Raw genomic sequence first — 288,358 nt, 5'->3', positions numbered from 1 at the left:
CCTCAGTGCTTGGGGGCTACTTCTAACTCGGTGACCTGGGGTGACCTGGCAGAGCTCAAGGGTTCAATTGGTGATTGACCCAGACCGCTCCCCTGAATGCAAACCATGCTCTAAGCCCACTGAACCATTTCTTCAGCAGCAAAGATCTTCCTTCCTTCCTTCCTTCCTTCCTTCCTTCCTTCCTTCCTTCCTTCCTTCCTTCCTTCCTTCCTTCCTTCCTTCCTTCCTTCCTTCCTTCCTTCCTTCCTTCCTTCCTTCCTTCCTTCCTTCCTTCCTTCCTTCCTTCCTTCCTTCCTCCCTTTCTTCCCCCCTCCCCCCTTCCTCCCCCTTTCCATCCCCCCTTCTTGTCCCCCTTCCTCCATTCCTCCTTGGATCATACTTGGTGGTGCTTAGGGCTTACTTCTGGATCTGTGCTCATTGTCCTGGCAATGCTGGGAGGACATACAAATAATCATACATCATGATTATTTATACTTTGAGATTATTTATACTTTGAGATTATACTTTGAGATACAGACCATTGGTCTGTATCAAAGCAGGCACTTGTTTCAAGACAAGAAATATGATTGATATGGATTTCGCTTTTGGAACTTTGTTTTTTCTAGAATTCTGGTAGCAGTAATGGTTACTATTTACATATTGATGTGCTAGCTAGTAAGGGAAGCATTTTAATTTGCATCTCTAATACTCAGAAAGGCCCTGCAAGGAAGAACTTTATAGACAAGGATACTGAAATTAAGTGTTGAGACTTTCACAAGATAACCTGACTAGAACTCTGATTTTTGTGTGTTTTCGTTTTTTGATCATTACTTTGTTACTTACTCCTGATTCTCTACAAAGGGATCAATATTAGTGGGACTCGGGGATCATATGTGGTACCTAGGATTGAACCCAGGCCAACTAAAAGCAGGGTAAGTACCTTACCTGTTATCTTATTTCTCTGACCCTCTTCATGACTTGTAAATTTGTTATTTTCTGCCTGGTTATCTGTATTAAACATACCAATATATTTGCTAAAATATTAATTTTTTTAAAAGTCAAGTTTTTTTCTTTCTCCTTTTTAAGGCCATTGAATGGGTGACACTACATACTTTTTTATCTCAACCTTATTGCAAGACTTACATATTATGTAAGAGACTATTCTACCAAATTTGATACTTATGTTCTTTAGTCAACTTCTCTCTCTTTTTTAAAATTTTTTGACTTTTTGGGTCACACCGGGCGATGCACCCCTGGCTTTGCACTCAGGAATTACTCCTGGTGGTCCTCAGGGGACCATATGGGATACTGGGAATCGAACCCAGGTCGGCCGCGTGCAAGGCAAACGCCCTCCCCGCTGTGCTATTGCTCCAGCCCCTGGTCAGCTTCTCTTTAAATACAGGTAAACTTAAACTCTGCTTATGTTCCTCTAATTAACATGTCTTATGTACAACTATATTATTCTTTAACATAATTTTAATATAAAACAATATACTTTAATTCTAATACTTTAATATGACTAAAAGATCAATCAGTATGTTACTTATCAGAACTAGGTGACTTTGCTATTTCATATAGTGAGAGATCAGAAAATAAATTATTTGTTAATTAGGTTTGTCATACAATTTCAATGTATCCTATTTATTTCTACTAGAAATTGAATACATTATCAATTAGAGGGAAATTACTTTTGTTCACTAAGTCTGAACTACAAAGAGAACACATAAATAAAGCTATTAGTTATTTGTGAAAAAAACTTTCCTAATTTAATTTGGATTACAATATACAATTCACTTCTGAGTCAGGGTGTGAGGCACTTACCTGCCTTGTGTGCAGCTGCTTTCTCTTCTACTCTAGGCATCACATAGGTCTCCTGAGAACTGCCGGAGTCACTCCTGAACAGAGCTAGGAACAGCCCCTAAGCTATTTCTGCGGGGGTATAACCCAAATCCTCCCTGGCCCCTCCATAAGTACAATACACTTAGGAAATAAGTCATAGATTTAAATAATATTTTCAATCTGAAATAGATAAGGTAATATTTAGAAATTAAAAAATGGCTAATCATACAGCAAGGTAATTTCAGGGAAATAATAAAAGAATTAAATCTGGCCACTGGGTGTCAATCTTGATCCATAGTCATAATTAGGGCAAGAGCTATATGATTTGAGTTTTCCTTCCTAATTCTCCCTCCAGAGAGTTAAATAGGGGCATTTTCTCTCCCCAAGTTTTTAAGATTTCTCTTTCATCAACATGAAGATTTTATTTATTTAATTATTTTTTTTAATGATGTAGGAGTGCTGCTATTTATTCAGCCATTGATTAAGCTGATTGAATTGGGCATGAACTCCACATTTTTTTATTATATTCTGAATATTAACTTTGTTTTATTATTTTATTATTATTCCCCCCTCCCCTTTTTTGATTCACTGAGTTATAGTTGAGATACAGTTACAAAGCTTTCATGTTTAAGCTCGGTCATACAATCATCAAACACCCATCCCTTCACCAGTGCACACTTTCCACCACCAAAATCCCCAGTATTCCCTACCCCCTCCCCTGTTCCAGCCCTTCCCCTGCCTGTGTGGCAGACAATTTCCCCCATACTTTCTACTGTGGTTACATGTGATATTTGGACACCAGTCTCACCACCACTCAAACCTGCCAAAAAGGCAATGCTAGACGATTTGTTTTGTATTGCTTGTTATGGATAGAATATAATGTCCATGGGGCCGGAGTGATAGCACAGAGGGTAGGGTGTTTGCCTTGCACGCGGCCGACCCGGGTTCAATCCCCGGCATCCCATATGGTCCCCCAAGCACCGCCAGGAGTGATTTCTGAGTAAAGAGCCAGGAGTAACCCCTGAGCATCGCTGGGTTTGACCCAAAAAGCAAAAAAAAAAACAAAAAAACGAATATAATGTCCAGGAAATTCTGTATCATTCTCTTCTGGGACCTTTAGTTTATAGTCTCTGGGTCTTGGCCACTGATGAGGTTACATGTGCTGGGGGCAGTTTGTGGGTGTGACTGCTAAGCTACAGGAAAACTGGGGACCTGGGGCAAGGAGTCTGAGTCCTGATCCGAGCAAGCCTGGGGCTCTCGGTCATGCGTTCTCACCTACTTCTGTGCCTTAACTGCATCTTTCAATCTTTTTCGAGATTTATGAGTCTCTGGAATAAGGTCAATAAATGAGCTTATATAGTTGAGCCAGAGGTGGTTTGTGGGTGTGTCTCCCACATACCTAGCTTTTGGTCATTTCATTTCTTGGTAAACTTGGCCCCAAGTTGTTGGGGTCTGGTCAAAGGCACAGCAGCAATTTTGGGGTGTCTGGAAGTCTGAAGTCACCATCAGGCTGCTGATGGACTCACCCCACAGGTACAGGCTGACCTGTCGGCAGCACTATCCTCCTGAACATAAAGATTTTGATCTTAAAAATAAAAACTAAGAGGAAATAAGACTAAATGCACCAGCAATAGATCAGTTTTAACACAAATAAACTAACATTTGCACTTTTAATATCATTGTGGGCTTGGCCACGGAAGACTTTCTGCATACAGTCTGGGTAACATGGCAGAGGCCTGTAGGTAGCTAAGTGTTGGTCTGAAGACTGTAGGTCTCTTAGATAAATGACAAGTTTTCTTCCATGACTACCTTTTCAAACTAGGTAATCAGTAGCAACAAAGTATGTGGCGTGTTGTGTGTGTGTATGTGTGTGTGTGTGTGTGTGTCTGAGGTTGGAGGGCTGGGAGGGTAAAGGGGCATACAGTAAGGGCAGTCTCAAACCCACCACTCCTTATCTTTATAGACTCTAACCTCTAACGTTTCCTTCCAGAGTTCCAGAGTCTGGATGAGCGCTGCATACAGATGCATTGACACACACTCATAACCCTGTTCTTTTTGTGTCCTTCCCATGTGGCACAGAGATATGCTTTTCTGAGTCTTTTGGATTTTCTGTGGGGAATCCACACTTTGCTGTGCTCAGGATCACCCCTGGCAGTGCTCGGGGGAACATCTGCAGTGTTTTTTGTTTGTTTTTTGAGCCATATCTGGTGTGTTCAGAGGTTATTTCTGGTTCTGTGCTCAGAGAACCACCACATGCAATTTAGGGTGCTAACCTAGGGTTAGCCTTGTTTCTGCCTTGAGAAGGCAAGTGCATTATCCCCTGTATGATCTCTTCAGCCTGACCATTTTTTTTTACATATAATAATTTACCTTGGAAGTTGCTTCACATTGATAAGTCAATAGAGCTCTGCCTTGCTCTGAATTGAGACTATATATTTTTTCAAAAACAGATAATGCTCAGAAGAAAAGGGGTAGATACAGAATGAGCTCTTTCATATTGAGACTTAAAAATACACAGCAAGATAGCAGCAAAGGTCCAAATGCAACATAATAGGAGCACTCATCTGCACAATTGAGTTGGGAAGGGTTAAAAGGGAGAGGTGTTGGGGTTCTTGGGGGAGGAAGATGGATACACTGATGATGATGTGATGTTGGAATTATGTGCATGAAAAACTAATATTAATAATACTGTAAACCACAGAATCTCTAATAGTACAGAGGGTAGGGTACTTACTTATTTTGCATGCAGCTGATATGGATTTAATCTCTAACACCACATATGGTCAAGGCCTGCCAGGAATTACCCTTGAGCATACAACCAGGAATAATCCCTGAACATAGTGGATATGGCCCCAACCCCAAACAAAACAAAAACAATAACAAAAAAAACCAGAAAATAGTATTCTGATGTTTTCATCTCTCAATATTGTAAAGGTGGCAGCACCACAGGCAAGAATTTTATTACCAGAGCCATAGTACAGTGGGTAAAGCACTTGCCTTGCATACATTCTACCAGGATTCGAGCCTGGCGTCCTTTATGGTCCCCTAAGCCTGATGGGAGTGATCCCTGAGTGCAAAGCCAGGAGTAACCCTTGAGCACTGCCCGGTGTACTCCAAAACAAAGCTAAACAAAAATTTGTTCAGGTGTTTTGATGTAGATTAGAGAAATTAGAGGAAACGGAATGCAGAGAAGTTGGATGTAGTCATACCTGACAGTCTTCGAGTCCTTGAAGCTCCTTGTGCTCCTCCTGTCCCCAGGCCCCTTCCACAACCCTAAACCCGCCTCTGACTTCTATTTGTCTTATTGTCCCTGATAGGTCTCCTGAGAAATGGATGATCTACTTTTGCTTTTGTTTTTGATTTTTGGGTCACACCTGGCTATGCGCAAGGGTCACTCCTGGCTCTGCACTCAAGAATTACCCCTGGCGGTGCTCAGGGGACCATATGGGATGCTGGAAATAGAACCTGGGTCGGCCGTGTGCAAGGCAAATGCCCTACTCGCTGTGCTATCACTCCAGACCCATGGATGATCTACTTAAGCCAAACCACAGCCATATCATGATTCCCAAGACATACCATACTATTATAGCGGCCTAGAAGAAAATAGACCATAAAATTAAAAGAAATTAGACATTTGCAAATAATGCTGAAGAGACTCCCTTTGGATGAAAGCAATGCTGCCCAATTTTATATTTTGGGTTGTTGGGGTGGGGAGGCACACTGGCAATGCTCAGGGACTACTCCTGGGTCTGTGCTCAAGAGTCACTCCTGGGAGTGCTTGGGGGACCATAGGAGATGCCAGGTGTTACTCCATATCACTGAGTCAGCCATATGCAAGGGAAGTGCCCTTTCCCCTGGACCATCTCTTCAGTCCCTGACCAAATTTCTGTACCATCTCTCTGGACCCTGGACTTGATAATTTTTGAGGACTGCGTCAGCTGCATGACTAGATATTTGCTTAAACAAATTTAGTTAAGGACTTAAATTTATCATCTTTAAACAGGACTGGCCCAAATGAGTCTCTTGGGCCAAATAACAACCTTGGATTGCTGTTATTATAATCCAAAAAATAACCTTGGATTGCAGTGGCTCCAAATTTACCTTTTTTTTACTATGCTAGACTGGGCAAAATGCCAATAATATTACTAAAGCTAATACTATCATCACGCATTGAGGTAGAGATTTAGCAGGTAGCCAATGTTTCCTAAGTCTTGGAGTGGCTATACTTCACAGTTGGGTTTTAACATCTCTTCCATCTGGGTAATATGGGAGACTGATTCTTGGTTTTGAATCAAGTTGGTATTTATTTTATTATTTTTATTTTTAGTGAAGCAATATAGGTTTTTTCACATTTTTATTGAATTGCTGTGAATTACAAAGTTATTTATAGTTGGGTTTTTGAAGCAATATAGTTTTTGATTGAACAAAATTTACTTAGATGTAAGGGACCAGAAAGAGAGGAAATATGTGTTCAAGAGAGAACATGGGCTTCTTCAGAATGGTAAAAACAAGAAAACCTCAGTTGTTTTTTAGAGGATTGCTTGATTGCTTGATATCTCTTGGAAATTTTGTTTTGCAGCCACAGCCACCTATGCTTAGGGCTTACTCCTAGTTCTGTGCTCAGGGCTCACTCTTGGCAGAGCTGGGGTACTGTGTGAGGTGCTGGGGAAAGAACCCAGGTGACCCATCTTCAATTGAATTAATCATCAAACTATCTCTCTGACTCTGCCTTTGGAATTTGTTGTTTTTGTTGATTTGGTATTTTGGGTTGGGGTCACATCTCTGTGCTCACTCCTGGCCCTGTACTCAGGATCACTCCTGGTGGGCTCAGGGAACCATACACAGTGCTTGGAATTGAATCCGGGTCAGCTGGTGTGCAAGCCATACCCACTGTACTATATTCTTGGTCCCCTGCCTTGGAACTGTTAAGAGTTAGCTCAGGGGGACTGGAAAATCTAGTATAGCTGATAGGGTGCTTGCCTTGCACTCAGCCCACCCAGATTCGATCCTCAGTATTTCATACAGTTCCCTATGGAATAAGGACTAATTCCTGAGTCAGTAACCTCTGAGCATTTCTGGGTATGACCCCAAAACAAAACAAAACAAAAATTCCCCCCAAAGCCCCAAGCAAACAACAACAAAAAACAGTTACCTCAGGCATTATGTGCTCGTGGATACTTGTCACCAAGCTGTTTTCTCCTACTCAACATGCCATTAATTAATGAACTGACAGTTGTATTTGTAATTAATTCTGGGAACCGAGCCCCACGTTTCCCTCAAACCAAAACCAGGGTCTCAAGCATGTATGGCATATATTTCACTGTTCTACTGCTGAGATGCATCCTGGACTTTCTACCATGCTATTTAGAAACCCTGGTTAAGAAACAGGGGCTGCCACGGCTTGATAGCCAATCTCATGCACTGGGGAAAAAGGTAGCTGGGATAGTAGATGCATGTTGAAAGTAGACTATGGACCAAACATGATGGCTGCTTTTTACCTGTACTACAAACCATAACACTCAAAGGGACAGATAGAGTAGAAGAGATTGTGCCTGCCACAGAGGCAGGAGGTGGGAAGGGGTGAGGGTGGGGAGAGGGATACTGGGAACATTGCGGGTGGAGAAGGGGCACTGGTGGAGGGGTGGGTACTTGAACATTGTTTGACTGAAATGCAAAATGAAAGTCTGTAAGTCTGTAAATGTATCTCACGATGATTCATTACAATAAAAATTCTTTTAAAAAAAGAAATAGGGGCTGAATAGATAGTGCAGTGGGTAGAGCACTTGCCTTTCATGCAGCTGACCCAAGTTCTATTCCCGGAACCCCATATGGTCCCCTGTGTATCACCGGGAGTGATCCCTGAGTGCAAAGTCAGGAGTAACCATGGTGTATGGCCTCCGACCCCTACCACCAAAAAAATAAAACCCCAAAACCCCACAAACAAACAAGAATTGGTCCTCTAGTGCCAGACAGTAGAGAAGTTAAAGTACTTGCCTTGTGTGTAGTTGACCCAGTTCCACCCTTGACATCATATGGCCCCCAGCACCACAACGAATGACCCCCCCAAACACAGAGCAGAGAGTTGTCCTCAAGCATGCCTGTATTAAAATTCTAAAAATGGTATAAAAATGGTCTCTTCAGAGGTCAGAGAGATAGTATAGCAGGTTAGGCACTTGTCTTGTACACAGCAAACCTAGGTTTGGTCCCTAGCACCCCAAGTCACCAGGTCCTCTGAATCACCAGGAGTCTCCTGAATACAAAGCCAGGAATAATCCATTAGCACTGCTGGGTGTCACCCCAAAAACCAAAGAAAAAAAAAAGGCCTCTTCAGGTGGGGATGTGACGTGACTCAGACTGTAGAGCAGATGTCTTGCATGTATGAGGTAGTGGGTTCAAGCACTCATGCACCCCTGCCCACCCCCACCCCTTCATGTGTTGCCAGGTCTGATCTCTAGAGATGTTTATTTATTTTTCAAAATAGTTTTTATTGAAAAAAATGTAGACAGATGTGAGGAAAGAGGAGAGAGAGAGAGAAAGAGAGAGAGAGAGAGAGAGAGCCCATAGGTTTGGGAAAAGCAAGTCTTTCATAGATATTTAGAAGAGGAAAGAGAAAAAAAAGGAAAAGAAAAAGAAAAGCCCCTGGGGAGAGTGTTTGAAGTTCAGTATGAAGCTAGGATGCTCAGAAGCTGTCCCTGATTTGCAACTGACGTACCTGTTACCCTAGAAGCCTTGCTAACGCCTTAGGTGGGAATGACAGAGTCAGGGCTGCTGACAGCTCATCTGTGTGTCTTTCAGAGCGTCCTTGGGTGCACCTGTGGAGCCTTGCTGCTGGAAAACTTCTCAGGGCCTTGAAAACTTTAGTGTAGCTCTGAAGGACACAGGAGGACCCAGGACACAGGATCTCCCAGGAGGACCTGAGCTGCCAGCAGCAGGAAAATGAGTACAGAACTATGAGCACAGAGCCAGGAATAGCCCCTAAGCACGACCATATGTGACCCCCAAAAGTATTTCCCCATGGGGCCAGAGTCATAGCACAGTGGGTAGGGCATTTGCCTTGCACAAGGTCGACCCAGGTTTGATTGATGGCATCTCATATGGTCTCCCAGTACCATCAGGAATAATTCCTGAGTGCAGAGACAGGAGTTACCCCTGAGCATTGCTGGGTGTGACCCAAAAAACTGAGGGGGGTCCCTCCCTCCCCCCCAGCGAAGAAACCATGTATTTCCTTGTCTCTCAAGATGAGGAATTATCCCAGATTTCCTGGGACTGCTCTGGGGAACTTTAGCCTCAAGGTTATGCTTTTGCCTTTGGCAGGTAACTGCTACCAGGTCAGGCTGACTTTTCTGAAGGGCAAATGCAATTCTGGGTCACTTCTATTGTGTCCTTAGGCCAGATCCTAACAGTTTCTTCTGTGAAATAAAAGTCATTATGGTTTTGGTGGTGGTAGAAATAAATGAGACAATATCTCTAAGGACAATGTTGGCTCTTGGCAAGGAATCAGTGAACAATGGCCACCAATGTTAGGAGGGAAGGTTGTTATTAAGATTCCTGTGTCCAAGAGGAGTTGTCCTTCTGATTCTGATGCCTGAAATCCTGTACTTAGAATTTTGTCCCATCAAATTGAAATGTTGGGGTCGAGGCAATAATATAGTAGGTAGGGAGCTTGCCTTGCATGCAGCCAACCCAGCTTCCATCCTCAGCATCACTTATGGTCTAGCAAGCACTGCCTCAAGTGATCCCTGAGTGCAGAGCCAAAAGTAAGGCCCGAGCACCCCAGGTGTGGCTAAAAACAAAACAAAACAAAACAAAACAAAACAAAACAAAACAAAACAAAACAAACAAACAAAAAAACCCAAAGTGTCTTGGGAAGCATAAATACTTATTTGAGAAAAAACCATTCAGACTTGGCAATTATGTACACATTAATAAGAATAAGCTAACCTTCATAATAAATTTTGATAGGAAGCAATGAAGGCAATTAAGTACTCTGGTGAAGAGAAAAGTATTTTCCTCCTAATAGAGGAAAAGCTAAATTAATTTTTTTTTCTTTTTTCTTTTTGGGCCATACCCAGTGATGCTCAGGGGTTACTCCTGCCTCTACACTCAGGAATTACTCTTGGTGGTGATGGGGGACCATATGGGGTGCCAGGAATGGAACCCAAGCTGGCCACGTAAAAGGCAAATACAACCGACTGGCCCAGGAATTTTTTTATTTCTCTGGCCCAGGCAAAAGCTAAGGTTGTTAAGGCTTGGGACTACAGACTTTACATAAAAATTCTGTACAGAGCTCTTCTATTTCTTTGAATCCTGAGACCCAAGAAATTGCTTTCCCAAGAAATGTCACCTAATAACACATAAGTATATACTTAAGGTACACAGAGCAAGACTAGGGCCATTACACATGCTGTAATAGTAAGAGGGCCTGATGACAGGGATCCTATATCATTAATATTGCTGTTGTGGTTATTTTGGATTTTGGGGTCACACCTGGCAGTGCTTAGGGACTATTTCCTTCTCTGTGCTTCACAGACACCCCAGGTACTCCTGCCGTGTTAGGAATTAAAACTGGGCCTCCTGCATACCAAGTATATGCTCAGTCCTTTGAATTCTCTCTCCAGCCCCTTTAGTACAACATGCGTAATGCCATAAGTATTTGTTTTTGAAAGAGGGTAAATAGGCAAGATATTTTATATTTTTTAAATTGTAAATTATGTAATATATAATTAAGTTGCAAATTTTAGTTTATATATAATTGAATATATGAAAATATCAATAATATATTTCAATATAAATATAGATGTACTTGTAATTCATAATTGAAAGTATTTGTCCTTAATCTTATGAGCATATTCTTTTAGATAAGAACATGTACATTTCTTTCTTTCTTTCTTTCTTTCTTTCTTTCTTTCTTTCTTTCTTTCTTTCTTTCTTTCTTTCTTTCTTTCTAACTTTCTTTCTTTCTTTCTTTCTTTCTTTCTTTCTTTCTTTCTTTCTTTCTTTCTTTCTTTCTTTCTTTCTTTCTTTCTTTCTTTCTTTCTTTCTTTCTTTCTTTCTTTCTTTCTTTCTTTCTTTCTTTCTTTCTTTCTTTCTTTCTTTCTTTCTTTCCTTCCTTCCTTTCTCTCTCTTCTATTACTTTTCTCCTGGTTCCTCACTCAGGAATCTCTCCTGGCAGTCTTGAGAGACCATAGGGGTGATCAAGTCCAGTAGGTAGTGTGCAAGGCAAGTGCCCTCCCTGCTGTGCTAGCACTCTGCCTTCTTTTCTATTTTGTTATTGTTGTTTTTGTTGTTTTTGGGTCACATCGAACTGCGCTTATGGCTTACTCCTGACTGTGCTCAGAGAACCATTTATAGTGTAGGGGATCAAACCTGGGTTGGTTACATACAAGATAAGCAAGCGTCTTATCTTCTGTACTCTCTCTGGCCCCCTATTTTTCTAATTAAGTATATGTATTTTCCAAAGAGGAATTTAGGCTCAAAATGGGGAATCTACTCACTCTAGATTTCTTATGTAATTAGCGTCAAAGCAAGGATTAAGTGTTGGGGTCATTTACCCCAATCGGTGCTTATAATTAATCAGCATAGTAGAGTAGTAAAACAGTTAATACCTGAAATAGTTGGGTTGGTCTGATACATATCTATTAATCTTATCAGGAACAAAATATTTAGAATTCAACTGCACTAATATATATTCATATATTTATATAACACAGGTATATGAAGGAGATATATACTTATTTCATTTCTATAATAAATCAATGTGATTTTAAGTCAGATTGGTAGTTTTCTTGGGGAAGAGAATGCCTGCATGGGTGACTGGAGAACCTCTGGAATGCTGACAATGTTGATTCTTGATCTAGAGCTGGCCATATGGATTAATTTGCAAGAAATTAATCTAAGTTTATGCTTAATTATTTTTGTATTGTTTGGCTTTTCAATTTAAAAAGTTTCCTTAGGAGATTATGAGATCCGAGAGATAGTATAGGTAGGATGCTTGCTTTGCATGTGACAACCAGGTTCTATTCCTCATATGGTCCCCAACACACTGCAGGGAGTAAACCCTGAGCACCATCAGATGTGACTACTCAAGAAAATTGATGATCAATGGGATGATGATGAGAGTAAATTGCTGGGAAACAATAAAAACAAATTGAAATGTTGACTACTGTCTTGATGTTTTTAATGTTTCAATAGACGAAAGGAGACATTTCTTTTTTTGTTTGTTTTTGTTCAGGGGCCATAGCCAGTGGTGCTCAGGGCTTACTCCTTGCTCTGTGTTCAGGGCAGGTCTTGGTATCAAACGCAGTGCCAGGGATCAAACTGGGGTTGGCTGCATGCAAGGCAAAAGGCCTACCCACTGTACTATCTCTTTAGCTCCTGGAGAATACTTCTTATTGCTAGAATTGATGTGTACATTTTTAATTAATATTTTTATTACTCTTACCAGAAAGTAGTGAAAATGAAGAATTTTCACTGCATGTCAAAAGAATTGGGGGCGGGCTGGAGCAATAGCACAGCGGGTAGGGCGTTTGCCTTGCACGCGGCCGACCCGGGTTCGATCCCCAGCATCCCATATGGTCCCCTGAGCACTGCCAGGAGTAATTCCTGAGTGCAGAGCCAGGAGTAACCCCTGTGCATTGCCAGGTGTGGCCCAAAAAGCAAAAAATAATAAATAAAAAAAAAGAATTGGGGGCAAGGAAGGGCCACACTTGGCAGTGCTCGGGGATCACTGGCGGTCAAATACAAGAGCTGAACTCACTCTGGTCACTCTGATGGCCCATATTTTCTATGATGAAGCCCTAATTAACATTTTCTTTTCTTTTTTGCTTTTTGGGTCACACCTGGCAATGCACAGGGGTTACTCCTGGCTCATGCACTCAGGAATTACTTCTGGCTGTGCTCAGGGGACCATATGGGATGCTGGGAATCAAACCCGGGTTGGTCATGTGCAAGGCAAATGCCCTCCCTGCTGTGCTATCACTCCAGCCCCCCTAATTAACACTTTTAAAAGTGGAGACCATGGCAATATGAGAATGAGAAATAGGTAGCAGGCCATAGTCAGCTCTACATCAACAGCATTCAGCTGCCTCCTCCTCTTATTTCTTGATCAAAATCAATTAATTTCTATTCCCTTCTGTGCTAACATTAATTTCAATAAAAATATGCTTGGACCTGTCTTTCACAAGGTGAGGAGCTGAAGTGTAAAATCATTCTGAACATCTGAAATAGCTCTGCTCAACTCCAGAGCATCTGGCACCTCTGCCCCTCCTCCAACCTGCACAAGGCCCAGAGGAAGGATTATCAGCTCCTTTATTGCCTGGGGTGGAGGGTAGATCAGATAAGGGTGTATAAAAGAGCTAAGCAGTGACCACACAGGGGACAAGCATTTTTAACCTTGGGCTCCCTGTGATAATCAAAAATCTATAAACCCTTATATTTCCCCACACAATTTGGATAAAGATGTCCATGGGGTAGATTTTTATCTGTGGCATTTAAAAAATACTTCTTCTTTTTTTTTTTTTTATTAAGCCATCATGATTTACATAGTTACTCTTAGTTGAGTTTCAGGTATACAGTATTCCAGGGCCAATCCCAGCACCAATATCAACTTCCCTCCACCATTGTCTCCAGATTCTCTCCCATCCCCCAGCCTGCCTCATTGACAGGCACATTTTTAAGTTTAGTTGTTGTAGTTTGGACCTCAAGCTTTCAGTGTTGTTACCCGTGCTTTGGATATGGCGCTACACCTCCCTACCACAACACCAATGTCCCAGAGACCCTTAACCCTGCCTCCTTGTCCACTTCTAACTTCTTCCCTCGATTTCTTTTCTTCCCTGTCCTTCTCCTTCCTAAACTCTGGAATTAAGAGTGATCTAGGGGCTGGAGCAATAGCATAGAGGGTAGGGCGTTTGCCTTGCACACAGCCGATTCCCAGCATCCCATATAGTCCCCTGAGTACCGCGAGGACAGCCAGACTGGGGGGCAAGAGACTTTGCAATTTTCTCTAGCCTCTGAATTTGTTTCCTATAATCGTTCTCTGTCCTTGGCTCTGTATATTCTCCCTCTGAACTTTAGCAAGATTTTACTGACAAATAAAATTGTGAGATATTTGAAACATAAAACAATGATTTGACATAAATTGTGAAAGTTGCGTTAACCAACTCAAATATCCACATCGTTATTAAATACAATATAACCAAATGACAGTATAACAATATTTAATTTATATAATAAGAATATAGCACTGTAGCACTGTCATATCATTGTTCATCTATTTGCTTGAGCAGGCACCAGTAATGCCTCCATTGTGAGACTTGTCGTTACTGTTTTTGGCATATCTAATATGCCACGGGCTATTAAATATTAATTTGATTAATTAATACATTCAACTACTTACATATTTACCTTCCTTGGGTGAGAACAGTTCTATTCTACTCTCAACAAATTTCACTTATGTAATATTGTCACCAAATAGAGTGATTATATTATACATTGGACCACTAAGTTCTCAGACTTAATTCATATTTCAACTAAAAGTTTATACCCTTTTACAAACCTCTTTCTCTTTCCCCATCCCTTTAGTTCAGGCAACCACATTCCCACACTCTTTCTATAAATTTTATTCCCTCTCTCTCTATGCCTTCGTCAACCCAGGTTCTGCATATAAGCGATGCGATGCAGGATTTGTTTTTTTCTTTCTGGCTAATTTCACTCAGCATAAAGTTTGCCTTTAAGTTGTGCCAAAATGCCTAGATCTCAGCTCTGAGCATCATAATCCAGACCACATTGGCCATTAGTATCACTGTCATCCCGTTGTTCATCGATTTACTCGAGTGGGCACCAGTAATGTCTCTATTGCACTCAGGGCTGAGAGTAATCGAGTGACCATTAGTAAATAGGAAATAAACAGAAGTGCAAAGAGCAACCATTTTGACTTAACTGTTTAAAGTTCAAAATTTCCAAAGTTTATACAATATAGTTCAACAATTACAGGTATATTCTATTTGTTATGTAATAAGTGTGATGTGAGGGCATTTTACAAAATAATAACTTTACATTTTCATTGGAGGAGGTATGATTCTTCCTCATCTTGAATAAGAAATTGATTAAAAAACAGTGAGGAAATGGAGCAATAGCAGAGTGGGTAGGGCGTTTGCCTTGCACGTGGCCGACCTGGGTTCGATTCTTAGCATCTCATATGGTCCCCTGAGCACCACCAGGGGAAATTACTGAGTGCAGAGCCAGGAGAAACTCCTGTGCATCACCAGGTGTGAGCCAAAACAAAACAAAAAAAAGAGTGAAAACAGGCTCAGCAATTTACCTTGCTTTGCATTGTTTCCTCTTGGTTTTTTCATTCACTTGGTATATATTATTTGAAAGCACTAAGTTTACAGATTTAGTGATGCATACCAAATAACTTAAATCACAAAGCTTTAAGGCACTATTTAATTAAATATATATTTTTGAAAGTCAAAACAAATGACAAGTTAAAAACCCTACAGTTCAGTGATGTAAATGTCTGGTATAAATGAAATGGAAACACAAGAATTAGCTAAGTAATTATTTTGAGGCCAGAGATTAAATAAATATTTTTTACGTTGAGTGATATTGAAAAAATTCTTTTAAAAATACTGTACTTAGAAGTACATCCATTGAAAAGATTCCACACTACTCCCCTCGGTATCCACATTCCAGTCCTATCTCTAGTTCTGAGATCTGAGAGCCAGAGTTAGAGATTCTAGAAAATAGGAATTTTTTTTTTTTTTGGCTGCAATTCAACCTGGGGGATGGGGTTCCATTTAAGTTGCCATTCTTAAGGAAAAACAAACATCTACTTTCCAAGGCTGATGATGCTTCCTTGGTTGGCTTCAGATAAGAGAGTTTTTGCCAAAAAAGAATAAGGTGATTTGATTTAGCTGAATGTCCTTCCAGTGAATTTGTTGTTCAAAGAGAGATACATAAGTTTAATTTTTGTATTATTTATTTTTTCCTCTTTGGGCCATGCTTGGAAATGCTCAGGGGCTACTCCTGGCTCTGAACTCAGAAATTACTCCTGGCAGTGCTTGGGGAACCATATAGGATACCAGGGATGGAAACTGGTGAATGTGCAAGGCAAAAAGGCAAACTCCCCACTCGCTTTACTATTGCTCTGGATTCAGTTTTATGTAATATCTACATGTTCAGGAATTGGTAGATACTAGTTTTGGAAGGGAGCATTTGAAGCCTCACCTGGAGGTGCTTAGGGCTTAGGGCTTACTCCTGGTTCTGTCCTCAGGGATCACTTGTGGCAGTGCTAGAAGACCATATGCAGTGTCAGCACTGAACCAGCGTCATTTACCTGCAAGGCAAGAGCCTTAACCTCTGTACTATTTCTCTGGCCCCAAATACCTTTTTTTATATACTGCCCTAGTCACTAAGGAATAAATCCTATTGAAGAATGGCAAAGATTATTTCAAGGTATATGTGTGAGACTCTGGCTAATGCATACGCACAGATTTGTGTGCTTCACTCCTTTATGTTGTCATTTACCTACTATCAACAGAATAAGAAAATAACACTATTGAATATTCTCTTTCTTTTGAAAATTTTCTTTTAGGTACGGTCATTTTCAATACTTCATGGCAGGGTTTCAGGCATACAATGTTCCAAATGTTTGTTCTCTCCCCAAGCTATGATTCAGTGAGTTTAGCTATGTTAGTGCTGTCTCATGAAATTAATTTTTTTCCTTTTAAACATTTCATGTATTAAAAAATATAAATTGAGATATCATAGTTTATAATAATTTTGAAGCCATTATTTTAGAGTTTTAGAGCTTCTCTACAACAATCACCAGTGGCCACTGGTGTGTCAAGAACCTGTCACTGTTATCCCTCAGTCCCGTCCCTCTTATTCCTCACAAACTCTTCTCCTCTCAAAGACATATTTTAAAAACAAGTAAATTTCTTGCTTCTGTTTGAAAATTGGGACATTTCTCAAAACAAAAAGGCAATAAAAATAAGATTTCTGGCTGTCATTACAAAATTAGGGGCTAGTAATCTTAAGACACACTTCTCCAAGAAAACAGTTGGCCAAAGTTGAGCAGTAGTTAAGTTATATACTATAAAACTATATGAATTTCCCCCCTATGATCCATGTAATTTTTAAATTTTTAATTATTGCAGAGTCTGACAAGCTACCCGTGGCGTATTCGATATGCCAAAAACAGTAACAACAAGACATCCCTGTGCTGTATCGTCGCAAGCCTGTAATGGCTGGACAGCGAACATGGAAAGCATCATGAAAGCTCAGGCCCTGAGAGACAATGCCACTGTGGGCTACACGGAGACCAAAAAGCACTGGGAGATCAACCCAACCACTCGGTCATCGAGACCCTGTGGCAGAAGACCGAGGCCGACAATAACGACAAGTCTGCGAAGGACCTGGTGATCCTGCTCTCTGAGACGGCGCTGATGTCCTTGAGATTCAGCTTGGAGGACCCCTAACCCCTCACCAACAGGATCCAAAGGATGAGCTTGGTCTCGGGATTGATGAAGAAGAGCCGATGAGAGCAGCCCCACGGTCCCGGAGGAGATGCCCCTGCTTGAGGGGGACTAGGACAGCTCCCGCATGGAGGAAGTGGACTGAGCCTTCTTCAAGGACTTTTCTTTATTTTTGTTCACTGTATCACTGTATCACTGTCATCACGTTGATCATTGATCTGCTTGAGCTGACACCAGTAACGTCTCCTAGCTCTGAGATTTGTCCTAGCTCTGAGATTTTAGCATCCTCTTTTTACTTGTTCTTCCCAGCAGTGCCACATTGGAGTCTCTTTCAGGGTCAGAGGAATAAGGCCCATCATTGTTACTGTATTTGGCATATCGAATATGCCATGGAGAGCTTGCCAGGCTCTGCCATGTGGGCAGGATGCTCTCGGTACTTTGCAGATTCTCTGAGAGGGAGAAATAGGCTAAAAAAGGTTGCGGCCACTAGCCTCTGGAAGCTTTTTTTTTTTTTTTAGTGAATCACCGTGAGGTACAGTTACAAACTTATGAACTTTCATGTTTGCATTTCAGTCATACAGTGATTGTTTACATCCCTCCATCAGTGTCCATTCTCCTCTGGGAGCTTTGTTTTATATACTCTCTGGTTCTTAGCCATTGATGGGATTATACATCATGGGGGGGGCGGCGCAGTCCTGGGGGTGGGGGGGACAGTTTGTGGGTGTGGCTGCCAAGCTACTGGAAAATGGGGGATCTGGGTAGAGGAGGCCCAGTCCCAATCTGAGCAGGCTTGGAGATCTCAGCCTCGGGTCCTGCACACCTGGATCCCTCTGCCAGTTCCTTCATGCGTGAGGCTCATCTGAACATGTGGAGAGTGGCCTTGAGCATGGCTGTGGCTGAGTTCCAGAGGTCTTCAGCTGTCAGGGCTCTGCTTGGGGTGGGGAGGGAAACTCAACCTGCTATCTTCCAAGGGGCCCCAGTGAAGATGGCCAGGCTCAGGGGCAAGAGACTCTGCCTTATTTTTTACTTTTATTTTTGTTAACATTAAAAAAACTGTATGGTATGACATAACTACTTAGGGAGAAGTGAGGATTTCTTTCTACTTCTAAGTGTGATCCCATGATGCATCCGCTGCTAGAACAGAGCTAGTCCCTTTAGAGTTTTGTGTTGGCTTGTTTCAAGAGATGGTTGTAAGATGTACATAATCTAGTGTTCATTTTGTGATCTAAAGTGTTCGATGTTCAAGCAGATTGCTTAGTAGACCAAACCTTTTGTCACTGAAGTGTGGAGTTAAATCCGTGATGTTTAGGGGAGACACTTGCTAACCCACGTCTCAGCTTTAGAACTCCCGGTGCCTGCCATCCTTGTAGTCGCAACTGCATGTCCCAGGCCTCTAGGAATGAGTCTTGACCTGAGCCAACCTGATGATAGTGACCATCTGTAGAACATCCAAAGAAAAGCACCGTTTGTAATAGTACTCAATTCTCAGCTCCCTCAGCATGCTATAAAACTGTTTTAGAGCTCAGCTGAGTTTGTCCATGGAAATGCAGTGCCCTGCTTAAAGGTCACAACAAAAACAGAGAAATTAAAGGGGGGGGGAAGCTTCAGAAAGCTTAATTTCTCTCTAGCTTCATAATCAAAACTTTAGTGTAGTCAGATATGGGCTCTAGTATCTTTTCTGAAACTCCTGCATTTCTAACTTCCTGCCTTTCAGAGAGAGAGAGAGAGAGAGAGAGAGAGAGAGAGAGAGAGAGAGAGAGAGAGAGAGAGAGAGAGGGAGGTAGAGAGGGAGAGGGAGAGAGAGAAAGAGAGAGAGAAAGCGTGGGTGGGGCAAGATAGTACTATTCTGCGATTTCTTAGGTCTTAGGGGTCAGAGAGATGGTACCTCGTGGGGATACCTAACTTGAGAAAGATGTTTTAAATCTTCTAAAGATGCTTTCTTCTGTGTAAGTGGAATGTATACCATCTCAATTTATGGGACTGTTATGAGGAAATTACTAGAAAAATTTTGCTCATGAAGAAATTTCCTAGCTGGTGCCAAAGAGATAGTTCAATGGGCTGAGCAATGGGCTGAGCATCTGTTTTGTGTGCATGGAGGCCTGGGTTCAATCCCTGACACCACATGATCCTCCAAGCACTACCCTGAGTGCCTTGAAAGCACAGATATGAAAGTAGCCCCCAGTATGGTGTGGTCCAAAAAAACAAATAAACAAAAATAAATTCCCTAGCTACTTTTAAGAAACTGTTTACAAAACATTTACTACCATTATGTGAATGGGCAGGGGAATGTGACTCAAGAGGTGAAGCTTATGCCTTGCATGCTTGAGGCTCTGGGTTCATCCTCAGTAACCCACCTCCCAAAGTTATTTGAAGGGTGGTACATAAGTACTTATGTAAGTACTTATATAAGTACACAAGTACTTATATTTATCTAAATCTTATCTAGTTATCATTCTTGGTAGTTTTGGGATCAGAATTTAAAACACTTTCTCCTTAGTGTGTGTGTGTGTGGGGGGGGGGGTTGTCATACCTGGTGATGCTCAGGGCTTACACCTGGCTCTGTGCTCAGGGATCACTCCTGACAGGACTCATGGGACCATATTCGATTCTGGGGATTGAACCCATGTTGGCCTCATGCAGGGCCAGTGCCTCACCTGCTGAACAATCTCCCTGACCCCTAAACCCTTTCTCCTTGAATATCAATCCCCAGAGAGTCAGAATTGATGCTCTGACTTAATAAAATTTGTGTATTTGCATAGATTTATGACTCATTTTAGCTATGATTAAAAGTAACCATAATTTGGGACAAGAGTGATAGTACAGGGGGCTGGAGCGATAGCACAGCGGGTAGGGTGTTTGCCTTGCACGCGGCTGACCCGGGATTGATTCCCAGCCATCCCATATGGTCCCCTGAGCACCACCAGGGGTGATTCCTGAGTTCAGAGCCAGGAGTAACCCTTGTGCATCGCCAGGTGTGACCCAAAAAGCAAAAAAAAAAAAAGAGCGATAGTACAGTAACCTTGCACGTGGTTGATTTGGGTTTGATCCTTAGCACCCTGTATGGTTCTCTTAGTACATCCAAGAGTAATTCCTGAGTGCAGAGGTAGGAGTAACCCCTGAGCATCTCTGAGTGTGACGCAAAAACAAACAAAACAAACAAAAATCACCTTACTTTCATTGATCATTCCTATGAGAAAAAAAATAGAAAAAAATGACCCTCATGGCCATTGAGCTCAATGATTATCAGCCCAAGATAGCCAGGAGCACCCCCACCAGGTCTGAAACAGGTGTGTCCCTCCCCCAGCACTGCCAGGTAGGGTCCCCAAACTAACCAACCAGCCAACCAAACAAAAGCTCACAGGGAAGGATTAGCAATTTCTTTTTCTGTCTAAGGACATTCTTTGCACATATAAGGTTATAGCCCTGGTACCAAAGAACAACATAAAGCAAAAATTAAAAAAAAGTTTTAAGGGTTATTTTTCAGGCCTGGATAAAGACCTGGTGATGGCTCAGTGGTGGAGCACCAGCCTTGCAAGCATGAGGACAGAATTTTTTTAAATTAAAAAAATTAAGAAAAATTTATTGAATTACTGTGAGATAGTTACAAGCTTTCATATTTGGGTTACAATCACACAATGATCAAACACCCATCCCTCTACTAGTGCACCTTCCTCACCATCAATATCCCCCATATAACCCTCTCTTTCCCACCCTCCCCCTGCCTCCATGGCAGATAACATTCCCCATAGTCTCTCTCTACTTTTGGGCATTATGGCTTACTACACAGACATTGAGAGGTCATCGTGTTTGGTCCATTATATACTTTTGGCACATATCTCCCATCCCAACTGGTTCCTCCAGCCATCACTTTCTTAGTGATCCCTTCTCTATTCCATCTGCCTTCTCCCCTCCTCTCATGAAGCAGGCTTCCAGCTTTGGGTCAATCATCCTGGCCCTTGTATCTACTGTCCTTGGGTGTCAGCCTCATGTGACACCCTATACATTCTATACTCCACAAATGAGTACAGTCCCTTTATGTCTAAGGACAGAAGTTTGATCCCCAGCACTTCCCCATATGCCAAGCAGCATCCAAAAAGCTCTGCAAGGACGAGGGGGGAAAAAATAGAAAAGTTATGTAACAAACAGCGGGACTTAATATCTCTACATTCTCAGCAATGGAGAGCCATCAAATGCTTCCTTGACAGTGGGACTGTCTTCTCTTTTTTTTTGGGGAAACCCTAGCAATAATAGTGAGTTAAGTGTTGAAACATGGACTGTAACCAAGATAAAGCGTAAACGAAGTGAAACTTATCACTTACAAGGGCGGGGACTGGGGGGGGCGGGAGGGGGCGGGAGGTATAATGGGGTGGTTGGTAATGGAATATGGGCACGGGTGAAGGGAAGGGTGTTTGACATAATCCTGAGAACTATGTAACCCTCAACATGGTGATTCAATAAAATTTAAATAAAAAAAAAGAGATGGACAAAAAAAAAAAAGCTCTGCAAGTGAGGCTCCTCCAAGTCCTACAGCAAAGTGTACAACCTGGTAAGCCTCAATCAAGAGGGTGTGAATACTGTACATTCGAGCATTCCAACCAGAAGTGCAGACCCTGGTCATTACCACACCAGCAGCACTGGGGAAGGAAAGAGGGAGAACATAGTTTCAGTGCAGTTTCAATTTAAACAAAAAAGAAAGCTGGAGAGGAACCAGAGTAATATTATAGTGGGGAGGGCACTTGCCTTGCACATGACTAATGTGGATTTGATCCACAGCACCACAGATCAATTCTGGTTCCTGACAGGGGTAATCCTTGAATATAGAGCCAGCAGTAAGGACTGAGCAGCAGTGGGTGTGACCCAAATCTCCTCCCCCAAATAAATAAATAAATAAATAAATAAATAAATAAATAAATAAATAGACTAAATTGATCTGGGGGACAGCCTGAGCATCAATATAATTCTGTTCCATGTTCTTATAGTAACACTGCACTGATGTTGGTATCAAGAGGGAAGATAATTCTCAAAAGAGTTGAGCCTGGACATACCTCTTTTTCTTTTACACCAACTTTTTCTTCCAGATAGTTATAGAACTACTGTTGCTGACTGCAGTAAACTGCAGTGAACTTCACTCTTCCTAAGTTAAAAAAATGGAGAGATATTGGGGTGAGTGGTTAATCAACATTCTGGCAAAGAAAGGCAAGTGCATGATAACATAAGTACATCAGAATAGTACAATTAAAAAATTTAAAGGGCATCTAGTATTTCACATGGCTTATACCACTTGGTCAAACCCGTAGCCTCTGAGATGGATATTATTATAACTTACACTTTATTAAATATTTTAAGTAATTACTTACTTATTAATTTGTTTTCCATACCTAGTGGTGCTCAGGAATTGCTTCTGTCTCTTTGCTTAGGAATTACTACTAACTCTGTGCTCAGGGATCACTCCCTGTGGTGCATGGGGGGTAGAACACATATTTGGTGCTGAATATTGACCTCACAAAGGCAAGCACCTTAAACCTTCTATAGGTGCTTGCTGTGTAATTGTTTACCTTAATTATTATCTCACTGGCCCTATAATTCACATTTTATGAGTGAGTAGAAGATGCACACATTTTCTCCATAACATTTGTCACATTGTTTTGAGTTTTAAAAGTTAAGTTGGATCTATTTCTTAATTCCTGTCTGTTAAGGTTAGTAAGCAATAATTAATAACAATTAAAAGCAATAATGCTAGTTGCTTGGTTCTTGCACAAGATAGAGAAGGCTTGCGGCTGGAGTAATAGCACAGCAGGTAGGGCATTTGCCTTGCATGCGGGCAACCTGGGTTCGGTTCCCAGCATCCCACATGGTCCCTGAGCACCACCGGGGTAATTCCTGAGTGCAGAGCCAGGAGTGACTCCTGTGTATTGCCAGGTGTGACCTAAAAAAAGCCAAAAAAAAAAAAAAAGAGAAGGCTGGTCTTGGAATAGCAGTGGTTACCATTTTCAATCTGCTTTCCCCTTCCTAAATCCTGGCCGTGCTCTAGTTGAGCTCCCTGTTGAGTTCTAGTGACGATAAAGAAATTTACCCCTAAGTTCTTTCTCATTTCTGTATGGTTGATCATGGAGTGCCCCACTGGGGAATAAAGTTGGTGTTTGAACTTAATTGTGACTCTTGATTGTGATGGTTGTCTATAGCAGGTATGTGGTCCCAATTATTGGAAGGATCTGGGGAAACTTGGAAATACCTTCTTTCTATAATGCCAGGAGGTGAAGTCCCTTGTGATGTTTTGGCCCACAGAACCCCTTACACTCTGTATACAGAGACAGCAGCAAGAGCTAAACATTGCCTTTCCTAACCTGCCCATGGTTTATCAAGTAAAACAGTTACCTTAATTGTCTCGGGGTCCAAAGGTTGGAACGTGGAGTTTTCTAAGAGTGCTTTTCTGGAAGGTTCCTAACTAAGAAAACACCTTGGGAAAAGGGTAAAAATTTGACTAGCTAGTGACCACCAATCCAGGGAGTTCAGGACCTTTGGATTATTGACCCTTCACTTCATCTCTTTTGGCAATCTTACAGGATTTTGGAGACACACAATTTTATTAACTGCCTTTCAGACACAAGACATGCAGATGAAGACTTGACTTATGAAAATACAATTATAAAATGCTGGGACTGTTTTAGAAAAAGTGTAGGGTGGCATGGATAGAGTGCTGTATTGAAGAAAAAATCCTACAAGTTTATATCTTTTATTCAAATCAATAATAGTATTGGCATTAGCCAAATGAAATTCAAGTGTATTTTAAAAAAATGATACAGTTGTATTTATTTATTCATTTGTTTGTGGTGCAGAGAATCAAATCCAGGGCTTACACGTACAAGGCAAGTGCTCTACTGCTGAGCTATGTCTTGGGCAAGCAATACAGTTTAAAAATGTGTTTTTACACTTAGATGAGTCTCATCCATGAATGAATTTGCAGAAAAACCCAGGTGTGTGGGACCTGTGACTGAAAACTCCAGGCTCAATGGAGTCAAGAATGGGCGACCTCCCCTCATCTCCCTCTGTTTCTGGCATCTTGGCAGTCACCCCCTCAAACTGCTGCTGGTGCCATATAATCTCATTAACTGCCATGATCCAGAGACTCAACAATAAATCTCTCGGAAGAGAGCACAAAATGATATGCCATAGTCATGGCTCCAGACCCCACATCAGGCTGTCTCATCTGGGGCAACCCACGTGGGGTGTGGCAAGTGAAGCCCCACACCCCAACGGAGCCAGCCCTGACAGTCAAAAACCTTCAGAACTCAACTGCTGCCGTGCTCGGGGCTGCTCTCCACATGCTCAGACGAGCCTCACTCATGAGATATCTATTTCTGGACATCTCGTACTTTATACCACTGATGTACCAAGAGTAGCATACCACATTTGATGGGGTTTCAAATAGAAGGCAACCAATTTTAGGAGAAACACACACACACACACACACACACGGCTCAACCTTTAACAACATGTTACTAATCTCTTACAGAGGACTTGAATGCAACAATCTTTACATGCTTTCCTCTAAGAAAACTTTTTTTGGATAATTTTTAGTGGATTATTCATAACAAGCAATACAAAATAAATTATTTCGGTTCTGTTTGGGGGCAGGGTTTGGGGCTCAGGATGGAAACATCAGAAATATGGTGATAGAAAGGTGTAATGGTGGTGGGATTGGTGTTCAAATTATAAATGTAATCAAATATTGTGAACAACTTTCTAAAAATAAAATAAAAAATAAAATTAAAGTGTGTTTTTCTCTGATAGTTTTTATGATGTCTCACATTCCAGATGAGAGTGTGAAGTGCTAATTATTGTTGCTAACCACAGTGCAACAATATTTAAATTTTTTTGTGTTAAAAAAGTTGGGGGCCAACTTTTTTTTTCAATAATGTAAATATTTTTTCCATTTCAATTTTTTGGAAGAGGGGGCTCTTTCCCCCTTTCATTGAGGTACTGTGATTTACAATACTATAAATGTAATGTTCATGTGTACAATTCCACCACACCTACCACCAGAGTGCCCACCTAGCAGTTCTCTGGGCTTGCTCATGATTCTGTGCTCAAGGATCACTCCTGGCAAGACTCAGATGTGGTGTCAGACATAAAACCTGGGTCATCAAGATATGCACCCTGTCTGCTATACTATTTCTTCAGGCCCATTATTTAATTTTTGATATTTGTGATTATTGATTTATTGCATGACTATATAAGGGACAACCAATAGGTGGTTATCACTTGTATCCCCATTACTCTTTTTTATTATAGGTTTTGGAGTATGTTATCTCTAAATTGTAGGCTAGACTTCCCTTTCTCCCTCTTCTGTGCAAACTCTTCTGTCTGTGTAGAATCTTCTTTTAGGAATTGCTTCTCATGGAAACTATTGATGGTCTTGAGGGACCAGTTAAAATGGTGTTTCTTGGTGCCAGAGAGAGTACAGGAGGTAGGGCACTTGCTTTGCATGCAGCCAACCCAGGTTTCATCCCCAGTATCTCATAAGATTCCCCAAGCACCACCCGGAGCAACTCCTGAATGCAGAGCCAGGAGTAAGCCCGGAATACCTCCTGGTGGCCCAAAAATCAGCCAACCAAAAAAAGTTAATTAAAATAATTCTTCTCTCATGGTGAACTTGGCCCTGCATGGGTGTCATGCACATGGTTCTTAACCAAACAGGCATGAATTTTCCATTGTTTCTTATGTACTCCACTTCACTTTCTACAACAGAGAATAGCAAGCATTTTCCTATCCATGATCCCATCATAAATATTTCAGGCTGTGAAAGTTCTACAGTCTTTGTTATGGCTTTTCACCTGTTATAGCATGAAAGTGGACATGGTCAATAGGTAAATGAATGAATATAGTTGTGTTCTAATGCAACTTGGTTTTTGGATACTGATGCATATATTTTATGTAAGTTTAATGGGTTTATTTTGATTTGGGGGCCATATCCAGTGGCACTCCCAGCACCGTGCTTGGAAGTTGCTGCTGGTGGAGCTCAGAGTACCAGATGGTGCTTGAATCTTACCTGGGCTTTTTGAACACAAAGCATGAACGTATCCCATTGAGCTATTTACCTGGTATCTGTATTTCATGTAATTTTATATGTCACAAGACATTTTTGTATTAGCTTGCCTTTTATTCCCCCTTTCCATTTTCTTATTGCTGTGATGACTGGATGATCACATAGTTGGTTAGACACAACAGATATAGTACATTTGTTATGGCTCTGGAGATCACAGTCTGGATGTCACTCAGTGATGTAGGTGGCGCTGGGAATTGAACCCATGGCCTGACATCAGCAGAAAAGGTATTCTACCACAGATACATTCCCACCCCCCAATAGCCTTCTTTCCATTTTTAAAAACCATATACAATTTTCAAACTCTCCTTTGCCTGTGGGATATACAAGAAAAAGCAGCTGGTGGATTGCCTTTCAGTCCTACTTGGCCAAAGTAGGCCCTGGAAGGCAAGAATCCTGTGAGACAATTTTGTGCCTGCTTCATCTAGAGTGTACTGCAAACTTCAGTAGCCAAGACAACGTTCTTTGATGAATTATTGTGAAATAAAAAATATACATATTTAATTTTTTATTTTTGTGTCACAAATGGTGGAACTAGAGGTTCTTGCGGGATCATATGGGGTGCTGGGAAATCTAACCTAGGTTGGCTTGTGCAAGACCTATCTCTTTGACCCCAAAGGATGACATGTTATTCAAGCCAACTCTCCAATTCTGATATCTGAGTATATGTGGGACTAGGAGCATGGGTGAGGTCTGTGAACAGTGGTGGAGGGAAGTGGGCACTCTGGTGGTAGGTTTGGTGGAATTGTACACATGAACATTACATTTATAGTATTGTAAATCACAGTACCTCAACGAAAGGGGGAAATAGCCCCCTCTTCCAAAAAATTGAAATGGAAAAAATATTTACATTACTGAAAAAAATCAGAAAACTGATTTATGACTCACTCAGTATGATTTTATGATTTTATTTATTTTTCTTCTATCTTCTGGCACTGATGAGTGTTGCCCCCAAGCTGGGGTAAAAACCAAAAAAAGGAAAAGAAAATAGGGTTCAGAGAGTTAATGCAGAGGATAAAGCACTTACCTTACATGCAGTCAACCTAGGCTTGATCTTGGTATTGCATATGGTCCCCTGAACACTGCCTGAAGTGATCCCTGAGCACATCTAGGTGTGGCTTCCAAACAAAAAGAAAATAGCAAAAGCTCTCTATTTATTATTTATTTCATTCACTTTGAATCTTATCTTTGGTGAAATGTATTTCACATAAAACTAGTATTTTTATATTTTTTCAGTAGAAGAACTGGTGGCATTAATTACAGTCACAATGTTGTGTAAATGCCACCATGATCCATTTACAGAATTTTCATGATCCCAGGTTATAGAAACTTTGTACTTATTAAGTGTTAAGTCCTCATTCCTCTTCTAAGAGTACCTGACAACCTGTTCTGTTTTCCCTCTCTATGACTTTGACAACTGTCAGCACCTCGTGTAATGCAATCACACAATAATGACCCTTCTGTCTGACTTATTTCACACATGGTTCATAACAATGTTCCTTTGGAGTCTTTATATATCTCAAACTGTTATTCCCAGCAGCTGTACATTTTTTTGGAGGCAGAACTTACATCCAGTGGTGCTCAGTGCTTACTTCTTGCTCTGCTCTCCGGGGTCACTCCTGGCTGGGCTTGGGGGACCATATGGGATGCCAGGGATTGAACCCAGGTTGGTCATGTGCAAGTCAAGGGTACCTTTACCCTCTGAGAACCACTTGGGAGAACTCCCTCCAAAAAGGATCATTATAAATATGAGAAATAAAAGCCTACGCCAAGATCAAAATTCTAAGTCAGTCTTTCTGCATATAGTTGACAGTTTGATAGGTGATGTGTTACTGTCCATGGTGCTAATTTTTCATGTTGTCAATCATTTTACTTCTAGTATTTCTTATTCTTCCATCTCCTCTCCCTCCTCCTCCTCCTCCTCTTCCTCCTCCTCCTCCTCCTCCTCTTCTTCCTTCCCCCACCTCCTCCTACTTCTCCTGGTTCTCCTCATCTACCCCTATCCTTCACCTTCTCTTCATTCTCTTCCTCCTTCTCCTTCTTATTCTCATCTTCTTTTAGAGGTGTGTGTGTGTGCACATACATGTATATTTGTGTGTACATGTGAGTGTTATCTATCAAGTGTGTGTGTAGGTTTCTGGAACCCACCCAGCAGAAAGGGGTTCTGCCTCCTATTCTGGAATAGGCCCAGTGATGTCAGTCAAGGGCAAGCCTCACCTAGGATCCCTGATCACTAAAAAAATTTTGGATAAATTTATATCCAAGTGTTGGGTCTGCATTTAAATTGTATTGTCTTCCAAGGATGCCCACTCTCACCACTCCTCTTCAATATAGTACTGGAAGTACTTGCGATAGCTATTAGACAAGAAAAAGAGATTAAGGGCATCCAGATAGGAAAGGAAGAAATCAAACTCTCACTATTTGCAGACGACATGATACTATATCTAGAGAAGCCTAAAACCTCTACTAAGAAACTCTTAGAAACAATAGACTTATACAGTAAAGTTGCAGGCTACAAAATCAATACCCAAAAATCCATGGCCTTCATATATGCAAACAATGAGGCAGAGGAAAGGGACATGAAAAAAGCAATCCCATTCACAATCGTGCCCCAGAAAATCAAGTACCTCGGAATCAGCTTAACCAAGGAAGTAAAAGACCTTTACAAAGAAAACTACAAAACGCTACTCCATGAAATCAAAGAGGACATGAGGAAATGGAAACATATACCCTGCTCGTGGATAGGGAGAATCAATGTTGTCAAAATGGCAATACTCCCTAAAGCATTATACAGATTCAATGCGATCCCTATAAGTATACCCATGACATTCTTCAAAGAAATGGATCAAGCAATCCTAAAATTCATATGGAATAACAAACGTCCAAGGATAGCTAAAACAATTCTTGGGAAAAAGATGATGGGAGGCATCACCCTCCCCAACCTCAATCTTTACTACAAAGCAGTAACAATTAAAACAGCATGGTACTGGAACAAAGGCAGAGCCGTAGACCAATGGAATAGGGTAGAATATCCCTACACACAACCCCAAATGTATGATCATCTAATCTTTGATAAGGGAGCAAGAGATGTGAAGTGGAGCAAGGAAAGCCTCTTTAACAAATGGTGCTGGCACAACTGGACAACCACATGCAAAAGAATGGGCTTAGACCTTGACCTGACACCATGCACAAAAGTCAGATCAAAATGGATTAAAGACCTCAACATTAGACCACAAACCATAAGGTACATTGAAGACAAGGTCGGCAAAACCCTCCACGATATTGAAGATAAAGGTATCTTCAAAGGTGACATGGAACTAAGCAATCTAGTAAAAACAGAGATCAACAAATGGGACTACATTAAACTAAAAAGCTTCTGCACCGCAAGAGATACAGTGACCAGAATACAAAGACTATCCACAGAATGGGAAAGGATATTTACACAATACCCATCAGATAAGGGGTTGATATCAATGGTATATAAAGCACTGGTTGAACTCTACAAAAAGAAAACATCCAACCCCATCAAAAAATGGGGCGAAGAAATGAACAGAAACTTTACCAAGGAAGAAATACGAATGGCCAAAAGGCACATGAAAAAGTGCTCTGCATCACTAATCATCAGAGAGATGCAGATCAAAACAACCATGAGATACCACCTCACACCACAGAGACTGGCACACATCCAAAAGAACAAAAGCAACCGCTGTTGGAGAGGATGTGGGGAGAAAGGGACCCTTCTACACTGCTGGTGGGAATGCCGGCTAGTTCAGCCCTTTTGGAAAACAGTATGGACGATTCTCAGAAAACTAGAGGTTGAGCTCCCATTTGACCCAGCAATACCGCTGCTGGGAATATATCCCAGAGAGGCAAAAAAGTACAATCGAAACAACGTCTGCACATGTATGTTCATCGCAGCACTGTTTACAATAGCCAGAATCTGGAAAAAACCCGAATGCCCCAAAACGGATGACTGGTTGAGGAAACTTTGGTACATCTATACAATGGAATACTATGCAGCTGTTAGAAAAAAGGAAGTCAAGAATTTTGTAGTTAAGTGGATGGGCATGAAAAGTTTCATGCTGAGTGAAATGAGTCAGAAAGAGAGAGACAGACATAGAAAGACTGCACTCATCTATGGTATATAGAATATCAGAGTGGGAGACTAATACCCAAGAACTGTAGAAATAAGTACCAGGAGGTTGACCCCATGGCTTCGCGGCTGGCCTCACGTTCCGGGGAAAGGGCAACTCAGAGAAGCGATCACCAACTACATTGTAGTTGAAGGCCATGTGGGGGAAGGGAGTTGCGGGCTGAATGAGGGCTAGAGACTGAGCACAGCGGCCACTCAACACCTTTATTGCAAACCACAAGAGCTAATTAGAGAGAGAGAACAGAAGGGAATGCCTTGCCACAGTGGCAGGGTGGGGTGGGGGGGAGATGGGATTGGGGAGGGTGGGAGGGACGCCGGGTTTACGGGTGGTGGAGAATGGGCACTGGTGAAGGGATGGGTTCCCGAACTTTGTATGAGGGAAGTATAAGCACAAAAGTGTATAAATCTGTAACTGTAAAAAAAAAAATTATTAGTAATTTTGTCCTTCCTAAAGTACTATACGGATTATATGCAACAGTATCTATTAAAAAAAAAAAGAAATTAAATAAATAAATAAATAAATAAATAAATGATGCTGGGAAAAAATAATAAAAAAAATAAATTGTATTGTCTTCTTTTTTTGCTTTTTGTGTCACACCCAGCGATGTACAGGGGTTACTCCTGGCTCATGCACTCAGAAATTACTCCTGGCGGTGCTCAAGGGACTATATGGGATGCGGGGAATCGAACCCGGGTTGGCCACGTGCAAGGCAAACGCCCTACCCTCTGTGATTACTACCTCATGCTACTGGAGCAATAGCATAGCACGAGGTAGTAATCAACTTAATTTATTTTGAAATTAGACATTCTAGATATAATATTTTCCTGGCACTGCCAGTTGAAAATATTCTTAGAGCCACGGATGTGACTTACTGGAATAAAAACTGAGTTCATTCCCTGGCACTGAAAAAAAAAAAGGTTAATTTTTTGGGTTCAGGGATGTGGTAAAGTGTATCCCTTGTAAGCAGAAGATCTTGGTTTGTCTCTGGTATCACAGAGAAAAATAATGAAAACAGAAAGAACAGCCTTTAAGTTAAATAAAGGAAAAAAAGAAAAAAAATGTCTTTTTCCTCTACACTGGTTATGACACCCCAGCTACTTCCACTTCCCAATGACCTAATTGGCCATAAATTCATGTTTGCTTCTGAATTATCAATATTTTCCCATGGACCCATGTTTTATTCTTATGTCAGCAATGTACTGTTTGGTTCTGGTAGTTTTGTAGTGCATTTTCATATCAGGAAAGTGTAAATTCTCTGATTTTGTACTTTTTCAAGATTGTTTTAGCTATTTAGGATACTTTGTAATTTAACACACATTTTAGATCTGTCTTCTCCATTTCTTCAAAAATATTATTGGAATTTTGATCAGATGACATGGACTCTGGGAATCGCTTTGGAAAGTATTGCCACCTTAATGATACTAGGAAGACCTCTAGGAAGTCTTCCAACCATAAACACAAACTTTCTATTCTTTAATTTACTTCTGCATATCTTTGTAGTTTTCAATATAAATATTTTGTCCCTTTGGCTAAATCTTTTTTTTGACTAAGTCTTTTATGACTAAATCTTTTTTTGACTAAATCTTTTACAAATCTTTTATCATTTTGACTACTATACCTAAGTATTTTATAAGCTATCGAATTATGATTTTTGTATGTGTGTGCTGGTTTTTATACTATATGATATCACTATAATAAAATATCTGTCTACATTTTCCTTTCAGATTATTCATTTCTAGTGTATAGAAATACAATTTTTTATTTTGTGTGAATTTTTGGGAGAACTTTAAGGGTCACACCTGGTGATGATTGGGGGTTATTTCTGGCTCTTTGTTCAGGAATAACTCCTGGTGATGCTCAGGGGACCATATGGTTTGGCGGGGATCAAATCTGGGTTGACTGCCTGCAACAAATACCCACTGTACTATCACTCTGTCCCCTGTGTGTGAATATTGTATTCTATAACTTTACTGAATTAATTTGTGTTATCATTTGGGTTTTCTGAATACAAAATCATGTCCTTTTATAGGGTGGGGTAGTGGTTTGGGTTTAAGCCACATCCAGCAATGCTCAGGGATTACTTCCAGATCTGTGCTTTGTGGTCATTCCTGTGATGCTCAAGAAAGCAGCCAGTGCAGGGGATAATGGAGTGGGGGCTTTAGAATCTGCTGCATATCAGGCATATGCCCTAACTCCTGTACAATGTCTCTGGTCTTATACTATCCTTTATATATTTCATTACAATTTATTTTTATTGAGGTAACGCTAGCTTACAAGAATGTAAATGTTCTAGGGGTGCAATGTTATCACACAATACCCACCACTAAAGTTTGCCCACCACCAGACTGCCAATATCCTTCTACCACTGCCCATATATAGGATACTTCCTGTCCATTTCCTACCCCAGATCCCCAATCTCAACTCAGGTTTGTTTCCACTAGACACTATCAATTCCCTTTGTTTCTTTATGCAGCACACGTGAGTGAGATCATCTGCTGTATTTCTTTCTCCTGACTTATTTCACCCACATGACATCTTCTAGTTCTACCCATGTTGGAGCAATAGACAATATTTTATTTTTTTCTTACAGTTTAGTCTTGCCACCTCTGACCATAGATCATTTTACCTTCTTTCCAATTTTGAAGATTATTTCTTTATTCATAGTTTTTTTATCCATAGTTCAATTTTTTTATTTCTAAATCTAGTACTGGGTTGTGATTATGGCTCAATATTAAAGAACATGCATGACATGCATGATACCTGATCCCTGGTACTGTAAAATAAAACAAAACAAAACAAATATCTAGTATATGTTCAATAGAAATGGTGACTTAGTATTCTTGTAATCTTCCTGATACAAGGGAAACGGCTTCCTTTTCCCCCTCATAATTGATTATAATGTTAACGATGGGTTTGAAAATTATATATTCTTTATTGTGTTGAGGTTTCTTTTTATTTATAGTTTATTCTTTGCTTTTTATTAAATTAAAAGTTGTTGGATATTGTTAATTTTTTTTACTGCATCCACTGAGATAATTATATGGTGTTTTGTTTTTCATTTTACTAATGTGATATGTTACATTAAATGATTTTTTTGTGCATAGATCACCCTGCATTTCTGGGATAAGTGCCACTTGATCCTGGATATCAATATTTCTACATGTTGTTGAATTCATTTTGCTAGTATTTTGTTGAGGATTTTTTTGGGGGAAGTCTCACAATCAGTACTCAGGAGGCCACAAGGCCCTCCTAGTGATTCTTTTTTTTTTCGGGAGGGGGTGGGGGGGCTGGTCACACCCAGTGGTGCTAGATGGTTGCTCCTGGTTCTGCATTCAGGAATCACTACTGGGGTGCTTGGGGGAACCATATGGAATGTTGGGGATCAAACCTGGGTTGGCTGCATGCAAGGCAAGCACTTTACTCACTGTATTATCTCTTCAGCCCCTCCCAGTTCTTCTTCTTCTTCTTTTTTTTTTCTTTTTGGGTCACACCTGGCAATGCACAGGGGTTACTCCTGGCTCTGCACTCAGGAATTACTCTTGGCAGTGCTCAGGGGACCGTATGGGATGCTGGGATTTGAACCCGGGTCGGCTGCGTGCAAAGCAAATGCCCTACCAGCTGTGCTATCATTCCAGCCCCAGCCTTCCAGTTATTCTTGATATATGAGGTGAGCAGCCCAGTGGAGGTCTGAGGATATGGCACTGTTGCGGTACGTGGTGCTGGGAATTGCCTGGCAGTCCAGTGGTGCATCAGGGCCTACTGGGCTTCATCACAGTCCCTGTGGGGACATATAGTGCAGGGATAATACTGGCGTCGACTATATGCAAGCCATGCACCTTAACCTTTAACTTTACTATCTGTTTGCCCCCTTGTTAAAGATTGTTGTTGGTTGGGGGGAGGGGGCACACCCAGCTGTGTTCAAAGTTTACTACTGGCTCTGTGTTCAGGGATCACTCTTGGCTTTGCAAACTGTTTTCTAAAACCTTTCTAAGAAGATCAAAATAATGTTTAGTATTTAAAATAAATTAATCCTTTAAATGTCTAGTCAGTCAGTCAACTTATAAGTTTCATAAACTTATCTTTATGAAAGATAAACTTAAAATTTTTTTTTGTCGGTCTTATTCTCTTTTTCTTTTGTTATAACAGAGGCAATGATTTAATTATTGGCTGAGATGGCTATATGTGCTCAAAGGGATAGTGGAGAGAATAAGCTTTTACATAACTGGTGAGTGAAGACAGGAGCTCAGATGAAAACCAGTCAGCCTGGAGATGCAGAGGCAAAGGCACTCAGGTCTGAAAAAAAATCCTCTTATCTTTATCTGCCCACTGTCAGGGACTGTGCTGGGGAAAAGAATTTGCACGTCTCTCCTTGATGTCCTGCATTATAAAACACTTCTAATTTTCTAATTTGATAAATATTAAGGATTTTGATGATAATGAATTATATAAGTAATAAATCTGTTTTGAGGAGTGATGTGTGTGTGTGTGTGTGTGTGTGTGTGTGTGTGTGTGTGTGTTTCACCCAGCTGTACTCAAGGTTTACTCCTGGCTCTGCATTAGGGATCACTCCTGGTGAACTCAGGGGACTATAAGGATTGCTGGGGATTAAACATGGGTCAGCTGTATGCAAGAAAAGCTCCCTACCCTCTGTACTTTTTCTTAGGCTTTTGTTTTTTGTTTATTTTGTTGGTTTGGAAAGGAATGATTTTCAGAGCTACTTGGTCAGTCTTCTACTCATTTTCCTACATTTCTCATGGCCACTGAAACTAGAGGGCAGTAGGTTCACTGGCCCTGTGTATTACTCATTCTTCAAACACTGTTAGTACTAAACTGTATTTTTCTTTTCAGTTTTTGAGCCACAGCTCGTACTGCTCAGGGGTTACTCCTGGCTATTCACTCAGAAATTAGTCTTGACAGTGCTTGGGAACCATATGAGATCCCAGGAATCCAACTTGGTCCAACCATGTGCAAGGCAAATGCCTTACCAGCTGTACTATCTCCCAGCCCAAGGCTGTATTTTTCTATTTCTTGCAATTTTTAAAATCATAAGTCATTGAAATTTTTATTGTAGTTTAGGGAACACCCAGTGATACTCAGGGCTTACTCCTGACTCTGTGCTCAGGGATGACTCCTGGCAGTGCTCAGGGAACCATACGTGTTGCTTGGGGTCTAATGTGAGTCAGCTGCAATCAAAACAAGAGCCTAAACCTCTGTTGTAGCTCTCCAACCCTTTTATTGCAATTAATTTTTTTCTACATAATCGAATCTACTTTTTAGGTTAATATCTTTCTAGGGTTAAACATTATTTTATCTTATTTTAGATAGATCCAAAGATTAAATCCAGTGTCTCAAACATGTAAGGCTAATGTTCTAGCACCATCACATATCCCTAACCCTTAAGTATTATTTTAAAGTGGTCACTTTTGGGAATTGCAGAGATAATATAGCTGGTAAGAGACTTGCCTTGTATGTAGCTGATCTGCACTACATATGGATTCTGAATACTTCTAAGAACGATTCCTGAGAGCGGAGTCAGGAGTAAGTGTTGAGCACAATGGGGCGTAACCTAAAAACAAACAAAAATTGTCACTGTCAGGTTGGTTGATAATACAAATAATGTAGGTTCAATCAAGGCATCCCATATGGTTCCCCTATCATCACCAAGAGTGATTCCTGAGTACAGAGCCAGAAGTAAGCCCTGAGCATTTCTGGGTGTGTCCCTCAAACCAAACAACCAAACAAAGAATAATGGGATTAATTGCAATCATTAAGCATAACAATACGTTATGTATGCTATTAAATAAAAGGTAGAAAAGTTGCCTCTACTACAGGGACCTTATTTAACAACATTTAAAAATCTGGTTTAATGGCTTTTGTGACAACTCAACAGGTGTGGCTTAGGTTTGTTAGATTGCCACAAACTTCCAAATAAAATGAAATTTAGTTCATCATAATGTATGAATAATGGCTCATTAATTATGACCAATGTACCATATGAATGTATTAATAATAGTTAAAAGGATTGTGGGATACAGGTCATTCTTATATGATTGTTGCAAATTTTTAATAAATTTGTCCTAGTATCAAAAGTTTAATTGCAGGCTGAGCGATAGCTTAAAGGTCTGGAGTGCATGCTTTTTGTGCTGGAGCCTGGAGTTCTTTCCCTAGCAGGGCACAGTCCCCTGGGCACTGCTGAGACCTTCTCCTGAGCACGGAGCTGGAATAGCCCCTGAGCACTATCACATTTACACCAAACCCAACCAACATTTATTAGAAAAAAGAAAGCCTCGAGGAGCACAAACTTACTGAAGAAAGCATGAATGGAATCAGAGTGTATAGCATGTGGTAGGAATCCTAATGAAGGTCAGTAATTTGACAAGATGGAATGACAGGAAACAAAGAGGCTCTCTGCATGAGGGAGAGGAAATTTTTCCACAAAGGTGAACACTGAACTTGAGAAAATACAACAGTTGGTCAACCGGAGAGAAGAGGAGAAAGAAGTACTTTTCTCATTTGGTTTGCAGTTACATAAACATTGCCCAACCACAAAAACTGATGTATATCTCCATTTTGAAATACTTCTTGGCATGCTTCATCTTACTGTCTGTTTTTCTTCACTGCACTCTGATTTATGGAATCACAGTCTTTTTTTTTAATTTTTTATTGTGGAAAGTTACAAAGTTACAAAGTTTTCAGGTTTAAATCTCAGTTATACAATGCTCGAATACCCATCCCTTCACCAGTGCTCATGGAATCACAGTCTTTTGTCCACCAAGATTGTCCAATTCTTAGAACTTTGATTAGGAAATTAACAAAGATTATTTTAAATAGATTTTATTTTGCTTGTCTTGGTGGGGGGTTGGAGCAATAACACATCGGGTAGGGCATTTGCCTTGCATGCACTGACCCGGGTTCTATTCCTCCTCCCCTCTCAGAGAGCCCGACAAGCTACTGAGAGTATCCTTCCCGCATGGCAGAGCCTGGCAAGCTACGTGTGGTGTATTCGATATGCCAAAAACAGTAACAAGTCTCACAATGGAGACGTTACTGGTGTCTGTTCGAGCAGATCAATGAGCAACAGGGTGACAGTGACAGTGTCTTGGTGGGGATCATCGCAGGTGGTGTTTGTGGGCCATACCATGTGGTGGCATTTGGGGAACTATGTGGTGCCAAGGATTGAACCCAGGGCTTTGCATGTGAACTATTAACTCCATCTTTTTGCCCCTTTTGAATCTGTTCTCAATCTAAAGTTCTGACATCTAATTTAAAGGCTTTGTTGTCATAAACTATTTGGCTCTATTTTAGGCTTTCTTGCACTTGTAAAGTTTGAAGTCAGAGAATTCTTTGCTTCAGGGAGATTGATCTGTTTGTTGTATCCCTGATCTCAATGCTCTAGATGAAAGTAGAATCCCTTAGTTGCAACAATTCAAAAGAACTCCAAATATTACCATCACTCCCATGTGACATTAGAGAAATAGCACTTCTTAAAAAACTTAGATTATTTTGGAGATGTCTTAATGAGAGGAGTGTATAGTTTGTATTCAGGAGGCCCAGGTTTGATCCATGGTACCACATGGTCTTCTGAGCACCATAAGGACTGAGCACAGAGAACAGACCCATGCACTTCTAGGCGTGACCCACAAATCAAAAGACAAAGCCACAATCTATTAAATATCTCAATGCATTCCTATAAAAACAATACAGAAAGTGAACAGGAAAAGAACGCCAAAAAAGTACATATTATGGTTGAAGCAATAGTAAGGTGTTTGCCTTGCATGAAGCTGACCTGTGTTCCATCCCCAGAACCCTGCAAAGAGTGATCTCTGAGTACAGAGCAGGGAGTAAACCCTAGTAACCCTGGGTGTGGTACCCCCCCACCAAAAAAAAAAACCCAAAAACAAAAAAAAACACACCCCAAAATTCAGATTATAAGTCATTGCATGCTTTAAAGGTAAGAATTGCTAAGGGAAAGTTAAAACTCTCAAATTCCTTGAACATGCTTCCCATTCTTAAGATCTCTTCAGAATAAGTTGCATTTTATCAGGTCTGATTTGGGTGAAACATAGTGAGTCAAATGCAGATCAGTCAAGTGCAGATCAGTCAAATGTTTGCTTATTCATTTAGCAAACATTTATTGAGGGCCTGCCTTGTATCAGGATTTATGAAAGGGTCTGGGGATTTGGTATTTAACAGGGCAAACCCACTTCCTTTCAAAGGGAACCTGGCTGAATTGTAGTACAGACATCCAAATCTTCAGACACTGAAGACTGGCTTCCTATATAGTGGTGATACTGATACAGTTGTCCAGCTTGAATGGATCTGAAGGATCATATACAGGTCCTGTTTTTTTTTAATATACATATATTTCTTCATGCATATACACACATGTATATATACATATATATACGTATGTATATATATATACATATATATAGCTATACCTTTCAATTCTCAGGAACTACTCCTACTTCTGTGCTTGGGGGTCACTCCAGGTGATGTATGAGATATCATACATCATACATACAATACCAGGGATCAAACTTTGACATCCTGCATGTGCTTTATCCCAATGTGCTTTCTCTCCAGCCCCCTTCATGCCTAGATTGCTCCTTACGGCATACCTATCTACAGTTTTCAGCCCTTGCACAATCCCTGAGATAAGAGATGGGCTGTGGAACTGATGGAATTGTATTAGTCTCCTGGGTCTCAAGAGTTATTATCCAGACATGTTTTCGTCGACCTTTACCTGCAGAAATTGCTCAGAGAGGAATTTAAAAGCAGTGAGGCTAATCACGTTGATCCTGCTAATGGTTTTTTAGCCATCATCAATGCAGGAATCACTCTGATAGACTCCAACCAGAAAGCTTCATTCTGGTACTTCTGGGATTGTGCCTTCCTTAGGTTGACCTGACTGAAGACTTCCTGCCATCAAACATTGCAATACTAAAAATTTCAGGAAAGTTCTACCTTCTAAAATCTTTTCTAATCTGTGAACCTTATTAGATTGTTTTCTCGTTAAAAACTCTGCCAAGGGGCTGGAGTGATAACACAGTGGGTAGGGTGTTTGCCTTGCCCGCGGCCGACCCAGGTTCGATTTCCAGCATCCCATATGGTCCCCTGAGCACGGTCAGGGGTAATTCCTGAGTGCAGAGCCAGAAGTGACCCCTGAGCATCGCTGGGTGTGACCCAAAAAGCAAAAACAAACAAACAAACAAACAAACAAGCAAACAAAAAACCCAACTCTGCCAAGGCATTTTATGTTAAGTATATCTGCAAATCAGAAGGATTTCCTTGTATTATACCTGGTGCTATCTATTTCGATTTGGAAGCATAACTCTTGCATTGCTTGTCTCTTTAGGTATTGCTGTGGCATTCCTGACCTTAACTACCCATCAGGAACATGCAACTGACTTCTTGCTCAAGTCAAAAGTTTTCAATTTTTTTAAAGGTCATAAATGCAATGTTCTTTTCTTTGTGGAGAGCAGTTATTGCATCAGAAGCATATTTGGGCTGCCTGGTTGATAGCTGTTGGCTCTCTCTTGTTTTGGAACCACACTGTGCAGAGCTCAGGGAATGCTCCCAAAGATACCATATGGTGCTGGGAATTAAACCCAGGGATCCTGTGTATAAAGTGTCTTCTGTCTGGATTGGTTTTGTGAAAAACAGAGTTCCACTAAAGTTTGCCTAAATAAATGCAGGATTATTGTCATCATCATCATCCCACTGATCATCGATTTTCTCGAATGGTCTCAGTAATGTCTCCATTCATCCTAGCCTTGAGATTTTGGAAGCTTCTCTACTCGTCATTCCCAGCGGTGCCATATTGGAGGCTCTTTCAGAGTCAGGGGAATGAGACCCATCATTGTTACTGGTTTTGGCATATGAATACGCGATGGGGAGCTTCCCAGGCTCTCCCATATGGGCAGAAACTTGGTAGCTTGCCAGGTTCTCTGAGAGGGAGAACTAAGCTATAAGATGTTGCACATTTTGAGAGCTTGGTTTTATAGTCTCTGGGTGTTGGCTGTTGATGGGATTACATGGCACTGGGGGCAGTTTCTGGATGTGACTGCCTAGCTACTGGAAAATGGGGGATCTGGGTGGAAGAGTCTCAGTCCTAATCCGTGTAGGCTTGAAGATCTCAGCCCCGGGTCTGGCACACCTGGGTTTGTCTGCCAGTTCCTTCATGCATGAGGCTCATCTGAACGTATGGAGAGGGGCCTTGAGCATGGCTGTGGCTGAGTTCTGGAGGTCTTCGGCTGCTGGGACTCTGCTCGGGGCAGGGAGAGAAACTCAATTCACCCCCTTCGAGGGGCCCCGGTGAAGACAGCCGGGCTTGGGGGCAAGAGACTCTGCCAGGATTATTATAATGTTGTACAAAATCCTGAGTCTAGAATGAGACCTGGAGCAGGGGTGGGAACATTGGCAGTAACATGATCTTCCACTTTTCTCCCTTCCTGAGGTCCTTCTCTCACCCACAAGGATGGAGTGAGAGAGACAGGAATCAGATAGAGACCACTGTGATTGACCTGTCAAATAAGTCTCAAGAAATGGCCAGATTGAGGCCCATCGAAAAAGCACGGTGGGTCGGGCACTTGTCACAGCACCCCATATTGGTCTACTAAGCACTGCCAGGCATAAACCCTGAGCAATGTCAGGGGTGGAACCAACACAAAAAACAACCAAAAAGAAATGGCCTGGTTGTGCTCAGGGCATGCTGAAAATATGAGTTACAGGGTCCTGGAATGTGGCTGAGTAGCAAAGTGCAGCGGTTGTATGCATGAGACCTAGGTGTTAGGTTTCTAGCAGAAAAACCCCTCCCCTGGAATATACAAAATAATTCAGAAAAAAATTGAATTATTTTCTGAATAATTCATTCAGAAATTATTATTTCTGCATAATAATATTAATAATATTATACAATAATATTAAAATTAAAATTTTAGTATTAATATGAGTTTAGTTTGTGAATAATTGGAAAAATATTGAAGCATTTATAACCAAGTGACTGATATGGTCTGCAGGGCTTCAGAATTTGTTTGAGGCTGAGAGGGAGAAGTTTTGAGCAGGTTGTGGGAAATTTAAACATACGAAAAACTAGGTTGAGGGACATAAAGAGAGCTGCTAGAGGTGGAGGTGAGGGGGGCTGGAGAAGGGATGTGCCTCCTAAGTCAGTGGGGAGAGTGAAGGAAGGCTTCCGTGAAGAGGAGATATCTTAGTTGAGACCGAAAAACTGAATGGACTTAATCAGAAGGGAGGGACAGGGAAGAGATACAGAAAGTAACAGAAGCAAATACTGACTGACAAGAGAAAAACTGCTGGGTAGAATTTATGATTTAAAGTGAAGTTTCTAAGTATTAAAAAAAATCACTTAAAATTTAAATTATTTAATTTTATTACTATTTAAAGCTAGCAGCAGAATAGTGTAAGAAACTCTCACATACACATTCTTTTTTTTTAACTTACTGACATTTACTCCAAGACAAAATGGATCTGTTGAAAATAAAAAAGACTAAAAATCTCATTAATGACAAAATTGAAATTTTAAAAAAAGAATCTAACTTCATTTTAAGAAAGATGTATAAGAATAGTAAACATTGTTTTTGAACACAAATCAACAAAAAATTATTTTCATAATGAGTAACTTAGATACATAAGCAATAATTGTATTAAATTAAAATATATGAAATTTTCTAACTTTGGAAATGTGAATCTATTTTTTAAAATATTTTTATTTTATCACCTTGTGGAAAGTTACAAAGTTTTCAGGTTTATGTCTCAGTTATACAATATTCAAACACCATCCCTTCACCAGTGCCCATATTCCACCACCAAAATCCCCAGTATACCCCCCGCCCCGCCCTCCACCCCCAACTGTATAACTGATGAATTTCACTTCATTTTCTCTTTACCTTGATTATGTCCCATATTGCAAAACAAAACTCACTATTGTTGTTGGAGTTTCCCCCCAAGAAAGACAGCCCTACTAAGGAAGCATTTGATAATTGGTTTTCCATTTCACATACACATTCGTAAGTCATTTGCTTTCTCTCTCTGATGCACATTTTTTTCTGAATTATATGAGAATAAGTTAGAGAATCATGTTCCAGTGACTCTAACCACTTCAGAAAAAATTTCCTGATAACAAATTCTCTTTTTCTAATTAATATCAGAAAATTTATGATTCTATGATCTTGCAATTGTTTTTTGGCCACACCTGGCTATGCTCAGGGATTACTCCTGGCTCTGGCTCTGCACTCGGGGATCACTCCTAGTGGGGCTCGGGAGACCATAAATGGTACTGGGGATCAAAACCAGGTCAGTATTGTCAGTATCAAGCTAGGCAAATGCTCTACGCACTGTAATATTGCTCCAGCCCAAGATTATATATAATCTAACTGACCATTCATTTAGAAATGCTCTTCATTTTCAATAATTCCTTTACATCTACTTTTAAAAATTAGTCTAAGGGGCTGGAGAGATAGTACAGCGGGTAGAGTATTTGCCTTGCACACAGCCGACCTGGGTTTGATCCCCGGGATCCCATATGGTCCCCCTAGCACCACCAGGAGTCATTCCTGAGTGCAGAGTCAGGAGTAACTCCTGAGCATAGCTGGGAGTGGCTCAAAAAGCAAAAAAAAAAAAAATCAGACTAAGTCTACCTCAAATCTATATATTGTGTTTAGTTATATCTTTAACTTGTTTCAGAGTATTCCTTTAAAAAATGTATTCATATATTTGGCTTTTGGGTCACACCTGCTGTGCTCAGGGGCTACTCCAGAGCCTGTGCTCAAGTGTTGGGGGACCATCTGGGGATCAAACCTGGACTGACTGTGTGCAAGGCATATCCCTCAACTCCTGCAATTATCAATCCTAATACATTTTTCTAGCCTTTCTTGTCACTCATGGTCTTGTTATTTTTAAAAACAGACTGGTGATTTTATAGACTGTACCTCAGTTTGTGATTGTATACTGCTGACTCTGTATTAAATTCAAGTTATGTGGATTTCCATTTGTTTTGATTTTTCATTTTGGGGCCATATCTGGTGTTGCTCAAGGCTTACTTCTGGCTCTGTGCTCAGGGATCCCTCTTGGCAGGGCTCAGAGGATTATATGCACTGCTGGGGACCTTACCTGGGTCAGCTACATGCAGAGTAAGCACTGTACTATCTCTCTGGCCTCATCAGGTTATGTGTTTTGGTCAACAAAACCATGCTAATTTACTGCTTTTTTTCTAGTTTCTGTAATTATGATTCTTGAGCCTACCTGCAGTTGCTGGGTGCAAGCTTGTGGTGGACAGCTTGAAAATATATTTTTTCATCTTCTTTTGACTTTCCTCTTTGTCTTCTTCATTCATTTGTTTCCCAAATGTCTAAATTTGCTTTTCTTTGCTGCCAGTTTCTTCACTGTAAGGACCACTGTAAGTGGTCCCTGTCCACTCTTCCTTCCTTTCCCTCTCAGATGTTTGTCTCTGTGTGCCTCCTCAACACCCATTTACCCAAGCAGCCTTGCCCCATGGTGTGACCTAAATTTCTATTTTTTTTTTATGAGAGGCACCCAGTTGTGCTCAGAGCTTACTTCTGGTTCTGCATTCAGGGATCACTGTTGGTGAGCTCAGAGGATCATATGGGTGCTGGCTATTCAGCTGTATGCAAAGCAAGTGCCTTATCCACTATGTCAACTCTCTGGCTCCGTGACCTGCATTTCTCTGGAGATCTATAAGTATAATAAGCTCTTTTCAGTGGTAGTCAGCTCTTTAATTGTGGCCCTTGCCATACGTAAGTAACAAATACTATTAAAATATCTCCTGAGTTTCTCCACTTAAAGTTACTATATTTTCTTTTCAACAAACAAGAAATTTGTAGGAAATACGTTCTTTTATTACTGTATCACTGTCATCCCATTATTCATCGATTTGCTCGAACGGGCACCAGTAACGTATGCCAAGGGAAGCTTGCCAGGCTCTGCCGTGCGGGTGGGATACTCTCAGTAGCTTGCCAGGCTCTCAGTAGTTTGCTGGGCTCTCCGAGAGGGGCAGAGGAATTGATTCCAGGTCTGCTGTGTGCAAGGCAAATGCCCTACCCGCTGTGCTATTCCTCTGAGGCATATATACCCTGCAGTGTTCAGGGACTATACCTGGCTTTGGTGCTCAGTAGTTAGCTGCTCCTATAATTGATTGGGATATCATGAGGTATGAGGTCTTAAATGTGCTCCAGCTTTTGAGTTATTTTCTCAGTCTCATAAAAGTTTCTGTTATTTTATTTTTTGGGGGCTTTTGGGCCATACTTGATGGTGTTCAGAGGCTACTTCTGGCTCAGCTTAAGGGTCATGCCTGTGTTGCTTCAGGGTCCATATTCAGTGTTAGTTAGCCACATGCAAGGCAAATAAATTCCTTACTCATGTACTGTCTTTTTGATCTTTCCATAAAAATGTTTTAGTGCAATGCATGATAAAATTATATTTTCCATAGTAACCCAATATTTCCCCCCCTGAAACAGCAGTTTTGTAAAAGCAATGAATGTTCTTTCCACATGAAAGTAATTCTACTTTCTATTCTGTTCTATTCCCTTTGAAAATCAATTTTGTCTCACTAAGTTAACTTAATAATACTCCCATGAACAATAACTTTTTCTTTCTGGGTCACACCCAAAGATGCTTAGGGGTTACTTCTGGCTCTGCACTCAGAAATTACTCCTAGTGGTACTTGGGGGACCATAAGGGGTGCCGGCAATTGAACTTGGGTTGGCTGCCTGCAAGGCAAATGCCCTACCTGTTGTACTACTGCTCTGGCCCCTTGGATGAACAATAACTTTTGTTTGAGAATACTAGTTTGATGGAACTATCCCTGTGGGTCATCTGCTTGCAGAATGGAAAATAGGTGACTAGGTGGGAAGACCCAAAAGTCACAGCAATGGACCAGAGAGATAGTACAGGGGGTTAGGCATTTGCCTTGTATGTGATCCACATATGACACTGCATGTGGTCTGCTAAGAGCCCTGCCTCAGTACAGAGCCACGACTAAGCCCTAAGCACAGCACAGTGTGGCCAACCCAAGAAACCAAAACCAAAACAAACAAACAAACAAACAAACCTGGAAAAAAACTCAAACCAAAACAGAACATAGCAGACAGCAAGAAGTCTGTCAAAAAGTTCTTGGTATTAATTCAAGTGAGAAAGGTTGATGGATACTGTCAGTGAGTTTGAGAGAAAGAGGAGAACTAGTTTGTAAAAGAAGCGATTAGATTAAGAAACTTGGGTTAAGAGAATTTTACAATTTCATATGGGCTGGGAAAAGAGGGTTGTCAAGAATGCTGATGGTGGCTTTGGCCTCTCAGTTGGAAGATGGTGCCCTTTACTGAGAGAGAGAGACAGAGAGAGAGAGAGAGAGAGAGAGAGAGAGAGAGAGAGAGAGAGAGAGAGAGAGAGAGAGAACCACCAAAAAATACCCCACCACTGAAGACAGACTGGGAAACAGCAGTGGAGTGCTAGCTTTGTATTTATAAGTCTCCAGGTTTGATTCTCAGCACCATGGAAACAAAACAAAATACAGAATATTTGGTTTTAGGTACATTGTTAAGTTTGAGGTCTTAAGGACATTGTATTGGGGCTGTCCAGTGGGAAGTTGTTTTTTCGCAATCAGAAACAAACCTGCCTTTGAGGAGCAAACTGAAGTTCTGGATTTTACTAATGGAGGGTTTCTACCTTTATGCCTATAGCAGGAGACAGAAAAAATCCAAAAATATTTCCAGTAATTTGGTATTAGGATGCAAAAAATAATATATACAAGTAAAAATATATCAAGAAATAAACTAATATAAATTTACTAGAGTAAATGTACTTTTCATCACTTTTCAATTTTTTGGTTAACTTTGTTGCAAAGTCCTATTTGCTTATTATAGACCAAAGAATGTAGAGAATAAGAAAATTATTCTTTTGTATTACATAGATACATAGTTGATACAGGTGTCAGAGCCCTAGTATACACCGGGTTAGGTATTTGCCTTTCATGAAGATGACCCAGTTCACTTCCTGGTATTCCATATAATACCCTGAATAATCCCCGAGCACTGCTAGGTGTCTCCCAAAAACAAAGCGAAAAAATTTACATTAATGAAGAATTTTGTAAATAATATTTTATTTATTTATTTTTTAAAAATTCTTTTATTAATCCACCATGTGGAAAGTTATAAAGCTTTCAGGTTAAAGTCTCAGTTATACAATGCTCAAACACCTATCCCTTCACCAGTGCACATATTCCACCACCAAGAATCATGATATACCTCCCCCCACAGTAAATAATATTTTAAAAAAATCAATAAGCTCTCTGAACAGCTGATTAGCCAAAGCTGAGCAAAAGATCAAAGAGCTGGTTTCCATCCCAGCATCCCATATGATCCCAGAGCCTACCATGAGTGATAACTGAATGCAGAGCCAGGATTAACCCCTAAGTACCACTGGGTGTGGCCCATAAACGAAGCAAAGCAAAAGTTTAAAAAATAAAGAAACATAGCTGATTACATCACAACCGAATTAATCTGGTCTTTCCCAGTTGTTCTATTTACATTGTTGTGAATAGAGCATTCTCTGGTATGAAAAACGCATAAGGTGGAGTCTGGGTGTGGCTGAGCCTTAGAGAGCCTGTCCTGCGTTTGTGAGGCCCAGAGTTGAATCCCTGGCACAAGAAGAAAAGGAAAGGAAAGAAAAGGAAAGAAAAGAACAGGAAAGAAAAGAAAACTGCATCCAGAGGAGGCTACAAAAGATGAAAAGATGACTGTTCTCAAAGTGGCACGAGTTTGGGACTGCATAGAGAAAATGGGCTTTTCTAGTGGAAAACTGTGTAGATGTGGAAGTTTTACACACAGTGTCGGGGGCATGATGGATCGTGCTCCGTCAGTGGGCTCCCCAAACCCACCCTTTTCCAACTCCCCTCCCTCCGAGTCTCCCTCTATTCTTTCCGGAGTCTTCGGCGTTATTCTAGGATTAACGGCGGCGGGGTCGGCCTCGTACACAAACGCAGCTGGCTCCAGCGGTCAGCCTGAGCCCCGCTGTGCAACCACGACAGGAATTCCAGTAAGTTGGCAACACTGGAGCACAAAGACAACAACAATGAGGAGAACTCTTCAGTGCAGAAAGGAATGTTTGGAGGCCCGGCTGCCACAGTGAAAGGACACACAAGCGCGCGCGAGCTCGCACACAGAGACCAGCCCAGCGCTCCCGGGACCGCAGCTGCACGTGTCCAAGCGCGCCCCGGGCGCCGCGCGGTCCCCGGCCCCGCACGCACCTGCCCCACGCGTGCAGTCCCCAGTCCCCTCCTAGCACGTCCACCCCTCATCCCCACGCGGCCCCCATCGCTCGCTCTTTGTAGTCCTGTGGCGCGGGGACGCTCACTGACTCTGCAGCTCGGTCCTGGCCCGCGTCAGAGCGACCTGACCCCGGAGCGGTCTCGTACCATCGCCCCGGCCGCCCGGAACCGGCATAAATCACCCGCCCAGACTAAAGTGCAGCTTCGCGCCCCCTCGCCGCCGCTCCTCTCCTGCCACTTGGCTAGTCCCGCTCACTGCCCAGCCCCCTCCCCCCAGCCGGCCGCGATTCTGCCTCTCGCTCGGTGCGGCTCAGAGTGGCTAAGAGCGTCCTGGTGACTCCGTTCAGAGCCTGGAACTCCGCGTTTCCAACTTCGCAAAGCTCCCGCCCTCTCTCAACACTCCTTAAAGACTCTATTTTCTGCTTTCTACTTTTTGTCTTAAAAAAACAATACCTAGCTTCTAACGCCCTCAGTCCCCCCCTCCCCCGCACCTCCACCCCAGCCTCCGCAGAGCCTCCCCGAACTCAAAAGCCCACGGTAAAGATCCCGACTGTGTGCAATCAACCGAGCCTGGAAGCTCGGTGTTGCGGAGAGAAAAGGCGGCGCTGTCAGTTCTGGTCCCCGGAATCCGAGGCGGCGGCACCTTGCCCGCCCGGGCGCCCCCGGTACTCAGGAAGGACTGCTGCACGCCCCACGCTCCTCCCACGGAGAGAAAGCGTTCCTCATTCTTTGAACCTGAACTCGCATCCGGAGGCCCCGCTGCCAAACCGACCCAGGGATCGGGGCGTGTGATTCCGGGGCGACCCCGGCCCCAGGTTCGGAAAAAAACGGCCGTTTCTCCCTACAGGGTCGGCTGGTAGGGCTCACCGACCCCTCTGCTCTGGCGTCACGTCCAAGCGTGCGTGTAGGGTGCGTCCACCTTAGGTATTCTTGGACGCCTGCCGCCCAGCAGTCCGCTCCAACGTGACCCAGAAGAAGGGAGAGGGGTTCTTTGAACTTGGGTTTTCCCCCGGTATATAGTGCCCCTTTGGCTTCATGGAGTAGACACGATCTTTCTTTTCAAGTTTCCGGATATACAGGCGTGTGAGAAGTGCGTTCTGGCCGTGACACCTGTAGCTGTGGTTGTGCTTTAGAAAAGCTAAAAACATCCATCCACGCCCCGGTCTCCCTAATTTGTAAAGACGCACCCTCCCCCACCCCCTCCCGCTCCCCAGCTCGGTGCCCCAATCCTTTGGGACAAGAGTTTAGAGTTAGAATGGAGTTCGCGCGTCTTGCTGGTCCCTGCTTTTCTTTTTTCATTTCTGCACTTTTCTTTCCTTCTTCTTGTCCGTATCCTCCCCACGCCACCCCACTTCCTCTGCTCACTTAGTTTCTCAGCCTGTGTCTAGCCCCGGGAAGAGGACAGTCTTGGGGAGAGGCGAGCGCAGCGCGGGCCCGCGTGAGTGCCCGTGAGGTCCGGCCGCGCGTGCTGCCGAGTGTATGTGTCGCTCCGGGGTGTCCGCTTTTACGGAACAGAGGCGCGCGCGGCTAAGCGTGCACGACACTGTGTGAGTGCCACTGAGGTGGGAGTGCTGTTTTGAGGTGTCTGTGTGGATGTGGGAGCCCGATCCCGAGCACATGTTCGTGACCCGGCCGGCGCGAAGAGCGCGTGTTGGAGCGCGCTCGGGTGTGTCCGAGCCCGCACTCCTGCCCGCGCTGCAAAGTGCAGGGGGCGGGCCGGGCGGCAGGGGGCCTGCCCCATTGGATTCCCGCATGCTAGTTCCGGGGCGGTCGGGTCTAAAGGGCTTTATGCACGGTCGGGAGGGTGGGGACTGGCGCGGCTAGAAAACGGGATGCCCCGGGCGCGGGGACCCGCTTGCAGTTACCTGGACGCAGCTGAATTGTTGGCCTAAAGGAGCGCTCGCCAGCTGAGGCGCGGCTGGTGCCGAGTGCGACGCGCGCCCACCTCCCGGGGCAGGAAAGGCGAGGCCGGTGCGCGGGACCGTGGCGGGGATGGGGAGCCGGGCAGCGGCGGCGGCGTGCACGCTGCTGCTGGCTTTTGCCTCCTGTCTGGAACCGGCCAGTGGCCAAGGTAAGCGCCCGTCTGTCTCAGCCCTGCGGGGGGCAGGAGGGGACGCGGTGGGGGTGTTGGTGAAAGGGGCAGAGGGGCCGGGGGGCACGGTGGCGGCGCCAAAGCGGCTTTCCCGGGGGACGCTCAGGTTGCTCGGAGAGGGGGCTATCGGTAGCGCCCCAGCGAACTGAGCCCTGGCAAACTTGAGAAGGCAGCCCCGCCGGTTTCGGTGACAGCGCACCCCATGGGCACCCGTCTTTGTTCCCACGGGGGTCAGCTCTGACTGTTTTTAGGAAATCACCTTGCAGTTGGAACCCGGAGAACGAGATTCTCCAGCGAGTCCGGAATCTGCTCGTCTTTTCTTGCCCCCCAAACTTTCCTTGCTTTTTTTCGGGGGTGGGGGGTCTGAGTGGTTCTGGGCACGGCTAGGCGCGCGGTTTTCCACCTGCAGTGCTCCCGAACTCCCTTGGCGCGCCCTGGCCTGCGAACTTCAGCTCCCCCTCCCGCCCCCCCTCCGCTCCAGTCCCTCCCCAGCCGTCGTCTGCAGGCACTAGCTAAACTCGGTAGGGCGGTGACCCCCCAAGAGACCACATCTCGGTACAGATCATTTACCAGCTGAGATAAGGCCTGGAGGTGGGATTGGCCGAGAGCGCAGCCGAGCTCGGGCTGCGTTTTCTTGAAGGGGTTGCCTTTCCAGCCGGAGGCTGGCGCGGGGCGGGTGGGGGGGGGGGGGTGGGTGGAGGACGGTGGCTTTTGTGTGCATGAATGCCCCGAACGCTGCAATGCAGAAAGTTTCCGTGGAGCGCGTTCAGTTCTTTGGCCGTCGGAAGGACTCTGCATTTACAAACACACGAGCGAGGAAAGAGCGGCGACGGAGACTCCAGTGGACAGGATGAGGGTAGAAGAGAGAAGAGAGAGCAGGGGGAAAAGAGAGAGAAGGAAGAGTGAGAGGGAGAGATGGAGCGGGAGGAAGGGAGAGAGAGATAGAGTGAGAGAGCGAGAGAGGTAGTTAAAAGGAGAAGAGAGAGAGAGAGAAGGGAGGAGAGTAGAGCTAGAACCAGCAGGATGAATGGAAGCGCCAGGCTGAGGCCTGAAACCCGCGAGATCTCTGCCTGGCTTTGCGTTGCTAGGTAGCAGCCGGGAGCTGCTTGTGACCGACCACCAGACAGACAGAACGCGGACACTGCTGCCTCCACGGGGACTAATCTGTCTGTGGGGATAGGAGAGTGCCCCCCGCGTCTCCCCCTCCTGCTCTGTCCTTCCCGTCGGACAACTTAATTGCCCTACAATGAAAATGAAACCCCCTATTGTTGCAGGATTAGCCAAAGCAATACATTGATTTCCCCAGATCACATATTGGGGTTGAGGGTGGGGAAGGTAGAAGCCCCCATTTCTGGGGGGAGAGGGGAGGGATTGTGGATGGGCAGTGGCATGTATTCAAATGGTTAATCTGCTTTCTTCCCTCAATTCTTAGCATAAGCTCCTTAGAGCGAATCAACTAAGGAATTATACAGCAACTCCTAGCAGTTACCCATTTCAGACTTGCTGGAAGAAGTTTGGAAACGCCAGCAAACCCACTGGTTTTGTGAAAATGGAAGGCGTGGCAGGGGGAAAGCATAAATTATTCTTTTCCTGGAGTTGATAATACAGATAGGAGATGTATGATGATGATGATGATGATGATGATGATGATGATGATATTGTTGTGGATGGGTTGGACCCTGTATGTATGTACATACATACATACATACATACAAAAATTTCCATAGGATTAAGTTTATGGTCTTCTCAGTGCCTTGCAAAGTGGTGGGATTTATCTACACTATATCTGAATTCTCCTTATGCAGCTGAAATGGATGTTCTCATAGGTTGATGGTTTAGTTATCAAATAGTCTTATCTTACTTTTTTTTTAACTTTTTTGGTCACACCCGGCGACGCACGGGGGTTACTTCTGGCTCTGCACTCAGGAATTACTCCTAGCAGTGCTCAGGGGACTATATGGGATGCTGGGAATTGAACCTGGGTCGGCCTTGTGCAAGGCAAACACCCTACCTGCTGTGCTTTTGCTCCAGCCCCTCTCTCTTACTTAGACCTATCTTGTGCTCTATGATAAAGTATAAAACTATGTGTCATGGGAGACCGGGGTTATGGCTCATGCCTGGAGTGTGTGAGGACCTGATAACATACTGGTGCCACACAGCATTCCTCTTGCCCACTAGTTGTAGCCCAGCTTGGTAGGCCCCAGAAGCACAGGGTCCTGCAGCTCTAGCCTCAGTACAGAACACCCCTTCACCCACCCCCGGGCCAATATATGTAGTAATATGGTATTTCTCCCTTTGGGAATAGATTGCACCCAATCTTAACTAGTTAGGAACTCATATATATGCATATATATGCACATATTTAGTATTTTTCAAGACCAATATATGCATATATATAGTATTTTCCAAGACCAATGATCATTTAATTTATAAATAGGCATTGTTAGTGATTAACAACAGCTAATCAGACGATAGTACTGTAATGAAAGCTATGTGAGTATGCCCTCTTTCAAATGATCTTAACGTAGGTAATGTTTTCTCCACAGAGAACACGCTCCGTATCCTATGTGCAGGTCTTGTTCTAGGTATTGGGACCCAAGAGACCGTGCAAGGGGCTGAGTGCAATCTTTGCATGTGGGAGGTCTGAATTTGATCTCTAGCACTTTCTGGTCCCCTGAATACTGCCAGCAGTGATTTCTAAGCACTGAGCTGGGAGGAACACCTAGTCAGCAGTAACCCTTGAGCACTGCCAGCTGTATCCAAAAAAAGAAAACAAACCCCAAACGAAGTATTTACTCATTTAACATATTGATGCCAGCACTACATATCACTGATGGCTCATACATGATACATGGTTTAATTCGGACAAATTGCTATACTGGCTTTAATATGGCAATCTTTGTAATGCCTTTTTCAGAAACTCTTACCAATCCCTAACTCATAGATGAGAAATGAATACTCAGAGAAATGAAGTAATTAACATAGGGTCATTCTGGTAGAAAATAACTGAGGTGTACAAGATGTACGAGATTGACGCCAGAGACTAGAATTGAACTGCTGGAGTATGTGGCTCTCTGTTTCTTTCTTTCTTTTTTTTTTTGTACTAACAATGCCATGCTTGCCGAGACACCATTCATGTGTAGAGGTTACTAAATGCCAGGGCATTTTGTAAGTCTTGGCTACTTAAGTCAAATCTACCTGCTGTTATACAACTTTTTTTTACAAACTTTTTTTCTAGAAACTGTTCGGGTTTCTCTCACCTGAACTTCAATCTTCACTCCCAGTTTTTCTACTTAATTAGGTTAACTTACTTGTCCTCCGTATGTCCTTTGCTGGTAAGTGGAGATTTCTAGATTCCTGCTGTATATTGATTCTGAATGACAGATAAGTATGTAAATGCCCTTGTTTTAGTACTACATTGTAGGTAAGTGATCAAGGGCAAACTATTTTGTAAAGAGTCTAGACTATATGTAGGTTCAAACTATTTCCATTTCCCTCATTTTGTATATTGCTTTTTATGAATAAAAATGGGGGACGAAGCTGTTATTTTGTGATCTGGAGAAGTCACTTAATTTTGCATGCTTCAGATAGTTTATAATGTATTTGATAATAACAGATCTATGTCATCTTGTGAATGAAACAAAGTGATTAGCATGGTGCAGATACGTATGTAGATGGATAACAGCCTGGTAGCAATTTTAATTATTTTCTTAATACAATTTTTAAATAGTACAGAGGCAGCAATAGCACAGCAGGTACGGCATTTGCCTTGCATGCATGCTGACCCAGGTTTGATTCCTCTGCCCCTTTTGGAGAGCCTGGCAAGCACCGAGAGTATCTTGCCAGCACGGCAAAGCTGGCAAGCTATCCGTGGCGTGTTTGATATGCCAAAAACAGTAACAAATCTCACAATGGAGACGTTACTGGTGCCCGCTCAAACAAATCAATGAGCAACAGGATGACAGTGATACAGTGAAGTTACATACTATTTTGCTTACTATTAATATTACCAATTTCTAAATGCCTGAAGAAGTCTTTGAGTATTTTTTGTTAACTATTCTCTGAGATATCTCCAGATTCCAGAATTTTTTTAAAGAATATTATATTAGTCTTAAAGTTATTTATTTTTTTGGGGGATACAGCACACCTGGCACTGCTCAGGGGATACTCCTGGCTCTCTGCTCAGGAATATCCTCAGGCTTGGGGGACCATATGCGATGCTGGGGATCAAGCCATATTGACCAAATGTAAGGCTAGCAGCTGAAGCCTATATTATCTCTTTGGCCCAAAGTCATATTCTTTTGCCCAATAAAAGTTTGAATTTGTCCTTTATAATATTGGATTTTAATACAATTACACTGTTGGGGGAACTTTATACATTTATTTATTTTTTATTTATTTTGGGGAGGTTTTTGGGCAACATCTGAGTGTGCTCAGGGTTTACTCCTGGCTCTGCTCATAGATCAGTCCTGGCAATTCTTTTTTTTTTTTTTTCTTTTTGGGTCACACCCAGCGATGCACAGGGGTTACTCCTGGCTCTGCACTCAGGAATTACCCCTGGCGGTGCTCAGGGGACCATATGGGATGCTGGGAATCGAACCTGGGTCGGCCGCTTGCAAGGCAAACGCCCTACCAGCTGTGCTATCGCTCCAGCCCCCTGGCAATTCTTAATGGGCTAAATGTGATGCTGGAGATCTCAGGTGGGTTGGCCACATCTTTTGCTACCCACTGTATCTCTCCAGCCCCAAAGTTTATACATTTAAAAGCAGTGGGTGGTAAGTAACAAATGTTTATTATTTTTTTTCTTATAGCACTGTTAGAGCTATTTTAATTTTATAGCAATGGTCTTTTATTTCTCTATTTGAAATTATTTCTTGTTAGTCTTGTTGAAGAGTTGCAGGATAGATTCACTTCAGTCATGTGCCTGTCCTGTCTAATAGGAATTTGGACTTTTAGTGCTGGAGGTGACCTTAATATTAACTAGTCTACTTATATTATTTTCTAGATAGGGAAATTAGCCAGAGGGGAGGGTGGAGGAAGGTGCGGACTGAAGGACTAGGAGGGAGGCAGAGTTATGAGCCTTGCCTAAGGGTATGTGACCTGTAACAACTATGGAACTGGAAGTCTCCACATTCCATCTCTCCATTTACTTTTTTTTTTTTTAAAGATATCTGTCCTCTAATTCCAATTCTGTTGGTTGAGAATTGCTTTTCTGTTGATTTGGATTTTCTGATAGGCAAAGTCTAAAAGATGACATTGGTGGATTTTTTTTTTGTAAGGGAATTTTTTTGTTGAGGGAGGAGGGGATTGGTGCTCAGGGCAGCCCTCAAGAAACCACACAGTTCTCGTGATCAAGTCAAGATCTGCCTCATGCAAGGCAAGTGCCTTAACCCCTGTACTATCTCTCCTGCCTCAAGGATTAAATTTTCTACTAAGAGATTAAAAATAAAAATAAATTTTTTAAAACTCACGTAGGCTTTAGAGTGATAGTATAGTATAGCAGGCTTAGTATAGTTTAATATACTAAGTATACAAACTTAGATAGTTTAGTATAGTAAGAAGTTCACTTGCCTTGCCCAAAAACAAGCAAGCAAACAGACCAAAGAGACTTTCTCATAGGTTTTAACTCTGAACATTTCATAGACAACTCAATGACTTTGTGATTCTCATTCATCCAGAAGAATTCCTTTCTCAGGAAAGGTCTTGTGTTCCATCTCTAGTTGAGACGCCCCTTTTCAAAGGACTATAAGAACCAAGCTGAAGGGAAGATCAAAATGCTGTAAACTGGGGTTGGAGAGATAGTATAGCAGGTAGGGTGTTTGCCTTGCACACAACTGACCAGGATTCAATCCCCAGCACTTGAGCCCTGCAGGAGCCCTCCAGGAGTGATCCCTGAGTGCAGAGTCAGGAATAACTTCTGAGCACTGCCAGGTATGGTCTAAAAACAAAAAATGCCACAGACCCATTTATTTGGTCTGTCAGTAGGCTTTCTGGTGAATATTTTCTCATGTGGATTCATTCTTTTTTTTTTTTGTTTGCTTTTTGGGTCACACCTGGTGATGCACAGGGTTACTCCTGGCTTACGCACTCAGGAATTACTTCTGTCAGTGCTCGGTGGACCATATGGGATGCTGGGAATCGAACTTGGGTCATCGTGCAAGGCAAATGCCCTACCCACTGTGCTATTGCTCTAGTCCCTGGATTCATCCTTATCCACTTAAATTATGTTATAGGGAACTTGACATACACATGGCTCACTTGGATCAGTCTATGGCATCTCATGTTCCCTTGAGCACCGCTAGGAGTGAACCCTGAGTGCAGAACCAGGAATAACCCCTGAATAATAGCAGTGTCACCCCAAAACAAAACAAAAAGAAATTATATTATAGTTACCATTGTCTGTACTCTAAGTAAATCTCTAAGAACATAGATAGGTTTTGAAGAAGTTTAAATTTTTTTGCCCCCATTTGTAATAACAAGATAAAAAAAACGTAGACTTATTTGCTGAGAGTAGAAGCACATTACAATATTGGCAAAGGGATCTCCCTCAAGTACTAGTAAAGAGAACAATATAAGTAAGAAGTGTGACAACCAAAAAGATACTGTGAAACTATTCAGTTTAGGTATTATTGATGAAGGCTTTGTTGGCATATCCATGATTGTAATATATCGTACTAACTTTGTGATCTTGATAATGAGAAGTTGTCACCACTGTGGCATATTCCACAAACATTAATATTTAGTGTCTACAAGGGCTGAAGCAATAGCACAGCAGGGAACACATTGGCCTGTACACAGCTGACCAGAGTACTGGATCTCCGTCACCACAGGGGACCATTCCCCTGTGCCCACCAGGAGTGATTCCTGAGTGCAGAGACAGGAGTAAGTCCCGAGTACCAACCACCAGGTATGGTTCACAAACACAGATAAAAATATAGTGTCTGGGGTATACTAATGAGTCAGAAGCATCACTATAGAAATCTTAGGGCTGTGGAGATGCTGATGGAGCTGGAATGCATGCTGTGCATGAAGGAGTCCTGGCTTTGATCTTAGCATTATGTGGACTCCCGGAATATAGTTGGGTGTGGCCCCCAAACAAGCAGATATTCTTAGAGAATAAATGAAATAAAGAGAATTCGATTTCACAATGAAAATGGATTGTGACTTTGCATTGAAAAGTCTAAGAGTGGCCCTGAGAGATCAAATAAACACTTGTGTTGCATGCCGATGATTCCAGTTCTATCTCCAGCACCACACATGTGCCTCTGAACACAGAGCCAGGAATAAGTCATGATTAATGCTGGGTGTGGCTCCAAATCTCTTAAGATAAGAACATACACACAAAACTAATCATTTGGAGAGAATCTTACCAGATTAAACATGTTTTAGCCTTGGTAGTTAATAGAAATGGCTGAGGCATTTCTTTGGTGCTTCTTCTATTTCATATGGGCTCACAAAAATGTTCCCTAAGCAATTTCTTTCTGTTTTGATAGTGAATATCAAGTCTAATTGCAAAGGACAAAGGAGCTTATGGATTTTTTAAAGGATAACACATACGACTTCCGGTATTCCCCTGTCCCCAAAGTTTCCCTGGGAGTATGACTTTGTGTAGTAACACAGTGTTTTGTACTTATTGTTGTTATCATTATTTTTCAGTTTTTGGGCAACTCCCAGGAGACCTCTGATTCCTTTAGTCTCTATGCTCCTGGTGGTATTTGGGGGAAACATATGCTATGCCAGGGATTGAACTGGAATCATCACATGTAAGGCAAACACCCAAACTCCTGTATTATCTTACTGGCTCAATATTTTACACCCTTCTGTAGGTGGGAGGCATTGTACCACACCCTGTGATGCTCAGGGCTTACTTATGGCTCTGTGGCTCCAAAACAAAACAGAACAGAACAAAAAAGGAGGACCTTGGTATATTATTTTTGAGGCTACGGCAACCTTACTTAATAGTCTGTATTTTTACTTATGTAAGTGATAGGTACCTAATTAAGCTGCTGGGAGTAAAAGAAATTATTGCAGTACATCATTGCAAACATGTAACTTAGGTTGAATCACATTTATTTGCTATTTTCCTAGGTCATAATTTCACTCATTCAACCTGATATAAAATGTGGGTTCTACCTACATCATACAGATTATTCTAGTTTTGTGTTTTCTGGTTGGGAGATGACTTTTTCAAAGCTGTTCTTTGGTGCAGGGACTTCATGGAGCACATAATTTGATATTTTGGCCACTTGGAAAGAGCACAATCTTTTTTAGTTTTATTCTGGTAAAAATCTCACTTGCATCTCATGGGCTCTGCTAAGGTTATAAGATCATGCAGAGCCAATCACTGTAGCCAGAGCTATAAAGTGTGCTCATGTTGGCTGTAGACTTCAATCCCAAAATTCACCCTCTAAGCCATGAAATAAGGGTTGCCCCCACCCCAGAATAAATTAAAATGAGGTTAATACAGGAATAGAGAATAGTTGCTGGGCTGAAATGTATCTAGAATACATTATCAGATAAAATACGTTGTCATTTTAGAGATGAAAATATTAAAAAATGGCTATATAAAAATCTAAAGAGCATGCAATCATGGGACAACTCAGTGAAGAAGTTAAAGGGGTAGAGTATTGGAAAAATTACTGCGAAGACATACTGTTTTCACTTGGTGATGTTGGAGTTCTAGGTTTTGAAGGAGAATAAGAGAGAGACCATGTAGGATATTTATTTACAGTCAAAGGATTTTTTTGGATGGTTTTGGGCCAAACCCAAAACCATGTGTTCACAGTCTGTCAGTGCTCCTGAGACCATATATGCATTGCTGAAGATGGAACCACTATTAGTCATATATAATGTAAGTGCCTTACCTGCTGTACCATTTCTCTGACCTCCATCCAAAGGAGTCATATGTGGTAAAGATTTTTATGATGGACAGGGAAGTTTAGGGAAATGAGCATAGAAATCTGAGGCCATTTGTAACTTCTTTTCAGTGAATCCTAGGATCCTGTGAGTTCTTATTTCTTTTCCCACTTACTTTGGTACCATACTGACAGTTTACTAGATAGATTTTGGCTATGAAACTGGAGAGGAAGTAGAAAGGTTTGAAGACATTGAGAAGCTTATAGGGAGCTAGTACACCTGGGTATAAATCCAAGAATCCCTAGTCTTTGACCCAGGTACTTTTCTCCACATACGGCACAGTGGTCATCTTTCTAACATCACTTAATTCAAATATCAGTTAGAAATGACATTTATGTGTTCATTATGTCATTGGTTATTATTATTTTCCTTCCTGTACTTCCTTCTGGTCAGGATTGACTTAATGGCTTTACACAGGTTTGGGAATGTACACAGCCACTTGCTTTTGATCTCTTGTCCCTAATTTTAATTTCTAATAGCATGTACCAAGAAAACAAAAACTTACTATTAAAATAAAGATTATTAACTTTCACATTAGTGTACTTTGAGTTAGGACAGCATGGAAACAATGCAAAAAGAAATGTAAGTCTTCTGAAATAAAAAAACCCATACAATGTGAAATTTCATGTTGAAATCTTTATGCCCTTCGTCATGCCTAACTTCCAAGGTGATTAGAAACAGTGAGAAATGAAAGAAAAAGGAAATGCAATTACCATTCTGTGCATTGAGAAGTTAAGCCACTGTTACCATGGATACAATGGCTTATTTGTTGTCTAGATTTTGCAGTCTCAAGTAATACCGGAAGTCTTTATGTTTATGTACCATTAACACATAACCCATGGAGATTATTTGTAACTTTACAAGTAATCATTTTATTTTCTTTTTGGGTTATACCCGGCGATAGTCAGGGGTTACTCCTGGCTCTGCACTCAGGAATTACCCCTGGCGATGCTCAGGAGACCATATGGGATGCTGGGAATCAAACCCGGGTCAGCCACATGCAAGGCAAATGCTCTTGCCACTATGCTATCACTCCAGCCCCAGTAATTTTTTTTTTTATGGACCTACTGGTTCACATTTAGTAACACGTTCACATTTTTAGTGGGTGGGGGTGGCTTTTTTGGACCATACCTAGAAGTGGCTGACATGACTGAAAACATATTTCATAGGGAAGTTTTCAAATAAGTTGGAGCCAATTTAAGTATGGTAGTATAATCTGAAATTTTATCTTTTTTGGGGGGGGTACATCTAGTGATACTTAGGGTCCACTTGCTATTGCTCAGGGGGCTATGAATTATCAGGAATTGAACCCTGGACTCTAGCATTCATATTCCAGACCCTTACCTACAATTTTATTTTGTGGGGGGGCTATACCCAGCAATGCTCAGAGCTTACTCTTGGTTCTGTACTTAGGGATTACTCCTAGCACCCAGGAATCACTTCTGGCAGGCCTCAAGCAACCATATTTGCAGTGCCAGGGATCATACCTGGGTCGGCTGCATGCAAGGCAAGTGCCCAACCTGCTCCAGCCTATTTACCTACATTTTAATCTCATTCTAGGGGAGGAAGAAAATGATAGCACGTAACCGTAACTCCTTTTTCTTTCTTTCTTTTTTTTTTTTTTTTAGGTATTGGACTCAAGGTCCCACATATGCACTTGACCTCTAAGCCATGTCTGACTCTTTACTTTAGTTTTGACATGGTAAGGGTGTGGAGGATACTTTTTCTGAAATTAAAAAAAAATCCACTCAAGTTGGCTTTAACAAAGGGTATTTATTGACTTGTAAGTAAAATCTTCTGAGGCAGGTGGGGTTCAGGTGAGGTGTATTCAGGGCTCCAGTTCTTTTTTTTTTTTTTTTGTCTTTTTCTTAGTGAGTCCCCTCTAGCTTTCAGCTTTGTTTTCAGTCTGGCTTCCCATATTGTTATATTATAGCTGTTAGAACAAATGCAAATACAGTTACCTGTTGATAATATCTTGAAGGAATTTAGCTTTGAGTTGTGTTTTTAGAAGCATTATTTCAACACAATTTATACACTGCTGTGATTTCTAAAGACAGTTAAAAGCCAGCTAATTTACCAAACTTGGCAAGTGATTGGATTCTTAGACCAAACCCACACTCTAAATCAGGAGTGTTTTAGAGTTTCTTGGACAATTTCAGAAATAAACCACCTAGGTAACTTGCTCCTTATGTAGTTTTATAAACGGAAGCTCAGAGATGAGCTTACTTGTCAATGTGGTTCCTTCTTTTTTTTTTTTTTTGGTTTTTGGGTCACACCAGGCGATGCACAGAGGTTACTCCTGGCTCTTCACTCAGGAATTACCCCTGGCAGTGCTCAGGGGACCATATGGGATGCTGGGATTAGAACCCGGGTTGGCCGCGTGCAAGGCAAACGCCCTACCCGCTGTGCTATCGCTCCAGCCCCAATGTGGTTCCTTCTGTGGCAATTAGGTTACGTTTCTTTAAGTGCATGTTACAAGGAAATTACAATGAAAAACCTAGTCTTTTACCTGAGTGTAATTTAGTAGTTCCCTGGTTCCTAGCCTGGTCTTTCCTGGTCAACTTGACACCCCCTTCATATAGGCATAGTTTGTTAGTTTTGTTCTACACTTTTTTCTCCGACACTGGATTCAGTTCTTCCAACTTTTAACACGAGTCAGATTCTTTGAGCTAAACAGTTCTTAGATACCTTTTAAGCCTTTTACATCCAACCAGGGACTCACCTGAGTGCATTTCTGTTAGCTCACTGACATATAAAACACCCATATTTTCCATGAATAAGATGGCACAAATTGAAAAACTTAAAGGCATCTCCTTTATTTCACAACTTCTGCTCTTTTTTTTTGTTTTGTTTCTTTGGACCACACCAGGCAGTTGTCAGGGTCCCCTCAGTGGTACTTAGGGATTACTCCTGGCTCTGTGCTCAGAGATCAGTCTTGGTGGGCTGGGGAACCATATGAAGTGCCAGGGATGGAACCCCAGTTGGTTATGTGCAAGGCAAACGCCCTGCCCTGGCCCACACCTGCTCTTTCTTTTTGAGAATTCCTTTGGTCTCCATTTATTTGTTTCCTCCTATTTTATTAGTCATCATTAAGATCTTTTTGTTTCCTCCTATTTTTATTACTCATCATTAAAATCTCTTTGCTTGCGTCTGTAGCAGACTGTTGCTGTTGTGCTTTGCAGAACTTCAGCCCTGATTAATATAATTTGTTACTTCTATATTTCTAACAGGAGAAAAACATAAAAGTATGAGGATCTCACTTTTAAATTCCTGAAACTATCAAGTGAAGAAGGGTCATTCAGATATTCCTCCTCATCCTTGAAAGCTTTTTCTTTTTTACCAAAGTGACTTATGACTTCCATGTCCTTAAATCCATTCCCATCTCTTAATGTAATTCATAGCATTCAGCATAATGTGTCTAGTCCTCCTTTATAAGCCACTTACTTGGTCTTCCTTAGACAAAATAAGTAAATTCCTTGGAAGATAAAGTACCAGGAACTTCCAAAGATCCCAGTTGTTATCCTGGCATCCTAGGCTCAGTAATAAAACTCCTGCTTTGCATGTGTGAGGCCTTGAGTAACATCCCTGGCACCATTACACATCATTGAGTGCGATCCCATGCATTATTCTTTTTTGGTGGTGGAAGGCATGCGAGGTGGTGTTCAGGATTTACTCCTGATTTCCTCCGTGACCCACTCATTGTTCAATAGTGAGTTGTTTAATTTCCAAGTGTTTGATTTGGTTCTCCGAGTCTGTGCATGATTAACTTCCATCTTCAGTGCATCATGGTCTGAAAAGATAGTTGATACAATTTCTATCTTTCCAATTCTATTAAGGAATAACTTGTGGCCCAGAACATGGTCTATTTTGGAAAATGTTCCATGTGCACTGGAAAAGAATGTGTATTCTTTCTTTTGGGGGTATATAGCCCTGTATAGGTCTATTAGCCCTGTCTCCTCCATTTCTTCCTTCAGGGCCATCGTTTCCTTGCTGAGTGTTGTTCTTGTCGATCTATCCAGAGGTGATAAGGCAGTGTTGAAATCTCCAACTACTATCGTGGTGCTAGTTATGTCCTCCTTAAATTCTGTTAGGAGTTCTTTTAAGTATTTCGCTGGTCGTTCATTAGGTGCGTATACATTTAGGAGTGTGATTTCTTCCTGTTGCACATATCCCTTGATGAATATAAAATGACCTTTGCTGTCCCTTCTGATCTTTTTCACCCTGAAATCAATGCTATCGGATACTAGTATGGCCACCCCTGCTTTTTTTTTGAGGGGGCTGTTTGCTTGCAGGATTGTTTTCCATCCTTTGATTTTTAGTCTGTGTTTGTTCTGGCTATTCAGATGTGTTTCTTGTAGGCAGCAGAAGGTTGGGTTTAGTTTCCGAATCCATTTTGCCACTCTATGCCTCTTGATTGGTGCATTTAGCCCGTTAACATTAAGAGAGATTATTGTCATTGGATTTTGTGCCATTTTTCTGTAGGGTTTGTTGTTCTTATAGGTCTTTTTCCTTGTCTTATAGTAGCCCTTTGAGTCCTTCTTTTAAATTTGGTCTTGAGTCTATGAAGTTCCTGAGCTGTTGCTTGTCCATGAAATAATGTATGGTTCCTTCAAGTTTAACTGAGAGTTTAGCCGGGTAGAGTATTCTTGGTGAGGCATTCATTTCATGAAGTTTTTTCACTATATCCCACCATTGTCTTCGGGCTTGGAGGGTTTCTTCTGATAGGTCTGCTGTGAATCTAAGGGGTGCACCTTTGTATATGATCTCCTTCTTTGATCTTGCTGCTTGCAGTATTGTGTCTCTATCCACGGCATCCATCATTGTGACTATGATATGCCTTGGGGATTTTCTATTTGGGTCCCTTTTAGCTGGCACCCTTCGGACTCCTTGTATCTGGATGTCCACATTCTCTAGCTCTGGGAATTTTTTAGCAATGATGTCTTTAATGGTGTTTTTTTCATTGGGATTGGTTCCGTGTGGTTCCGGCACTCCCATGATTCTTATGTTGTTTCTCCTGAGGTCGTCCCCTAGGACTCTAACTCGCTCTAGAGCCATTTTGAGGTCTTTTGCCATTATTTGCTGTTGTCTATATGCTTTGTGCAGCTCATCTTCAAGCTCACTGATTCTGTCTTCGGCTGTAGTCATTCTACTATTGAGGGCTCCTACGGAGTTTTTCATTTCATCTACTGATTCTTTTAGTTGTGTGACTTCTGTTCGTAGCTTTGAAATTTCTGCTCTCATTTCTTCCTGGATTATCTTGGTGGAGCGTTCCAATGCGGCATCCATATCCTCCCTTAATTTATTGGATGTTCGTTCCATAGTTGTGTTGAGTTCATGAATCATCCTCACAATTTCCTCTCTGAATTCTCTATCTGAGAGGAGGGTGTATTTCTGGGAGGTCGCTGCTGAGGTTAGTGAGATATTTTCTTGGCTCTCTCCTAGTGGTGGGGATTTTCTCAGTTTCTTCATGTTGTTATGGGCTTTACTATCTGGAGCTCTCGTTAACTTGGGAGGAACCTCGACTAAAAATTTTTGGTTATGCTCTTTTGACAAAGTACTTTTCTGTGCAAGTTGATGTGTTCATTGACAGTTTTTGTGAAGTTAGGATAGGCTAGGTTAGTTGAGTATCAACATATAGTAACTAAGATAATGAGGGAGTTCTTCGGAGAAATGGGTTCAATCAATTGTAGCCAAAGGACAATGTGTAGAATGGTAGGAAAAATATCTGCGGCCGCGTTAGCGGCCGCCGCTCCGGAAACAGGCCACGCCCACTTTTAAGGCCACGCCCCCCAATGACAGGACACGCCCCTAACCTGTTCGGACACGGGAGGGCGGGATCAGGCGCGGTGGGCGAATGACTGGGACCTGCCCGGCGGGGAGGGGGTGCTCCGAGCTGTCCCGCTGCCGCGGGCGGGCACGGGACGCGGGGGGCGCTTTTCCAGGTGGCACAGGGTCTCCAAGGGGAAGAGCCAATATACCTGTCGGACACGGGAGGGCGGGATCAGGCGCGGTGGGCGAATGACTGGGACCTGCCCGGCGGGGAGGGGGTGCTCCGAGCTGTCCCGCTGCCGCGGGCGGGCACGGGACGCGGGGGGCGCTTTTCCAGGTGGCACAGGGTCTCCAAGGGGAAGAGCCAATATACCTGTCGGACACGGGAGGGCGGGATCAGGCGCGGTGGGCGAATGACTGGGACCTGCCCGGCGGGGAGGGGGTGCTCCGAGCTGTCCCGCTGCCGCGGGCGGGCACGGGACGCGGGGGGCGCTTTTCCAGGTGGCACAGGGTCTCCAAGGGGAAGAGCCAATATACCTGTCGGACACGGGAGGGCGGGATCAGGCGCGGTGGGCGAATGACTGGGACCTGCCCGGCGGGGAGGGGGTGCTCCGAGCTGTCCCGCTGCCGCGGGCGGGCACGGGACGCGGGGGGCGCTTTTCCAGGTGGCACAGGGTCTCCAAGGGGAAGAGCCAATATACCTGTCGGACACGGGAGGGCGGGATCAGGCGCGGTGGGCGAATGACTGGGACCTGCCCGGCGGGGAGGGGGTGCTCCGAGCTGTCCCGCTGCCGCGGGCGGGCACGGGACGCGGGGGGCGCTTTTCCAGGTGGCACAGGGTCTCCAAGGGGAAGAGCCAATATACCTGTCGGACACGGGAGGGCGGGATCAGGCGCGGTGGGCGAATGACTGGGACCTGCCCGGCGGGGAGGGGGTGCTCCGAGCTGTCCCGCTGCCGCGGGCGGGCACGGGACGCGGGGGGCGCTTTTCCAGGTGGCACAGGGTCTCCAAGGGGAAGAGCCAATATACCTGTCGGACACGGGAGGGCGGGATCAGGCGCGGTGGGCGAATGACTGGGACCTGCCCGGCGGGGAGGGGGTGCTCCGAGCTGTCCCGCTGCCGCGGGCGGGCACGGGACGCGGGGGGCGCTTTTCCAGGTGGCACAGGGTCTCCAAGGGGAAGAGCCAATATACCTGTCGGACACGGGAGGGCGGGATCAGGCGCGGTGGGCGAATGACTGGGACCTGCCCGGCGGGGAGGGGGTGCTCCGAGCTGTCCCGCTGCCGCGGGCGGGCACGGGACGCGGGGGGCGCTTTTCCAGGTGGCACAGGGTCTCCAAGGGGAAGAGCCAATATACCTGTCGGACACGGGAGGGCGGGATCAGGCGCGGTGGGCGAATGACTGGGACCTGCCCGGCGGGGAGGGGGTGCTCCGAGCTGTCCCGCTGCCGCGGGCGGGCACGGGACGCGGGGGGCGCTTTTCCAGGTGGCACAGGGTCTCCAAGGGGAAGAGCCAATATACCTGTCGGACACGGGAGGGCGGGATCAGGCGCGGTGGGCGAATGACTGGGACCTGCCCGGCGGGGAGGGGGTGCTCCGAGCTGTCCCGCTGCCGCGGGCGGGCACGGGACGCGGGGGGCGCTTTTCCAGGTGGCACAGGGTCTCCAAGGGGAAGAGCCAATATACCTGTCGGACACGGGAGGGCGGGATCAGGCGCGGTGGGCGAATGACTGGGACCTGCCCGGCGGGGAGGGGGTGCTCCGAGCTGTCCCGCTGCCGCGGGCGGGCACGGGACGCGGGGGGCGCTTTTCCAGGTGGCACAGGGTCTCCAAGGGGAAGAGCCAATATACCTGTCGGACACGGGAGGGCGGGATCAGGCGCGGTGGGCGAATGACTGGGACCTGCCCGGCGGGGAGGGGGTGCTCCGAGCTGTCCCGCTGCCGCGGGCGGGCACGGGACGCGGGGGGCGCTTTTCCAGGTGGCACAGGGTCTCCAAGGGGAAGAGCCAATATACCTGTCGGACACGGGAGGGCGGGATCAGGCGCGGTGGGCGAATGACTGGGACCTGCCCGGCGGGGAGGGGGTGCTCCGAGCTGTCCCGCTGCCGCGGGCGGGCACGGGACGCGGGGGGCGCTTTTCCAGGTGGCACAGGGTCTCCAAGGGGAAGAGCCAATATACCTGTCGGACACGGGAGGGCGGGATCAGGCGCGGTGGGCGAATGACTGGGACCTGCCCGGCGGGGAGGGGGTGCTCCGAGCTGTCCCGCTGCCGCGGGCGGGCACGGGACGCGGGGGGCGCTTTTCCAGGTGGCACAGGGTCTCCAAGGGGAAGAGCCAATATACCTGTCGGACACGGGAGGGCGGGATCAGGCGCGGTGGGCGAATGACTGGGACCTGCCCGGCGGGGAGGGGGTGCTCCGAGCTGTCCCGCTGCCGCGGGCGGGCACGGGACGCGGGGGGCGCTTTTCCAGGTGGCACAGGGTCTCCAAGGGGAAGAGCCAATATACCTGTCGGACACGGGAGGGCGGGATCAGGCGCGGTGGGCGAATGACTGGGACCTGCCCGGCGGGGAGGGGGTGCTCCGAGCTGTCCCGCTGCCGCGGGCGGGCACGGGACGCGGGGGGCGCTTTTCCAGGTGGCACAGGGTCTCCAAGGGGAAGAGCCAATATACCTGTCGGACACGGGAGGGCGGGATCAGGCGCGGTGGGCGAATGACTGGGACCTGCCCGGCGGGGAGGGGGTGCTCCGAGCTGTCCCGCTGCCGCGGGCGGGCACGGGACGCGGGGGGCGCTTTTCCAGGTGGCACAGGGTTTCCAAGGGGAAGAGCCAATATACCTGTCGGACACGGGAGGGCGGGATCAGGCGCGGTGGGCGAATGACTGGGACCTGCCCGGCGGGGAGGGGGTGCTCCGAGCTGTCCCGCTGCCGCGGGCGGGCACGGGACGCGGGGGGCGCTTTTCCAGGTGGCACAGGGTCTCCAAGGGGAAGAGCCAATATACCTGTGGATTTACTCCTGGCTCTGTGCTCAGGAATCACTCCTGGTGGGCTTGAGGGACCATGTGCAATGCTGGGGTGTGCTGTGTGTAAGTCAAGTGCCCACCACTATACTTTGGTCCTGATCCTTCCCTGCATTGTTATTGTGACCAACAGTGTGATATCCATAGCACAAAAAAGAAAAGGTCAAAGAGGAACAGTAAAAGCTAAATGTTTATTAGAATAAACATTTTTTCTGTCTTCCAAGAAATCACAATTCTTTGTTTCTTTCCTCTTTTACTGATGTTCTCGTTGGTATCTTCTTGGGATTGAATGTTTATTGCTGTACATTTCCCTAACTGCTTCTATTACTTTTTTTTTTTTTTGGACCACACCCAACTGTGCTTATGCTTACTACTACTGGTGCTCAGGAACCATATGAGACGCTGGGGATGGAAACTGGGTAGGCTGAGTGCAAGAAAATTGCCTTTTAAGCTGTACTATCCACATCATCTCTCTGAGTTAATCTCCTTTTCCTACTTTAGGGAGATCTGTGCGATTAACCCAACAGAATATGTACTTTGAGACACTTGAATGTTTTGTGAGTATTTTCCCTTAGACCACTTTTGATTTGCTTTTTTTTTTGGTGATTATTAAAAAAACAGGTTTATTCAGGTGCTAACAATGTGAGACTGGTAAACTTATTTCCCCCAAAACCTTGCTTTCAGTCTGAGTTTTATAAAGGACTAGTGGAAGAAGGAGGCATACATAGATAAAAGTCATGGGCTGGTGGGGGCTAAGAGTTCTAGCCATAGCAGTGGTTTGACCAAGGCACATGGTGGCCTGTTCTTCCTAAGACTCAAGGTTAACATTACTTATGGTTATCAACCTTCAGAAACTGAACCAAACCAACAGAGATCAGATATATTTATTTGTTCTTTTCTTGTTTTGACTAGCTTTTTTGCCTCCTACTTGTCTCTGGCTGCTGTCCTACTTGGGATCGCTTTCCTGATTCTTTCCTGACTGACTTTGTGGTGCTCATCACCATCCAACATATGTACACCACTTATGTGCTTACAGGAGCTCCAGTTCCTTGAAAGAGAGTGTTACTATTGTTGTTTTGTCTTTCTTTCTCAAAGATATAAGTTTCATAAAGACAGCCAGTCCCCTGACCCCCCTTCTTATTCATTGCTTCAGTATCCAAAATAGGGCAAGTAAAGGTCTAAATTAATGAAATTAGATCAAATGATTGGATGGATCAGTGATTTCATGGATGGACAAGCTAAGAAGGGAAGTTCTCAGAGCATCAGCTGTGTTATCCTCAGCTCCTCCTAGTGTCCACTCAGGCTCCGGAGACCCCATGAGGTCTTCATGGAGGAGAAAGGAGAATTTTTTTCTTTTAATCAACATCAACTATTTCTCTTTATTTGACTCACCTCTTCCCTCCAGTTTGCCGCCCCCCCACCCCCCCCACTCTCCACTGGTGATTCCCAGTGTTTTTGAGAGTGGCTGAATCTGTCAGTCTCTGTAATTCTCATTCTAGACACTTGATTATCCTGGGTGAACCCCCTTTACTTGCAGAATGGATCACTTTTTCTTTCCTATTTTTAGGAAAGATTTCATACAGTAGCTTTACAAAAGATAAGCCATAGTTTTTAGACATGTCAGTGAGCTGTCATTCTCCGCTGAAACAGAACACAAAGGAAAGCTGTCTGTGGCCTCACAGGGAAAATGGTCTTGACCAGACAAAAGGCCTCTCAGAGGAGGGGAGTGGTTTCCCAAGCAGTGTGGACTGTGCTGGAAAGAACATCACGTGTCAAGCAGTACATTCACGGGTCTTGTTTCTGATGAATGAAGGAAAACTGGGCTCACACTCCAAGAGAGAGGCTCAGCCTGCTGAAAAGTGCCCACAGCAACTTGTCCCCAGGACATAATCCTTCTTACTTCACACTACTTTCTTTCAAGGACTCCATAAGCACCATGACCAAATACTTTAGAGACTGAAGAAAAACTCACTAACACACACATGGAAGAGAAGGTGAGGGAATGAGTTAAATAGTTACTGCTAATGTTTTTTTTGGGGAGGACTTTCTGAAAGTTAGGTGTTCTTCAGGTGTTTCATGGGTATTAGATGACTTAGTTCTTCATTGCTGTTCTAAATTTGATGGATAAAATTTATCCATCAAATTTAGAACAGCAAACAGGAACAAGGGATCATGATTGGAACCCAGAGCCCAATTCTTTCATTTGGTCCTAGTGGAGTAGTAGGAAGGTAATTTCTCTTTTGGCAGTTAGTGTCATATGATATGGTGATCTCATTTTAGATTTTGTAATTCAACGCATGGACATTGTTGGCATTCAGTCCTCCCTTCCTTCATTCCACGAAATTTGAGATCTTATCATGCCAGGTTCTACAAAGGAGAGAGATTTCTATAGCATAGGCCAGGCCCAGGAGTCTTTTGTTGAGAAGAGAACATAGCTGTGGTGTTCTTTCTATACTCCTTAGGTGCTGTTTCGTGCCTGATGGCTTTCTCCTCTATTACCATTCTTTTATCTGGGAGTGTCCTTTCCTTTGTATCACCATATCACTGTATCACTGTCATCCCATTGTTCATCAATTTGCTTGAGTGGGCGCCAGTAAAGACTCCATTCATCCCTGTAAGGTGTTAGTGTAGCCCGATGGTGTATTGGGGGCTCTTTCAGGATCAGGGAAATGAAGACAGTTGTTGTGGCTGTTTTTGGCATATCAAGTCCGGTGGCATGCTTATGGGAACCTCATTTTATGCTTCTTTCCAGGAGAAGCAGCCTTGTCTTTGTAGATATATATTTTAATAAAAAAAACTCTAATTGCAAGGTTCTGCAAAACTTGCTAGCTAAAGCATATGCTAAAAACCAAGGTTTAAATATATATTTTGAAGATGAACTTTTAGGAATTGGAGAGTTAGCATAACTGGTAAGCCACTTGCTTCATTGGCAGCCAGCCCAGTTTTATCCTGGAGAACCACATATGGTCTTCTCTGAGCATGCCAGGGGTTGATCCCTGAACATAGAACATGCATTTAGCTCTGAGCTCCTGTGGGTATGACCCCAACTCTAGACTTTTTACAAAAGTCATTTAGTATTGGCACTTGTCATTGGGCTAGAAATGCTGTTGGTCCGGAGCAGCGCTAACTTGTCCAAAGAAGTTTGTTTCCTTACTCCTAGAGCCAGTTCTCTAGAGTAAGCCATTGTTCCCTCCTGAAACACTGGCTGAAGTGCAGAAAATTTTTACTCCGTGGCACAGTGGGTTTATGTAATCAGTGACCAGTGACGTAGCATTGTATTACTGTTTGACAGATCAAGTTTCATATAGAATGAGACTCTAAGCTGGCATGTTTGGATGGAGAATGAAAGGCAAACGAGGCCATCTTGAAAGAGAACCATTTTTCTTTTTTCCAATTAGCCCTTCATTAGTATTGCTACTACTACTACTATTATTAAAATTTTGTAAGTTTTTGGGTCATATCCAGTGATACTTAGAGAGTTACTCCTGGTTCTGCTCTCAGGAACTACTTGTGGTGCTCAGTGGACCATATGGGGTGCCAGTAATAGAAACCAGGTTGGCTGGTATAGGGCAAGCCCTGTATCTTCTATTACCTTTCCAGACCCTAAATTATTATTATTGGGCTGGAGTGATAGCACAGCGGTTGGGCGTTCGCCTTTCATGTGGCCGACCTGAGTTCGATTCCTCCACCCCTCTCGGAGAGCCCGGTAAGCTACTGAGAGTATGGAGCCCGTGCAGCAGAGCCTGGCAAGCTACCCGTGCATATTGGATATGCCAAAAATGGTAACAATAAGTCTCTCAATGAGAGACGTTACTGGTGCCTGCTCGAACAAATCGATGAGCAACGGGATGACATTATTATTTTTGGTTGGGTCACACCCATCTGTGCTCAGGGCTTGGTTGTGTGCAAGGCAAAGACCCTCCCTACATGCTGTAAACCTCTCTGACCCTAGAAGTTAATTTTATTTATTACAATTTTTTAATTAAAAAAATTTTTTTTTTAGTCATACCTGGCCATGCTTGGGCTTACTCCTGACTTTGAACTCAGGGGTCACTCCTGGTGGTGATCAAGGCATGACCCCTATCCACTGTACTATCTCTTGAGCTCCTAGATATTTGTTTTAATTCGATTTTGTTGGAACACTCTCTTTTATATATTTTGCATCACGTACAACTGAGTTTTAGTGTGAAATTTCATGCTCCTGAATTTTTTTTAATATCTACTTTGGATGGACTGGAGTGATAGCACAGCAAGTAGGGCTTTTGCCTTGCACGAGGCCAACCTGGGTTTGATTCCTCCATCCCTCTTGGAGAGCCCAACAAGCTACCGAGAGTGTCCCACCCTCATGGCAGAGCCTGGCAAGCTACCCGTGGCATATTTGATATGCCAAAAACAGTAACAACAAGTCTCACAATGGAGCTATTACTGGTGCCCGCTCGAGCAAATCGATGAACAATGGGATGACAGTGCTACAGTGCTACATCTACTTGGGACGCAAACAGCAATTTAAGAAAAACTTATCATTTTCAATCTGAAAAAAGCAACTATAAGTCAATCAACTATAATATAAAAATAATATACAATATAGTAAGGTTGAATGCAAAAGAGCCTGAAGGTAGAATTAAAATTGCCATCGTTTGGAGCTGGAGCAATATGATAGTGGCAGGGTGCTTGCCTTGCATGTGGCTGATCTGAGTTTGACTCCTGGGGCCCCATATGGTCCCCTGAGCACTTCCAGGAGTAATTCCTGAGTGCAGAATTAAAGAAGTAGCCCTGAGCATTACTGGGGGTTAAACAAAACCCCAACTTTGCCCAAATTGCCATCATATCCAGTATATATGTGATTCCACAAGGATGGGACTCAAATATCAATATAGTTATTAGTTATTTATTATTCTAATAGAATTATCATATTTTGAAATTTTATGCTTCTTTATATATTCTGTTATCAAGTTAGTAGTTTATGTGCATATATACACCCATCAGTGACATTTACACATATACTTATTTGTATAAATAGAAAATATTTCTTTTACCTTACATGAGACAGAAAAATTTATTATGGAGGGCTGACATCATCCTGATAGTGAAATAGGTTATGTTTACATTATACAGTTTCCATCACAAAAGTGAGCTAACTTTATTGTTTTGCCTAAATCAGCTTTTCAGGGAAAAAGATATTTGTGTTTTTTCTTAGGATGGATATATTGAAAATTTCTGCTGTGAGACTATCTCAGACACAGAACTTCTTGCCTTCTAGTTTGGCTCTTGTTTCTTCTGTTAGTTTACTTAAGAACATTGCAAGCCCATGGGGCTGTAGTGATAGCACAGCGGGTGGGGCATTTGCCTTGCACGCGGCCGACCTGGGTTCAATTCCCAGCATCCCATATAGTCCCCCAAGCATCGCCAGGTGTAATTCCGGAGTGCATGAGCCAGGAGTAACTCCTCTGCATCGCTGGATGTGACCCAAAAAGAAAAAAGAACATTGCAAGCCTATCAATAATTTCTTAAAAATTTATCCATGCTAGATGAGATTGAGAGGAGGCTTTTGGTTTTAATATCAATGACAATTACATATTTTTTCAGAGCATAATGATGACTATTGATAGGAAATACTTCCTTTTTTTTTGTTTTTGTACCACGGTTAACTTCTCAGGGATTACTCCTGGTTCACTGCTCAAAGGTCACACTTGGCAGTGCTTTTAGGGGACCATAGAGTGGTAGGGGTATTAAATGTGGCCTCTGAGATGCAATATTTGCACTCAGCCCACTTAGTCATCACTCTGGTCAAGAATATTCTGTATTTTCCTTTCTTTCTTAGTTGGTAAAAAAAATTCAAATGAATGAATCAAGATTTCTGAGGTCAATTGCTAAATGGTTAATTTTTATGTACCAGTCTTTCCAGTTCACTTCTGACAGAAAAAATCGACTTCTTCCCTAATCTTTGATGCAGTGAGGTGTTGAAAGAATTTGCTAAATAATCATTGGGAGGCAAAGATTCTAGTACAAAACAAAAATGCATGGTTTAAAAATTGAAAGTCTTAATTGGAAGACAGCGAAACTTGGATGTGGTCTGTGAATAATTAAACCTATCAGAGGACAAGAGAAAACTCCGGCTTGAACTAAATGGGATTTCAGCTAAGATAGATGCAAATTGCATTGAATGCTTTCTTTTCCCTCATTGTCAGGCAAATCTTAGTGGTCTTTAACAGTTGTTGCTAATTGTGAATGTGTTCAAGAAAATCCCACTGTAATTGATTTAGTTTTCAAGCATCTTGCTGTGATTAAAGGCAAGAGGATGGGAAGGAAGACAGGTAGGAGTTTTATTAAGGCTCTAACATGATTTGTCACAGTGACCTGGGACTTGGGTCTACTCCAAAGTTTTCTCAGACTGTGGATGTGTTGGTAGATTGATCAAAGACACTTGCTTCTATTATTCTTGCATGGAACCAGTAGATTGACCATGGACAAATGGATGAACAAGAGACCCATAAGATAGATCTTACTTCTTTGGCAGGGCTTATTTCTTTACACTTTTTATCTTATCTTTCCCCTTCCTCCATTTCTACCCCTTTTTTGAAAGGGGGAATTGACTGGCATTAATTCTTACTTCCTCCCTCCCTCTTTTCTCTTTCTGGTTGTCTGTGTTACTCAGGGTTTACTTCTGGCTCTGGGCTCAGGGATCACTCTTGCCAGTGCTCAGGGAACCATATGGGTTGCCAGGGATTGAACCCAGGTCAGCCGTGTGCAAGGTAAGTGCATAACATCTCTTTCACTCCATGGCTTTAATTTTTCTACTTGTAAAGAAGAGAATAACATTTTATAGTTGTCTTAGGTATAGGCTTTAAATATTGGCATTAGTGAAGTGCTTAATTTTTTTCTTAAAATAACATACTAATACAGAGTCTAGTTCTATGCATTGTAATACCTTACATATTTGTGGGGCCATACTTTGCAGTTGGGAATAGAGCAGTACTCACCTACCTCTTCCATCCTCATTCCTTTAGACTATTTCTTTGTGGCCACACCCTCCAAATAAAGGTTTTAAGTTTTTCTTTTGAAAACTCATTTTCCCATTTTTACTATTATTAAAAGCGTTCCCATTGTATGCCTGAAACTCAATTATGAATAACTTTGTAATTTCACGGTGGATAAACTTAAAAAAAGATTGCTAGTTCATTTTTGAATATTTCAGAATAAAACTAAAGTAATTAGACTGGTTTTCCATTATGGCAAGATGTCAACTCCTTCAACGGAACAGTCTATATCAGAGAATTTCCCAAACTTGGTTATTACTATATTGGAATCTACAAATCTACAAAGAAAACACAAGAACTCTCTTTGAGGAGGAGGCAAAAGTTTTCTTTTTTATTTAACATTTTATCCACTTGACACTGGGAAATGATTAGTTGATATTTTCAGAGAAGAAGTTAGTATGGTTAATTAACTGTAATCAGGTGACTTAAACCAATTAACTCTTTGTTAACAATTTCCATCAATCTTGTGAATAAGTGACTAAATTGGTAATTTTTACTCCAAAGATTAAAAGCTGTTTTCTGACTTTATTAATAATCAGTCCTTCATCCATTCTCTCCCTCTCTGTCAACCTTCCTTTTGTAAGAAGAGAAATTTTGTTTGTTTGCTTGCTTGCTTGTTTGTTTGTTTGTTTTTTTTTTTTTGGTCACATTTGGTGATGCTTAGCACTTACTCCTGGCTCTGCACTGAGGTATTATTCCTGGCAGGCTTGGGGAACCCTATAGGGTGTGGGGAATTGGCTGCATGCAAGTCAAGTGCTCTACCTGCTGTACTATCAAGAAGAGAGATCTAAAGCTTATTCTGGTTTGAGGGGAACATACCGAGGTAACATTAATCCTGGGTTTTAGAAAACCTCAGGTCAGAGGACTTTTTGCTCATTCATCTTGAATATTTTGCCACAATGATTTAGGAAAATAAAAATGAATTGGTAAATTGTCCATGGCAATATCAAAGGGTATTGTGGCTTGTAAGTAATGGTGATAAGCTATAATAATAATCTTTGATGTTTTTCTGACTAAAATTCAGGATGTGGTAAAAATTAAATAGAATTTGACTTTTATGACTTTAAGCTAAACATAAACTCCTTCCCCTCCAACCCTGGCCCTTGTTTTGTTTCAAACCTGAAAATCCTAAGGAACTTTTCTTGGCTTCTATACTTAGGGATCACTAGTGGTGGTATCTGGGGTATGTAGTACTGAGATTCGAACCTGGATCTCTGGAGTGCAAGGCAAAACCCTTAACCCCTTACATTCTGTCCCCAATTTTAAGAATATTGATTATAAAAATGCACTCATGTAATTAAGTTTTGGCCTTCAAAATATTTGAATTATAACAATGTATCCTGTACTTTCAAGTATTTTGTTGTGTTTTCTGAAAGGTATTGAACATTGAACACTTGCGATTTACACTGTGGGATAGATGATACACAGTTGATTAGCATTGCTTGGAGAATGACTAAAATTTAATTTTGTAAATTATCTTTAATAACTTTCAAGCAGTTAGTATATCTTTCAATCTTTGCAGAATTTTTCTGCTATAATTCTTACTTGAAGCTGTCAGGCAAACAAACCTTTGATTTCTTTCCACTATAACAGAAACAAGAGCTCTGGCTATATTCCCTCTATTCATTCTCCACTTTTCCCAGAACCTTCAATTTCCAGCGTCTAACCTGGACATATGGCCAAAATGCCTCTGTTCTGGGTCAGTGTGTGATGTTGGATGGTGGTATGGGCGATTTGCATTTCTGAGCTTTGATTTTTATTGTTTTGGGGGGATGTTAGTAATTTATACCTTGCAGATTCCTGGAACTATTTAAAATATATTATGGAAAGAAAGTTTTCACATTTGGTGAGTATTCAGTAAACATTGGGCCCCACAGGAACCTGAAGCTGAATCATTCATAGTTGACCAACTCTTGGTTAGGTCAGCGCAGCTGAGCAGCCACCATGCTATGGTCTTTGAAATGAAGCAACCACATGTCAGATTCTATCCATAGAACTGACTGTGGAAATTTCTCCCCCCCCACCCCATCGTGTTTTTTAAAAAAGATGAAACTATTAGTAAGGAAAGGAAGCAATAGTAAGGAACTATTAGAAATAAAGCAACTGCAATGTAGATTCTATTCACAGAGCTTTCCATGAAAAAAGTTTTTTTTTCTTCTTCAAAAGAGGTGAAACTATTAGTCAGGGAGCAATAGAACTGAACTTTGTCCACTGTGAGCTGTCAACCCCTCTGGGGTTATATAATAAGGTGGATGCCACCATATTATCTTAAATTTTAAAGTAAAGTTGCTTATAACTTATTATCAGTAAATACTTGATCTTTTAAACCCATTTTATATATCTAAAATTCTGGGTTGTACAAAAACTTCTTGGGCAAATTGAGTTAGGCATGAAGAAAGCTTTAAAGAGCCTTGCTCCGGATTTCAGGCCTTCTAGCTAACCTTTCTACCAAGAAAGATATGGTCTCTTACCTCTCAGATCATGAAAGCACAGACCCAAAATGTCATATTACAGATAATATAAAAGTTCTCAGTGAGTCCATTTACTTTTTTTAAGTTTTCCAGAAGTAGCTCTGTGAATTTAATCTTCAGAAGCTTAATGATGATTCTCATTAAGCTTCTGAAGAAGCTTTGAGAATAAGATGGATCATGAATCTAAGTAGTATACATATCTTCTAGATCAAGTAATTTACAGAAAGCAGACTACATTAGAAGAGCAACCCCTAGCTTTGAAAGAGGTTTTATGTGGAACATATAGGAACTTGAACATTTTAATCAGTGATGTTTATAATATGATTTATGAATATTATCATTTACATATAATATGTACAATAAGCTATATTATCAGTGTCACTGTATCACTGTCATCCTATTGTTTGTCGATTTACTTGAGCAGGCACCAGTAATATCCCTATTACACTCAGTCCTGAGATTATAGCAGCCTCTTCTTACTCGTCTTTCCCAACGATTGGAGGCTCTTTCAGGGTCAGGGGAATGAGACCTATTGTTACTGTTTTTGGCATATCGAATATGCCATGGGTAGCTTATTATATATATTTATAATTATGTATAATAAGCTATATCATATAATTTATAATATAGTATGGTGTCACATGAAATGAGAAATACCAGTGAGGAATTCAACAGTTGAGGAAGGTATCAAGCTCACTTCGGTTAGATTGTTGAAAATATTATTATCTATTTATTTATTCCACCGATATTTACTGAGAGCTTATTGTGCTCAGATCCGGAGACACTGATGAGTAGGACATTTGTATGCAATAAGCAATTGTGCTATTTGGTGATATACTGTTATAGCAGGTAGAGGGGAGGTCAAGTTGGGTCAAGGGTCAAGGAAGCACATACCACACAGATTTGCCATTAGAAATGAGTCTTGAAGGAGGCTGCATCAGCAGAAGGCGGAGTTGGAGAGTTCAGGCTGTGTGTCCAGGTCATAGAGGAGTTAAGCTGTGAAGCTTAATGCTTGGTGCCTTTGAAGAATTTTTTTCCCCTTTAAAGTGGCTTGGGAAATGACCAGACTCCTACTTTATCAAGATAATACTTGCAGCAATGAGGAAAGTCCATAAACTAAGCCCATAAGTTAGAGGGTTACTGTAGTTATCTGAGTCATAGGGGATAAAGGTCTGCCTAACTTGGACCTAAAGGTGAGGAGAAGGTAAGGTAAGGGACACAGAGGAACCTCGTAGTTTTGGTTCTTTATTAGACATGTTTTCTTTTCGGTGTGTTTTCACACTCTTTTCTTGGAATAAGAATATTAACTTGGGGGCTGGAGAGACAGTGCAGTGGGCAGGGTGCCTGCCTTCCATGAGGCCAAACTGGGGACCATATGGGATGCTGGATCCTTAGCCTTTGTACTTTCACTCTGGTCCCAGTAAGGGCAGTTCTTTTTTTTTTAAATTTTTTTATCTTTTTGGGTCACACCCAGCGATTCACAGGAGTTACTCCTGGCTCATGCACTCAGGAATTACTCCTGGTAGTGCTTGGGGGACCATATGGGATGCTGGGAATAGAACCCAGGTTGCCCTACCTGCTGTTATCACTCAAGCCCTGTAAGGGCAGTTCTTAACCTTCTTTCTTCCAACGCTTTTTAATGAGGAAGTGATGGATCACACATTCTCTGGCTGACAGCACAGACGTTCATGTATAAGGAATCGTCTTCCATTTTTCAGCTAACATCTGTGGCACCAAGAGCAGCTGATACTTGGGCTCCTGGGAAAGGCAGCATTTTGTATGACATCTTTACAACTGCTTCAGCCCTGCTTCCTTCCAAACGAGTTTATCAATTTGTAGATTGAGTGCCCAGAAAGATTCTTTAGCCAAGGTCTATAGGAGATATCATTTCTTTGTTTTGTTTTATTTTGGATTTTTGATCCACACATGGTGGTGCTTGGGGATCACTCTCTCTCTTTTAATTGATTCACAATAGATACACAGTTACAAAGTTGTTCACGACTGGGTTTTGGTCACACAGTGTTCTAACACCCATCCCTTCACCAGTGTACATTTCTCATCACCAGCATCTCCAGTTTTCCTCCTTCTACTCCCACCCACAGTCTGCCTCTACAGCAAGCACTTTTCATCTCTCTCTCTCTCTCTCTCTCCCTCTCTCTCTCTCCCTCTCCCTCTCTCTCTGCCTCTTTCTCTTGTTCTTTTTCTCTTTTGGGGCATTATAATTTGCAGTACAGTTACTGAAAGGTTATCATGTATTCCTTTGCCTACTCTCAGCATTCAGTTTGTTTCCAGAGTGATCATTTCCAATTATCAATGTTACAGTGTTACCTCCTCTAACCTGTTTTCTCTTTTTAAAAATTGAAAAAAAATTTAATTAGTGAATCACCATGAGGGTACAGTAACAGATTTACACATTTTTGTACTTGTGTTTACCTCATATAATGTTCAAGCACCCTCCCCTCCACCAGTGTCCATTCTCCACCACCAGTGAACCCAGTATCCCTCCCCCCCCAGTCCCACCCCTCCCTCTCTCCGTGGCAGGGCATTCCCTTTTGTTCTCTCTCTCTCCTTTCGGGTGTTGTGGTCTGTAATAGGGGTATTGAGTGGCCATCGTGTTCAATCTATAGTCTACTTTCAGCACGCATCTCCCCTCCCGAGTGGGTTCTCCAACCACAGCTTACTTGGTGTTCCCTTCTCTATCTGAACTGCCTTTTCTCCCAGCATGTGAGGCCAGCTTCCAAGCCATGGAGCCAACCTCCTGGTACTTATTTCTACTATTCTTGGGTGTTAGTCTCCTACTCTGTTATTTTATATTTCACAGATGAGCGCAATCTTTCTATGTCTGTCTCTCTCTCTTTCTGACTCATTTCACTTAGCATGATACATTCCATCTAACTGTTTTCTCTTCACTGTGGCAAGCGTCCAACCATGGACCATTCCTTGTGGCCCTCATTTCTTCTGTCCTTGGGTAATAGTCTTGTACTATTTTTTTTTTTTGTATCTTGGTGATTAGTCTTGACTCTGTGCTCAAGGATCACTCCTGGCAGTTTTCAGGGGATCATGTGGTGCCGGAGATGGAACTGAGGTTGGCAGCATGCAAGGCAAGTGTCTCACCCGCTGTACTACCTCTTCAGTGCTAGAGAGATCCCTTTAAACAATTAAATCTCTAGGATCCTTCTAAACACTTTCCCAAGGGAATTACCAAGTCTTTTCCTGAGATTGTGTTTGACTTTATACTTCTGATGTAAGACTGGACATCTAGAATTGTTGGATTGCTCTTGAATACAGGGAAAAGTGGTCTATAAGTTTTAAGAAATGTGATTTCTCTAATCCTCGTGATTAAGGATAATGGTTGGAGAGGGTGGTCAGCTCTGAAAAAAGCACATTCCTAAAAGTTATAGATCCTTCTTTTTCAATGAATATATATTGCTTATTTTTATAAATATTCCATGGAATTTTGAGTTCCCTTGTCTGAGTAAGGGAAACACGAAGTTTTAGCTTGTCATCCATCTTAGTTTGTTTTAGTTCATTGATTCTTAGTTCATATAGCTTCCTGGAAGAGTATTTGAAAATTCGTTCATGCACTTTTGGAGTCATTGACAGTCACTTCTAGTGTGTAGAAGGCAGAAAATAGGGATGCTAAGTCAATTTGCATACATAGGAAAATTACAGATTACAAGAGATTACTTAGTCCCAAATGTCCAGGAAGGAGTAACAATGCCACTAAGAACTGACATTTAGTGGAAGTTCCTACTTAGTTGCTGGCACACAGTTATCACAGCCAGCTATGAGTTACTATAACTATAACTATAACTAAAACTATACCATAACTACAGCTGCAGTCTGGGGAAGTAGAGACTAATGAGCAGAGGCTGCTGTTTGATTCTAAATGTATGGTTATTTACATGTGTTTTACTCTGTACTGTAGCTTTTATTGAACACATTGAATGTATTAAAATGAAGTGATCAATTATAAGAGTAAAAAGAGAAATACATAGAGTTTATTGCATCTCAGGTTATACCTCCTGGAAGCATTTTTTCCTTCCAGCTTAATAGACAGTGAAGAAGTTAAAATATCAGTGTTTTTAAAATATTGAAAGTATTCGAAATTTGTTTAAAATTAGGGTGATTATTAATAAGGGAATACTGATAGGCAGATGGTGCTTCATAAAAGTGTGATAAATTTCAATTGTTTTTGTCGAACTACTTGACGATTTGGGCTTGAGTGATAGCACAGCAGTGGGTGTTCGCCTTTGACGCGGCCGACCCGAGTTCGATTCCTCCGCTTCTATCGGAGTGCCCGGCAAGCTACTGAGAATATAGAGCCCGAGGGGCAGAACCTGGTAAGCTACCCGTGCGTATTGGATATGCCAAAAACAGTAACAAGAAGTCTCTCAATGAGAGGCGTCTGCTCGAACAAATCGATGAGCAACAGGATGACAGTGACAGTGACTCAGTGACTTTATAGATAATGCCCTGATGTGCAAATTTGCTTTTTGTGAAATCAGGCCTACTCCTGGCTCTGTTCGGAGATCACTTCCGGAAGTGCTCCAGGGCCCATATGTGGTGTTGAGGTTTAAACCTGGTCTGGCTATATACAAGGCAAAAGACTTACTGTACCATATCTGTAGCCCATTATCTTTGTTTTTTTTTTTTTTTTAAGATGTTCACAGTCTTTTAAATGTTTTATTTAATTAAAGAACCTTTATTTACAAAGTTATTCATAGTTGATGTTTTAGATATACAATGTCCTAGCACCAATCCTACTACCCGTGGTAATTTCCTTCCACCAATGTTCCCAAGTCCCCCCCCACTTCCCCACCCCCCAAGCCTGTCACCTTGACAGACACATTTATTTTTTCTTTTTGGATTACACCCAGCGATGTTCAGGGGTTACTCCTGGCTCTGCATTCAGGAATTACTCCTGGCAGTGCTTGGGGGACCATATGGGATGCTGGGAATCAAACCTCGGTTGGCTGCGTGCGAGGCAAATGCCCTACCCGCTGTGCTATCGCTTCAGCCCCGACAGACACACTTTAAAGTTTGTTGGTTATAGTTAGAATCTCATGTTTTCAGTGTTGTTGAGCCTGTGGTTTGGATATAGAGCTCTACCATTCCCCCCCCCCCCCATTACAGTACATTGATGTACTGAGGGCCCTTGTAGCCCATTATCTTTGGATTTTGAGTACTTGTGGCAGTAATACCGTATAAAGAACTGGACTTTTTCTGGGAAATGCCTTACACTTTCTCACCTTTGTGCTGATTCCAGTTAGTTCCCTCTGCCAACGTATTTTTTCTTTCTTTCTTTTCTTCTTTTTTTTTTTTTTTTAAGAATCACTTCTTATAGCTTAAATGTGCCTTCCTCCAGAGGCTCTCTTGCTCTCTGCCGAATGTTATCTGACCCTTTCTCACAGTTCTTATCATACCATGAATTAGAATTATTTATTTATGTGTTTTATCTCTTCCTCCAGAAAAGAACCATGGATACTAAAAGTTAGTATGCCTCCCTCCTCTGGTCTCTTGGGTCTGGCACTGTGCCATGCATATCTTAAGAAATTGCACTAATTCCCTTAAGAAATTTAAGGGGAAAAAAACCTGAGTCATAGTAAAGAAGCTCCATCACCTAAGGAAGGTGACATCATGCTCTTCTCTGAACTTCTTTTGCAGAAAGGATTTTGTTTGGCTTAAACACAGAAACATTTTTCTCTCTCACTTTTTTTTGGGTACATCTAGTCATCATTGCTCCCAATACTATCTCCCCAGGTCTGTCCTACTTCTCCATTCAGTGCTCAGCCATACAAGTGTTTGATGCTCCCATAGTATCAGTGGGGACCCAGACACCTATATTCTTGATTTTCAATCTTCTGCTGGTAGCTTTCCTCTTTAAGCTTCCCTCTTTTATAAAATAGTCTCATTTTGGAAGAAATGGATGGAGGAGGGAAAAGAAGGACATGCCTGCTCTCTTGAAAGGACATTTCTTGGAAGTGCTATACAACATTAATGCTCGTGTTTTATCCCACTGATCAAAACTTAGACCCCTGGCCAAACTTAGATGAACCCTGAGACATCATCTTTTAGCTGAGCATATGGTTCATCTAAATATAACGGAGATTCTGTTGTTAAAGAAGAATGGGTGAATTGGTATTGGGTCACTGAGTGAGGCCATTATGGAGAACCATCATAGTCTTCCGAATAGATGTCAGGAGACAGACAAAAAATTTTGGGGGGGAGGGCCAGACCTGGATGTACTCAGAGCTTATTCCTGGCTCTGCACAGGAATTACTCCTGGAGGCTCAGAGGAACGTATGAGGTGCCAGAGATTAAACCTGGATTGGCCTTGTGCAAGAAAAGTATCCTCTGGCCCTGACACTAAAATCTTGCATTCAGTTTTTAAGATCACATTTTGGGAGAGACTCAGATAATTTGCATTTGGAATAGAGAAACAAGGAATGGACTAATTATTTAAAAAAGCCTTTAAAATACTATTATGAGCCCGAGATATAAACAGCGAAGAGTTCACTTATTGCACTAAGTAATGCTATATTTTTGAAAGTGCATATGATAAATTTGTGTCTTATAAATTGCCCATACTTCTCAATAAAGTTGTTTTCTTCAGTTCATTTATTTTCTTTTTTAGTGGGGGTGGGAGGAAGGAAGGGTACTGGGAAATACCTGGCTGTGCTCAGGATATTATCCTGGCAAGGTTCAAGAGACTGTATGTGGAGCCAGTGATTTAACCTGGGCAGGCAGCTTGGAAGGCAAGCTTCTTATCTGATGCAATCCCGTGTTGTGAAATGTATGCATGCACTTATGTGCCATATCGGGTGGGAAAGTGAATCTTGTTTCCCATGGAAGATGTTTTTTGTGGGAGGTTTCAATTTAGAAGAAGGCCCTCAAACTACAGGGTCTTCTTATTTATTAAATTTTTTTGCTATACTTGGTGGTGCTTAGCAGTCACTCCTGGCAGTGCTCTGGTGATCATGTGGTGCCAGGGAGCGAGCCTAGGTCTCCTGCATTCAAAACATGTTTTTATCCCATTCAGCTATCTCTTCAGCTGCAAAATTACACTTCTGTTTATTATTCAGTTCATTAGGCCTTTGCGATATTCCTTTTGCAAGATTCCTTCAGGACCATTTTCTTCAACCCAGATTAATCTAAAATACATTTATACTTGGTGCAGAGATGCCATTAAATTTTCCTGGGAAGCCCTTTGAGTTTATGATATCTGGCTTGTGTTTTTATGGAAAAATGCTATCTCACTGCTGACGCAAGTTTCTGACACCAATAAAGATGGCCTTGTACATATACCAGAACAGATGTGGTATGATGTCAGGATGCCTGTTATGGTACTCAACTCGCTTAACTGCCCCATTAAGCTGATGAGGATGGTATTGGGGCATTTGAAGATGGCCAAAATTCTACAGTTAAAAATTATTTCTTAGAGCCTTCTTGTTCCCCACTGACATTGAAAATGCACATGGAAAGTTTTCAAAAACACTTCAACTCTGGGACCAGATCTGTACATCAGGCTGAACTACTTGCTTTGCACACAGGAAGTCTGGGTTCAATCCCTAGCACCATGTGGTCTAGATAACACTGCTGAGTGTGACCCCTAAACCAGAAAACCAAATAAAAATTTTAACAAATTTTTCTGTGAATGAAATTGCTTGGAAACAGAATAAAATTACTTGGAAACAGGTGTTTGGAGTAAGGGTTGAGAGCCATGAAAATCCTTATCACATTTGATGGATCGAACCAAGAGAAGGAAATATTTTTAGATGAGGGTGGGGAAAAGAAAGCAGAAAGCCATATAAGTAGTTAAGTCTTAGTAACCCCTTTCCAACATTGTCAGAAGAGCCTTTAAAGTTTTTCTTTGTAACTTATACCCACTTAACTCACTGAAGTGTTGAGTGCTGTTAGTAAACAGCAAACATAGCTTTTTTCAGGGAAGACTTAATTCTCTTGATTTCTGGCAGGGGATGGGAAAGTTGTATTGGCTTGGAGAATGAAATTGTATTCTTTATCATTGTTTATTATTATTATTATTATTGTTGTTGTTGTTGTTGTTGTTGTTGTTTTTGGTTCGCAGCCAGTGATGTTTGGGTGTACTTTAGCTCTCTTCAGGGTTCACTCATCACATGGTTTGGGGGATCATATGTGGTGTTGGGGTTTCAACCCCATGGATGAATTTAGACAGTATCATGTTGAGTGAATTCATGAGAGAGACAGATACAGAATGATCTCTTTCATTGGTCAGATATAAAGATATCATAGTAAGGGAATAACAAATGGCCAAAAGCAACAGAACATGAGACCTGGTTTACCGGACTGAGCTTATCAAGGAAGGGGATGGTTAGGCCAAAAGGGGACACTGGAGGATGTGGTGTTGGAGCATTCTATACATCAACAGGATTGTGGCATCTAAAATTATACATATGTATATTATATACATATATATATTTTAAAAAAACAGCACACAAATCGGGTACTAGGATTTCAATACTTTTTTCCCTAGTGAATTGTTTCAAGTCTCTGATTTCTAAGAAGAGAAAACTTAAGAGCGTGGTAAATTCTCCCAGGGGGAGCTGGGAATAGGGCAATGAAACATTTTATTCCTTCTTTCAGAGGGGTTGGATGTTAAGATTTATGGGGATTGATTCTGACACAATCAGAAAGACACTAATGACTTTTTTTTGGAGAGGGTCCACACTCAGCTGTTCTCAGGGGCTACTCCTCCTCAGTGTTTGGAGGTCACTCTGGGTGGTATTAGGGGGAACATTCAGTTACTAGATCAAACTCAGGCCTCCGTAGACAAAGCAAGTGCTCCAGCCTTTTGAACTATTTCCCTGATCCCATGAAGGCAATAAGATGATTTCCTTTGAATGCTCTACAAAAGCATTATCATAAACTATAATAGTAATAATGACAACAATAATAATATTTTGTGATGGGACAGAAGTGTCAAGAGCAACAGAACATTGTGCCACACCTACTGGTGTTCAGGAGCTTTTATTCCCGGCTTTGCTCAGTATTGGCCGCTAACAGCACTCAGATTCAAACGGGGTCATCAGATACAAGACAAGCATCTTAATCCCTGTACTATTTTTTCTGTCCCTATCACAAATTTTCTTAAAGAACATAATTGCACTTGTAGTATTTTTCTATTATAAAAGAGATAATTTAGAGAATTAATAGAAAATCTTTAGATAAAAGAAGAACCTAATGACTTTATTTTAAACCTAGAACCAAAAGAATTTCTGAATCATTTACAGTCTTTTAGTTTCAGTTGAATAAAATAATACATTTATTTATCTATGTGATATTTTGAGGCATGAACTGAGGTCAATGGGAACCCTTTTGTGCCTGTTAAAAGATAATTTTGTTTTTAGTTTAATGTGCAGTATGATTTAAGGTCTACTTGGAGACCTTAAACTTTCTTTTTAGTTTGAAATAATTTACTAAAAATACCATATAAAAACTTTGGAGGATCGCCTGACGTATTGATTTAAAGGACAGAATAAAAACATTCTTACTAGGTAATTGAAATAATTCACAAAGTAGAAAATAAATTTGTGATAGGCTAGGCTTTGATGCTATCCTGACTGGGGATTTCTAGAGTAAATCTTCATTTTGAGTCTTGTTCTTTTGACACAGACTTAGTCAATAAACATTTTGTTTATGGACTGAAAGGCAAGTTCATACCATCCATATGCCTTCAATAATTATCTCAGATTCTGGAACTTTTCTCTCAGTAAGATATCAGAAAATCAAATGGTCTCATTTGGTGAAGATATTGATACGAAGAATTTAACTGTTGAGAGAGTATTGGGATGTTGGAGGTCACTGGAGTGTGGGGGGTACCCAGAGGGACCACCATTTGTGGAAAATCACAGAATTAATCATTGTGTCATGGTCTAGATACAATCTTATCTGCCCCAGACCCTGGGTTTGCACATCAGAAACTTTGTTGATACGAAGAATTACTACAAGAGTTTAAATCCAAGCTCAGCAGTCTAAGTCAATTGTAAAGCAAATCATTATTGAATAAAATACTTAAGCCAAGTAGTTCTTGTTGTAAGGCAAGTGAGCAATTACCATATAAGCTTTCTTGCAATGGGGCTGAAACACATGTGTCTCTTGACTTTTTTTTAAAATTTTTTTTTGCTTTTTGGGTCACACCCAGCGATGCTCAGGGGTTACTCCTGGCTTTGCACTCAGGAATTACTCCTGGCGGTGCTTGGAGGACCATATGGGATGCCGGAGATTGAACCCGGGTCGGCCGAGTGCAAGGCAAACGCCCTACCCGCTGTGCTATCGCTCCGGCCCCGTCTCTTGACTTTCAGTCTAGTGTTTTCTCCTAATGTTCTTATTTTAGCCTCAATGAAAAAATCTTCCACCTTCCCATCCTGCCTTCTTACCATCCTCCCTTCCTCCCTTCCTCCCCTTCTCCTTCCCTCCTCCCTCCCTCCCTCCCTCCCTCCCTCCCCCCTCTTTCCTTCCTTTCTTCTTTCCTTCCTTCCTTCCCTCCGGTTCTGGGATTTGAGTCTAGGCCTGTACACATACAAGGCATTCAACTCAACCACTGAAACCACATCCCTGGCCTAAATATGCATTTCCTACTTAATTACAATACAAGGACCCACTTTCTGAACTTCGTCATCTCATTTATTAATAGTTTTTCTAATTTGGGTCTGTAATTATAAATGCAATAGTCTACATTGAGAAGCCACTGACCAGATCTGTGACATCATTTTATTTTGTGATTATTTTATTAAAAAATATCATGACAGGTCTTTGGGAGATAGTCCAGTGGTCAAGGATGCATGCCTGGAATTTGGGATTGAATTTGAACCCTAGCACCACACTGCCCCCTGAGAACCACCAAGAGGTTGCTCTGGAGACCCCATGTGTATCATCAGGGTCACCTCTGATGGTTCTGAGTGTCAATGGGTAGCCCCTGACCACCTTGACACTGCTTGGGACTCCCTCTTTTTCCCAAATGAAAAGAATAATGCGGACAATTTTGGCAAGCAAGTCAGTAAGTACTTACTAGTAAGTACTTACTAGATATATAGATATACAAATATATCTAGTAATATATTTAGTGATATTTAAATACATTTACTATGTAGTTTTTATATTACTGAAACCATAACTTTTCCCTAACATTAAAGTTCGAAGACTCTTGATGCATGAATAAAGACTATAATAGCCATAGATTTTTACTTTCATTACTTGTGATGCTTAAAATTGAGATTGGGCAAAATGTGATGCATTTCAGCCTAGGTTCTGATACCCTTGTGATTTTATTTTAGCTGAGGTAAAAATTGGAGCATTATAAAAACACTATTTTTGGTCAGAAAGAAAACACCATTACATTACACATAGATATCAGCTGGTGACAGTATAGTATTATTGATTTTGTGTCAGCAAGTTATTGACTTATTTCAAGACATTGCAATCACAGAAGATGAAGTGATGACATTTATAGGGGTTGGAAGTGATTTGGAGACCTATAAATGCTGCTTGAGCTCAGGCATAACAAACCGGATCCAAAGGACTCCTGGTGTAAGAGATAACCTTTTGGCCAGGGCTTCTCTGATGTTCTTTCTACATGAACAGTTAAAATTAATATAGTAGAGGAAACTTAGGAAATAGTGTCATTATATATTGAAAGTTTTTGCAAGATATTGTATAGATTAGTAATAACAAAATCTGCTTTACCTTCAAAATAGCTAATCATGCATTTTGATTAGTGGAATTTGTTCTTTTGTAGCGCGCGCTCGTGTGTGTGTGTGTGTGTGTGTGTGTGTGTGTTTTCATGTGTGTGTGGAGGGCTGGTAGAGAGTATTGTTGTCTCCAGCCAGCAATGATAGATTAGAAATAATGTTTTGTGTGACATGGTGATTGAATTAACAGAGATTTTTATATATAAATAAAACCCAAAGGTTTGGGTTGTCCTTTTTTTTTTTTTGATTGTTAGGTTTTGGGTTATACCTGGTGACACACAGGGGTTACTCCTGGCTCATGCACTCAGTAATTACTCCTGGTCATGCTCAGGGGACCATATGGGATGCTGGGAATCGAACCCGGGTCAGCCGCATGTAAGGCAAATGCCCTACCTACTGTGCTATCATTCCAGCCCCTTGGGTTGTCCTTTGATGCTGACAGGATCATGGAAGATGTTCATTGCCATGAATTATATTGCAAGAAGCACAGACTCTAGCAGCAAGATAAAGATCCATTACAAGTTAGCAAGTCCTCTAGACTTTATCATGTTTTGTAAAGTACTTTGCTTTGCACATGTATTCTACTGTGTCATTTATTCATTTACTGAGCTACCTCTGAGCTTTAGGAGATAATGTGCTGGGACCAGGATTATGATTATTTATTTCTGGTCTGAGAGTTTACAATCTAGAATAATGCTCCTGTCATGATGGAATTGCAATAAATTCCTATTACTTACTATCATGCTTCTAGTCATATAATCTCATCTGTTTCTACTGTCCAGTGTGTTTCATATATCAGATCATAGTGAAAGAATTTTGAGCTTCTGCTCATAAAATCTTTTCTGGGATATAACTGGTCACTAAATGGGAAAAATGCAAAAACATTGTGCAAAATACCTGAAAAACCAGTTTTCTTAAAAAAATTAAGGGTAATGACACAATACATTCCTGAAAAATATGTTTACCAGCTGAATAATTATCAGTACTTATTGCCCAAGAATAAGCTTTTAAACTTATTTGTGGAATTTTTTTTACATTCTTGCTGTACATTATTTCTTAATAGTTTAAGGAAATTCTTTTTTTGGCAGAAGCATACCTGCCTAAAGCTAAATCATCAAGATTGAGTTATGCATCTGTGCCAATGTCAACTAGTTTAACAAATCAAAAATTGATAAAGCTCAGTACTTGTATAAATAGCAATGCAAAGAGTCTTGCCATAGTCATCAACATTCACTCTTTTTTTTTTCCCATTTGGGCCACACCTGCCAGTGCTAAGGGATAACTCTTGGCTTTATTCTCAGAGATCACTCCTGGTGGTGCTCAGGGCATGGAACCACCATACCTCCTGTATTATCGTTCTGGCCACTTATCAACATTCCTGATCAGATTTTATACTTGCTATTGATGTAGAAGTATTATTGGTTACTTCATAATAAAGTATATATACATAAATACATGTGTATAGACACTTCTGAGAGGTTGTTTAATTCTAAAGTAAATTTGTTAGACTGATCCAACCTGGGACATAACAGAATTAAAATGAATGACCATTTTCTGCCAAATTGAGATTAGGGTACCAGATGTTAAGTCTCACTGAATTTTGTGTTTGTTAACCTTAATTCTTGACACCTCTTTTCATTCCACCCCCCTCCTCTTCTCTCTCCTCTTTCTCTTTTCTTCCCTCTGCCTTGTCTCTTTCTTAGAGCTTGCGTGTAATGAACTTGTGATAGGCAAGAATCAAATAATATACAATGAGTGTGAAGGACATCAGTAAGATGTTTGATTCAGTTAAGAGGTCAGGGGTGTATGTTTTGCATATATGGGACTTTGGTTTAATCCTTGACACTAGGGCACCAAAGCACTATGTATAATTTGATCTTTGGAGTAAGGTATTGCACCTTATGGCCCTATTGAGCATTGTTTGGGAGGCCCCTACTCATCTCCCTAAAATAGGTAGTTACAAATAAATGATTTAGCTGATGACTGTAGGGTTTCACTATACACAGCTGGGTTTTTTTTTTTTCTTTTTGGGTCAAAAAACACCCAGCAATGCACAGGGGTTACTCCTGGCTTTGCACTTAAAAATTACTCTTGGCGGGGTTCAGGGGACCATATGGGATGCTGGGAATCAACCAAGGCAAATGGCTTACCCGCTATGCTATCGCTCCAGCCCCTATACCTAGTTGGTAATAAATTTCTTCTCTTGCTGTTTTTGTCATAGCTTAAAATGAAACTATTGTTTATTTTATTACCCACTACTATAATTGATTTGTTAAAATATGCAAAATAACTGACTTGCAGCTTTAATAGAGCTGAATGGTTCAAAACTAGCTAATGAGAAACCCTTAGTATGATGTTCTCTGTATATGCTGTGCTTGGATTCTGACTAGCTCTATAAAATTTGGAGGCTGTAAGTAGGAAAAATGGAAGCATGTGTAGTTGCTTATTTCTCACAAGTATCTATATTCTGTTTTTAGTGTTTGATTACATTCACCCATTTTCCAATAATTTATATTGCTGATCAAAAATTTATACAGGAGCACCTTGGACAACTGGAATTGAAATCAGCTCCGAAATGGGTTTATTATTAGCTTTTGTACAAGATATGTTAAATCATTGACTGCTGAAGGGCGTTTTTACATTAAGTAGCTTGATTCAGTGAGTTCTTATTTGTATAAACAGGTGCATGCTCTTGGGTCTTTCAAGCAGATAGCCAGTTGGTCCATCAGGGGAAGTGTCACTCGGTATTTGGAGTGAGAATCCATTAATAGGAACTAAATTACTTAGGATAGAAAGAGCACAACATGAATTATTTTGCATATCTAGAAAAGGGCAGGATTTTTTCATTGTTCAGTGTTTTTTTTGATGTTTTAGGCTTCAAGTGATTGTTAATTATATTCACACATGCACATGCTTAGGTATACATATTTTTAATTTTATGTGCACATCTACCTCTGTGCTTCTCTCTCTCTCTCTCTCTCTCTATATATATATATATGTATTGCTTTTGTTCTATAGGGCAGGCATGAACAAGAGGATAAGAAAGATTTTTTTCTTTGATAGCTGAAACAATGGGAAAACGTTGTATCCAAAAGCTTTAAAAAACAAAAACAAAAACTAGTAATGACTCTTTCCACAAACGAAGCACTGCTCTAGGTGGCTTCATTTCATCACTGCCCCTCCCATCCCTGCGAGGGGCTAAGCTTTTAGATGCACCGTAGAACATTCCAGGGTGAAGCAGTCCTCCTTGGAATCAGATTCTTTATCACAGTCCCGGGGGCCTGTGTTCCAAGTTGCTGGTATTAGCAGCTACAGCATGCGATTGCCCAATCCCAGCCCCTCTTATTGATAGGTGGGAGGAGGGAGTGGGCGCTGGGGAAGAAATTTCATTATCTTTAGAGGAGAAGAATTTATTACATGGGCTTTCTTAGATGATCTCTTTCATGTGGGTTAAGATTGTTTGAGCTCTGAATATCCGAGCTGCTTAGAGACTCTAAGTTGTTCTCCACTGCGGTTGGTACGGCCACTCTCAAGTGTGTCAGATGGTACGAAGGCATTTTCAGCTGTCATGGTAACTGGGGGTGGAGTGCCTTTAGCATTGCACACGTGGAGTCCAGGGCCCATGCTTTGCCCAGGACAGTTGGTTAATTGTCCCACCCTTAAATGCCAGTGATATCGTTTTTGAGATTTTGAGAAATGTAGGTTTACTTAAAATGCCCTGCAGAGCTGATTGTAGGAGCACAGAGCCAGTGGTAGCTCTGAGAACAGCTGGGTGTTACCCCCAAATACAAAACAAACCAATAACAATAAAAATACCCGCTACATCCCCCTGAAACTAAAGAGACCAATGATGTGCCTAAATCTGTCTTTGTTTAATTCTTGGACCATACCTGGGAGTGCTCAGGGTTTACTCCTGGCTCTTTATTAGGAATCACTCCTGATTGGGCGGGGCTCAGGGACCATCTGGGATGCCAAGGATTGAACCTGGGTTGCCTCCCTGCAAGACAAGCACCTAACATGTGGTAGTGTCTCTCCAATATATATAAATCATATATTCTTTGACACAGAGTAGGTGCTTAGTAGATAGCACCTGTTATTGTTGCATGACTTGATACTGTGGAACAATCTTTTGTCCTCAATAAATTTATATGCACTACTAACAAAGGGCCACACCTTTTCTTTGTTCTATAAATCATAGAACAGTGATTTTTACATACAGGGCATACATTTTTTTGTTTTAGTGAACATTGTATCATACTTCAGTCATTTTAAAAGCTAAAATTTTCCTTGCAATCACTATTGACTGTGGATTTGTCTCCATGTCATTGACCCATTGAAATGTCATCTCAGGGGGCTGGAGTGATAGCAAAGTGGGTAGGGCATTTGTTTTGCATGCGGTCGACCCAGGTTCAAATCCCAGCATCTCATATGGTCCCCTGAGCACCGTCAGAATTAATTCCTGAGTGCAGTGTCAGTAGTGACCCCTGTGCGTTGCCAGGAGTGATGCAAAAAAAAAAAGTCATCTCAGTATTATTTGGTACTAACCAAACATTAGCACTCAAAATAAGTCTTAGGAAAATTTGTGGTTTGTAAACTATCCTTGAAAAAAAATTACAGAATTTTAGTCACCATTTTGATCTGTTATTAGAATCAGTAGCATAAAATATTATGCATGTCTGGTTTCAGTCTCATTTTCTGAACCCCGCCCACTCCACCAGCTGACACTGGACAGGGCAGGACCTGCACATGATTTGTTACCCTTGTCTTTCATGGTTGCAGAGTAAAGTTTCAGAAGTAAGCTCCTGAATCTGGATCTTCATGAGGGAACTGGTTCTGTGAGTGAGTTTGAGATCTGAGAAATATAGTGCATGCAGTCAAACTTAGGCACACAAGCAGTGTACCAATACCAAGGGAATTAAAGTATAGTACAGAAAGTGAAGTAAAAATGATGCGTTCCTGAAGGAGTGGCCTCTTACATGTGTTTCTTTGAGTTCACTGAAGGACAATTAACATGCGATTCTTTGCACATGGTCCTCCTCAGGAAGTGCAATTGTCTGGGAGTATGTGTTAAGAGGATATAGCAGGAAAATAGGATTTGCCACAGAAATTACCTTATTCTGTTAACTTTGGACACTGTTCTATTTACTGTGCCCTACCTTTTGTTCTAAGAGTTCATGAGGATGAAAAGAAGCTCTTGGGAGTAAATGATAAAAGAGCAAAATTTAACTAATATAACATTGTACTTTTCTCTCACAAAGTTATCATTTGTATGGTTAAAAATGTTTCCACTTTTTTTTTGTCAGAGAGATCCTACAGTGGGTAAGGTGCTTGCCTTGTATATGACTGATCTAGATTTGATCTTTCCCAGCACCCATTATAGACCTTCTGACTCCTTGAGGAGTGATCTGAGTGCAGAGTAAATTCTGAGCACATCTAGGTTTGACCCAAAACACCATAACCAAAAGTTTCTTGTCCACCTTTAATTTTGTTTCCGTGGTTTTTAACTCCCATGCAAACTTTTCATTGTATGCTCTGATGTGGTTGTTAACTCGCATATATGCTCTGATGATTTTTATAAATCAGTTGGTGTGCCCAGCTGCCTGAATTTTGCTGAAAGGCATCTTTATTATCTGATGGCTGTGCATTGATTGTCCCATACTCTGAGCTAGAGGTGGGAAGGATGCAGAGTATGTTCTCCGTCAGGGCTATTCCAGTCTCTGCAAAAACAAACAAATGAACTCTTCCTCCTGTAGGCATTATCTGTTACTTTAATAGCTTTAACACATTCTTAGTCTAACACTTAGACCTGGGGTTATGGTTGCTTGTGAAGAAAGGATTTTTTCCCCCCAGTTTGGGCTCTGACATAGGAAAAACAGTTACCCCTTCATGTAATATAAAATTTCCTGATGAGGTAGAAACTTTTATGAGTTTTCAGACATGCTATTTATTATTGAAAATATTTCTGACTGCAAGAGTTCTGCTCCCACCCCCTAGCCCCTGCTAAAATTCATTGCTGAGCTACGTTTCCGTGTACAATTGAATTAGATGAGCATATACATATATATATGAAATGTATGTGGTGATAGTTGAAGGGAGAATAAAGCTGTGGCTTTATATAGCACATATCCTGGAATCAGAAATTTTAAGCAGGTATTTCCTTTGCACATTATTGCTTCTTGATCATGGATAAGTTATTGTAATGCTCTGTTTCTCTTTCTTTTTTTAAAAATCAAATGTTCATTTTGTGACATTTTTTCGGAGTTATGAGGATCAAATGGCTTAAACTTGGTTAAGTGCTTAGAATGGCATATGCTGTTTAAGTATCACATGAGTAATTTTTCATCTTTGTCCTATCTGTTTTGAGTGCGGGGGAGGTAGGGTGTCCTTTTGGTTTTAATGGTTCCTAGACAGTGCCTATCTGGATCTTTTACAAATGTTTTTAGTTCAGGACAGATTAGTGCTTTCATCTTTTTCTTTATTAGTGGGAGAATAATTTAAATTGAAGCTTGGGATTGGAGACAGCTCAGTGGACCGAACACAGGCAGAGTATGCTCCGCAGGCAGGAGGAGTCCAGGTGGATTTGTTTGTTGTTTTGGGGTCACTCCTGGGTCTGTGTTCCCGAGCACTGTTCTGAGCTGGGAGGGGCTGCAAAACCAAAAGTTGAGAAACAAACTTACTGGTTGCAAAATCACCTAGGAAAAAGCTGAAGCAAAGGATTAAGGATTTTTGGAGAAAAATTCTCAAAAAGAGTTTTAAATTCTGCTCTAGATTTTTTTTCTCACTAAATGCTGATCTGTTTTCATATATGAGATCCTCCCTCCAAAGATAATATCTTGTCATCTTTGGAGGGGCTGTGAGTTAAGGCCTCTTATTTAAAAGAAAACACTTGAACAGAAGGTGATTCTGACTGACTGAGATCACGGCACCTGTAGTTGTTATCAGACCTGATTTGGATGCATTCACTGGCAGTTTGTTTTTGAACAGCCCATAGGCCCTTTATAAAGGAATGAATGATGGGCTTGTGACACCAGAGGAACATTTTGGTTGATAGCTAAGAGGCCACCCAGCAATGGAAAAGCATCAGTTTGTCTTTTTCCAGTGGGATAGTTCTAAACAAATCACTTAGGAGTTATAGCAGGCATAGAAGTTAATACTGAAAAGGTGAGTTTGACAAATGAATTATCACAGACCTGTTGATTAATTGAGATTTGATATATTGCTTTAGGTAACTGACATATGAGAAAACACACGTGGAACACACCATAGTTCCTTAACTGTAAAATGCCCTTTATCCATTCGAGTTTTCCAATGCATGAAAATGAAATGATTGACTTAAACTTGCTTTATTTGTATTTAATTATGATATGTATTTACTTTTGCTTTTACTTTTAAAAAATATGTACTGAAAAAATCTATAATTTAATGGGTTTTCAGTGTGTTGGCATATATGGTTTTGCTGTACACAGTTATCTCTACTTTATATTTCTTATATAATTCAAGGTTTTAGAGAAAAATAAATATAATGCCAAAAGTTATCAAATAAAACTGTTGCAGACACTTTTTGAAGTGCTTAAAAATGATTTGGATATCTGTTTAGCACTTTTTCCTTGATGTGTTTAGTTTCATATTTTAGCAAAACCAAAAACAAATTGACTTTGGTTTTTAATTTAAGTTTCTTACAAATAGCATTGATTGCCTATGTTTTCAGAACTTTTCTTTCTTGGTAGCAGCATATTCTATTTTTAAGTTTATGCCTTTCTTTGTAAGTGAAGAGTGTTAATTTTTCAGTACTGAGATAAATGTGCTGGTTTTAGGAACAATTGTTATATAACAAATATATTCTGTTACTAACAATAGACCTTATTGATAAAAGTGATTTAATATATGTTGTGTTAATAGCTAAACCTCCAAAGCCTCTAATCTCCCATGGAAATATTGCTTTGTAGAACAAAATCCAATGAGAAGTTCTAGGATTCCAGAGTGAATTTGTACATTCCTCAGGGGCATTTTTTGCAAGGGAGGTTGTTGTGTTTTAAAGGTAGTTGATAAGAGACCTGCACCACCAACCCCAGACCCGTACCACCAACCACCATCATGCATTAGTCTATAGAAGGTATTTGGGTGTACGTATTCTTGTACCACTCGGTACCACCATTTAGCCAAGGGAAGTTTCTGACCATTTGCAGCATACATTATAAATCAGGATGTCACTACCAGACAATCAGATTTGAACATTCCATGAACAAAGTAGCCTATATCCCCTAGGAATAGATCACTTAACTATGTTTATGTCATGCTGTTGATATGCTTGCATTTACACAAGTCAGGACAGCACGTTATTTATTTTAGGAGCCAGTAATTGATCTGTATATTTACCTAATTTTGGGTTAATTTACCTAATTTTGGCCCCCAAACACATTGGTAGTTTTTACATTTACTGGGGAAATTATTCTTCCAGTCTCCCAAATTATTCCTCTACACCTTGATTTTGAGAAGGAATAATTTTATGCCTTCTCTGAAAGATATAAAATTGGTGTTGGCCTCTGTCTTTTAAAAAAAAGTTTCCTACTTGGCACATAATACAGGAGCAGGCCAGTGGTTGGATATTTTGGAGAAATCAGTTGCCAAATGAGTTCTGGGGAGAACCAGGAAAATTGCAGGATATATTGGCTAAAGTAAGTTGTTTATGTTATATTCTCTGTGATAGCACCAGGGAATATCACAGCCTCTGGGGAATGTGCCACATTTGTATACTCAGGTTGGCTGCACAGATTTTTGTTTAGCTTATGCATTGAACAAAAACAACAACTTACTTGCAGATGAACTTACAGAACTCGCATCTTTGTGACTAGTTACAAAATTAAAAAATTGTTCTGAATTTATGAATGTTGGCATATAATTAGCTATGTATGATTTAACACCAAAAAAGCATATAAAAATAAAGGGTGGAGAAACTTAAACACATACAAGCAGATGAAAATTAGCTCATGCTATTCTTATTTAAACAGAATCTGATCTTTTTTTCCCCTACATCTAGCTGTGCTTAGAGCTTACTCCTGGTTCTGTGCTCAGTGATTATTCCTGGTGGTGTTTGGGGGACCATGTACAGTGGTGGGGATCAAACCCTAGTTAGGCTATGTGCAAAAGGCCTTACGTGCTATGCTTGCTCTTCAATCCTTGGTCTTTTTCTAAGCTTCTTTTGTTTTTAGATGTGACTTTTGCTGTTGCTGTTTCTTTTGTTTTTGGTTCACACCTGAGTCTTCTCAGGTATTACTCCTAACTCTACAGACAGGAATTACTCCTGCTGATATTCAGGGGACCATAAGGTGTGCATGGGATTGAATCTTGGTTAGCCACATGCAAAGGCAAGCACTCTACCTGCTGTACTAGCTCTCTGGTCCCTATATGTTACTACTTTCTTATAGATTAAATTGTGTATCCTTATCTACTTAGTTTTCTCTCTCAGAGAACCTGGCAAGGTACCAAGAGCATCCTGCCTACACGGCAGAGGCTGGCAAGCTCTCCGTGGAGTATTTGATATGCCAAATACAGTAACAATGATGGGTCTCATTCCCCTTACCCTGAAAGAGCCTCCAATGCAGCACCGCTGGGAAAAATGAGTAAAGAGAGGCTACTACAATGGAATAGGACGAATGGAGATGTTACTGGCACCTGCTCGAGCAAATTGATGATCAATGGGAAGACAGTGACAGTGATAGTGATATCTGCTAATTCATATTGTAAATACACAAGTTATTTATTTATTTATTTTGCTTTTTGGGTCACACCCAGCGATGCTCAGGGGTTACTCCTGGCTTTGCACTCAGGAATTACTCCTGGCAGTGCTTGGGGGACCATATGGGATGCCGGGGATCGAACCCGGGTCGGCCGAGTGCAAGGCAAATGCCCTACCCGATGTGCTATCGCTCGGGCCCCCGTAAATACACAAGTTATTTAAAAGAAGTTCTTCATAGCATTATTTATTGTGCCCTACCTGCTATACTATTGCTCCGGCCCAATATTGGTTTTTTGTGGGATTACAGGATGTGATTATGACGAATTTCGCTGTGCAAATGGATTTTGTATTAATAAATCCTGGAGGTGTGATGGGACCAAAGACTGTTTGGATGACTCGGATGAAATTGGCTGCTGTAAGTAAGAAGGGAGCAGGCCAAGCATTGTATTTCAGCTATAACTAAAACTTGGGCCTTTAAGTGATAGAAACAGCCTCAGTACCTTTTCTGGTTTACTTTGTAGATGAGTAGAGAAGTGATGACATTAACAATAGTTTCAGGCCTTTTTGAGGAAATGATTCAATACGTATCAGTTTTTATTTTTACTTTACTTTTGACTTGGTTTTGAGCCATAGCCAGTGGTGCTCAGGGACTATTTCTGGCTCTGCTTGGGATTTGCTCCTGGCAGTGCTCAGGCTACTGAGTGGTGGAGGAATCTGTACCTCCTGCATGCACACCATACTAGTTTCATGACCTTACTTTTTTTTTTTAAAGATTTAAAAATATTTTTAATTATTTTATTGTATTGTATTGCATTTAAAAAATTTTTATTGAATCACTGCGATATAGTTACAAGCTTTCATGCTTGGGTTACACTCACACAATGATCAAACACCCACCCCTCCACCAGTTCACATTTGCCATCATCAATATCCCCGGTATATCCCCCTTTTCCCACTCTCCTCCTGCCTCCATGGCAGACAATATTCGCCATACTGTTTCTCTCGACTTTTGGGCATTATGGCTTGCAACAGAGACATTGAGAGGTCATCATGTTTGGTCCCATCCCTAATGGTTCCTCCAGCCATCATTTTCTTAGTGATCCATTCTCTATTACATCTACCTTCTCTCCTCCACTCATGAAGCAGTCTTTCAGCTATGGGGCAATCCTCCTGGTCCTTGTATCTACTGTCCTTTGGTGTCAGCCTCATGTGATGTTATTCTATACTCCACAAATGAGTGGAGTCCTTCTATGTCTGTCCCTCTCTTTCTGACTCATTTCACTTAGCATGACACTCTCCATGTCTATCCCTTTATAAGCAAATTTCATAACTGCATCTCTTCTAACAGCTGCATAGTATTCCATTGTGTAGATATACCAAAGTTTCTTTAACCAGTCATCTGTTCTAGGGCACTTGTGTTGTTTCCAGATTTTGGCTATTGTAAACAGTGCTGCAATGAACATATAGGTACAGATGTCATTTCTACTGTGCTTATTTGCACCCTCGGGCTATTTTTAAAAATTGATTTTTGGGCCCCACACAGCACTACTCAGAAATTACTCCTGGTTCTATGCTCTGGGATCACTTATAGTGGTGGCAGGGGACCATAAGCAGTGTCAGGGATAGAAACCAGTTTGGCTGCATGAAAGACAAATATTTTAACCAACTCCTGAACTATATCTCTAATCCTCCCTGGCCGTCTACAATCATCTCACGTCTTTATTACATTTCAATGTCCTGTAACGGTGATTTTAGCGAAGTAAAAGCAGCTTCAGTGACATTAATATTGTATCTACCAATGCACAATATTTTTAAATACATCATTTAATTCTTTTTGTAAGGCAAACCGTGTCATAAGTATTGACCATGTATTATGATGCAAACATTAAGCCTCAGGACTAAATCATGGCAATCCTGAAAAGCTTTTTAAAACATTTTAAGTAATTAATAATTCACGATTTATTATTTTGCTTTAAATTAGGTGGAATAATTTTGCCCTTACTTTTTATGTGCAAATGTACCATTTTGGTCTCTTGTACCACTTCGGATCATCCCTTTATTGTGGAGATTAACCATGAATGAAAACTCTAGAGTTACCAAATGATACTCTAGTGTTGCTCACCATTCACATTCAAATATATCGAGCAGAAATCAATGTGTTAATTTTTGAAGTTGACATTGATTATGTGCATAATAAGGGTGGTATCTCACATATTAAGCCCATTTCTGGTTTGTTTCAGATGCTTCTTGCGAGTGGCACCAGTGGCGGTGTCAGAGTGAGATGCTCTGCATCCCTGACCACTGGAAGTGTGATGGAGACCCAGATTGCATGGATGGTTCAGATGAGCTGAATTGCCGTGAGTCTTTAAACAGGACTCTGGTTTTGGCCTTTTCTGACACCTAACATTTAATCTATTAGAGAGGAAAACCACAATGGGACAATTCTTAGTGTTGAGTGTAATGTGACAAGAGAATGGGTGTCTGTATCCTCACTCTGGTGGGGTGGTATTGAAAGTGGGAATGCACTGAAGAATTATCAGTGTATCTCAGTGATGTAGAAATTACTCAATTTCCTGTGTTTCACTCAGTTACTTTTATATCATACTTGATTTTTTAAATTTTCGTGCGATTGTGGATTAAACCCAGGGACTCACACACAGAGGCAAGTGCTGTACTGATGAAAGCAACCAACATTTATTGGCTACTGTGTGATGGGCAGTGGGAAAGTGCTTTGTGTGGGCCTGCACATTTTTCAATTGAACCTTCCATCCTTTCTGACTTCGTGTTAAATTCTGTAGCTCTGTTAGTGACGCAGTGACTGATCCTAGCAAGCAGGTTTGCCAGGATGAGCTTCCACAAGAAAGAAAATAGTAGCAATAAAATCTCTCTGGCCTACAATAGAGAACAATTGATGTGCCAACCCATGGTCTTTCTCATCACATGTGACGGGCTGTTGCACTGTTACCACTCCCTGCTTGAAGCTCTCCCCTGAATCTTAGGCCTTCTCATGCTCCTGGTTCTCTTTGATCATTTTGTTTGTTTTTTTTGGGGTTAGCCTTGGATTTCAATGTTTTTCAGAGCCCTGTTCTTCAGGATTTTTTTTTACTTGCTTACACTTTTAGGATTATGTCAGTTATTCTCATGACTTCTATGTGGGCAGAATGACATCCCAATTTAGACACATGAAATCTATATTCTGTTGGACATCCCTGGGATGTCTGCGTCAAGGTACCCATAGAATTATCCATCTTGTGACTCCTGGGTGCTCTGGGGCCCATTTGCAGTGCTGAGGGTCGACCCAAGTAAGCTCTGTGCAAGGCCTTGGTCTCCGTGTTATTTTTCCAGCCCCTGCTAGAAATACAGAAGTATACTTAATCCTCTATAGCCGTGTTTCCCAGAGTTGGTGGAAGCTCTGGAACCATGGACAGGGGCAGAAGTAGCCTCAGGTGCATTGGAGAGGGGTGGGTATTGTGGGGAACAGGTGCTAAGTGGTTGGGAATCTAAGTTTGGAATCCCTGCACTTTTGCTTTAGCAAAAGGTTAACCTTGAATGATTGGAAATGGGTAAAAGTTATTTTGTTAATCATTTGCCAATGAAAGAATTTTGTTTCTGAGGGGGAAGCATTTAAGCTTCTACCTGCAAAATACTTTTTTGAAGAAAGTTCTTTTATTGAAAGAAGTTCAGTTATAAAAATTTGAGAGGGGAGAAAGAGAGGATATACATGTTCAAGACAGAGCAGGAAAAACCCAAAGTTCTCCTGCCCACCCCCCCCCCCCCGCCCTCCGACTATCATGAAGGGTTACTTCTGGCTCTAATATCTTTTCAGGGATCACCTCTGACAGTGCTCAGGATTAAACCAGGGTTGTTTGTGTGCAAAGCAAGCACCTTCCTTACTGTATTATCTCTCTGGAGTATCTGCAAAATTCTTACTTATCTCATTTACATGTAGCTTTTTAATTAAGTGAATTCTCAACATTTTTGATGTAATTTACACTAGTATGCATGAGTGTGACAGGAGTCTGTGCATTTTTATAATATTCTGAAAGTGCCTTAACTTTTTGTATTGCCTCCTCCTTTTCTTGGGGCAGCTCATGACCCTATAAATTTTATTTGCAGTATAAACTCTACCTACCTTTTAAACCTCATCATTTATTTAGCAGCAGATAATTAATTATTTATTTGGCAGTAATTAAGAAGCAATATTTTTTTTCCCTTCACAGCTGGCCCCTCATGTAGAAGCCGTCAGTACACATGCTCCAGTGGAGAATGTATCCCACTTGTGTATAGGTGTGACCACGTCCAAGACTGCGCTGATGGAAGTGACGAGAAGGACTGCCGTGAGTCTTGTTCCGTCTTTCCTCTGTATTTGGTTTCATCTCTGTCCCTTTGGCATTTTAATCAATTTGTTAGGTTTGTTGATGGAAGGAGATGTCAACAATATGACTTTCGTGATTGAAATGTCTTGGCAGATTCTTTTGTGGATTAGAGGTGATGTTCTGATAGGAGTCTATTTTTACCCAAGTATTTAAGTGCTCTCTGCCTTGTATTTCTTCCTTTAAAATATTATTTTATTTTATTCCTTATTAAAATGACAGCATAATATGTAAGGTTGTCAGTGATTAGCACATAAGTGAAACACAAACCAATATATAAGGTTTATGTATTTCCATGTGTCTGCTTTCAGGACACATTATAAGACACTTCCTACCCATTTTATATAATTACCACATCATATTTAATGGAGTTCAATCAGTAGGCAATAAATCATAGGAGTTACATACACACACACACACACACACACACACACCCTCACACCCACACCTCTCCGAGAGCCCAGTAAGCTACCGAGAGTATCCCACCTACACAGGCAGAGCCTGGCAAGCTACCTGTGGCATATTCGATATGCCAAAAACAGTAACAATAGGTCTCATTGCCCTGACCCTGAAAGAGCCTCCAATCCTTGGGAAAGAGTAGTAAGGAGAGGCTGCTAAAATCTCTGGGCTGGAAGTAATAGAGACATTACTGGTGCCTGCTGGAGTAGATCAATGAACAATGGAATGACAGTGATACAGTATTTCCATTACTAAATATAGAGTGCAATCCTGGGGTATTATGGAGTAAAATGTAGAAATACATTGTTTAGAAATAAGAGTCTGGAATTATTCTGTCAATCCACTGGTCCACCTGAATACAGCTTCAGTCAGATACAAGTTTCTCATAATAGCCCCAAAATTTATCATTTATAAAATTATCCAAAAAAATCCTAGAGTTTATATGCTTCCCTCTTAAAACTCATTTTAGGTATACTGTATTTCATATGTTTGCTATGTGTTCTGTTATAATCTCCTTTCTTTTGATTTTAAGTTTATGTTTCAAGCTTTGCGGGAGTTATTTGAACATTTCTGCATTCTAATGATTGCTAGACAGATTTTGTGTATCTTAGACACTGCTTACAGACCAAGAAGCTCACAGTCCAGAGTTGGGGGACTTGTTCAAGGCTCCACAGTGTTTGGCACCCGAGGGCTTAATCCATCTTCTGCTTCCAAGTCTGGTGATTGCTCTTCCTGAAGGACTTTATTTACAAGGGAAAATCCTACCTTGTACAAGTTTAAGAGAACTAGTGGTCTGTGCTACCAGCCAGCAGTCTGTCTTTATCCCTTATTTACAAGTTGAGAAAAATGAGTGCTTTATTGCAAATGCAATGGGGCCAGTGAAAATGCTGCTTTAGGGAAAATAATGGCAGCTGAAGCAGAATGCTTGGATTTATTCCATGTGAACACCCTGCAGCCAAGTGTAAAGTCACCAGTCCGACTGCCTCATGACGTTGCCAATGGATCTTACGTTATAAAAGCTGGTGGTACCAGTATCCAAGCAGCTTTTATAAAAAGGAATGAAGGAAAGGAAGGAACTTAAAGGAATTAACTTGGGGAAGAGAACCAGATTCATTTTGTTCCTGGAATCTCTCTCTCTCTCTCTCTCTCCTTACACACACACACACACACACACACACACACACACACACACACACACACACACACACCCCACCCCTCATCTGTGCTGAGGGCTTGCTCTTTGCTCTATCTGCAGTCAGAAATCATTCCTAGCAGGGCTCAGAAGACCATAGACCATATAGGGTTCTGGAAATTGAACCCTGTTCCGTTGCATGTAAAGGAAGTGCCACAATTTACTGTGCATCATTTTGGTCCTTGTTTCCAGAATCACTTAAGTGGAGAACACTTCAGGCAGGGCTCACCTTTCCAATACAAGTCATACACACATAGGGGTGCTTAATCATGTGGTGTTCTTTTCTAGTTATCTCTACCTTGTTTAATTATTGCCATGCATTATTTATGGAGGAATGTAAAAAGTCTAACAAATTGCAGGAAATAAAGAAAAAAATTGGCATATTTTGCTAGTGCTTTGACTTGGTAGGCAAAAGGACGCAAATGAATTGGATCAAAGTCTTTAGAAAGTGCTATGAAAGGAGTGGGGTGGGTTGGGGAAGGCATCCCTCAGTTTAATTTTCCCTCCTGGAGCTCTAGTGGGAAGTGGGAAAGGGAACTGGATGTTCTCAGAGCACCAATCACTATCTCAGGTAATATTCACATTAATAGCACAGGGTAAATGAAGCATCTCTGTTGTTTAGAAACAAGGATTATCTTAGTCCCAAACTCTATACCTGGCATCTTGGAATACTTTTTTTAGTGGTGGAAATTTATAAACTGTTATCGCCTGAAGCTCACTTAACTCTGTTGTTTAAGAAGTTATTTGTCTTTGGCTTGCTTATTAACTTTATTATTAAGGCATTGAGATTTACAAAGTTGTTCATGAGACAGTTGTTTCAGTCATACAATGTTTTCTAATTTAATAATAATTCAGTATGACTTTTCCTCCACAAGTTCCCTCCCACCTCTCAGGCCTGCCCCTCTGGAAATTACATGGTATTACTTTAAACATTTTTTGTTTTGCTGTTCTCAGGGTTTGACTCCTGATTTTGTGCTCAGGGATCTCTCCGGGGTGGGGGGGGGGTTCAGGGGACAATGGAGTACTGGGGATTGAGCCTATGTCAACTACACGCAAGACAAGTGCCTTACCTAATATAATATCTCTCCAAACCCTGCGTTTTTTCCTTTTAAGAAAAGTTACATATACAAAAGCAGAATAAACTGTGCAATGAGCCCATATGTACTCATCTGTCAGTTATCAATGCTCTCAGGGCTATGTTGTCCTGCCTGCATTTTTTTCCTTTATCTCCTTCTCTCCTTCACCTCCCACAGTGGCTGGAAATCCCTATTTGGAACCATTTATTCAATATAAAACATATAAAGATATATCAGATAGAAAATATATATCATATATCAGATATATAAAGATCAGATATAAAACTCATGAATGTGTAAACATTTAGTACTTGTCTGTAAATAGGAAACATTATAACAAATTTACAATCATACCTTAAAAATGAGTGTTTAGATTTTAAAATATCCCAATTTTTAAGATTATTTATATAGTTTGATTATTTGTATATAAATCCAAATAAAATTTGAAAGTGTATGTCTATCAATTTGGGTTTGCTTTCTATTTCTATTCCTTGAACTCTCACTCTTAATTTGTTGGAAAAACTAAAGTCACTTTGTCCTAGAGTTTCCTACAATCTAGGTTTTGCTCATTGTATCTGATATCCTCAAACATGTTCTTCTGTCTCCTGTATTTCCTGGATGTTGGTAGATAGATCTGGAATAAGGTCTGTTAACCTTTATATTAACTACATTTAGGGCCAAATAATTGGTTATTATAGAGCACTGTCTTTGCATTGTAGGACATTTATGATTTTTTATTGAATCACTTTGAATAACTGTGAGATACAGTTACAAATTTTCATGATTAAGTTTTACTCATGAAAAAACTAAATCCCTCCACCAGTGTGCATTTTCTTTTTTTCTCTTCCTTCCTTCATTCCTTCCTTCCTTCCTTCCTTCCTTCCTTCCTTCCTTCCTTCCTTCCTTCCTTCCTTCCTTCCTTCCTCCCTTCCTCCCTCCCTCCCTTACTCCCTCCCACCCTCCCTCCTTCTCTTTCTTTCTTTCTTTCTTTCTTTCTTTCTTTCTTTCTTTCTTTCTTTCTTTCTTTCTTTCTTTCTTTCTTTCTTTCTTTCTTTCTTTCTTTCTTTCTTTCTTTCTTTCTTTCTTTCTTTCTTTCTTTCTTTCTTTCTTTCTTTCTTTCACCGTGGGGTACAGTTATATACTTACAAACTTCCATGTTTGCGTTTCAGTCATACAAGGATTGAGTAACCATTCCTCAGTGACCATTCTCCACCATCAATGATTCCAGTATTCATACCACGAGCCCCCCCCCCGCCCGCCCCCCGCAAACCGCCTCTGTGGCAGGGCATTCCCTTTTGTTCTCTCTCTCCTTTTCAGTGTGCCTTTTCTACCACCAGTGTTCCCAGCATCCGTCCCACCACCCCCACCCATGTGGCAGGCACCTTCCTTCTTACACTTTGTCTGTTTTGGGCCATTATGGTTTGCAATAGAGACATTAAGAGGCTATCATGTTTGGTCCTTAGTCTACTTTCCGCATGCATCTCCCATTCCGAACAATGCATTGTGGAATATTTATCATATCCCTCGCAGCTATCCACTAGGAACCAGCAGCACCTCCCAGTTGTAACACAAAATGTTGTCTTTGCAGAACAGTAGAGAAAAAGCTTTTACTTTCATTCTCAGTAAAGACCTGAGCAGATGCAAGAAGGTGTGTGTGCTAAGGGGAGTAGAGATAAGGGCCAGTAGGATCGCACCACGGCTTACATGCTGGGGGAAAAGGCAGCTAGGATAGAGAAAGGACCACTAAGTAAATGATGGTTGGAGGGATTGCTTGGGATGGGAGATGTGTGCTGAAAGTAAACATTGGACCAAACATGATGGCCCCTTAGTACCTGTATTGCAGACCATAACTCCCAAAAGGAGAGAGAAAGAGGGACTGTGCTTACCACAGAGGCAGAGGCTGGAAATAGGTGGGGGTGGTGGGAGGGATACTGGGAACAATGGTTGTGGAGAATGGGCACTTGTGGACGGATGGGTGCCGATCATTGTATGACGGAAATGTAATCATGAAAGTTTGTAAATCTGAACTCTATCTCACAGTGATTCACAAAGGCAGCAGTGCTTCATATACAAAGGCAGATAATTTCCATAGGTGGCACTTGTTGTCTGGCAGTGATATAAATAGTTGTTGCTGAAACTCATTTAGTCATAAAAGTGCTCACTTATTTTAATGTCACTTAAAAATTTATTGAATCACCTTGAGATAGTTACATGCTTTCATGTTTGGGTTACAATCACACAATGATCAAACACCCATCCCTCTACCAGTGCACATTCCCCACCATCTATGTCCGCAGTTACCCCTCCTGTGTGATAGCACAGTGGGTAGGGTGTTTGCCTTGCACATGGCCGACCCTGGTTTGATTCCTCTGTCTTTCTTGGAGAGTTCGGCAAGCTACTGAGAGTATCCCACCCGCACGGCAGAGCCTGGCAAGCTGATATATTCAATATGTCAAAAACCGTAACAACAAGTCTCACAATGGAGATGTTACTGGTGCCTGCTCGAGCAAATCAATGAACAATGGGACAACAGTGAGACAGTGTTATAGTGCTATTTTATAAAGTTGTTCACAATAATTGATTACATTCACTATTTCAACACCAATCCTACCACCATTAAACTTTCCCACCACCGTTATTTCGAATATTCCCACCACCACTCAAGCCTGCCTGCCACTGGCAGGTGCTAATTTACTTTGTATTGTTTGTTATGAATAACATGAGATGTTGTACAGCCACTTTTGCAGCTGTGCACTCCTGGAATTCTAAAATTTTAAATAATTGGGGTTTGGAGAATTCTATAGCGAGCTTATTGGTTCTGAGATTCATTTATGAGTTTCTGCATCATGGCTGTTAATGTGCTTAAATGGCACCCACAAGCAGTTCATGGGCATGACAGCCAGGACCCTTAAGGGGCAAGGAGATGAGAAGGCCTGCCCCGGAGCCCTCTGAAACCTAGAGGTTTCAGTCACTGGTCCCACGTACCTGGGTTTTTCATTGGGCTCTTGAAGTTTGAGACTGCTAGGATTCATTTGGGGCAGGTGGTGTGTTGATGCTGGCTCCCAGCTGAGGCACACCAGTGAAATCAACATGGCACAAAGTCCAGAGACATCCAGGCAGTTCAGTTCCGAGATTCATTTGTGAGTCTCTGGAAATGACTGTTAATGTGCTTAAGTGGCACCCAGAGGCAGCCAACTCAGGTTTGACTTCTGGCATCCCATATGATCCTCCAATCCCGCTAAGGAGTGATCTTTGAACGCAGAGCCAGGAGTAAGCCCCGAGAAGCACCAGTGTGACCCCAGACCAAAACCAAAGGCAAAAAAAAAAAATAAGGAGGGAGGATCCTTGACATGAATTTGGAGTTGGCTGAAAATTTCTTCTTTCATTTTTTTGTGTGTGATACACTCCTGTAGGCATGAGGTATCTTACTTTTTGACAACTAATTATGAATATTTAGTGACTCCTGATAGAGATGCACCAATATAGATTACTCCTGTAGCACTGTATTGTGTGTTATGAAAAACCATGTTTAAAAAACTGGGGGCTGTATATAATGTAGAAATAAAAATGGAAAATAATTTTGGATGGCAAATAATGCAGCTGCCTATATGTAATAGACATCTGAACTTGTTCTGCTAATAGTTTTACAATTAGCAGATTACAATTTTTTTTTTTTGCTTTTTGGGTCACACCCAGCCATGCACAGGGGTTATTCCTGGCTCTGCACTCAGGAATTACCTCTGGCGGTGCTCAGGGGACCATATGGGATGCTGGGAATCGAACCCGGGTCAGCCGCGTGCAAGGCAAACGCCCTACCCGCTGTGCTATCACTCCAGCCCCAGCAGATTACAATTTAAATGTGTAGAATTAGTTTTATATGAGAAGTTTTAATGCCATTGTTTGATTTAAATCTTGTTTTATACTATAATCAAATTTATTTAAAATTTTTCTCTTTTACGCTTACTGCAAATAATCAAGGAGTTTTTGAAACCATTGATTTTAAACATTTTTTTTCAAAACCAGCCAACATGAAAACGAAACAACTATAGTCATTTTGTATTTTTAAGTTTAGAAATAGAACATGAATCTGGTAGAAACCTCATTTGCAAATCTTAACATTATAGCACACAGCAATTCTTGCTCATTTAGTTAATAGTTTGTAGTGGCCTTTGATTGAAATAGTACAGTTTTTTTTAAAAAAAACAGTTAAGTAAACAGGCCTTTTCTCCCTTTCTATTGAGTGCCATATTAAAATGCTTGTGGTGTGAGTAAAACTATCGCTAATTATCATTGGTTTGTAGCGCTCCTTTTTTGGGGGGGACTGAGGAATGCCAAAGAAAGGGTAAAATCCCTGTTACAATGAACGCTTTCTTGCTGGTAATCAGCCGTGTTTGGTCTGTCTGCATCTGAGGCTGCTTTGTTCCTAAAGTTTTATTTCTATTGACTTTCTGTTCTTTAGAATTTAAACATTTTTCTTTATCTCTCTAACCTCTGAAACCCCAAATGGGGGAAAAGTTGATGGGAAATGAGGAGGATTATTAAAGTCATTCTGTGAACTGTGACCGTACATGAAAAACATTTTGTTCTTTAAACTTATTGCCACATTTATGCTGCCCAGTGAGCTTTGCTCTTAGTGGAGGGACTGAGCTAATCTTACATATCGCATCAGAGATCTGCCTTCTTTTTTTTTTTTTTTTTTGCTTTTTGGGTCTCACCCATCGATGCTCAGGGGTTACTCCTGGCACTCAGGAATTGCTCCTGGCAGTGCTTGGGGGACCATATGGGATGCCGGGGATGGAACCCGGGTCGGCCGCGTGCAAGGGAAACACCCTACCTGCTGTGCTATCGCTCCGGCCCAAGATCTGCCTTCTTATAGTAAGATAGGACTCTGAGAAAAATGTCCTATTTAGGCTCCATCACAGAAGCATTTCCCTGTTATCCTCTTTTTTTTTTTTTTTTTTTTTTTGCTTTTTGCTTTTTGCTTTTTGGGTCACACCCAGTGATTCACAGGAGTTACTCTGGTAACTCAGGAATTACCCCTGGCGGTGCTCAGGGGACCATATGGGATCCTGGGAATCAACCCAGGTTGGCCTTGTGCAAGGCAAATGCTCTACCCGCTGTGCATTTGCCTTGCACAGCCCCATCCCTGTTATCCTCTTATCTTTAGGGGTTTCTCTCCAAGACCCAATTGGTACCTAACATTGTAAATAGTACCAAGTCTTATGTATAATTAGTCAGTTTAACTGATAGATCAATTTGTATATACCTATCAATTTACGTATACTGATTAGCTTAACTTAATTTATCTTACAGTCATAGTAATAGAGTAATAATAATATACTCAACAATGACAGTATTCTGTAATGAATGTGGTATCTTATTGTGCATGTTTTCAGACCACAATTAACTTGGAGTGACGGAAAACTGTGCTGTGTAAATGCCCCCGCCTTTATAAGGACCTCAGGGCACGGCCAGCTACCACCAAATTTCTCTGTGCTTTTGCATAACAAAGTTCCATAAGATTGCCTTTAATCACTGATTCCATTTCCTCTCTTTCTTTAAGTTTTTCATTTTAACAAAAATTTTTATGCACCATTATTTACAATCATATTTATGATATGGTTTCACCCAATGGTAGTTCTGGCACCTCCTCCTCCACCAGTTTCTGCTCGTCCCACCAATGTCTCAGGTTCTCCCCTCCACCTCCGCCCATCTTCTTCCATTCTTGAACTCACTGCAAACAGTCCATGTCCTCAATTTCTTGAATAATCTGCATCACCGGTGACCCACATTTCTTTAAACTTACTGACTCTTGCTCTGAAATTGCTGCACACTCCCCCTGGCCCCCAACTGTTTGTCTTTTTGGATCACACCAACTGTACTCAAGGCTTACTCTTAGCTCTGTGCTTCAGAGACAACTCGTGGCAGGGCTGGGGATCATATGTGGTGCTGGGGATCAAACCAAGGTTGGCCTCATGCAAGGCAATACATCCTTCTTGCTATACTATTGCTCTGGTCCCTGATAGTGCCTCTTTACAGCATTTTTATTCTTTCCCTTCTTATGCTACTAAGTTACTGCAACTTCCCCCGCCCCCCCAGATGGCTCTACATATTAGAATGTCTGTCCTCCTACTTTTTATTATTTATTTATTTATTTGCTTTTTGGGTCACACCCGGTGATGTACAGGGGTTACTCCTGGCTCTGCACTCAGTAATCACCCCTGGCGGTGCTCAGGGGACCATGTGGGATGCTGGGAGTCCGTGTTGGCCGCATGCAAGGCAAACGCCCTCCATACTGTGCTATTGCTCTAGCCCCTCTCCTACTTATTGTGCCAGTAAGTTCTGTGAGTGCAAATACAGAGTAAATTCTGTGAGTGCAGGTAACTTACGGAGTTCATCTTTAGTACGGTCCAGGTTATGCAATATTCTTTGAAGGAAATGTTTTTCATTTATTTATTTATTTATTTATCTTTTGGGGTCACACATAGCAATACCCATGGGTTAGGAATTCCTCCTGGCGGTGTTCAGGGGAGTATATGAGACACCTGGAATCGAATCCAGGTTGGCTGCGTGCAAGGCAAATGCCCTACTCCTGTACTATTGCTCTGTTCAAGGAATATTTTTTTTAAACAGCAATGGAAATTTGACTATGCATGTAAATTTTATTTTAGAATCCAGTTATTATAACAACATCTGGGAAAGTAAATATATTTTATCTAGGATAAGATCTTTAGATGGAGGTAGCACTGTCAACCCACTGACTGCTAGTATACTGACTTTTACCCACTAATGAGTTACAGTGAGCCCTTAAATTATCTTGGGCCAGGTTCCCAGCTGGGGAACTAAGCCACATTCATTTCTTGTTGTGGATGAAGCCCGTAATTCTGTAGCTGAGTTAGTTTTTTTTTTTTTTTTTTTTTGTCTTTCCAATTAGACTTTGTTTGTTCTGCCGAGATGAGTCACTTGTGATAATACTAAGGAAGAGATAGGAGTGAGACGAAGGGGCTGTGTGGCCTTGAATGAAGACATAGCAGGGTTTCGGATGTATTTAAAGGATAGAGAGCCTGCTTCTCTTGTGTGAGCCCTTGAGTTTAAACCCTGGTACCATAAAACAAGGGGAATAAAGAACACACCAGTTGTTCATGCCTCTTGCTGTCCCATTTTGTCATAACTATATGGACAACCAAAATAAATACACACTGTTCCATAACTACTCCTAAGTAGAACCAGCTCCACTAAATCTGGGGTACTCTGAAGAGGTTTTTTTAACCAACTTTGTAGATTGCTTCCTTGGTCCCTCCTTCCCTTCTTTCTCCCTTCTTCCTCCCTTCCTTCTCTCTTTTTTGGAGGCTATACCTTGTGAGTAGCTGGCCCACACGGCAGAGCCTGGCAAGCTACCCGTGGCTTATTCGATAGTCCAAAAACAGTAACAAGTCTCACAATGAAGATGTTACTGGTGCCCGATTGAGCAAATCGATGAGCAATGGCATGACAGTGATATAGTGACAGTGACCTTGTGATGGGACTGGAGCGATAGCACAGTGGGGAGGGCATTTGTCTTGCACGCGGCTGACCCAGATTCGATCCCTCCATCCCTCTCGGAAACCCTGGCAAGCTACCAAGAGTATCCCCCCCAAACAGCAGAGCCTGGTGAGCTACCGGTGGCGTATTCAATATGCCAAAAACAGTAACAACAAGTCTCACAATGGAGACGTTACTGGTGACTGCTCGAACAAATCGATGGACAACAGGATGACAGTGCTACAGACGGTACAGTGTTACCTTGTGATGGTTATGGGTTACTCTTGGATCTGCATTTAGAGATCATTCTTGGCAGGGCTTATAGAACCAAAGGGGGTGCTGTGCTAGAGTCAAAATTGGATCCTCTTTATGCAAGGCAAGTGCCCTACCCAGTCTTTGACCTTTCATAGGCTCTTTTCTAATGCAAGGCTCAGACCAGCCACCACAAATAGAGACCACTGAGGCATTGGTACCCCAGTTTTTCAAGGTCAGTCAGGTGAGGAAAACGAGGTATCAACGCGTTTCCTTTTGGTGGGCTCTGTTTGAACTCATTTGCTTTGCTTTGTCTTTCTAAGAGGGTGCTGAAATTCTATTTCTATTTTAAATATGTATCTAATTTTTTTAAAAACTTTTTATTTTTTATTCATTTTTTTTTGGATTTTTTTGGGGAGGTTACACCTGGCAATGCTCAGGGGTTCTTCCTGGATCTGCATTCAGGAATTACTCCTGGCAGTGCTCAGGGTGCCATATGGGATGCTGGGAATCAAACCCAGGTCAGCTGTGTGCAAGGCAAAATGCCCTACCTGCTGTGCTATCATTGCAGCTCCTGTGTCTTGTTTTTTGAGGCCACGTCTGGCAGTGCTTGGGATAACTCCCGGCTCTGTACTCAGGAATCACTTTTTGTGGGCTCTGGGGACCATGTGGGATAACAGAGATCAGATCAAATCTTGCCCAGTTCTTGCAAGGCTAGACCCTTATTTATCCACTGTACAATCTTCCACTTTTTATTGGAAATCACTTCTCTCTTTTCTTCTATGTCCCTCTAACCTTGGTTTTGACTAGGGTATGGATAGATTGGTCCCCTTCTCCTTTTAGAATGTTTGTGCAGTCTTTATCCTCTTGTTTGTCCTGGTACTCTGGGAAAGCTGTATTCCTGGTTTTCTGGAATTTTGAGGTCTTTAGAAGAAGGCATTTCCATGAATCATGACAATTTTGAGACAGTCCTGCTTCTCTGGACTTCCAAAAAAAAAAGGAGCAGGAAACTGAATGGAAAAAAGACTTCTCCTTGGATTTTATCTTTTCATACTCTTATTTAAAGTATTAAATTTCATTCAATCTCATTGCTATAATGAAGCTGTAAGCAGTAGCTGTATTTATTCAGTGATTAGGGGCATATCTTGTGTAGTCAGATACTTGACTTATAATTACAGCTCTCCAGCTGACCAGGTGCAATGTCCTTCCCTCCCCGTAACCCCAATGTCTTAGGCTCCTCATCAATGAAGTATAATAGTAATAACTTATTTATGGAGCTGTTATAGGGATGGAACTAGTAGTGTACTTAGGTTCTGGCACATGGCTTTTCAATACATGTTATTGAATATCACTGTCACTGTCATCCCGTTGCTCATCTATTTGCTCAAGCGGGCACCAGTAATGTCTCCATTGTGAGACTTGTTACTGTTTTTGGCATTGGATACACCATGGGTAGCTTGCCAGGTTCTGCCATGCGGGTGAGATACTCTCAGTAGCTTACCAAGCTCTCCGAGAGGGATGGAGTAATTGATCCCAGATTGGCTGCATGCAAGGCAAACGCCCTACCTGCTGTGCTATTGCTCCAGCCCAACCAGAACCTTAAACTCTCTCTCCCATCCCCCCCCTCTCAAAGATTTGTCTTCCTTTCCTCCCCATGTTTGCTTTATTGAAAATGCCTCCAGAATCAATTCTATGCCATTTCCAGTTACCCATAAAAAGTAGCCAATAAAAACATCTCTTACTACACTTTCCCTTTACTTATAGCCCTGCAGGACATTTCAGTGACACGTTGAATTTGCTTCATGTGGACAGGTCTACAACATTAGACTCAGGCTCACCAAGTGAATAAACAGTCAAACAAAAAGTAGGATTTTAGATAGATACTCATAGGATTGTAGCCTTCCCTTTCCTTGAGTCGACTGGAATATAAATATTTTTCTTTTCTAGAATAGAAATTTTCCAGAGATAAAGAATCTGTTATTTTATACTTGATTCACTGGTCACTCAGTTTTGAAAAATTATTGCTGGTGGGGGGTGTGGGTACACACCTGGCTCTATGCTGGCAGGAGCAGGGGGTCTGTATGCAGTACTGGGGATCAAATCCAGATGGGTTGCATGCAAGGCAAGTGCCTTACCTGTTATGCTATCTTTCTGGCCCCACACTCTAGGACATGAAATACTAAATATTTTCAGTCTTTAATGTAGCTGAGTAACTGAATTCTTTCTGGCAGGCATATACTTCCGGTTCACTTGCAAAAGGTTTTCAGGGGTGGAAAGGGGGAAAACTTGATTATCAGCGTGGATGGAGACAGGAAAGCTGTTCATTCCTCATTGCCTAGGGTCAACCTGCTGACCTTTGACCAAAACAACCCTCTCCCTGAAGACATCAAGCTGGCCTTGTTTGTTGGGGGAATGAGCCTTGTCAGTAAACATTGAGTCTTGTCAGCCGGGTTACTGCTTTTTTTTTTTTCTTTTCCTTTTGTGTTTTATGGCACTGGCTCTTAAATAGCAGGATGCTGAGAATAAGAGAATAAGAGATCCGCTTAGTATATTTGTCCCCAATCTTTCATATCTGCAGTTATCTACCTTAATAAGGTAGGCCAAATAAATTTAACTCCAGACTGATAGCTTATCTATGGCAAAGAGCTGGACTTTCTAAGATTTCTTCTACTTGCTGCTGCTCTTGAAAGGATAGATAACACTGACTCTGATTCATGGGGGATGGGCAATGCTGGCAGGATTCAACTGGCATCTAGCGTCTTTTAAAGGGGAGAATTAATCAACGGTCCTGTGACCCTTTGAAGATACATTTGCGAAGCACAGCATCTCAAGTGATGAAAAGGAAACCAAACCCCTAAGCACTAACTTTTATAATTAGACTTAAAATATAAAGTCTGGAAAAAACATTTAACTAGTCATTTAACTTGCAGTTTGTGGGGTAAATCTCTTGGTCTCACTTATTTAAGGCAAATGTTTCACTGCTGAACATCACTGGTCCTTTACAGAGCTATTTTAAAGTGTCTTTAATTTTTTAAATTTATTATTATTATTCTTAATATTCTTCTTCTTCTTCTTATTATTATTATTTTGGTTTTGTGGCCACAACCAGTAATCCTCAGGGCTTCCTTAGGGCTATTTGCTCAGGAATTACTCCTGGTGGTGTTCAGGAGACCATATGAGATTCCAGGGATTGAACCCTGTTGGCTGTGTGGAAGGCAAACACCCTACCCACTTGCTTTACCCATCTCTTCAGCCCCTGCCTGTCATTTAAAATTATATAAACGATTCTTTGTAATATTGACACTTAAATATTAGAGATTCCATTACTTACAATTATGTAACATACCATTCAGATGGATGTTTCAGGAATAAAAGTTGTTATGCCACACCTGCTGCCAGTGCCTTCATGCCTCTCCCACTGTCCCCCCTCACCCCCAGCATTTCCCCACCCCCACTCTACACTTGGCATGCTTGATTCTAGCTTACTCTCAGTGTCTTTTATGGTTGGCCATTGTTTATTCCTTTGCCATGTTTTTTTTTTCTTTTTTTTTTTTTCGTGGTTCTCAGGGTGTCCTCATGGCTCTGTGCTCACGGGATCATTTCTGGTGAGGTTTCAGGGGCTATATATGGTGCCATATGGCACCTTAGCCACTAAACTATATCTATGACCTTCATTGTGAGTATTTTTTTTTTGTGAGGGCTTTTGGGGGTCACACCTGGAGATGCACCTGGCTCTGCACTCAGGTTACTCTTGGCAGTGCATGGGGGATCATATGGGATGCTGAGAATGGAACCCAGGTCAGCTGCGTGCCGGGCAAACACCCTACATGCTGTGGTGTTGCTCTGGCCTCCTTACTGTGTTTCTTTACATTCAGTATGAGTGAAGTCATTCAGTATTTTCTATCTCCCTTTGACTCACTTTAATGTGATACCCTTTATGCATAAGACTGTAGTGTTGTTTGCTTTTTTTCCCCTTCTTTTGACCACACGGGGCAGTGTACTACATCTGACAGTGCTCAGTTGTTGCTTCTAGTGGTTCTTGGGTGGGAGGGCAGTAGATGTTATCCTCCTCCATAAAAAGCATGCATTCTAGTTGATTGAGTTCTCTTTCAGGTTGACAATGTATTTATAGCCATAATTTATTTTTTCTACTAATCTGTTTCTGGGCATGGTGACTGTTTTTAGATCTTGGCTATTGAGTATAGTACTATACATGTAAATAGTTTCAGTAGAGCATTTTGTGCAGTGCACCTGAAATGAAAACTGGGACTATCCAAAGCATTATCTGAATTACCTATATAATATTCCTGTAAATCTCAAACTGAGTGTTTTTTTTTATTTTTTTTGTTTGTTTGGGGTTACACCCATTGGTGCTCAGGACTTAATCCTGACTCTGTGTTTGGGAATCACTCTTGGCTAGGTTTGGGGAACCATAAGGGGTGCTGGAGATCAAACCCAGCAGCTACTAACAAGGCAAGTGTTGTACCTGCATTACTATTGCTTTGGCAAATCAAATTGAGTTCTTAAATATAAAATAGCATCACAATTGGGGTGATAGTATAAATGTGGGTGTGTATAACCCTTAAAATATTGAAGTAATGATAAAGAATCTTTTGTGGTTTTGATGATAGTCTTCAGAAAGAAATTCAAATGGTAAGAACAGCAAAAACATCAACAATAACAGTTACAACGAAATATATATCAAACACAAACAAATGGCACTTTACATGGTGGTAGATTCTCAACAACTGCATTAAAATTATTTACCTCTTATTTGCCCAGGAAATAGTCAAGGTCAACAGTAAAATAAAGACTGTCAGATATTCAAAAACATTTCACTTGCATTTTCTTAAGAAGCAACTAGGTAGCATTAGCAAACTGAAAAATTAAATTTAAAAAGAGAAATGAAATAAAAATGAAGTAACTGAGGACCCCAAGACTGGTATTCCAAAAAGACATTTGAACTCCTGTGTTCATTGCAGCCCTACTCGCTGTAGATTATGTAGAATATGTAGAATATGTAACCCAAATCTGAAAACAACCTCAGTGTCCAGGAAGAAATGCCTGGATAAAGAAACTGTGGTATATGTACAAAATGGAGTACTACTCTGCTATAAGAAAAGATGAAATACTGTGATTTCCTGCTACGTGGATGGCTGTGGAGCAGATATGCTTGCTGAAATAACTCGAATGGAGTACAGGCATATATAGAATGATGTCTCATTTGGAATATAATTCATAGTAAGAGAAAAACAAATAGCCAAAGGCAAAAGAGTCTGAGAACTGCTCTACAACTGAGTTTACCTTGATGGTGACACAGTGGGGGAAGGCGGGAGTAGGGTTGAGTAGGGATAGGGACCCTGATGGAAGTAGACTTAGTCTGGATGGTCTATTGGAACATTGTGTGAAACCCTATCATCAGCAGTCACTGTCACTGTTACTATCATCCTGTTGCTCATCGATTTGCTCGAGCGGGCATCAGTAACATTCCATGTGAGACTTGTTACTGTTTTTGGCATATCAAATATACCATGGGATCATCAGCAGTAAAAAAAAATCTGAAAAAAAATTTCAGCTTCAAAGGGAGGATATTGTTTGGTCTTAGCTAAAAGACACCTTTTCTTCAGTTAAGAATTGTGAAGGCAGTCTGAGAATCATTATAAAAATATAATGATTACCAAGAAAGATAACTTGAATGTTTTAAAAATTGGAAGTTCAACATTTTGGGTTTTTGTTGTTGTTGTTTGTTTTTTGCTTTTGAGCTATATCCAGGGTGCTCAGGGATCACTCCTGACTGTGGTAGGGAACATTCCTGTTAGTGCTCAGGAAACCAAAATATGGTGCTGGGGATTTCACCAGGGTCAGTTGCATGCAAGCCGAGCGCCTTAACTCAACCTGTGTGCTATCTCTCCAGCAACTCATCATTTTCCTAACACATAACTTTACCTGTGATATGTAGCTCAGCAGCTTATTAGACAGTTCATGAGCTTCTTGAGGCAGGTCCCAGTCCCCATGCTGGGGATTCTTCAATGAATGACAGGATCTTTTATCTTAGAGGGTTTCAGTTAGTCATGGGAGAAAGACGTAAGTGGCCAGTGGAATAAAATCTACAAGTAGGGCTAGTGACAGGTGAGTTTTGAGACAGGGGAAGCAGAGTGTACAGGGGCTGATAGTGCCTCTCTCTTGCGAGCCACACAGCGGCTCATTTTCCCAACTGGAAAATTAGTCTAATTTTCCCAACTGGACCTATAAACCTCATATTGTGTATCTGATTTATAGTAGTGAACGGGCACATGTCCACTATGTGGTTACAGTTATTTGTGCTCGAAGAGCACATCATGCTTTTCAAAGTGCTTTCCTAGACGTGTCTCTTTAGGTCTATCCACACGAAGACTGTGTCATAGATAGCATATATAGATTGAACAAGAGCGAAAAGCTTTTTGTGGTATCAGACCTGCTTCCCATGTGACCCATGTGAGAGACACTATTTTTCATTCCACAGAGCATGTGTGCGGGTACATTTGTTTGCTTCAGTGTTATCTGTAGTCATGTATAGGTTCCTTTTTTCCTCTTTGAAACAGGCTAAATTCCTTTTCCTTCCACACCTCTAAGCTTGCATGTACTTTGGGGTAGACATCTTTGTGTCTCTATCTGTGCAGTCTCGTGCTTCCGAAATGAATGCCCGACCCACATTGTATATTTGTATTTATATCATGGTTATATTTCTATCTCTTTGCCCTACTTTCTATGATCTTGAGAAACTTATTATTTTCTTGATCCAGTTATATACATGTTTCATTAACTATTTGCTGGTGGAGTGTCCTAATGTAAGATCTGTGTGTTATTTCCATTCCCCCCCTCCAGATTACCCGACTTGTGAACAGCTTACTTGCGACAATGGTGCCTGCTATAATACCAATCAGAAATGTGATGGATACAATGATTGCAGGGATTTATCTGATGAACACAACTGTAGTAAGTAGAACACATGAGACACATATAAGTGGTATGCTGACTTATAGCGCCTTTCAGCCCTCAGATTTATGTTTGAATGAATTCATGTTGAAAACTTGAAATGAGGCATCTGGGGATATTTACACTATGAAAATTGGCAAATATTAAAAATCATTGATTTTTAGGGCCTGAAAACTGGTTGGTAAACTTTTACCAGCACATTATGTGTATTAAGAAGACAAAGGCTACTTATGAAAGTACATGGTTGCAATGTAATTAAAATTACCTTTGTTTTTCCCCTGTGTTCCAGCTAAGCAGTGCTTGCCTGACGAGTTTCTTTGTGACACGGAGTACTGCTTGTCTCGTGACTTTGTCTGTGACCATGAGCCTGATTGTGCGGATGGCACTGATGAACTCTCATGCAGTACGGTGATTTCTTAATGCTGAGTCATGCTCTTAAGATTGTTTTCCTTTGACCCCAACCATTCAAACAGAAGGTCACTATATCTAGTGGTAGATGGAGCCGGTAGATCATTTAGGCCCCAAGGCACGTGCCTTGCAGCATTACTGCACTCTTTTATCTTCCAAGGATCTGTGTGGAGTTGAAGGGTTGGTGATGGACAGTTTGCATTCTTTCCCTGGGCTACTCAGACACAAGGTGCCCTGTGTAACTGGACTCTTAGGAATGAGTTTGATAACCTTGATAGTAGAGTGAGGGGAGACTTGAAAGGGAGAGGTGGGTCTGCAATAGTAAGTAGTTTTGATTCTCCACTTAGAAATTCCTCTGACATTTAACTTAGAAGGTCAAGCAAGTCTTGGAGTGGCTAGAGAGATAAAGCAAAATTTTGCTGCCTCTGCCTTTTCCTTCTATTTCTTTTTCTTTTTTATCTTCCTTTTTGGGTCACACCTGGTGATGCTCAGGGATTACTCCTGGCTCTGCACTCAAGAATTACTCCTGGTGGTACTTAGGAACATATGGGATGCTGGGGATCGAACCCGATTGGCCACATGCAAGACAAATGCCCTACCTGGTGTGCTATTGCTCCAGCCCCTGTTTTTCCTTCTGACCTTCTTTATTTTTCCTTCCATGCCGTTGCCTGCATTGCAAACCACACTGGTCTTATCACCTCTGGATTCATTTTAAAAGATTGTGGTTTAAAGTCTCTGTGAGAGAGGTTTAGCAATTTCATAAGTCAACAACTTTTAGTGATCATTGGGATATATACCTTGTTGTTTTCCCTCCACTTACCATTATTTTATTGGATGATATCAATGCCTTAAAGATGAGTGTGTGTGTGTGTGTGTGTGTGTGTGTGTGTGTGTACACATACACATATGATTTCTCTAGTAGAATTCGGGAGGGGTCCCCTTTTAGGTGGTTCAGTGCAAATGCTTGAGGATGCAGAGTTACTCGGGACCTATGGTGCCAGGGATGTCTCTGGCCACTCTGGAGGTTTCTAGACCACACGCAGCCTTGCCAGGTATCTTCTTGGGATCCAACTGGAGTCAGCCACATGGAAGGCAAAAGGCCTTAACTTCTTACTCACCCTTTAAATATTTTAGAGTTCAACAAACCATGCTATACTTCTTTCTAGTACCTGGGCATCATTTCTAGATGGAAATTATAGTGCTTGTGATAAAGTAAGAGAATGCCTTCTGTTCTATGCCCACATAGAGCATGTCATTCTTTTACTGGTGGGGGTCACACCCAATGGTGTTTAGAGATGTAGGGGACCATGCAGTGCTAGGATTGAATCCAGGGTTAGCTGCATATAAGGCAAACAACTTAACCTCTGTACTAGACCTTCTGACTCAAGTATGCTACCTTATGTTCCATTTTGGGAACCACTCTTGGCTAATAAATTTACTTCCTAGTCTGTTGTTATCTTTAGTCCTCTTCACCTCTTTTTCCCTCTTCTCTCCATTCATTTAAAAATCATTGTCACGATACGTAAAGGATTGACATAGAAATTTTCAGTAGCTCAAATTAGTTTGTGAGGTGAGCATATAAATTTTGCTCATGTTGTTTATCTACTTGGAGCACAGCTGTTTTTTGTCCTTCCAGACTATCCTCCCTGCAAAGGCAATGAATTCACTTGCAGAAGTGGTGTCTGCATTAATCAACACTGGGTGTGTGATGGTCGCCCCGACTGTCCAAATGCTGCAGATGAACATGGATGTGGTAAGGAAGGGAAGAAATTCTGCTGGAAAGTTTTCCAGAGCTTAGTTAGTTTTCTTCTTCGGGATGATTTGTGTCACTAATAAGTTTCACCTATTCAATTTTTAGGAGCTTAGTTTGTGGGGACGGTGATTCCACTGGTAAAATAGTTATAACTCAAGTCTATCCTTCAAGCAAGATAGGTCAAACATTCCCTTCCCTTTCTAAAGTACACATGGACTTTTTCAGTTATTTTAACCAATTATCTATATAAACCATGTAGGCTGGGGAGTAGGGAGCATGGGGCTAATGTTAGATCACTTAGCCTTTACAAAGAACTTCCTATGAAAACAGGCTTAACCACAATTTAGTAATGGTTCTGTTTTGTTCTGTTTTCAAATTCTGATTTCCAAATGTGTCTCTGACATAAAGGGGTGTAGGAGACATAAAATGGGAAGTGTTTGAGATAAAATTCTCTTTGGAAAGTTTTAAATGTTCTTTAAGAAGAAAGGTGCCAATGATATTTTCTTCCTTTGCTTTACAACTACATCCACCATTGCCAATACCCACAGCAAAAAGGAAGTTACCATTCTGGATAAATGCTTGATATTCTTTTAGGATCATTCATTGGTCCCATGCTTTTGTGCTCCAAGCTGTAATTTTCCTATGTTGGGTTGTAATTTTCACTAACTAAAAACAAACAATTCAAGAAACAAAAAATTCAAGAATCCTGCTGTTACCGTAGTAGTCTTAACTCATACAACTTTATTTAATAGACTCTTCTGGGAATTAAAAATCTAGTTTTCATCATTCTAGACCAGACCACTGGCATAGGGACCACTTTTCTCAGAAATAAGATAATTTCATTTCTTTGAATAGCAACTTGGTTAATTGTAAAATATAGGCCATTTGTGGACTTGTCTCTTCCCTTCTCTCTTATTCATGAATTAGAAACATGTTGCTTCACTGATGATACCTTTCTCTGCACACAGAAAGCACTACTCATTTTGCTTATGAGTGTTTTTGGGATGAATGGACTTGTCCAGAATCTGGAAAATGCATTCCACGTATAAAAGTTTGTGATGGAGTTATGGATTGTCCAGGAGGAGAAGATGAGACAAATACCACTGCTCGAACACATTGTGGTGAGTAATGTCATTTTGTTGACATACTTTTCAGATGAGGGTGTATCTGTTTTTCTAGAACAGCATTAATTGGTGTTTACATAGTAATCTGCTTCAACACTCAAACCAGTGGTATTTCTCACCATTCTGTAGATTCTTTTGGGCTAGAACAGTTCATTCATATACCAGGATGTAAAAGCTCAGCAACTCACCAAGATTGTCAGATAGCTCTGCATGGAAGGTGCAAACACTGCTACAAAATGTCTTATTGACTGGTCAGTTGCCCTAATTCAGATGATTCATTAGATTGAATACATGGACTCCATTTCTTTAGGGAGAGAGCTTAAACATACCTCTTTACCCGGACCCAAGAATGGTTTTATTGTAATTTCGATAACTGAAAACTTTTTTTTTTCTTTTTGGGTCACGCCCAGCGATGCACAGGGGTTACTCCTGGCTCATGCACTCAGGATTACTCCTGGCAGTGCTGGGGGGACCATATGGGATGCTGGGAATCGAACCCCGGTCAGCTGCGTGCAAGGCACACACCTTACTTGCCGTGCTGTCACTCCAACCCCGATGACTGAAAATGTTTTGGTGACTTTATTTCTGTGCTATACTTATGAAAAGTCAGTTTTGTCTGGCTGTATTCAAAACAAAATAGAGTTCTGGTTCCTAAGACATAAACTGTTTTTCAGTTGTGAAATTGAATAGATCATGTAACACTACTCCTGTGTTCATTCATCTACACCTGTGAAATATTCCTCCCACCATCTACCCATTAACCCTGTGGACTACAGACTCTTCTTGACTTCAACTGTCAACATTATCTTGAGGTTTTCTAGATGTAACTATGTAATTAATAGATTTTAAGTTGGAATTTTCTTTCCTTTTATCTTTTTAAAAAATTTCATGTTTTTTATTTACTTTATTTTTTTGCTTTTTTTTTTCGGGTCACACCCAGCGATGCTCAGGGGTTACTTCTGGCTTTGCACTCAGGAATTACTCCTGGCGGTGCTTGGGGGACCATATGGGATGCCGGGGATCGAACCCGGGTCGGCCGCGTGCAAGGCAAACGCCCTACCCGCTGTGCTATCACTCCGGTCCCCAAAATTTCATTTTTAAGCCTCCTTACTTCCTTAATTTTGTTTCTGAGCAACTCCAAGTAGATCTCAGGAGGCCTGCCAGTGGTACTTGGGAGACCAGGTGGTGTTGGAAATCAAATCCAGGCCTCCTGTATGCAAAGCATATATACATGCTCAGTCCGTTATTTCTTGTTATTTTTCAAAAAGGTTTAAGTGTTAACACCATGAAAAAATTCCGTCATTGAAATTCCACCATTGACGCTTAGGCAGGGTAGATATTTTTAGTGTTAATTAACCTTATTTACTTCAATTCTTGACCTGTCTATGGATCCTTTCTATTACCTAGATGCATAAATAGATTGTGAATTGAATTATTGATAAATAGCATGTCTTATGAACATTATAATAGCCTTGAAAATGGATTTTAAATATGAACTAAGCCTATAATGGAAATTAAATATGAACTAAGCCTATATTGTGCTCAACTCTTATCTTGTAGAAAGGCCTGAATGGTAACAAAATTTTTAATTTTGAAGAAAGAGGCACGTTAATCTGTATCCCAAAGGTCACCTTTGATGTATTTATTTGTTTATTTATTAAAAAATTATTTTTATTTTATAAAATAGTTCACAATACTTCATTACATTTAACATCCAAACACTAATCCCACCACCATTATGCCTTCCCAACAATTTTGGTTTAACAAAATGTTTTTCTCTTTTTAGATACTCTCTCCTGTGATAACATTTTTTGTGAATTCTACTGCCGCGCTTCCCCAGATGGAGGAATGTGCTTCTGTCTTCCAGGTTTTATGAGTGACCCCAATGAACCTGGTCATTGTATTGGTAAGTAAATGGTGAGAAGTGATTGTTTTATCACAGTCCTTGGGGTATGAAAGGATTCTTACGTTATTGTTAATAGGAAGTTTGGTATTGTGAACAGGAATGGTGGTATGTCTAAAAATGGCAACATCAATCTCATGGGAAACTGACCAATTTAGAGTTTCAACTCTGAGATGCTTTTGAGAAGTGAACAATGCCAAGGAAGAGTCTGTCTAGCAAGTTGCATACCTGTCTATTATCTAATGAGGGAGGTAGTTTGTTGTGTTTTCCTAAGTGTTTGGAAGCCAGGTTGGTGTGGTTACACAGGTTGTGATGTACAAAGGATAGTTCAGTGCAGTGGATAAATAGCCTTCACTTAAAAAACATGGAAGTGCACATCGCTTCCTCTTGCTTCTTCTCCAGGTTTCTCAAATTTTCCTTAGAATCTGTGACTGGAGTTGTCTATCACTTGACACAGCAAGGCTCACTGGAGTCTTTATAAATGAGAAATAGATTCCAGTTTAAAAGTCAGAACACTTGGCAAAGTCTATTCTTTTTTTTTTTCAAAGTCTATTCTTCCATGTTTTTGAGAACATTGTTAGTAGGACTCATTTCCTTTCCACGTGTCAAGGAAGTTTAGATTTTTATATCTGGTACAGCAGTCCATTTAAAGTTGACCTTGTGTTGTTCATAGTAGGTAATTTTCTGTTTCTGGTATTAAAAACCATGGTCTCAAAGTTTTGTCATGATGTGATTGCTTCTCTTAAGTAATTCAGCATGAAGAAAGCACAATTAAGGCCAAGTTCTTTGTGCATATCTTGAAGGTTCCAGGAAGTCTGAAATTTAAGAAATATTCCAAATGTCCAAGCCTTTATAAAACATGAACAAAACTTATGAGCTACAACTGGCATTAAAAAAGAATTCAAGATTGTCATCATTTTCAGTTGTCCCTTGGCACTTCTGTCTTGGAACCTGTGATTCTGTCCGTGAGATCACTCCATCATCCTTTTTGCTTGGAGTGGGGCTCGTCTCTGTGGGAGAGGCATTTCCTTTGTTTTTGGCAAATTGTACATTTCCCCACCTCTCGTCACTGCCACTAGCTGCCAATCTGATTTTCAGGCTTTTAGTTCCCTAGGCATTCCCTCTTTCACTTGTTAGAAAAGAAATTCCAAAAGAAATACCAGAAGTCACAGTATTATATCAGCTTTTAACCACCCCCCTTTACCCCCCCCACACACACACACAACAGACACACAGACACACATCAACACCCATAGAGGAGTTGGAGCTCAGCTGATCCACTATGAGGTGTTTTCAGTAAAAGAATGATTGGCTCTTTCAGAATCCATACTTAGTCTTGCCATGCCCACAACCTGTTAAATGAATTTGGGTTTCCTATCCCCCTTCTGCAAACTCCCCCCCTTCCATAGATATGCCCCCAGGGGCCAAATAACACACTTTTTCAGCCTTCTTTTCTGTTAGATACGTTTGTGATGAGCTCTGGGATTAATTTTCAAGTGTCTAAGGCTTCTTAATGTCAGTGGTTTAGGCCACTTAATATTTTTCTCAGCTTTTGAGATATAGGGTTGTTACCTTTAACCTATTAATGACAATCATAATGAAAAATTTCAGGATTTCACACAAAGCAATCAGGATTTGTAGAATGCACATGGTTCCTGGTATAATGGAAATAGTCTCATTCTGATGTACTAGTTTTAAATTTCATGATAAGTCTCTTTCATTCCCTTTAACGTTTGTGTAGAACATTAGATGACTTTATTTGGCGCTATGCCTAAAGGTCTGTATTTGGGCCTTTGTTCAAATGAGCCCAGCCCCCCAGGCAGAGACTTTTTGGTGACTTTTCCTGTCCTTCAAGAATTTATTTATCATTCATTCCTAAGTTTTGAAGTGGATTTACAGTCACTTCAATAAAGTTGATGTTTTGCTTTTATTTTTTTTGTGTGTGTGTATGTGTGTGTGTATGTGTGTGTGTGTGTGTGTGTGTGTGTGAAGAGAATTCACTTGTTTCAATACATGACATTATGAAACCAGTTACACATGTTTCAGCTGAGTTTTTAGGGGAATTGTTTTGGTTTGCTCTTTCAAGCATTTCAATTTAACAAATACTCTCAGCACGGTTGTGATCTTCTGCATGGCTGACTCATTAAAGAGGTTTCAGGTGTTAGAACCTATGCGCCATTCATCATTTTTGTCATGCTTCCTGGTGAATGCGCTCGTGGTAATCAGGAATAAAATGGAGAACTCCTGACATGAAATCTTCTGCCCTTGATTGTGCTCACTAGGCCATGGTGCCTCTGCAGCCCATGAAGCTGTTTATCAGGTTCATTGTTTCTGATTGACAAGACATGCTGTTTGTTGACCGAGGGTTCAGGATTAGGGCAGCAAGGTCATTCACCATAGGGGATTCACCAGATAAAGCTGAGGATGACCAAGGGGGTCTAAGCTAATAAGGGGACTTTGAATTAGTGCCCAGGCAATATGTCTAGGTAAAAGGGGATAAGGGATAGAGAAGAATGAAAAAGAGAAAGATAAAGAATGGGGTGAGGAGGGGGCTTTGGAAAGCAGCTTTTACTGTTTTAAATAGTTGCTATTATGTCTGCTCATTGAGAAAGGTCTCAAGTCTGTCTTCATTCTTCTTATCTTCACTCAGGTTGCCATTACTTATTAATTATGACTTATTCCACAATGGACTGCACAGTCTTATCCAGTCATTCTCAGTGACCATCACCTGTTCAAACTTTGAAAGCAGTTGCAACCTAGTGTGCACAAAAACCCCTACTTATGCCTTAGGTTTTTTTTTTTTCTTTTTGGGTCACATCCAGTGATGCTCAGGGCTTACTCCTGGCTCTGCATTCAGGAATTACTCCTGATGGTGCCTAGGGACCATATGGGATGCCGGGGATCAAACCCGGGTTGGCCGTGTGCAAGGCAAACTCCCTACTCGCAGTGTTATTGTTCCGGCCCTGTGCCTTAGATTTAAGTGAGAGCAGAACTTCTATAGTGAGTCTAGAACCATAGACACAGACTTAGATTCACAGGGAGTTCATGGCATTCTGGGAGCCTGAGCGTGAATGTCTTGGCCTCGTATTTCTTCTAAGGTGAGGATCAGGTGGACTTTTTCTGAGGACACATTAGCCTTTATCTTGTCATGTCTAAAATAAGATTTAGCATTATTAATTTCAAGTGAATAGCACATTATTTATATTTCTTTACATCATCTTCCCAATACATCTCACTAATATCTGGCACCACAGGTACATTTTCTTCCCTGTGATGATAATGGTCAAACTCTACTTTCTTAGTTTCGGAGACGAAAGCTACTTAAATTACAGTAGTTCCGACTCACACCCACAACCAGAGTGAGGGTGTCTCTTCACCATTGTCCTCAGCTGCTCTCCCATATCCTGACTCAAACCATGGCTAATTTTTAAGTTCTTTAGGTTGTCTCTTAGCGGCTATTCCCACTGGCTGTTTTTTTCTTATATTCCACCAGTGAGGACAAACATAGAGTGGTCCTCTATTTCACTCAGCAGTAGAAAGGCAGATAGGCAGAGAGGATATTTAAAAGATTTTATTTCTTCTGGAGGGGCCTGGGTATTCTAAGGCAGTTCTTTATTCTGAACTAGTGTTGTCCAGTAGAACTGTGTTAATTGATAAAACCTCTGTATTTGTATCTTCAAGTGAGACAGTATCATTGGTCATTTAGTTTAATTAATTTCAGCACATGTTTTAGAATCCTCAGAGAGCTATCATTGCTTACCATTGACTGGAATTTCAGAACTTCGATCATTTTTTGGTGCTTGGGCCACACCTAGCAGTAATGAGGGCCACTGTGGTGATGTTAATTAAACCTGGGGTCCATGTGTACTCTGGCCCTTTGACCTCACTCCCAACATCTTGGAAGCATTGGTAAAATTCAGTCTGGTACTGGAACGTTGGCTCATGTACTATCCATCGGAGACTCAGGTTAGATTCTCCAGCATTGATGGATCCCTAAATGCTTCCAGGGGAAAACCCTACATGCATAGACTGGAGCACCCCCATCCCATCCCAGCCACATATGGCTTAAACTTATGTGCATCCCCACGTTCTGCCACACAAACACACACACACATTTGTTCAGAATCCTTTTGTTGTTGGTGGTTGTGTTGTATGCGCAGGACTTGTCTTAGCTTCAGAGGAGACTTCTTTAGGTCTGGTCTCAACATATTCCTTTTGCAATTTGCCCAAGGTTTCTGTCAGAGGGTGCTCAAGAAATACTGGTAAACATGACCTCATGTGCTTATTTTCCCTACGGCAGATTTCAATGAGTGTGAGGTGTGGGGAGTTTGTGACCAGATATGTGAAAACCAAGTTGGTCATCATCGGTGCGACTGCGGAGAAGGGTATATCTTGGAGCATGGTCGTCATTGCAAAGCCAATACTTCTTGTGAGTAAATTTAAGACACTTGTCATTTCTAAACTTTTGACTGATAGATTCCTCCCACATGATAAAGGATGTATGGGCATTTTTATACATGGCAGATTTTATCATCACAAGTGTGGAGGGATGCCTGCTGCCAGAGGGATGGATCAGGACTAATTTCCTATACTTACTTGGTTTATGAACCAACACTGACCATTATTTATATTTACAAACATTTGGTTCTTTATGTCTGGGATATTGTTATTCACTGTATTAAACTGGAATTTTATGTCATCCTTTGAGTAACTTGGACATGTTGTGATAAAGGAATACTGTAGTAGAGGAGAGTTGGGTGAATTCTGCTGCAGAAATAGTTTCCCCAAAGCTAGCTTTTTGTCACCATAAGCTTCTGAGTTACAAGATAATGACTTTAGTCTTTGGTTTCCTTTCAGTTTTGGTCTTTATCCATTAATTTATTTATTCATATTGAATAACCATGCATTCAAGTTTGTAATGTTATAACACCAATTCTATCACCATTATCCACTTCCCTCCACCAAGTCCTGAGTTTCTTGCCCACTCCCCCCAGTTTGAGTCTGTGGCAGGCACTTTTTGAAAATTGTTTTCATCACTGATTTTGATCTATCTTTCATGGCCTTCTGAAATTTATTGCTGCATGACTTGCATCCATTTTCAAGATGTTTTTATATAGAAATGTCTTTGTCAGTATATAACTTTTAGGTACATCTGATTGTAACAAGTAAAGTTATTTATACTGAATAGATAATATTCATATTTTATAACTTAGTTGTAGATGTAGAATGTCTCATACCTCTGCTACTTTGTCCAGTTTACCTTTTCCATTTTCAATGAATTCAGTTTATTTCTATTCTGGAGATTATTCATACAAATTAACAAGATTATAGAAATATGCATCCTAAACTAAATTTTTATAGATAGGACTAGTACCACAGTTGTGCATATACTAATATTAGATGTGCTTATATATTTCACATTATACTCCTTTCATGAATGCCCATTCACTGACTGGTGAGACATACAGATAAGCAGGCAATTTCAATACTAATACATTGTATATTTTCAAATCAGCACATTCTTCTTCTTTCTTTTTTTCTTTTTGGGTCACACTCAGCGATGCTCAGTGGTTACTCCTGGCACATACACTCAGGAATTTCCCCTGGAGGTGCTCAGGGGACCATATGGGATGCTGGGAATTGAACCCGGGTTGGCCGCCTGCAAGGCAAATGCCCTACCCGCTGTGCTATCACTCCAACCCCAAAGAGAGCATATTCTTAATTCCTTTTCATAGTGGCTTGATATTCTAGATTTTGGATATACATAATTAAACTCATTCCCCTGATAGATTATTTAAAAAAAATTTCCTACTATTTGCTATTACAGACAGGACTATGATGAATAATCTATTCATTTTGCTTGCTTATAAGGATATTGATAATGAAGGTTTGGATCTCCCAATGCTGTTTCCCAGGAATTCTGAATGTATTTTGTTTCACATGCTTGAAATTTTCAAATGGTAAAAGTTACACATACAATCAAAAGTAACCTGCTGTTTTTTTCCTGTGTTGAAAGAGCACTAGACAGACTATTTCAGATAATTATTGCCAGGTTCTGTTCCAAACTTGCTATGGTTTTGGACCATTTTTGCCTCAATTTGACTACATTCTAAAATGGGCAGTATCACCTCTACATATGCCTCAGAAGTTTATTTTAAAATAGCATAGAAAGAAGTCTGAAAAGTAGAAAGCTTATATATAAGTTTCAAGTTTCTTCATCATCATTTGGAATGAATGATCTTTCATTCTTTTTTCATATTTAGCCGGTGAACCGTCCCTCATCTTCTCCAATGGTCAGGATTTGCTAATTGGTGATATTCATGGGAGGAACACGGATTTTCTGATGCGCTCAAATCATGGGGTAGCCGTGGGTGTGGATTTTCACTATCGCTTGCACAGAGTCTTTTGGTCGGACACCGTGCAAAATAAGGTAAGTAGAAATTTCAGGAGCAGTTTCTTGGGTGCTGATAGAGCCACAAGCACCAGGTGTTGATAGCTTCTCATTTTGGGGGAGTAAAGGGGAAAGTTTCTTTGTTTTCTAACAAAAAAGGCCCTTGATATATTTTATGTTAATCAGCACCTTTTCCATGCTATACTATTACATGTGACCTATTAAACAAAGCAGTCTATTATATGGATTAGCCTTGAGCAACTTTTAATTTTATTCGAAATGGAGTCCAAAATTCTAATTAAAAGAAATAGTAGACATTCTTTCAAAACTGGATAGAGTTTGGTAGTAATTTTTGAAACCTGATCATTTAAAATGCAAAAAATACTTTGCCTTCCTTAATGATAAAAATCAGATTTTACCTACATCATCTAAATGGGTTTGTAATTGAGAATTGGCTGACAAATATTGACAATATTTTGCTCAACAGAATTTCTTTATAGAGCCCTATTAGAAAGTATGATATATTTAATTTCCTTCTTACTAATGCTATGGATGTTTTTTTTTAAAACAAAAAAAATGAAAATTGCATGTCTTCCTCTTATTCCCTGAGCCATTAATAAAATTCCAATTCAATTAATTTCTAAAATGCACAAAATTTCTGAAAATCGAGAAATGAACATACTTGATTTCAGCGGAAAATTAAAAGAAATCACTACCACCGTTCACATTCTTTTACTAATCTCTTAATAACTTCTGACAATTGGCAATGCAAACTTTTGTGTTTGTATTAGAGGAGGAATCAGCGAGAGAGAAGGTAGCTGGGAGGGAAGGCAGCGGAATAAGAGAAAGGATCACTAAGTCAACGATAGTTGGAAGGATTGTTCGAAATGGGAGATATATGCTGAAAGTAGATAAAGAAGGACCAACGTGATAGCCTCTCAGTATCTGTATTGCAAACCATAATGCCCAAAAGTAGAGAGAGTAAGAAGAAAATTGTCTGTCAGAGAGGCAGGGCTTGGGGTGGGTTGGGAGTGGCGGGAGGGATACTGGGAACATTGGTGGTGGAAAATGTACACTGGTCGAGGGATGGGTGTTCAATCATTGTACGACTGAAACTCAATCATGAAAGCTTTGCATCTATATCTCACGGTGATTCATTTTTTAAAAAATACAAAAATTAAAGTAATCCATGATGAAAGTCTCCTATGAGCTTTCTTAAGTTCTCATGACTATTTAAAACATAAATAGAATGTACAGGTGGCATATACTATAAAATTGTGTATAATCAATTTGATTCTTTTCAGGTTTTTTCAATGAACATCGATGGCTCAGATATCCGAGAAATTCTCAATATTTCTATAGATGATCCAGAGAATATAGCTGTGGATTGGATTAACAATAAACTTTATGTGGTGGAAACCAGGGTTGGCCGTATTGATATGATAAATTTGGATGGCAGCTTCCGTGTTATCCTTATAACTGAAAACTTGGGCCATCCTAGAGGAATCGCTGTGGACCCAACTATAGGGTAAGTAGTATGAATGCATATTAAGTTTTATTGCTTTTGTGATTTAGCACCCACTTTCATATATACACAGGCACTCATTTTTATTTCTTTTGTGTTTTCTGTGCTGTAGAGTCTAGGTTTTTATTATGTCTCTAGTTATATGGGCGTTATAGGGCTTGACTAAATATAATCTCACTTGAGGATATGTAAATCAAACCATACCTACTAGTACTAAAAATAAGTGATTATTCAAGAGTATGAGTTTTTCCATCTTTCTTTGGCTGAGAACTCTGTATTATGACTTAATCTAACAATATTTTTAGAAGTAAACATTACCTTGGTTCACTATTATTAAGATGATCTCAATAATTATAAATTATCCCAATAATTTATAAAAGAATCGTAAAAATTATTTGAAAGTGGTAAAATGACTGCTTCTTTTTTTCTAAATTCCATTTATTTATTTTATTATTTATTGAATCACTGAGGTACAAATGCAAAGCTTTCATGATTTTCAATCATACAATGATTGAACACTCATCCCTCCACCAGTGCGCATTTTCCACCACCAGTGTCCCCATTATCCCTCCCACCATGCCCACCTCACCCCACCCCACCCCCTGTCTTCGTGGCGTGGCAGGCACCTTCCTTGTAATTTCTTTTAGTGCTTCTTGTTATAGTTGGGGTTGATGTCAATGTTAATGCCCTCAAACTTGATGCACTTATTTTTCTCAAGTTTAAATTTAAATATTACTGATTTCCACAGTTGGAAATAGGCATTGTACTTAGCGTTCTCCTAGGTTTTCAGAATGGGGTTTGAGTACCCTTAATGAACTTTAGACTCCTTGAGTGTTAGTCAGGAAGCAGTGTTCATTATTTCCTCCTACTTCATGATATCAATTGACCTTTATTGACAGCTTGAACATACTCATCTCAAAAATGATGAATATATTCATAAATATGTTCATAAACATAATGTAAACTTAAGGAAAGAAGTGACACAACATATTACTTTTAAATTATTTCCAAGTATTCCGGGCTGAGCCTCATGCATGAGTGAACAATGGCTGTGTGACACATCATCATAAAGAGAAATGTATATATATCCTCTTGGAGAGCCTGGCAAGCTACTGAAAGTATCCCGCCCGCACAGCAGAGCCTGGGATGACAGTGACAGTGACAGTGATATATACACGTGAAATCATCTTGGATACTATTGTAAACCATAGTATCTAAATCAATTAAAAAGTTTCTGGGTATCAAAAATGGAAGTAAAAACAGAGCTTAAGAACAGTTGAGATAAAGGTGATTTAGATTGCCAGTATACTCAGTGCATTTTGTTATTAATTTTCCAATTTTTTGTGGGGAAAACTTTGATTTAAATTACTAATAGTAGTGTTTCAGGGTATACATTGTTCCAACACTGCACCAACAACCAGAATGCCTGTTTCCCACCATCAGTGACCCCGCCTCTCTGCCCATTCTTTCAACCCTACTCTCGACAAACTCATTTATTTCTCTGATTCAATGCCTTTTAATAACTGCTATTTGGAATAGTTGACTTTCCTTATTGGCCCTTATGTTCTTTGATGTCTACTGCTACTGTCTTGTCTGTTTATATATCTCTTGGTTTCTCTAATGCTTGAAACCCCCATTGATCAACAACAGTATCTAAAAATTATATTTTTTCTATGTAAACTTGCAAAATAGCTACTTTTTAATCTTTTGTTTTTCCTCGGTAGGTATATGTTTTTCTCAGATTGGGAGAACCTTTCAGGGGAGCCTAAAATAGAAAGGGCTTTCATGGATGGCACCAACCGGAAAGACCTGGTGAAAACGAAGTTGGGGTGGCCTGCTGGAATAACTCTGGATCTAGAAGCCCAGCGTCTTTACTGGGTTGATTGCCGGTTTGATTACATTGACTCTGTCACTTATGATGGTATCAAAAGGTAAGAAGTTTTGTAATGTTTCTCAGTTGTTGGAATAATAAAGTTTTGGTGACTTCGGACATTTGTTGTTCTCTCACTTTATATCCCACATATAGGTAGTGACACCTACACACATATATAAACAAAACTAAACTTCTGAAATTTTATAGAATTGTAAATCAAAAATAAATTAATAGCAATATATTTATAAATGATATATATTTTAATAGATACATAAATTAAAGAATTAACAACATGCATAATTCTCAGCCAATACATATTAAATTTATATCTATAAATATAGTTTCATAGAATAAAGGAGAAAGAATTTAAAAAAGAATATGAATAGGACTATAAATGTATAAACATTTATCATAAAATAAATATTTATCATAAAATAATATTGATTTTATGTTAGAAAATATTATAGTTTATGTTTAGGCTCTGCCCTTATAAGTAAAATAATTCTATATTGTTGTTAAAATATCACTTCACTACATGTAGAATGAGCATTAAAATAAATAAAACAATTCACTTTTCAAATAGTAGTTTAATATTTTGGGAGCTCCATCTGGTCAGATATATATTAATTTACATTCATTCTAATCGTTGGGGTAAAAATTAATTTAATGAAAAAATAATAACCGGCCAGTTGCATCATATTAAAACAATTGTGAATTTGCCTATGTATACCTTTTATGTTTGTGATTTTATCAGCATCATATTGTTTATATATTTTTACCCTAAATAGGCATCAATGGAATTTTAAAAAGATTTGAGTAGTTTGCTGTCAGTGAAAAAAAAATCAAGGAGATATTAAAGTTCATGAATGCAGCTGAATTCATAAAGTTATTGCTTCTTGCTTTGCCAGCAGGTGGCATTCCGGGTGCTGGGATTTGCTAAATAAAACAGAAAACCATTCTTAGATCTTAATATAGCGTTTGAAAGTGTATACTAACATGTCACATTATATTTCTTTTTTTCTCCCCTAAAATATTTCTCTACTTTAGAATCTTCATGTTATTTTGTGCTTCTTGGTTTCAGGAGCTGATAAGATTTTTTAAGGTCTTTTAATTGAGCATTTCTGTACCTCACTTTGTGTGGTTGCGCTGAATTATGTATGTGGCTCTACCACTTTCTTCACTTTGACTTCCACCCTCTTACTCCTGATTTTTTCTACTAAAGCAGTTCTGGCTTCTTTGACTCCACTACAGCTGTGACTGTGTGACAGTTGCAACTCAGCAGCATCCTAACAGTGGTAGCATTGCTACTTATTCTTCTAGTGATATTAAGACTAGTTCTGTGTTTGCCCAGCAGGGTGACCTTAAGTGATCAAGGAGCAGGTAAGAAAAAGCAAAACTGTCTCAAGAAACCTATGGAATCTATGGAAGTGAAATTTCTATTTTCTATATTCATAATAATTTTATTTTAAAACATTTAGTTAAGTTAACTCCTTAACAAGATAAGGCACAACAAAATATTACTTAATATTACATTTTCTAACAGGAAGACGGTGGTTCATGGACGTTCACTGATTCCTCATCCCTTTGGAATAACCTTGTTTGAAAATCAAGTCTTCTATACTGATTGGACTAAATTGGCTATAATGAAGGCAAACAAATTTGCTGATACCAACCCGAAAACATACTACAATACTACCCTGAGACCACTTGGACTCACTGTTTACCATTCCGCCAGGCAGCCTCATGGTAAGCCCTGGAGACTGAAATTAATGATGATGAATAATGGGTGGCAGCAGATATGAAGGATTACCTAGAGAGTTCACCCTGTTTGTTGAAACTAACTCTGCTTATGGCAGGCATTCTGAAGAAGTTAATGTATTTCCAATTATGTGGGGGAATTAGAGATTGTATTAACAGATGTTTTTTGACCCTTGAAGTATGCCAGTTTCTGTCCGTTGGTAGTGGATTTAATGGCAAACACATCAAGCCATAATATGTGTCCTCCTTCTCCTGGGAAACCTGTCCATTCAACCTTATTGCAGCAACTGGGACTTAGAAGTAGAAAATGGCATACTTGAAAGCTTATTTTGGGTGGTGTTATATTATGTTACTTATATAATAAATCTTTTATATATGTTACTTACTATATATGCTTGCTTCATTTATAATCTATTATAAATAGTATATACCTAGTATGTATTATATACACTTGTAATTATATAACTTAGAATATATGCTATGCCATATTTACTACACTTATATATAAACACCATATAGTTATCCATTTCTAATTTAACCTGGTTGTTCCATTATAGCTCCCAATCCCTGTGACAACCACAATGGGGGCTGTGAGCAGATCTGTGTGCTCAGCCACAGAACAGATAATGATGGTCTCGGTTACCGCTGCAAATGCACTCTGGGCTATGACCTTGATGCTGATGGCCGCCACTGTGTAGGTAAGTTAGAGGGTTTGGACCATCTTCTGGCTTTCAGCATTGGGTCAGGTGCTGTTTGTGGACTCCTCTAGCTCTATGTCATAATACATATTAATCTCTAGTAACTCACAGCTCCCTTGCCCTGATTTGGATGACATGGCTGATTCAGCACATAACAAATAGTGTGAAAATGCAACTTTCTGTCTTTTGGGGGCTTGAATTCCCCATCGCAGGGTTCCTTTGGGCATTTTTTTTTCCTGAAACCTGTCTCTTTCTATTACCTGTGCTCCTTTTTAAACCATGAGCCCATCAGCCTTTATGGCAATATTCCAGAATACTTGCCTAACCATGGCCTTTTTTATTTTTCCCTTTTCAGCTCAAGTTTTCCCTTTACATCTGCCTCTATCCCCTGCTCTTATTCTTATCTCAAGGCTTTTCTTTATTCCACTTTCATAACACTTAGGTATATTCACAATTAGTTCATTGGTTGCTGAGAAATACTTCTATATTTTTTCCACTCATCTTTAATGAAAAACAAAATTTGGGTTGGGGTATTCATCAGGTGATGATCAGGGTCTACTATTGGCTATGTTCTCAAGAACTATGAGGAAACATGTGGTGCCAGGGATTGATTCCAGGCTCAGCCCATTTCTTTTCTTTTTTTTTTAATTAGTGAATCACCTTGGTATAGTTACAGATTTACAAACTTTTGTGCTTGTGTTTTAGTCATACAATGATCAAGTACCCATCCCTCTACCAGTGCCCATTTTCCACCAACAATGATCCCAGTATCCCTCTCTCCTCCCCCACCGCCATCCTTCCACCCCCACACCCTCCCCCACACTCCATTCCGCCTCTGTGGCAGGGCATTCCCTTTTGTTTTCTCTTTCTTTTTGGGTGTTGTAGTTTGCAGTAGAGGCATTGAGTGGCCATTATGTTCAATCTATAGTCTACATTCAGTTCACATCTCCCAACCCAAGCTGGTCCTCCAAATACCCTTTACTTGGTGGTCCCTTCTCTATCTGAGCTGGCTTTCCCCCCAGCATTTGAGGCCGGCTTCCAAGCCATGGAGTAAACCTCCTGGTCCTTATCTCTACTATTCTTGGGTGTTATTCTCTCATTCTGTTACTTTATATTCCACAGATGAGTGCAATCTTTCTATGTCTTTCCCTCTTCTCTCTCTCTCTCTCTTTTTGCTTTTTGGGTCACACCTGGAGATGCTCAGGGGTTACTCCTGGCTCTGCACTCAGGAATAACTCCTGGCAGTGCTTGGGGAACCATATGGGATGCTGGGAATTGAACCTGGGTCGGCTGTGTACAAGGCAAACACCCTACCCTCTGTGCTATCGCCACTCCCTCTTTTCTAACTCATTTCACTTAACATGATACTTTCCATGTTGATCCACCTATATGCAAATTTTATGACTTCATCTTTTCTAACAGCTGCATAGCATTCCATTGTGTAGATGTGCCAAAGTCTGTTTAACCGGTCATCTGTTCTTGGGCAGTAGAATTGCTGCTAACAGTCTCTTTGTAAAAACTCAATTCAACTTGAGAATTTGATGGAATTCTATGAAATGTCTTAAAAATAATGTATATGGAAATCATCTTTCAGAAGTAAATCTTAAGGAAAAATTTGTAATTTCTAGCACTGCCCAAAAGGGGGGGGGCATTTACCTCTCTGAGGAATTAAGATTGTAATTCTTGGGCCAGACTGATAGTATAGAGGGTAGGGCGTTTGCCTTGCACGTGGTCCACCCAGATTCTACCCCCAGCATCACATATGGTCCCCAGAGCAGAGCTATAAGTAATTCCTGAGTGCAGAGCCAAGAATAACCCCCTAGCATTGTCTGATATGACCCAAAAAGAAAAAAAAATTCTTAAATACTTACATTGCTTTAAAAGCTGTTTATAATTTTCCTTTCTTCCTCCCATTGCTAACCCCCAAATAACCTATTTGGGGGATTATTTTATAATTACAATTTATAACGTGTTTTATAACGTGTTTTATGGAAATGTAAGTAATTTACTCTGACTTTGGAGGACAGGAAGCATGTTGTGCTGACCCTGCCTTGTTCTTCCTCCAGCTGTCCAGAATTTCCTGATATTTTCATCTGAAGCAGCTGTTCGGGGGATCCCCTTCAACCTCTCTACCCAGGAAGATGTCATGGCTCCAGTGACGGGAGAACCTTCTTTTTTTGTTGGGATTGATTATGATGCCCAGGAGAAATCTATCTTTTACTCGGATGTATCAAAAGACATGATTTTTAAACAGAAGATTGATGGTACAGGTGAGAAAGGCTCTTTCCACTTATTTGCAGGTTCTATCCATTATTCAGAATTCACACTGCTTAGTAGAAGTTTGCAATCATGCCCTTCCCTTTTCCTTGTTGCAATGTCTGAGGGTCACCTCCTCTTGGTTGCAACTCTCGCAGTGCTCCCTCATATGCTATTAGGGGAGGTCGCTACCTTTTACTCAATCTTTTACTCACATTTGAAATTGGATTTTTGTTTATTTTTAGGGAAACAAGATGGTTTGTATTGAACAGTACTTACTTAGAATGTTGTAAGAGCAGAAGAAGGAAAGGATTATGTGTTCAAGTGAGAACATGAGCTTAAGAGAGCAAGCAAGCAAAAAGGCATAAAGACAAAATGTGCGACATGTGTTGAAGGGAGAACACAGGCTTGAAAACCATTTTGTAAAATGGGAATTTGTGGGAGGAAAAGGAGATAATTATGTGTACTCAGTCTGGCATGTTTAATCAGAGTTCATTTATTTATTTATTTATTTATTATTTATTTATTGCCTTTTGGGTCACACCCAGAGATGCATAGGAGTTACTCCTGGCTCATGCACTGAGGAATTACTCCTGGCAGTGCTCGGTGGACGATATGGGATCCTGGGGGATTGAACCCAGGTTGGCCACATGCAAGGCAAATGCCCTACCCACTGTACTATTGCTCCAGCCCCCAGAATTTATCTTTTTTTGAGGAGTAGAATTCACTAAAAATTTAATCAAAATTCATTCTCACCGAGAAGCATTGAACTTCTAAATTGTAAGCCTGCTGGTTCCAAACATGCCTGTACAGACCAGATTTCTTTTTCTTTGTAACACATTTTTTTTTCTCCCCTCTCACACCTTTCTATGCTAGTTTCATGCATAAAAATTACCTTGAAAAAACAAAAGTAAATATCTATCCCTGGGCCACAGAGACAGTACAAGGGTTTAATATTGAGTATGGTACCTAGAATATAAAGAATGCTCCCTCGGTTATTTGACTAATAAAGGAATGAAAAAGACTCTAATGTTTTTTCTGTACTTAAATAGAATTTTTATTCTTGGTGGTTTGATTTTGATTGAATTTTAGTGGATTATTTGTTTGCAATTTATTTTTTTTATTTTAGTGGGAAAAAAGGAAAAGAAAGGGAAAAGAAATAAGATTTTTGCTAAGGGTGAAGTATGCCTCACTCTGGTTTTCTTTCTAGTGTCTTTTTCCCAAACTTGGCAACTTCATGGCTATCAAAGCCTGTTGATGAGAGTACTGGGCGGGAATACCTCAGAGATACCCCAGGTTGTACCTGGCAGTGTCAGTTTATCAGAACTGTCTGTGGGTATGTGAACTCAGGTATCTCTTCTCAGATGTTTTGGAATGAAATTTTTTTTTCTCTGAAAGGCTGTATGAGGGAGTAAATCCAGGCTATACCACTCCTCATCTGTTTATCAGAATCCTATCTATTCTTTGAGGTTCAAATTTCTGGAAAGGATGAATTTCTAGGTTTATCTCAAGCTGTTGCTCAGAGATTCATAGTCCTTTTGCTAAAATAGATTTTATATGTAACTAAAATGTTCTCTCATTTTATACACAAGATGTGTGTATAAAATTTTCTCTCATTTTATCTCACAAAATATACAAATTTAGGTAAATGTCTTGACCTAAATCATGTTTATATTTTAATTATAGGAATAGAAATTCTCACAGCTAACCAGGTGGACAGTGTTGAAAGTTTGTCTTTTGATTGGATTTCTAAGAATCTGTATTGGACAGATGCTACTTATAAGAGTATCAGTGTCATGAGAATCGCAGATAAATCCAAACGCCAAATAATCCGTGATTTAAATAACCCAAGATCAATTGTAGTTCATCCTTTTGCTGGGTAAGTGTGTTCCTGTTTTCCTTAGGCTGCAAACTTTTACTGGATGTGGTAAATTCAGCAAATATAATATTGGATGGCCTAAAGTGACGCTTGATAATTTTTTCCCTTTAGCATTAATTAAGTCATTCCTTTTATTTTCTTGAACCAAATTTCTCTTTCCAGTCTTCATAAAGTTTCAATTCCCCACTTCTCCCCCATCCTCCCAATCCTTCAAAGCCAGACAATTGACGAGGAGTGAACTTCGATGCAGATTCAGAAGAGAGGGACTGAATACAACAAATTAGACAGGGGAACAAATGTCTGACTTCAGTCTTGATACAAAACCTCACTCATCAGTAGTTTTTATAATAGAAAGTCTTTAAGATCACAGTTTCATGTTGAAGTATTCCAAAATTGGAGAACAGTTAAAATGGTCCTATCTTCTAACATATTATTAATTTGACCTATCTTCTAACATATTATTAAAGCTTATGGAGTTGTATTTGAATGAAATTTAAAAACAAACAGAAAAGGATGACTGGCAATTAACTCTTAAATTTGTAAATCTCATTTTCTGAGGGTGGCTGGTAGTGTAAATTATATGTAAAATCTCCTAATCCAAAAGTAATTTGTGATGGAAGCATATGTATATAGCTATTAAAAACTAATTTTATAATAGAGGTAAAGTTTAAAAGGTATATAAAATCAAAGGCTCATATAAAATAATTGACTCACCTCAGTGACTCACAGTTTTTAAAAACAGATTAGATTCAAATTCCAACATTATTCTGACGTTAAATAACATTATACGTTTCATTTATTATGTCTATTCATTGAAGTTTTGGGCAGTTTTCTTTTGGTGGGGCACATTTAGCTGTGCTCAAGTATTGCTGTTGGTGCTTATGCTTAGAAGTGACCCCAGTTAGTGCTTGGGGGACCACTCATAGTGCTGACAATTCAAACTGTGGTTGGACACATGTAAGGCAAATGTCTTACCTCCTGCACTATCTCTCTGTTCCTATTTTATTAATTTTTAAAATTGCAGCAACATTTCACTGTTGCACAAATTTCAATGTGCATCATTAGGATCATTGTTTATGCTGTATATATGTCTCCAATCAAACCAGTTCTATCCTCCACCAATTATGGATCCGTTTTATGCCATTTACAAACTACCTTTTCCAACTCACTTACTTGGTCTCAGTGTTTATTTGATACCCTCATACTACCTGAGTGAAATCATACTCTTAATCATACAGCTTAAACCTTTTGATATTGATAACTATGTTAAACTCTAAAGATCTAAAATAAGATATTAGACTTCTACTTTTTTTTTTGGCTTTTTGGGTCATACCTGGCGATGCACAGGGGTTACTCCTGGCTCTGCACTCAGGACTTACCCCTGGCGGTGCTCAGGGGACCATATGGGATGCTGGGAATTGAACCCAGTTTGGCCATGTGCAAGGCAAATGCCCTACCCGCTGTGCTATTGCTCCAGCCCCTAGACTTTTACTTTTGAAAAGTTGTGAAATTCCATTGGTTTATATATAGAACTACATTATTTGTGTATGAGCTCTACATATTCATGTTATTAATAGTCGCATTTGTGAAATGTGGATGTAAATTATTTGTACATCACTTGTCTTGCATGTGTGGGAACATGGATTGAATCCCTGACATCACAGAAAGTGACATTTTGGAATGCTAAGTTTGTTCCTAAGACTTCTTATGAAAGAGGCAGTGTCACCTTTTCTACTCTTCAGAATTGAAGAAAAACAAAGATGTGCTGAGCAAGAGTTTTTTTTTTGTTTAATTGCATATTTTTTATGGATCAAATGCTTTTTTGCAAAGTTAGTCAATTCCTTGTGAACATGACTAAAGAGAGAACTGTTGAGTGTTAGTGTTTAATCCTAAGTTAAAGAGATATAAATTTAATTTTTCTTCATAGCTTATTTTATTTCAATAGCATATTATGCTGCAATTTTTGTTGTCATTATGGCCACAACAGGGTTATTGTTGGGGTTGGCAGGTAGTGCATGCATAGTGGTAGGGTTTGAACCAAGGACATGCATATGTGAGTCACATGCTCTACTAATTGATCCATATCACCAGCCCTATAATTGTCCTTTTAATGAAATTTCTTAGTGTTAATAGTTTTATCTCACCAAGCACTGTGGTTGGTATATGCATTTAATATATATATATATGTTTTTGCCATTTGGAGATAGATTCCAGTAACTATGTATGCAAGACATAAGGTATCTTCCATACCAAATATGGATAAGAGCTTCATCTCACTGAATCAATGTAATACCAAATCTGATAGTAAACAGGCATTTTTATATGTCTAAACCCAATAGCATGTTAAGTTGTTGAAAGTGTTTAAGAATCTGTCTTTGAATAGCCAGAATCTGGAAAAAACCCGAATGCCCTAGAACGGATGACTGCCTGAGGAAACTTTGGTACATCTATACAATGGAATACTATGCAGCTGTCAGAAAAAAGGAGGTCACGAATTTTGTATTTAAGTGGATGGGCATGAAAAGTTTCATGCTGAGTGAAATGAGTCAGAGAGAGAGAGACAGACATAGAAAGATTGCACTCATCTAGGGTATATAGAATAACAGAGTGGGAGACTAACACCCAAGAATTGTAGAAATAAGTACTAGGAGGTTGACTCCATGGCTTGGAGGCTGGCCTCACATTCTGGGGAAAGGGCAACTCAGAGAAGGGATCACCAACTATAATGTAGTCGAAGGCCATATGGGGGAAGGGAGTTGCAGGCTGAATGAGGGCTAGAGACTGAGCACAGTGGCCACTCAACACCTTTATTGCAAACCACAACAGCTAATTAGAGAGAGAGAACAGAAGGGAATGCCCTGCCACAGTGGCAGGGTGGGGTGGGGGGAGATGGGATCGGGGAGGGTGGGAGGGATGCTGGGTTTACTGGTGGTGGAGAATGGGCACTGGTGAAGGGATGGGTTCCTGAACTTTGTATGAGGGAAGCATAAGCACAAAAGTGTATAAATCTGTAAATGTGCCCTCAGGGTGATTCACGAATTAAAAATAAATAAATTAAAAAAAAAAGAAAATCAACAATCAACGGGATGATGATGATGATGATGATGAATACAATGAATAAATATAATTCTTTTACAATAAAAAAAAAGAATCTGTCTTTGTGCTAAATCATATATAATCATATATAGTTTGTTCCAATGGTCTATTATTTAATAGTTTGTTCAATGTTATCCCAATCTTTTATCTAAATATGTACTGCTTTTTTTAGGTACTTATTTTTCACTGATTGGTTTCGTCCTGCTAAAATTATGAGAGCTTGGGGTGATGGATCTCACCTATTGCCTATAGTAAACACCACCCTTGGATGGCCCAATGGCTTGGCAATTGACTGGGAGTAAGTAAAATAATTTTGAATTGTTGACATTGCAATGACTTCTTAATGAAGAATGTATATGATATAATATAATGAAGTGAGAAAATCAGTATAGCTTGTCCTTATTTTCACATATTTTGAGATGGGTGAAGGATGTAGAATGATATAAGAATACAAAAAGTACAAATGTTGTTGACCACTTTCTGATGAAACAAAGACAAATTTATTTACAAATATTCTGAGAAAATTGCCAGAGGAAAACAGAAGGTCATTGTGGAGAAGGTCATATCCAAACCCAAATGAAAGTAACATAGAATAGTATAGAGCTTTCAGATAGTAGATCATGTGAGAGAAGATCAAAGACATGTATCTAAGCTTACAAACATAAATTACCATTAATATTTCCTTTAAGTTGTTGATTTCACAAAGAAAAAAATAGAAACACTTTTTAAATTTAATTTAATTTTTAAAATTTTATTTATTCATTTTTTAAATTCTTTTATTAATTCACCATGTGGAAAGTTACAAAGCGGCAACACTTTTTTTAGTTTTCAAGATAAGAAACTGAAAATCTCACAACAATAACTGCATTTTTATGGTGGTAGAAAATTATGATTTAATTTTTTAAAACCTTCATAAATTTGTCAACTCTGCATACTATGATTGAGTGTCCTCAGTGTTAGAGATTACTATAGTTTTTAGACAACATGTAACCAAGTATTTTTTATTATAGTGCTTTACGATTGTACTGGGTGGATGCTTTATTTGATAAAATTGAGCATAGCACTTTTGATGGTTTGGATAGAAGAACCCTGACCAATATACATCAGATGACACATCCATTTGGCCTTACTGTCTTTAAAGGTATGTTTTGAAATGGCAGAAGTGTTTCATTGATTTTAGTAGCATCAGTATATTTCAAAGGAATAGTTAATTCTGACCTTGTTTTCAATTAAATCAATGAAGCAGCTATTGTAGCATTTTGTTTGCCAGGTCACAACCTTTCACAATACTTATGGAAAAACTATTGCACATTGAATAAAGTGTGAATTCAATAGTGAATTCTGACATTGTCCCCCTGTTTCTCTCTGACAAGCCATGTGGATCCAGTTAAAGGAATTCTGTGATTCACCAAGACTGCACAAATGTATGTTTTGTGTGCGAAATTTTCTACTCTGTGTAGTTATTATAGTGCTTTAAAAAATCCATCAAACTAGACAGACTATAAATCATACTCTCTCTCTCTCTCTCTCTCTATCTCTCATTCCCTTTCTCTCTTCTCTCTCTTCTTCTCTCTCTCTCACACACATATACACACAAACACAATATGGAATGAAGAATTAACATATTCCATCGTGCTCTATGTTTATCTGTGCAGGAGTGCATGGTATTTAAAAATACCTTTTTAGTGTCTTGTGAGATTTTTTATGAGATGAGTCAGTTAGAAATACTCATTTCCTCCCCCTTTGCATTTACTCCCTTCTCACTAATGATGTCAGACACATGCTATGTGCAGTCACAGGAACATTGCAAGAATGTTAAAATTTTTCTTGCCTGGATTGGATAAAATGCACTTTCACTATTTTTTGGTTTCATTCGTATGAAAAATATTGAGAGCAGAGCGTTTTCAAATAATAATAATAATAATAATAATTAATAATAAACAATGACTTACTATTCTCTGCGATGAATCATCACACTTGCAACTTTGTTTTATTGCACAGAAATATGGAAAATGAAAAACTATCTGCTAGATTATCTTGGCATCACACAAAAGTTATAATTTATGTAAGATAAGATACCATCATGCTAGTCTAGATAAGATCTTATTAGTGATAACATAATACAAACTGGTATAATGTAATCTTGGTGACATTTTAGGCATTTTTTGGTTACTTGAAGTTTTTTTTCACTTTTGTTTATGTTTATAGCCTATTTAGACGTTGTGAAAAAGAGTTTTTAATTTTAAAATACTCAACTAAAAACTTTATCAAAAGGGCTGGGATAGATTAGTGGTAGAGTGGATGCTTCCAATGTGTGAAACCACGGAATAAGCTCCAGAATCCTCTATCCTTAATGCAAATTAGCAAAAAAGTGATAATTGGTTCAAATTTTTACTTTCTTACTTCTGTAACAGTTCTAAGTGAAAAATATTCCATTTTTAATGTTAAGAATTGTTTTGAGTTTTATGGAAAATGCCAAGGTTTCAGGTGTAGACATACATAAGTGGTTAATTTTTTAACCCCAAATATATGCTGAAAGTTCCTCTTTGGACTAGATATGCATTTTCCCTTGCCAACTACTTCTGATTGATGCTGAGTTTAAAAATAATGTTATGGAAAGTGTACATGTAGCAGAGCTAGAGGTCGAGTCTATTTATTGAAGGTGACTAAATAGTTGGGGCACAATGCAGGATTTTCCAATAATAGGTTAGTGTTCTAATTCAATAAGACCAAAGTTTTATAAAGCATTGTCTAATGTTCCACTTTAAAATATTTTATTATTTTATTTTTTTTTTGCTTTTTGGGTCATATCAGGTGATGTTCATGGACTACTCCTGGAAGTTCTTGGGGGACCATATGGAATGCTGGGGATTGAACCTGGGTTGGCCATGTGCAAGGCGACCTGCTGTACCATTGCTCTGACCCCAAGAATAATCTTGATATTTAAAAATTTGAGTTTTTTCACATAGGCAGTTAAACCTAAGTGCTGTTCAGTGACATCATGATACTTTATACCTTCTTGCCTGAACCTGAACCCTGGAATTATATGTAAATATTCCTAAAGAGTAGTTCTTAGAGAATACTAGATCACAGAAAATTTTTACAGAAAGACATTAGAGATATCTTTTTTTTTCCTGAAGATTCAATTCTATATCTAATCTTTTAGAATATGCAACTCAGCAATAGAGCATAATAATAACTTCACTTGGCTATTAATACGTCTGTCATATTTTTTCTTAGATTTTCATTGACATCACAGGTTTACAATACTGTTAATGTAAGGTATTTAGTTTATTAGTCGATATATGTGCAATAACCATACTTATATCACTAAAAACCCTCCTACTATGTCTCCTCAACATACACACCTGCCTTCTCTTTATATATTCAATGTATGAGTAACGTTATTCAATAATTGGGATAATTGTCATTAGAAGTATCTTTAAAATGTGTCTTAATATTTTTAAGAAACATTGCTAGCCTTTTGCTTTTGGAAGTGGCCTGTGATGAATATACTAATCACCTGTGTTTTATTATCAGACTATGTATTTTTCACTGACTGGAGACTGGGTTCTATTATTCGAGTTAGAAAAACCAATGGTGGAGATTTGACAGTTATCCGAAGTGGCATTAAAAATATAATGCATGTGAAATCATTTGAAGCCAGTACCCAAACTGGTGAGTGGGAATACCACTTGTTTTCTATGGATGCATTTATTTAATGGGATTTTGATTTAGTATAGTTTTTGATCATTTTGTAGTTTTGGCACTCATAAGGTTCAATAGTATGACTAAAAAATATCTTTGTGGAGCTCACTATCTCAAATCATTATTTCTTCAGGTTCCAACTACTGTAATCGACCCACCAATCCAAATGGCGACTGCAGTCATTTCTGCTTCCCTGTCCCAAACTTTCAGCGGGTATGTGGTTGTCCCTATGGCATGAAGCTGACTGCCAATCGCTTGTCATGCGTTGAAGACCATACCAATGAGCCACCCATCGAGATTTGTGGGTCCTCATCTTTCCAGTGTAATAACAGCAAATGTGTTCCCAGTCACTACCGCTGTGACGGAGTCAATGACTGTCATGATAACAGTGATGAATATCAATGTGGAACAATTAGTAAGTAACTCACATACTGGAGATATTCCCAAGGAAGAAAAAAAACACAGTTAGGCTTTGGAGTGGAGCTGGGGTATCCCAAGATGATACCCAATCGTTTATAGATAATGTTGAAAATAATTTGTAGCATTGGTTTTGGACTAATACCAGTCCTATCTCTTTAACATTGGATATTTGTCCTAATTGAGAGCCATTGCAGCTGTGTAAAGAACTGAATAAAAATTCAGTGGATATGGTCTTTTATATTTTAGAGAATAGAAAAGTCACCTGCCAGAAAAACCTTTTGAAAGTCTTATATGCTATGTTCCTTTTCCTCACTTTGACATATTGGTAGATTTGGCAGATGGAGTGGAAAATTAATTTTTACTATGTTGTCCTTCTTTAGTCTATAAATCTGGGAACCTAATAGGTACTCTAGTGGAAGACAAAATGATTCCACTAAATTTAAAAATGATATAGCACTGTTGATCTCAGAAATTTCTGTGAAGTTGTAATAATAATGTGATTTACAGAGAGGAGTAGCAATTGAAAATTAAAAGTATGTATTTGGGGAAATTCTAAGAACTTTCTTTTGTGCATTAGCTGTTTCTAAAAGGGGATTTTGACTGAATGTTTCACTAATTGTCATTTTTCAAGTGACATGTTTTATTATTTATTCATTTCAGTTACATTTTTCAGTGGCATATTTTAAATGTTCCTGTAGACTGAGCTTGAAATTGTGATTAGAGAATAACTGTACCTCAGAGATAGACACTGTATCTCAGCATTGCACAGCCAGGGCTTGAATCTTGGGTGCAGATTCCTAAAACTTTCAGAACAGTGTTTTCTCATGCATAAAATGCAGATAATTAGTATGATGTGCAGTTCGTTTTGAAGAAAAAAATAGTTCTATAGTTAGCACATACTCCTTTTGAGAGTAAAAATAGGCTTCATCAGGTATGAAGTATTTAAAAGACTCTGGAAACTTTTAGTTGATTATCACGTGCATTCTGTTTCACTTGCAGACAATACATGTTCATCGACAGCCTTCACCTGTGTGCACGGAGGACAGTGCATCCCCTCTCAGTGGCGCTGTGACAACCACCGTGACTGCTTGGATGGCAGTGATGAGGAAGGTTGCAGCACTAATGCAACCGTCCCCTGCCCTGAAAACTACTTCTCATGCGACAATAACCGGTGCATCCCACGGCATTGGCTCTGTGACACAGACAATGATTGTCATGATGGATCTGATGAAAAGAACTGTGGCAAGTTTTTATTTGTTGTGTCAGCCTAGCATCTAGATTTGAACAGTAGGCCTTATATTACTCTTTTCTCTCCCAGAGTTTTCATTGTTTTTTAGGCACTTTCTATTCCATCTGTTGATCCACACATCAGTAATAGGCTACAAGAACAAAGACTTGAAAAGTCCTCATAAAAACGGAATTCAGTGAAAGTCATGAGCACCATGTCTAACACACAGGAAAAAAATGGAAAAAAAAACAAATCAAAATATCCCATGAACACCAAAAAAACACAACAACCCGCCATCTACAACTTTTCAGATACAACTACTGGTTTTTTTTTTATTTGGTCAGGAAAGAAGGCAATAGAGTAAAGTGGCCCAGAACACTTCAGTTCCCATTATTCTTCCATACCATTTCTGATTTCCTTTAGATGCTTTTCTTGTCTGCAGATAGATGGAGCCAAGTGTGCTGAACTATGTTCTCATCTTGGCTGCATAACTAAGCAGGTCTTTTTCCATCTGGAGTAGATGAATTCTAAAATTCCTTTTGATTCTCACTTTCTCTAGGTCTTTACTTCAAGTGACTTCATCATGTAGGTAGGGCTCATTGATCTCTAAGGATGTCTCTTCAGCAAGGTTAGGACCCTTTCTTTTAGAACCTGTCCATGGATACTTGGGATTAAACACAATTACAACAGTCAGTCTTTACACTGTTACTTCTAGGTTTAGGGTTAGTGAAACTCTAGTTCCACTGCTTCCCAGTGCCAAGCATTCCATGATGCTCAACAATGTCCTGATGCTCATTTGCTTAGTGGGTGTGAGTGTGCATGAACACATGCGTGTAGGGGGGGATGGGCAAGGGAGGAAGTGGGTTAGTTTATTTTATTTTTTTTTTTTAGCAAGATTGCTTTGAGTGGGGAGAAAGAAATACATGTTTAAGAGAGAACAGGCTTCTACAGAGTGGAAATAGGCAAGTAAATAGAAAACAGATAAACAAATGAGATATGTGTTCAAGGGAGAACACAGGATTAAAGAGCGAGCCTGTGTATTTTTTTATGGTATCTTCACAATTTGCTAATCTGCCCTATAGCTTTTTTATTTTGCTTCCAAAACTTAACTAGCTTTGTGTACTTTTATTGGGCTCATTCTGACAATCGTGCTAGTTTGAAAGAATTTTGAGTTCATGTACGATTGTGACATCATCTGACAGGTTGGCATCTTTCAGTTTGTTTCTGCTGCACGTTAAACTAGAAATAAATTGTTCCTTGGTTTTGTTTTTGGGGTGACATTAGAACCGACAAGTACATGCCAGGCCAATCAGTTTACGTGCCCCGACCATCGATGTATTGCCATGTCTTATGTCTGTGATGGGGACAAAGACTGTGCTGATGGATCTGACGAGCATGGTTGTGGTAGGTGAATCACTTTATTTTTATTTACAATCTTGAATAAAACCTTCAATGTTTAGTCCTTTCTCATGGTGAGGTAATGCCCAATACTTTTCCTCTTTTTATTCTAGTATTTAATTGCACTGCCTTTCAAATCAAATGTGCCTCGGAGGATCGCTGCATTAGCTCTATATATCGCTGTGATGGCGTTTCTGACTGCAGGGACCACTCTGACGAGCTAGGCTGTCGTAAGTGCTCTATATCCTGATCTGTGTTAGGTGAAGGGAACATTTAGTTTTTAGCAGCATTCATGTTTTTACAGTTTCTCTCAGACACGCTGGAGGGAGGAGAGCATGAGTTACAAGATATTGCAAAAGGAATGTAGTATCGAACAATCAACCAAATTGAGACATTGCCAAATAATGATCTATTATTTAAGGGACTATATAAATGGATTAATTGCAGCACTGTTCGCAATAGCAAAAATCTGGAAACAACCCAAGTGTCCTAGAACAGATGACTGGTTAAAGAAACTTTAGTACATCTACACAGTGGAATACTATGCAGCTGTTAGGAGAGATGAAGTCATAAAATTTGCTTATAAATGGATAGACATGGAGAGTATCATGCTAAGTGAAATGAGTCAGAAAGAGAGGGACACAGACATAGAAGGACTGCACTCATAGAAAAACATCACATGGGGTTGACACTCAAGGACAGTAGATACAAGGGCCAATAGGATTGCCCCATAGCTGGCAGACTGTTTCATGAGCGGAGGGGAGAAGGCAGATGGAATAGAGAAGGGAACACTAAGAAAATGATGGCTGGAGGCATCAGTCGGGATGGGAGGTGTGTGCTGAAAGTAGATAAAGGACCAAACATGATTACCTCTCAATGTTTGTGTTGCAAGCTATAATGCCCAAAAGTAGAGAGTATGGGGAATGCTGTCTGCCATGGAGGCAGGAGTAGGGTGAAAAAGGGAGGGTATACTGGGGATACTGGTGGTGGGGAATGTACATTGGTGGAGGGATGAGTGTTTTATCATTGTTTATTTGTAACCCAAACATGAAAGCTTGTAACTATCTCACGGTGTCAATAAAATTTTTAAAAATTAAAAAAAATGGATTTCTTCAAATACATTGATGTTTAACCATTTAAGTATTAGACTTTTTTTTCACTTTTCCTATGATAACCGAAATTTACATTTTCAAATTTCAAAATCACCGTATCATTGTCGTCACATTGTTCATCAATTTGCTTGAGCGGGCACCAGTAATGTCTCCATTGTGAGACTTGTTGTTACTGTTTTTTGGCAATATGCCATGGGTTGCTTGCCAGGCTCTATGTACAGGCAAGATACTTTCTGTAGCTTGCTGGGCTCTTCCAGAGGGATGGGGGAAATTGAACATGGGTTGGCCATGTGCAAGACAAATGGCCTACGTACTGTGCTATCTCTCCAGCCCATATATATATATATTATATAGCATATATAATATATATACATAAAGAATATTATGAAAAAGACCTTTTGTAATTTTAGTTTTTTTTATTAAATTTGTCATAGACATCATTATAAACTTATTGGTCCCAAATAATATTTTAGGTGTATTTGGAATTAATATCAAGGGGTTATGAACTGTATTTACAATCTCATCTTTCCTATGCTTGTGTCCCAGCAACCCGGCCTCCTGGTATGTGTCACCCAGATGAGTTTCAGTGCCAAGCAGATGGCATCTGCATTCCTGGAGCTTGGGAATGTGATGGGCACCCGGACTGCATCACTGGATCTGATGAGCACCATGGCTGTGTTCCTAAAACCTGCCCAGCAACTCATTTTCTCTGTGATAATGGACACTGCATCATGAAAGAATGGATCTGTGATGGGGACAATGACTGCTGGGATATGAGTGATGAGAAGGACTGTCCTACTCAGGCTTTCCAATGTCCCTCTTGGCAGTGGCTCTGCCTCGACTCTCACATCTGTGTCAATCTGAGTGCATTGTGCAATGGCGTCTCTGACTGCCCCAACGGGACAGATGAGTCCCCACTTTGCAGTAAGTTTCCTGACCTCAGTTTACTGGCCCTGAACTCATTCTGAGCCACTGCATTCTGGGTACTCCCATTTTTGTTGGCACCGTACAGCTTTTGAGGAGGGGATTCCAGTTATTCTATTAGTTCAGATTTGTCTAGGGATAAGTGTCATGGAATTCAAATAAATCATCACCAGATAATATTTCTTATTAAATTCTTTTGCACTTGGTTCTGTGTTTTTACTTTTTTTTTACTTCATTTTGTATCATCATTTAGAAAATGAGACTAACGGAGACCTTTGGAGTTTCAAATTAAATTTGGTTCTGATTTTAATATGTTCATACACTTTTCTAACCTTAATATTTTCTAATTTTAATCATAACTTGACAACCTAAATATAAAGTCTGGGGAGTTGTGTGTACTGTGATTAAAGTCCTGTGATTGGCATGTAATCCTAATCACTGTCCTTTCTTTCTTTCCTCTTTAATTAATGCTCACTCTCAGATGAATTCCAGCCAGGTATGATTGTGAAGTATTCTCAATTCTTATGTTTGTATATGTGTTGTGTTTGTATATGTATTTGTGCTGAAAATGTCTTAATTATTTTGGCTTGCTTTTCTTCTAGTGCATGTTTGCTGTAATGACTCCCAAATAAGTATACATGGAAATAGAGGGTATTTGTATCTCCAGGCATAATTGTCTTTAGGCATTTATGGTTATTTTTCTGACCCTGTATGTAAGGAATGATAGATTGTTAGTGACTCTGTACCCACCATTGTTTCCGCTGCCTTTTCTTTTTCTTTTTCTAGTTTTTCTCTTTTATGGCAATCTCAGTTCTTTATTTTAGGTGTCCTTATGTTATCCTTCATTTATGTTTGGGTACAAGAATGATAGAAAGCAAATAGGCAGTAAATTAATTCTCTTTGCATCTTTACCAGTGACACTTGTGCTTCTTGGTGTCAACAATATTTCCCCAAGTTTTCTCATTGCACTAAATGGAGTTAAAAATCATTTCACAAGCATCTAATGGGTGTGAAGGAGAGTTAACGCTCAGTCAGGCAAATTGGATCAGGTACTCATAGAGATCCAAATAAATCCTGCTCATAGCTCTTTCTGGGCATTGCCTTGAAAGTGGCCTAAAATGTGTAGAGCAAAGGCAACAACAAATAGAACTAAATAAGCAAAATTTTCTAACTTTTTTCCTGTGTTTTCATTTGTTCTAGATCAGCACAGCTGCTCAAATTTCAATGGTGGTTGCACTCACGGGTGTATTCAAGGACCCTTTGGGGCTCAGTGCACATGTCCAACAGGGTATCTACTTGCCAGTGATTTGAAGACCTGTGAAGACATAGATGAATGTAGTAATCTAGGCTTTTGTAGTCAGCACTGCTCCAATACGAGAGGTTCTTTCCGGTGCTGGTGTGATCAAGAATACATACTCGACACAGATGGGAGAACTTGCAAAGCTACAGGTAATGACAGAACTTGAGAGCATTTTTTAACAGCATACTAGTGCTAAAGATGAAGTGTTACACATTTGATAATGTTGATTAGAAACCAGATGACTTCTGGATAGATAAAATGACCCTTTGAAACTTCAATTTCTTGTGAGTATATAATAATATTTTGAGAAATAGTATAAATGCATAGTTAAAAGATGGTTTTAAAATGATTTTGTCACTGTCACTGTCATCCCGTTGCTCATTGATTGGCTCGAGCGGGCACCAGTTACGTCTCCAGTGAGACTTGTTACTGTTTTTGGCATATCGAATACACCACAGGTAGCTTGCCAGGCTCTCCAAGAGGGGTGGAGGAATCGAACCTGGGTCTACCATGCAAGGTGAACGCCCTACCCACTACTCTATTGCTCCAGCCTAAAATGATTTTATATTGTTTTGCTACATCATGTGGCAAATTATAATAAAGTAGTTTATATTTGCTTAGTGGATTCCACCATATTGATTCAAACTTAAGATTAATTAAAAAAAATTGTCCTATGTATTAGAATGCTGATGCGGCTTCTATAAAATGACTCAGTTAGTGACCATAAGGCATTAGCTACAAACTTGACTGTTGTGCTGTCCACCTAAAATTTATATGTTATAAGTCAATGTTTCAATTAAAAAATAAGGGCAAATCAATAGTTTTAAAATGGTGACCTTTAATGGAAGAGGAGGGAGAAAAAGACTTGCCAAAAACAATTGCAGATAGTTTCAATGTAGTTTAGTGGTTAAATCTGACTTGTTGCATCCGTGCAGGCATCCTTGCTATTGATTCTGTCTGACCTCTTAAAGGAAAGGAACAAGAAAGTTGAGGGCAAGTAATTTCCTTTTAAGATTTTTGTGTCTTGGAATTTTATACATAATTTGCACTCTTTTTGGTCATAATTCAGCCCCCTTAAGCTGAAATGACGGAAAAAAAACAAAACAAACAATAGCTTGGGTGGCTGTGTGCCATGCTAAGATGACATGATTTACCACTAAGAGAAGGGGAGAGGACTTAGAGATAATGAAATTTTCTATCACAGTGCCTTGAGGTCTTAGGAAGCCTATAACATAGCGGGGGATAAGGGAATATTAGCAAACTAGAAAAGAAACTGCAATATCATAAAACATGCAATGATAACTCAAATTCAGATTGAAATTTAGGTAAAGCATTACTGAAAGAAAATTAGTAAACAGCTTATTTAAACTGTGAAATTCCATTGTATATTCACAATAAGATATTACATTGTGGCATATCTGCACAATGTAATACTGTGCTGTTGTTAGGAAAAAAGAAGTCATGAAATTTGCTCATAAATGGATTGATATGGAGAGTATCGTGCTGAGTGAAATGAGTTAGAAGAAAAGGGACAAATAAAGAATGACTTTAATTTGTGAGATATTGAAAAAAAAACAGCATAAGACATAAATCCAAGGTCAGGGTGTCATGAAGACTGGGCTTGTGTGTGTGTGTGTGTGTGTGTGTGTGTGTGGTGGAGAGGTTGGAGGGCAGTTCAGATAGAGAAGGGACCGGTATGACATTAACAGTTGAAATAATAGTGATGAAAGTATGTATAGAGATACACATACCTATCTATATCTGTACTACAAACCATAATGCTCAAGTGGGCGGGGGAGAAGTTGGGGGCATGGAGAAAAACTGGGGACATTAATGGTGGGAAATTTACGCTGGTGAACAGGTTGTTGATGGAACATTATATGACTGAAATTCAATATGAACAACTTTGAAACTGTGTCATTTGATTCCATTACAAAAATAAATAAAATTCAAAAACTAAATAAATTAAATAAACAACTGATTTTTAACTTAAAAATTAAAAGAGAAATTAAATCTCAGAGGAACTTTGTGAATTTAAGACTGTACCTTATTCCAAATACTAAAAGTATTGAATCAAGGAACTGCCCCAGGGGCTGGAGCGATAGCACAGCAGGTAGGGCGTTTGCCTTGCATGCGGCCAACCCGGGTTTGATTCCCAGCATCCCATATGGTCCCCTGAGCACCGCCAGGAGTAATTCCTGAGTGCAAAGCCAGGAGCTGAGCATTGCCAGGTGTGACCACCCCCCCCCCCAAAAAAAAAGCAAATAAAGCCCCAGACCTCATTTAGGTCCTTGGCTACATTAAAGCTGAAAATGTTTAGTATTTAGTTTTCAAAGTTTTTAAGAGTGTAGGGCCAGAGAGATAGTATAGTTGTTAAGGTGCATGTTTTTTGTTTTTTTTTAAATTTTTTATTGAGTCACCATGTGGAAAGTTACAAAGTTTTCGGGTTTAAATGCTCGAATACCCATCCCTTCACCAGTGCTCATATTCCACCACCAAGAATCCCAGTATAGCTCCACCCCGCCCCCTCACACCCCAACCCCCCCACGCCCCTAGTCCCCCCACCCTAAGCCCCCCCACCGCCTGTGTAACTAATAAATTTCGCTTTACTTTCATTTTGATTGCATACAATATTTCAACAAAACTCACTATTATTGTTTGGAGAGTCTCTCCCCTAAGGTGCATGTTTTTTAAGCTATTGACCTGCATTCAATTTCCAGTTCCACATATGCTTCCCCAAGGCTACCAAGAGTGATCCCTCAGTGCAGAAGAATGCCCTGAGGACTGTCATATGTGGCCCCAAGGCCCCACGAATAAAACTATTAAATATTTAAGTGATGCTTTAATTTTTTCTTTATAATCACTAACATTCGTACATTTCTTCTTCTACAGCATCTTCAGGTCTGCTATTGCTTGTTTCAAGTGAGAACCAAATTATTGCTGACAATATCACCTCCGGAGTCCATAATATTTACACAGTTATTGAGGAAGGTTCTCACATTGTAGCCATTGATTTTGATTTAGTCAATCAGCGTCTATTTTGGGCTGATGGAACTCAGGGCAAAATCTGGAGTTCATTTCTGAATGGAACAGACCAGAAAAAAGTAAGTACTTTTCTGCTGACTTTTGGCTTGAGTGGTTTCCGTGTTTCTGGTTTATTTGCATGAACAAAAATGAACCCATGCACTACGCCAGTAGCAGATTTATTCAGCATGTTTGTTTCTATAAAATATTTTTGTATTTCCCTAAAAAGAAATCCCCTAATATTGATTTGATGACTAATCACATACCCATAGATCACACCAGAAAGCTTTTTCTACATTTTCATCTATTTTCCATGTGTGCGTTCACTTCTTTTGTTTGGAATTTCCTTTTTATTCACTTTTGGCTTTAGATAATTGACAGTGGTGCCATCATGACTGAAACTATTGCTGTAGATTGGATCGGTGGTAATCTTTACTGGACAGAGTATTCTCTGGAAGTAATTGAAGTCTCTGATCTGCTCGGAAATCACAGGACTGTACTAATTGGTAACAACATAACATATCCACGGGGACTAGCTTTAGATCCCAGAAACGAGTAAGTCTGTTTTTTAAAAAACTGCTTTGACATAGTTATAAGGAGAGAAAGATAGAAATAATGATGTGACTGATGTACATGTCACACAACTTAAAAAACAACAATTCCTGTTCAGACATCCTTCTTCAAGAAATTCTCAGTTGCTTATTCAACAGATGCAGCCAAAACATAGGCCTTCTTAGAATGCCCTCTCTTCTTATTAGAGGGCCCCTTACTATTAGTATTTGGTAAAGTTGTAACCCATGTAACAAGAGGTGCCAATAGTCTTTCAACTGCCAGAGTTTTAATCTCCAGGCCTTTAGGGTCCCCTTTGAAATTTATGTTGCCTCTGTGGACTACAGTTATGTGAGGGCAGGAGGAGTCCCGAGAGCCGAAACCAACAGCCACTGCTTTGTTACCCTCCGGGCTGGCTCCGAGGAGGAAGATCTGTAACTTTGATCTCTTATTGCAAGTAACTAAAAAAAAAAAAGCCAGATTTTCCTGATTTAGGAAAATTTTATTAGAGTTTTTAGTAGTTGTTACAATGATTATTTCTTTAATATTGCATAATGAAGAGACATACTCTTTCAGAAACAAAATGTTTCTGAAAGGATTCAATAGGAAAATTTCTCCCATGTGTTTGGAAACTATTGAGGTATTTTTTCCCCTGATTTTACTCACTTTCTCTAACTTAGACTCTTGGGTTTTTTTTTTTTTGAACAATACCCAGAGGTACTCAGAGCTTTGCACTCAGGGATAACTCCTCGTGGGGGACATAGGACCATATGCAATGTCAGAGGTCAAAACTGGGCCACCTGTGTGCAAAACAAACACGACTTATTGTATTATCTCTCCAGGCCATACAATTTAGATTCTTTTTTGCAGCATGGTGAGTTTGAAAATCTGTTTAGTACAATGCAGATTTTCTAAATAATTGAAAGTATTGCATGTGATTACAATTTTTGATGAATTTCTAAGGATAAATAAATTTGCTCTGTTATCTTACATGACAAGATAAAGAAACAAGGAGAGGTGAAATTTTGTGGATAAATTCTTTGTTCAGAAATGAGAGGCATTTCAGTATTTTCATGTGTTTTATGTTTTATGAAAAAATAAAAATACCCAGATGGCCATGATTGCATTATGACTGTTGTTTTTATTTGAAACTCTTCGGAAATAAACAGCTTTGTGAACATATTCTGAGCTAGAGTTTACTAATTTTAATGTGATGCTTGTTACTTAAGATGATAGCTATTTCTATATTGCAATATATCCCCCAAAAGCCTTCTCTGCATTTTGGTGGAGGGTATAGTGATTGCATAACAACATAAAGTTTGGACATATGAACAAATTTAAAATAAACAACAGTAATGAGGAAAAGGAATGTCCCCTTCAGTTGCTAACTGGTTTATTTTCACAGTGACCGTGTGATGTTTTGGTGTGACTGGGGCCATCGCCCTCGTATTGAGAGAGCCAGTATGGATGGCAGTTTGCGCACTGTCATTGTCCAGGACAAGGTTTCTTGGCCCAATGGCTTGACTATAGACTACCCCAACAGACTTCTCTACTTCATGGATGGCTATCTTGATTATGTAGAATTTTGTGATTATAATGGAAACCATCATAGACAGGTCATAGCCAACAGTTTGGTAAGTTGGTAATGAGGAAAAGTAAATTAAAACTACTTTGTTTGTTTTTGCTTTTGGGGTCACGCCCAGCAATGCTCAGGAGATCCTCCTGGATCTGCACTCAGGAATTACTCCTGGCAGTGCTTGGGGGACGATATGGGATGTCAAGGATTTAACCTGGGTTTTTGGTAAGGTTCATTGTTCTCTTCTGCTTCATAGATTATTCAGCGTCCCTATGACCTCACCCTGTTTGAAGATGTTGTGTATTGGACTGACCAGAGTACAGAGAGGGTCATGCAAGCCAACAAGTGGCATGGGGGGAACCATTCTGCTACAATGAATGATCTCTACGAGCCCTTTAGCATTGTTGCAGTTCATCCTACACGGCAACCAACTGGTAAGGGATGCAGTCGGCCTGAGATCAGCTTGGAAAACACTTTTCTCTGGAAGTACACACTGTTGCAGGCCCATTTTCTTTTTTTTAACAATAACTTGTTCTTTTTTTCCTGGGTATTTTCATCTGCTGACGGAAATGCTAACCTTGTGTATACACTTATAAAATATGTTGTTTATTTTCAGTAGTTAACTTTTTCTTTTTTATTCTTTTTTCTTTTTGGGTCACACCTGGCAATGCACAGGGTCACTCCTGGCTCGGCACTCAGGAATTACCCCTGGTGGTGCTCAGGGGACCATATGGGATGCTGGGAATTTGCATGGCATTTGGTTAAAAAGCAGGTCTTAACATGTTTTGATTGAGTGGATGGATTCATGAATCTACAAGATCTATGTAAAATCTAGAGAACATCCTATGAGCTTGGGATACACAGGGTCCTTTTTACCAAGGAACAGAGACATAGAAAGATAACCTGGTGATGGTAAATCAAGATTATTATCTTGTTAAACCAAACTTGGAAAATTATGGGCACTCTGAAGGTCACACAGAAAGACACACCTTCTTTTCATTTTTCTTGTAAAAAGAATCTCTTAGAACCCAATAGTTACCTCATCAAGGACCTCTGCTAGCAACCCATACCAAATACCCAACCATATAGCATCACCATGTACTCCCCTGGTGATCCCGAAACAGTACTTGACACCCCTCAACAGTGCTGCATTCTCAATCACTGAACCATCAGTGGCTGGTTGAGAATCACCAGGATTAGTTCCTGCACCCACACCCCCCACAAGCACCTCCCTCCCCCACAAATAATTAAAACTCAAAAACACATCTTTTAGATCACATAAGGAGTAACATTGTTTAGCATCTTATGTCTATTTCTGTGTCTTATTTCTATTCTATATGAGTGTTTATGAACAATCTGGTTGTAGCTCAGATTCATCTATGGCCTGGGGCAAGTAACTCCCTTTTATATGTCTTATGAATTTTATATGTGGAAATACATGCTAAGAAAAGTTTACTTTCGGCAAGAAGCCTCAAGAAACAATTGTGATATCAAATTATATTTATATTTCTAAATATTGGGGTGTCTGGGAGGACAGTAGCAGCATGCTGCTGGGCCTATAATGACGGGGATTTCCATTCACCACATGCTTTTTTCCTCTTCTGATAACAGCCACAAACCCTTGTGCCTCAGCCTCCTGCAGCCATCTATGTTTGCTTTCCTCCCACCCGATGAAACAGTACTCCTGTTTTTGTCCTTCAGGATGGAGTTTGTCTCACGATTCCGTGACTTGCGTGACAGGTACAGTATGACCTTTAAATGTGCCCTGCAGTTAGAGAGAGCTTGGGTTTGTGTACACCAGTGTAAGTTCTAAATCATTTTCATTTGCACTTCTGAACCAAGTGTTGTGTTCTCTTTGGGTTCGGTATATATGAAGTGTGTGCTATTTGATGGTTTAATTGAATACCTTAGTTGCATATGGAGTTAGTATGTGTGCATGTTCCAGAACAATATTTAATCTTTTTAAAATCTGCTAATAACAGAGTAAGTAGGGAAAAGTTTCAAATTCTGCATGCAAGACGTAGAGTCTCAGTGTTCGTATATAGCTTCATTTTTCAGGTTGATACCATTGTTATGACCAATAGTCAGTGGGTATTGTAGGTTAGGTATTAGTCTTATAGTTATTATTATTAATAGCTGATAAGGTTATTCTGTATGAAACAGTCTAACTGATAATTTGAGTTTTTTTTTGTTCTTGCTGTTGTTGTTATTTTTTTTCTTGCTTTTTTGCTTTTTGATCACACCTGATGATGCTCAGGGGTTACTACTAGCTTTGTACTCAGGAAATACTGCTCGTGGTGCTCAGGGGACCATATGGAATGCCAGGAATTGAATCTGGGTCAGCAGTGTTTAAGGCAAATGCTGTACCCTCTGTATTACGCTCCAGTCCCTATTTGAGGAGTTAAATTTTTATATCATCCATGATGTTTTTCTTGGTTTATTTAAGGACGTTGTGAAGGCACATACTTTATGAGTCAAGAAAAGAATGTGTAGGACATTTACAAAACATACTTACTTTATAGTATTTTAAGTCCTATGAAGCCATATACATTGTTTAAAAAATCTGAGGGACTGGAGAGATGTTTGAGGAGATAAGGCATTTTCCTTCCACCTGCTGGACCCAGCACTGAATACCACCCAGTCCCCCTGAGTGAATGCTGAGTTCAAATCCCTCTACCATATTTATTCTCCAGTGATCCCTGAGTACAGAGTCAGGAGTAAGCCCTAAATAGAACACTAATGTGTTACTGATAAATGAATAACTTGGTAGGCAAGTTAAAATTTAGTGATAGCGATATAGAGAACATAAAGTTTCTGTGTAGAGGAAAATTTACTTTACAAAAAAATATTGATTGAATCTAGAAAGCATGTGTTATGTATAGGAATGCAAATGTAGGCTCATCTTTCTCAGCATGCAATAGCTGGCAATGATGCTTTCATGATGAAAGATTTTAATTATTGGTCGTGCTCACATAAGGTTTGGCATTTGCCATTTTTCTTCAGAAACTTATTATGCTCCTAATCCATGTTGACAATTGTTTAATTTAGTGTGTCCTCAGAGACTTTCAGCAGAAGATTAAACTGAGCATTTTGAATACAAAACATTCTTTCAGCACACACAGATTGTTGAATTGTGCATTCAGGATTTAATGTAATCAATATTCCTATCTGATGGTGATTGATAAGTGTTAACTCTAAATAGTAACTTTTGTTGGCTCACAAATTCCACGCTTGAGTTTTCCATGGGCTGATTTTAATGATGAGGAATATTTTCAGAATTTCCCAATGGTGCCTGAGCCCTAATTGGGTAATCACATGCTAGTGCTAGTGTATGTTACCTTATCAAACAGGTGCTCATTTTTCTTTTTCAACAAGAAACAGAGAAGACATGTTATCAATTATAGATCAAAGTATTTTACTTGAGTTTAATGGTCAGTTCATTAAAAAAATTGAAAAATTGAAAAATAAAATAGTGTAATATTGGCTATATAAAAGAATGCTCTAAGAAAGTGTGGATGAAAACCTGAAGGTCAAGAATGGCTATAGCAGGGCTAAGAAATGATGGGATGTTTCTGTCTTAAAATTCTATTGTGAGAACTTTTTTTTTTTGCTTTTTGGGTCATACCTGGCATTGCACAGGTGTTACTCCTAGCTCCTGCACTCAGGAATTACTCCTGGCAGTGTTTGGGGACCATATGGGATGCTTGGAATAGAATCTGGGTTGGCTGCATGCAAGACAAATGCCTTGCCTGCTGTGCTATAGCTCCAGCCCCAAGTGAGAACTTTTTATATGAAATGTTTTTTAATTCTTTAGGAGATTCTTTAGAAATAGCATAAACAAATAACACTAGCACATCTCTGTGAAACTTTCTAAAAATCTCAATTGCAAAACAAGTTTGAGAGTACAGGCTATTTGCTTTATAACTATGGACAAAATATGAAGAAAACGGTCTTCCTCATACTCTTTGAAATACTATGGTGCACTGGCATTTTATCACATAAATGTTACCAATTTGTATGTACAGTTACTCTAAATGTCTGAGAACAGGGGGAATATAAATTTGATTAACTTTTCTCTGATTTTACAGACGATCAACCTTTCTTAATAGTTGTAAGATACAGTATGATTTATGGAATTTCTCTTAATCCTGAGATTAAGAGCAATGATGCTATGATCCCCATATCATCACTGAGGAATGGCTATGATGTTGAATTTGACGACTCAGAACAATACATCTACTGGGTTGAGAGTACAGTAAGTTTTAAATAATATTTGATCCCCTGAGTCTAGCTTGGAGTAAGGCCTGAGCACTATCAAGTGTGGGGTTCCCCCCATACTGTTAAAAAACCAAAAACCTATCAAAGAGCCTACTTCATTACAACTTTTACAAGATCATCTCTCTGGGATTTGAGAAAAAAGTGCTTGCATTGCACATAGCCAGCTCCTGTTTGATCCCTGGCACCCTACATGGTTCATTCTTCCTGTCCCCATCCTCCAGCACCACCAGGAATAATTTCAGAGCAGAGTGAGCTCTGAGCACCACCTGCTGTGATTCTCCACACCCCATCACTCCCAGTCATATCTTTTAATTCAAACAAATTTCTCCCGTAATTTCTTATGTTGCTGCGATGACTGAGGTGTGCACTCATTAGTGGTGGCATTTGCTCACATGTTGGTATTGCAAACGTGACTGCTGCATTGCTCGCCTGCCTGCTTATAGGGCTTGCCATCCTGTATCCACTGTGCCCACATCTTTAGGTGTGTTCCAGGCACATACCTGGCTGGGATTAAAGGTTGCACTCTCTCTTTCAGCACCGGGGTTCTGAGTAGCAGAAACAGGCTTGGCATGCGGGCTCTACCAGGCTTCTACTCACAACCTCATTTTGCAAGGCCTATTGCCACCGAGCCATGAGCAGGACCCCATGATGCCTTATTTTTTTCTTTTTGGGTCACACCCGACGATGCACAGGGGTTACTCTGGGTCTGCACCCAGGAATTACCCCTGGTGGTGCTCAGGGGACCATATGGGATGCTCGGAATCAAACCTCGATTGGCCTTGTGCAAGGCAAACGCCCTACCCGCTGTGCCATAGCTCCAGCCCCCCATGATGCCTTTTTATAGACAAATGTACAGAAATTCTTTTGCTATTAAGGTTTAGTTTATCTTTTTCACTGAAGGTTGGAAATCAGAGATTGGACTGGATAAAGGAAATATCCAGTAATATATACATTTAAGTAATTGGATATTATTTATTCATCCCACAAATATTTAAGGGCCTATGGCTTCTTCTCCACTGAACTAGTGACTTCTTTACTACATGCTGGAGAAAAATTACCACATGACAGTTTTCACAAAGCCTGTAGTCAAGAAGTACAGGCTTTGTACTTCTTGTAGTTTTGTCAAAACAAAAGGAAAAATTCCCTGCAAATGAGCTAGTACTTGCCTTGCATATGACCAACACAGGTTCAATAACTGGTATCCCAGATGGTCCCTCAAGCACTACAAGAAATGATTACTGAGTGTAGAGCCAGGAGTGACCTATGAGCATCACTTTGTGTGGCCTCAATAAATGCATAGTTTGTTAAGGGATAAACAAGAAAACATATATAAAGAATAATTAAAGAATAGAGATAAGAGGATTATATAAAATTGACATGATTAATCCATGGAAAATATTTCTTCCACTGCCTAGCAGAAATAAATATTGCTACCACTGCTTACCTGAACTGAAGAAGCAAGACAAATTGCAATCTATCTATTTGCTCAGTTATATTTTATCTATACATTCATTATTCATTTAAAATTATGTGTTATAGAAGCTTGGTAGTCAACTCTGTCTTGTACTTGGCTTCCTTCCAGATTTGAAGGTTATTTGGATGAATTTAATTAGCTTGAACACTGGTCCTAACAGGCACATGTTTCCAGACTGAAACAGATGCCATGGTTGTATATTCAGTAGCAGATGGAAAAATCCTCTTAGTGAGCCAATCCCTGGGTCACGGTGATAACAGGGTTGATATTGTCCTAACTTGGGAGCCTTAGACATTTTGATTCTGCCCTGAACAACCTGCTCCTCTGTAGGGGTTGTTTTGATGATTGAATGTCTGATTAGAAGGCATGGGACAATTGTAAACCATAAAGAATTATTAGTAGTAATTTTTCTACTAATAATTAGTAGAAATTATTATTAATATTTTTTTCTTTTTTCTTTTTGAGTCACATCCAGCGATGCACAGGGGTTACTCCTGGCTCTTCATTCAGGAATTACTACTGGCGGTGCTCAGGGGACTATATGGGATGCTGGGATTCAAACACGGGTTGGACGCATGCAAGGCAAACACCCTACCTGCTGTGCTATCGCTCCAGCCCCTATTAGTACTAATTATAGGCAATAAAATTATGTTTTTAAACCTATGAATTCTCCTTTTTTTTTTTGCTTTTTAAGTCACACCTGGATCTGCAGTCAGGAATTACTCCTGGCGGTGCTCAGAGGACCATATGGGATGCTGGGAATCAAACCTGGGTCATCTACGTGCAAGGCAAATGCCCTATCTGCTGTGCTATCATTCCAGCCCCTAAACCTATGAACTCTTATGACAATGCATAGCTGCAAATTCAGATTCTATTCTTTTGCTGTAAAATTTGGTAAATCACTTCATTTTCTAGGTTGCCATTTCTCAAAGTTTATACTCATGAAGATTAAATTATTTCACATCTGTATAGTACTAAGCATCACACTGAGCACATACTGGATACTCATTAAAACCTGTACTATAATCAAAACATAAAAAATTTAAAAGATTTAAAAGAGCAGAAGTTCACAAGGGAAACTCGAGGAAAGAGTGGAGTTAGCTGGCCCTTTCTTTCAGAGTCTTTGGTCTAGAATAAGTGATAATTCTTCTAATTCTCTTTTCTATTGGGACTTTTTCTCATCTGTGATGTTGGGGAAGAGACAACAGGAATCTAAATCTCTACGTAAAAATAAAATTCCAGGTCTTGTGATTTACATTTGGGACTTGGATTATTTTCATAACTCATTTTTCTGTGGTTATTAAGAAATAAACCCCTTTAGTCAAGATCAGAAGCAACCTAAATGGTCATCCCTGTATATAACTGTGATTTCAAAGTGTTGCAGCATTGACCCACTTTATGGCTATATCTTTGCCATTTCCACACTTATGAGGACAAGAGAACCACAGTATCTAATTATAGTTATTTTGAAGAAAAAACTTATATTTTTTATGTAGAAGATGGGCTTTTAAAACCTCTCTTTTTTCTTTTTTTTCAGGGTGAAATTCAAAGAGTAAAGACAGACGGCACCAACAGGACTGTAATTGCTTCTCTATCTAGTTCAGGGCTTTCAATAAGTCTGGCCTTTGACTGGATATCAAGAAACATGTATTTCACCAATCCTGAGACTCAGTCTATTGAGGTAATGATTCCATAAAATGATTTGCACAAACAATATTTTTAGATACATGTGAAACATTTGTAAATTTTTTTTTTGAATCACAGGGAGATACACAACTACAAGATTGTTCTTGATTGGGTTTTAGTTACATAATGTTCCAATGCCCATCCCTTCACTGCCAATGTCCCGAGTTTTTCTCCTGCCTCCCTTGCCCCTGTTCTACCCGCTTTTGGGAGATCTCTCAGTTATAAAGTTGTCCATGTTTCAGTCATACAATGTTCATGGATTATTTTAAAGGAAGAAAGAGGGAAGAAAGTTAAGCTGAACTAATCTCAAAGTCTCTTTGACTTTGAAGGATCAAAGCCAATTTTAATATAAATTACTGGTTCTCTATTTTGTTTTCTGCTTTTCTATTGGGTAACAATACTAGCATGCTTATAAAAGTGTAGATAGTTTATAAAAACTTCTTAATAAAAGTGATGTAAAGAATTTTGGATAAAGGGACGATTATTTTCAGCAGGGATATTTTTTTCATCTTTCTCATCAAATCTGTAATGCTGTTTCAGTTCTGAAACAAATTCATAGTTTTTCTCTCTTTGTAGATGCAAATCTTTCAATGGCTTTAGTATACAGCTTTCTAACAGTGAAACAAAAAGCTGAAACATGATTATAATTCCTTTGTGATAAGTTTTCTTTTCACTCTAATTCCCAGAATTCTAGATGTTGCATAATTATTAAATCATATGATACAAATTGAAATAACTTTACTAATATTAGTTTGCCCCATTTTTGACAAGGTTAAAACATTAACAGATTATTCATTTCATAATAATTTTGAAAGCAAAAATTCCTAAAACATATGCAATCCCTTGTTAGAAGGGCTGTACGGGGTGCTTATGGGCTGGGACTAGACCCCAATTGAGTCAATTAATTTCTCTCTGGGGTATTCAGAAAGATGGATACTGAAACTTCTTCTGAAATACAGGGATTTGAGAGGTGATCTGACTATTAAACCCTATCCCTCTCCATCCCTCCCCTCTCCTCCCCTCCCCCCATTTCCTTCCCTTCATTTCCCTCACCCCTTTCCCTCTCTTTCCCTTCCCTTCCCCTCCATTCCCCTCCTCTTCCTTTCCCTCCCTATTGCTCTGGCTTCTAAATTCTCTTTTTGTATTGCTTATTTCTTTATAGTTGAAATGCAGTGAGGGCCTATCAGAATCTCATACAAAACTTCCCATAATAGCAAATTATGTTCTGAAATTTGTCAAACTCTTTTATTTATTTATTTATTTATTGGTCAAGCTTCTTTTATCTTAGATTTCTTTGCTTTGCCTTTATGTCTTTCAGGAATGTTTATTGAGATACTATGGTGCACAAAGTTGTTCTTAATACAGTTGTTTCAGGCTGTTTTCCCTTTATAATCCTCAACTCTACATTATTTATACTATAGGTTTTGACACTCCATGGAGAAACCAGCTACAGAAAAACTCTGCTTACCAATGATGGGACAACTCTTGGAGTTGGTCTTCCTGTTGGCATTGCTGTTGATCCTGCTAAAGGGTGAGCATTCTAGCTGCTATAGAGCATCATTCTGGTTAATGTTGTGTCCTATTCAAATGGAAGATTTTTTTTTTTTGCTTTTTGAATCACACCTGGTGATGCTCAAGGTTTACTCCTGGCTTTGCACTCAGGAATCACCCCTGGAGGTGCTCAGGGGACCATATGGGATGCTGGGAATCAAACCTGGGTCATCTGCGTGCAAGGCAAATGCCCTACCCGATGTGCTATCGTCCCAGCCCCCAAATGCAAGATTTTAACGGGGCATTATCTGATTTTACATGTTAACTTTGGCAAAACATTAATAGCAATAGGCTTAAAATTTTTTCTAGCCAAGCATACTTTTTTCATACTTTTGAGTGAATGTGGAATAATTTAAGAAGATAGGTAAACTTAACCAGGTCATGACTGATGAAAAGGTTTGTGAAGTTGTAGTCATAAGTTTCTTAGACATATGTTTCTCACCAGTATGGGCTACTGGATTACACACCAATGAAATATTATAATCATATATATAATTATTATATATAATATATATAGTTATTATATATATATTTGCTTTTTGGGTCACAGCTGGCAATGCACAGGGGTTACTCCTGGCTCTGCACTCAGGAATTACTCCTGGCGGTGCTCAGGGGACCATATGGGATGCTGGGAATCAAACCTAGGTCAACCGCGTGCAAGGCAAATGCTCTACCCACTGTGCTATAGTTCCAGCCCCAATCCTATATGCTTTAGATACTAATTTAAATGGTCTCTTTTATGTATAATGTGGACTAAAATTTTTTTTACAAGTTTTGTTTCAGATGCACTTTACTCTACCCCTTCCATTTCATGAAATGCTTGTGTTTTTTTCCCGGTTGTAGGAAAATGTACTGGTCAGACCAAGGAACAGACAGTGGTATTCCTGCTAAGATTGCGAGTGCTAACATGGATGGCACAGCTTCTCAAATACTCTTCTCTGGGGACCTCGAACATTTGGAGTGTGTGACCCTTGACATCGAAGAGCAGAAACTCTATTGGGCAGTCACTAGCAGGGGCGTGGTAAGAAACCCCTTCTGGTTTGATGGTTTTCTGGATGAGCTTGTACAACTGATCTGAGTTATCTGGAAATTCTTAAATAGCTTATAACAGCGGATTCTTAAATTTAAGAAAATTTTATAGCTTTACCACTGGATTATAATTCTACTAATAAATTTGGGAGGACTATCTTACAGTTTTTACAGTATCACTGTTTTCCCCACTAAGTCTTCTCCTTGAGCATAATGAATGACATTGGTTTGTTTGGAATAGAATAATCAAATAAAATCATAAGATAAACATGAAAAAGTTCTCCACAGGATACAGTGATGTACAAATATGAGGCAGTATTATTAAGACATTATCAATTCAAATGTTTCTCCTTTTGCCAAGAATTAGTCAATAATGAATATTCTGATCTCTCAGATTGAAAGAGGAAATGTGGATGGTACAAGCCGAATGATCCTGGTAAACCATCTTTCTCACCCCTGGGGGATTGCTGTCTATGGATCCTTCCTTTATTATACTGATAGTGTCTATGAGACTATTGAAAGAGCTGACAAGGCCACTGGATACGGCCAAAAAATCATGAGAAATAACGTTCTAAATCTGAAAGGACTTCGGGTTTATCACAAACGAAGTAAGTGTTTGTCACTAAAACAAACATTTGGGATGTACAATATCTATTCACTTATAGACATATAGATACATAAATGCATGCCCACAGTAGACCAAGGTGAGGATGTGAATGAAATGTAAAGTTTTACCATGTAAAATTTTTTAAGATAGTAAAATTTTACCATGTAAAATTGTAAACCATGACCATAGTTGTTTTTTGTTTGTTTTTGATATTTGATTTTTATTTTGTCTGTATACAGTTCACATTTTTATATTATATATTATATAGCTGTATATATTATATACATCCTATATATCATTTATATTATATTATATAGTTCACATTCAATATTCCAACATCAATCCCACCACCATTATACCTTCTCACCAACAATATTTCAAATTTTCTCTCCCACCATCCAAGCCTACCCTAATAACAGCTCCTAAATAATTTAATTTGTATTGCTTATTAAAAATAATTCACTAACAATGTTCTTAGTTTCCTTAGAAGAAAGTGTGTGAAGATTGTTGTATCTCAGCATGGCCCTTGTTTAAGTATGGTTATGTATCAAAAACCAATCTTGATCTTAAAGGCAGGATAGACCACTAGTGCAGGCTTAATTTCATTCTTATTCCCCTTCATCACCTTCGGTTCCTGTCACTGTCATTGTCACTGTCATCCCGTTGCTCATCAATTTGCTTGAGTGGTGGGCACCAGTAATGTCTCACTGTGAGACGTTACTCTCCGAAAGCTGCAGAGGAATCGAATCCGCGTTGGCCGAGTGCAAGGCGAATGCCCTACGAGCTGTGCTATTGCTCCAGCCCCTTCAGTTCCTAACTTTGATTTTTCTTCATTGCAGTTACTGAAAGAACATCTCTCTGTGTTTCTCATTAAAATGAAACCTCAGATAGGACAATTATCTGCCTGTCATATTGCTCTCTACCCAACAACTAGAATAAAACCTGACTTACTAATAGGGTTGAATTTTAATACTCAAGGAACAATCTTCTTTGATATATTTTTTCATCATTTTTGAGAGTCGACATTTTTTTCAGAGGTTGTTAAAAATTGTCATTGTAATATATTTTAGAGCTCTCAGACCTTAACCAAAGATTATCAGATTGCTGTTCTCTGGCGTAGGTTTTTTGAATTGGTGTTTTTAATGCACTGTAGCACTGTAATACTGTCGTCTCGTCCTGTTGTTTAGCAATTTGCTCGATTGGGCACCAGTAACGTCTCCATTGTGAGACTGTTTGTTACTGTTTTTGGCATATCGAATATGCTATGGGTAGCTTGTCAGGTTCTGCCCTGTGGGCGGGATACTCTTGGTAGCTTGCCTGGCTCTCCTAGAGGGACGGCCGCGTGCAAGGCAAACTCCCTACCTGCTATGTTATAGCTCCAGTCTTACTTTATAAAATAAAATAAAAATAATTTAAAAAGAAAGGAAAAAGAGGACTGAGAGGTACAGATTACAGTTTGTTTACACAGCTTAACCAAAACCCTGGGCCTAGAGCAAAGTCACGTCCTAACACTCAATGAATCCAAAAGCAAATAAGGGTGATTTGACACTGGTGCAGGTGAAGCCCCCCCTTCCTGACAGGGCAGCAGAGATCAGAAGGACACAAATAACCTCACCTCAGCACTTCAATGTCAAGCCAACACCCCAATAATAGCAGGCAAATTTAAAGCAAACTTCAGGGAATCCACACTTTTACTTATTCTTTTCAGTGAATTTTATTTTTGTATGTGGAAAAAATCTTTTTTACTTAACATTCTTTACAACAAAAAATCCATCATAGTATTGATTATGTAATTAATTGATTATGTAATTATGGAAAAAAATTAACCAAAGTATTTTGCAATGGTTGTAGTTCTGCTCTGAAACCTTTCTGTGTTTTCATTGTATATCTCCAATACTTAATTTTCTAATGATTTTATAATGATTTATTCGTTAACCGACTTCAGTGGAGGTGGTGAGTATATAGGCTCAAAGGTTAAAAACTGTTCTTTTTCATTTAGACTCTCAAGGATCCTCCAACGGCTGTAGTAACAATCGGAATGCCTGTGAACAGATCTGCTTGCCTATCCCAGGAGGACTGTTCTCCTGTGCTTGTGGCTCTGGATTTAAACTCAATTCTGATAATCGGACCTGCTCTCCATATACTTCCTTTATTGTTGTTTCCATGCTGTCTGCAATCAGAGGCTTTAGCTTGGAATCAAATTCCGATCATTCAGAAGCGATGGTGCCAGTGACGGGCCCAGGTATGTCCACACAATACATTTGTCTCAATCTTTTGCCATGTTGAAATAATTGGTACCATGAAGAATTTATCTGTGTTTGAATTTATCAAATAATGAAATTTCTTTCCTTGAGTGGGCACACCTTAAGTGAAACTCATACTTGGATTTACTCAAATGATTCATCATTGGAGGACTTTTAAAATATCAATTTGAACCCCTGTTCCATATTTCTAATTCTGGTTTATGGCTAGTCATTTATTCAGTCTTAACAAGTTTCTGGACTATGGGCCTTGAAGAGGACACTGTCCTGACGATAGAATGGAGTTGAGATTGATGAATAGAAGTAATACAGAGCTGGAATTCAGAACATCTATTATGGAGACTTAACATAGATGCTATAACTTAAACTAATCCACAATTTTATTCAATAATGTGTATTTATTTTATCAGTTTGAGTAGCTGATTTTACAATATTAGTTACTGGCATGATAAGTAGAATATCACAAGTTAATAATGGAAATAAAAAGAGAAGGATGAAATGCAGGAGAGATGGTCAGAAGAAACAGACCATCTAGTGAGGGACTCAGGTGCTTGGCTATGTTTCCCTAAATCTATATGTTACCATCTATTTCCCTATTTTGGTGAAGCAAGATATCTTTTTTTAAATTTATTTAGAAAAACACAAGGGTAGAGAGAGAGAGGGAGAAGTGTGTGCCCAAGAGACAATAGAGGAATCTCTGGAGTGGAGGAGTGGAGATAAGCAAGCAAAGAAACATTGAGGCAAGCAAGTGAGATGCATAGTGAGGGCAGAGCACAGCCTTAAAGAGCAAGCCAGTTACCATTTATTAAGATATAAAGGATTTCATAAAGATAGATTTATGAAAAGATTTATAAAGATAAAACAATTTTGATCCAAACTTTCATTTTGAAAAATCTCAAATGCAGAAAAGCTGGAAGGTCAGTGAGTATCTTCATTATCTAGATTCAACATTTGATAAAGCCATATATAGGCTCTCAAGTTCTGTGGATTTATCCTTCTATATATACATCTATATATTTATTGACTTTATAAAAGTAATTAATTTGATTCGGAGCAATAGTACAGTAGATAGTATGCTTGTCTTGCATGTCTTCGATCCAGATTCTCTTTCTAGATCCCATACGGTTCCCAAGCACTGTCAGGATTGATTCCTTAGTTCAAAGCCACAAGTAAGCTCTGAACACCAATTGGTGTAGCCCATGAAACAAAAACAAAAATGGAAGTTTTCCACTGACCACACTTTGAGGAACAAAGTTATGCTGTCACCAGTAATTCATAGATATCATGACATGCATTCATTCTTAACCATTTTCACCTTGGACTATTTTTTTAATTTCATTTTATGTGTTTATTTTTTAATTTATTTTGTTAATTAGAGAGTCACCACGAAGGTACAGTTACAAATTTACCCATTTTCGTGCTTGTGTTTCCTTATACAATGTTCGAGAACCCAGCCCTCCACCAGTGTCCATTCTCCACTACAAATGAATCCAGCATCCCTCCCACCCTCCAATCCCATCCCGGGCCCCCCCTCCCCCCCACTACCCTGCCTCTGTGCAGGGTGTTCCATTTTGTTCTCTCTCCTTTTGGGTGTTGTGGTTTGTGATAGGGGTGTTGATTGGCCATCGTGTTCAGTCTCTAGTCTACTTTCAGCACACTTCTCCCCACGCGGGATCTCCAACCACATTTTACAAGGTGTCCCCTTCTCTATCCGGGCTGCCTTTTCCCCAGCATGTGAGGCCGGCTTCCAAGCCATGGAGCCAACCTCCTGGTATTATATACAACTATCCTTGGGTGTTAGTCTCCTACTTTGTTATTTTATATTCCACAGATGAGCACTATATTTCTATGTCTGTTTCTCTCTTTCTGACTCATTTCACTTACCACGATACTTTCCATGATGATCCACTTATATGCAAAATTCATGACTTCATCTTTTCTAACAGCTGCATAGTATTCCATTGTATAGATGTACCAAAGTTTCTTTAACCAGTCATCTGTTCTCAGGCACTTGGATTTTTTCCAGATTCTTGCTATTGTAAGCAGTGCTGTGATGAACATATAAGTGCAGATGTCATTTCGACTATACTTTTTTGCTTCTCTGGGATATATTCCCAGTATTGCTGGATCAAATGGAAGCTCAATTTCTAATATTTTGAGAAACATCCATATTGTTTTTGAAAGGGGCTGGACCAGTCGGCATTCCCACCAGCAGTGTAGAAGGTTCTCTTTCTCCCCACATCCTCTCTAACAGCAGTTGCTTTTGTTCTTTTGGATGTGTGCCATTCTCTGTGGTGTGAGGTGTTATCTTATTGTTTTGATCTGCATCTCCCTGATGATTAGTGATGCAGAGCATTTTTTCATGTGCCTTTTGGACATTCGTATCTCTTCCTTGGAAAAGTTTCTGTTCATTTCTTCTCCCCATTTTCTGTTTGGTTTGATGTCTTCTTCTTTTAGAGTTCAACCAGTGCTTTATATACCCTTCATATCAACTCCTTATTGGATGGGTATTGGGTGAATATCCTTTCCCATTCCCGCTGATTCTGTGTTTGGCTGTAGCCATTATACTGTTGAGGGCTCCTACTGTGATTTTTAATTCATGTACTGATTCCTTTATTTGTGGACTTCCATTCATAGCTTTGAAATTTCTGCTCTCATTTCTTCCTGCATTTTCTTGGTGAACCAATCCAATGCTTCATTTATATCTCCCTTAATTTATTGGATTTCTGTTCCTTGGTTGCTTGGAGTACATCAACTCTCCTCAAGGTTTCCTCTCTGAATTCTTTTTCTGAAAGGTCCTATACGTGGGTAGCCCCTGTTGAGGTTTCTGGAATCTTTTCTTCATCCTCTCTTCATGGAGGGGATTTTTGCTATTTCTTCATATTGGTATGGAAGTATAGAGTTGGAACCTTCTATCTGTCTATTTCTATTGCCTCTTTCTGTGGGAGGCAGGGCTTTCATTGTGCTAAATTGATAATGATAGCCTTGTTCATATTCTAGGCATTCATCCTGATTTTTGTGGGGCCTCTAGTGAAGATTTAAGACTATGCTCTTCTTGCAAAGGTTTTGTGCAGCTTCTATTGTTCACTGATAGTTTTTGTGAAGTTAGAATAAGCTAATGGCCTATTTGACATAGAGTGATTGAGATGGCCAGGGTATTTTATTATTTAAAAAACATTTATGGGGGCTGAAGCGATAGCACCACGGGTAGGGCATTTGTCTTGCACGTGGTCGACCCGGATTTGATTCCCAGCATCCCATATGGTCCCCCTGAGCATTGCCAGGAGTAACTCCTGAGTGCAGAGCCAGGAGTGACCCCTGTGCATCGCCGGGTGTGACCCAAAAAGCAAAAAAAAAAATTAAGGGGGGCTGGAGCAATAGCACAGTGAATAGGGCATTTGCCTTGCACACAGCCAACCTGGGTTCAATTCTTAGCATCCCATATGGTCCCCTGAGCACCGGCAGGAGTGATTCCTGAGTGCAGAGCCAGGAGCAAAACCTGTGCATCGCCAAGTGTGACCCAAAAAGAAAATAAAGAAATAAATAACAATTTAATGTAGGAGTACTGCTATTTATTCAGCCATTGATTAAGTTGATTGAATTTGGCATGAACACCATATTACTTAAAATTTTATTTTCTTTTTGGATTACACCCGGCAATGCACAGGGGTCACTCCTGGCTCTGTACTCAGGAATTACCCCTGGCGGTGCTCAGGGGACCATATGGGATGCTGGGAATCGAACCTGGGTTGGCTGCATGAAAGGCAAATGCCTTACCCTCTGTGCTATTGCTCCAGCCCCTATTTAATATCATGAGATGACCATTACAAACAGTTCAAAATTGGGTTTCAGTCATATAATGATCCAGCACCCATCCCTCCACCAGTGTACATTTCCCACCACCAATGTCTCCCATTGCCTTACCACCATCTCCCAACACTCCACCCCTCACCCCCAGCCTCCTTCTATGGAAGGCACTTTTCTTCCTGTTCTTCCTCTCCTTTTCCTTTTGTACATTATGGTTTGCAATCCAAGTGCTAATGAGGTCATGGAGTTTGTTCAGGGCATTCAGTATTTTTATTGGGACGGTAAAGCTGGAGTAGCTTTTCAATTGGGTGGCATTTTTTGTTGTTGTTTTTAATACTTAATCACCATGAGAAAAGTTACAAAGCTTTGAGGTTTACGTCTCAGTCATACAATGATCAAACACCCATCCCTTCACCAGTGCACATGTTCCACCACCAAGAACCCCAGTATACCTCCCATTCCCCCCCACCCCCCTGTGTGGCTGATGATTTTCACTTTACTCTCTCTTTACTTTGATTACATTCAATATTTCAATAGAAAACTCACTATTATTATTTGGAATTTCCCCCCAACTATCAGACCTGCTGAAAGTTTGATATTTGATAAAATTTGATAAAAAATTATCAAATGATGAAAGGCATCATTTGATAATTTGTTTTCCATTGTTGAGAATGAAGAGCATATGAGGTTTTGGATTTCTGGTATTTTAGTAATTAAGTCTAGAGAAATTTCTGCCAGAATTTGCGTCACTGCAAGCTCCTACCTCTGCTTAGTGGGCTCTAAAAGATGGCAGTCGCTACGCCGCCACCACTGCTGCCAAAAGGAAAGGCTGAAATAGTGGATGTGGATGTAATTGCCAAAGCTTCCAGAAGTATGCGCAGAGGTAGTTCATCCCAAACCAGAAAAAGCTAGGTTATGAGATTTCAGTCATAAAACCTGTATATCTGAATTTTCTGCAAATTATCTCTTGGTGAGGTCCATCCTGAGACAGTGAAGTCAGGCTGGAGGTGTGGTGGCGATTTAAAAAATACTGTTATCACACAGACTCATTCTTATTTTTTAAAATGCAGTTGATTAAATTGATCAATCATAATTACTATTTTCATATGGCTGGTGAGAATCTCTTAATGTGACTGTCTATATCCCTTTGACATGATTTCTTTAATGATTTGAGTGCTTCCTTGCTCTCTGGTGTCTCATAGTTTTTCTTCCCAAACCAGAAATTTCTCCATGTGGGAAATTCTATTATTGTGGGAAATACTTTTGAAAACCAAGATGTGGGGTGAGGCTGGGGATATAATGGGAATCAAATAAAGAAAAACTCTCTTTTGGAAGTGTCCCAGAAGGGATTTATTTTAAGGTTTTAATTCTTGGCAGAGCATCACTGAATGATCTTTTCTTAAATATTCCAGGACGAAACGCACTGCATGTGGATGTTGATGTACCTTCTGGCTTCATTTATTGGGGTGATTTTAGCAACTCTGTGCCATCAAATAATGGAATCCGTAGAATCAAGCCAGATGGGTCTGGTTTTACAAACATCATTACTGATGGGATAGGAGAGAATGGAATACGGGGACTTGCCGTGGATTGGGTAGCAGGTAAGCTATATTATGAGTATTTTTGAAAAGCCTCTTTATGATTACTCTTTTTCAGTGTGAGAAATTTAGCATTATATATAATTTGTTGAGAAAATTAAGATATTTAATTAAAATTATTTTAACTAAGTGCTCAGGCCTTACTCCTCGTCTTTGCACTCAGGGATTACTCCTAGAGGTGTGGTGGGAATCGGTTGGGTTTCTTAGGGGGACTTGTGGGGTATCAGTGATCAAACTCTGTGTTGATGTGCACAGAAATCTCTAACACCACTTGGGTATTAAATATTTAAATAGAAGACTCTCTTGGAACTACACTTTTTAGTTGAAAATTGGTTATGAAATTTCCTATGTTTAAGCTGACAATGAGTTTAATTCAAGAAATCTTTCCTAATCTCTAACTGGATCTATTTTCCTTATTTCTAAACAGATCTTTTGAAAGGATTCATCATAGTAATATTAAATCTCAACCTTATATTTTGTGCTGATTTTGAAAGATACCTTAAATTTTTTACTTTTTTACTTATAAATTTATTTCATTTTCCTACAGGAAATCTTTATTTTACCAACGCCTTTTTATCTGACACATTGATAGAAGTTCTGAGGATCAATACTACATACCGTCGTGTTCTCCTTAAAACCACAGTGGATAGGCCCAGAGCAATTATTGTAGATCCCAAGAACAGATACCTCTTTTGGGCGGACTATGGACAAAACCCAAAGATTGAACGTTCTTTCCTTGATTGTACGAATCGGACTGTACTTATATCAGAGGGCATTGTTACTCCTCGGGGCTTGGCTTTGGACCTTTTCAGTGATTTTGTTTATTGGGTTGATGATTCTTTAGATATGATTGTAAGGATTAAAATTGACGGACAGAGACCTCAGGTGCTTTATTATGGCAGTCAGTACCCAACTCCATTTGGCATCACTGTTTTTGACCGTACTATAATATGGGTCGACAGGAACTTAAAACAAATCCTTCAAGCTAACAAAAGTCCAGTAAACCCAGGGAGAACACAAGTGATAAGGAACAATATCAATTGGCTTAGAGATGTGACTGTCTTTGACCCGACTGTCCAGCCCCGCTCTCCAGAAGAGGTCAACCACAACCCTTGTTTGCAGAATAATGGTGGATGCTCTCATCTTTGTTTTGCCCTGCCTGGATTGGAAACTCCAGAATGTGGCTGTGCTTTTGGTACATTGCAAGCTGATGGCAAGAACTGTGGCATTCCAACAGACGACTTTTTAATTTTTGCTTTGGAAGATTCCTTGAGAAGCTTACACCTGGACCCACAAGACTATAGCCAACCTTTCCATCCAATAAGTGTGGATAGACATATTCTGGCTCTGGACTATGACAACATAAATAAGAGAATCTACTTTACGCAGTCTTTACCATCTGGACGTGGCCAGGTTGCGTATATCAGCTTGAATCACAGGGTCAATTCTCCTACTGTCATTGTTTCAGGCAAGTGTTCTGCATGTGCAGCTTATTTTGGATGTGACATGATGGGCTTTGGATTACCCAGTGGTTCTATGATGCATATTGCGACTCTAATGCCTTTGTGTGTATGTGTTCTTGTCTGTGTAGATATAGGAACTTCTACTGGCATTGCCTTTGACTGGTTCAATAGTAGAATTTATTACAGTGACTTCACCAACGGGACAATTAGTTCCATGGCCCTGGATGGGTCTATGCGGCTCCATTTAGCCTATGTTTCCCGTCCAACTGCAATTGCGTTAGATCTTTGCCGAGGGTATGTCATGGTTTTCTTTGTCATTTTTTCATAAGGAGAGGGTTTTTTTAGTATATGTGCTGCAGAAGTGAGCAATATGAGTTTTTAAAAAAATAAACTAATTGCAACTTCTTTTGGATGACTAGGTACATGTACTGGACAGACTGGAGTGCTAATGCCCAAATTGAGAAAGCCACATTGGGAGGAAACTTCCGGGAGTCAATTGTGAATAGCAGCCTTGTCTGGCCCACTGCACTTACTCTGGACCTTGAGGACAACCTTCTCTTCTGGGCAGATGGTAGTCTGTATGTGTCCTTGATTATTTTACAAATTCTCCCACTCTAGAAGAGCTTAGGGGGGACTTGAGGTCATTGTCTGAACTGTTCATTCTGACATGATAACCCACATGATAACCGAAGTTCAGTGTTTGGATTCTTTAGTCTTTGACCTTTTGTTATCTTCTCAGTAGACCCACTTCTTTAGGAAATTCGCAGCAAATGTTTACCTTATAAGCTCACACTTGTCCAAGCACTTGTGAAATGAGCAGTGGTTATCCTAATGGAAGAGATCAGACGATTTTATTTAGTGTGTCAGGTTTTAGTCTTGAAACAAAGAGTGCCTAGTAATCTAATCTTTCTTTCATTTTCTCATTTGAAAGAGAATGGTGATGGTTTATGTCTAAATGTGGATCATACTAGGTAAATATGTCAAGGTACTTGGTAAATAACAAATCAAAAATGTCCTTAAAAGGTGTATGAAGGAAAAGTGATGGTTTATTGAGTATGTACTAAATACTAAATACTAAATACTAAATACTAAGTTCCTTGTATGTTGTGCACTACTTCATAAAAATATCCTGGTTATCTTTATGTTAGCCTGGTTATCTTTATAGAAAGTTATTATGGTTTAGAAGTAACTGATTTGTACAGGCAATTGTTTGAGAATCAAACTAAGCTCTTATTGGCAGAAACATAGTTTGTTACCCATGAAACAAAAAATTGGAGGAAAATTGGAGGAAAGTTGGGAGCTTAAGTAAAGCAGTAAGTTGCACCAGACATGGGTCTACTGGTTGTGAGCCTTATTTCTGTATTTCAGCTTTTCTCTTTTCAATTTGTTTTAGGCATAGGATAGAACGCATTACACCAACAGGCACAGAGCGGGAGATTGTCATCGGCACCGTCTCTCAGCCTTCTGGGTTGACTGTCTACGAGCAGTACATCTATTGGACTGATGGGCTTGTACAAAGAATTTACAGAGCTAACAAGTTTGATGGGTCAGGTGTGACTGCAGTTACCCCAACTTTTAGCTCCAAACTTACGGACATCAGTATCGTGGCGGAGGACTTGGAACACCATTGTGACAATCCTTGCAATGTGTTTAATGGGGGCTGCAGCCATATCTGTGCAAAAGGTAAGACATTGCCCATGAAGGCAGAATGGGAAGGGAAAGAAGGAAAAAATTCTCCTTGATCTTATGGCAATAATAAAATAGGGGAGGGAGGCTTTCTGCCAGGAATACTGAGAGACTTTTTTTCCTTTTCAATATAGGGTCCTCTTCAAAGGTTTCTGTTTGGGGGGGGGTAGTGGAAGCACATCCAGTGCTCATCATGATTATTCCTGGCTCTATGCTCAGGAGTGACGCTGGCTGTACTCTAGGGATTGATAGAATCTAAATCAGGGCCTGCTGCATGCAAGGCAAATATCTTAACCCCTTAGAAGATATTTTTAATTGATGCCTAATGGTGATAGAAGCAAAGATGGAGGCCTTTGCTGCCACTCCTAATGACTTGAATTTCCATCAAGAGCGAATACCCTGCCATAGAGGCAGTTTGGGGTGGGGGGAGACGGGACTGGGGAGGCTGGGAGGGACGCTGGGTTTACTGGTGGTGGAGAATGGGCACTGGTCTGAAGGGATGGGTTCTTGAACTTTGTATGGGGGAAACATGAGCACAAAAATGTATAAATCTGTAACTGTACCATCACAGTGATTCACTAATTAAAAATAAAAATTAAAAAAAAAGAGCTTACTTTTTTAATAAAATGATTTAGTTTTTATTTTGGTAAGGTATTAGTGATATGCTCTTTGCCATGTGTTTAATAGAGAACACAGATTGACAGAGTAATGCACCTTTGATACCTTTGCTTCGCAAATTTTGTTTACAAGGAGAATGATGGTTTTTGTTTTCATTGAAGATGAGTGATAGTTTAGGGTGAATAGCCACATCTTCAGAAAATGGTTAATTTTATATCTGATGTAAAATTATGTAAAGTATAGTTGAAATTATACATCTGATATAAAGTTACTTAGATTATAATTGAAAGGTTGCTAGGGAAAATTTAATGGTTTATTTAATATAAGGATTTTGGCTTATATTATATAAATTAGAATGACATTTCTTGTAGAATATTGTTATGGTTGGGCTGGAGCGATAGCACAGCAGGTAGAGCATTTGCCTTGCTCGCAGCTGACCTGGGTTTGATTCCTCCATCCCTCTCGGAGAGCCCAGCAAGCTAACGAGAGTATCCTACCTGCTTGGCAGAGCCTGGCAAGCTACCTGTAGCATATTTGATATGCCAAAAACAGTAACAACAAGTCTCACAATGGAGCTGTTACTTGTGCCTGCTCGAGCAAATCGATGAACAACAGGACAACAGTGCTACAGTGATTGTTCTGGTAGAGAAAACATGAATGGTTGCTGCATAAAATTTTGCTCTTTCTGGGCCCATCTTTCATCAGGTCCCCATGGTGCTGAGTGCCGGTGTCCACAAGAGGGCCATTGGTATCTAGCCAACAACAATAAGCACTGCATCCCAGATAATGGCACACGGTGTGATGCATCCAAGTTCACTTGCTTCAATGGGCACTGCCTTTCAAGCCGGTGGATATGTGACAATGACAATGACTGTGGTGATGGCAGTGATGAGCTGGAAATTGTCTGTGGTGAGTTGAACTCATTGATTTTGTCAGGAGCCTTTGTCTTGTGCTAAGTGTTTATTAAACAGTTCTGCTGTGAGTGAAGAGGTTTGAGATCAGTGCTAATAATCCTGGAAAACATTTCCTGAGACTCTAGCCTGCATTTTCTTTGGTAACGTATAAGCTGTTCTATTTGCTAGGTATCTAGATGCAATGCTTTATTGGGAAGCACCTTTATCCTGAGAGAAAACAGAGGTGGGGAATTCAAGTCTCTACTAGGCCACTTACAACCTCCAAGGTTCTGGGGAGCTCACTGAATCTCTCTGAGCCCCAGATAAGTAAACAGCAGCCATTCTTAGGGTTTCAGTAAGGAGTAAGAAGAACATTATACTGAAAACAGCATTTATGAGCCAGAGTCATAGGATAGTAGAGAAGGTGCATGTGGTTGACCCAGGATCTATCCCTGGGTCCTCCAGGCTCTGCCCGAAATGATCCTCACCATAAAGAGAAATCCCTAAGCACAGCTATGTGTGGCAAAAAATAAGCAAACACAAACAAATAAACAGCACAGAATAAGTCTTGCATGACTAGTATGAAGCTTTTTAAATTAACTTTATTAGCTGGAGGACCTTCATTTAAATAAAATATTTTGGTGAAGGAATGGAGTTAGTACAATGGGTAGGGTGCTTGCTTTGCAAGCAGCTGACACCATAAATGCCCCATATTATTCCTTGAACCCACCAGCAGTGATCCCTGACTGTTGTGCCAAGAGTACGTCCTGAAAACAGGTGGGTGTGGCCCCAAAACCAAAATTTAAAGGATAAATCTTGCTGAGAGCACTCCCACTGCTGCTTTTGCTGCAATGAAAAACAGATAGACATGGGACTGGAGTGATAGTACATCAGGTAGTGTTTGATCCCATATTGTCCCCTGAATATCACCAGGTAAACCCGGAGTATTGCCAAGGTGGCCCCCAATCCAAAAGACAAAAAAAAAGCAATAAATGTAAATCATACGATTTTCTTTATCTCCACTTTATATGCAGTGTTTTCCATGGGGTGTAAAATCCAGTTGTTTTATCTGATAGAATCTCTTCAAATGTCAATCAATAGCTTTTACCCATGTTTTTTCCTCCTTTCAGCAATGCACACCTGCGCTCCCACAGACTTTACCTGCGCCAATGGGCGGTGCATCCAGTATCGGTTTCGCTGCGATCACTATAATGACTGTATTGATAACAGCGATGAGGAAGGATGCCAGTTCCCTGGCTGCAATGCAACCTCAGAATTTACTTGCCATAATGGAAAGTGCATTCCACTTGAGTTTGTCTGCAATGGCATTAACAACTGCCATGACAATGAGACTTCTGATGAGAAAAACTGCCGTAAGTTTGTTTATGTGCTTTTATGCCTTGGGGGGTGAAGTCCTGGAACTTGGGAGATGAAATCACCTAAAAATGAAGACTTTCTGAAGATAGAGAACTGGAAATGAATCAGTTTTTATTTGGGAAATAACAAAAGCTCTAGTAGTTGAATGGTTTACCCCAAATTAGGAAACTATCATTGACATCATTGACTATTTTTAAGATCAAATATTTTGTCCTTGTTACATATATATCTACCAGGTTAAAATAACTTTTAATCAATACTGGCACGTTTATTGTGATCAATAATTGTTGTATAAAAACATAAGTAAGGTGTTAATAGGACTTATTTCTCCTCATTTCCCATTTGCTCTAAAAATGCTTTTTTTTTTTTTGGCTTTTCGGGGTTACACCCAGCGATGCTCAGGGGTTGTTCCTGGCTCTGCACTCAGAAATTACTCCTGGTAGTGCTTGGGGGAACCATATGGGATACCGGGGATCAAACCTGGGTTGGTTGCATGCAAGGCAAATGCCCTACCAGCTGTACTATCGCTCTGGCCCCTAGAAAATGCTTTCCTGTTTCTGTTTTATGCATCTATCTCAAGCAGCTCCTAGATGTACATAAATCATGCCATTGTAATGCTCAGCAAAATCAAAAGTAATTAATATTTTGTCTTTCATTTACAAAACATATTTTTAGAGTTCTATACATTGCTTTGGGATATTCATTAACTCCCTACTTTATCGTATGTGACTATTTCCACTTTCTTCTCCCTTTTAAAATTTGAGGGTATGGAGAAATAAGCACAGTGGGCAGGGTGCTTGCCTAACATGCAACCTACCCAGGTTTGATACTCAGTACCCTATATGGTCCCCTGAACCCTTCCAGGAGTGATCTCTGAGCACACCAAAGATAAATTCCTTAGCATAATTTTTTTTGAAGTAAACAGATTTTATTTCGAGGTTTCTGAGGGAAGGAGGCAGAGATAAGTGGGAGAGAGAATAGTAAGAATAACGCACTCAAGAGAGAACACGGGCTTCTCCACGGGTGGAGAGCGCTCTACACACATCCTAGCACTGGAAACGAAAGCATGAAAGTACACATCTCACGGGGGGAGATGCAGGAAATACATGTGCTCGGGCACTGCATGTGCTCGGCCACGTGGGCGCAAGCAGCACATGGGCTCGGGCAGCATATGCGCGCTCTTCCTTTGTTCAAGGTGTCTTCTATAGGGTTTCTTCAACCTGCCCCCACGTGGGGTTTCTTTCCAGATAAAAATTGATTGCTAAGGTTACCAGGGAGGTTGGGAGTTGTGATGGTCTTTAAGCTGGATCACATTTTAATCAGATTAAGGGAGAAGTTTGAGAGTTTGAGGAATTTCATGGGGAGAGGTCCAACCTCCTCAAGGTCCACTGAAGGTCTTATCAGGTCTGTTTTCTGTATCCACAGGGTAGGTCAGTCTCAGGATTCTCATCCCAGAGAATCTAAGTTTCATTGCCAAGGGCCTTTCCGTATTTACCTGCCTACATCATATTCCCCCTAGAAGTTTTACCACCTTGAATCTTTAAGGGAATTAGATTCCTCATTCCTTTCTTGCTTCCTTTCTGCTGTTTTGTGTTTTTCTGCATTTGATCTGTTTGTGCAATAGATTCTGCAATAGATCTGTTAGAAATGACTCTAGTTTGGATATATATGTGGTGGATATATTTAAAATGTTTACCTGGTTGTCCTTTTCAAGCTGAACATTCTTGCCAGCCTGGATATTCGAAGTGCGAGACTACAAATTTTTGCGTTCCTCGTCTTTACTTGTGTGATGGAGATGATGACTGTGAAGATGGGAGTGATGAAAGCCCCATTTTCTGTGGTAAGTTAAGCCTCTTTCTCTATATGAGATGTACTGGATGCCTTTTTAAACTGATATATGATCTGGGTGTGTTGGGAAACAGTTTCCCCAACGTGCCTGGACACGTTGAGCACTGGGTCCGGGCAGACATGGGGTGAAAGATAACGGGCTCAGAGAAACACCCTCTGGGAGCAGTTGATGGCTTTTCACTTTATTGCCAAATACACACATATTTTATAGAGGGTCTCAGCTTACAAGAAGGTCCAATCACCTAAAGTTTAGCAGTATTGGCCTATAATAAAGCTCTCCTACTCTGCTTTGTCTTGGTCCAATCCCAATCAAGGCTAGTTGCTGAGGTTAGGATGACCTACTAAGCATATGTGACAGTTTCTGTGTCTTTAGAGGATGTGACTAGGAGGTTGAGTGAGCCTCAAGGCCGAACACCCCATGCTGACATCCTGTTCTTCTCAATTTTGCCCAGATACTCCCTTTTTCGAAGCTTCACTTCTGGGCCACTTTGCAAAATCAGGTCCTATCTGCTCCATTGCCCATCCCCATTCTCCACATGGGTGTAGGTGCAAATATCAATTTTTATCTTAAATTGACTTAATAAATAGATGCACTGTACAGTTGCATTTGGAGTGATGTCAGAAGCTAATCCGGAAATAGCTAATACAGACTGATGGTAACAAGCCTGTGCTTTCTCATGGTTTTATGTTTCCTTCCTTCAGCCACTCAGACATGCCACAGCAATGAGTTCCGCTGCACGGATGGGCGCTGTATTCCTGAACATTGGCACTGTGATAGGGCAAGAGACTGTACTGATGGCTCAGATGAACCAAGCACATGTGGTAAGATATAGTCACATTATGATGCAACTAAAAAGTTTCTCTGAACTACTTTATATACAGAATTCATCATGGCATTTGGATGTTTGTATCTCCTGCTCTCATGGTCCACTGAGAGGCTGAATATTCATTTATTTAAAATGTCATAATTCATTAGGCAGACAGTATAGAAGTGAGGACCTATTCCTTGCATACTCTGACCTCAGTTCAACCCCTGACACTCTGTGACCTTCTAGAATCACTGACTGCACACCTGGAGGCCCCTGAGCACAGTCCAGTGGCCCTGCTGTTCTCTGGCTTCATAGCTCTTTATGCTCTATCATTCAGTGGTCAAGCCTAGTTGTCCAAGAACCAGTAGAAATATCCCCTGGGAACTGTGAGCTTGGTAGGCACCTCCTACCCCCAAAACAAGAGCAGAAATACCAAAACTCCCCCCATTAGTGCAGGGCACTTGTGGGTTGCTGGTCAGCATATGGATAATGCTGATTAATGCTATTGTAATGAGACTATGTTGGTATTACTGAAAATTCCTTGAACTTCATTCATTTTCGTGAATTTTGAATTAGGATTTGTCACTTTGTCATTGTGGGAAGGGCAGAAGTAACTGGAGTAATCAGATATATGGGTAGGGAACTCCATGCTGTTTTATTATGTGCAAGCTCATGGATGGATAAAGATTTCATGGTTTTCAGAATTTCTCATTAGTCTCCTGTTCTGTTACTTTATATTCTATAAATGAGTGCAATCTTTCTATGTTTGTCCCTCTCTTTCTGACTCATTTCACTTAACATGATACTTTCCATGTTGATCCAGCTACACGCAAATTCCATGACTTCATCTTTTCTAACAGCTGCATAGTATTCCATTGTGTAGATGTACCAAAGTTTCTTTAACCAGTCATCTATTCTCAGGAACTTGAGAAGATTTTGGCTATTGTAAACAGTGCTGCAATTAACATACAAGTGTCGATGTCATTTCTACTGTACTTTTTAATTTTTTTTTTGCTTTTTGGGTTATACCTGGTGATGCACAGGGGTTACTCCTGGCTCTGTACTCAGGAATTACCCTTGGCAGTATTCAGGGGACCATATGGGATGCTGGGATTCGAACCCGGGTTGCCCGCGTGCAAGGCAAACTGCCCTACCCGCTGTGCTATCACTCCAGCCCCTCTACTGTACTCTTTTGCCTCTCCAGGACATATTCCCAGAAGTATATTGCTGGGTTAAATGGGAGCTCAATTTCTAATTTTTTGAGAATCATCCATACTGTTTTCCAAAAGGACTGAACCAGTCAGCATTCCCACCAGCAGTGAAGGAGAGTCCCTTTCTCCCCACATCCACATCAACACCAGTTGCTTTTGTTCTTTGGATGTGAGCCAGTCTTCGTGGTGTGAGATGATATCTAACTGTTGCTTTGATCTGCACTGTTGTTTTGATGATTAGTGATGAAGAGCATTTTGTCATGTGCCTTTTGGCCATTCGGATATCTTCTTTGAGAAAGTTTATGTTCATTTAATCACCCCATTTTCTGATGGGTTTGGATGTCTTCTTTTTGTAGAGTTCAACCAGTGCCTTGTTTATCCTTGATATCAATCCCTTATTCGATGGGTATTGGGTAAATATCCTTTCCCATTCTGTATACTGTCTTTGTATTTTGGTCACTGTTTGGGGATGTCTCTTTAAAGGACTATAGAAAGCACAAAGGTCATTAGGGTTATTTATCAATTTAATTCTATAAGTTTGTATTAAAGCTATATGTAGACTTTTTCTGGCTACATTAGTTAATTAATATGAAGCAAAATTTAGGTTTTAGTGAGATGAAACAGGCAAAAGACAACTGATAAGTTACTTCCATCATACTTGTTGGAGGTCTTGGTAAGTACTATAGAGAAAAGGTCAAAGAACAGGGAAACAGGTATGCTGGGTGGATGGCTTATACTATCCCCAACAGGTTGTGATGAGAAGTATATTTTTAAATAGAAACATAAGAAATTGTAATTCTTCTTGAATGACAACTGATATTCTATTATAGCTAATTAAAATATTGAGTCTAAATCCAGTAACAAATATAATTAGGACTTTGCATTAGCTACTTCAACCTTTAACCATTGGTGACTATTATCTTTGTAGAATGTAGCATAGTGGCAGTATTCAGCATGATAGTGTTTGGTTTTAAGTTTTCTGGACTGCAAACCAAGAGTACTTCTTATTGTTTCAGAGTACCATGAGCCAACATGCTCAAGTTCTGAATTCAGGTGTGACAATGGGAGGTGCATTCAAAATAACTGGATCTGTGATGGTGATAATGACTGTGGGGACATGAGTGATGAAGATCAAAGACACAACTGTGGTAAGTGAAACCAGTTAGTTCATTTGCATTTACATTCCAGGGAAAGTCAGTTGATTATTTTTTTCTGTCTTTGGCTAGTGTGATTATCAGATAGATTCCCTTTTAATTAAATGTTCACTGATAGGATGTTACTTTAGGTTTGCACTCTGCAGTTGTTTGAAATCATTCACTCTAATGATGGAAAATGAATTTAATGTTTTTTAGTGGAAACTGTGCTCTATATCTTATAGGTTTTATAAAGAGAATTCAGTTGGTCTCTTATAACAGTATCCTTTTCAGTGCATCAATGACCTGACTCTCTAGTTTCATCTATCTCTGTATACATTTGGGATAGGGGATTGAGGAAGAAATAATTCTTTTTTAGGGGCCAGAGCGATAGTACAGCAGGCAGGGCACCTTCTTTTTATGCAAATGACTAGTTTTGACTCCCAACATCCTGTGGGTTCCTTAAAGTATTTCCAGGCATAATTTCTAAATGAAGAGCCAGGAGTAATCCCTGAGCATCTCCAGGTGTGGCCCAAAAACCAAAAGAAAAACAATCCTTTTTAGTGGATTATGGATATACTAGGGCTGGAGTGATAGCACAGCGGTAGGGCATTTGCCATTCACGCAGCCATCCTGTGTTCGATTCCGCCGCCCCTCTCGGAGAGCCTGGCAAGCTACCGAGTATTGTTCCTCCACTGCTGAACCTGGCACCTACCCATGGTGTATTTGATATGCCAAAAACAGTAACAAAAAGTCTCACAATGAGAGATGTTACTGGTGCCCGCTCGAACAAATCAATGAGCAACAGGATGACAGTGACAGTGATGGATATACTAGAGAATTTCATATTCCACCATACAGTATTAAATTCATAGGTAAAATGCCCCAGATGGGTGTTTTTTATGGTAGAACAATAAAATCAACAACTCTCTGTTAATTGCACTTGATCAGAACCTCATATCCATGTTTTTGGCAGTGATCCATAGTTCCTTGCACATGTAATTTAATCACTGTAGTGGTTTATTTGAAAGAACTGCAAATATGACTACAACATGTATGTTTCTCTCCCTTTCTTCACCAACACTCCTCCTCTTAAAGTTGGGCAGAATTAGTATTTATGTTAATTTTTAATAGTTTTCTTGAAAATCACGGTCTCTGTCAACACTTGTTGTTTTATATCCCTAATTCTATTAGACATTGGTAGTTATAATGTACCTTTACAATAACATTTATTTGTAGTGAAACAAAAAACAACAAAAAAAATGACTGTAGTATTTCATGACTTAGAATCATCTAGTTCACCATTTTGAGCTACAATATTCTCACATGTAGAACTGACATAAAAGTTCTTATTTCATATTATACTTGTGCAAGCTAGAATGTGTTACCAAATTTTAAGACATGTTTGTAAGCTAAAATATGTTTTAAAAATGTAGGATACATGTTTTGTATCCAGATCCACAAAATGGGAAGAGTTTTATAAAACCCTAAGGGAAATTTATGATCTAGTATTAAATTCCGGGAAAACTTGGTGAAGGGTTTATTATCTTATGGAAAAATATTTAATACCCAAAGCAACTAAAATACTTTTGGAGATATGTTATATTATTATCATTACAGAAATAGATTCACCTCCCTGTTTTCCTCATTTAAGTAATATAAAGCAGGAGAAATATTGGTTAGAATGATTTTTATTCCTTAACTGAGCTCTTATGTTGCTCCTCACCTTGTTTGCTTTTGTTTCAGGGGCTTCCACTTGTCCAAGTTCTTCATTCATCTGTGCAAATAGTGTGCCTCCAAACCTAAGATGTATCCCACAGTCTTGGGTCTGTGATGGCGATTCCGATTGCTCTGATGGTTCTGATGAACTGCAGAACTGTACCAGAAGATCTTGTAATGAAAATGATTTCACTTGTAACAATGGACTATGCATCCCACAGTCATTCAGGTGAATTGGGGATTAATAAATCCCCCAGCAAACACACTTGCTGTTTCTGATGTTTTGGGCATAGGTCATTCTCATTGTTATCTCATTTTGATTTGTATTTCCCTGATAATCAGGGATGATCAATATTTATTTCTTTATATGCCTGTTAGTCATCTCTATGTCTACTTTGGGAGTGCATCTTTTCAGGTCTCTTCCCATTTTAAAATATTATTGTGGAAACCACCACCAACAGGAGTGGTGAGATGGACCTGCATAGCTGTAATTTCAATCCAAGGACTCTGACTCTCATAGTAAACCACATCCTCTATTCTTTGTAGCCCCAAGTTCCAATGGGCTTGTTTTTGTTCTTGTTTATTTCAGATGTATTGTATATGAATATTTGATCTTGACTGATTGTCAAATATTAGTATTTCCAGTCCCAAACCAAGATTTCTGTACATTTAGAATGAATTTTGTTACTTTCATGAGGACTCCATTCTGGAATTAAGACATTCATGAGCTCTTCTAATATTGTGGATAAGGAAGAATACTTTGGCTCACTTAGTTTCAAAATAAGCATTTTCTCATGCCATGTGGGAATTATGAGACCCCAAATCACTTCTAGAATTCTGAAAATGCCTTAGTCCTTTCTCACTATTTCATGCAAGTCCTCTAGTTTTTGTTCCTTGCCACCATAGCAGCTCATATCTCTTGTTAGATAACAATAATCAAAGTAATCATAATGAAATCAGTAGGAACAGGGCTGCACTATTTTTTGATGAGAAGCCATATGTCCTTGGAGGCATAATGTTAACATTTATAATATAAAACATTCATACTTTGAGTTTTCTTTTGGACATGGACTCATCTATCATAGGCTAATCAGAAATCACAGGTTTTGTTTGGGAAGGAAGCTCTCTCCTTGGTGAATAAGACATAAAGAACAGAACACTAAAGTTATAAATGCTGTATTTAAGTGACCACCTAGGGGTAAAGTAATGCATCTATATATTTAGTGGCTCTAGAGTCTAGACTCACAGCAACTGAAACTTGGAGAAAATATGTGGGAACACTAGCTATTAAATACTTCTAGGCATACATGGAGTAGATAATTCTGGCAGAGAGTGAACTAGGATACTGGTGATCAGATAATTGAAATGGTCTATCAGGCATAACGAGGCAAAAGAAGAAAGAGTGCTCGCAGCTGTGACAGTTGATACTTGTTGTCAATGTCTCAATGTGACCCTGATTTCATGTGACTCCAGGTGTGACCGGCATAATGACTGTGGTGACTACAGTGATGAGAGGGATTGCTCATACCCAACTTGTGGGCAACATCGGTTCACTTGTCAGAATGGGCGCTGCGTTTCTAAGCTCTTTGTTTGTGATTTGGATAATGATTGTGGAGATAATTCTGATGAGCTTCCGGACCTGTGTCAAGTCCACAAAGCCACTTGCCCTCCACACCAGTTCCAGTGTGACAATGGGAACTGCATCGAGATGGTGAAGGTTTGCAACCACCAAGATGATTGCTCAGACAACAGTGATGAGAAAGGATGTGGTGAGTAAATAGGAAACCTGGTAAAGGAAAATGGGAATTGGCTGTGGAGAGAACTCAACTGGATAGGATTCCCAGTAGTACATAACCCCCTGAGCACTGAGCTTAGAGTATCCCTGAGTACCACTGTGTGTGAGTGTCCCCTCAAAAGAGGGGAAGTTGGGATACTTTCTAAAACATTATGTAAATGATACGTTTCGTCAAAATGCAACAATTATGTGATCAATTATATGGTTGTTAAAGATGAAACAGATTGAGGCCGTCAGCATCTACCAGTGTTGTTAAGTAAGGAGGACAAAGTTTGTTCTCTGAGAATTCCTTCAATTGCTTATTTCCAGTCTGAGGTGATCATGATGTTTTTAACACTCCACCCCCACAGTCACAAATGAGTCACAAATGAGTCCACTAGAATGGATAAAATATATAATTAAGAAGAATATGTCCTACTCTTCGAGGGGGCACCAGTAATGTCTCCATTCGTCCCAGCCCTGAGATTTTAGCAGCCTCTCCTTAGTCGTCTTTTCCAACGATGGGAGGCTCTTTAAGTGTCAGGGCAATGAAACCTGTTATTGTTAATGGGATGACTGTGATACAGTGATACAGTGATACCGTGATGTCCTACTCCTAGTGAATTTGGTCATGATTCATGGAACTGGGAGAGGAATACCCACCCAGAGATGTCACACGGTATCCTGCAACTGACTGGTGTGGGCAGTCCCAGCACTGAAGTAGGAGAGGCCACAGATTAGAGTGTTCCCCATCTCTGTCCAGAGAACATTTTACTGGGTTGGGAGTAGCCAATTTGACTCTTTCATTCCCTGTTCTTTATCTCCTCTCTTGCCATTTTTCTTTTAAAAGAAAAATATAGAAAAAAATATTAGAAGTCTAACTCCCACTAAATAGTTTTGTTAATTATCAGAATCCTTGAGGAAGGAATCAACTGAATCACAGTTTGATACATGGCTCCAAAGTTTTGATTGTGTTTCAGCACCAATATCCTCAGTTTCCCTCCCACCCCACCCTCCCACCTCTATGGCAGGACTCTGATACATGAGATATCATGTGTATCTCTTTACCTATTTAGCTGACACAATTTCAATAGTAACTTTTACAATCTTTGACCTCTAGAAATCACATAACTCCTAATCTCATTTTAAAACGACTCATTAAGAATCAGGACCATTCTCGAGGCCAAGAGATAGAACAGGGGTAAAGGTGCTTGCCTTGCACAAGGCCAATCCGGTCTGATCCCTAGCATCATATATTGTTTCCCCAGCATTCCCAAGAGTGACCTCTGAGTACTTCTGGGTGTGGCCTAAAGTCAAAGGAAAAAATCGAGTCACTGGTGTATCCTTCATGAACGTTTCAGTTTTCTAATGTTTGCCTTTTACTCACAGGCATGAACGAGTGCAATGACCCATTAATCAGTGGTTGTGACCAGATCTGCACAGACACCCTCACTAGCTTCTATTGTTCTTGTCATCCTGGTTACAAGCTTCTGTCTGATAATCGGAGCTGCGCTGATATTGATGAATGCAAGGAGACGCCCTTTGTCTGTTCCCAGATCTGCGAGAACACAATAGGCTCTTACGTCTGTAAATGTGCCCCGGGCTATATCCGAGAACCTGATGGGAGAACCTGCCGGCAGATCAGTCAAATTGAGCCCTATCTCATATTTGGCAATCGTTACTATTTGAGAAATCTCACTCTAGATGGCCAGTACTATTCCCTTATTTTGCAAGGACTGGGCAATGTGGTGGCTGTAGATTTTGACCGAGTTGAAAAGAGAATGTACTGGATTGATGCTGAGAAAAGAGTCATTGAGAGAATGTTTCTGAATAAGACAGACAGGGAGACGGTCATAAGCAATAATCTGCCTTCTGCAGAAAGTCTGGCAGTGGACTGGGTTGCCAGGTAAGGAACCAAAGAGAAGCCTTTGTAAGATTTTGTTGTTGTTGTTGTTTAAAATGTTCTAATCAGAGCCAGGAGTAACCCTTGTGCATCGCTGGGTGTGACCCAATAAGCAAAAATAAATAAATAAAATGTTCCAATCATGTATTCACATTAAGAGGGAATTAATCTTTTTAATATGTTAATTTGGTGATCCCTTTCATCTTTTGCTTTTGTGTGTGAGTGCTTTTCCTTTTTCCAGCAGGTACCCAATACTTAAACAGAATTTGAATATTAGGGAGCACAGAACCTAAAATTCAGTGGCTTAGAGTCTATAGCATCCTGTTTATGGGAAGGGTATCCCAAGGTAAAAATGAGCTCTGGTAGCCATGTAGTTATTTGAAGCAGATGTTAAGGAATGATTCACACATTCATTAGTTCCTTAAGTTACTTAAAATTTTATACTTGACAATTCCTGCATGCTAGATTGTGTGCCAGGCAGTAGGGTCTAGAGGTAACGAGAAGGGCATTACCCTACCCTTGCAGAAGGCTTGTTTATACTACTAGTCATTTCCAGTGTGGGCCTAAAATAGAACTCTCACTATCATAATCTTTCTAGAAACTGTGAGTCTTTAAGTGGCAAAAGTTATTTACAGTCACAGACTCAATTGCACCATCAGGAAAAACAGTAGCACTGCACTGTAGCACTGTCGTTCGTTGTCCATGATTTGCTCGAGTGGGCACCAGTGACGTCTCCTTTGTGAGACTTGTTACCATTTTTGGCATTTCGAATATGCCATGGGTAGCTTGCCAGGCTCTGCTGTGCAGGCGGGATACTCTCTTGGTAGCTTGCCGAGTTCTCTGAGAGGGATAGAGGAATCAAACTCGAGTCAGCCATGTGCAAGGGAAATGCCCTACCTGCTGTGCTATCTCTCCAGCCCAGGAAAAACAGTAATAATAATAATAATAATAATAATAACCCTTTATTTGAGGATGGTTGTCACGTAAATAATATAAAATTTAGAAAAATATTTAGTCCTGGTTCTGACACATAGTAAATATTCAATAAATAGTAGCTGTTAAAAATAAATAAATAAATAAATAGTAGCTGTTATTCTTGCTATTTGTAAACCCTTATAAAGATGGAACCCCAGTTTGTGACATACTATTTATTCTATTTATTAGAATAAATTATTTATAGCCAATTTATTTATAGCACAATTATTTATAGCCAATTGTGCACATAATCATAAAGAGAAATATATATATGTATATATATCTCTAAACTACTAAACCTTTATTAAATTTGGTTAAGTAACATGGCAAGAAAATAATTTTATCATTATTGTCTGAAAAGGCCAGAAGTTTTTGTCTGTCCTGAGAAGCTCCTCTGTACATATTGGGTTTAGCTTTACGATATACTTCTATCATGTAAACTGTTGTTTAAGACACATATTACTTTCATTTCTGCTTCCCTACTCATTTGCATTGATGGGGAAGGATGACTTTTGCCATGAAAGTAAAGACAGGGGACTGTAGCAATAGTACAAAGGGATGGCTTGTTTGTGGCCAACCCGGGTTCAACCCTTGGCATTTTCAGTGGTCCCCTGAGCACCATCAGGAGTAATTCCTTGGTGCAGAACTAGGAGTTACTCCTGAGCATCCCCAGGTGTGACCCAAAAGTAAGAAAAGAAAAAAAAGAAACTATTGGCAGAAACCTTATGATTGTGGACCCCATGCTCCTTATGTGACAGGTGCAATGTAGACCACATTCCTGCATAATCCATGGTTTCATTGCAGAAATGAATATAGTTTTCCCTTCCTGGTTTTTCCCCCCTAATTTTCTGGAAAAGTCCCTGCTAATAGCTGTCTGTGTTTCCCAGGAAGCATGGATTGAAAGTTGGGTGGCAAAATGACTATAATAATAACTTCTGGCTCTCTATTTCAGAAATCTCTATTGGGTGGATTCCGTCCTCGACTGCCTCTCAGTCTCTGACCTCAGAGGTCGATATCGCCGCAAGCTGGCTGAGCACTGTGTGGATGCCAACAACACCTTTTGCTTTGATAAACCTAGAGGAATTGCCCTTCACCCTAAATATGGGTATTGTTTCCCTTTACTTTTGGGATCTTAGTCTGTTTCCATAGAGGCTATACATGTAATTATCTCAAGGCCAATGCCTTGCTGTTATCTTCTGCTTTTTCTATCTGGTAAATCGTTTAGTATAATAGACAAAAGCATGGTTTGAAATGGTATTGATCAGATTTTCTGTTTTCTTTGCCATGACTCATCAAGACACATATTTTGACTGCATGTGAAGAAATTTATGGTTAATAATTTAAATTAAATACCACTTTTAGTTGTCTCTTCATGTCATTTCCACTTAGATTCATATTTGTTCTTTAACATTTCTTGCGTATCATTGAGCGGATTATATTATAGATTATTTTCTCATGAAATGTGGTGTTTCTGTGATTAGAAAAGAGCTATGTCTTTTGAGTAGTAATTAATTTTGACTTTAATAATTGATCCTTGTGTTTATTCCAATAGATTTGTCTACTGGGCAGACTGGGCTCATCGCGCATACATTGGGAGAGTAGGCATGGATGGAACCAACAAGTCTGTGATAATTTCTACCAAATTAGAGTGGCCAAATGGCATCACCATTGATTATACCACTGACCTGCTCTATTGGGCTGATGCTCATCTAGGTTACATTGAGTACGTACATAAAAATGCTTAAGCAGACTGGGCAACTAATTATGATCATTAGGGATTTGTATTGCCAATGTATCATTCCCATGTTGTTTCTGGCCTAGTATTCAAAATCAGTCTGAAACAGTTCATTGAGGTCAGTAGAAAAAAGCATGAACTTTGAAGTCAAGTAAAACAGATTTAAGCTTTCACTTTATATTTCTTCATATGAAAAATAGAGCTAGTTAGTTAATGTTTAACTTACTTTAATTTTCTTATCTCTTTTAATTTATGTTCCCTTGGAAACATGATGGATTTTTGTATTTTAATAAAGAGGAAAAACAAAAAAATCGAAATGTTTTTCCCAAAATTCCTTTTAGATGCCCTCTCCCCCCGCTCCCTACCCCCACTCACTGTTCAGAGATCCTGGAGGCCATTATCAACTGGACTATGCAGTGAATCGTTGTGGTATTCAGGTGTCTTTAGAGGGTGACATCCAGCCAGACTCAGGAAGTCAAGTGGCTTTGGCATGCTACCTTAACCCCTGGTCTGTTTATTGGGAAGTGCGATTAAGTGTTTTAAGTAGTAGTAGGATCTTTTACTTTTTTTCCCTTTGTAATGTAGTCATATTTATTCACATTTAAAATTTTTTATTAAAGCACCATGATTTCCAAAAGTTATTCATAGTTTAGATTTAGTCATACAGTATTATACTACCAATCCACCCCCACTGTCAACTTCCTTCCACCAGTGTTCCTAGATTCCCTCACTTTCCACCCCAAGCCTCCTCTTAATTGGAACCTTTTTAAATTTGGTTGTTAAAATCTGTTAAAATTCACGTTTCACGATTTCCGCATTGTTGACTCTGTGGTTTGAATATTTGGCTTTACCAATCTTTAACAACACCAATGTACCTGAATCCCTTTGACATGCCTCCTGTTGCTTCTCATTTGTCTCTGATCTGCCTCTACTCCTTAATATTCTTAATTATAATGTATTAAGATTATTATAAAAGGAAGCATTTAAAAAGTGAATTAAATCTTACACAGTAAAAAAATACTTAGTAAAGGAATAATATACTTCTTAATGATTAAATTTTTTAGGGGCATTACTCGTTAGGACCTAGTTGGACTGCTATGTCTACTGATAAGCAGATATGGAAAAGTACCCAGGTTGTCCTGTTGCATGTAAACACATGTGGTTGCCATTAACTATATAATTTTTAGTAGAATTTGTCATTCTCCCCCCCCACCCCACATCAAAGTCTATGTAGAATTTTGAAGTTCTCTAATCTCATGTTCTCTTGGGAACATTCTACTAAAAATAAATTTACAGCACAAATGTTTGAACTTTCTAGTCTTTTGGTCATGTAGACTTTTTCCCAGAATTCACTCAACAGACTCATTGATAAATACTCTGCCACCCAGGTACTCAGATTTGGAAGGCCAACATCGGCACACAGTCTATAACGGGATCCTGCCTCACCCATTTGCTATTACCATTTTTGAAGACACTATTTACTGGACAGATTGGAATACAAGGACAATTGAAAAAGGAAACAAATTTAATGGGTCACATAGAACAGTGCTTGCAAATGTAACACATAAGCCATATGACATCCGTGTTTATCATCCATATAAACAACCCATTGGTGAGTAGATAGTTTGGAAGCTTAACACAATTTCATGCCTAGTTTACATACCATTTGGTTCTTTTTGTATAGATATCATGGTATATAACAAAAAAAATGGATGTTACTTGTTAATGATTGGTACTAACAAAAGCAGAGAGTTGTGTTTTAATTTGTAACTATCTTTAGAGATCATTCCACAATTTCTTGAAGGGTTTCTTGTAACCTCTTTTCTGTAATTTCTTAATAATCATTCTGATTTTTTGGCTAGAATCAGTTTTATTGTGTTGTCATATTTACTTCATCTATTTTTTTATGTGGGAGAATTTAAATAATTTAAATTTAGTTAAAAATACTGTGGAGGGGGCTGGAGTGATAACACAGTGGGTAGGGCATTTGCCTTGCACGCGACCAATCTGGGTTTGATTCCCAGAATCCCATATGGTCCCCTGAGCAATGCCAGGAGTAATTCCTGAGTGCAGAGCCAGGAGTAACCCCTTTGCATTGCCAGGTGTGATCCAAGAAGCAATATATATACATATATATATGTATATATATGTGTATATATATATATATATATATATATATATATATAGTGGAGGGCTGGGGCTATAGAATGCTGGTGCTTGCATTGAACACAGGCAACCCAGATTCTATCCCCAGCACCCCTTATGGCCCTAACCCTCCGGGAGTGACCTCTGAGCACAGAGCCAGGAGTAAGCCCTTGTGCACCACCAGGTGTGCCCCAAAACAAAACAAGCAAAAAGTTGTGACATTTCAGTCATAAATACTTCCGTAAGTATTTATGTTTGAAAAGCAAGGACATTTTTTAATCACCACAATAAATTAATTTTCCTAATCACCACATATATGTGATTTACAATTTTTGGGGGGGGAGAGGGGAGAGCTTTGAGGCAACACCTGGTGATGATGCTCAGGGGTTACTCCTGACTCTTCACTCAGTAATTAATCCTGAAAGTGCTGTGATGACAGTATGGGATACCAGGAATTGAATCCGGATTGACAGTTTGCAAAGCAAGTTCCCTAACTTCTGTATTATCTCTCTAGTCCCACAATCATTTCTTAATACCAATTCCAAAATTAATCTCTTAAAATGATTGATATAAAATAAATTTTAAAAATAAAATTGCCATTATAGAAAACATTTATCAGTGTGCCTATTTGCATGGCTGTTTCTTTTTTTACAGAATATGTGCATTTTTATTGTTGTGTAGAATAATGTTTTGTCAAGAGTAAAATTTTAAATGTCTTGTAAGTTAATTCTTAAGTTTTTTGCATGCAATGAAGGACACTTTATGCAATCTAAGACACTTTATGATTTTTAGATAACCTTTACATCAAAGGTCTAGAAAACTTTGGAAATAGGATAAGTTTAGAAATAAGATGAGTGGGCCTGCTTTGGGGTGTCTTGCTGAAATATATGATAAATTTGGAAAAAAAATAGAAGCTTCCCAAACAAAATTATTTATTATTTAGTTGAAATTTAAATGAATCTTCATTTCTATGAAGATTGGTCTTCACAGAGATTATAGAAATAAAGTATATATAGAAAAATATAGAACTTAGTCCCATACTGAAACTTCGGGAAATTCCACATCAGGAATTTCTGTTGTTTGTTTGTTTGGGGGGCCACACCTGGTTGTGCTCAGGCATACTGCTGGCTCTATACTCAGGAATTTCTCTGAGTGGTGCTCATGGAACCAAATAAGATGCCAGGGGTCAAACCTGGGTTAACTGCAAGCAAGGAAAGTAGTATTGTGCGCTCTCTCTCTCTCCCTCCCTCCTTCCTTCCTTCCCTCACGTTTACTGGAGAGAGAGAGAGAGAGAGAGAGAGAGAGAGAGAGAGAGAGAGAGAGAGAGAGAGAGAGAGAGAGAGAGAGAGAGAGAGAGAGTGTTCACATTTTGTGCCGTCTTTCAATCATCTATGTCTTTAGATGTAGGAGAGAATATAGCATCTGCTTGAAATTAAATTTGAAAACATCGGCTATGGGTCTTAGCCAAATGTCATACCCACTTGCCAAAGACATCAAGAGGCCTGTTTTCCTCTAGCCCAGAGCATATGGGTTGTTCTTTCTTCTGGTGATTTGTACATTCCTTTTATCAAAGGAAGCATCCTCTGTTGAGTACATACATCTCTCCCATCTGTCCTCTAATGAATTTTGGGGGAAATAAGGTAAAACTAGGGTGATTATTTTTCTTACTCTCCAAGTAGGGTAAGGTGGGTAGTAGGCCACACTTGAGCTCGGTACTTTCCATAAGTGAGTAAACCATGTCTTTTTCTTTCTTTCTTTTTTTGATCAGTGAACAATCTCTGTGCGATCAGCAATGGTGGCTGTTCTCATCTCTGCCTCATCAAAGCAGGAGGGGTAGGAGCTACCTGCGAGTGTCCAGACAACTTTAGGACCATACGCCTGACGAACAGAAATTACTGCCTTCCCACGTGCTCGAGCACACAATTCCTGTGTGCTAACCATGAAAAGTGAGACTTCCTTCCCTGTTTTCACTGTCTCTCTGTTGCATGCATGGTGATCTTAAGGCTCCAGGGGATGTGGAGTTGCCGATCAACATTTCTTAATTTGCAATTTATTTCTAATTTATTTTTCTACATGTCAGCACCAAGAGTACTGTAGATATACATTGAAATTATACTGTAAATGGGGATAGAATTTCTGATCTGCACAGAGGGCCTAACTCTTAAGTATGTTAGGATAAGATTGAGGGCTACACATTCCACCCTATTTCGGATTGTTTTTGTGGCAGCAAAACACAATTATTTCCCTAACAGACCATTGAGTTTTCTGAAACAAAATAGTGTAAATGAGAACCTTATCATGAGAACCCTAGATTTAATAGATTAATTTTGTTTTATTTCATTTTGTTTTGTTTGTGGTGGGGAGGGGAGGCATGCCAGGCTATGCACAGGCTTTCACCTGGCTCTGTGCTCAGGGATCACTCCTGGAAGGTTTGGTGATATGTGGTGCCAGGGATTGGTCTCAGGTTGGCCACATGCAAGGCAAACACCTTACCCACTGTGCTATTGCTTCAACTCTAATAGTAGATTATTTTGATACTCTAATAAAATACCTTGGACTGAGAATCACATCTATATCCATGATGTAGGCCTTAAACTTAATGCCTGGTGCTTCCATGTCAACATCCAAATTCCACCAACCTGGCAGCCTGGTCCTAACAAGTTCCATGTCCGGAACCAAAGCACTGCACTCAGCACAGTTTGTTGTGGAAGTAGCATACTCATATGCATTTATTCAGCCTGTTTGGGTCATAAGAAACTTCCTCATCTAGTTATATTTCCCCTGACAATACACCACAATACTCAAGGTGTAATTGACCCTTTTCTTGTGCTTGGAATTCAGTTTTTTTTTTAATTGAACCACAGTGAGATACACAGTTGTTCATGACTGGTTTTTAGTCACATACTTATCCCTTTAACCAGTGGTGAAGGACATTTCCCACCACCAACGTTCCTAGTTTTCCTTTACCCTCCACCTGCCTCTATGGCAGGTATTTTCTTTTCCTCCATCCCCCCACCCCAGCCTCTCAATTTAGTTTTGATATTTTCCCTGAATGCCTTTGCTCTCTCCTCCCTAAGGGGGGTTTAACTAAGAACTTCTCTGTTTCTTTGGTGAAGGTGTATTCCTATTTGGTGGAAATGTGATGGACAGAAAGACTGCTCAGATGGTTCGGACGAATCTGCCCATTGCCCACAGCGCTTCTGTCGGCTAGGACAGTTCCAGTGCAAGGATGGCAACTGTACCATCCCTCAGTCTCTGTGCGATACCCACTCAGACTGCCCTGATGGCTCTGATGAAGACCAGGCTCTTTGCGGTATGTTGAATTACCCTCTGCCTTCTCAGCCCTCTTCTGTAGTTGAATGGACAAACTCAGTTAGGATTCTGTGGGGGAGTTTTCTGAAGGTCCTCTGAAATTCAGAGTTTATTGCATATCTTTTTGTATAGAGTATTTTAGAAATCTTAATGTCTCATCAAGACGAAGTTGGGGTAGATAGTAAGTATCTACATTGCTGGTTCTTTATATGTACTGACACTGAAGGCAAAATGAGTTTCCCACTCCCACTTGCAAAAAAAAAAAAGAAATCAAACCAAAAAATCCAACACATAAATAAAACTCAATTCCTCAATATTGAAAACATCAACTTTAGCAACAAACATGATTTTTTGAAAAACAGCTGTTTTCGGTGAGAGAGTTGTATTTCGGCCATAAGTTGTACTTTGGTCATTAGTAGGTCATGAATGAATTAGGTTTCATCTCTGCCTGTGAGAAAAAAGATATTAAAGAACTTAGGAGACAACAGTGGTCAAAGGAACAGTGTTCATGAGTTCAGTTTAGTGGTACTGGTTGACAATTGTGAATACTTTAAAATACTGTAAAGGAAATTGTAATTTGGGCCTGAAGAGATAGTACAGTGGATAGGGCACTTATCCTGTACACAGTTGGCCCAGATTCATTCTCCAGCACCCCTTATGTTTCCTTGAGCTCCCTAAGATCACTAGGAGTGATCCCTGAGCTCAGAGCTAGTAGTAAATCCTATGAACCACTGGGATGGACCCTTCCCTTAAAAAAAGACAAAACAGTACATTATAATCTAGTTCCCAAGACCCACTTGAATGCAGGCATCTGTCTCTGTGAAGATGTGCTCAGGGTCATAACCCTGTCCCTCTGCTTGCAGAGAATCACCAATGTGGGGCCAATCAGTGGCAGTGTGCCAACAAACGCTGCATCCCAGAATCCTGGCAGTGTGACTCTGAGAATGACTGTGGGGATAACTCTGATGAAGAGAGTTCCCACTGTGCCAGCAGGACCTGCAAGCCTGGCTATTTCAAGTGTGCCAATGGCCGCTGTATTCCTCAGTCCTGGAAGTGTGACGTAGACAATGACTGTGGTGACTACTCGGATGAGCCTCTCAATGAATGCAGTAAGTTCCAGTGTGTGTACTGTCGCAGGTCCAGGGGCAGGAATCCAGGAGAAACCTCCATGTAGATGAAGAGAAGGCTGACAGCTTCAGTCCCTGAGGACCCTCTCCTCTGAGTCTTAGCTTCTATTTATTTATACCTCTATCACTGTATCACTGTCATCCCATTGCTCATCAATTTGCTCAAGTGGGCACCAGTAACTTCTCCATTATGAGACTTGTTGTTACTGTTTTTGGCATATTGAACACGCCATGGGTAGCTTGCCAGGCTATTTTTTTCAAATGTGCGCTTAAAAAATTTTTTTTGACTTGTGATCATCTATCATAGTGGGAAAGAGACTTGAAGTGACAGTATATTTTCAAAGTTCTGTTTTCATCTGGAGGTGTCATACCTAATTCCAAGTAAGACTGGAATTCCATTGGAAATTCACTTTGAAAAAATGAACAAGTGCTAAATGATGAGTATTTATGAAACACACATATCATTCAATTAGAATGGCAATGCTTGTTAAAACAAGACAAGAGGATCTGGAACTCTGTATCCCACCAAAGCTTACTAGTCTTTTTTTTTTAATTGAATCACTATGAGACATACAATCACAAAGTTGTTCATGATTGGTTTTTGGCCATACAATGTTCTAACACTCTTCTAATCCTGGCACTCCTAGTTTACAGGCTGGCTTACAGGTTGAATGTTTCTAAAGTGCCTGATTTGTCTTTTTTTTGGGGGGGGGAGGGGTCACACTCAGCAGTGCTCAGGGGTCCTCCTGGATCTGCACTCAGGAATTACACCTGACAGTGCTTGGGTGACCATATGGGATTCTGGGCATTGAACGCAGGTCAGCTGCTTGCAAGGCAAACACCCTACCCTCTGTACTATCACTTCTGCCCTTGTGCCTGATTCCTCTTGGTCCACTGAATGTAACTTTTCAAAACATGATAACAAGTGCAGCAAGTACATCTTCACTGGAGCCTCAGAGTAAGGTTATAAGGTAGGGAAAGATAGATGTTGCCAATGTTATGGATGATGCAACTGAACATAAATGCATTTTGTGGCAGAACTGAACCTTTAACCCAGCAGCTTTCCAAGTCCACTGGGCTGCTGTAACCCTCTTTTTTCCCACTTTCCACCTCAAGATTATACTCTAATACTCCTATCTCAGAGATAGAAAGAAAACACAGGACTCAGGCTTCTTGATTATTGATCTACATCTCACTTCTAACCTAAGCACGATTTAGTTAGTGATTTGGCAATCGTATGTCAGCACTGTGTCCTAAAGTGAATGACGAGATCTTCTGGTGCTATTTCTGGGCAGAAGGGAGACATGGGTTCTGATTTTGCTATGTCCTCTCTTTTCAGTGGGCCCTGCATATCGCTGTGACAACCATACAGAATTCTCCTGTAGGACAAACTACCGCTGCGTCCCACAGTGGACTGTGTGCAATGGCATCAATAACTGCAGGGATAACAGTGATGAAGAAGGCTGTGGTAGGAGGGGCTGCAGGGGGATGGGATGAAGGCCTGGCTGTGGCTTCTTCCGCAGCGTTTTACAGGGTTGTTGGAAGTAATAAAAATGTGATCACTTTAAGTGAAGTTCCATCCCACAGGGATTAATTACAGCAATAATTGTTAAGTACATTAGGAAGATAATGGGAACTTGGATACTTTCTCCTAAAGATAGAATCATTACATTTGTCAAATTCAGATTGTTGTTCTAATTTTGTAGATAGACTAAGGCTGGTGATAAGGGGTTTAAGAAAAAAAAGCACCTGTACCCATAAAGAATATTTTAAAATCAGAATGTTAGAATTTTTTTTTATATTCTGAGTATCTCTCTGACTTTCCATATCATCTATTGAATAGCTTTAATCACTTTGGCAACTTGGAAAGAATTTATGAGCGAAAAGTCCATCAAAATGAATGGAATCTGTCAAAATTAGGCATAGAGGGAAAATATGAATTCCAAATGTCTATGCATGTGTATTAGATTTGGTTGGAAGAGAGTGTGTTATCTTAATAATAGCACTAAATATAACCAACTTAAAAAATATTGTGGCAGAAATGTTTTATTTGCTGCTGATTGTAATTAGCCTTCTAGTTAGCCAGACTTTTGTTATAAATTACAAGTCAGATTCCAATGTTTGTTTTATGGGGTCACACTCAGTGGTTCTTGGGTGCTACTCCTGGCTCTGTGCTCAAGAGACCATGCAGCGCCAGAGATTGAATCCGACCTCTCTCATGCAAAGCATGTGCTCAGCCTGTTGTGCTATCTCTCCAGCTCTCCCCCCACTTTTTTTTTAAATTCCAGTTTTGAGATTGGTCTCTGGTCCTCACATATGTGAGAAAATATCCCCAACACTCCTTTTTTGAACAGTTTTAATAAAGAAAATGAATCTTGTTTCAAGTAAAAAGGTAGGTTCAGATTGGCCAAAAAAGGAAAACTGAGTGAAAATTGGGTCTTCTCTGGGAGCTTTGAGAGTATGGTAGTTTTAATCCTCAGACTGTTCCACAAGGAATACTATTTTAGCATTTCTTGACCGCTGGTTTCTGACATCCTTGATTTTTTTCTGCTTTTGGCAGAGGCGAGGACGTGTAGACCCACAGGGGAGTTCCGCTGCAGCAATCACCGCTGCATTCCTCTTCGCTGGAAATGTGACGGGCATGATGACTGTGGTGATCACTCGGATGAGGAAAACTGTGGTGAGTTTTTCAGGGCCCTGTCAGGTTTACGTGCCACTGAGCTGTGATGCCTGTTCTTGTCCACAGAGCGACTGTCTATGCCATTTATTCTATTATAGAGTTACTTATTCATTATAGAGTAGGAAAACAAGGTCAGAGAGGCATCTGCCTACTCACTGTTTGATCCATAGCACTTCACACATACATCCACAAGTTGAGGATAACTATATATGACTTTCCACAGACTCAGAATGGTACATTTCTCCTTTTATTTTTGTTTTTTGGGCTAAAGAGATAAGTATTAAAGCACTTCTTTTGTCTATTTTCCCACACCCTCACAAAAACATGTTATTGTGAAGTGAAGTTAGTCAGAAGGTGGGAGACCTACACAGAATGATCTCATTTAAAATTGATTAATAGATACCCAAAGACAATGGAAACAAGGAACATCAGAACTAATTCAGTAAGAAATGTGCCACTTTCTGGGGATAGGACAGGGAGGGGGCAATGTCTATGGTGGAGGGTTGCATTCAACTGGGAGGAGGAGATGGTTCTGATAGATGGTAATGTATATGTATACATATATATTTACATACATATATATATATATGAAACTATCAGTAACAGCTGTATTGAAAAACACAGTGCATGTGGTGTGTGTATGTGTGTAGTTTCTCTTGTAGTGCTTGGGGTAAATGGGAGGCAAATGAGGGGAGGGGGAGTTGTGATATGCAAGTGCAGGGCCTCCCCAGCAGAGCTTAAGAGGCTAAGATTTTTATTTTATGCTAATTGGTCACAGGTTCAATATCTAGGACCTAAGATGCAAGACCACTCTGATGGTTCTTGGGGTCCTATGGGGCCACACTAGTGAAACTCAGGCACTGTGTGGTTCTGAGGTGGGAAGAATTGTGGTGGGCAGCATGCAATAAGTTATGCTTACCCCCTACACCATCTTACTGACCCCTTAAAGGTCTTTTATAGAGGGGGGAGATGTATTTGGGGGAAGGACAGTCTACCTAAGTCAACCTCTGAGAGTTCAGACTTATGAGGGTCATGGCCAGCTACCAAGTGGCCATGAGAGTGACACCTTGCACTCTTTCATGGCCACACAACTTTCCTTTTCAGTCCCACGAGAGTGCACAGAGAGTGAGTTTCGATGCAGCGACCAGAGATGTATTCCCTCTCGATGGGTGTGTGACCACGCCAACGACTGTGGGGACAACTCGGATGAGCGCGACTGTGGTAACTATCAGTCTTCTCTGAGAGGCTTTCGTAGAGTCGCTTTCCAGGGTCAGTGTGATTGGAACAGGGACTTTACATGAGGAAATGAATCTTCTCACTTATGGACTATGTAAGCTTTGGTGTAACACAGTATCTTCTATTCTGTATTTTCTATGCTTTGTTCTTAAATTAACAGTAGTCTAGATCACTAATAAGGGGAAAAACAATTTTTTTTAAGAGAAAGGTTATTTTTATTTAAACACTTCCTAGGAGCTCATTTAAATCTGAATGGCCATGTAAATAGATAAAAACATTGGCTTTCCTAGTGTTTCTCAGATAGTCACGTTAAGGCCTATGTAAGTGCAGTTCCTGGTATAGAGTTCAGAGCATTTTAAAAGGAATGATAATTCCCTGAATCATTTTACTACTTTTCTGGTTGGATAAGGGGAAACTAAGCACATATAAAAGTTGAGGAATTCACAATACTAAAAAGCTTAAAAGATGAAGATTGTTTCATAGAGGAGAGATAGAACTTTTACTTCTGTATTTTGAATGGAGTAGGTGTAGGTTTTGAGGGTTTATTAACCCTCAAAATCTACACCTGAGGGTGTGTTTGCTTCGAACCAGTCATGGGTTGGGTTAGGAATGTACTTGTATCTGTGTGTATAGACCCTTCTTGTTTTTTTTTCTCTTCAGACATGAGGACCTGCCTTCCTGGGTACTTTCAGTGTGAGAGTGGACACTGTGTGCCTAGTCAGTTGAAATGTGACGGTACTGCTGACTGTCCCGATGCCACTGATGAAAGCGGTTGTCGTAAGTTTGTTTCTACACATCTAGGATAGAATATTTATCGGACATATTCAGATATGGCAGTATGGACCCCACCTCTCCCATTAGATATTTTCATTTCTCTGTTCATTGATAATTATCACCTGATTTCTGGAACCACCCTATCCATGTATTTTTAAGTCATTCATACATTTTATCAAATATATATATATTTTTTTTGCTTTTTGGGTCACACCCAGCGATGCTCAGGGGTTACTCCTGGCTTTGCACTCAGGAATTGCTCCTGGCGGTGCTTGGGGGACCATATGGGATGCCGGGGATCGAACCCGGGTTGGCCGCATGCAAGGCAAACGCCCTACCCACCGTGCTATCGCACCGGCCCCATCAAAAATATTTTAAATAAAGGATGTATGAAACATCAATGCTAATAAAATTACCAGTGACTATTCAAGTCAGTAATTGAATATGAACAATTGCTGGCAAAGAAGAATATTTGAGTAATGAATCAATGAATATGTTGAACTTGGTATCATCATGAGAACATAATAAATTAATAGTGGTAAAATTCTGAAATGCTGAACCATAAAAAGTTATAAAAAAATTTAAGTCTATATGATCATTCAGACTTTAGTCTGTAACTATTGCTGATTATCCTTGATGGGTATTGTCTTTAGGAAATATTTCAGAGGCCTGATAGTATAACAAGTGGTGTTTGCCTTGTGTGCAGCTGATCATTAACACCCCAAATGGTCCCCTTAGTCTGCCAGGATTGATTCCAAGTACAAAACCAGGAATAATCCCTGAGCACTGCTGGATGCAGCTGAAAAACAAAGAGAAAGAAATAAACATTTCAAATTCTAGACAGTTTAAGGTCACAGTACCTTTAGATGTATGTGGGACAGAGTCACGGTTGCAAGAAATGATGGAAGCCTTCCAAAGTGAACCATTCTTTTCTAATAACTTGAATGTGTCTTTTTCTCTTTTTTCCTACCACAGCTACTCGCTTCCCCAATGGCGCCTACTGTGCACATAACCAGTTTCAATGCAAAAACCACCTTTGCATCCATCCAGCTTGGGTTTGTGATGGTGATGATGACTGTGGCGATAGTTCTGATGAAGAGCTTCATCTGTGCTGTAAGAGAGAAATGAGTGGATGGGAGTGGTTATATTTGGGCTGGGGGTGGAGGGGAGAATTTCAGTGTTTCTTACATGGAGACTTCATTTCCAGAGGACAAATTCATCATGAATTCATCATGTGGCTAATGCCACAGGATCTGCAGTTCTATGATTTTGTTTGAGTTTCCTGATAAATTCTTTTTAAAATGCCAGAAAGTCCAGTAATTATTCATGATTTTAGATATCTTATATATAGCTTTATTAGCCAGAGACAGTATAGTAGGTAAGGGGCTTGCATTGCTTGCAGCCAACCCAGGTTTGATTCCTGATACCCCATGTTGTCCCCAAGCCCCAGTCGCTAAGTGCAGAGCCAGGAATAAGCCCTAAGCACAGCCAGGTATGATCCAGAAATAAAACAAAAAATAACAGAAAGAAAAAAAGAAAAAAATTCAAACCATTTTTTTAGCCTTCCCTCCTTTTCTTCCTCTGTATACTTCAAAGGACTGAAGTGATAGCACAGCAGGTAGGGTATTTGCCTTGTACATGGCCTGGGTTTGATTCCTCCGTTCTTCTCGGAGAGCCCAGCAAACTACCGAGAGTATCTTGTCTGCCTGGCAGAGCCTGGCAAGCTAACCATGGAGTATCTGATATGCAAAAAACAGTAGCAACAAGTGTCACATGTAGACGTTACTGGTGCCCGCTCGAGCAAATAGATGAACAACGGGACGACAGTGCTACAGTATACTACAAATGAGTGAAATTGTGAAGTATTTGTTCATTTTCATTTCCCAGCCATTACATGGTTGAGAATTAATGATTTAAAAATGCCTGAGTGGGTAATTTGAAGACGTTTTCCATGAGGACAAGAGACTAAGAGGACACAAACTCTGCTTTTCAAGTTTCCTATGTTATCTGGTACTCAGCACAGTGTCTTGCCATGTACAAGAGGCTCAAATTTCTGTTGATTAAATGAGGGGATGAAACCATCATACCAGCCAGCATTTAGATACTGACTTTGGTGGTTGACCTCTCTTTTTGTTTTACTACCTTTCATTACAGTATCTATTGAATGTGACTCTTCAGAACGTTTCCAGTGTGACAACAACCGTTGTATTTATGAGCGTGAGGTGTGTAACGGCATTGATGACTGTGGAGATGGAAGTGATGAGATAGAGAAGCTATGTAAGTAAAAGTAGGAGGGAAACAGAGGTTCCCCAGTCATCCACAGTTTGGGAAATGGTCCCCCTGGGCATTTCACTTGGCTTTCTAGAAGCTTGAGCAGCACCTGAGATTGCTATTCTTTGCTGACACACAGCCAAGACCTTATAAACACTTGCAAGACTTTGCTTATTCCTATCTCATTTCACTGAAATGAGATCTTAGACAGTCTGGTATTTTTTTAGTATGTGTTTAAACATTCAATAAACTTTCCTTTCCACTATTCCTTTAAGAAAACAAGGACTAGAAGGCCAAGAGGTAGTACAATGGATTCTGGTGCTGACTTGTGTGTAGCCAACCCAAATTTGATCCATATACAATATCCACTTATGGTAGTTTGAACTGCATCAAGCCTGAGCACTGTCAGGAATGACCCCTAAGTACAGAGAGCTCTGCCCTAAGATCAGTATGTCCTTTCAGAGAAGAAAGTTTTCAATTTAATTTGTTCTTTTATAGGTACTACTCCCACCCCTCGACCTTGTAATGAAGATGAATTTAAGTGCAGTGATGGGCGCTGTATTTCCCAGCACATGGTTTGTGATAACATCAATGACTGTGGTGACAATTTTGATGAAACGGGTTGTAGTAAGTAAATATTTACTTGTATACTTGACTGTAGAAAATCAGGGTTGCTTAATGAAATCATACAACTAAGTAGATAATAAGTAAAATATTCCTTTTGAATGTACTTTGTACATTGAACTGCATCAAAGCCTATAGCTACCTATCATTCTTGAGGACTTTTTCACCAGACAGTATGCTAAATACTAAATGGATTATTCCACCCTTGTAACAGATTCTGTCTCTGTGTTTGTGTATGTGTCTCTCTCATTCTTTTTGTTTGTTTGCCTTTTTGAGCCATGCCTGCAATGCTCAGGGGTTACTTCTGGCTGTGGACTCACCCTTGCTGTGCTCAGGGAATCATATGGAATGCCAGGGATCAGATCTAGATCAGCTGTGTGCAAGGCAAATGCCCTGCTCACTGTACTACAGATGTGGCTTTCTCATTCTTTGAAAAAAAAATAAATGAGAGAATCTTGTCTTTCTAACATGTTAAGCCAGGGAACAGAGAGAGCATAGGGATTAGACAAAATAGCATAATTGCACTGAGCCTCAACAAAATTCTAATTGGTGGGAGGGGAACTCTGACCTTAGCACCACTTGGGAGGCCCCAGACAAGCAACAACCAAAAAGAATGCTGAGTCCAGATTTTAGCTATGAGCAACCCAACTGCCCTTTTCCTAGTTTGCTAGGTGCCTCTCAAAACCTTAAAGATACACATTTTATTTGTCTGCATGTTATTTTCATCTTAGGTCAAATGTTGCATCCTTGGCACTTAGGGGACATACCGGGTGTCTTAGGATAGTTAGTAAAGATGGGAGTGTCATAAGAAATCTTGGATAGAACTGTTACTTTTTGATTTAAAGAAGGAGGATTCTGTGTAGGAAAATGATGATGAGTAGCCAAAGGAGGATGTTTCTAGCTCCACACTGATGGAAATGTTCTTTGCTCTTTGTAACTCTTAGGAGATAGTTATGTCAGATTCCTTAAATTTAGACGCAAGTTAGCCTTATTCTTATGTCTCTCTAACACAAAGCACAGAGATCTAAAGAAACTTGCCTGAAGTCATACAGTATCCTGAGCAGAATCTGAATAATTCAATGACTCCAGGCTGCTCTCTGGTTTCCTTCCCTACAGCAGCAAATATACATTTTGAGGTACACAACTGACCTCTCCTGGCACAGTTTTTTTTTGTGTGTATCGGGAAAATGGAAGGTATTTTTTAAACTCTAGTAGACTTAGACTTAGTCACCTTAGTTATATTAACATGCATTCAACATCTTTAACATCCATCTTTCATTTATTATCTATTTATTTATTTGGTGGTTTCCATAGTAACTCCTGGCAACTTTCTCCTCTCCGGGTTGCAGATTGTGTTTTCTGTGGCAGAGATGAATAACCAGCCATTTCAAGTTAATTTACTATCTATTCCATATACTTTCTTGATAGGGATTCAAGTATATGACCTAATAAAGTGAGTTGACTGAATATTTCAGGAATACCCTTGTGACAGGTTTTGCAGAACCGGATGGTAGATTGAAGCTCTGATTGCCAGAGACTGACCTGCGAATGGTTCCAGGGGCTTTCAGTATTTCCACCTTTGATTTGCTTCTTCCAATTGCTTGTACCAATTTAAAGGCTTAGGATTGACTATAGTACCTATAAGTCAGGAAATACACTGCACAGACATTAATTTTGATATGAGAACAGTAAGTGTTCCTTTTAATACACTATTTTGCTATTCTTTTATGGTGGAGATGTTCTATATCTTTCATTTCTAATGCTGGGATTTTGTTTTTCAGCTAGAGGACATGAAAGATCATGTACTGAAAATCTATGTGAGCACAACTGTACCCAATTAGAAGGAGGATTTATCTGCTTCTGTAGACCTGGGTTCAAACCCAACACTTTGAACAGAAACTCCTGTGATGGTAAAGTATATTTCTCCCAATTTCTGTTGAGAATACATGAACAGTTTATTTTGGTTCTCTCAATTTTTTTTTCCTTACATAAGCAACTGTTAAATTCTCTTAATGGGGTTAAACTTTAATTCATAAATATGCTACCAAATAGTTTTTTTCTCAGTTTTTAAACCACTACTTACCTGAGTGATAAAACTGATAGCTTGTTTTAATTAATGGCTATGAAATTGATATGATAAGATTTAGAAAGACTGCTTATTGGATTGTTCTGACAGATCTAAAACATTTTGGCAAACATAGAATTTTAAAATTTATTTTCAAACTGCATATTTTTATCACATACTTTTAAAACCTATGCATAAATGAATTTTCAGGTATGGAGTTGGAAGGTAGCTTATTAACAGTGATGGGTGTAAGTTTTGCTGTATGATAATATTTGAATTAACTCTTTTTTTGGCTTTTTTTGAGATAATTAAATTTTCTCCTGTTTAATTCCATATATAAATGCTTGGATATTTTTTTTGGGAGCTGAAACCCAAGAGCTCAATTGTAACAATAAATTATTGATTACTGTCCTAAAGAACGTGAGCACAAGAGTACTAACACATCAGTAGTATAATTGCTTCATGAAAGAAATAAATCTGTTCTGTTTTTGTACAGTCAAACTTCAATTTTAACTCTATTCATCATTGAACATCTTTGGGTACTTTGAGTTTAATAACAGTATACGTCTCATAGAGTCTCTTGGGAAGATTAGATGGGAGAAAAATACAAAAAAACATAAGAAATAGTGTTAGGAGCTTAGTAAGGTACTGAGTTTCTACAAATGCTGTTATTGCTTCTTTTCATCTGCATTCTTCTTGATCCTCATTGCTTGTAAATATGGATATAAACCAAAGCTGAGTCTATGAGAAACAGATGGGACATATGTTGCATATTTGATTTTACTTTGCTTACAGACATCAACGAATGTGAGAACTTTGGGGTTTGCCCCCAGATCTGCCATAACACCAAAGGAAGTTATCAGTGTTCTTGTGCTGAGGGCTTCAGGTCTGTGGATGAGCACGATGGACAACAGTGTGCAGCTGAGGGTACGATACGTTCATGTTGTGATAAAAGGAAGTAAATGCTAATGAGTACTATATTCCAGGAAGTCAATGTTATATTCAAATAATCAGTTTAACTGACCAATTGCTTTATACACTGCTCCAGCCTTCTTGCTCTCCTCCCCTGCTGAATGAAAACACTGGCTGCAAGACCTCCAAATATACATATAGATTGTTTTCAAGGAGTATAAGAGATATATAATTCATGTAAACAAAAGTAATTAAATGAGAGCAAGTAGTAGCTCAGTGCATGGAACTCCATGTACACTCTGGTCATTTATTTGGTTTATTTTAAACTACCACCCAAACAATAGTATGGGTGTTTTAATTTTAAAAAGTGCTGACAATATTACCCTCTTTAAAGAACCCAGTAACAAAAGACAGCCTCTAGAATTATCAGCCAAAAGAAATTAGTAAAGCCCTCCACCTCCTGCTCTGTGAGAACAATGATTGGGGTCCTCTAATCCAAGATGGGTCACAAGAAAGTCACATTCAACTGGGTCAAATCAGAAAACTCTTTGACAATTCCTTTTTTATTGTTGATGGGCTACTGATCACAGAGAGTCTGGCTCATTCATAACTTCAGTCATAAGTTATATATTTTAATTGTATGTCAGAATAATAATTGGCCTCAAAAGTAGTAATAAATGTAGGTAGAACTGGCAAGAGAAAGATTATAAATCCAAAGTATTTCCAAAATTGCCAAAAATATGATTTAAATTATCCCAGTTAAAGATTAGAGGTTTTTAATGATATTACAACTTTATATTAAAAGTTTATATTAGAAATTTATATTAGAAATTTAAAGCACTTAATAAGAAACAGAATTAAAAATTTGACTAGCATACTAAAGTATTTTACCATAGACACTTTAAATACTGATATAAAGTAGGGCAAACGCTTTTGAACATCTGTTTTCGTGATTTAGTGTTTAAATCTTTTTTTTTTTTTTTTTTGCTTTTTGGGTCACACCCAGCGATGCTCAGGGATTACTCCTGGTTTTGCACTCAGGAATTACTCCTAGCGGTGCTCAGGGGACCATATGGGATGCCGGGGATCGAACCCGGGTCGGCCGCGTGCAAGGCAAATGCCCTACCCGCTGTGCTATCGCTCCGGCCCCATTTTTAAATCTTTTAAGGTGATGAATGAAAATTAGAACATTTATATAAAGCATAATGTCAATATAGAGGAATAACATTTTAAATGGCACTTAAGTGTATTCTTAAAGTATTTTTAAATTGAATTCAGTTGACAGTATGAGCATAATTTAAAATTGGAGAAATTTAAATTTAAGAGCATTTTGAGATGTCACCAAATATATAGCTCCTTTTATACAATACCTCTTTTTTTTGCCACACATAGTGGTGTTGAGAGGTTACTCCTGGCTTTGAACTCAGGGTACTCCGTACCCTGGCAGTCTTCAGGAGACCATATGGAATGGTGGGAATTGAACCTGAGCCAGCCATGTGCAAGGCAAGCACCCTTCATGCTATACTATTGCTCTGGCCCCTTAAAAATATTCTTAAGTGAATAAAATGTTAATTTTGTCTTTAGCTAGATGGTATCTTGGGTCATAAAACTGATTACCTGATAAAGAGATTATTAATTTGTCAGTAAAGATCGGGACTGGAGCGATAGCACAGTGGGTAAGGCATTTGCCTTGCACGCTGCCCACCCAGGTTTGATTCCTCTGCCCCTCGGAGAGCCCGGCAAGCTACCGAGAGTATCTTGCCCACATGGCAGAGCCTGGCAAGCTATCTGTGGCATATTCGATATGCTAAAAACAGTAACAAAAAGTCTCACAATGGAGATGTTACTGGTGCCCGCTCGAGCAAATTGATGAGCAATGGGATGACAGTGACAGTGACAGTAAAGATTGAAGACTAAAGATTTCCTGTTAAGCTTATAGTAACTAATATACATATTGTACTTCTACAACTGAATGCTTAACAAGTCTGTTTTATTCAAAGTGAGTAAAGAAAATAGGATTGGAAAAGTGGATGTTTTCTAGAGATCTCAGTCTTGCCTTACTCCAAACTGCTGCCCACTGAGGACATGGAACAAATAGCAAATAATATCTCTAATAGAAATGTTAGCTTCCCACCTGAAATAAAGAATGTCCATAATAACAGATTTTGAGCCTGGTTGGATAGTCAGCTTAAATGATTGGATGATTGTCAGAGTCCTATATAAACTCAAGTTTTCTAATGAGAGTGGTTATGGATACTTGGGTGAAGATTATGAAATATCTATGAAATGGATAGAATACAAATAAAGTATCACTTTGTTTATAGGTAATCCCTTGTTGTTACTGCCTGAGAAAGTGCGAATTAGAAAATATAACCTCTCATCTGAGAGGTTTTCAGATTATCTTGACGACAAGGAACGTATTGAAGCTATTGATTATGACTGGGATCCTGAGGGCCTTGACTTGAGTAAGTATGAACTTTAGCCTCTAATGAACTTTAGATTCCAATTGAAGTGATTGGACAATTAGTCTTATCTAATGGGATTCTTAAATTTTTACTATTAAATTTTTTTTGATTGAGGTACTATGATTTATATTGTTACTAATGTTTCCTGTTTACATAATTCAAACACCATAACTGTCACCAGTGTATTCACTTTCCTTCTCCGAGTCCCCAATATCCCATTCCTTTCAACCCCTAGAATTAAATTTTTTTTTTTGCTTTTTGGGTCACACCCAGCGATGCACAGGAGTTACTCCTGGAAGTGCGCTGGGGACCATATGGGAAGATGGGAAACCTGGGTCGCTGCCTGGGTCGGCTGCATGCAAGGCATACGCCCCACCCGCTGTGCTATCGCTCCAGCCCCCGACCTAGGATTAAATTTTTAAAGAGTATATTTTGTTACATGAGTGGAAGAGGAAAGTCCTCTTCCAGATACTTCCAGCTGTAGGTCCCAATCTTTCAAACTTTTCATCAAACTTTTCCCCATCTCTTGATATTATACATTTGAGTAAATCTCACATGCTTTTTTGTTCAATATTTCCTATTTTTTGCTCATGTCATTTTACTTATTTATTACTGTATTCTTGGAAAACTTGTACTCATATTTCAAAGACTCAGTTCAAACATTATCTCCTCTGAAATCTACTGCTCCTCTTCGCACTAACCTCTTCAGTGGAGTTTCATCCTTTTCAAAAGGAACACTTACAAAAATTGTAGCTAAATATTCACATTTTTTCCATAAATTAAACCTAATCATCTCTGCATAACTAGCATGTGATCCAACATCTAATTCTAATATGTAAAGGAGAAAGAGGGACACAAAAAATTTAGTCAATTTGCTGTGGAGATATGCAATTTGTTTTTTAAAAGTCTCTCATGGTCCTGGTGGTATGTGGGAGATAGTAATGGGGCCAAGTTTATCTTATCATCATGTCTGTCTCTTTAATCTACTGACTTTATGACCTTCCAGAATTGTAACAATTTTCTGAATCACTGAATCTCTGAATTTCTTATCTGTTAAATAAAAGCAGTAATCATTCTGCCTGTCTACATGTAAGAGGTGATTTGCAGATAAAATGGGATTATGGATCTGAAACTGATTTTTTCAAACTATTAATAACTATAAAACATAAGTTATTTCTTACATTGTAAGAAATTTAAGGATGTGAAACCATTGTGCTTTTTATCTTTTTTTTCCTCAAAATTCAGCTTTTGAAGAACAGTGAATTTAATATTCTAATAAAGTATGTACCTAAACATACCTAAAATACTACAGATTTTGATATTTGATCCATCATGGTGCAGTTTAATTATGAGTATTCTAGGAGGGAGACAGGATATCTGTAGTGAACAATCATACTTAATTTGATAGTTTATCCCTTATCAGATGTTTCTAACATAAAACTTACCGGGTATGTCTTCTCTCTGCAGGTATCTTATATTACACTGTATCAGGGCATGGCTCTACTTTTGGTGCTATCAAACGTGCCTACATCCCTAACTTTGAATCTGGCAGCAATAATCCTGTGGTAGAAATTGATTTGGGTCTGAAGTATATTATGCAACCAGATGGATTAGCAGTGGATTGGGTAGGAAGGTAAGTGTTGCTAATAGTAGTCCTTTCCCTGGTCCGAGCTACCTACTTCTGATCACAGTACACACACAAAGAAGGCTTAATATGAGCATCTAATATTAAAAATGGTAGGTGATTTTTTGGACTTGCTTCTACCCTAGCAACAGCCTGTTTATTCTGGTGTGTAATTAGCATTATTGTTTTCTATATTTTATGTGTGTCATGAAAAAGTTTGGGAAAGCACCAAGGTAAGATATAAGTCTGTATTGTATCTAGTAGAACATACCTGCCAAATTGAGTGCTTAATCCCAAAGTTGGCTTCTAGAATGATGGTACTGTTCAGTTTTTTAAGAAATGGGCAGCCTCATAATCTTACCTGCTAAGCAATCAACATTAAATATTTTTTCTGTATGGTTATTTATTTTGAGAAAGAACAATTCATATTTTGTGTTTCTAGCAGGCTATGTTATATGATCATATTGGAAGTTTTATTTTTCTCTTTTGGGCCATTTTTGTTCGTCTGTTTTGGAGTAACACCAGGCAAGACTTAGTGCTTTCTCTTGACTGTGCTCAGGGATCACTCCTGGTGGCTTCAGTGAACTATATGGGGTGAAAGCAATTGAACGTGGTCAGTGGCATGCAACGCAAGCACCCTATCCACTGTATCATGTCTCCAGCCCAAAATTTTGGTGTTTCTTTGGTTTGTTTTGTCTTATTGTTGATAGATGTATTGGCTTATTTTTCCCCTTTTAAACCTGGAACTTCTAGGGCTAAAGCCATATATATTACATCTGTAGAAACACAAGACAAATCTATATGGAAACTCAGTTTCTTTAAGGAAAAGCTTTTCATTGGAGAGGCACTTTTTTTTTTGTCTTTTTTGGGTCATCCTTGGCAATGTTCAGGGCTTACTCCTGGTTCTGCATTCAGGGATCACTCCTAGCAGTACTGGGAGACCATATGAGATGCCGTGGATCGAACCCGGGTTGGCCGTGTGCAAGGCAAACGGCCTACCCATTGTCCTATTGCTTCAGCCCGATAGGCACTTTCATCTGAGTGGGAAAATGATTATATAATAATCATTGCTCATGCAGGCATAGACTCCCTTATGTCTTTCAATAAACTTATAATACAGAAATGTTCACAAGGAATGCTTAGGAACTTGATGCCCTTTAAGATAATAGAGTAATTTGTACTGTAACTAATTTTTATGTTTTAATATACTTTTTCTGATTCTCTTGAAAGACTTGAACAACTTGAACCTCTCTGAAGTAGAATTAATTGGGCTCCCACATTTTATGCTGTGTATCAGAGTCTCATTTTAGCATGGTTTCTCATAAAATAGGCCTCAGTGAGTCAGGAATTTAGGACTCTAGACTTTAACTCTTCCCTCTGAAAACCAGCCAAGTAATGGTAGATATGTCTTATTTGCCTCTATCTCAGCTCTAATGAGTGAATTAAGAGACCACATAATTTCTTCCTGCTTATAAGAGACTGACCTGTATGTCAGTGGTAGAATGCTATGGCTGCGTTTATTTTGAAATAATATAGTCAATTATCCTTGGAATTGATGCTAGTCCCTTTAGATTTCAATGGGTCTATTGATTGAGGAGAAATCAGGGCAGCAAAAACTAAAGAACCTAACAGAGCCTTCTACTTTTCACCTGGTAGTGCCAGCTTTGTGATCTGCCATCTTTACTGACACTGACTGATGTTTCTACTTTTGAGGATCAGGCAGGAATCCCCTTCAATCCTCCTCCACTTGGGTCTTTTGTTTGTTTGGTTTGTGGGCCATACTTGGTGGTATTCAGGTCTTATTCCTTGTAATATGGTAAGGGATCACTTCTGGTGGACTAGGGGGACCACATGGCATCAAATCTAGGTAGTATACATGAAGTCAAGTGCCCTACCTGCTGTGTTGTACTATCTCTCTGCCCCCATATCCTCCATTTCTAACCTTACAATGATGTCTCCTGGGATAAAGATCAGGGAATTTTTGAGAAGAAACATTTCTTGAGTCCATGGCACGATCTGCCAATGTCTTTCAGCTAAAAACTGTCTCATCATCAGCTCGCTTCTCCAGAAGCCTTTGATCTGAAATTTTCAGTTGCTTACTTTTGTTCTTATAAATTTAGGCATATTTACTGGTCAGATACCAAGAGTAAGCGGATTGAGGTAGCTGAACTTGATGGAAGGTATAGAAAATGGCTGATTTTGAATGATCTGGATGAACCTGCTGCAGTGGCTGTGAATCCCAAACTTGGGTGAGTACTTGATAGCAGACCATTTATCCTGAAATTATTATTGTACTATTTGAAAGTTTCTTTTTTTTTTCAGAAATTATGAAATACCCTAAAGATTATTTAGGACCAACCAGATTTTAGACCAACACTATGTGAGAGAGGGTTTTCCAGAGCTGGTTGGCTTAAGTCCATTCATTTACTCAATAGAATTGAGGGATTAATCTATGTGATAAATGGTACAAAGTAGGATGGTAGCCCAGTAGGCCAGTAGAAATACTTCACTTGAAATTCATAGTACTTTTTAATGACTTACTAACCACTGTATCACTGTATCACTGTCATCTGTTGCTCATCGATTTGCTCTAGTGGGCGTCAGTAACATCTTCACTGGTCCCTGTCACGTTCAGGGTCAGGGGAATGAGGCCCATTACTGTTAACTGTTTTTTGGTATATCGAATACACCACGGGTAGCTTGCCAGTCTCTGCTTACGAGATTCTGCGGATGTGGTATACAAGCCTGGCTCTTATTTCCTAGTCAGACAGCCTGACTCTGTGATTCAAACAGAGGCTTGTAGCAAGGTTGCCACTATGGTCGCCATTTGATTCTCAATAGCCTATGCCTGTAACAAAAGGACATGTCAATCTGCATTTGTATGTGGGTCCAGACACCATTTCCTCCCAGCAGAAAGGTATAAGTAGTAGCTGCTAGTAGAATAAACTCTCTCTTTCTCCTTGCTGCTTTCTGGCTCTGCGTCTGTTCATTCGGCTGTGTCCCCTTCTCAGCCCCATAAAGAGTCCTCCCTGCTGGACAGGACGGGACCCCACAATGCGGCCTTACACTCCAGGACAAATTGTGTCACTCTCTTCCGGGAGCTTTGTTTTATAATCTCTGGATCTTGGCTATTGATAATAATACATGGCACCAGGGCAGTTTATGGGTGTGACTGCCAAGCTACTGGAAAACTGAGGATCTGGGTGGAGGAGGCCCTGTCCCGATCCAAGCAGGCTTGGAGTTCTCAGCCACGGGTCTCGCATGCCTGGGTTCTTACTAATATTAAAATTTAAAGAAAAATATTGGCACGGGGGCTAGAGCGATAGCACAGTGGGTAGGGCATTTGCCTTGCATGTGGTCAACCCGGATTGAATCCCAGCATCCCAGATGGTCCCCTGAGCACCGCCAGGAGTGATTCCTGAGTGCATGAGCCAGGAGTAACCCCTGTGTATCACCAGGTGTGACCAAAAAAGCAAAAAGCAAAAAAAAAAAAATATATTGGCATAGGTAATATTGAGGCAACATTGCTGAAAACTTGTCCTGCCCACTGCACTCTGTTCCATCTGCAGACCTGCTTCTTGCTGGATGTTTGAAGTGGCTCAGTCTCATCTATATCTTCTTTGTTGGAATAAATGATTTTCAATTAAATTTTGAAATTGAATGCCAAAGAGTACATTTGTAAAACATTAGAATGTAATGTGTATATATACCGGAATGTATGTGTGTATAAAGTATGTATATATATGCATATAAGTGTTTATACAAATATATGAATATATACACACACATACATAAATATGTATGAGTGTTTCGGACCAGACTTAGTGATAAGCTTATTCCTGAATCAGTGCTCAGGAATCATTCTTGACAGAGCTAAGGGCACCATATGTGGTACCCGCTATATGCAAGGCAATCTCCTTTATCCTTGTACTGTCTCTCCAGCCCCCCATAATTATATACAATTTATGAGGTCTGATTATATATCCTAAGAGAAGGCTAACCAATACTGAGAATTCAGTTTTCTGGAAGGATAGGTCCCAAATGCTCTTGCTCCTTTCTTGCTCCCTTCTCTTCTCTAAAGTCTAAAAACATTATTTAGCAACCAAACCTGTATGAAAAACCAGTTAATTTCCCCGTTGAAAGTTTATGATTCACTGTAGGGGGAAACTCCTCCACATGAAATGCTTCAATATGGAAATCTTTTGTTACAGACTTCTGTACTGGACTGACAGGGGCAAAGAACCCAAAATCGAGTCTGCCTGGATGGATGGGCAGCATCGGACCATCCTGGTTCATGAGGACCTCGGTTGGCCAACTGGCCTTTGCATTGATTATTTGAATGATGATCGCGTCTACTGGAGTGACTTAAAGGAGGATATTATTGAAACCATGAAATACGATGGGAGTGATAGGAGAATTGTTGCAAGTGCAGGTTAGACATGACTTGGAATTTAATATGTTAAATAATGTACATTCTCATTGCCATTCTTCTCAAAAAAAGAAACTGTGATTGTAGGAACTAGTCTACCTAGTTTATCATACCTTCTGATTTTCAGCTGCTAAACTAAATGCAAATGAACTCATGTGCAATATTTCAAATATTTTAAATGCTTTTATATATATATATATAATTAAAGAAAAGGGTTCTCAGCAATTGAAATAGCTAGAATTTCTTTTGGTGTTTTCATAGAAGAAGAGTTCATTTGTGTAAATTGTAATCTGTATAAATCATTTGAGACATGTTAGTGTGTTCGATTATTTATGCTGCAGCTGGAACCATTTAGAGGGAAAAGAGTGTATTGTTTCCTTATTTAGGCAGCACAGAATTACAGTGACTTATCACAAATCACATTTTTCTTACATGACCAGTGGTGTCTTATGTTCAAAGAAAAAAAAGGGAAGAAATTTCTGCCATACAAATTATTTCCTGACATAAAATTTGCAGTTTCAAAATGAGCACGTCTTCTCTGATTGGTATCAGCGACTAAGCATTAATCTTGTTCAATTTTGCCATATTCATCTCCCAGGGCAACTGGAGAAAGTAATGCTTTTATGGTCACATGTGCAAAAAATTCTGCCTGTATGTTCCGGAAACCTGAAGACATTGCATTAGCGATTCATTCAGGCTGAATGACATTTGACATAGAAGCTGAGGTTGGGTATTTTCAGTAAGCTTTTTTTTGTTTGTTTCTCTCTGGTGGTAAACAGCAATGAGCCCTTATAACCTGGATGTCTTCGAGAGCTATGTATACTGGGTATCTAAGGATAAGGGAGAAATATGGAAGAGAAATAAATTTGGCAGAGAACATAATGTGAAATTGCTGACGGTAAATCCTTGGCTCAATCAAGTTCGCATCTTCCATCAACGTAGATACAATGTTTCAGGTAACCACCAACCTTAGAATAAGATGTCTCTTATTATGTAGAAACCTTATTTGAAATCATGGTTACATTTTTTCAAGCAGTAGTAGTTAAAGTAGACTGATTTGTAAGGTGTTTGTGTGTGTTAACCATTCTGAACTGCAAGTAAAATTTCAGGCCAGTGAAATGATGCACATCACAACAGAGAGAAAGAAAAATATTTCAGTCCTCCTTATTTGGAGTTATGAATATATACTTCTTGGCCACAGAATCAAGCAGGCATCAGATCTCCGCTGTTTTTTGGGTTAATTGGTCTCAAAAATAATTTTCACAGAAGTCAGAAAATTTCCTGTTCTTGTAATTATAAGACCAGGCTGGTCAAGTAATCCTAAGCTGCATGAACCTTGATTTAAAATTGTTAGTTATGCTCATCTCTGTATGCCTGACACACAGCCATGCTGCATTAAATGAATATTTGCTCTGGACCAGAGGTTCTCATGCATTTGTGTCAGCTGGGGTAAACCAATTTCTGGGACCCCCAACTGAAAGATTTCTAATTCGTTATATGGGAGGTGGACTCAATATGCTTTTTTTTTTTTTTTTGCTTTTTGCATCACATTGGCGATGCACAGGGGTTACTCCTGGTTTCTACACTCAGGAATTACTCCTGGCGGTGCTCAGGGGACCATATGGGATGCTGGGATCTGAACCCAGGTTGGCCGAGTGTAAGGCAAATGCCCTACCTGCTGTGCTATCACTCCAGCCCTCAATATGCTTTTCTAACAAGTTCTCAGGTGCTTCTGCTACTATTGCTGTTGCTGAATCTGTTTATAAACAGGGAGACCTTCAAGCCTGACCCCAACCACTTTAAAGGAGAATTTGAATTTTAAACAGATTTCTTAGGTGGTTCTTTTTTAAATTAAAAATTTTTTTTTGTCACTGGGAAATTACATGATTTGAATTCAGGCATAGTGTTTCTTTTTTCCTTTTTATAAAAATTACTTTTATTTAAGAAAAACCTATAGATTCAATATTCTATTTGTTCTGGTTTGATTTCATTTATGGGTCACATTCAGTGGTGCTAAGGAAATAATCTGGTTCTGTGCTAATGGATCATGCCTGACAGTGCTCGGGGGACCATATGAGGTGCCAAAAACTGAACCCCAGGTTGGCCTTGTGCAAGGCAAATGCTTTACCCTCTGTACCTTCTCTCTTGCTCCTAGAATTAATTTCTTTCTTTAAAGAATAATTTATTTAAAGGGCCATGATTTACAAAGTTACTGATAGTTGAATTTTAGGTATACAATAATTCCACACCAATCCCCCCCACCAGTTTCAGCTTCCCTCCACCACTGTTCCCAGAGTCCTTCTCCATCCCAATCCCCGCTCCACCCCTGCTGTCAACTTGACAGGCAACATTACAAAGTTTCAGTGGTTACCACTTAGCCTCATGTTTTCAGTTCTCTTGAATCTATGTTTTGGATATATGGCTGTACCCCTCATTCATATCACTGCTATAACTGAAGACCTGATTGGGCATACAGTGTTCCAACACTGATCCAATTTCCCCCACCAGTATCCCCACCCCTCAGCAACACTGTTTGCCTTCCATCAGATGATTCTTATCATATTGAAATTTGAAAACCTCTGCCATAGAAGAGGATGCAATGGTAAGGGGACTGATTTAGTCTGGGGCTTTTGGAATACACCTTATTTTCCTAACCTAGATTTATCTGTGGTAATATTTTAAATGACAGAGAATTAGGATCACAGAACTTTAGTCTGGGAAGGAAATTAGAGATCATCCAATTATTGGATAAGTCACAATATATTTATTGATACAGAAATAGCTATAGATATACTAAGGTAGAATTTAGTAGTTCTGAGAGGAGATATGCATGATCATTTTCAGGCCTGTCTCCAGATCAATCTTATTCTTAGTCTTTATGCCTGACATCCATTGTTCTGTAAAGCTCCTCAGTGATTCTGGTCATCTTCCTTCTTGCGCATAAGGAAACAGAAGCCTAGAAGAAAGCACTCCTTGGAAGTTGGGGTGGAAACCACGTCCAGTATGAACTTTGGTTTATTCAAATTTTGGCAGCTTTGACAAACCTCTGTGTAGTGATGGGATTGTGTAATGATATGTCCTGGACCCTGACTCATCCTGTTGTCACAACTTAGTTGATGGACATGCTTATGGTTGGAGTATTCATTCACTCATCACAATTGTTTTCTCTTCTCTGCCTTCCAGTGTCCAACCCATGCAAAGAAGTCTGCAGCCACCTTTGTCTGCTTCGACCTGGAGGATACACCTGTGCCTGTCCCCAAGGTTCCACCTTTGTCGAAGGGAGCGTCACCACGTGTGATGCAGGTAGGGGCTTTATCTGGGGAGCCTTGGGGGCTGGGGTAGGTTCCCTCTCTTTTCTTACCCTCAATAGGACTAGAGAATCCCTGTGTACTGGGTCCTTAGCAAAATACAGGGAAACATAAATGGAACTGAGTGGGACTTAAAGAAAACCAAAAAACTTGTATTCTAATTTTTGAGGGTATTTGTTAAAATGTTTAGATAAATGGCCCCCGGGTGCCTCAATCCATTCTTATGTTGTCTTGTGAAGACAAGTTGAGGAATGAGTTTTCTAAAAGATGTCTTTGAATTAAAGAGAAGGTATGAGGTAGGATATTACACCAAAGAGAGGAGCATTGAACAAAGTTCGCAAATGTTTGCACCTGAAAAGGGTCACATTTTTTAAAAGGCACTTTATGGTGGGGCAACAAGGCATTGGCTTAATTCCCATGCCAGAGGTTTTGAATCTTTCTTGTTTTGTGCCATAATCCAGTGGTGCTCAAGGGATGCTCTTGCCTCAGGCTTGGGAAATCGTGCGATGCCAGGTATAGAATCAAGTCGACCAGCATACAAAGCGTGCACTCCAGTCTATTGAGCAATTTCTCTGGGTTGGAAAGATTTATAAACTTTAAGTCATGGGCTGGGGTTGGTGAGACAGTAAAGTGGGTTCACATGGATTCTATTCCCTGTATCCCATATGTTTCCCTCACCCCCACTAGGAGTCATCCTGAGCACAGACCCAGCAATTCGTCCTGAGTACTGCTGGGTGTGGCCCCCAAACAAAATATTCTCCCTTTCTCTCTCCTCCCAATTAAACCATGAAGAATAACTAGTATTTCTAACTAGTATCCAATGCATGGTAAGTATTCTAAAATAATTGTCCTTGACTCAGAGAGACAATACAGCGTGTAAGATGTTTGTTTGTTTTCCTCCAGGGAGTTGATTTTATTGTTTTTTTACATATATGGTAGATCCCAGTTAGATCACTGGCTTCAAATATGTCTGAGCATAGGAGTGATCCCCAAACACAGAGCCAAGGGAAAGCTCTGAGAACAGTCTTGGCTTAACCTTCCCCCTCCTTCTCCCAAAACATGATCATTCCCTTCATTAGTGGCTTGAGACCTTAGGCCTCTTGCCTGGAGTTGACTTATTAATATTATTATTATTGTTATTATTATTGGACTGGAACGATAGCATAGTGGGTAGGGTGTTTGCCTTGCATGCTGCCGACCTGGGTTCAATTTCTCTGTCCCTCTTAGAGAGCCGGGCAAGCTACCAAGAGTATCCTGCCCTCACAGCATAGCCTGGCAAGCTACCCATGGCGTATTCGGTATGCCAAAACCAGTAACCAGTCTCACAGTGGAGATGTTACTGGTGCCTGATCGAGCAAATTGATGAACAACAGGAGGACAGTGCTACAGTGTTTACCATGTTTGGTGATTGAACACAGGTCTTCTGCGTGCCAGGCATGCAAGCATTATTTGAAGGACATTTTAAGAGACATGGCCCCTTAGTTTTAATGTTTATGCATTCCTTATTCTATTTAATTTTTTTCCTGCTTTTTGGGTCACACCTAGTGAGGCACAGGGGTTCCTCCTGGCTCCTGCACTCAGAAATTACTCCTGACAGTGCTCAGGGGACCATATGGGATGCTGGGAATTGAATCCAGGTCAGCCGCTTGTAAGGCAAATACCCCACCCATTGTGCTATCGCTTCAATGCCTCTATTTAATTTTTAAATAATTTTAATTGAGGTAACATGGGTTTACAATCTTGGGTTTCTATGTCTTAGGGTACAAATCATGCCAGGCCCAGCACCAAAATGCGAATATCCCTTCTGCACTAATCATTCATTGTATTTTCCTCACCCACATCCCGCATCTCTGCTTCAAACCTCAGCTCTGTGATCAGAGTTAGTTTTGTGGATCACGGTTTCTTCCTTGACTTTGTTTCTTTATGGATCACATCAGTATGGTTTTCCTCCTTCTGACTTATTTTTATATAGCATGACCCTCATCAGTTGCATCTATGTTATAAGCAAAAGGCAAATTTTCATATTTTGAAATTTTGTGTATATCTACCGTGGTACATTTAAACTGTAACTTCTTGACACTCTCAGTTGCCACCTGTGCTTTAACTGTTAATATGTTCTGGAATTTAACCTTTTTCCCCCTCCATTCTTTTGGGGGGGTCCTTGGGGACAGGGGTGCTGGAGAGCTGAATAGGAATGATATAAATTGCTGTTAAACTGCCTCTGTTTCTAATAAATATATGTTATTCTCCAAGACTTGTTATTGACTAGGAAGGTCACCTGACTCGAGGCAAAGTAATGTTTTGACAGGGAGCTGAGAGCTTGACTGATGCTCGCCTCTCCTGACAAGCATGGTTCGGAGTGTCCTGTGCTTTGCTGACTAACACATGCATTGCTTTCCCTTTCTGCAGCCATCGAAAGTCCCGTGGACATGCCTCCCCCATGCAGGTGTATGAATGACGGAAAATGCTATTTTGATGAGAAAAACTTCCCCAAATGCAAGTAAGTCTGAATACTAAAGTCTGAGCTGCATACTGGGAGAATGTGAGACCTTGAAGTAGCCAGAAAGTCAAATACAGCACCCTTGCTAGTTCCTTGATTTTCCCATCTTCATCCTTGGTGATGGGGGATGATCATGAGGGTGGGGCAGGTGGTCCACAGAGAACCAACACAGAGATTCTCAAACTGGAATGTGTGAAAAAAATCACCTGGTGTTTGGATCTGTGGCTCAGCTCACACTCGGGGATTATGTTTCCACAAGCCTTCAGGAGATGATGCGGGATTGTGGCTCACACATGGGGAGTGAGGAGGAAGAGAAATGGGCGTCTACATTTTCCTGCTCACCTGATATTGGCCATTACAGTTGAGCTCTTGCGGAAGCAGCTAAAGACACTTCTGACAAGCAGAGAGATGAGCAAGGCCAAAGATTTGGAAAGATCATTGAGAAGGCTCCAGCTCAGAGCATGATAAATGGAGGTCTTTAAAAAGTCTGTAGTGGGGCCGGAGCAATAGCACAGCGGGTAGGGTGTTTGCCTTGCACGCGGCCGACCCAGGTTTGATCCCCGGCATCCCATATGGTCCCCCAAGCACCGCCAGGAGTAATTCCTGAGTGCAAAGCCAGGAGTAACCCCTGAGCATCGCTGGGTGTGACCCAAAAAGCAAAAAAAAATAAGTCTGTAGTAAAAGCATACTAACGGAAAGCAGCTAATCATGGCTTTCGTTTTTATTTTCTAAGGAGGATACCTTAGACTAGAAGAGTCACCAGTAGGTTTGTCATATAGAATAAACACTTTGGAGGTTCCTGAGCTGCTCTGTCTAAGTGAATTTCCAGAATACTTTACTTTCTGCTCACCCGCACTTGACAAAATAAAAATCGTGAAAGTGTTGTCTGGAGATAGCACAATTTTCTCAGTCAAGTCTCCCCTGCAAGGTGCTTGTCTTGCTCGAAGCTGACCCGGGTTCTTTCTCCCTGCATCCCTTATGGTCCCCAAGTACTTCCAGGAGTGACTCTTGAGTGCAGAGCCAGGAGTAAGCCCTGCACACTGCCTCATGGGCTCCCAAACAAAGATAAAACAAGACAAGAGGAATGACTTATTATTCTCCTTTTACTCGCAGGTGTTCTGATGGCTACACGGGAGAAAACTGCGAAATCGGACTGTCTCAAGGCATTCCTCCTGGAACAAGTAAGTCTGAAATTTCCTTTCAGAACTGAGGTTCCTAAAAGGAAGCTGAAGACCAGCCGGTTCTTGCCTAGAGCTTCTGCTGTCACATCTGTGGGCCCATTTCCGTCTCTGAGCATTAATCTGTCTGCTCTGCTTCTCTCCTGCACAGCGGTGGCAGTGCTGTTAACAGTTATCCTGATCATCATCATTGCGGTTCTGGCAGCCCTCGGCTTTTTCCACTATAGAAAAACGGGCTCCCTATTTCCATCTCTGCCCAAGCTGTCAAGGTCAGTCTCATTACCTGGAATATTGACTTAATAAGCCTACAGGATCATGTGAATAAATTAAATTAGGTTTTTAAAAATCTATTTGAGGGGCTTTTGTTTTGGGGGGTGGGAGATTTTGAAAGGCACACTGGTTAGGATTCAAGGTTTGCTCCTGGCTCTTTCTTTAGGGTTCATTTGTGGCAATACTTGTGGGACCTTATGTGGTCTGGGGATTTGAACTGGGTTTGGCCACATGTAAGGCAAGCACCTTATCTTCCATATTATTTCCCCCACTGTCCCTCCTTAAAAATAAAAAAGCTAAATAAAAGTCTCTTATTCTGCAAAACCAAAAAGTAGTGAAATTATAAAGAAGTATCTTCAACTCTCACTTCATAAATGAGGTCTGAGTGGTAAATTGTTTTATATTATAAATGGCTGTGTTTAGTAGTACCCATTTCAGGTCCAGTGGGAAAGCGGGGTGGGGGGGAGGGGAGAGGTGTTTTTTAGGGGGGTGTGGCAGGGACTGTCTCCTCCCTTAGCTCATTCATTTATTAAGTGTGGGCTTAACATTCCCAAGTAGATTAGGGATCCATTACACTTGATGTGTCAGTTCAGAGTGGGAGTTGACTGTTTCATTTTGTTAAAATTTGACAATACAGAGGAAATGGCACAATTACAAAACATATCATTTCAATGATTTCTTTTCAGTCTAAGTAGTCTCTCAAAGTCCTCTGAAAATGGAAACGGGGTGACCTTCAGATCAGGGGAAGATGTTAACATGGATATTGGAGTATCTGATTTTGGGCCAGATTCTGCTATTGACACATCAGTAGTGTTGGTAAGTCTGATTTCCAAGTTGTCATTTTTGCAGGATCAGAAGTACTTTGCAGAAAAAAGATAATCAGAGATTTCTTTCTTCTTAGAAAGAAATCTCCATTGTGCCAAACTATGAAGCATTAGATTTGTTGCAGAAAGGTGTCCAAAGACATTAGTGATAGAAGTGAAATGTATCTCTGCTTTAAATCATAGTATTCGATTGAAATCATAAACACTAAACCACCATGCTTCATTGGAGCCATCACTTTCATCACTTTCATCCCGTTGATCAACGATTTGCTCGAGCAGGCACCAGTAATGTCTCTATTCGTCCTAGCCCTGAGATTTTAGCAGCCCCTCTTCACTTGTCTTTTCCATCAGTGCCATACTGGAGGCTCTTTCAGGGTCAGGGGCATGAGACCCATCATTGTTACTGTATTTGGCATATTGAATACACCACTGAGAGCTTGCCAGGCTCTGCCGTTTGGGCAGGATGCTCTTGGTACTTTGCCAGGTTCTCTGACAGGGAGAACTAGGCTAGAAGAGGTCGAGTGGCCTTGAATGTGGCCTCACACTTCTGGGAGCTTTGTTTTATAGTCTCTGGATCTTGGCCATTGATGGGATTACACGGAACTGGGGCAGTTTGTGGGTATGACTCCCAAGCTACTGGAAAATGTTTATATATATATATATATATATATATAATATATATATAAATTCTATATTTGTAGGATTTATCTGTTTAATGTAATGTTTAAAACTGAAGCCATAAGGAGGCTTTAATTAAAATCTGCAGTGATCTTAGGCTTCTTTTGGGTCACTGGCAGAAAGAGAACATGTTTTATGACATTCTATTATGTTTAAAGGAAGGAGGAGGCCTAGTGCCCTATATTACTTTCCAATACTAGTGACGAATTCCTGTGCAACACTGCTACATATAATAGTAGTTATGGACATGACCTGCTTTGATCCTCATCACCCGCCCTGCCTGTCATACGGACACAGTAATACATCCTGTGATGACGACATGGATACCTTTATTCTGTTTCCTCTTAAATTTCATCGGTTGCCAGACTTTTGTGAAAGTGCAGGATCACCCATTTTCTTATCTTCCCTCCTTTCCTCTCCTCTCTGCTCTTCCACTGCTCATTGTTTTCTCAGTCCAGTCCCCACCCCTAGTAAATCATTTGTATTATGAAGCAAAAATATCTGCAGAGTATCCCTGAGTTCCTGAGCCGGTAAATGAGTTTATGGCTATCGCTCCCCTATTGTTTTGCCATAGGGAGGAAGTTCAACTGGTTTGTTTTGTTTTCTTTTTGTTTGTTTGTTTGGTATAGCATCTAGCTTCCTTTCAGGTAGAAGAAGGGTACCTTCTCTGAATCAGGTCAGTGTAGTGTCATCTTTCTTTTTATCCCCGTCAGAGTGAACGCTTCGATGAGGAGATGGGGAAGCAGCCCGTAATATTTGAGAATCCGATGTATTCAGCCCGAGGCGGTACAGTGAAGATGGCTGAGCCAACACAGGTGAGCAGCCCTGCAGGCCTGGCTTCACATGACCGCTGGGTCTGTATCTCATTCCACAGCACACTCTAGATGCACTCATGGTGGGTGGATGAGCCCTTTCTCAACTTCACACTCTTTCGTTGCTGGATTGATCTGTGAACAATCAGAATTCCTTTTGGGTACATCGTGGTTGGCATTTGGCAACACTTCTGGAGCCTTTTTATTCTCAGTGTGTAAAGCCAGAGACCTGAAGTCTATTCAGAGGCTTGGCAGGTACAGTACTTGACATAGGCTCTCTGTGAATAGTTGTAAAGAATGACTCAATGATTGTCAAGCCATTGTGAATGATATTGGTAGTCAAGGCATAATCTCTGGGTTTTCATATGAAGAGGCCTTCTTGCATTTGCCATTTTCCCTTTCTTTGTTTTTTGAAAAGGACACAGGCCTCCAAAGGCTGATATGTAAATGTTCATCAGTTCAACCCTATGACTCAATCATCTTAAGGAAGAGTGAGGACTGAGAATGAATGAGAATGTATGAGAATGAATGGGCCTGGAAATGAAGAGGAAAAGGTCTATATCCTTAGGCCCAGTCCCATTTCCAGGACCCATTAACCTTTGTCAAAATACTTCTGCATTGTTAAGACCTACATTTATTTTGAATTCCTAAGAATTGGCAAGATTTATATAAGATAAGATAGAAGTGTTCACTTAATGAACAGCCATCTTAAGATTAGTTATATTTGACTCTTGTTAAGCATTTTTCCTTTACTCATGGGATAAACATGATACTTCATTTGACATTTTCACTTGAAATTAAATGAAACCTTGGGTACAAACATAACCAAACTCAAGAATAAATTACATGGTGAATCTAAAGGTATGAGGAAAGGGGGGACTTTTTGCCCTTCAATTTATCAATTACATGTAATTGATGGACTGGAGCAATAGCACAGTGGGTAGGGTGTTTGCCTTGCATGCGGCCGACTGGGTTTGATTCCTCCTTCCCTCTTGGAGAGCCCAGCAAGCTACCGAGAGTATCCCGCCCGCACAGTAGAGCCTGGCAAGTTACCCGTGGCATATTCGGTATGCCAAAAACAGTAACAACAAATCTCACAATGGAGATGTTACTGGTGCCCGCTCAAGCAATCGGTGAACTACAGGATGACAGTGCTACAGTGCTACAGTTCTTCTTCACAATGTAATTGATAAGGCATAGTAATTACATAGGACATAGTAGATGAGCCTTATGGTCAACAGCAGGAGGAAGGGACATGGAGAATCAATAGAAACAGTAACTGAATGAGTTAGGGCTGGAGAAAGGTATGCGTCCCTCCCACAATTTAGGCGGACTGCATGGTTGCTGCTCCTTTTTAAGCTCTTGGGCAAGCAAGCTGGTATTAATATAATAAGAACATGCTTGGCCATATCTGTGGTCAATAGAACTAACAAGTTGTTTAGGATCATCACAGCATCCTCACTAATTGCCAAATTCTTTCAAAATTGGATAACGGCCTTCATTATGCATCCAGGTGGCTGTATCTGAAAATGTGGAAAATAAGAACTACGGCACTCCCATCGATCCATCGGAGATAGCTCCAGACACAAAGTCCCCTTCTGCGAGTGCAGATGAAACTCAGGTAATACTGGCCAACAGGCCATTGAAATAATTTGAGAGTTGGAAAGAATCTCAAAGTCCTTGCTAATCATAGGAATCTAGGGGAGCTCATAGATTATCTGGCAGGTAATCAGATCTCCAAGCATGTAGTTACTTTATAAAAATAATATTAAGAAATGGTTTATGGGGGCTGGAGCGATAGCACAGCGGGTGGGGCGTTTGCCTTGCACGCGGCCGACCCGGGTTCTAATCCCAGCATCCCATATGGTCCCCTGAGCACCACCAGGAGTAATTCCTGAGTGAAGAGCCAGGAGTAACCCCTGTGCATCACCGGGTGTGACCCAAAAACCAAAAAAAAAAAAAAGAAATGATGGTTTATAGGGTGGAGCAGGCAGGGTGCTTGCCTTGCAAGCTGCCAACCTGGGTCCAGTCCCCAACACCACATATGCAACCCCCGCCCCCAACCCCACCAGGAACAATCCCTTAGTGCAGAGTCAAGAATAACCCCCTGGGAACCACAGGGTGTGACAAAACTAACAAGCAAACAAAAAATAATGGATTGGGAGAATTTTCACTGAATTGAGTACATGTATTATGAAAGGGAATGTAGGGGGTCATGTGGGGAGAAATGGTCATCAGTATTTTCAGACCAAGGGTGTTTAATCTGAGAGTAGGTTCCCACTCTGTCAAAGATACACATGAGACCCCTTTTCTTTCCTTCTGTGTCATTCAAGTTTTCTGTCTACACTTTTGTTCATTAGCTGTTCTCAATTCTACTGCTCTTACCTGCGCTGACCACCAGATGGCACTAATTCACACCCTCTTTACCCAGTTTCCTGTTTATCCTCCATCTACAGGCACAGAGTTTAATATAGGAAAATAAAAGAAAATAGCTCTACCATATGGAGCTTCCTATTATACCTTCTTAAATTAGTAAAATCCTTGGTCTATAAAGAGAAATTCAATAAATTTGACAAAAAACTTTTCACCAACAGGTAACATTATTTAATGAATGATGTTTAATGATCTCATGAAACTAAGAACTGCGTGTTTGATTATCGGCAAACTCTTTTACCTCTGAATACTAGAGTCCTTAATGTTTCTGAGACACTATTATTGTATTGGATGGGAGAGTTATGCACAGCACAAAGTTACCTATGCCTCAGAGATTACTTGGTACTGTTGACCCCTATCTACTAATTGCCAGTAGTATCTCCCCTCCTGTATTGTGTCTTTTATTTTGTTTTGTCTTTCTGGGGGGGGGGGGCCCACTCCCAGCAATGCTCAGGTTCATCCTTCAAGAATAACTCAGGTGTGTATAAGGCAAGCATCCTACCCACTGTATTATCTCTCCCCCTTTTCTGGCGCATTGTGATCTCAGAAATCACCTTCCACTCTGTCTCACTCCTAACTGAAAACAAATCAGGTCTGGAATGTCGTGGTTCTAAGGTTTATATTTTCTTCTGTGAAGTAACGTAAGAACCAAAAGTCTAAGGGTAGTTATAAACCTTACACCTTTATACAATGCCAGGCATTACATGATCTACAGGCATAATTAGTATCTGAAATGTTAACATAGCAGTGACATTGGATTTTCAGCCTCAAATAGTGGTCTCTGCTCTGATTGTTTAGATGAAAAGAAATGTTGAGCTTAATTGTTGTATGAGGCACATTTCACAAGAGCCTATTGTCCACTTCTTATTTCATTTATGACCTTCTCCTGTCATACACATACATGCACATATGAATATATTGTTTTAGAAATTAATCTTTATTTTCTTATTTTTCAATGGAAGCATTTTCTGTAGGCTACATTAAAAGGTAGATTGGGATGGGATGAGAGAGATAATTCACAGATTAGGGTGCTTGCCTTGCATGTCCCTGATCCTGGTTCAATCCCTGGTACCAAATGCCATCCACCAAGCACCACCAGGAGTGGGTTTTGAAGATTAATTTACCCTCGACACAAAAATGTGTGAATGTCACATATTTGAATTTCCCAGGCAGTGTTAGCTGTGTTTTATATCCTGCCATTTTCTCTTCATCCATGTCAAGTGCTGAGACATTCTTACATAGACAGAGCTGTCTCCTCTTCAGCAGCTGAGGAAACAAGGTGGGGAGCTGCATGTCCCCACTGATGGTAGCCTCAAGACCACAGCCAGAACTTGTCCTCACAAGAGCCCATTTTGCACAGCTGTCATTTCTTCTTATCGCATTTCTGTCTTTCCAGTATGTTGAGTCTCTTGTCTTTTGTAATCACTGGAGATAGAGACTCTCTGATGCATGTTTTCCCTGCAGGAATTTTTTCTTAACCTCTAGACATAGATAACATCATATTCAGTGTGACTGGAAATAGTAGTAACCTAGACAAGGCACGAGACCCACCCCCACTGCACAGACACAATTCAAAAACTGGTCTTCTATATCCCCTGTTTCATTTAGGTAACAAAATGGAACATCTTCAAACGAAAAAGTAAGAAAATGACCAACTTTGAAAACCCAACCTATGCGGAGGTAATTGTGAATACTTTTTCTTACCACGGGTATTCTTTCTTAGCAATAACGCACCCATCCTTGGATTGTTTGGAGCAAACTTTTTCTCCAGAGGATCTGGAAGTGACTTCAATCAGGATAGTGGTGGAGGATCTTGGGCCCTGTTTTGTTGGTGGTGGGTTTCATAACTTGTGCATCAATACCCTAAATGTCAACGTGAAAATGCAAGAAAATAAATTCATATAAAATAACATCATATGAGACTGACACCCAAGGACGGTAGAGACAAAGGCCAGGGATATTACTCCATAGTTGGAAGCCTGCCTCATGAACGGAGGGGGAAGGCAGCTGGAATAAAAAGATCACTAAGTCAATGATTGTTGGAGGAATCTGGACTCGTTCAGGATGGGAGGTGTGTGCTGAAAGTAGATAATGGTCCAAATGTGATAGCCTCCTAGTATCTGTATTGCAAACCATAATGCCCTGAAGTAGAGAGAGACAGAGTAGTGGGGAAATTGTTTGCCATAGAGGCAGGAGGTGGGGGTGCGGGGGTGGGGGGCAGAGTAGATACTGGGGACATTGGTGGTGGAGGTGGTGGAAGATGTGCACTGGTGGAGGGATGGGTGTTCAATCATGTATGACTAAAACTCAAACATGAAAACTTTGTAACTATATCTCACGATGATTTGAAAAAAATAATAAATTCAAAAATATTTGTTTTCTCTCATAAACTCTACTCTTGGGAAGTAATCCATTTGTGTTTTGCTGTGGTCTCAGATGGCGAATGAACCAAAAGACGGTGCTGCTGCAGCCCCAGCTTCAACTCCTCCCCCGGTTAAGAGTCCTCCCAGAAAAGACCCAGCTCCGGCCTATAGTGCCACAGAAGACACCACAAAGGACACGGCCAACCTGGTTAGAGAAGACTATGATGTCTAGCTCTGCTAGCTCCTTAGGGAATAATCAGAAACATACTTTTGCACACAGATTTTTTACAAACAGATGATAAAGTTAACTTTCAATACTTTATATAAAATATATTTTGCCCTGTTTGTCTGTAGTTGGAAGAGTCAATGGAAACTATGCCTTGTATGTCCTTTTTTTTTACTTATGTCATCTCTCTTATTTTTACCAATAATTATCACAATGTACTACTATATGTATATCTTTGCACTGAAAGCTCTCCGAAGGCAATGCTATAAATATAATATCTTGTAAATTTGTAAAATTGGAAAGATGAGCACATGATTAAGCTTTCTGAGTATCTGTTAGATTGGTTGGTGATCATTAGTGAAGGATCAACTAAGAGAGGAATTGACTTGACTTCGGGCCTTTTGCCATGGCTGGTGCTGAGGCATCACTGTCTTCCTGACAGAATTATCCAGGAAGGAATTCAGGCCCCACTCCTAATTCCATTTCTATGTATTAGCACTTGATTAATTGTCCCGTAGTGCCTGACTAACAGGAGTATCAAGGAAGGCATGTGTGATGTGAAGACATCAGGGTTTGCCGGTGGATGCCTCATATTGCAGAATCAGAAAGAGTAATTCAGGGTCACCTTTGACAGATTTGCTAATCTCACCAGACCATCTCTTTCATAGTGTTATCTCACAAGTTGCCAAGTCACCATATTTATTTGTCATGTCTGTGGGGAATCTCATGTCACTAAGGGCAAGTGTCCTGAAAAAAAGTTTATATTTAATTGAATGAACTCATTCACTTGAAGGACCCTTTCTGTCCTTGTATCTCAGGTGGTCACCTATCCTAGAAACTAGAGCTCTGTAGCTGAATGGCTCAAACCAAATCTGTGTTCATAAAAGAGGCACAAAACATACCTATTAAGCAAAGCCTCAACTAGGTTTATGTTTCTGAGTGCAAAAATATCATTATAAAGATAATATTTATTTCCTAAGTTGAACATGAATAGAAAGGGAAACCATTCTTATTGAACCTTTTTTTTTAAGTCCTTTGACTAAAGCATACTTTTGTGTCAGAACATACTGTGAGCCTAGCTCTTCTCTTCAATAGTTGGTCTATTCTTCACAATGGGAACCCAGAGAGGAATAGTTTCCATACTTAGTAGCATTCCTAGCTCTCTGTGCTAATATTGCACGTTTGAAAAACAATGAATGGATGAATGGCTGGATGGGTGAATGGACGGGTGATACATGTACTACTGATTATTTTATTCCAGAGATCTCAAAATATTTGTTTGTATTTTGAGTGCTTGTTGTAATTACTTTGATTAGAAAAACAAATGGAAATGATGCTGCTGAAAATTTTCTAATAAATCTGTATTTTATCAGACTTCTTGTGTGTGCTGCTTAAAAAGCCCCGCTCATGACCCATTTGTCTTTTGCTATGCTGAGTGCTGGTGAGCTCAGAGGGGAGGGGAAAGTCACAGAGCTCTCTGAGGACTGCCCCTGCCGCTGATCCTAACAAGCAGCGCCTGTGGGTCCAGCCCTGGGCTCCTGATGTTGCTCCTCTGCAGTGCTTTCCTGAGGCCCAGGCCCCACATGCCATTTTGGATGTCAAATATATTCCAGAGCTCAGCCGGAGCTGCAGCTGGGGCAGGAGCTAATGGTTGCGGGGAAGAGCAGTGAGCATGGCCGCTGCCGGAAAGGCTTCCCTTCAGAGCCCACATCCAGCGGGGGATGTGCAGATGGATGAATTCAGGGATACTGGGCTCTCTGTGGTGCCCAGAGCCATGAGGCTGTGCCTGAACTCTCACTCTGTTTCTCTCTCCCCTCTTTTTCCAGAGCAATTGCTGGGAGAGTCTCCCAGATTGTTAGTACCTGGAAGCCAGGGCCCAATTACAGTGTTGCAGGAAAGAGATAACACAGGGATGTTGCATGCAACTGACCCTGGTTTGACCCCAGGCACTGTGTGTGGTCCTCTAGCACCACCAGAAGTGAACTCTGAGAGCCTCTGGGTGTAGCCCAACACATCTTCCCACTCTCCTCATCCCCTACCAAAAAGAAAAAAAGCAGGAACAATTTACTAGCAGGGCATGTATTATACAACACCTATGGCTCGCAAAGGTAGTTGTATATTGGAATCACCTGAATTTACCCTAAGGACAGACTCTCCCACATCCTGACCTTCTTCAGATTGCTCTCAGGTTACTGTCTTGGTGGGGGTTTGTCCATCAATCAATGACTCATGTTCCCCTCACCTATAATTTGCTTTGAAGCACAGTGTGTGCATGGGGGAATGCCAAGAAACAGTCCATAGGTGCAAGGCAACTGCCACCTGTCAATCATTGCTGAGCCTGGCACGAGGGACTTATTACATGCTTCTCTCATTACACAATTCTTGAGTATTTTTGGAGTTTTCCCGAGCAATTAAATATTCACATCCTTCTACTGCGCTTGCCCAGATGACCCTGTTCCCCAAGGAAGCCAGAGCTTCAGTCCCATGAAGGACCTATGAGCTGGCTCTTGGGGGTGCTCCCTGCCCCCACCCCTACTCCTCCCTCACCCTAACCCTCAGAGAGATCTGAGTCAGCTCTGACTAGCCATGCCAACCAGCATGACTCCTTTCTTCCAGAAAGCCATTAGAAAAATGAATCAACACCTTGATTTAGCCTGTGGAGACTAAATCTGCCAAGACAGGCTGAATTTTCAAGTGCTGTGTCTCCTGCTGGGTCCAACCATGCACAACACGCTTTCCTGGAGAAAAAGGAGGCAAAGCCATGGGAAAGGCAGCTGCACGGCTTTCCCCAAGTTTCTCCCATGGTGGGGCCTTGAAGTGGAGACTGAGAAATTCTCACCTTGACTACGTCCAAGAAAGAGAATCGAGGATTTTGTGCAGCACTAGGGTGATTAGTAGAAAACCCTTCTCAAGCCCTCTGGCTTGACAGGGTAACCCATTGATCACACAGCATCTGGTTCTCATCACGTGACTCTCTTGTCTTTTGCTGTGAAGCTCTGAGTATGCACCTCCATTTTTGCTTCATACTTCCAGTCCAAATATCCATGGAGGTTTCCTATGTGTCTTTGGTTATTTTTTCATTCTACAAATCTGATGTATCAATTAAATGAACTCAACCAGACGGAGAAGCTCATGAAGCAATGCAGACCAGGTTGAGTTTGAGCTTCTTTCTTCACTGAAGTAACATTAAGTATATAGTGTTTATGATTTTAGGTACAATTTCATGCCTCTTAAAAATGCATGTGACCATATCCCAGCCACCACCAAGTACCCGTACCTTGTAGCCTAGCAGACACCCCCACCTCATCCCATCCTTCTCTAACCCCTTGGGAAATTCAGCTCTGTGGTTTGACTTAATTAAGTGTCTCTGTTTTATGTTTTGGCTTTTGAGCCACACCTGGCTGTGCTCAGGGATCACTCCTGGTGGGCTCATGGAACCAATGGGGTGGTTAAAGCCAGGGGTCAAACACAGGTTGACCATGTGCTCCCATGCACTGTACTATTTCTTTGGCCCCTCAGTTTGTGCTTTTGTTTGATTTTGTCCAATCTCTATTTATACCCAACATATGAACTAGTACAATATACTTATACAACATAAGAATACCCAATATATTTGTCTCCCCCTTATAGAATATTTTACTTAGCATGAACCCATCTAGTTCCATCCATTTGTGGAAAAAGGCAAGCTTCTCTTCTCCCACCCCTCCCCCCATTCATTTGCAGTGCCAGGAATCAAAGCCTTATACCCCAAAATGAAATTTAATCTTTCTCATGATTGAGTTGCATTCTATTGTCTCCTTTATTCACTCATATGCGATGAGATACTTCAATTATTTCCATATATTCACTGTATCACTGTATCACTGTCATCTTGTTGTTCATTGATTTGCTCGAGCGGGCACCAGTAATGTCTCCATTCATCCTAGCCCTGAGATTTTAGCAGCTTCTCCTTACTCATCCTTCCCAACAGTGCTGCTTTGGAAGCTCTTTCAAGGTCAGGAGAATGAGACCCATCATTGTTACAGTTTTTGGCATATTGAATATGCCATGGGGAGCTACCAGGCTCTGCCATGCAGGCAGGATACTCTTGGTAGTTTGCTGGGTTCTCTAAGAAGGAGAACTAGACTATAAGAGGTCTTATAAGACTATAAGAACTAGAGTATAAAATCTTCTGGGAGCTTTGTTTTATAGCCTCTGGATCTTGGCCGTTGATGGGATTACATGGTGAAGGTGGGGTGGGGTGTAGGTGGGGGCAGTTTGTGGGCGTGACTGCCTAACTACTGGAAAATTTCCATATCTTGCCTATCATTTCCATATCTTACCTATTATAAATAGTGTTATAATGAATATGAAGGTTCATGCCGTATCTTTTTTGATACCCCATGTCTTTGGATATATACTTGAGAGTAGAATTGCTGTATCATACAGCATTTTATCACTGCTGGATAACATATCACTTAAAAATATTTTGAGAACTCCCAGAGTCCTAGTTTCATACAACCAGTTTATTTATGGGGGGGGGTATTATTTAATCTACAGGCAACTCAGGATTTAATTTTTTTTGTTGTTCTAAGAGTAAATGGAAAATGGGGACGTGATAGTCTCAAGCTCTTGATGTGATAGTCTCAAGCTATTAAAAAAGTGAAATGAGATAAAGCCTGAGAATTACAGGATCCCTGAAGACAGACATTGTTTAATTTTTGCTTTACCTGAGTGATCGCATCAGAGTATTTGGTGTTCAAATATTGACTGAATAACTGATCTCGTGAAACCACTTAGCACTGAGCCAGATAGACATGGCAACATGGCAGACCTTATTCCTGCTATTCTGCAGACCTCCTGCAGAGCCCTGCTGTGTGCACCTTTCAGCTGAAACTTTATCAAGTGGCTCTTGCACAATGCCCTGGTAGCCCTTATCCTGTGTGCTGAGTGGTCTCCAGCGGTTTCCTTCCATTACTCAGCAAGAAGGCTGACTCAGTCTGAGAGAACAGGGAATGGGGCAGTTTATGGAGGGGTACACCAGCCTGGGTGAGGCAATAGCTGTTGTGTTTGGGGGGATTCTCTAACAGTAGGTGGTCTTGGAAAAGGTTGAGAAGAGATCTTGTAGGTGCTGAGCATGGAAGGTAGGGGGCAGATGGCAGGAAGCCAGAGACCAAACGTGCTTGGTTTGTTTCAGGAACTTTCCCATAACTGCTCCTGTAGTCCTGGCAAAACATGTTTTGTTTTCTTTTTTGTATATTCCCCTTTCTCCTAATTATGTGACTTCTGTTGCCAAATCACACTACTGAGCCTGTACGTTTAGCTCTACAGCTGAGCCACCTTTGGGGTTCAATGGGCTCTGGTGAGCTGTAGAGGAACCAGACTTCCCATCGACAATTGTTTCTATGGGAAATTCATTCTTCTTCTGTAGAATGAATAGAGAAGGCCTCCGGACACTACTATGTGCTATGCTGGAATCAAGACAAAACAAGACTGGATTTTGGGGGTGGGGTGGGTGGTAGCATTTGGGGGAGATCTGTTCGCAAAACAAAGATGTCCAACGTCCCCACAGAGAGTGCAAGTAGAGTTCAGGCTAACAAATGAGCTCCAGGGCAGAAACTTCTGAAACTGAAGGGAATACAAGCTGGAGAGGAAAGACACTTGGAGAGGCTGTGAGTGACAGTGCAGGTATTGCACGTGACTGAAACCCATCTGATCCTCAGTGCCATTCGCTCTTTTGAGCCCCATGGGGTTGATCTCAGAGCACAGAACTGGGCTAGACCACTTCGAGTCAGGTATGGCTCCAAATTTTCTTCCATCCCCCTGCCCCAACTCCCCATCCCCACCCCAAGGTTTGGGCCCTTTCCATTCTAGAGAGTGCTCTAGTAGGAGCCGACTTGAACTGAAGTAGGTGAATGCAGTCCCTGTCCCGGGGCTTTCAGCAGCAAGAACTTCTTACCTGCCCTTCCTGTGCTTCCAAAAATTTTCCCCTCCAGACTCCTCAGGGCCCTGAGCACATGTAGCGAGGCAGTGAAGGAGAGGGCTGGGGAGACACACAGCCACACAGCCACACAGCCACACAGACACACACAGACACACACACACACACACACACACTGCTGTGAGGCTTACAGAAAGCTCATACCTCAAGAGGGAGTTGTCTTTGCAGGGAAACCACCAACGACTTACCACAGAGTTGGGAGGTGACGTGGGCAACTTTGGGGTGAAGGGGAGATGGCACTACTGGGTCCTTTAGTAGTCCTGCTCTGACCTGGTCCTGGAGCTGCAGCTTGCTGTGGGGAAGCCGGTGGGCAGCCTGGCAGAGCCTTGGGTGACTGTTATCCTACATTGGTACCCAGAATGCCCTTCATCCTGACCACCCTGCGCCCCTATCCACTTTACCTGAGCAGTACTTTCTTGGTAAGTATCAAATTGTCTGAGGTTTGATTGAACAGTCGAGATTGAGGCATTATTTCAATTCCTTTCCCCAGCAGCAGGGAGAATGATGTGGGATGGGGGCGGGGGGGACTCCTGTGGCTGCCTCCTGCTGTCCCCCGCAAACAGCAGGCTCAGGATAAGCCCTGAGCCCACTGCTTATGCTCTTGTCTCAGAAAAACAATGGATAATGGCGCCAAATTCGCCTTTATAATGATGTCTGGCCAGTGAATTCCCCAAACTCAGTTGTCACATCTTGTTACAAAGATGTGCTTGCCTCTTGCCTTGGGGTGCCTCCCGCCAGACCCATCTCTTCAGGGGGAACAGGCAAACAAAAGGAGAAGTATGGAAGCCAAAGTGATTATGGGGTCCCCTCCCCCCACTCCAAAGTGACGGGGCGGAGACACTGTAAGGAAATGATACGCACAATTAGTGGCCTGGCAAGTTTACAGACATTACTCATTAAGCCTCCCCATGATTTCCCTGAATACATTGATGGGGGCTTTGTCGGCAACTCTAGCTTTTCATACATGCTGGTAGCAATGAAAATAGAGCAACTGAGGTTGATTGACAGAACGGGGTAGTGCCTATTGATCCTTTGCAAAGCTTTTGTTAGACAGGGGAGGTGAAAATGTCTTTAGCACTTAATGGTCCCAGCTCCTCCTGGAGACCCCAGCCATCTTTTTCTCTCCTCTGAAAAGTGCTTTGGCTCACGCACAGGGAGGTCAGTGGGAGAAACCAAGTAAAGGTCAGGCCACTTTTTCTTCCCCCTTTATTTATTGTTCGTCATGGTTAGTGGCTAGATTTTTAAAAAGATCCCGAAGCATAAAGTGGGAGACTTGAGTGCCCTTATTTGCATATTCATGTCAAACCTGTGATGCCAGCACTCACTCCTTTCAAAAGCTGTTGCCAAGAGCCCAACTTTGGAAGTTCACAGCATGGAAGGGGGCACCTGGGGCCCTTCACAAAGTGGGAAGACCCTGCTGCTCCCCTTCTTTCTGCTGCTCCCCGGGTTTCCCTAACTTGAAGAAATGGAAGCCGCTGTTTTCACCCAGCCACGGTCCTTCCTTCCTTCATGAAAACGGAAGCATAGTGACCACAGGCAGGCCCAGGAAACGGCAGGACCTTGCAGAAAGGAGAGGAGACAGAGACAAGAGTTGTCTTTCTTTTATACCTACTGGCAATTTTGATCATTAAATGATTATTTATTTGTGTTACTACAAACATTTATTTGTATGAACAAATCATTCATGTTCATTGTTAAATGTGGCTGTTCACCGTGGCTTTCCTAGGGATGAGTCATGGCAGGGCTTCGAAGAGGCTGACTTTCTACTAGATGAAGAGGAACTGTTCTTTTACTGTGCCCCGCAGAGCACAAGTAGAGGCTCGTTGGATTGGAGAGTCTGGAGGGACTTCTCCTGTAGTTCTTAAACCATGAAACGTGTTTTACATCAGAGAAGTTTTGATCCTTCAGCAAACATTCCTCAGGGATAGAGGCACAGATGCTGCTGCTCTGAATGGGCTCAGACAAAAGCTGTGGGACCTTTTTTGAAGTCCCAAGGATGCTACGGGCACCAGGCGACCCCTACTGTTCATGCAATCGCACTGACTTGGCAAGTTTCAATTCGAAAAAAGATGCCTGAGTGCATGGATTTCTGCTCAATCCCTGGGGCCAGGGATTTGGAATGGAGGGAGGAGGAAGTGATGGGAAGGGAGGGACGGGTTTGTTCAGCCTCCTTGAAGCTCTGGGGCTGAAAGAACAGACTGCGTTGGGGCACTCGGGCTTCTTAGGTCTCCAGTGTCCCTGCAGAAAAGGTCTGTGCAGTGGAAAGAGCTGAGCTTTAACCTCTTGGGATGAAGTGGGAGATTTCGGATGGGAGTTTCAGTTTTTATGCAGCCACTGCCCAACAGGGTGATCTTGAACTCACCTTTTTGACTCTTACCCCTTTTGATGGTGGCAGGGAGACGTGTGTCTCAAGGTTACTCTGAGGTGTTAAGCCCACAGGCTACCAAAGCGTCTCGGCAAAGCCCCCTTTGACTCTTTCCTGTGTCTCACACTAGTTTTGAAACAGCTCTTCCAGGTCCAGGTCCAATTTACTGTCCCCACACCACAGTTATGTGCATTGACTTTATGAACATGCTATTTTTATGTATAAAATCATAAGGGTTCAGGATTCTTTTTCTATTTTGATTGATTTTAAAAATCAAATTTCCCTCAAACCTGACCTGAAAATAGCTCATGCAGCCATTTCCAACAGAGATGTGGCCATTTGATTGTTGACAAGTTGGAGAAACTGCTTTGCAGTTAAGTGACTATGGCCTGTCATTGAGCTCATGAGCCAAGGAGTGGCTGGCTGGAACTTGTAGGTAGAGGTGTTTCACATCTTGCTGATGGGCATTCCTGATCTTGTGGAATGTCAGGAATATATTTTTCCGTGTGTGTGTGTGTGTGTGTGTGTGTGTGTGTTTGTACCAGTATGGAGCAATAGCACAGCGGGTAGGGCATTTGCCTTGCATGCGGCCAACCAGGGTTTGATTCCTCCATCCCTCTTGGAGAGCCTGGCAAGCTACTGAGAGTATCCCGCCCGCACCACCACCCTGTGCCCCTATCCACTTTACCTGAGATCCTGGCAAGTTACCTGTGGTGTATTCGATATCCAAAAACAGTAACAACAAGCCTCACAATGGAGACATTACTTGTGCCTGCTTGAGCAAATCGATGAACAATGGGACGACAGTGCAGTGCAGTGCTGTTTGTACCACCTCTGACTATGCTGAAGGCTTACTTACTGTTCACTCTGTGCTCAGGTACCATGCCAGCCAGAGCTCAGAGGACCACATATGGTGCCAGGGATTGAACCTGATCAGGCCAGGTACAAGGTGAATGTCTTACCTCCTGTACTATTACTCCAGTCCCGGGAATACATATTCTTAATGCCACATACCAATATAGTAGCAAGACAGACATTTTTAATTGTTTTTTTTAATTGACAGAAGTTCTGTGATTTACAACATAGTGAATGATGGTTTCCCATGCACACAATCCAACACCACACCCATCACTAGTGTACCCGCCTCCTCCCTCAACCAAAGACTTCAAGATTTTTTATTAAAATTTTTTTTGGAGCTGAATCTTGTATCATTTGTATTTGAAGGTGGATTTTCAATCACATTTCAGTTAACTTGAAAATATACTTACCTTCTTTTTTTTTTATCACGAATCACGAAATCCTGTTAATCACCGATTTCTTGGGTAGGCTCAGTAACATCTCATTTTGTCCTTTTCCTGAGATCTTAGAAGTCCATCTCAACTCGGCCCTCCTAAGGATGTTGCACTGGGGGCTCTTTAGGGTCAGGGGAATGAGATCCAGCTTGTTACTGGATTTTGCATATGAATACACCATGGCAAACTGGCAAGGCTGTCCCATGTGGGCAGGAAACTCTCAGAAGATTGCCAGTTTCTCCCAGAGGGAGAAATAGGCTAAAGATATTGCTTCTGAGAGCTTGCTTTTAAGTCTCTCTGGATGTTGGCCATTGATGGGATTACACACACCTGGGTTCCTCTGCCGGTACCTTCATGTATGAGGCCTGTCCGAACGTGTGGAGAGGGGCCTCCAGCATGGCTGTAGCTAAGTTCCGGTGGTCCTCGGCCGCCAGGAGCTCTACTCAGGGTGGGGAGGGAAGCTGGAGCCCATCCCCTCCAAGGGGCCCCGGGGAAGACAGCCAGGCGTGCAGGCAAGAGACTCTCTCTGCCCTTTTTTTTATATATAGGGAGAAAAGGATTATTGATGTCTTAACAACATAAGTAGAGAGAGGCTGACTGATGGATCATGCCTTCTTAAAGAAAGGGAGAAATAATACAAAGATTAAGGCTCTTGCCTTGTATGGGGCTGGCCCACGTTCGATACCTGGCACTGCATGTGGTCTCTTGACCAGAAGTGACCCCTGAGCACAGAGCCAGAAGTAGCCCCAGCACTACCAGTTGTAGTCACCTACCTCTCCCCCTCAAAGAAAGGGAAGTAAATTAGAAATACATCACTGTATCACTGTATCATTGTCATTCCATTGTTCATTGATTTGCTCGAGCAGGCACCAGTAACATTTCCATTTGTTCCAGCCAGGAGATTTTAGCAGCCTCTCCTTACTTGTCTTTCCCAATGATTGGAGGCTCTTTCAGGGTCAGGGGAATGAGACCTGCTATTGTTACTATTTTGGGCATATCAAATATGCCACAGGGAGCTTTCCAGGCTCTGCCGTGTGGGTGAGATACTCTTGGTAGCTTGCCTCCAAGAGGGAAATATATATATATATATTTCCCTCTATGATTTTATAGAAAATGGGTAGGGAGTGGCCCATGATGTGTTGGTCTAAGAGTATGTTCACTCATGTGTGAGGCTCGGTCCCAGCATGTGGAAAGCAGCCTGGAGCATGACAGTGGTTGGGTAGTGGAGGTCGGCTGCCGGGGCTGGGTCCCTTCGGGAGGGGAGAGCTCTCACCTGCCCCACTCTGGGGTGCCCTGAGCACAAACCATAACAGCCTCAAATTTGATACCAAACATAAATACTGTGTTTGATTTTTCTCTTCAAAGGTAAAATTTTTTCAAAGTCTGTGGCCAGAGCAATAGTGCAGTGGCTAGAGTACTTGCCTTCTACTTACCTGGCCCAGGTTCGATCCCTGCCACCACTTATGGTCATGATTCTGCCAGGAGTGATTCCTAGGTGCTGACCCAGGAGTAAGCCCTGAGCACGGGTGGGTGGGTGTGGCTGAAAAACAAAAATTCACATTCACAACTCAAAAAGGAATTCTTGGGCCAGAGCAATAGTACAGCAGGTAGGGAGCTTGCCGTACATGCAGCCAATCTGAATTCGATCCCTGCTTCCGATAGGGTACCCCCAGTATGCCAGGGGTGATTCCTGAGTGCAGAGTCAGGAGTCACCGCTGAGCATCTTTGGGTGTGGTCCCAAATCCACCACCCATCCCCCAAAATAAATCTTTAGTTCTCTCATGCCTTTTTGTTAAGTTTATGTGACACCCAGAGGCCACAGTGCTTAAACACCTGATCCACATCATGCACTGCCGAGTGTGGACTCCCCCCAAAAGGGTTAAATAGGTGGGAGATTGCTTTAATGAGGCTCTCTAGGGCAGTGAAATTCTAACCTCTGATCCCCATCATTATTCATTTGCCAGAGCACAGAATGGATACCCGGAATGAGCCCGGTAGGGACCAGGCCCATGGAGATTGTGATGTACCCAGTTATCCGTGGTCACACTCAGCTCTCACCTGAAAGGGCAGGGGGGCAGTGGGAGGCGGTGTTCTCTGTGCCTTCCACTCACTTCTGCTGTGAACCTAAAACTGCTCTAAAAATAATGAAGGGGAAGAAGGAGAAACGACTTGAACGACACGTCTCTAAAGAAGAGAAATGACCAGGAGCACATGGAAAAGTGCTGAGCATCATTAGCACGAGGGAGACACTGAGGCCTCAGTCCACACCTACTGAGGTGACTATAATTAACAACTGGCCAGCAGCCGTGAGGGTCCGGAGTGGACACATCAGCAGAAATTCCTTTTGTGGGGCTGGTGGAAATGCAGATGGAGCATATTAGTTCATTTTGTAACCTTGCATTCTTTCAGGCAGAGGGTGAGTCAGGATGGAGAAACCCATGTGTTAGGTGTGTGTGTGTGTGTGTGTGTGTGTGCATGTGTGTGTGTGTATGTGTGGTGTGTATCCTCAGGCATGACACCCAATTTCTCTCAAAAGTTTCCTTTCCTTTTCTTTTGAAGGAGGCATTATCATAGTACCTACCACAAGGCTGTTGAAAAGGTCTATCACAGCACACATTCTCATCAACAGCTTTCACCGATGATCTGTCTTCCAAGTGTTATTCATCCCTACAATCTGCACTACCTTATTGGAGGTTCATAATGTACCTTTTGCAAGTTTCCTTAGTGCTTACAGAAGGGTGGTATTTCTTCACTTCCTGCTGAAATGGTAGATGGCAGTTGCTCCTTTAGCCATCAAGGAATGAGATGAGAGGGAGGTCTTAGTCAACAGGACATTCTGCTGACCCTCTGCTTGACTCTGAAAGCAGAAGGCACTTCACAAAATGCTTGTCACCAAACTGAGATCCAAATACACATTCCAGGAGATATGCATCATCTGTAGGCATCATCTGTGTACCTTTTCATCTGTATGCTTCTTCTGGCAACTGAGGTGGGGTTCCAAGGAGACTCCCCTTGTTGCTTAACTTAGGTTTAGATGAAGTTGTTTGTCATCTGGTCCTGAAATGTTTCCTTGGTTATGTACTTGTTTCTTTGTTACCTGAGGAAGAACCGGGTCCTCCCATTTCAGTCAGTCTCTCCCTGGCCCCCATCCATAAATACCCTGGTCAAGAGCTCAGCTTGATTGTGATAACTCAGATTTGAAGCCCAAACACAGTATTTCCTGTTATTTTCCCTGTATTTCATTGTATGTTACTAGGAAAGTACAGAGGAAAGTGGATCTGTTGTTATCTAGGAGGAAAGAATGATTTTAGCAAGTTTATGATTATACAAAACATCAGTTCCAGACAAAAATTTGCCTAAACCTTTATATAAAAACCTGATTATACACCAAAGTTACTTTAGGGTTCTTTTTGATAATGATTATTTTCACTGTAGAAGCCTATGGAATATGTAGTGAATTATTTCATTGGAGAAAGATAAAACTCATTGCTATGGCTTGGAAGTCCTGTAATAAGTATAAAAATTAAACAAGAATGGCTCTTGTCAGTACCTGTTCTAAATTAGAAGCTGATAGTGTTAGCAGCTTTGAAGTCTTCAGATAGTCTCCTGAGCTTGACACATTCATAACAACTGCACAGAGCTGCTGAGTAAGAATTAAGCAAGGTTAATATGGACCAACCAGGTAGCTGTGGGTAGCATTTGCAACATCATCTTGGTTGTCATTGGCATCATCATCTTATTTTTTGCAACTCCTCAGGGATTATGATTTGGGGGTTCTTAGATTTTTAAATTTCTACTTTGTCTTCTGTGTAACAGAATTCTTAAACTCTCTCAGAATAGAGAGAGCCCCACCTCCCAACTTTTTTTTTTGTTGTTGTTCTTGGGCCATACCTGGAAGTATTCAGGGTTTACCCCTGTGTTTGTGCACAGGGATTGCTTCTGGTGGTGCTCAGGGGATCAGATAAGGTTCTGGGGATCAAATCCTGTCAGGCGCATCCAAGGCAAGCATGCTACCCACTGTCCATATGTCCATGTCTAGGAATCACAATTCTTTCCTTTTCATTTTTCTCTCCTCTCCTCTCCTCTCCTCTCCTCTCCTCTCCTCTCCTCTCCCTCCCCTCCCTCCCTCCCCCTCCCCTCCCCTCCCCTCCCCCCTCCCCTCTCCTCCCCCTCTCCCCTCCCCCTCCCCTCCCCTCCCCCCCTCCCCTCCCCTCCCCTCCCCTCCCCTCCCCTCCCCTCCCCTCCCCTCCCCTCCCCTCCCCTCCCCTCCCCCTCCCCTCTCCTCCCTCCCCTCTCCTCTCCTCCCCTCCCCTCTCCTCTCCTCCCCTCTCCTCTCCTCTCCTCTCCTCTCCTCTCCTCTCCTCTCCTCTCCTCTCCTCTCCTCTCCTCTCCTCTCCTCTCCTCTCCTCTCCTCTCCTCTTCTCTTCTCTTCTCTTCTCTTCTCTTCTCTTCTCTTCTCTTCTCTTCTCTTCTCTCTCTTCTCTTCTCTTCTCTTCTCTTCTCTTCTCTTCTCTTCTCTTCTCTTCTCTTCTCTTCTCTTCTCTTCTCTTCTCTTCTCTTCTCTTCTCTTCTCTTCTCTTCTCTTCTTCTACCCTCCCATTCCCTCCCCTCCCCTCCCTTCCCCTTCCCTCCCTTCCCATTCTCTTCCCACACATCTCAACTCAAGAGTTTTGATCATTCGAGCATCATGATCCAAATGTTTTTGTTCTTAACCTCATGTGAGGCTATAATAAGCAGATACCTTGCTATTAAAGAAAAAAAGACACTCATCTGGGAAGAGAGCAAAAATATAGGCTGGATATACTCCCAAGGATTGCTTTTTCTCCATGACTCTGCCAAACTAAAGCTACAATAATATCACATAGTTGTATAATAAAGTACCACAAAGTATATGGCGTGAACATAAGTGTAGTGTCTCACAGTTCTGGAAGCCAGAAGTCAGAAAAAGTTAGAGTGTTGGTATAATTGGTTTCTTTGAGGTCTGTGAAGGAAAGATTATTTCTTGTCTATCTCTTTGACCATCTTCTTTTAGTTTCTTCTCATTCTCTTCCTTCTATGTGTGCTTGTTCTTATGTTCAAATTTTCTCCTTTTGTCTCAAGACACTAGTCTTATAAGGTTAGGTCCCACTCCTGTGATTTTACTTTTACTTGATTTCTTCCATAAAGACTTTATTTCCAAATTATGCCATTTTCTGAGACACTGAGGGGTTAGAACTCTAACTTTTTTTGTTGTTTGGCAGCTTTTTAATCGTCAGGCTCCCTTTTATCATCTTTGAATAATCAGTGATGTGACTGCACTTCTCAGCACTGATTATTTTTGACTTTGGGATAAAACAGGAAAACCTTGTTAATGACTCATTTGCTATGTTCAGTCAAAGAGTCAAATAAGCAAATCTCTGGTTACTTATCTATAAAAATATAAAGTTGGTTTAAGAAATAAAGGAAGCTTTCAATCAGTGTTCAGCTTTTAGAAGCTCTTGACTGTTGAGAATATGGAATAAACTCTCAACGAATTAGTGAGGATCAGCTATCAAAAAGGAAAAATGTCATAGTTCCTAATAGTTTCCTAAAGGAGTTCATTAACTTTTGAGCCACTTATTTCCATAATCATTTATTAAAGCATTGGTGATTCTACTTGTAGCTTCTCATACTGATGTATAGTATTATACATTTACAATCAACATAAACATCTCCTCCCACTTTTTTTTTTGTTTGTTTGTTTACGATCCATACCCAGCCATGCTCAGGACTTACTTCTCACTCTCTGCTTTAGGATTACTACTGGTGTTGCTGAGTTTCTGGTGATTAAATCTGCATAGGCTGCATGCGAAGCAAATGCTTTACTTGCTCTATCATCTCTTTGGCTCTTATTATCTCCTTTCTTATTTGATCTGGATCATTGTTCCACCAAACTAGGGTTTCCTAAAACAACATGACCACATGTTGTTTTAGGGATCAAACCAAGATTAGCTGCAGGCAAGGAAGAACTATTTCTCCAGCACTATATATTCTAGTTATAGTAACTAAGGAACGGGAAAATCTTATCTAGAGGACTGAGAGTAAACATTTTAAAAGGCATGGGATTGAATAGTTTATGCCAGCATATTTGCATTGTATCTTCAGCAAATCCTTCCCATTTCTAGTTTTTTGAGAGATAATTACAATGGCTCAGGCCAATTGCTGGCTGTGCATGTGGCAGATGCTGTGTGCCTTGCCCGACTTATTTCAGAATGGGGTGTAACTTATTTCTAGGAACAAATCAGCCAAGACTTGTGATCTGCTTCTATTTTGGGCAGGTGCTTAGAAACCTGCTAAATCAGGTTTTTTGTTTAAAATGCTGGCTGTTGCTTGTTCACTTTTTATGGTGTATTGTTCATGTTTTCCTGGTTTTGTCATGCTTTATAATTTTTTGTTGTGTATTTAGATAATACATCATAGAAATTTTGGGTACTAGTGTTCCTCATACTCCAGGGGTTGTTTTATTTATTTTTAAAATTATTTTTAAAATTTAATTTATTTTTAATGAATCATCATGAGATACAGCTATAGACTTACAAAGTTTCGTGATTACATTTCAGTCATACAATGATCAAGTACTCATCCTTCCACCAGTGCTCATTCTCCACCACCAATGTCCCCAGTATCCCTCCTGCCGCCCCTCTAATCCCCCCTCTCCCCCTGCCTCTGTGGCACGCACATTTTCTGTTACTCTTTCTCTCCTTTTGGGTGTTATGGTTTGCAATATGGGTACTGAGTGACCATCCTGCTCGGTCCACAGTCTACTTTCAGCACACATCTCCCATCCTGAGTGAGCCCTCCAAGCATCATTTACTTGGTGGTCCCTTCTCTATCTCAGCTGTCTTTTTCCCCCAGCATGTGAGGCTGGTTTCCAAGCCATGGAGTGATCCTCCTGCCCCATATATCTACTATCCTTAGGTGTTAGTATCCCGTTATGTTATTTTATATTCCACAAATTAGTGCAGTCATTATTTGTCCCTCTCTCTCTAACTCATTTCACTTAGCATGATACTCTCCATGTTGCTTCACTTATATACAAATTTCATGACTTCATCTTTTCTAACAGCTGCATAGTATTCCATTGTGTAGATGTACCAGAGTTTCTTTAACCAGTCTGTTCTCAGGCACTCGGGCTTTTTTCAGATTCTGGCTATTGTAAATATTGCTGCAATAAACATACAAGTGCAGATATAATTTCTACTGTACTTTTTGCATCTCTGGGATACATTCCCAAAAGTGGTATTGCTAGGTCAAATGGGAGCTCAATTTCTAATTTTTTGAGAAAGTTCATATTGTTTTCCAAAAGGGCTGAACCATTTGGCATTCCCACCAGCAGTGAAGGAGAGTCCCTTTCTTGCCACATCCTCGCCAACACCAGTTGCTTTTATTCTTTTGGATGTGGGCCAGTCTCTGTGGTGTGAGATAATATCTCATTGTTGTTTTGATCTGCATCTCCCTGATGAATAGTGATGAAGAGTATTTTTTCACGTGCCTTTTGGCCATTCGGATTTTTTCTTTGAGAAAGCTACTGTTCATTTCATCGCCCCATTTTCTGATGGGATTGGATGTTTTCTTCTTGTAGAGTTCAACTAGTGCCTTGTATATCCTTGATATCAACCCCTTATCAGATGGGTATTGGGTGAATATCCTTTGCCATTCTGTAGACTCTCTTTGTATTCTGGTCACTGTTTCTTTTGAGGTACAGAAGCTTCTCAGTTTAAGATAGTTTTGTTTATCTCTGTTTCTTATTTGTTTATCTCTGTTTCTACTTGCTTGGTCAGAGGTGTTTCATCTTTCTATTTTTTATTTATTTTTTAATTTTTTATTGAATCACCATGTGGAAAGTTACAAAGCATTCAGGCTTAAGTCTCAGTAACACAATGGTCAAACACCCATCCCTTCACCAGTGCACATATTCCACCACCAAGAACCCCAGTATATCTCCCCTCCCACTCCCCGCCCCCACCACTTGTGTAGCTGATAATTTTCACTTTACTTTCTCTTTACTTTGATTACATTCAATATTTTCACAAAAAACCTCACTATTATTGTTTGGAGTCCCTCCCCCCCAAATCAGACCTGTTGAAAAGAAGCATTTGATAATTTGCTTTCCGTTGCTGAGAATGAAGAGATATGAGCTTGCATGGCTGCTATTGTGGCTGTGTGGTTTTGGATTTCTATATTTTAGTAACTAAGTCCAGGGCAATTTCTGCCAGAAATTGTAACATTGCAAGCTCGCACTTGTCTTTAGTGGTCCTTATAAGATGGCGGTCACCACACCTTTCCCCCTGGAAAGGAAAAGCGAAGAGAGAAAAATCTTTCCCCTCCTGGGGCGGCATGGGGCCGTGACTTAGTTCACAATCTAGAACATTTCTGCAAGAAGCTGCTGGTACCAAAAGTAGTTTAGCTGGCCTCTGGGATCATGGTCACTCAGCAATGGAGAGGCCGCACACGTGTGGCCACTCAGGTGACATCTCGGCGGAGAGCAGCACCCGTATCGCCCCCATCCCGAGATCTCGTGCGCATTCTGTTGCTGCAAGCTCATACCTCTCTTTAGTGGTCCTTATAAGATGGCAGTCACCATGCCTTTCCCCCTGGAAAGGAAAAGCAGAGAGAGAAAGACCTTTCCCCTCTTGGGGCGGCATGGGGCCATGGCTTAGTTCACAGTCTAGAGACATTTCTGCAAGAAGCTGCTGGTACCAAAAGTAGTTTAGCTGGTCTCCGGGATCATGGTCATCCAGCAACGGAAAGTTCCGCACACATGTAGTGGTGTTTCATCTTTGAAGATACCTTTAGCTTCAATGCAGTGGAGGGTTTTGCCAACCTTATCTTCAATGTACCTTATGGATTCTGATTTGATCTTGAGGTCTTTAATCCATTTTGATTCGACTTTTGTGCATGGTGTTAGGTGGAGGTCTGAGCCCCCCCCTTTTTTTGCATGTAGCTGTCCAGTTTTGACAGCATCATTCGTTAAAGAGACTTTCCTTGCTCCACTTCACATTTCTTGCTCCCTTATCAAAGATTAGATGATCATACATTTGAGTGTGTGTGTAAGAATATTCAACCCTATTCCATTGGTCTGCAGCTCTGCCTTCATTCTAATACCATGTTGTTTTTAATTATTACCGTTTTGTAGTACAGTTTAAGGTTTGGGAAGGTTATGCCTCTCATCTTCTTTTTCCCAAGAATTACTTTAGCTATTCATGGAGAGGGGGTTGTTGTTCATATGAATTTCAGGAATATTTGATCAATTTCTTTGAAAAAATTCATGGGTAGCCTTTATAGGGACAGCATTGAATCTGTATAATGCTTTGGGGAGTATTGCCATTTTGACAATGTTCATTCTCCCAATCCATGAGCAGGGATTGTGTTTCCATTTCCTCATGTCCTCTTTTATTTCTTGAAGTACCATTTTGTAGTTTCATTGTACAGGTCCTTTACTTCCTTAGTTAAGCTGATTCTGAGGTATTTGATTTTCTGAGGCATAATTGTGAATAAGATTGCTTTTTTCCGTATCGCTTTATTCTCTCTTTTTATTTGCATATAGGAAAGCCACAGACTTTTGGGTATTGATTTTATAGCCTGCGACTTTACTATACAAGTCTATTGTTCCTAGGAGTTTCTTGGTAGAGGCTTTAGAGTTCTCTCAATATTGTGTTATATCATCTGCAAATAGTGAGAATTTGATTTCTTTCTTTCCTATATGGATACCCTTAATCTCTTTTTCTTGCCTATCTGCTATTGCAAGTACACTATTTAATAGAAGTGGTGAGAGTGGGCATCCTTTATTTATTTATTTTTATTTTTTTATTAGTGAATCACCATGAGGTACAGTTACATACTTACACACTTCTGTGCTTGCGTTTTAGTCATACAAGATCGAGTACCCATCCCTCCACCAGTGCCCATTCTCCATCACCAGTGATCCTAGTATCCCTCCCACCACATTGACCCCATCCCCCCGTCCCCACCCTGCCTCTGTGGCAGGGCATTCCCTTTTGTTCTCTCTTTCCTTTTGGGTGTTGTAGTTTGCACTAGAGGCATTGAGTGGCCATTGTGTTCGATCTATAGTCTACATTCGGCACGCATCTCCCAATCCGAGCAGGTTCTCCAAACACCCTTTACTTGGTTTTCCCTTCTCTATCTGAGCTGCCTTTCCCCCAGCATTTAAAGTCATCTTCCAAACCATGGGGTAAGCCTCCTGGTCCTTATCTCTACTATTCTTGTGCATTAGTCTTCCATTCTATTATGTTATATTCCACAGATGAGCGGAAACTGGAGTGTTTCTGTTTCTTCAATTTCCTGGAAAAGCTTGAAAAGAACTGGCCTGACTTGGGTTCCTTTTGTTGGTCCTTTTCTAAGATCTTGAGCTGTGAAGTCAAGTTATCATGTGGGCCCTTTCTTCTTTCTTCAGAAATGCTTGCAGAGCTATAAATTTTCCCCTTAACAATGCTTTAGCTGTGTACCACAGATTCTGGTAGCTCGTGTCTTCATTCTCATTTGTTTCCAGATATCTTTTGATTTATTCCTTGATTTCCTCCCTGAACCACTTGTTGTTGAATACTGGGTTGTTTAATTTCCAGTTGTTTGATTTGATTCTCTGCATCTGTGTGTGATTAACTTCTATCGTCAGTACATCATGGTCTGAAAAGATAGTTGATACAATTTCTATATTCCTGATTCTACTGAGGTATGTTTGTGACCCAGCATATGGTCTATCTTGGAAAATATTCTGTGTGCACTGGAAAAGAAAGTATCTTTGTTTCTGGGGGGATGGAAGGCCCTTTATATATCTATTAGCCATCTTTCTTCTATTTCTTTCTTCAAATTCAGTACTTCCTTGCTGAGTTGTAATCTTGATAATATATCCAGATGTGATAAGGCATTATTGAAGTCTCCAACCACTAATGTGTTGCTACCAATGTCCTTCTTGAAGTCTATTGGCAGTTTTTTTTTTAATATTTAGCTTGTCCCTCATTTCATGCATATATGTTTAGGAGTGTGATTTCTTCCTGTTGTACATATCTCTTGATTATTAAAAAATGGCCTTTCCTGTCCCTTCTAATCTTTTTTAGCCTGAAATCTATGTTGTAGGATACTAGTATGGCCATCCCGGCTTTTTTGAGGGAGTTGTTTTCTTGAAGGATTATTTTCCATCCTTTGAATTTGAGTCTGTGTTTGATTTGACTGTTCAGATGTGTTTCTTGTAGTTGGCAGAATGTTGGGTTCAGTTTTTTAAATCCATTTTGTAACTCTCTGTCTAGACCAAGGACATTGAGAGAGATTATTGTCTTGGAGTTTTGTGCCATCTTTCTGTGAAGGTATGTTGTACTTGTAGGGTTTTTTTCTGTCTTACAGTAGCCCCTTTATTCCTTTTTTTAAGTTGGTTTTGAGTTTGTGAAGTTCCTGAGCTGTTGTTTATCCATGAAATAGTGTATCATTCCTTCAAGTTTAAGTGAGAGTTTAGTTGGAGAAAGTATTCTTGGTGAGGCCTTCATTTCATTGAGTTTTTTTACTATATGCCACCATTGTCTTCAGACTTGGAAGGTTTTCTCTGATAAATCTTCTGTAAATCAAGGGGTGCTCCTTTGTATGTGATTTCCCTCTTTGATCGTGCTGCTTGCAGTATTGTGTATCTATCCATGGTAATGTCCATGGTAATACCCATCATTCTGATTATGATATGTGTTGGAGTCCTCTTATTAGGGACTTTTTTAACTGGTACCCTTCAGCCTCCCTTGGATCTCGATGCCTGCATTCTCCAACTCTGGGAACTTCTCAGGAATGATATCTTTAACTGTTGCTTTTTCATTGGGGTTGCCTCCCTGTTCTTCTGGTACTCTGATGATTTTTATGTTGTTCCTCTTGAGTTCATCCCCTAGGTCTCTGACTCCCCCAAAGCTATTTTGAGGTCTTTTCTCATTGTATATTGTTGCCTGTACGCTTTCTGCAGCTATTTTTCCAGCTCACTGATTCTGTCTTCAGCAGTAGTCATTCTACTGTTGAGGGAAGCCACTGAGTTTTTAATTTCATCTACTGAATCCTTTATTAGTGACACTTCTGTTTGTAGCTTTTTATTTCTGTTCTCATTTCTTCTGGTATTTTCTTGGCTGTCCATTCCGCGGGTTCTTTCATGTCCTCCTTTAATTTACCAGATGTCTGTTTCACCTTTTTTTTTTTTTAGTTCTTTGATCATCCTCAGCATTTTATCTCTGAATTCTTTATCAGAGAGATCATATTTGTGGGTGATCCCTGTTGAGGCTTCTAGACTCTTTTCTTCATCCACTCCTCATGGTGGGAATTTGTGTTGTTTCTTCATGTTGTGGTGGTAGTATGGAGGTGGGACTCTCCAGTTCACTATCAGTTTACCCCTCTGACTGCTAGAAAGGATTCTGGACGAGCTTGGTTGATGGTGGTCACCTTTTCCCCCTTCTAGGATACTACCTTCCTCTTTAGTGCTCCTCTGTAATTTATGTGAGGCCTCTACTGAAGCTTCAGAGGGTGTGTTCTTTTATAATAGGCTTGTTCAGTTTCTTGTGTTCACCGTTATTTTCGTGAGAATGGAATAGGTTACTGGACTATTGGTTTAATGTGATTGGGATAACCAGGATGTTCTCTTCAGAACTGGGTAATGGAGGTTGAGATGTGAATTCAGAATGCTGGGAAGAGGGAAAATAACTGTGGCTGGAGGCCACGTGCCCTGCCACCTTCTACCTGGAAGGGAGTTGGCTGCGTCGGTGCTCAAGCCAAATTAAAGTCCTACTTCTGTTGCAGGCCTAATGCTTGCCGAGGAACCCCTCTGGCCCGGATGCTGGGGGACACATTGGCCGAGGTGAGGGTGTTTTTGCAGTTCCCTGGGTCTGTTTTCTGGGCATGCTGCTCCAGAGGCCACCAGTATTTTTTTGTTTTAAAATTTGTTTTTTAAATGATTATTTTCTAATTGAAATAAAATAAAATACAACCCTGTCTGCTTTAGTTTCTGATATACTAGCTACTACTTTACTAACTGCTTCTCTTAAAATTGAATCATGGAGTTTAGAAAGAATACCAGTATCATTTTCAATAGAGTTGTCTTCTTTTTCTTTTTTTTTTTTTTTGCTTTTTGGGTCACACCTGGCGATGCACAGGGGTTACTCCTGGCTCTGCACTCAGGAATCACCCCTGGCCATGCTCAGGGGACCATATGGGATGCTGGGATTTGAACCCGGGTCGGCCGCGTGCAAGGCAAACACCCTACCTGCTGTGCTATCTCTCTAGCCCCGAGAGTTGTCTTATTTTTCAATGTATAAAAATTCTTGAAGCTGTTGGTCAGTACTGTCCTTATAAACCATGACATGGATAAAATTTACATAAATAATTCTAAGTATTACAAAGACTTTTACTTTGAGAACAGCTTTTTTTTCCACAATTAGTTTGTGGTATTTCACATTCTTGGAAAGTTTTAGGATTATCAGTATAGAGAAGCGCCAGAAGTGATCATTTTTTTTTTTGAAGCTCCTAGAGCTTTGCTTCATTTAACTTCGAGCTGAGCGGCAGATAAAAGTTGTGGTTTTGGCGTTTCCTCTGCTGAACGAACATGGGCCTGGAGGCCAGCTAAACTACTCTGGGCATCAGCAGCTTCTTGCAGAAATGTCTCTAGACTGTGAACTGAGCCCCGGCCACCATCTCATGACGACCACAAAAGGGAGGTACGAGCCTGCAACAACGGGACGTGCAGGTAATCTTGGGACAGGGGTGGTACTGGTGCCGCCCTCCACCATGATATAAGCCCGGCGGCAGCACGTGTGCGGCCTTTCCGCTGCTGCACAAACATGGCCCTGGAGGCCTGCTAAACTACGTTGGGCACCAGCAGCTTCTTGCAAAAATGTCTCTAGACTGTGAACTGAGCCCCGGCCGCCATCTTATGATGGCCACAAAAGGGAGGTACGAGCTTGCAGTGATGCAATTTCTGGCAGAAATTTCCCTGGATTTAGTTACTAAAATACAGAAATCCAAAACTATGCGGCCACGATAGCAGCCGTGCGACCTCATATCTCTTCATTGTCAGCAATGGAAAACAAATTATCAAATGCTTCCTTTTCAACAGGTTTGACTTTGGTGGGGGGGAAACTCCAAACAATAATAGTGAGTTTTTTGTGGAAATATTGAATGTAATTAAAGTAAAGAGAAAAGTAAAGTGAAATTTACCAGCTACACTGACGGGGGGGTAGAAGCGGGGTGCGGGGGAAGGTATACTGGGGTTCCTGGTGGTGGAATATGTGCACTGGTGAAGGGGTGGGCATTTGAGCATTGTATAACTCAGACTTTAGCCTGAAAGCATTGTAACTTTCCACATGGTGATTCAATAAAAAAATTTTTAAAAAGTTGTGTTTTTTCTGTAGGATTTCCAGTTGAACAGTTTCTTTGGCCTGATAGGCTTGGACACATTGTACCTATAGGAATGGCAATGGATGAAATGATTTCTAATGTTTTCTCGGACTGCTATGTGCAGCGTGATTTTACGTGGATGCAAACTTCTCCACCGTAATTTTAGACCAACTGATCATGGGAAGTCACTATGGCAATACTGACTTGTCTCTGATGGAATGCCCTTAGCAGTACAGAAGGTAGGTGGTCCCTGTAGAAGTACTCAAAGACTTTAGAGAGTTACAGGATTTTTCTTATTATTGTTGCTTTTGGGACACACCCAGTAGTGCACAGGGCTTACTCCTGGCTTTATGCTCAGAGATCTTTCCTAGTGAGCTTGAGGGACCTTCTAAGATGCTGGGAATTAAATTGGGTCAGCAGCATGCAAGGCAAAGCCCTACCCACTGTACTATCTCTATAGCCCTCTATAAATTCAGGAACTTACAGAATTTTAATTGTGCAGATATATTATAGCACAGAACAGATATATGGTAGCACAACTTAATAGGATTGGCAAGTTTGATCATAAGATTAGACTGCTTTAGTAAGAAGGCCTAACAGAGACTGATATCTAAGTTTAATAGATGTTTACTATACCTGGTTTATGTTCAGTAAAGTTCTTGGAAAAAGATTACAAAGATCGGAAAAGCACCATGGTTTCCCATTTCAGGGCCTTACAGTCTATTTGAGAGATCAGTTTTAACTAATTGACCATACAAATATGTGACTCTGGACTGCGCTGTGTAGCCTGTTGTAAAGTGAGAACAGTGAGAGAGTAAAGATGGGAACCTAGGTGGGAGCAAAAGACAGTGGTCTGAATCTGGAACTGTATAGGCTAGTCAAGAGAAGGAGCTGAGATCTATAGGATAAACTAGATAAGCAGGTAAAATGGAAAATTCTAGGAGCATGGGCAAAGGCCTTAAAATAGTAAATAAAAAGAATAGCCTAAAATGAGACTTAAAAAGAGTGCCATATATAAGAGTGCAATATAGTTTATATTACACAATTTAGTCCTGGCTAAGTGCAATGGGAACTACAAAGGGTTTAAAAAAGTGGTGGTGGTGGTGGGTTTTTTCAAGAAGATTCAAGTGATCCAATATTAATTTTGATCAATTATGATGCAAAAAAAATAAATTAAAGGTGTGGAAGGGCCACGGTCTCAAGAAATAACAAAAACTTGAGTAGTGGTTGTGGCAGAAATGGAGAGAAGTATATGTACTTGAGATCTCTTTAGGAGATAAAATTGATAGTAACTGGTAAAGGATGGGAATTGGTAAATTGGGGGGAGCAGATAAAAAAAATCCATATTTGAATTTATTGTGTCTCTACAGACAGATCTATAAAAGACCTCTAAGGAATTTTCAGATTGTATCATAGGGCAAATGTGGGCAGTTCTTCTGGTCTCTAAACCAAGTGAGGAGGGATATATCAGTGTTCAACAGGACTGTTCATTCACCTTCCTTACTCCCTGTAGTTGACTGCAACTCTCTAAAATAGGTGTGTTTGCTTCAGAGTCTACTGTCCTTCACACTTGTATCTGTTTCTTTTTTTTTTAAGTCTCATATTTCTTGACCTCTTCCTATCTCCTGTTTCTAGTTCTACCTGATATCAGTCAAATCATATTTCAATTCTTTTTGTTCTCCCACCTCCATCAAAACTTCCAGAACAGGGGCCAGAGACTTAGAAGAGGCATTTAGGAACTTGCCTTGCATAAGGCCAATACCAACTTGATTTCTGGCACCATGTATGGAAATCCGTCTTGTCAGGGGAAACTCCTGAGCACAGAACCAGGAATAGCCCTTGAGCCGACACTTTTAGTTCAAAATAAAACAAACAAAAACTTATAAAACTGAGTTCTAATCCTTCATTTCCAGCAAGATAACCAATTACCTCAAATTCATTTACAAATGAATTTGATAAAAAATTGATAAAAGAATTAGATAAATGAAATTGAAAGGAGATGAACTTAGCCCATCTCATAGCCTAGGGCCGGCACTTGTTGTCAGCTGAGTCACACTGCTTTAGGATTATCCAGCTCTACTCTCTGTTTCGACAATAAGAAATCTTGCAAAACAGCTGGCATGTGAGACAGCGGAATCCAGTAAATCTTGGCATCTTTCCCAACAGTATAACGGGTTTTAGGGAAGAGACTTGTGAGCGCATGCTCCATGCATGCCACCACCGGGGAGAGGTCCCGGTTCATGAAGGTCTGAGTGATTTTCAGTTTGTCTACACCTGTAGAAAGGAGACAAGAAACGGTTACTCTTTGGATAAAAAGTGAAAGAACAGTGTGAGGCTAAGGTGTGAAGTGAAGGGGAGGAAGCACTCTGGACATTGTGTTGAATTTGCTATCATCATGGAGGCCCATAATGATGACTTTGCATCTACTCCTCAGAAAAGAAGGCAACAATGTGTCTCAGATTTGAGTGGGTAGCAGAATCCCATTGGGACCATGACAAAGTTGGGCTCCACTTCTGATATTTAAGACATCTGTGAAATGGGACCTAAGAATTTCATTGTTTATCAAATTTTAAGATGATTCAGCTGTTGCTGGTCCAGGTAGCAAAATTGAAAGCAATGAAGAAAATGTACTTCGTGATGTATGTGAGGTCTGTAAACCCAGAAAAATTTGGATTTGATTCCAAACTTACTTGAAGGAAGTATTGTGTTTGGGGGAAGTGTGGGTGCATGGGTGTGCCCTCAGGCCATACGCCTTGTAATACAATGACTAAAGAGGAATTTATCCCGAAATGTCTGACTTGGGAGTTTAAAAATATCCTAATTTTCAGGCAAATGAAGTGACAGACGAATGAATTGAGATAACTGTCATGATGCAGATATTTTGACTGCATCAGCAAAAACAGCACTCTGCTTTTGCTCTTAAAACATACTAGGTAGTCAAAAGGAGAGAGAGAACAAAAGGGAATACCCTGCCATAGAGGAGGGATGGGGTGGGGGGATAGGACTGGGGGTGGCACTGGTGGAAGGATGGGTTCTCGAACATTGTATGAGGGAAACACAAGCACGAAAATGTGTAAATCTGTAACTGTACCCTCATGGTGATTCACTAATTAAAAAATAAATAAATTTTTAAAAAATTTTAAAAAAAGCATATTAGGTAGTCTCTTCTCAAGGAAAACTCTACAATTTAAATATTTATTTGAAACTCAAACCCCACTTGCCCTAAGTTTCTCGAAGAGTCTTACCTAATAATAAATAATGAAAGCCTTGTAACTATCTCATGGTGATTCAATAAAATTTTAAAAAATAAATAAGGACAGGTCACTTTTATTTTGGTTTTGGGGCCACATCCAGCCAAGATGGGGGGCTAATTCCACCTCTGTGCTTGGGGATCTCTTCTAGTGGTGTCAGTGACCACGTGATACTTAGAATCACACCTGGTCTTCTTGCATGCAGTGAATCTCTTTGACTTTATAGTAGCTATTTTGAACCCTTACTGCATTTATACTCTACTTTCCAGTGAATCTAGCTGAGCCTCAAGTCTTTTTTTTTCTTTCTGGTTTTTGAGCCACATCCAATAATGCTTAGAGATTACTTCTAGCTTTAAACTAAAGAATTACTCCTGATGGCACTCTGGGGAGCATATGGGATGCCAGGAATCAAACCTAGGTTGGCTGAATGCAAGGTAAGTGCCCTGCCCACTGTACTATTACTTGGGGCCCTGAGCCCTAAATCTTAAATTAGAAAATTCTAATGGAACTATTGGAGCAAAATTGGGCCCCCGGCCTTCTAAAACAGAACACTTGGTTCAGGGCCCAAATGAAGAATAATTTTGAGATGCAAGAGCAATATTTATCCAAAGGAATTTAAAAAGTATGGCAATATCCGGACCCCAAGCAGCCCACTGAACTAATTCCGGCATGGGACCAGAGACCCCACGGCGTGCTGAAGCTGTGGGACCCGGGCATCCCCCAATTCTTTTAACCTGTCTCTCTCTCAACTCCTCCCTCCTGAGCACAGCGCAGGGGCCGCGGTTTTCCTGAGCGCAAAACGGAGACGCCGAGCCTCTCTCTAGGTTTCTCCATCTTATGAGCACCATAAAAGGGTAAAAGTTTATAGTGATGTTATTTCTGGTTGTACTTTCCCTGGACTTTATACAGAAACCCAAAACCGCGCGGCCGCTTCCGCGGCCGCGCGACTTAATGTCATCTTAGTATGAGCAATATGTAATGGTTCCTTTCTAATGGGGCGGACTTTTGTGGGAGATCCTAATAGTAAGTCTGTTGCTGAAATATTGAAGGCAATCAAAGTGGTAGCCATCTCACTAGACTGAACTAAGCTATATCCCCACGCCGGCTGAGAAGAAATTTTCTTCTTTCTCGGGAAGAAACGCGGTGTGTCATCAACTACAGTGTGATGTCCATTAAGCAAACAGACCTGGTGGCGTGGGAATGGGATGTAAGGGGAAAAATTATGTACAAGGAACAGCGGGACGCTGGTGGAATCTCGAGCCGGAGCCGACACCAGCGCAAGACCGTCGGTTCCAGAGACTGCTTGCAGATACTCTACAAGTCTATCAACTAAGCCAGAGCCCCACGCCTGCTGATGACGGGAAATAACCATCCTTTTCGGTTTTTTTTTCCCTTGTCAGGCAGCGTGGCGATTACTAAAACAGGCGTGAACTCGGTGGCGCGGGGCAAGGGGGAAAAAGAAAAACTATGTAACAAACAGCGGGACTTAATATCTCTATATTCTTAGCAATGGAGAACTATCAAATGCCTCCTTGGCAATAGGACTGCTTTTCTTTTTTGGGGGAAACCCCAACAACGGTAGTGAGTTGTGTGTTGAAACATGGAATGTAATCGAAATAAGGCGTAAACGAAGTGAAACATATCATGTGCAAGGGTTGGGACTGGGGAGGTGGGAGGGGGCGGCAGGTATACTGGGGGGGTTGGTGATGGAAGATGGGCACTGGTGAAGTGAAGGGTGTTTGAGAACTGTATAACCGACATAATCCTGAGAACTATGTAACCCTCCACATGGTGATTCAATAAAATTTAAAAAAAAAAAAAAAAAAAAAAAAAGTAAAAAGTATGGCAATATCAAACAGAGAAAGAAGTTTTTAAATGAGGAATTTTATTTCTGAACCTACTGGAATCAGCAGCATAGGTGAGTGTGAGTGAGTGATTAATAGCTCTCTATGGTGGTCATTGTAAACTGATAGAGGCTTGTCCTGGTCTCCACCTCTGAAGCAGATGGTATTGGTCCAGGAAGCAAAATTCAAAGCAATAAAGGAAACGTACTTCATGATGTCTATAAGGCCTGTAAGCCAGGGAGCTTTTCCATCCTCCCCCAAGTTCTGGCAGGTTTCTCAAACCTCATATTCTAGTTGATATAGAAGACCATGTACTTCGTTCTTGATGTGTGTGTGTGTGTGTGTGTGTGTGTGTGTGTGTGTGCGTATTTGGGCTGGTGATTGGAAGGATTGTCATTTAAAAATACTTCCCCAAATGCATCTGACTTGGCTCTTGGCTCCAGCTTCAAAACTCTTGACCTTGCACCCACCCTCACTTGCTGTCTAACCAAGCTCATAAATAAAGCAGGATCATAGCAAGGTCTAAGGGGACAGAGGTTGGTGGGGACTCGATTGGCACATAATGGGAAATCAGTTAGTGACACCTGTGATTCAGACTTATCAGGACTAGAGAGTTTGAGACCTTGGTAAAGCCCTTACATGAGAAGTTCTACCAGATCCCTAATGCCTTGTTTATATTATACTGTGGGACCCCTAAGCAAATGGCCAGGTCAGGCTGCTTGGGTACAAATCTCACTCTCCTGCTACCTGTTACCAGCTATGCTGCTTTGGTTTTTTCTTTGTGCCTCTACTTCTAAAACTTAAGAGATATCTCTACCTCAAAAGACTTATTTGAATATTTTAAGTAGGAATCATTTAGAATGGTGACAAGTACGTGATAAATGTCACACTATGTTAATCATCATAATCTGATCTTTGGCATTAGTCATTCATCCATGACTCAGTCTGACTTATGTTGCTTCTTCCTTCTATGCCTCCTGTGTGTTCCTGCTTCAGGAAGTTTCCACCCAATCCTTTCCTCCAGTTCTCTAGGACTTATTCAGAGGTTATTAGTATGACCTCCTCCATACTAATTTCTTTATTAACAATGATATTTTCCTGCCTGAATTTATTGAGCAATGATTCCACACCTTCTAGGATGATGAATTTTGTCTAAGAAGTAAAGAATCAATATTCTCGCTTGCTGTTCAGTCTCATGGCTTTATCATTGTGCTTGATTACGTTTGTTGTTCGCTAAGTCATATGAAAATTGAGGACAAGAGTTGGAGTCTTTATATTTTGTAGCCTCCACAAATCTCTGAGCAATATTGAGTTAATAATTGGAACTTATTAAGGATAGGATGCATATGCAGAAATAAGGACAATGTGCTTCTGTCCATATATACACATACCTGGTCTATGATTTGGGATGTTTCCAAATCTCTGCTAATTACTACAGCTCCTTTGAGTAATGATGTAAGCTAAGGTACTTAGGCATTAGTTTAGACCTTGGAATGTCATAAATATTTATAAGTATCTGAGAAAAACGATACTAGAATGAAGAGGAATCATTGATGCTTGGCTCAATGTTCTAGTCCAGTGGTTTAGTTTTTTAGCCTTGTAGTGCAATTCTCAGATCTAGCAATGTTTGGGGGCTACCAGGCTTACACCTGATAGTGCTGGTGTGGGGCCAGTAATAGAGAGGAATGCAGTTTTAGGGATTGAATGAAAGACCTCACACCTGCTAGGCATGTGCTCCACCACTTGAGCAATCTTGTCCCAGAACTTTATTTTTAAATTTGTGTTTGCTTGGCCAGAGTGACAGTACAGGTACGGTATTTGCTTTGCAAGCAGCTGACCCGAGTTATAGTCCTGGCACCCCAAATGATCCCCTGAGCACTGCCAGACATGATCCCTGAGCCCAGAGCCAGCCCTGATCCCGGCCAGGTATGGCACCCAAACCAAAAATTAAATAAAAGAAATTTATGTTTACTTCTTTATGCATGCAAGACAATACATCGCAGAGGACCCCAATTCACTCACAAACTCACATTTTGCAATGTAATCTTCTCCGTACTGTTTTTTGACATCTGGTGATAACTGTTTCCATATGGAAAGCTTCTTTCTAGTGGACTCTGCTGGATCAGACAGCCCTGTTTTAAACATTCCTGGTTCAATGCATGAGACATGTACACCAAAAGCTTTCATGTCCAGTCTGTGAAAGAAAAACAACAACAACAATAACAACACAACAATATTGAAAATGTTTAATATACAGGTCTAGTTACCTAATGTGTACTATTTGGGTGACCATTTACTTCATTTCCTTGTGAATATTTCCATGAAACAAAACTTGGATTCACTAGAAAGGAGTTTCTTGTTCTAGTCTATTATTTTGCAGAGAACAATAAAGTGAAGTCTTAGTGGAGAAAGGGTTAGGGTATTGTCAGAATAGGAAAGGGATTGATTGGATCGGCTGGACTCCAGTGTTCCCTCTCTGCCATATTTTCTTAGAATACCAAGTACTCTGGGTCAGGACAGGTTTCTTCTCTGTGCTCAAGGAATATGATGGTGGAATAGTTTAATGATGGACCCGGTTGAACCAGTTAATCTCCATTCTAGTAACGAAGCTTGCATTGCAGATGGGGATGGCTGCAGGATTTAGCATGACAATCCCCAATGCAAATAATCTGCTCCCTATGGTGCTCAGCTGTTTCAACATGACACCACATCAAACCAAAAGTCTTTTTATTCACTAGGTAACAGGTTATAGGGGTTTCTTGGTGCCTGTTCTTAAAGCAAACCAGCATATTAGAAACCATCATATGGATAATGATGACCTAAATTAATTTCTACTTTCACCAGGAATAGTCATTTTAGAGAAAACATCATCATAAGATGTTTAAAATCTCTAACTCTGAATTTTAAACGTGATTCAATTTATCTTAAGTTCTATTTTCCAGCAATTTCTTGTTAATTTTAAGCATTTTCATGAAAAATGCAAATTATCTTGACCTTCAGAGATTTTGAAAGGAATTCTGCTTGCATTAAAATTAAATAGGTTGTTTTCAATTTAATTATATTTTAGTTACTCATCATCTGATCTCATTTGAATTTCAAAAAGTAGCAGTGCTAAAAGAGTCATTAGAAGACTTTTCTCCTCACTCATTCATGAAAATATCATGCAATCGCAGGATAAATGGTTTTAAGTCAGTCAACAAAACTTGCCAGGTAGGTACAAAGAGTATAAAACCATCATACTTGATTGGAAAATATTACAGCTTTCTTCTGACACCCCTAAACCTTCTCATACTTATACACTCTGGAGCTGCCATTGAACAATACTGCCTGCTTATACAATACCATTTTTATCATCAGCTGCATGATTCAGAAAGGAGCACTTCTTATTGATTACTTTCAGATGTAGTATGCCTAGTGCATTGCAAATCTCACAGGGCAATCAAGGGGACATGGAGAAACTTGCACTTTCATATGATTCTCCAGTGATTCCTATGCACATTAGTGTTTGAAAAACATTGTTTTATAGTTAAAAATGATCACTCTCAGCAAGAATTGAGAGCTGAAATTAGGTAAAGGGATATACATGATAACCTTTCAGTAACTGCATTGCAAACCATATGCCAAAAGGAAAGAGAAGGAAAGACAGAGAAACAGAGAGAGAGAAAAAGAGATAAAATGAGAGAGAGAGAAAGATAGGGGAAGAAAAGTGCCTGCCACAGAGGCAGACTTGGGGTGTGGGATAGAAAGAGAAAAACTGGGAACATAGGTGGTGGGAAATGTACACTGGTGAAGGGATGTGTGTTGGAACATTGTTTGACCCAAATCCAATCATGAGCAACTTTGCAACTGTGTATCTCACAGTTATTTAATAAAAAATAAAAATAAATTAGAAGTAAAAACATCTCTGGTATAGATCATAACTTGTGCCTCCAATAATGAAATAAAATGATGAATAATAATAATAAGATTAAATTTAATTTTGTTTCTTTGTTACCACAAACGTCTTCTGTTTGCCCTCCTGTCTACCTCTCTCCCCCGAGAAACTCTGCGAAGACTGACCTGTATTAATTATGTTTTCACATCTTTGGGTACAGTATATTGGGAGACCAATGATGAAAAGATTGAATAATTATTCCTCCTGTTAGTTCATTTTCCTCCTTAACTGGGGAAGACAGTTTCTATGTATTCAGGTATGGAAACTGCCTCATCTTGTTGTACATTTTCCCCCTATGGATTAAAGGTTTCTGCTGTCATTCAGCTCCAGACATCACACTACTATTTATAATTTTCCTACATTACTTTCACATTTGTGTATCCTTCTTCAGCCCCCATTTTCTCTTGGGATACACCCACTGTGATCAGGGATTACCCCTGACTGCTCAAGAATGATTTTGGCCCTACTGGGGGCCCATATTCAGTGCTGGGGGTCAAATAAATGTGAGCCACATTCCAGGCAAGTACCATAACCCCTGTACTGCCTCTCCAGTCCCTATTTGCCCAATTATCATCTACCTCTATTTCTTGCTAGGATGTTTACTGATGGAACCACTTGCAATTTAGGGACTTTAATCTGATAGTGATGGGTTTTGTTTTAGGTGAAACAGATTAGGCAGACAAACCTCTGTTTCCTACTGACCTACCAGGTAGGTACAAAGATTATTAAAGAGCCACTGCCAATCCTGGGCTGAATGCATCAAGCAACAATTTAAGAACTCTCAGTGAAAATATTAAAAAGCAAATGGGAGGAGATCAGAGTTTGGACCAACAGTATATTTTGCTTATTTTGCCCCCACCCTGCTTGTCCTTCTTTTGTACTCAAATTAACTACTCAGAAGTGGAAGGAAAAACATCATTTACTTATAGAGATGTTGGTAGGAGGAGCCCATTTTCTGAGCTAGAGACTATGCGAGGAGAATTCAAGTGTTCAGGAAGAATCGGTCAGATTCCTATTTCTTAAATTCTTTTTTATTTTCTTCTCATTTCATAGTCCAGTTTTCAGGTAACTTTGTGGCCATGGTAGTGGTGGTAGCCACAGAGAAATGAATGCCTGTAGGCGCCTAAATATCTGAAAGAGGGATCCTTCCTGTTTAATAAGAGTAACTATGAAACCAAGATGGTGGTAAGAAACTCCATTGCTTTTTGTCTTTCTTTCATCACACGATTACTCCATTCCTTGGCCACTTTGGGAAGAAGATAGCAAATGGAGTAACTTCTAGTTGGGAGGTAATCTCAAGTAACAAAACAAAAAAAACACAGAGGATTACAGAGAGGGGAGGCAGGGAATTCAGCATAACATTGTGCACTGTACAGGAGTCTGTGTGGCTCTGACTTAGAGAATTAATTCTGAGACAGATTGTTTTTCACATCCAGGTCACCCTGTGGTGCAAAAGTGGAAAGGCAGGAATAGTATTGCTGAATCTTTGCACATGGAATTGCCTTCCAACTGAAGGATGGTTAGATGCATTTTCTGAATGAATGTCTACTGGAATACAGACATCACATTCTCCACATTTGTCATTGAATTTTAATATGATTCAAAGTTACATACAACTAAAAATATTTAGCATACAATATAAATTACTTAGCACAAAAATAGCTAGGAATATCTTAATGTGTTAGAAAAGACAATGGATGGATGTCAGTGTTGAAGAAATACAGATGTTTCAAACATCAGTCTTTAAAACTGCTATTGAAAAAATGTTCTGACATGTAGAGAAAAACACTCTTTTTTGGGAGGGGGATTCTCACCCGGTGGCATCCTGGCTCATGCACTCAGGAATTACTCCTGGCTGTGTTTTGGGGACCATATGGAATTCTGGGAATTGAACCCGGGTCGGCCGCTTGTAAGGCAAATGCCTTACCCATTGGGCTATCACTCCAACCCCAGAAAAACACTCTTGAAGTGAATTGAAAGTTAAAAAAATCAGAAAAGATGAAAACTATAAAAAGAATCAAATGGATATTTCACACTTGAAAAATGCAAACACCAAAATAAGATATCTATTTATTGGATTCAGTAGTAGAATGGTGCTGGAAAAAAAGTCAATTGGTTTGAATGCAGAGCACTAGAAATTGTCCAATCTGAATTTCAGAGAGAAAATGGTTTACAAAGTGATAAGAGCCTTAGAAGCCCAAGGGACAAAAACTAAAGGCCCAATGTTTAAAATCCCATAAGGAGAAGATAAAGAATAGGTTGTATAAAAAATGTTTGATACAAAAAACTGAGAGCCCTCAAGTCTGGCAAAAAGCATGAATAGTAAAAAAATAGTAAATTACTATCTCAAATATTTTATCTCAAATATTTTAAACTCCCCCAAGTTTATGCCTGAAACTAGTGACTCAAGTATTTTTGCTAAACTGGTTCTTTGTTTAGAGCTCTAAAATTCCCCAGCAAAAGTTATGTAATCAATGCCTTCTCCGGTAGCAAAATCTTCACTTCTGATTAGAACCTCCCTGTTCTGTCTCATTTGGAAGTAGAGGGAGCATCAGAGAAAAATTGTCTTTTCTGATCCTGTTTTTTCTGGGAACGCAGGGAGGTGTCTGAGAGGCATGGAGATTTGCTTATAGATTTTGAAATTAAGGGAAAAAACATCCATAACTTTGAGACAATAACATTTATCTTATAAAATAATTTCTACAGAAGGTTTAGATGATGTGGTACTATTTTGTTTGCATCAGCATAATACCAATGGGGAGGCTTACCCTGATTTAATTTCTCTGATTTCTTAGCTGTTTAACAAGTGGCCTGTTGAATATAAATTTGTTGCCTCTCAGCATCATGCATCAATGAAAAGAAGTAAAAGGACTTAGACTTCAATTCAAATGAAGCTCTATCACTTATCAGCTGGGAGACCGTGGGCAAGATACTAAATCTTTCTTAGTTTCACAGTATCATCTATAAACTGAGAATAATTTAAAGCACTAAACCAAGTGTCTTCAGTAAATGTTAGAAGCTATTATTTCCTAACACAATGATGTTCATTTTACCTTAAGCTGTCATTGAAGCCTTCTACTGCATATTTGGATGGAATGTAGCCCCCTCCGCAGAATGCAAGCCGACCCCCAACACTGGAGACATTGATAATCCTCCCTCGAGCTTTTTTGACCAGGGGAAGCATATTTAGTGTCACACAGATGAGGCCAAAGAAGTTCACTTCGATAGGTTCTCTGAAGTCATCCACTGTCAGCCAGTCAGTGGGAGCCAGAACCCCGAGAATGCCAGCATTGTTGATCAGACCCCAGAGACCTACAAGAGAGAGGAGGGAAGGGAGGTGTGGCAGAAGGTGCTGGATACTCAGGCATCCATGGCAGAAACATAACACTTGCTTTGCACAATGAGGCCATATCCTCCTTGAGTACCACTCCTGCTTTGAAGTACTTGGCAGTTTGGGGAAAGTGTTAGCAGAGAGGCAGGCTCAGCTAAAAATTGTTGAAGTTCTGTTACCATAAGCCCTCTCACACTGAACTTTTTTGGTTCTCAATGTCAAGTACCAATCCCGTCAGAAAGAGACTTTTTGCGTTTTAATCTCACATATGGATTGAATAGATCTATTTTTTTGTGGTAAATCACAATGCCAGAAAATATTTGTCAACTTTTCTCTTTGAACAAAGAACAACATCAATCTACTTCTCATTTATTTCCATTTTAGTTTGGTTTGGGGCCATACTTAGCAATGCTCAGGGCTTACTTCTGGCTCTGAGCTCAGGAATAACTCCTGATATTGCTGACGGAACCATATGTGGTGCTAGGGATCAAACCCAGGTCAGCTGTGTGAAAAGTAAGCACTCTGCATGCTGTGTTATTGCTCTTACCCACTACTGCAAGTTTATTTTTGGTAAAAAGTGTAATCTTTGACTTGGCTTATTTGATGGGGGAATGAAGTGCTCAGGAACCCTGGGGTAAGAATCCTGTGATTCTTGGTCTATTTAGCCAGCAGGTAATGAGGGCCAGAGGACATGGGGTTGTTGGGGTCCTCCATGGGGACTGAGGTGGTAATCATGTGGTGCTGGGATTGAACTGTGTCAACCACATGCAAGGCGTATGTATGCGTTAACCCTTGTACTTTCTCCCTAGCTTCCACTTGGGCAAATTTTATCATAGAAAATACTTAATATTAGTAAAGATGTTGAGTATTCAAGCATTTGAAATTATCTGGAGTCATCAAATTATTGCTTTCAAGGTTCAGAGTCCCAACTATATGTTGAAGATGTGATTTTAAAAAATCATAACTTTTTCTTTGTGAAAATATCTTCATCCATGGGAATTTTTCACAATGAGGCCATATCCTCCTTGAGTATCACTCCTCTTTGAAATACTTGGCAGTTTGGGGAAAGTGTTAGCAGAGAGGGTGGCAGGCTCAGCTAAAAATCGTTGAAGTTCTGTTACAAGCCATGAGAAGACCAGACATTCAGAATGCTGCGACCTGAACAGAACTTAAAACAGAATGACTGTCTGATGGCTCCCAACTCAACCATAAAACACCTATATTCAAATTCTCAGGACATTTTTTTAAATAATGTAGGAGTACTGCTATTTATTCAGCCATTGATTAAGCTGATTGAACTGGGCATGAAGTCCACATTACTTCTTTTTGTTTTTTTTTTAATTGTATAATCGTTGGGACTGGAGCAATAACAGTGGTTAGGGTGTTTACCTTGCACGTGGCCGACCCAGATTCTATTCCTCCATCCCTCTTGGAAATCCTGGCAAGCTACCAAGAGTATCCTACCTGCACAGCAGAGCCTGGCAAGCTACCCGTGGTGTGTTCGATATGCCAAAAACAGTAACAAGTCTCACGATGGAGATGTTACTGGTGCCCGCTTGAGCAAATCGATGAACATCGGGATGAAGTGCTTACAGTGCTATCACCATGAGATAGAGTTACAAAGCTTTTATGTTTGAGATTCAGCCACATAATGATGAAACACCTGTCCCTCCACCAGTGCATTTTCCACCACCTACATCCCAGTCCTCACCTTGCACCTATGGCAGACAATTTCCCCAATATACTCTCTCTCTAGTTTTGGGCATTTTGTTTTGCTCCAAATTTCCCACCACCATTCAAGCTACCCGCCAGGGGCAGACGATAGATAATTTATTTTCCACTGCACATTTTGAATATCATGAGAGCTTGCATGGCTGCAATTGTAAATGTAAATTTCTAGATTGTAAGTGGTTTGGTTCCAAAGACATCTCTGTATGACATTAATCCATTTTGGGATTCAATTGGGAGGCTCTGGGTCAGGGCTGTTGGTGCACTAAGATGGCACCCGGCAAATGGTGGGTGTGACAGCCAGTCTACTGGGTGGTCCTCTGCCCCTCCCCTGGTCCTCTGCCACCAGGGGAGACTGCAGACTGGAGATTCGGTCCTGGAATCCACATACTGAGGGTGGGTGGGTGTTGCTTGTGGAAGCTCTTGGTTGCTGGGATTCCATCTGGAGTATCTCAGACCATTTTTGCCCTCTCCCATTGAAAGAAAAATTTGTAGTGGACAAGGTGTCTCAGATATTCAGATGCTCTCTGTTATTCTGTAAATTTTAGCTCCTGATGTCTTTTTGATGTGTTTAGGACTGGAGCAACACTTCACAGGAGATGACCACGAAAGTGAGTATCTCCATCTCAGTTCTAAATCCACCCACTAAGACTTAAGACCGGGGATAACTTGCCTGTGCCTTTCATGCACACAGAGAGATTGCAACTTGAAACCATTCACAAACTACTCCATGATTCCTCTAATTGTGTCTAGAATACCACAGGATTTTAGGAGACATTCTTGAAAGACTTTAAAATCAGACACATTTGCTCTCATTATCCCACCATCATGTCCTTTCTCCCCACTCTCAGGTCACTCACCCTTTTCCCCAACTTGGTTTTTCACCCACTGGGCAGTCCTCTTGACAGTCTCAGGGTCTGTTACATCCAGAAGCACTGCGTGAAGTCGTTCTGATGTTTCTGCCTTTAAGGCTGCTAATCCTGATTCAGTCAGACAGGCAGCAAAGACATGAAAACCTTTTTTATCAAAAGTTTTGGCTGCCAAATTTCCAAAGCCTGAGTCGCATCCAGTAATGAAAACATACTTATCGTCGATATCTGAAATTTTTAATAGTCCTTTGTAATTCCACAAGAAGCCACAGAGGATGAGAAGGGCTAACAACCAAAAGAGCATGTCTGTTCTTATGTGTGACAGAGACACTCCTTTCTTGAACAATTGAAGAATATACTGTCCTTCAAAATTAGAAGAAGATTCAAGTTAGAACTATTAAAACATTGAAGCTCAGGATGGAAGAACTTGATATTTTAATGCATTTGAGTAGATAGATCATTAATTACATTAAAACATTCAAAACATTAATTTATATTTGATTGGGAAAGTAGTCATTTGGAAGCAAAGATAACTTTGGGGGCTGGAAAAATAGTACAGTGGATAGGATGCTAGCTTTCATACACCCAAGCCAAGTTCAATCCTTGGCATCCCATATGGTCCCCTAAGCACCACCAGGAGTGATTCCCTGAGCTCTGCCAGGGAGTGATTCCCTGAGCTCTCCCTCCCCCCCAAAAAAAGCAAGTAATGAAAAAGTAACCAAGTAATAGAGAAATTAATGGAAGAGAAATAGACCACGGTGAAGTTGACAGAGGTCTGAGGTACAATTGTAAATATGATTTTTGAAAATTTCTCTCTCTCTCCCTCCTATTTTATTTATTACATATAGAAAAGCTGTGGACTTCTGCGTGTTGATTTTTGTAGCCTGCAATTTTACTATACAAATATATTGTTTCTTTTTTCTTATTTTTTTTACTTTATAATGTAGTTCACAGTATTTGATTACATTTGATAATCAAACACCAATCCCACCACCATTATAGCTTTCACCACCATACTCAGGCGTTTCCATCCAGACCCCCAATCCCTGCCCCAAAGCAGAACCAAAATAATAAAAGGAATGGGGTATTTTTTCTAGTCTAACTATATCCCAAGGGTTGTCTAAGTGACTTCAAGTTTTTTTTCTTTTTGGATCACACCTGGCAATGCTCAGGGGTTAAGTCCTGACTCTGCACTCAGGAATTACTCCTGGGTGTGCTCAGGGGACCATATGGGATGCTGGGGATCAAACCCAGGTTGGCTGCATGCAAGGTGAACATCCTATCCTCTATACTATCACTCCAGCCCCAAATATATTGTTTTTAGTAGCTTTTCTGTAGAGTCCTTAGGGTTTTCTAGATATAGTACCATGTTATCTGCAAATAGTAAAAATTTTGCTTCTTCCTTTTTCTATCAAGATAACCTTCATATCTTTTTTTTTCTTGCCTAGTTGTTCTGGCAAGTACTTCCAGTGCTATTTTTAATAGAAGAAGTAAGAGTGGGCAACCTTGTCTTGTGCTTGATATTAGAGGGAAGGCTTTAATTTTTTTCTACTGAGCATATTGTTTGCTTTGGGCTTGTGGTAAATTGCTTTGACTATGTTGAGAAAAGTCTTTTTAATTCCCATTTTATTGTTTTTTCAATTATTAATAGTGATAGATCTTGTCAAATACTTTCTCTGCATCTACTAACGTGATCATTTGATTTTATTTTTCTTATATTGATAGTTTTTTTTATTTTCATATGATGAACCATCCTTGCATTCTTGGGATGAATTCCACTGGTCATGGTGTCTGATATATTTTATGAGTTGTTGGATTTAATTTGCTAGTATTTTGCTAAGAATTTTTTGTATCTATGTTCATCAGTGTTATCAGTCTATAATTCTCTCTTTTTGTGCTCTCTGTCTGTTTGGTATCAGGGTAATGTTTGCTTCATAGAAACTGGAACTATTTCTGTTTCTTTGATTTCCTGAAATAGCCAAAAAAAGATAAGCAGTCACTACTTAGAGGGTTGAAAGAACTCACTAATGAATGAATCCATCTGGGCCTGTTCTTTTGTTTAGGGAAAGAACTTTAATTATCATTTTAATTTTCTCTATTGTGATAGGTTCCTTCAGGTGTTCCGTATCTTTGTGGTTCAGCCTTAGGATGCCATAGGAGTCCAAGAATTTATTTTTCTAAATTCTCTTGTTTAGTTGCCAATATTTCTGCCCTTTACCATTTGGTAAATTTACCTCCATAACCACTGGAGAACAAGAAACTCAAATTAGATAGTCAGACTCCCAGTATCCTCCTTGTCTTCTGCATCTATCTTTCAAACCCTTCCTTCCTTCCTTCCTTCCTTCCTTCCTTCCTTCCTTCCTTCCTTCCTTCCTTCCTTCCTTCCTTCCTTCCTTCCTCCCTCCCTCCCTCCCTCCCTCCCTCCCCCCTCCCTTCCTCCCTCCCTCCCTCCCTCCCTTCCTTCCTTCCTTCCTTCCTTCCTTCCTTCCTTCCTTCCTTCCTTCCTTCCTTCCTTCCTTCCTTCCTTCCTTCCTTCCTTCTTTCCTTCCTTCCTTCCTTCCTTCTCCTCCATACCCTCCCCTCAGTCCAGTGAGAAGCAGAGGAAGTTTTTCAGTTGCTAAGAATTGAGTCATATAAAAAAAATTGTGCTGTCCTCATTAGGTTTACCTCTGTCTCAAGGGTCATTTAGATGTTAGTATCCTGACCTAAATTTAAATCTCAGCAGCTTCCAACCTTGACCTAGAAACTCTCAGTTTGTCCTAATGCCAAATATTGTTTCTTTTTCAAATTCTGGGGTTCACATTCCTTTAGATCATTGAACAAATGGGCCACAAACTGACATGTGTCTTTGACTATGAATAGTATTTTAGCCTAAGAGAATGCCTCTGAACAGCAGTCCTGGGTCAGAATGATTAGGAAAATGATCTACAAAGATCTACAAAGAAGCTGATTGATGGCCAAGGGCTGGTTGACCCTAGAGAAAAAAGTAAGTAACAGAAACTAATAGGCTGCCTCAACTCTACTCTGCCCCATGTGGTCACTCCTCATTCATGACTGCCTGGCTCCAAATCCAGGGATTCAGAGCATTTGCCTCAGTTGCTTAGGTTTGCTCAGCTGTTTCCCAGTTTATCTTCCTACTGTGTAGCATGAGTATATAACAGTCTTTTCTTCATCTGGGGGCTGTGATCTCATTAAAGTCATGAATTGCATAAGGAAAACAGATTTGCAGCACCTTTGCTGCCATAAGTGAGGACAGGTTATTCCAAATATAAGGTATCTGAACTGATCATGAATATTTCTCTTGCGCCAAAAATCTAGGAAGCAAGGGCTGAGGCCACACACACACACACACACACACACACACACACACACACAGAGCTATGCACACTATATACATACTTATATACATGCCACTCATACACACATATAACTAATACACACACCACAAATACAACACATTCATGCACACACACTATTAAAACACTACACACACACACACACACACACACACACACACATATGTGTTGGAAGCTCAGACCTCAGAATCAGGCAGGCTCAGAGGCTTAGAATCAGTATCTTATCATCAGTGGGCCTATTATTTATATTTTCTTTGCCTCCATTTCCTTATTGTCAAACAGCTACCTTGGAAAGAACCTGTTGAAATTAAGTAACTCACTGCCAGATCCTTAGTAAGAAGATAATAAGAAGAAACTTATCAACATGATCAGTCATTTTTGTTCTGCTTTGGGAACCCTTCATATCTGGAGTAGGTGTCTCATGCTAAGGACTTTCCTGGACCTTCTGTCCTGGATAATGACTTGATGTGGAGCTTATCCTTTATATGCAGGAGGTTTAACTGGGCCTCTACTCTCTACACACTGGATGCCCTGCCTGTGTCCAGTCTTTGTAAAATGTGTCCTGGGGGACCAATCGACCCCAGGTGAGAATGACTTGTTTTTAGAGCTTACTTGACTTGGTGGTCCAGGACTTCACAGTACCCAGAGCTGTTTTCCTTGGAAACTCAGTCATTGGTTACTTGGTGTGTCACATTGATGGGAGTTTAATTTTTTTAGGCTTAAAACTATTTTGTTTTAAAATTTTGGGAACCACACTGGCAGTGTTCAGGAGATACTCTCAGGTCTGTGCTTAGGAGCCACTCCCAATAGTGTTTGGAAGATCAAGTGGTGCTGAGAACGGCAGTTAGCTGTATAAAGGCAAATACCTTAACCCCCATATGATCTCATTGACCCTAGAAAAGCTTTGCTATATATGAATATTAATTTTATTCTTTTGTAGTTAGCACTACTTTCTTTTTGTTTTTTTGTTTGTTTTGTTTTGGGGTCACACCTGACTTATTCCTGACTCTGTGTTCAGCCCTCCTGGAAGACTTGGGGGAACCATATGTGATGCTGGCTGTGCAAGGCAAGCACCCTACCTGCTGTATTATCATCTCTCCAGCCTTGTTAGCATTAGTTTCTAATATTGAACTAAATGTCTCTGTCATCAAAAGAATGACTGTGTCATCCCGTAGCTCATTGATTTGTTTGAGTGGGCACCAGTAACTGTCTCTCATTGTGAGACTTATTGTTACTGTTTTTGGCATATCCAATATGCCACGGGTAGCTTGCCAGGCTCTCTGAAATGGGTGGAGGAATGGAATCCCTGTAGGTAGCGTGAAAGGCGAATGCCCTACCGCTGTGCTATCACTCCAGCCCATCAAAAAGAATAGGAAGCAGGAAATAAAGACAAATTTGCATATAATATCACTTATGAGTTTATAAAGGATTCTCACAATATCCATGAGGCCTAAATTCTGATTGAGACTTTTGAATTGAAATTGCTTTAAATTCCTTTGGTGTTTCTCTTCATTGGACATGCTCAGTTAGTTCAGCAGAATTCAGTATAAATTCCTAGGAAATCTACATCCTGTGGATGCTCATTTAACCAATTCTGGTAGGAAAGGTAGAAACAATTGTGGCTTACTGAGTGCTTACCATGTTATAGCCCTCTGCTAGGACTTACAATATGTCACTTAAAACTCAATAAAATAATCTTTATTACACATAAAAAAGGAGACAATTCAGAAATGGTTAACTGGTTCAAGATACAATTTCTTAATTCGAAATAATGGTGTGGGATTAGTGTTGAAATATTGAATGTAACCGATTAATGTGAACAACCTTATAAAAATAAAATTTTTTAAATTTAAAAAGGATAGCCTGGCAAGCTACCAAGAGTATTCCGCCCGCACTGCAGAGCTTGGCAAGCTATCCATGCCATATTCAATATGCCAAAAACAGTAACGATAGGTCTCATTTACCTGACTCTGAAAGAGCCTCCAATTGTTGGGAAAGATGAGTAAGGAGAAGCTGCTAAAATCTCAGGGCTGAGTATAATAGAGACATTACTGGTGCCTGCTGGAGTAAATACATGAACAATGGGATGACAGTGATACAGTGAAAAAGGATACAATTTATTCTTGGACTGATCATATTCCAACTACTCCATCATATTCCACCATCTATGCTTTAAATTTCTATTCTGTTCTTAAATATACTTCCATCCAATTCACTTTCAACCCTGAGCGACTGGGTTGTGGGACCTTTCTTGACACTACAGATACCTTGTGTATTACTTGGCTTTTAATAAATAAAGGTTGTGAAAGAAAAGAAGAAAGAAAATTTCTAATTACAAGAGAGAATTTCTAATGATCTCAGAATTTGGTGGTAACGGGATTAGTCTTTGAGTCTTCTGAATTATCAGGGGAGAAGAATGATGATAATTAGTGATTACAATAAGAGGCACACTTTCAATTTAGGTCAGTTAATAGTTTTTTTATAAAGCAAATAAGTTTTTATTGAAATTTATTTAGAAAGATGTAAGGAGAAAGAAAAGTAAAAGTACTTGTTCAAGAGAGAATACAGGATTTTCCAGATTGGAAATAGGCAAGCAAAAAACAGAGAGAAGCAAGATATGTGTTCAAGGGAGAACAAGGGCTTGAAGAGCAAGCAATAACTTAAAATCTTTAAAGTCTTCCAGGTTGGGACTGGAAATCTAGAAGAAAAGTTAGAAGCACATGGGAGTCACCAGTTTAGTCCTGGGTGCCACAGAGTGTTGGCTTTGGCAGCTCCCAGCACTGCAGGCTCTAAGTATTGGAACCTCGGATCTGGTTGACTTGGTATCACCAGAAATGGCTCCGTGATCCCTTAAGCAGTGCTTGGAATGTCACCAAACTCCCCTCCCCCAAATAATGTATGTAATATTTACTACATTTCACTGGCAAACTGCTTCTGTAAGCCAAAAAGTTAAGCTTTCTATGGTCATTTGCTAGGCAGCTGACCTAATATTTGATTTCAGAGCCCTAAATTGTGTGAAAAGCAGAGGAAGATCTCTAAAGAGATGAACAAGTTTCAGTCAATAAGAGGAATGAAATTACTTTGTAAACACTTTTTACCATGCCACAAAGATTCAAAGGAACAAGAAAGGAGAACTTTCTCTTTCATTTGTGACATGACATGCTCAAAAATAACCTCCTTTCTACAGTAATAGGAAAATATTGCAACTTGATTGGTGGTTTTGCTTACTTCCACATTTAAAAATTTTCTCTTACTGGCTGCTTCTCCTAGCAAGTGGTTCAAAATAAGATCCTTTGATTTTACTTCTCCACTTTCCTCTGCTCTTAAAAATTAATGACACATAAACACAAAATTAACGACACAGTTACAAACAAAAGAATGGAAAGTGGTGTATAAATGTTTTTGTGAATATACTTTTAAAATTATAGAGTTCTTTCTAAATTCTGTCTCCTTAGCAACTGAGCTATTTCTACATAATTCCACTAAATGCTTTATTTTAGACAGTAAAATAAAATTAAACATAAGCACAACAATGGGGTTTATAATTTATTTATTTATTTATTTTTAACTTGTAGCAATTTTGATTTAGGTTGAATCAACAACTAATTTGTTAGTCAAAACACACCAAATAGAAAGCATTTAGCAATAACTTTCTAAAACATTCGTCTTGTGGTTTTCTTGTACTCATTTCCTTTATACTAGCAACAGACCATGCATGTGTATCTTTTGAAAATTTTCCAATTGTAAACCTGCTTAACTGAATTCCTTTTTATTTTAAATGTTTTCTTGAAGCATAAAATTCTTTTTATTTTTAACCCAAATGGCCTTAAAAATTTTTTTGCTGCATTTTTCTTTAAGAAAAACAAATATTTACACTTAATGTTACAAATTACATCATACAACCTTGTGGCTAAAAAGATGTTCAAGTTGGTCTTCCTACAACCTAAAATATATTTAAGAAATGAAGAAAATCCATTGGAATTCTTGCTGAAAAATGAAATTCAATGGGATGTTAAATTAAAAAAGAATTAAATCAAACAAAAAATGTTCCCTTGGCAACTTGATAACAATAACAACAGTATTTATGATTCATTGCTGATATAGTGCAGATAGAATTAATTATCATAGAAACATAAATTCCCTCACTCAAGGGCTTGGGGATATTTCTACATTACCTATATGGCTGTGAATTCTGCTTCCTGTAGGAGGAAGATGGTTGGAGTATCCAGGGTGTACTTTGTGTAGCAAGACTGTGAGGCATGTATTAATGTGATCTTTCTCTGCCAACTCATTCAACCATCCCCTAGCAGAGTTCTGCCAGCCTTCTATTCACCTAGGAAAGGTCTGATGAATTTATTCTATGAATATTCAATACTAAGGATAGAAACATATCTGCTCTTTTGCCTCCTTTCAAAAAAAATTAAATTTACCATAAAATCCTTAATTACAAATTAATTAGTAGTTGTCTTCTAGGCTGACTACTTTGCTAATATGGCCCCTGACAGTAAATATTCAAGGCCATTGTAAAGCTTTGGGTACTTGACTTCTGGTCTCTGAATAAATAAAAGTTGCTAATAACATGCTATTTCATCTTTTATATAGTTATAATAAGAGTTATGAGGCTTCCAAGAAAACTTGGAATATTGGGCGAATGTATATCTAGACATAGAAGGTGAGTTCACATTGTACATTTATTTCAGCTGTTGTCACTTTGAGTAAGATATTGAAGTTCATAAAAAAGATGCCAGAACAAAGGAACATTTATTGGAAGGATTTCAAGACCAGTTCCCATTTTCCATCATTAGAAATGTGAGAATGACTTTTCCCTTGTATTTAAACATTTATGTTTGTTCAAAATATTGAGCACATTTTCTAAATCTCAATGAATGCCATACAAATGTGACATAATTCATTTCTTATAGCCATCTATCCAAAAATATTCCTTGAGCACCTAATATATGCCAGGGGATATTTCCTATAGCATAATCCTTACTCTGATACAAATAGTGTAGCAGGGAATTTTAGAACTAACTGCAACCCTGTTTTATTTATTCACTCCAAATCGCTTAAACAAACAAACAATTCTTAGAGAGAGCCTCGTAAAGTTTCTAACTAGGCTGCCAGGAATAAGAGCAGGGAAGTCCCTCTCCCAACTTTCTGCCTTTTCTGCTATTGAACAGTTAAAATGAAAACAGACTTTGGACTTGAAGTTCCATGTGAAATACTAGCCTCTGAACTATAAATTGGAGAGTAAATATGTTTTATTGTGACTATATCAATTTCCAGGAATCAAATGTGCACTGTGATTAATTTTCTTGCTTCCTTATAGACTTATAACATCTTTTCTCCCTCTTGGTTTAGTGTATGTGAAACCATCCACCCATATTGGCATCTGATACTACTGGAAAGTCAACAGATCATACTTACAATAAGAGAAAAATTGTTGTCTAGTGAGAAAACACAGCTGAGATATTAACTCTGCCTTTTTAGACTTTGCCACTTCAGTTTCCAATTAAATATAAGATTCACAGAAGACATCAGATAGGTATAGAAAAGCTAGATATATTGTGACTCTAGGTTACTAAAGAACACTAGAGACCAGGGGGGTTGTAGCCAAGGTCCCCAGTAACAAATCATTTCTGGGGTGAAATAAACCCAGCGCCCATCACCTGCTTTTTAATATATTACTTTAAAAGAATAGCAACAGTTGACCACAGTTTTAAAACAACAACTTCAAGAATAATTTTATAAACATGAGGAATATTAAAGGCAGTTGATAGACTGACATGAGAAATGAAGAACTAGAGGGCCAACCCAGTCCCTTGTTACCTGAGTATGAATGGATTGGGACACAAATGTTGTGACTTGCTGCCAGCTGTGCCAGGGGAAGGAAGAGTTGTGTCAGGCTGATTGACCACGCTGATCCTCTTGAGGAGGTGGTGCAGGCTTCTGTTGAACCAGCATGTGTGAGGACTCACTCTGTGAGTCAGTCTTTTTGTGGCAGTGGGTGGAGCCTAATCTCTCTTCAGTGGATGGATTTGTGGGTCATGTGTTTCCAAAGACTTTTCCCGTATCTCTAGTGAATGCAGTCTAATTTAGAAGGGGCTTAAAAATGATCAATACCTTTTATTTTGGCTTAAATTATCTTATTAAATCACTGTGAAATAAACAGTTACAAAGTTGTACACAATTTGATTTCAATCATTCAATGTTCCAACATCTGTCCCTTTACAGGTGTACATTTCCCACCACTGAAGTCCCCAGTTTTTCTCCTTCCATTCCCCACCCCAGTCTGTTTCTGTGGCAGACACTTCTCTCTCTCTCTCTCTCTCTCTCTCTCTCTCTCTCTCTCTTTCTCTCTCCTCTCTCTCTCTCTCTCTCTCCATTTTGTCATTATGGCTTGTGGTACAGGTACTATAAGATTATCATGTGTATCCCTTTATCTACTTTTAGCACTCAACTCTTGTATAGAGTGATTATTTCCAGGTATCAATATCCTAGTGGTCCTTTTCTATCTATACCTTCCTTCTCTCCCTTCCCCACTTGTGACAAGTTTCAAACTGTGCGCCAGTCCCCCTGGCCTTCTTAATACCTTTTAATGAACAGTGCCTATAATCTCATGATCATGTTTTGCTGCTGAGCTAGTGTGACTTGGGAGCATTTGATAACTGCCTGGTTGCATAGCTTTAGCTATTTTGACTTTTGAGTCATGTTTATTGTTCATAATCTCTAGATTTTGTTTTCCATTTTTTAAACATGACTTTGCTAATCAGGCACTTTTCTCTACTAAGAGACTAGGTAAGGGATGTTAATCTCTGACAATTTTTTATTTTTACACATTGGTGAGCAAGAAGATGATGACATATGTAATGAACTTACTCATAAGTTTAAACTTGGTCTTAAGGAGATTTTTCTGAAGTGGTGTCTGAAACTGGGGCCACTGGGAAGGAAGACCTTCCTAGAGTTTGTTTCAGAATTTATTGCACAGAGGCTAAGGGTGATGAGAGTGCTTATATGCACAACCTCAACCACGCTCACTTCCTCCTGGGGCACAGGGGCAGCACCCATCTCCTTTGTTTAGGTTCTGTTCTCTAGAGACCAGTGGTTTGAAAGACAGATTTTCCAGGCTTCTATCTTTCTTCTTTGAACAATTTAAAATTTAGCTGGGCTAAATTTATCTATCAAGGAAAAAATGTAGACATTGTTATATCTCTTTAAATTAAATGGGCATCTTTTTCCTTAAAAGGAAAAAAAAAAGGAGATGGAAAATTACCAGGTAAAGATTTTGGGTGAAAATACTATGTTGTATATCTTTTCCCTTTTAACATTTCACAAGCATCAATAAGACATATCATAAAACTTTGTAGGGAAATAATTCAGTGACTTAAATCCACACAAAGAAGAGTATAAATAATTGATATTGGGTTCTTCCTGCAAGTAAGGTACTATTACTGAAAGTGCAGACACGCTGATAGCTGGGTGGTCTTGGAAAAGAGCCAACAAAGGGCAAAGAATAAACTGTTAACAATAGTAAGCTTTGCTGACCCAACAATCTTGTCCAATGCAGTCCTTAAAAACACACACACAACAACCCCCAAATTCCAAATAGATTTTAAAAAGAAACTATTTGTGTTAGAGAGATAATATCATGGATAAGGCACTTGCCTTGCATGAGTCTAAACAGGGTTAGGTCTCTAGAACCCCATACGGACCCCTGAGCCTGCCAGAAATGATCCCTGAACAGAGCCAGAGGAAACCCTGAGCATCACCACGTGTGACTCCAAAACAAAGCAAAAGAAAATAACAATCAAACCCGACTTGCATATTGAGAACCAGAGTTTTGTCCCTCTGTCTGAATCCCCCTATTCCAGTGCAACCAGTTCAAGTAGCCTTGGTGCCAGGATTGTAACACTTGATTCCTCTGTCAAATTGAAGCAGTCACTTCATGAGATCATTTGTCCACAGT

The 288,358-nt window shown here is 40.4% G+C and overlaps 3 protein-coding genes across 3 annotated transcripts; 1 reads left to right on the top strand and 2 right to left on the bottom strand.

Moving 5' to 3' along the window:
- Positions 1-49,670: 49,670 nt before the first annotated feature.
- Positions 49,671-50,740, bottom strand: LOC129399865 (translation initiation factor IF-2-like). The gene is made up of 2 exons (XM_055121248.1): positions 50,513-50,740; positions 49,671-50,183 (listed from the first exon to the last, which is right to left on the bottom strand). The coding sequence occupies exons 1-2, from the start codon at positions 50,738-50,740 to the stop codon at positions 49,671-49,673; spliced, it is 741 nt and encodes a 246-aa protein (XP_054977223.1).
- An 817-nt stretch (positions 50,741-51,557) lies between these two features.
- On the top strand, positions 51,558-238,063 carry LRP2 (LDL receptor related protein 2). The gene is made up of 80 exons (XM_055121247.1): positions 51,558-51,623; positions 53,244-53,277; positions 98,923-99,030; positions 100,856-100,972; positions 102,836-102,952; positions 120,353-120,463; positions 120,753-120,866; positions 122,508-122,624; positions 123,593-123,745; positions 125,535-125,654; positions 129,952-130,080; positions 131,915-132,081; positions 133,347-133,570; positions 135,292-135,498; positions 136,984-137,186; positions 137,756-137,896; positions 139,963-140,166; positions 141,839-142,031; positions 145,300-145,425; positions 146,138-146,268; positions 148,668-148,805; positions 148,969-149,250; positions 150,255-150,497; positions 151,768-151,887; positions 151,995-152,111; positions 153,540-153,917; positions 155,118-155,366; positions 158,110-158,321; positions 158,612-158,796; positions 160,196-160,424; positions 160,623-160,800; positions 161,978-162,106; positions 164,455-164,621; positions 167,656-167,799; positions 169,226-169,335; positions 170,199-170,376; positions 170,779-170,992; positions 172,991-173,233; positions 178,472-178,660; positions 179,205-180,125; positions 180,249-180,414; positions 180,540-180,698; positions 181,514-181,803; positions 183,130-183,333; positions 184,448-184,690; positions 186,409-186,534; positions 187,245-187,364; positions 189,579-189,710; positions 191,442-191,643; positions 192,888-193,183; positions 194,578-195,094; positions 197,019-197,171; positions 197,619-197,789; positions 199,190-199,413; positions 201,715-201,892; positions 203,063-203,259; positions 204,122-204,367; positions 205,725-205,853; positions 206,946-207,065; positions 208,170-208,286; positions 208,962-209,078; positions 210,051-210,188; positions 211,230-211,352; positions 211,845-211,977; positions 213,756-213,880; positions 214,831-214,962; positions 217,272-217,412; positions 218,880-219,045; positions 221,157-221,285; positions 223,248-223,468; positions 224,245-224,421; positions 226,649-226,768; positions 229,183-229,273; positions 230,387-230,454; positions 230,603-230,720; positions 231,408-231,537; positions 232,937-233,039; positions 234,529-234,656; positions 237,077-237,148; positions 237,905-238,063. The coding sequence occupies exons 1-80, from the start codon at positions 51,558-51,560 to the stop codon at positions 238,061-238,063; spliced, it is 13,989 nt and encodes a 4,662-aa protein (XP_054977222.1).
- Positions 238,064-264,129: 26,066 nt separating this feature from the next.
- Positions 264,130-286,306, bottom strand: DHRS9 (dehydrogenase/reductase 9). The gene is made up of 5 exons (XM_004601134.2): positions 286,222-286,306; positions 277,028-277,399; positions 274,162-274,420; positions 269,205-269,368; positions 264,130-264,353 (listed from the first exon to the last, which is right to left on the bottom strand). The coding sequence occupies exons 2-5, from the start codon at positions 277,338-277,340 to the stop codon at positions 264,130-264,132; spliced, it is 960 nt and encodes a 319-aa protein (XP_004601191.1). The 5' UTR covers positions 277,341-277,399; positions 286,222-286,306.
- Positions 286,307-288,358: the final 2,052 nt, after the last annotated feature.

Source organism: Sorex araneus, chromosome X (assembly GCF_027595985.1).
Source record: "Sorex araneus isolate mSorAra2 chromosome X, mSorAra2.pri, whole genome shotgun sequence".
NCBI classification, from domain to species: Eukaryota; Metazoa; Chordata; class Mammalia; order Eulipotyphla; family Soricidae; genus Sorex; species Sorex araneus.
The sequence above is the reverse complement of the archived record's forward strand: the minus strand, read 5'-3'. Positions and strand labels throughout refer to the sequence as shown.

Excerpts from the sequence above, each read along its gene's own strand:
- DHRS9 (XM_004601134.2), bottom strand. The coding sequence starts at position 277,340 with ATGCTCTTTTGGTTGTTAGCCCTTCTCATCCTCTGTGGCTTCTTGTGG. Across the intron at positions 274,421-277,027 it reads AAACCAAGTTGGGGAAAAGG|GTCTCTGGGGTCTGATCAAC; the intron begins GTGAGTGACCTG and ends TCTCTCTTGTAG. Across the intron at positions 264,354-269,204 it reads AGAAGATTACATTGCAAAAT|GTGTAGACAAACTGAAAATC; the intron begins GTGAGTTTGTGA and ends TCCTTTCTACAG.
- LOC129399865 (XM_055121248.1), bottom strand. The coding sequence starts at position 50,740 with ATGCAGAGTCCTTCCGACGGCCAAAGAACTGAACGCGCTCCACGGAAA. Across the intron at positions 50,184-50,512 it reads TCCAGGCCTTATCTCAGCTG|TCAGAGCTGACCCCCGTGGG; the intron begins GTAAATGATCTG and ends TCCTAAAAACAG.
- LRP2 (XM_055121247.1), top strand. The coding sequence starts at position 51,558 with ATGTATGATGATGATGATGATGATGATGATGATGATGATGATATTGTT. Across the intron at positions 100,973-102,835 it reads TTCAGATGAGCTGAATTGCC|CTGGCCCCTCATGTAGAAGC; the intron begins GTGAGTCTTTAA and ends TTCCCTTCACAG. Across the intron at positions 151,888-151,994 it reads ATCTGACGAGCATGGTTGTG|TATTTAATTGCACTGCCTTT; the intron begins GTAGGTGAATCA and ends TTTTTATTCTAG.